The sequence below is a fragment of the Cavia porcellus genome, unplaced genomic scaffold, assembly GCF_034190915.1.
Source record: "Cavia porcellus strain 051 isolate PalLab524CR breed Dunkin Hartley unplaced genomic scaffold, mCavPor4.1 scaffold_2, whole genome shotgun sequence".
Lineage (NCBI taxonomy): Eukaryota > Metazoa > Chordata > Mammalia > Rodentia > Caviidae > Cavia > Cavia porcellus.
In genome coordinates, this window is record NW_026947485.1 from 59,203,650 (window position 1) to 59,481,332 (window position 277,683).

General features: G+C 36.7%; 1 protein-coding gene, 1 non-coding gene and 1 pseudogene across 2 annotated transcripts; 1 reads left to right on the forward strand and 2 right to left on the reverse strand.

The window, feature by feature from the left end:
• Window positions 1-203: 203 nt before the first annotated feature.
• Col28a1 (collagen type XXVIII alpha 1 chain) lies at window positions 204-183,006 on the forward strand. Its single transcript, XM_013158142.3, has 35 exons — window positions 204-364; window positions 4,319-4,465; window positions 5,391-5,947; window positions 12,557-12,577; window positions 14,192-14,248; window positions 15,782-15,835; window positions 17,206-17,247; window positions 20,371-20,397; window positions 23,538-23,582; window positions 25,483-25,527; window positions 27,994-28,047; window positions 44,155-44,223; window positions 45,283-45,351; window positions 55,960-56,028; window positions 58,060-58,128; window positions 64,687-64,755; window positions 68,296-68,364; window positions 69,129-69,197; window positions 73,912-73,983; window positions 74,763-74,831; window positions 77,405-77,476; window positions 79,883-79,951; window positions 80,498-80,566; window positions 83,942-84,010; window positions 84,342-84,410; window positions 97,543-97,611; window positions 100,738-100,806; window positions 157,719-157,787; window positions 158,339-158,419; window positions 158,506-158,541; window positions 163,584-163,620; window positions 165,178-165,726; window positions 167,202-167,359; window positions 180,592-180,781; window positions 182,294-183,006. Exons 2-35 carry the CDS (start codon window positions 4,342-4,344, stop codon window positions 182,464-182,466), a joined length of 3,429 nt encoding a protein of 1,142 aa, XP_013013596.2. The 5' UTR covers window positions 204-364; window positions 4,319-4,341; the 3' UTR covers window positions 182,467-183,006.
• A 5,576-nt stretch (window positions 183,007-188,582) lies between these two features.
• Window positions 188,583-194,728, reverse strand: LOC100723845 (mitochondrial carnitine/acylcarnitine carrier protein-like; annotated as a pseudogene).
• Window positions 194,729-241,528: 46,800 nt separating this feature from the next.
• On the reverse strand, window positions 241,529-241,664 carry LOC111758432 (small nucleolar RNA SNORA2/SNORA34 family). The gene has a single exon (XR_002792607.1). It is a non-coding gene; the product is annotated as a small nucleolar RNA SNORA2/SNORA34 family (small nucleolar RNA).
• Window positions 241,665-277,683: the final 36,019 nt, after the last annotated feature.

Consider the following 277,683-nt stretch of genomic DNA (forward strand, 5'->3'; position numbering starts at 1 on the left):
AAAAAAATGGCAGTCAAAATTGAATGACCTGCCATGAGGAACAAAAACAATGTCAATAACTGCTTAAAATACAGACAATTTGCTCAGGCGATTACAGTGGTCAGGAAAACACAGACTTACTCTGAGAGGGTGCTGTGCCTTTAAGTTGCTTACTGATCCCACCCAGATCTTGCACCCTGGCCAGATGCCTGACTTACTCTAATAAACATGAATCAAAGATTGCAAAAGATCCAAAGGCAAAGACAATTTTTTATTTCCCATGGAACAGAACAATGTCAAATAGTTAACTCCATCGTTAACAATAGCCCTTGCTGTGGGCATTTATTCAATCAGTCTTTAATTCCTGTTTGACAAGCTTTATAAGGTAAGGTTTACCACTTTGCTTTAATCATGTAAATAAGCAAGGGCCATTTAGGGTCTGTGGAAGGTTAAATGATTTATGTACTTATGCACAGGAAGCTTGTCAATATTTTTTAATCTTTGCTATTACTTTAAATCAATTATTAGATAAATAAGACTAATTTTTAAAATTATAAATGCAAATTGTATTTATTTTTAATTTATAGTACTAGATTGCCTGGAAGTAATGTTAATAAAAATAAATAAATTTTTGTGGGGCATTTAAAAATATTAGAATAAGTTTTTATGATTCGGGGTTAATTAGAGAATATAATTTGGATAGTTTGGCAATTTGAAAAAAGATTTTATTCAGTCATTTTATATTTATGGAGAAACAAGATGTAAACACTGAATAAAATTGGTTAACTTTTAATTAATATTCAATAACATTGATAAACTGAAAGGTAATTTCATTTCTGAAATATTACAAAATATACTTGGGTTTATATATTCCAGTATTTATCAAAAATGTAATTCAGGCAACAAAAATATAGCACTTGGCTAAAAGATCAGAGTTTCTGCCATTAATAAAATTCAACCTATGGTAAACAGAGATTTACATTTCTTTTATTTAACTATTGATATTTTCACCCTTTAAGCCCATTATATTTGCATGTGAAATCTAAAAGAGAGAAAGGTGAGAATTATTAAAAACAGAGGAAATGAAACCCAGTAAAAACTGATTAAAAAGGGAAACGCTTTCATAATGCCAAACTAATCAAGGAGAAAGACTTCAGGAAGGCACAGGAACTAAAGCACTAGAAAAAAAATTGTAGAAGAATGTCCTTTGAGTGCTCCTGGGAATAAAAGGAAAAGCAAGATTTTGGTTTGAGAGAGGTAGATAAAAACTGTCTGAACAGATGGTAATAAAATACAAGATAGGGTTATTGCTATTGAATAAATTATGTTGGTGAGTATCATTATATGGGGTTCAGGTATGAATTCATGGTTATATGCCAACAAACCTGTATGACCAGGTGCTCAGTTTAAAGGAAAGATAAATCTTTGTTTAAAACTAGAAATTCCAAAGACTTAAAAGAGTCCTACATATGGAAAAAATGATTTTCTTCTCAGGATCCTACATGGAAATCACCTTCTTTAGGTTTTTGAAGAGTTGCTCCATTATGTAGCTTACAAAATTTCTCTTGTTCTCAGTGAAATTTAGTTCACTGGCTCTTATTTCTGGAACTTCAGAAGTGTTCATTATGATATGAACTCAACCAAATATAAATATCTTGTGTAATACCGTGGATGTAGTGTCACTAACTTTTTCCTTTTGAAAGTGTAATAACACCTGGGGTTTTCTTTATACCCTTATCTTTGCACTGATCATCAGGATTATTTGTTCTTTCTGTCTCTCGGTCTCTGTCTCTGTCTCTCTCTTCCTCTTTCCCTCCCTTTATTTGTTTTTGAAACAGAGTCTCATTATGCAGTTCAGGCTGGCCTTGAGCTCACTTTTGTAGCTCAGGTTGGTCTTGCATTCACAATGATTCTCCTGCCTCAGCCTTTAGAGTACTGGGATTACAGACATGCACCATCATGCCTGGTTAATCTTCCTCTCTTTGGTCAGCAAAGGGATCACCTAAGGAAGGAAGCATGTCTGCACCATCATGCCTGGTTAATCTTCCTCTCTTTGGTCAGCAAAGGGATCACCTAAGGAAGGAAGCATGTCTGCACCATCATGCCTGGTTAATCTTCCTCTCTTTGGTCAGCAAAGGGATCACCTAAGAAAGGATGTCCTTTGTGTGTTCTATTTCCTTAGTGCAATTTTTTACCCAGCTGTCTTTAGATGTTAGCATACCCAGTCTGAAGGTCAGTTAGCATTTAACCAATTGCACTAGACACATTTGCCAGCAGAGATGCTTCATTGTACAGCAGTGAAGTTTTCTCAAAATTTTCTGCTGGACAGTGTTATTTAGGAGCAGACTCTGACAAAAAACTATCCATTTCTCTGTCCCCAACCCAACAGCTTTGCTTCTCTTTGGGATTTGTCCATCTGGCAAGTATGAAAGAAGTCAGTCTCCTGTTTCCCTTCTCATTGCCTTTGCATGTATTTCCACCCTCTGTTGAGGGCCTGGAAAAATCACGCTCATGAGTTCCCACTTCACATTCCCTGAAGGCAAGGTGCCAAAGAAGAAAAATGTGATTCCTTTTCCAGAACTCCTAGTCAATATAATTTAAGCATGAAAGCATTTCAAAACCATACGGAATACTGGTTCAAATAAACTTTCCTCATTCCCATTCTCCTGGGTATATTAAGCTACCAATATGTCAGTCTTCTTTTGTCAGGGAATTTTCTAGGTCTAAAAGTAGTTTGGTGTATAACTGAGCATACTGATTAAAAGATGAATGAAGATTTTAGTGCAGAATTAGAATTTTCATCTTTAACCTACCCAGAAAAATGGTTTCATGAGGCTGTAGGGAGGGGTATTTCTAGACTGCCAGTCTTTTTCTGACAGTTCTTGTAGTGAACACTGGAAGAACAGTGTTGTTTTGCTCTCACTTTCTTTGAATACGCAGTGCTAGTTTGGTGCTCTGGTGGACACAAAGTTTCCAAAGCAAGAGTAGAAGAAAGAAATGTAGTTAATGGAAACGGGCAGGGTAATTTAATTTTTGGTTTGTCCTCTGAAGTTGTATATATATTAGAACCGAAAGGGTAGTGGCTCTCTACAATACTGCAATCAGTTATAATGCAAATGAGTGAAATCATCATGTTGCAACATGAATTCACTTTGGAGAATTCATTCTGGAAATGTCAAAACAGATGCTGGGTTTTAACCACATTTTCTATACGAGTGGAACTGAAATGTACTTCAGTGATTCTCCTCATTCCTTGCTTCTCATAATGTCATGAGAAATTAAGACTATTTGGCAATAGTTATTTGCATATACAGAAATATTTACTAATAAGTGTTTGATCATGGTGCTATGATTTTCTTGGATTAGAAACTTAAAATCTCAATGCGATCTAGTCCAAAAAAATGTTCAACTGAAGTGAATAGACACTTCTTAGAAGTACAAATGCCCCATGAATACATCAAAACATGTTAAGCATCTCTGGCCATTAGAGAATGCAAATTAAAATAACACTGAGATTCTATCTTACTCCAGAAAAAAATGAATCTCATCAAGAAATCAAATAATAACAAATGCTAGTGAGGCTGTGGAGAAAAAAGGAACACTTCTACATTGCTGGTGAGACTACAAACTAGTCCAAGTACTGTAGCATCAGTATGGAGATTCCTCAAAAGCTAGAGCTCAAAATTCTATTTGACCTAGCTCTTTCCTTTCTAGGTTTCTTCCAGAAAGAGTTAAAGATTCCACGTTACACAGGTACATGTGTATTCACATTTCTTGCAGCACAATTCATAATAGACAAAACTTGGACATGGTCTATAAGTCCATTAACAGATGAATGTGTAAAGAAAATGTGGTATTTGCATAAAATGGAATACCACTGTGCTACAAAGAAAAATCAATTTAGGTTATTTGTAGATAGATAGATGCAATTTGAGGCCACAATGTTAAGTGAAATAAATCAGACATACAAGTTAAATATTATATAGTTTCTCTAAATCCATGAGTATAAATAAATTAAAGAGCAAAATAAAAGATTAATAAACAGAAACAGAGATAGATCTCTTGAAAATGGAAAGGGTACCAAGAGATACAGGGTGAGTGGAGGAGGGAATAGGAAGAGGATATAAAGAGAATTAAGATGTGTTATGTACATGTACTGACTGCTCACAATGAGTGTAATTAAGTATTACAAGCATACTGATATAAATAAGTAAAATATCAGTGTGACTGTTTTTCTAGAAATATAAGTGAAAAATTCTGCCAGTTTTTGACTCTAGAAGATGGACATTTAAAAAGAGTAAATTTATTAAAGTATTTATAACTGATTTTTCTATTCAAGGTTCTTTTTCACCAACTATCATAATGTGGAACAGATACTTTACCTCCTGCCTCCTACTTTTGCTGCCTTTTATCAGTCAAATGGTATACGGACAAAGAAGAAAAGGATCAAAGCTAAATTCACTTGCAAGGAAAAATGATCTCCAGGGTAAAAAAGGTTTTATTGTAGTTTTTATTTATTAGTTTTTATCCTGTTAAAATAGTGGTAGGTTTTATCATTTCTAAATGGCACTTGATGTATACTTTATCTTAACCAAAAGGGTGAGATTTGATAGTATTTGATGCAAATAGCAAACCACATTCATACATACTTATGATGTTCTACAATGGTGTAATTAATACATCTTTCTTTTCAGGAACAAATCAGAGACTTTAGGGCACTTGTGAATATTATGTTGTTTGGGCCTAACTTGTAAAACAGGCAAGTCTAACACTGTACTCTCACAGATAAAGAAATTAAAGCTTAGAGAGGTTGGATGACATATTTAAGGCCATAAGCAGATATTAATAAGAACAGAGCTAGAATTCAAACTTAAATGACCTGTTTTCAAAATAAAGTTCTTTTCCTTTTTTTGGGTATAATGCTGCACAATTATTTTCTCCTTTGATTTTAAAAAAGTTAATAGCAACAACAGCAATAAGACAAAGTTGGCACCCAGTAATATGTACACAATATAAGAATTAGGGCATTGTTTATTTAGGTCTAGACAACTTTGCCTTGTGTCTGTTGAATACTTAACATGTGACAGACTCTCTTTTCCTCTTACTTTAAGTGGGTTTAACATTGAGACAATGCTGAGAAATATATTTTATTGATCTATATGAGTTTAATTTGCACAATATTACAGGGGTAAAGATGTTTTTGGCTTGGAAAGAGATTTAGTTCTTTACAAACGGAGCCTCATTTCTAAAGTGATCTCTCATCATTCAGGGTGTTGGGAATACTCAACACGCTGACATCTCAGTAACAAAGAGCACACAGCACACTGAACACCAAGTCAGGACCCACCTTATACAGTGTTGACCCATAAGCAGAGACCATCCTGTTGCCTAACCTTTTTGTTTCATTTCAGACTCCGTTTGCTTCATAGATGTTCTCTTCATCGTGGACAGTTCTGAAAGTTCTAAAATTCTCCTGTATGATAAGCAGAAAGATTTTGTGGATCACTTGAGTGACAAAATTTTCCAGTTGATCCCAGGTCGTTCCTTGAAATATGACATCAAATTGGCAGCCCTTCAGTTTAGCAGCTCTGTCTTTATTGGTTCACCTTTTTCTGCTTGGAAAGACCTGCAGACATTTAAGCAGAGGGCCAAGTCTATGAATTTAATTGGGCAAGGTACTTTCTCTTATTATGCCATCTCTAATGCCACAAGGCTACTTAAGAAGGAAGGACGTAAAGATGGTGTGAAAGTGGTTTTGCTGATGACAGATGGCGTTGATCATCCAAAGAATCCAGATGTTCAAAGCATTTCTGAAGATGCTAGACTTTCAGGAATATCATTCATCACGATTGGACTTTCCACTGTAGTCAACGAAGCTAAACTTCGTTTGATATCTGGGGATTCACCCAGCGAACCCATCCTACTGCTGAGTGATCCAACTCTTGAAGATAAAATTCAAGATCGCCTGGTAAGTACCTAATGAGATGATTTTGTGTTTCTCATCATGATTTTGATATTTTGGTAATAAATTCTAGAAAGAGATATATTATGCTAAAAGATGAACAAATTAAGGATTCTCTATGGAAACAGGAAAAAAGAAAGAAATTTTCTAAAGCTTCTCTCTACTTTCATGATAATTTATACCAAATAAATTGGGAAAATATGGGACTCATTCCTTGACAATCCATTCTGAATTGTTGTAAATGCTGAGGATTTTGGAAGGATAACTTTCTAATCATACTCTTGTTTCTGTTTAGACATCTAAAGACTATGACCACTGCTAATTTGTGGTTAACTTGCAGTCTGATAGTTTTGTAACTAAGTTTGTCTCTTCCCATTTTGCACCTACAGAAATCTCTTTTACTTTCTTGTCTCACCTATTACTACATTGCACTATTTAAGCAAAAGCTACAGACTACTATTTTAAAATTAGCTTTTTTGGGAGGTGTATCAGGAATTGAACTCAGGATCTCACACTTGCCAGGCAGATACTGCACCACTGAGCTCAAACCTGGCTCCAGACTGCTATTTTTAAAAGTTACCTCCTTGTTTCTCAGAGGTTAAGAAGCCCATCCAGTTTAAAATCATTGATAATCTTCAGTCAACCAACAATTTCTCCCATCAGATCAACAAATCCTACTCAATTGGTCAGGTTTTACCTGTGCTTTTCTATAATGATTGAACAGCTGTATGTGAGGACCTGTCTTTGCTGCTTTGAAAACACAAATGAAAGCAATAAAAAAAGAAATCCCTCCTCACTACATTTCTCAAGGAGAAAACTGGAGATAAATTGGTTGATTTGTTAAGTGTTAAAAATTGATTTTCTTAAGAATAATGATTTCTCTGATTTCCAAGAAGGCAGGATAAATGTGTCCTGTAAGTACTAAGCAGTTCATAGTGATATTTCCATATGTTGCAAAGAAAATTTAGGTTCTATTTCAAAGATTGTTTTGGTCCTCTTGTCCCCTCCCACATCTTTTTCTCACCCCTTATGTTTTTAATATTAGTTGTTCGTAGCATGAAACCTGGATTTTCCCTACCCAATACTGTCATACATTGAATGCTTTCCGTGTATTAGGTATCACGCTAAGCACTTTACATTTTTTATTTCATGAGTGTTTGCCACAATCTTATAGCAATTATTATTATCATTCTATTTGATAGGTAAAAAGGCTAGCCAAGACCCCAGACCATATAGGCTCAGCCTTGTGCAACTATATTCAGAGAGGAATAGTAACTTTCTTTAAGGTTTTCTCAATCAGAATTGCCCTGAAACAGTTAAACAACGTCTCAGTTCCAAAGATACTATTCTTTCTTTACTGTTATCCTCGGGTATCCTCCGGGAAGTTCTGCTTTTCTTTAGACAGAGATGATGAGCCCAACCCTGTGATGCCTGAGGTGAGTGCTCATCCGAGTAGGTCTTTTGTGTGAAAGGGAAGCGTGCACCCAGTGCTGTCTGTGCCCACAGTTCAGAGGTCTTCACACTCAGTTAAAACTGAAATGTTCCAGAAGGGAAACTGGAATGTGTAGAAGGGTTCATGTTTGAACATGAGCAGCCTGGTGACCCTGTGTGTGAGAAAAACTTACTGTAACAGATGCAGGCAGCCAGCTCTTTGTTTGGCCAGATGTGCAGGCTCAGGATGTTCCTACTCCCCCAGAGCTACCCTCCCTGAGAGCTGCTGCCCGACCAAGGAGACAGGCTCTGGGCAGAAGACTGAAGGCAGAACTGTTTGTTTCTGGGGAAACCAAAAACTGACCAGCAACAGTGCTTTTCCTTAGCCTCCTGTGTTTGTTCAGATGGGAGCTCAATGAACAATCCTCTTCTTAGAAGGGAGTTCTGCTTTCAAAACACTTCCCAGGTCCTCAGTGCTCATTAGGTGCTTCAAGAATGCTACACCACGTTCAGTGTTCTAAACAGCAGCCACCCATGAAGCGGAACCTGACTCTTGATCAGGTCATTGGAAAAATTCATGACCTGTTTCTATTATTATATCTTTAGTTGATTTTTTAACCTTTTATTTTGAAGTTATTATGTTTTCAACAATGTTAGTGAGGTATAATTTAAGTACAAAACTGTATCTACTCAAAGTGTACAATTCTATGAGTTTTGACAGCTATAAAGATTCATGATATCAGATACCAGCAACACAATTAGAAAACAAACATTTGCATCATCCCCAGTGTCACCTTGTGCCTCTTGGTACTACACATCTATCTTACTCTTGAGCTACTGATATGACTTTTGTCACTCTAGCTTAGTGCACACTTTATAGAATTTTATATAATCTGAGCTGCTTATGGATCAGCGATGTGTGTATTACTTTTTATTGTAGAGGAGAATCTAGTGGAACTTAATAGGCATGATTGCCCAAAATAATAGACTGTACAGGAACCAAGATAAACCACAGTATTACATCCCTTTTACAGTTCTAGGAGGAAATATCATGTAAGAACTTCATGAAAACATTTCCATTCTGAATTAACCAAGAGACATGAACATTATAAGTGAAGTGAATATGTGAAATGTTTTTAATCATTACTTTACTATGATTTATACAATAGTCTTGAATCATCAGTAGCAAATTCAGCCCAGTGTCTCAGATGTATTATTTGGTCCTTTAGAGAAGTAAGAGCTAAACCTGTCCCCAGGCTACTATTTTTAAAAGTTACCTCTGAGTTATTTCTGACAAGTTAAGAAGCCCATCCAATTGAAATGTGTGAAAATTAAAACAAATTTTTTTCTGTATTACCTTTAATGCAATTATTTAAATAACCTTTATGAGAATAAGTGTTATGACAAGTTAGTCTGTCTGAAGATTTTTAAGAAAAATAAAAATTTTTGGTATTACTTCCATTATGTCAGGAATTAATTTGGTAATGTCTTTATCATCTTTAGAGCCATATGCTTTACTTATTTATTAATTATACTACCATTCTCATTTCTCAAGGCTTTCTTTGGAGTCTTGTTTCTGTTTTTTTTTTTTTTCAATTATACACTAGCAGTTTTGCTTTTATATCTAGCTGAAAAGGATTTGTTTTCTGGTCATGGAATTTGTTATCATTGCCCACTAAGTCCTTTACTTCCATCCTGTTTGCTAACCGGGGCTTGTCACTTCATCCCTTTCTCACATTTTCTTTAATCTGTATCTAACATTGACTTTATGCTCTCAAATTACATCAGTCTCACAGTTTTCACTCTTTCTCCTTTGACAAACCACCATAAAACTGTGAATCTTTTGGCAAAATGCACCTTTTGCTCTAATGATGACATTTCTGTTTGTGCTCCGCACTGAAACTCCACAATCCAACTAGAACATAAGAGAATAAGCTTTTCCCTCTGACTTGGACCATGGGTGCCCAGCTGCTGTCCTTGTAGCCTGACTCTCTCACTGCCCTACACGGAGGCCCTCACTACTGCTAAGACATCCAGCGCAGTCCCTGTGGGGCCGTCTGTCTCCTTCATTGCTTCTTTTGTCTTATTACCCACACTAGTCTTTATGACTTTTCTTCATAAACTCTGACATATAGAGTAGCCTACCAGCAATGAGTTGATCTTTTGCAAATTGTCCAGAAATCCCACCAGTTCCAAGAAACCAGCTTGTTACTGAATGAATGCTCCATGTCTAGCCCAGGACCTCCTTCCTATGCTGCTGCTTTGTGTCGTCCTCTGTCCCTGGGGCTTATAGACTATAAGTGACCTTAGGCATGGGACTTTGTTCTTTGTGCAAAACAGTCTTGTCATTGTGTAGTTTTGGGTCCAGTTTTGTTTGCATAGAAATATAAATTCCAGCACACACAAAATCAAATGACTTCTAAAAATAGTTATTTGTGTTGTGGTTTTAAACTTTATGGCACATATTTTTAAAGAGCAAATGAAGCAAAGCAAAAATTTAACTTTTAGGGGAAGAGCTGAAAAATTATATAAAAGAAAAAACAAAAAATAAATTAATGAATTTAAAAACAGATAAGGATATTGGTTATTTTAGAAGTGTAAAATGACAAAACTTGGACTTTTAAAAACTTCAGTAGTTGTTTTCAAATATTACAATTTTACTTGAATTATCAAAGCTTTTAAAATCACTTCTTATGAGCTCCTTTTGAGTTTCTTTTTAAATTTTCCTTCCTCATGGTGAACAAGCTTCTGATGTATATGTTTTAAGTATTTTCAGAATTCTGATTATATTGCATATGTCCACGTGCAACTTACTTTTGCACTCAATGTTTTTAAAAATTTGACTATGTTGAATTACATAGATCCATGCATTTACTTTAGCTGCTGAGTAGTATTTCATTTATTGATCCATTCCTCTGTCGATGGATGTTTTAATTGTTTTGAATTTTTTACTATTAATAGGTCTTGTACTCTAACTACTTTGAAGATAATGATATACAGTGTACTAATGACTGTTATTCTCTTAGTATTTGCTTATGAAATTTTGTTTTATGTTTTCATAAAAAAACCATATCATAAACATGGAAATTTGTTGGCAGGGGGAAAACACAATGAATATTGAAATGTACAAGTAGAAGAATATTTCTAGGGTTTATCTGGAGGGGATAGATGAATATAAGGTAAAGATGGGAATTGTCCTGGCAGCCTAGAGGTGAGGCAAGCACATTGCAAGCATTGCAGGCAGCACCCAACATTATGTAGAAGGGAGGTACAGTTTTATACTGGGACCTCCGTGTATCTGAGTTCCTATTTCTCCATAGGACCTACTAGCTCTTAAAAGATTCAATTATCTCATCCATTTCCAGCCTGGACTTGTTTGTCAAGGAATTTAAAATCATACTGGAGAGGTGATAGACAAGACTTGAGTTTTTATAAATAGCACCTATGGCCAGAGTTTTATAGTTCCTGAGAATATGTGTTCAAAATTTCCTCCTTTTTTATGGGAAAAACTACCTGGACTTGCCCAAATATACATGACTTATTTATGGCTGAAACAGGATGGAAACCCAGGAATACACTTAATTCCTAGTCTAATTTTCCCCCATGAAATCATTAGAATCACTTAAAACTTCTTGCTTTTTCCTCCTCTACTTCATTTTTAATTTGCATGTAAATAAAGGCAAGACAAAAAACTAAACTGAAAGGATATAGCCTCTTCCATGTAGATGCACACTGATTTATCTTTGATTTCCTTGTAATTTTTAATATCTTATAACAAGTATTAAAGGGATTTTCTCCTTCAGATTTCTATTTTACCATATGTAAGCTACCTCTGAGTTCAATCATTAATTAGCACATAACTTCTGTTTTAGGAAAGGATTAACCCCATCCATTAGCACCGGTTAATTTCCTTCTCATGTTGTCTTCCCACATGGCGTTCAGTGCGTTTGTCAGACAATAAAGTCATTGAGCTGCAGGACCTGAGAGAGGCCTATGTGCTGGACAAAACACAACAGTTCTGTAAAATTGTGCACTTCAAAGAATTTTGAGAAATATTCTGGTTAATTCATTCCTGTGTAGGTGTGTATGATGTGACCCTATAGATTGTCAAGAGATTCTCCCCAAATGTGTGGCCCCAATCAGGTCATCACTATGGCTCCAAATTTGCTGCCTTACTATAAGTGAGAGATTGGACCTGCTCAACTTCTCAGGCTATGAATATAATAAAATATATTTGTTGTATGTTATATATGTATATATTTCATAATGACCATCTTTTTTACTATGAAAGATATTTTATTTTTCCATAATTTAAAATTTCCCCTGAAGTGGAAAGTTATAAATGTATGTCTTCTTTATATAATGCAAATTGCTACACACAGTTCAAATTTTCTATAAATTTTTTAATATTCTTAAAATTTATTTTTTAATTAAAGAATTTTTTTTGTACTGGGAATCGAACTCAGCTTTGTGCTTGCCAGGAAGGCACTGTGCTGCTGAGCTACATCTCCAGAAATATCGTTAAAATTTAAAAACTGAGTTTGTTTCCTATGTCAAACTTTTAAAAATAGAATACTATATTTGAGGCTCTTAAAATTTTAAGTAGAACATGCTTCCTCCTGAGATTCTAGTAATGGCAATCTTTGTCTTTCCGTGATCTAGGTCATTTAAAAAAATGCCATTAAGCTTTCTAATTTTCACATTTTGAGATGTAATAAAATTATTAAGACCCACTAATATTTTGTGAAGTTATGACTCTAAAATTAACATTCTAAAGCTAATTTAAATGGAAAAAATAGAAGATATGAAAATACACAATTATGTACTGTGTCTCAGTCTTTGCAAGAGTGAGAACTTCTCACAACTGACTAAACTTGTGGCTGAATTATGGACATTTTACAGCTGCTAAAAACCCCCAACAAAAGATAAAACATAGAATGTAATAGAATAAGATTCTTAGAAAACACGGTGATTTTTAATATGACTCTTTGAGTCTCCTGTAAATACATGGCTGAGAGCGCTCCTTGAGTGGTTTGTAGGTTTTATTGCTTTTACAAGGTTGAAAGACTGAATTACTTTTCTTCTTGGAAATTGCATATCCCATAGGGAATAATTAAGACTAATAAGAAACTAGAAGCAGAACCCATTAATTGAGTTAATGTTTCATTCTTTTTTCTCTTGTAGGATATTCTGTTTGAAAAGAAGGTAAGCACCACCTGTCTTGCCTGCAAAGAATTACTCTAAAAGCTTGTATTAACAAATCAGCATTATAATCCACATTAGAGGATAAAGTATAACCAAATAAAAATGCTTAATTCCTTTTAATATGAGCTGCTCTTTTTAAGGCATATATCTGATTTAAAAAAAAGTCATCATATCCACTGCAGGTTGCAAAATTTAGAAAATGTAGGGACTATTTAATGATTCAGGTGGTGATTTTAAAATTCTGTAATAATCAAATAGCATAGTTTTTGCTTTATTCTACGCGTATCTCTGAAACTAGCTTCTTATTGAAGGCTTCTATTTTATGTAGAAACCTTCATGGTGTTGGCCTTGATAAGGCTAGCGCTAAAAGACAAAGTTGAGTCACCCCTTCCTGCACTCTATTGAGCTTCACTTTAAGCTCACTCTTTTGAAGAAAAGGAAGCCTAACAGTGGCAGCCAGAGCACATGGCAAAGGAAGCTGGCCAAAAGTGATCAGTTGGATAGGATTCAGCAGATCATGCATGTGCCAAGAATTTCTGAGCTAGACAGGCACTTCTTAAAGTAAAGAGTTTTGAATATATGAACTTTGTTCAACAAGCTGCTTTGTAAACATCAGGATATTTACAAGCATTATTCTATAAAATAATAGAAACCCCAACCTTGTCAATCATCAGGTTTAATTGAGTTGTACATGGTCAGTTACACCATTATTTTATATACTATCAAGAAAGGAAAAATCCTTGCCAATTAAGCTATGATACAAATACTTTCTCATTCATTACAATTTTTATTTTGTACTTACAGAAAAAGTCTCTGTAGATTTATTTAAGTATAAAGTTTTTATTTCTGAATTCCTTTAGTGCATATATGTAAGTGCAAATATAAGCAGAATACAGTGATTATTTCTAAAACTTTACATCAGGGCACACATCTTCGTTATCACTTTTTGTGTGAGTTGATGATAGCCTTGTTTTTTCATATAGTGCACTAGCCCCTGTGCCATTGAAAATATGTGATGCAGCATTTGTTAAGAGTACTCTGAGATTTTCTACTGTTTTATTCTGTTTTGAAATGTGTGAGTAGAAAACAATGATTTCTACACTCAGAGCTGTTAGACAGCTATTCGAAGACTCATTCTGACTTCAATGATGTTAGGATGAAAAATATTCATCTTACTCTAGATAAAATATGGTATACATAGAATGTCTTATTTTGCCAAGTAAAGGGGAATTTAGTATTACTGTGTTATTGAGCTTTGATATGTTTGATATGTAAAAATTTTTAAAGTTCACTAAAAATTTTTATTTTTATATGTTAACTGTTCCCTCTCTCTACATATGTGTGTGTGTGTGTGTGTGTGTGTGTGTGTGTGTGTGTGTGTTGGTGTAAATCTATTTTATTTAACTATGGCCAGATCTAATAATATTTTAGTAGCTGGCTGTTACTAAGCCAAGATTGCCTGGGATAATTTAATAGAGGCAGCAAAATCTCCATATACTTATAAGGTGAACTTTCTCCAAGCGTTCCAGTTAGTTATGTGCCAGATTAAATTTGAAATGCTACCCTATACTGTATATCACTCTTTATTAACACTGTGTTTCCTTATCGATCCAGTGTGAACGCAGGATTTGTGAATGTGAGAAGGGAGATCCAGGTGACCCAGGGCCTCCTGTGAGTACGTCGTTTCTTGGAACTTACAACTGAGGAAGGCAATGATAAAAAATAATGGAGTTGTTTTCAGGAAGGACTTTTCAGTGTTATTTCTTATTTGATCATTGGGCCAGAATTTCTCAAAACCAAAACAGAATGCAAAGTGATTGATGCCTTAGGCAAAGCTTTATCCCGTTAGAAACAAGAGACACCGTTCTCTCTTGCAATAGCAACACCATGTGGCCGTGTGAAGAGGATGCTGATGAAGGCACTGAGGGGTAAGGTGAAATCTGTGACAGTGACAGGATTTACTACGATGATTCTGTATTTGGTAAGATCACTTCTAAAGGAGTTCTTCCTTTACATTCTGGCCTAGTGCCTGGTAGGTGCTATGTTTGTAGTTTGAAGGCATCTGAAATGACGTCAGGACTACTGGAGATTCTGAACACTTCTGACAGAATCAGAAAGCACCCGGCTATTCATTCAACATTTCATTTACTTGTGTGATTTGAAAACTTTTCTATAGAGTTCAGAAGTCTGGGAATGATATTTCACAAGATGTGTAGATAAAATTTGTGAACTAGTGCTTATATTTGGAGACAGGTAGGTGAGTGTTTGCAAGTACGACACATTTTATTTTGGGACTTTAGACCAAAGCCTATACTTTTCAAACCACTCTACTAAGCAAGGCATTAAGGGGTAGAGAAGATTATCTTTTTTCCCCTCAAAATAAAATTTAGGAATATCATATGATATTGTGGCAGCCATAGAGCTGATTTTGACTAAAGCAAAGATTTAACCTTCCTTTCATGTTACGTCTTAGTTTATACTTAGTACACCAAGAGATTGCCAGGTGAAGAGACAGCTAACTATTATTTTTTAAATAAATAAGACAATAAGAAAGATAAAAAATGTTGAGCTAAACTGACGTTTTTAGTGATTCAATATTGTCATGGCTCTATAAACCATAGAGCTGGTACTTGATATGTATAGAGCTCCCCTAAAAACAGTTCTCAGAAAAGCAAGCTTTTTGGGGACTTGAGAATAGGAGGGCAAAATGCTTTTTCTGGAACAGAATAGGAGGGCCCCCTTCTTCCATCTTCAGAAAGTGTCCCCTGGATATCGGAACCTCTTTGACTGAAGTTGGGCAAGCAGCCTTGGTCCTTTTAAAAGTGGTGAAGTGTGTAGGAGGAGTTACAATAAGAGATTCAAAATGAACTAAGGATAGGAGCAGTTCCCATCTTCCTACCTGTTCGGTCATTCTTTTGGATCTCGGTGTAAGTGTGATGTTTGCAAAGCATGTGAGCAGTAACTGTTTGGGGTGGGGGAGAGAGAGGCATCCTCTTTTAGCAAATCTAGTGAATTTATCTATTCAAGGTAGTGCAGTCTTCCTACTGCTGGAAAAGGGAGAAAAGAGTTTAGCATCTGTTTGGTGACTCAAGGTTTTATAATATTCCTTCAATTTGTGGGATGTATTTAATCAGAAATTATTATAAAATATAGAAAACTAATAGAACATTTGCTCAAAATAATTTCTTTGCCCTTTACCTTCAGGGTACACATGGAAACCCAGGTATCAAAGGAGAACGAGGACCAAAAGGAAACCCGGTAAATGAATAAACAACTTTCATTTAAACCAGTAAAACTAGATTTCTTTAGATAATAAGAATTAAGAAAATAAAATATAGTGGTATATAGCAAGAATCCAATAATTTTTCTGAAGAACATAGCATGTTTACTTCCTAAATTATCTATCTTATTTGCACTAATTTGCATTCACAAATTCTACTCAGGATATATAGGAAACTTAGGAACATTGAATAAGTGGAAACTCAGTTAAATAAAAGGGATCCAAATTAATTTAGTACAGTTTTTTTTTTTTTTTTAAATCGGTACCAGGGATCAAACTCACAACTGCACGCTTGGTGCTTATGCACCAACTACAAGGCAGGTGCTTATGCCGCTGAGCTAAATCCCCAGCCCCTAAGATATCCTTTAATACTAAATAATTACATTCTAGAAACTTTGGAATCCAGTGGATTTTTATTTAAAAAAAGCAGTTTTATAATTTAAATAGTTTATTTTTGTGGATTTCAAACTTTTAAAAAGTTTCTTACAGCAATTAACAAAGGAATTTAAAATGGTAATAATGAGTGATAATGATGTGGTAGTGAAACTGATTTGCTCCTTATTGCAAAAATAACTGGACAAAAACATTTTGGAAAGCAGTTAGACTAAGAGGCATACAAATAGTTGAGACTTTAATTCAACCCTATTTCTGAGAATATTTTTGGGGAGGTAATGAAAAATATGTTATATTCATGAAAGCTTTTTTCTTTCTTTCTTTCTTTTTTTTTTTTTTTTTTTTTTTTTTGCTATTGTCTGCCTGCTAAGGAATTGTTTAGTCTTCTTGGGTCACTCTACCGCACACACACAAAAACACACAGTCAGCCCTACACCGACTCATTCATCTTTCGTAGCTCTAAATTGATGCCATTATCCTTTCTGTTGTGTTAAACACTTTTTTATTAATCAATGTGCACATGCCATTTATTTGGTTTGTAATTTTGTGCCCCATAATTTATTTTCCTAAGTCTTGCTGAACTCTAGCAATCCTCCTTGTGGACATATTGGAAAACATTCCCAAGCCTTTTGGAGACAAGCCAGAGTGTCTGGCTCCAAGCAAATACAATGCTTTGTTTGAGACAAACAACCAATATGGTTAAACTAAGATGTGGGCTAAACTGCAAAAATATACCTAGAGTCTGTACCCTGCACATCTGGCTTCTCTCCAAAAGTAAATCTGCCGCTATTTATTTTCTAGATTACATGGAGAAAGTATTAATGCTAAAGGCTTCAGAGGATTCCCTAATTGGGTTAACCTATCAATCTGGGACTTCTGAATAACACATTTTTTTTGACTGATCAGTCACTCTTCAGGACTGTGGAATTATGACAGAGTTTGTTATTTGTTGCAGGGTGATGCTCATAAAGGAGAACCCGGAGAAAGAGGTCCTGGGGTATGTAGACAACTAGAACACCTTCCTGGGAAAGCGACCCTAGAGTGCTATGAGTCAATGACTGACCATTGTGACCCCTGCAGTACAAGTGAAAAATGATTTCTATCTACCTGGCTCTTAATGACTCAGGGAGGCCATCAGAGAGATACAGACATGATCTTAGAAGTGCAAATATGGGTAGAAAATATTCTGCTCCTTAGGAGTGATGATAGGACCAAAGGTGTTCAAATCAATGGCATTCTCTGATGCTTAATTGGGCATTTACAAAGGCTCAAATGAGAAAAGCATTTATTTCTGATTCTTTTCATAATAAAGAATATGTTAGAATTCAGGCACATAAGAACTACATTGTCTACACCTTGTTTGTGTGATGCTAGGCAAAATAGCATTTATCATTCTAGTTGATTTTTTTGCCCCCCAAATTAGAAATTAGTACAGATTGCTTGAGAAATAGATACAGCACATTTCTCATTCTGCATTTTCATTGGCATTGAAGAGTAGCAGATAGAAGTGGACAGGAGTAAAAAGGAGGCCACATTCTGTGGTGCCTTTCTGCTTGTTCCTTTGGATACAAACCCGGAGATTTTTCAGTACTGTTTCCTTGGTGTTTTCAATTCATTTTGTGGAAGAACATGTTGGAAATTTTGATAAGATCAGAAGGAATTTGTTCAGGATTATTTTTTAAGAAAATATTTCTTAGGTATTTTCTAGACACAACTCATCCTTGTACTTAAAACTAAAACTAACACACATTTTTAAAAAAAGTTTATGTTTCATAGGAGAGACAAGGAAGTCCAAATAGCTACAATTTGAAGCAGGATATTAGAATAATGTAAAAAGGACAGGCACAATGTAGAACATTGCAGACACCGGGGGAGACTAGAGTTACCCAAGCAGGTTTTACCGGATATTCCCAGAAGAGATAGGGTCCCTATAGGCAAGGAAGGAGCAGAAAGGGTGAAAGCTGGGTTCTGCGGATGGAGACAGTGTCATGAGCCTCAGCCTGAGGGAAATACAGACTGATAAATAGTAAAACAGGGTGCTACTGTCAAAACTACATGAAGGGTGGGTTGGGGCAGAGTGGATGCCCATTGCTAGCTGCAGAGTCTGGGTTTTGCTAGGTGATGCAAAACCCTTGGAAGTTTAGATGAAGGTTTGGAAGGGTGCTCTGAGAGACTACTGTGGAAAAGAAATTAGTGTGGGGATGAAGGCAAGGAAGGAGTTTTTAGAAAAAGGTCTATCATTGTGGCTAATGTGGGAGACAATGAGGACACTAGCTAGACCTGCTCCAGCCAAGATGAAAGCCACAGGCCACATGTGGCCACTGGGTATTTGCTATAGGAATAAAGTACACATCAAGTTTGGAGATTAGTACACACAAAATAAATCATTGCACCAATGATTTATGTATTGGATAACTTGAAATTATAGTTCTTTGATCCTATTGGAATAAATAAATTTAAAAATTAATTCACCTGCATATTTTGACTTTTTAAAATGTGACTGTTAGAGCATCTAATATTAAATACTGGGCTTGCATTTGTGTTTCACATTACATTGAATAGCACCGAGCTATAGCAGTGACAAAATAAAAAGAAAACGTGAAAATGCATGAAGGGGTAGAAATGATGACCTATGGTGACAAACTGGAACTGATATTTGCTACATGTTAGGTGTGCTTGTAGATATTAAGCCCACAACACTGAGCAAGACAGTCTTTGTCTCAGGAAATAGTCAGGGAGCAGAGACAAAAATAGGCAAACATAGAAAGACAATTTCATTCACTGAGAAGTGTTATGGAAATAGCAAACAAAGCAGTGAAGTGTTCTAGAAAGAAGGAAGAAATACAAATGGCCTGAAGGTGGTCACATGGTTCAGGCTAAAGAAATGGAAAGAAGCCAGGTGTGGTGGCAGGCACCTGTGGTCCCCAAGGACTCAAGAGGCTGAGCAGGAGGAGAACTTCTCATGCCCAAGAACGACACAGGCAACATAGCAAGATCTTGTCTATGAAAAAAAAACGCGAGGTTGCTAGAATTTGTTAGTGAAGAGCGGTGGGCACAAGGCCTTAAAGATAGGCAAGAACCAGAATAGACAAGGCCCAGTGGGACAGAGTCAAAAGAGTGAATTTCAAACCAGGTATAATGGGAAGCTGTTGAGAATTTTTAATAGGTGAGGTGAAAGGGTTACAGTGGTAAGAAAAGGAGAGAGAAAACTCAGATGATTGTAAAATTTAATGCTGAAATTTGAAAAGTGACATTATCATTACTAGAAATAGGAAAGTCAGAAACAAATTTAACCAGAAATTAATGGTGCAATTTTGAATATTTTAAAATTTGTTTTAGGAAAATGACATGAAAATTCATTTGGAGAAATGTGGTGTGGGTTAGAGCTGGTGATTTCCAGTGCATTTGAGTTCAGTGTGTTTTAGTGAAGGGTGCACAACGGAGAAGGGTGTGCAGGGTTCCTAGGACTGACTCAGAAGACACCAGACTTGCTGGCTCCTTATTTAGCATGAGACAGAAGACAGTAACTTAAAGGTCACTGTCATTAGAGTTCATAGAGGAACCATTTATTTCCTTGATGTTGTGTATTCTAGATCGAATTTGAAAGGAGGAGGATAATGGGTGAGAGATATTTATATATATTCTCAAGGCCATTTATCTCAGTTCATTTTCAGAGCCAATTTATATAACAAGTTCTGTGAAACATTCACAACATGATAGTTTATAGTTTAAAACTCAATACATTCTAACAGTTTTGAAACCACCGTTATTAATGTTTACCTCTACAATGACATTCAGGGTATATTTCCTTTAGTTTGTAACTTTTAAAAGATAAGGAGCTGTTCAGAAAAATATTTGGAGCTGAGAACAGAATACAATAGAGAGATGGGTTCTCTACTTTTTAGTAAATACACATTCTCTAAGTATAAAGAGCAATAAAATAATTACCTTTATCTGGTCTTTGTATGGATACTTTATGGATACTGTTCGGTTATACTTTATGTGTGAAAAATTGTCTGGATATTTTTTATTATGCCCTATCTGTTAAAAAGTGTAATACTTTCTTTAATTCTGTTGTATAACATATTTTAATTTTTCATTTGTTTTCTTTCTTAATTAGGGAATTCCTGGATACAAGGGTGACAAGGTAAGTTGGTCACAACAAATATACCAAATTTTCAGAAAGAAAAACAGAAACATAATGTACTCATGTACTTAATTGCTTTTGAACAGAGGCATAGCTAGCTTGAAGAATTGAAACACTTTTCTACTTCTGATGTGAACAGTAAATAAATGTTATTTCTTCTTATTTTTGCAAGTCCAGATTCCTTTATTCCTAAGTACACTGCTTGTCTATAAATGTAAGTGTCTATCATTAAGAGATAACAAACAAATACTAATACAAGAGAGTTAGAAATTTTATGATTATAAAATTACCCTTTGGACAGTTGAGAACATTATAGATACTTTTCTCCCATCTTGACCTAAAAGAGCTAATTATGAACAGTATAAATATACATATATATACAGTTTTTTTACAAAGCTCATTTAATCTTCTGAAAATTTGTAGATTTACTGGAAGAATTCTCACTTGGAAAATGTAAGGTTTCAGAGTAAAGTGACCTCAAATGTTCACCATTCAAACTGGAACGTTACCAAGGGGAGGAGCACCGGAGGTCTAAGGCTGGGAACAGAGCTAATTTGTTCATAGTTTTGTGAAGGGTATGCTTTCTAGAACTATGTAACTGTGCCATTCCACAGGGATTAATGAGCCACCAAAAAGGGAAAACGCCTTTGCTGAGACAAACAACATGAATACAATATTTTCATTGACAGAAATCTGCCCCCAAAACAAATGCTGTTCCTCAAGACCCTATAGCTAACAAATCTGTCTGGACAAATGGAATGGGAATTCTGGCCAAAAGAATTTTGAGTGTATTTATGGTATTTTTCTGTTTTATATTTTGGTGGTTGACTCATTTTGTTCCCATCCAACATTAATAAATTAGTTGCTTTGTAATTGAGGTTTCAAGAGTGGTTTTCATTTTGCATTCGGAAATAAATGCTTAACTTGTTCTAAGTGAAAATTCAGTTTTTCCTGGGTCAGTTTGACTTACAAAATGATGTGGAGGTTGGCGGGGGGAGAGAGAGAACAGATTGCTTTAGAACAGAGACATAGCTAACTCGAAGAATTGAAGCACTCTTTTCTGCTTCTGATGTGAACAAGCTTTGGTCTACTCTAGAGAGAAGTATCAGATCAATGGAAAGTAACTTACAGGCTGGGATGGAGTGGCTAGCTCAGTTATGGGTGACTGACGTATGAACTTGGAAGTCTAAGGAGCTCAAGTTCACGGTCATGGGCAGATAATGTAATCTTTCTGAGTTTCAGTATATAGATCTCTCTGTCTCTCACTCTCAAAGTTGCCGAGATTTACATCATAGTCCTGTTAAGGCTCTGGTACACACTTTATACCCATCATTGTGATTACAATTGTTGTTTTATTCCTTAGAACAGTGCTCTTCAAAGTGTAGTCTGAATATTTGCTGTCAGTCTATTAATGGTTTTATAAAGCTTGCATCAGTGTATACATCCACTTTGTTACTAAATATACTGTTGAACTCAGCTAACATTTATTTTTCACAACACAACTTCCTTGATAAAGGAAGCAATGTGTTGAATTACATTCTGGTAAAATTTCCTTGTGTTGTTAGATAGCATCACAGTAAATAATATGTCCTAGAGCAGCACATAGATAATCAAATAGCAGCAGAAGCAGAAATTACCAATGAAGGCCCTGGACTAGGAGCTGTTGGCTAGGATGTACATGTGAGTACAGTGCAGTTTCCTTTATTAACAGTAAGAATGATTTGAGGTTCAGAGTAAAAATCACATATATGGATGTATTTTGAAAATGCTAAAATGTTTTATAAATTGGAGATAATATGACTATAAAACTTTAGAAAATTCTCTAACTGGCCACTACTTTTTAGTTCTGCTTACCAGAGGTCTTAAAAGTCTGATATACTGAATTCTTCTTGAGTGAACTACTTAACTTTTAAAAAATATTTGTCTATGTAAAAAACTCAATGGTAAATTTGTATAATTTGTCATGTACAACATGGTATTTTAAAATTTGGATACATTGTGAGACAGTTAAATTAACTCATTGAGTAAACATCTGCCTGTGGTGCTAACCACTAAAATCTTTTTTAATGATGTTAGAGAATGGAAGACATTGTATTAAGTATAGTCACTATTGTGGATGAGTCTCTTGAATTTACTGTTCCTAATTTAAATTTCACGTCCTTTAACTACTTCTCCTCAAACCTCTGTTATTTTATCACCATTCTACTCTGCTTCTACGAGCGCAAACTTTTTAGATTTCACTCAAGAATGAAATTACATAGTATTTTTCTTTCTGCATTTGGCCTGTTTCACTTAACCTATTTGCAAAATTCATCTGGATTGTCACAATGATAAAATTTTCTTTTTAGAGACTGATATTCCACAATGTATACATCAACTTTTTTGAGTCACAAATTTTCACTGTGTAAAGCTGAGTTGATAATATCTATTTCAGATGCTTAATATCAAACATTGTTTGAAAGGTATCATTCATAAGCTTTGAAGCGTAATTCTAATGTTAGTTTTCAGTGATAATTTCAGGGAAGACAGCATTGTAGAGTGTGACTGATAATGCAATGTGTGTAACAAGTTCACCTCTCACTCATACAGGCCTTGCCTGTCCTGCATGGCACTCTGCCCAGGCTGTGATGGCTTGATCTCAGAAACATTCTCCCATGGTTCTCTAGGAAACTCCGCTAATTCATTATGATTGGTACTTAGGCTGGAGCATGGTGCTGTGTTACCATAGAGATGAGTTTAGATCCTGCTAATTATTAGCCATATTATTGCAGGGCGTTCTTGCAGTGAGCTTCAGGACTGTAAAACTGACTGCATTGGGTCATAATGTGAATTCAATTAGGTATGCAAAATGACCATTTAATATGTGGCAAATGTTCAGTTTTTCTTCTAATTTCACCCATTTCTTGAAAATGACACACCTCATTAGGTGGCATCACGGACTTGATCCTGTCAAGTGAAGGATGAACTGTAAACAAAACTTTTCAGCATTCAGCGCCATCCAACTACAGGACTGAGCATAAAACTGTGTAATGTGCTTGTGTCATAAGATTCTGCTGGGAATCTTTACAGGAAATCCTAATGTGGAATGACTGGAAATGCCCTCTTATTTATTTTATTTTATTCTGTTTTTTTTTTTTTAGGGTGAACAAGGAGAATGTGGTAAACCAGGAATAAAAGGTGACAAAGTAAGGATGAACGTGATTTTTAAGTGCTAGCAGCTGTGCTTCTTTTGGGCCGTGTTTCCTTTGTAGGAAATTCCCCAGATGAATGAGGCAGCTCTTATCACTAGAGTTGCAGTATCAGTGGCTCAATTTTCACATCTGTAAAATATGAAACAAAGAAAAGGCTACTTAATCTAGTTTAGGGGGCCCCCAAGTGCCTTTCTGATAGACCAACCTAACCTTTAAGGCAGTCCTTATGGTGAAAGAAATAATTTAACCAACATAATCTACTTAAATTCCAACTGGTCCTAACAGAATTTCTTGCTAGAGCTAAACACTGAAATCAAGCATTTTCCAAAAAAAAGCAAAAAGAGTTTGCAAATTAGTGCAATAGAAACGTTGTGGCAGAGAACTAGAGATAAGGAGGGGCTTAAAATTTAGAAAACACTATTAAAATTCAACTAGATACAGACAATAGATAGGTATTTATCTTTAGTAAAAGTATAAATAAGGAAGACCGATGTACTGGTTTATGTCTATAATTTCAGCACTGAGAGAGGCTGAAGCAGGAGGATCTCAAATTCCTGTCCAGCTGGGTTAGCTTAGTGAGACCTTGTTACAAAATAAAAGATAAAAAGGGGGTGGGAATGTTTTGATTCCCAGTAGTGAATATATGTATATATGAATATATACATATATATATATGTATAGATATGTATAGATCTATACATGTATAGATATATGTATGTATATATACATATATATATATATGTATAGTATATATGAATAGAGAAAGAGAACTTAAACAGGAGACAATATCAGTATGTTTAAGTTCTGTAACAGACTAAAAAAGTATATAATAAGTACATTAAAAAACATAATGATAAGAGATACAAGGTATTACAGCCTAAACATCAATACTTTTCATTATAGTTAAGAACTGTTAATGGCAGGCCACCAAGATACTAAACTTTTAAAATATCTATATTATAATTATGAGAGGAAGCCAAGCAGAGAAAATGAGGCATAAGATTAAAAGATGATGGCAAGATGATGATGCTGCAGTTATTTGAACCTCAGTCCTGATGCTGAAGTTGCAGTCTTCCCTGTTCAATAGGACATATTCAGAAGACAGATGACAAATTCGGGGGAGGAAGATACTCTCTTTCCACGTATGCCACGAAAAGCAAAGTAGATGGGTAGGGAACTGTGAAAGTGCTTGTGGTCTCTGCCTCTTCAAGAAGCTGTCCTTGGAAATGAATCAGAAGTTGGACAGACTTATACTCAAAGGTTATTTGTTACAATGTTAATTAAAGTAGACATCACTGGAAATACTGTGATATTAAAAACTAAGAGAGTTGAATAAATTATATATTCTTGAATATCGTCTTGAAAAAAGTAGAAATCTGAAGAAAAGAGAAATTGGGCTAAATAGTAGTTCCATAAAATGAAGGGTTTCTGAATTGTGGGATACAATGACCTATTTTTTATTAGAAGCCTGTTGAGTTTAAACAGTGTTATATCAAGTTTCATGTTGTGAGGATGGGCAAAAGAAGCACATATAGACACAGAAACTCACTGAATTGTTAATTTAGAGACATTGCCTTATGGAAAAAAGTAGTAATTTGCCAAATTTACAGTCTTCTAAGGAATTCTATGGAATAACTGCTTTACGCTGATCACAATGTTATAATGACCCCAAATCACATGTAAAATTGGATGTTCATTGAATTTATCAAAGTAAAGTTTGAGTCTGAGGTTAGGTCTCTTGTTAATTAGGATAATTTCAGTTTGTTGGCTTTGATATTTGGGTAACAGGAAATACTGGCCATTATCTGGGACACATTCCCTTTCCTCGCACCTAAGCTCCTGATAAGTGGGAGATGGCTGCTGAGGAAGACTCACCACTCATTTTATTCCACAGGGAGCTCCAGGGCCATATGGGCCAAAGGGACCCAGAGGACTTCAGGTAAGTAGGCTAAAACCAAACCTAAGGTTGGATTAGAATCACTTGGAAAACTTTAAAAATCCCTTTCCTCACTTACATCCTTTACCAATTAAATCAGGATGTCTGAGAATTGGAGCTGGGCACTGATATTGTGTGAGGTGCTCAGAGATTTCCAATGTGCAGTATGGTTTGGAAACCTCTTACATAATGTTTTGATTAAACAGGCTTCCTGAAGATGGATACCAGCAGGCAAACCAAATTACAAAGTAGCTAAGGGAATAAAACATTAGTTTATGTAGAGGGAGAAAGTTAAAATAGTTTTGTTGGGTGTAATTAGTTTTGCATTGCCACCTATAATATAATTGGAAGAGTTCTGTATTTATCTCAATGAGAATATTTAGGTTCTACCACTAAATGTACTTAACACCCTGTACTTTGGAGTAATTCTTTAAGGCACTTATTTAACTTAAATCTATGGCACAGATTTCAGAAAATAATTTGTATATGTGCTGTCAAAGTGAGCACAAGATTCAGAATATGGTTTTGGTCACTTTTTTTCCAGGCCAGGCCTTATTTATTCTAAAGTTAGAGTGGATATGTATGTATGGAAAGAGCAACTTTTTGCATTTCAATGACCTGCTGAAAACTTTACCCATACGTTTTCTAGGCAACACTTGGTTAATATCAACCTTTAGGCTTTGGTCTGGAACTGTCAGAGTGAGGCAGTCTTGTTGATTGTGACAGGATCACTGGAAGCCTTGACAGGATCATTGGAAGCCGTAACTTTCAGTATATGCCTGAGATACTAAAAGGAAAAAAAATTGTTTAGCAGGAGAAATGTTTATAAAAAGAGCGGGTCCCAGGGATAGGTGTTGGAAATACAAGCTTAGATAACAAATATCTCATTATAAAATGTTTGCTATTAGTATAATTGTTATTTTATTTTATTTATTTTTTAAATTAAGTTTGTTGATACATTTTACATACACATAATGATCATATTCATTAGAGGGACTTTGTACCTGTACATGCTGTATCTTGATTCTTCATTTTTTCCCATTTCCCATTGTCCCGTCAACCCCTCTTCCTCTCCTTATTTACAGAAGTATTATTTCCATTTTTCCTTCTATTTTCTTTTTCCCTTCTCCCCTCCCCAGTTCCGCTTCCTACTGGAACATTTCTTCTTCTATTTCACAGTGTCTATTACAAATTTTGTCCTTATTTACACTTTTGATTTCTCACACCAGAGAAACCATGCAATATTTGAACACATTTGTCTGATTTATTTCACTTAAAAGTATGGTTTCAAGTGCATCCATTTACCTAGAAATGTCTCAAGTTTATCCTTACTCCACTGTATTAAAAAAAACACATCTTCTTTATTCATTCATCCATTGATGGTCATTTGAATTGTTTCTAAGATTTAGCTATTACAAACTGTGATGCTACAAACATGGGTGTGCATATATTGCTGTGGTATGATGGTTTTAATTTTTTGAGGAAGACATGGAGAAGGGAAATAGCTCAGTCAAATGGAACCTCTAGAGTTAGGTTTTTGAAGAATCTCCACACTGACCCCCACAGTGGTTGCACCAATCTGCACTCCCACCAACAGTGGAGTAGATTCCTTTTTTGCCCAAAGCCCCACCAGTACTTAGAAATCGATGTAATAATGGAAGTGAAAGACCTTTCCACTGAAAATTGCACAGTACTCTGCAAGAAGATATCAAAGAGGATATCAGAAAATGGAAAGATATCCCTTGGTCTTGGGTAGGAAGAATCAACATAGTGAAAGTGGTCATACTTTCAAAATGGTATACAGATTTAAAACAATCTTGATCAAAATACCATAAGCATACCTCACAGAATTACAGAAAACAATCCTAAAATTTATTTGGAGCTAGAAGAGACTTGGAACAGCAAAAGCAACTCTGGGTGACAAAGGTTAGGCAGGGTACATCACAATCCCTGACTCAAAATTATACTAAAAGCTACTGGGATAAAAATAGCATGGTACTGGTGAAAAAACAGACCCAAGGATCAATGAAACAGACTGCAAAAAGTGGAAACAACTCCAAACATACTCAATTGCCTTATCTTTGACAAGGGGCCAAACACCTTCAATAGAAAAATGATAGCATCTTTAATAAATGGTGCTGGAAAAATCAGCTTTTCACATATCAAAGGCTAAAACTGAACACATGTCTCTGATCATGCACTAATCTAAAATATTAAAACAGAAACACTAAATCTGCTGGGAGATAGAATGGGTAGAATCCTTGAAGACATAGATGTAGATAATTGTTATTATAGCTGCTGTTTATTTAACTCAAGAAATCTTGTCATCAAGTTTTTCACTGATCACAATAGAGCTCTGAGCCATGGAGCCTGATTTCGAACTCCAGCATCTTTGGAGCTCTAAAAAACATTTCATTAATGGTTGGCCTTTTGTGCATAGAACTAATTTTTGTTTTCATTTTGAAATAGGGAATTGGTGGACCTCCAGGAGATCCAGGCCCAAAGGGATTTCAAGGCAATAAGGTAAACTTACCTATTAGTTAAACATAAGGAAGAGTGGTTTCCCCTAGTGCATTATCTAAATGCATGTTTTTATTAGGCAGAAATCAATGAACTCTTTGAGAAAATAACTTTGGAATTACTGGATAACCTTCAGACAAATATACAGAACCCAGATAAAATATATGCAAGAAGTCATTGACATAATTTTTATCATTTATTAGCTTATTATTCAAAGGGCATCATTAAATGATTATCTAGAATTATAACTTTCTTCTTTACTTAGGACCTTTAGTCATTTGATGGCTTACTAGAAACTGAAAAACTATATCAAGTAACAATTTGAATCACCCTGTGTCTCACATGTAATGACATTTCAATATACAGTTTTGGGGAATGAAATTTATAATTGTTATACCAACAAAAATCAAGCAATTTTGACCATGAGTAGTGTGCTTGCAATATCATTCCACAGATAATCAGGAAAAAAAGACAGGGAGGGTGGAATAAAAAGTTAAATAGAATGAATTGCAAATATGTCCTAATAAAAACAGAAATTTGATTAAAAAATAGACCTGCTTATAAAAATTCCTTTCCCAAGAGAAGAGCCATTGATTTTCTAGGAGCAATCTTTTTAACTCTTCTCATTGCTTAATAAATTTCATGGGCGAAGTAAATATCCAACAAACAGTGTTGATTCAGACTGCTTTTGTGAGCAATGTGTGGCAATTACTAATTGCAGAAACTGCTGTCTTCAACTGATCCTACATAAAGCCAATCTTTTAAGAGTGGTATTAAATTTAAATGGTAGGGAGCAATTGGGTTACTTGAGTGTTAATTTTCCAGAGAGAGGAAAGGGAGTGACACATATGTATTTTTAATGAGATAATGACAGTTTGAGATTTCCCAGGCCACTTTTAATTGGCAAATTAAAATAGAATGGGCTTCTCAGTGGGAACATGCTTAAAAGCCTCATCTGTGGAAACTGTCTTTGCCAGCCTTTGCCTGTGATTAATTCTCTCTGAGAGAGAGAAATGGTCCTGTTGAATATTGAGTAGGTTTTCATAAAATCACACTAGCTATAGGTAAAACCCTGAAGCAAGAAAAAAGTTATCTGCAGAGTACAGATACATTTCCAGAATTCATTTCTTACTAAAATGATAATTTTAGGATTACAATTAGGGTCAGGGCAGGAGATAGTATTAGTGATAAAGTGATGAAATGTTTGATAAAATACAGTATTTTAAAAGCCATAGTGGCCCAACATTTTCATTTTGGAAGTGAGAACCAAAGCCTGGAGATATAGCTTGCCTGAGTCAGAGACTTGGGCAGGCTCCTACGCAGGTTCCGGAGGACAATGTGGGGATGGGTGGGGTACAGAGGGAAGGCTGGAGCAGTGTGCAGGGCCTTAAGATCCCACAGGAACCGCAGGGCTCCTTGGAGACAGATCTATGAAAAGCTGCCCTCACGTGATCACTTCTTTTTATGTCTGATAGACTTATGACTTAGATTAAAAAACAAATCTATTTCAATGAAATTTAGTTTTTAATTCCAACAATGTATTAATTCTTGGTAAATAATGAGTCCAATGACTTTGTGGGAGGTAGTAATAATTTTTCTGACATAATAGTGCTTTGTGTTTTGACTGTCACAGTATAATCATAAGAGGAATTATTTTCCAAATGAATTTGAGGTTTTCATGAATTACCCAAGGGTATCTCTTTACAATTTTTAATGAAAAAATTTTAAATTAAAAATTTAATAGTGGTAAAGTATACATGACATAAGGTAATCGTTTAATAAAAAAGTTTGCCATTTAATAAAAAATGAACTAAGTGAATATATAAAGTTCATTGCCAATTAAAGGAAGTCAAACAAGTGATATCTTGAGTCTTTTAAAAAAGACAATTAGGGGCTGGGGATTTAGCTCAGTGGCATAAGCACCTGCCTTGAAAGCAGGCAGTCATGAGTTCGATCCCTGGTACCGATAAAAATGAAAAAAAGCCAAAAAAAAAAAAAAGACAATTAATGCTTTTTATATGATTTTTATCATTCTTTTGATTGTTAGCCAGAAATGCATGACACATTGATTAGTTGTTAATTATTTTTCATTTTGCATATTTATGAGTATATTGTCTTAAAAATCAGATTTCAGCCAATGATTTCATTTTACTTCCTAGAAAATATTCCTACAATCTGAAGCTATCAATTATTTTGTCCCTCAGTCTGGAAGTAATGTTATATTGGATAGTGACTTTCTTTTTTTTTTAACTTTAAACAGAAAAAGTATAAAATAACAATAAAGCAGAGTTTCAAGCAGACTAGTAGAAGAGTACCAATAATCAACATGTATTCACAGTAGTTGTTCACAGTATAAGATATAGGCATGAAACATTGTCCAGAAAATTAACACAAAACTTTCTACTCAACGAACCAAGAGCAACCAGCTGTAAAACAATCTTAACTGCCTTGTGTGTGTGTGTATTTATGTATAAATTTTTCCTTTTCCTTCCTTTTCCCTTTTTTCCATCACAGTTTTTCTTTCTTTTTGAACAGTTTCTTCTCTGTTCACCATATCTATTGTGTATTTTGGATTTTGTTTACCCTTTCAGATTCTCACACTAATGAGACAATATGTTTACGCATGTGAGTCTGGTTTATTTCACTTATAAATATGGTTTTGAGTTGCAAAAATTTACCTACAAAAGTCTCAAGTTTATCCTTATTTATGACTGAGTGGTACTCCATTATAGAAAACACCCACATATTTTTTATACATTACTCAGTTGATAGGCATCTGAGTTGTTTCCAAGATTTAGCTGTTACAGACTGTGCTGCTATCAATATAGATGCACATACATTGCTATGGTATGATGCTTTTGATTCTTTTGGCAAGAAACACAGAAGAAGAATAACTGGGTCAAATGAGACCTCCAATACTAGTTTTTAAAATCTAATTTTTAAAGAAATTTCCCGACTGATTTCCAGAGTGGTTGCACCAACAGTGGAGGAGGGTTCCTTTTTCTCCACAGTCCCCCAGCATTTGTTATCGGTTATATTCTTTTTTTTTTTTTTTTTTTTTGTCTTTTTCGTTTTTTTTTTATCGGTACCAGGGATCGAACTCATGACTGCCTGCTTGCAAGGCAGGCGCTTATGCCCCTGAGCTAAATCCCCAGCCCCTATCGGTTGTATTCTTGAAGACAGCCATGCTTTCTGAAATGAGATGATATCTCAGTGTTGTTTTAACTTGCATCTATTGAATGACCAATGATGTTGAACATTTTTTCACATATTTATCTGCTGTGTATTTATTCATCTGAGAAGTTTGTATTCATCTCAGATGCCCATTTTTTGGACTGTATCTTTGAATTTTGGGGACCTGATTTTTTAAAATTGTCTATATGTTCTAGATATAACTTCTTTGTCTGAGGGACAACTGGTTATATTTTTCTTCCACTCCATGGGTTGGTGATTTCTTTTGTTATGAAAAAACTTTTTAATAAGATGAGATCCCATTTGTTGAGTCTTTATTTCACATGTGCTCTAGGTTTTGTTCATGAACTCTGCTTATACCTATGTTTTCAAGATTTCTATCTGCTTTGTCTTCCAGTAGATTTAGTGTTTCCGTTTTAATATTTAGATCTTTGATCCATTTTGTCTTTAGTTTAGTACAAGTGATAGATATGGGTGTAGTTTTAGTCTTTGACATATGGAAAACCAGTTTTTCCAGCACCATTTATTAAAGAGACTATCTTTCTTCTGGTGAACATTTTGGCTCTTTTGTCGAAGATAAGGTGGTTTAGTGTGTTGTAGTTGCATCTGCATCTTCTATTCTGTTCCACTGACCCTAGTTCTGTTTTGTTTTTGCCAGTACAATGCTGATTTTATCATAGTGCTTTGTAGTATAATTTCAGGTTGGGGATTGTGATGTCTCTTGACTTGCATTTATTGCCAAGAGTTACTTTTGCTACTCTAGGTTTCTTCTGGTTCCAAAATGAATTTTTGGAAATGTTTTCTTTAGTTCTGTGAGGTATACTAATGGTCTTCTGATTGGAATTTCATTAAATCTGTATAATAGTTTTGGGAATATGGCCATTTTCACTATGTTGGTTCTTTCTATCTATGAACAAGGGGTATTGTTCCCTTTTCTGATATCTTCTTTGATTTTCTTTTTCAGAGTATTGTAGTTTTCAAAGTATAGATCTTTGATTTCTTTTGTTGTAATAATTTTTACATATTTCTAAAATGGTATTGTAAAGGATGTAGTTTCCCTAGTTTTTTTTCTGTAAGCTTGTTGCTTGTGCACAGTAATGCTATTGATTTTTGAGTGTTGACCTTGTATCCAACTACATTACTGAAATTGATTATTACGTCTGTAAGCCTTTTGGTGGCGCTTTTGGGGTCTTTTATGAAGCACATCATGCCATTTTCAAATCATGACAGTTTAACTTCTTCCTTTTTATCTTTATTTCTTTTATTTTTTCTCCTGGCTAATTGCTCTGGCTAGTGTTTCCAGAACAATATTGAATAGGAGAGGTAGTAGTGGACATCCTTGTCTTGTTCCTAATTTTAGAATGAAAGCTTTTGGTTTTTGACCATTTAGTTTGGTGTTAGCTATTGGTTTGTCATAGATAGCTTTTATCAGATTAGTGGCCTATTTCTTTTCATCTGCTATCATTTTATTAAAATACTTTTAAGGAACTAATATTATACATTATGCAAAAACATCTTAAAAATCTAGTTATTCTGTATTTCCTGTGGGCATACAGAATCATTTGTTTTGAAACTTCTAAAATAATAGTTAACATTTATTAAACATTTTCGGTGTTCAATACATTTCAGACACTTACATTTACATGTAATGTCAATACCACATTCTGAGGCATGATCTACTCTTACTGTCCATTGTACAAATTAAGCTACTAAGGCACAAAGATTTGAAATAATGGGTCTGAATCTACAGAATAAGGATTGAAATACAGAAGTCTGCTCTTAACAATCATATGCTATTGATTCCTTTGAGAAAAATCATCGAATTTGCTGAATATTTGACCTGAGATAAATACATTTCTTTTGCGCAGTATGGAAATGACATCTGTCTCCCCTTCTAGTGTCTTCTGGTTGAAACAACAATCTGTTGAAGAGTGCATTTTTACTTGATTAGAGTGTTGATCTGAGAGTTCAGGAAGAGAACCACTTGGGAATAAGAAAACAGTAACACTAATTGTGCAGTTCAAGTACTGTGTTTCTTAGCAGACTTAAAAATAGAAATCTTAGACCCATAACATTTGCAAAGATTCCATGAGCGTTTCTTGATGGGGCTTGCTTATGTTTTTGAATTTATGAATGATCTGCCTCACGAACTACAATCACTTTCTTTGGCTCTAGGGGCTGGATTTTCTTCATCCAGGGGTTTTTCAGAAAAGGTGGCAGAACAAAAGGAAAAAAATAGCATGTTTTAAATCAAGGAAAAATGTGCTTATGGGCCCAGTTTCACAATCATCTTAGTCATTAATTCTTTCCACATGTAAAGTAGTTCCTATTCTGTCTGGAATGAGTTTGTTACCTTAGCAACAAAAAATAAATGTTTCTCAGAATCAACTCTTGGCTGACAAGTCACCTTAGCCTGTTCCTCACGTGTGACATGTCATAAAAGACTTCTCACCTTCTCTGAAATCAGTTAGAACTGTAATCACACATGCTCCTGAGAAGCCTGGTGACTAGAACCAAACTGAAAATGTAACTCAGGAGGGAAGGCTCCCTCGGCTCAGAGTGTAGATTTGAACCCCTAAGAACCCATCTTCTGTGGAGCTGTGGTGATACAGCAAACCACAGTTACATGTGGCTGTGAAAGGGGCTTCTGATAACTAGAAAGAGTGACTCAACATCGGTAGTCTTTCAAATCGTAGAGAACAAGTTACCAAAATTAATTCTGAACAAATAAGCAGTGGAACACAGGGTGGGTTGAAACCATATTAGGTCATCTTTGCCATTTGATGATTGATGTCTTTCTGAAGTTATTTCCAAGGATATTTTCTTCTCCAGTGTTATGCACATCTTGCTTTCTTGAGGCTTGCCTTCCTGTTTCTGAGAGGAGGGTTTGCACTGTCTCATGTTTAGGAGCAACTTGTGACACTTTAAATGTCCTTGGGTTACAGCTTCATAGGTAGGGCCAAAAGAACACTAGGAGACATCCCTGAAGTCTTTTCCCAAGGTGAAGTCCCATATGCCAATCCTTCAACAATTACAAAAGAACTGTGATGTTACGTTACATGATAATTTATCTTCATAGATGAATTGTAACCCCACCCTGCCTCTACCTTGCATTGTTCCATTCCAGGATATGCACAATATTCCTTGAAGTTTTTTTTCCCTTTAGTGTTTTCTTTTTGCTCTAAGTTCAAGCACTAGAAACTCGAAGTCCCCTTACACACTCGGTCTTACTTTTTGTCCAGTTTAGCTCTTGAAATGTTAAGAAAATCCATAAAAATGTTGAGAGGAATCAGAGGGAAGCATGTAGGAGTCAGGAATACTGACCATTCTTATAAAGAGTGCTGATATTAGAAGTTTCCTGTGCACTAAATAATCCTGTGTGTTATGTATACTTGTTCTTTCTTCTAAAAATGGCTTTTGGAACTTTTTTATATATACAATCTAGAATGTTATATTTTAATAATGTTAATATTTTCACTAGAACAGAAGAATCATGACTAAAGTTTTAATAGTTTTTAAATACATTTTTGTTTTCCTTATTATTAAATACTTGGTTTGGCTTAAAGTTAGCTTAGTAGCTTTAATGGACTAACCTATTAAACAAATTTAACATTTCCAACTGTGGCTTGAAAATGGTTCAAAACCACTTCCAAATATGAAAATCTATAAAGAATTTAAAGCTTTCACTTCAAATAAGCATCTTATGTGGATTTATTTGGGCCCTCATACAACTCAAAAATTTAACAGTCTGCTAATATCATGATGGTTCCTTCAACCACTTAAAAAGATCACAATTTATAACAGGATATATAATTTCTTACAACTTTATATGGAGTAAATTAGAAGAAACATACATAGTATCTGCAATTCTTCAAAGAATAATTGATCAAACAAAAAGTTTTTAAATTTAGAGCTCTAAGAATGATTATATTTTTGACTATGTATAAAAAACTAAAAGAAAAACAGGGAACTCGAACAGAATTTCCAGTTGTCAAGAAACAGTAATATGCTGTTTCTTCTAGCAGAATGACAGCATTGAACAAGGCTGTAAGTACTCAGTGTAGAGGGAAAGTCCCTATGTAACTTTGCTTATGCTTATCTGTTAAGTAAATACTCATGGCCAAACTATGTGAAGATGTTTTCTTCAGACATGTCAGTCTAAATGCTATTCTTTATGGCTCTAATTAAAGAAAAAAAATCATTAGCAATCCAGTAATTCTCACTGTGGAAAGTGCTTTGACCTACATGCACATCTGTCCAGCAGGACTCCAGATGAGTTTATTAATTCATTTGACGTGAGACAAAATGACAACTTGAAGTGGCTGCCAGAACATGTGGGATGTCAGCCAGCAGCTTCAAGGTAGATGATTTCGATCCCAAATCTCTGATACATATGGTGCTTAGAGGCTGGGGAATACCATATGTGCACATGTATAGACAATGCTGAGGTAAAAATTCTGATGCATCAAGGAAACCAAAATGATTCCAACATTTCCCACAGAGTTGCTCAGTGTAATCCACACACTAGTCAAATAGGGCACTAATATGGAATAGAATGAGCTACTTCATTGTCTTTAGAGGGATGCCATTTAAAAAATTAAGTATATCCATGTTGTTAACTATTTCAAGAAAGTTACGATAACACCTGTGCAATGGGAAACATTTATTACAAGTGTAAGGCCTTATTTTGGCTTGTGTTTAGATGTCTTCCCAAAGCCTCAAGCAGTCCTAGATGGGGCTTTTGCAGAGGTGGCTGAATCTAGGTTGTGTGATTCTGGAACTGATTCATGGTTCATGATAAGATCAGGGGTACTAGGATTAAGGGTGTGAATGCAACCTGCACTAATCAGCCTGAATAAGATATAAGGTATAGAAAGAGCTGTGGTCATCCTTTGCTTTTCTTTGTACCTTCTACCCACCATAAACTGTTTCTCCTCTGCAATATCTGCCATGCCACTTTACCTTGGAGCCAGCTGACTATGGACTGAAATCTCTATAAACTGTGAGCTAAATAAACATTTTCTCCTTTAAGTACTGGGTATTTTGTTTTGCAAGAAGAAAAGTAACTAAGGCACGCATTTTGAAAAATTGTAAATTTCTAAAATCATTTGAACCACTTGATGTCAAGGTACAACTAATTGGTATTAAAACATTTAGAACATTGCATAACCATCATCATTGTCTACACTCGAAACTTTGACATTATCCCAACATAAGTTATTTATGCAGTAAACAATGTCTCATTTCCTCTTCCTCCAAGCCTCCAAGACTAAGGATTTAAGAAACATACCACACTGTCTATAGGTCCGCCTTCTCTCGTAAATCAGTGTTTCTGTTGTCAAGATTAGTGAACTGTGTCCAATTGGAGTATTTTCTGTGTTCTCCAGAGTCAGGGTTCTCAAAAGCTCTCTTTTAAGGGTGCTCACTGCCCCCTCCACCCTTTTTAGGGAAAATGACACACAATTACCTGGATTTTGTTATATAAGATGCAGTATAACTTTCTTATTAGATTGGGTCATATAAATTGTTATTCTACAGGTCAAATGTGATCAAATGTTGTCATTTTATTGTGGCTAACCTAACAGCTACCTTGAATGTGAGTTTAATACTAAAATCTAGTATAACACTACAATTGTATTTGTAATCTTCATAACTTTTTGTTTGTACAAAGTGTGTTTTTCAGCAAGCAAAAAGTACAGTGCATGGGTGGTGGCAATTAGATAGGATTTCAAAAAAGATTTCAAATGGAGATTTGAGACAATGGTGGTTCCAAACTGAGTGTAATTTATTCATTAATAATTTATATATAAAGTTACCTTGTATGATCACAGTATTGCAAATTATAATTTACATTAACTTTACTGCTGATTCAGGTAAGCTTTATGATTCTGAAATAGCCTGTGTATCAGTTTGTATAAATTATATTTTCTGTCGGCTTATATTTCATTTCAGAGAATCATTTTCTTTTCATGATGGATCTTCATTTATGGATGGATTGAAACTATCTGACTTTTATATTTTTCATCCTGTAACAAAGATATAATTTTAGCCTTCAGTCAAATGATTTTTGAAATTCATTAAGAAAAGAATAGAAAATTTTCAAGATGCAGTTTGGCGTGGTAGTTGAGAACACTGGTTATAAAGCTAGACTTCTGGGGTTGAAACCAGCCATAGATTTCATTAACTATGTGATTCTGGCAAGTTACTTTACCTCCTTATGAGTCAATTCTTCTCTTCCATGTAGTGAATTAGTAATACCCAACTCTCAGAGTTGTGAGGATTACATGAGTTTATATATTAAAAAAAGGGTAGTACTCACCCACAGTGAGTGTCTCATGTGTTATTTTTATTAAGCACTTAAGTGTTTTGACAACTTTCTTCATAATAATTCAGACGAAGTCTATCTTGATATGTTTTCTAAAAACAAGCCTTTTGTTGCACAACACTTCCTCTAAAATAAGAGAAACTGCATGCAAAAAATGGAGTGTGCTTTAATAAGTATTTACCAAATATCAACTTCCTATTTATTTCTCCCTTCCTATCATCTAAAAAGGGATCTTTCTTGACATTGTATATTTATGATTTAACTGTGTTTAGCTAAAAGTGTAACCTGGGCACGAGTGAATCATTCTGTAACTATGAGGCCTTTGTTTCTACCATTTGTGAAGCATGAGAATATTTGCCACAAGATTTACCATATTAATGCTGGTGTCATCCTTATCTGAGAAATGAGTAGAAGTTTCTGAGATATCTTCTATTTTTAAGAAAAGCCTAAAGAATTGTTATAATCACATTATACAAGAAAAAGTTCTGTTCTTAAGCAATTCAGTTTCAGTGAATTGGGGAAATAGTTATTGTTTTAGTGAAAGGTAAGATCCACTTTTGATTTGGGCTACAGCCAGTGCCAGGAATAGAGAGCACTGAGTTTTCTTCAGCTGAACTTTTCTTACATGTAACCTTGGACTATACTGTGATTTTGTTATTCTTTTCCTGAAACAATGATTAACTGCGTCTTAGAAGAGTTTGTAGAAGAAACTGTGCAACGAGCATTTAGTATCCTTATGTAATTTATACATGAATGCTCTTTTCTGAAAAGTCAAAAGGAGTATTTCCAAATCCACAACTTCCCTTAGTTTAGACTATGTTTTCTTTTTTGTTCATCTCCCACAGATAGCACAGTTTCTGCTATCTAACTGGTGCTCAGAAAATATTTTAAAAATGAGGATCTGAGTGAATGATAGTAATTAGCTAAGCACTGAGAATGCAAAGATAAACAAAACCTCATGTATCCTTCCCATATACAGTTAGAAATGCAAAGTTGCAAATGTAGTGAATGCTCAGAAAAAAAGGGAAATGGTGCTATCAGTATTGTAGTGCCTACAGTAGATTTTACACCTGATCAGGGAAGTCTTCCTTGAAGTCATGTTGTTTAAAAGAAGATTTGAAAGATGCGACAGAAAGAAAGATGGAGGTAAGAATATCCCAGATGGAGAAAATACCATGTACAAAGCTCCTGTAACTGGATGGAGCATAAAACACTGCACAATGTCCAATGCTGTTAGAATGGAGAATGAGGAGGTGTCTGATGACACACAAGACTGGAGAGCCACATTCAGAACCACATTGTAAGAGGCTTTGTAAAGAGCACTGTATTGACCTTGTGAGCAAAAGAAAAGACCTAAGAAGTTTTTACTCAGATTAAAATTAAAATTAAGAGATTGTTCTTGTAGCAACAGAACAAATTGGAGTATGAATAAGCAGGTAGAGTAGGAAGGACTTTGTTTTAATTTGAACAAAAGATTGTTAGTTTGACTCTACACTCTAGATGTATAGACAGAAAGGCAGATGGATTTGAGAAATGTTTAGGAGTCACATGGGTAGGTGCTGGGATATATTTGATATACTGGAAGGAGTGGGGAGCGATGACCAGGTCTGGGAGGGAAAGATAATGAGCTGTCTTTAGAAATGACTGGTTCCTTTTGAGATTCTCTTCACTCAGTTTCTTGCACTATGGTATCACAGCTTCCACTTTCATTCTGTTAATATTGGTACTGTCCATGGTTCTGACCTAAGGCTCCAAAGTCTAATCTGAAGCCGAGCTGTGAAATACAGTTTCCACATGTTACTGTTGAACACAGGATATGTAGCTCATCCAAACTGAAATTGCTATAAGTTCAAGACATATATTGGTTTCCAAAGAGTTGGTATGAAAAAGAGTGAAAAAATATGATCATTAGTACTTAAAAATATTGATTATGTGTTGAAATGATAGTATTTTGGATATATCAATAAATACATGTTAGCTTTTTCTTTTTTACCTGCTTAATGTGGTTAGAAAATATAAAAATGTATGTATGGCTCATGTCTTAGTTACTTTTTACTCGTTGCTGAGACAAAATACCTGAAGCCCAAGTTGGGAAAGGAAAGGTTTATTTCTTACAGTTTTTGGAGGTTTCAGTCCACACTCAATTGGCTCCAAGGCAGGCAGGCATGGCTGGGCCGCAGTTCATGGCGGCTGCCAACAGCAAGCAGAAACCAGCAAAGAGCAAGACACACCTTCTTCCTGCCATTACATCACATCCTGGCTCCACCCCTTTGTGGGTGGAGCACTGACACCATCAATCCAAGCACTAGATGATGAACGAATAACAAATGCACAATTCAAACTCCTGAGGCCTGGGGGTCACAGACATAAACCATGGCAGTTCATTGTGTATTTCCACTGAGCACTGCTGCTCCAGAGATTGGGCCTACTGTCTCTTCACTGCTAGTTCCTTGGGCCCAGCAATTTGCTTAGTTGCCAGAATATTTCATATCATTTTATGTCTCATGTTCTTTTCTCTCATTGAAAGTTTATTCCTTTTCTCTTTCTCAGATTAAGTATGATTCTTACTTTTTTGTTCAGCTCAAATTACCCCTATACTATATGAAACTTTTCCAATTCCTTGAGGTAGAATTAAGCATACCTGCCTCAGAATCTTACTTGTTCTGTTAATGCTTTTATTACTAGCTAATTCCCAGGCTTGTGTATTGTTTCATATTCATTTGTCTTTCCAGAGAGAGTGTAGGCTTATGCAAGTACAGTGAAATCTGATTTATAACTCTAATTGTGGAAAACTGATAATCAATTATATGCATGGATTATTCTTTGCTAGACCTGAGGTTGGTCAGTAAAGACCTGGTGAATAACAACCAAGTCTATGCATATTAAATAGCTACTGTGTGACTGGTTATGACTCAGATATTTCACAGATAGTATCTTGAACCTCTCAACCCTGCAAGATAGATTGATTACCCTGCATTTTGGAATCTTGTAAAAGCTCAAATTATTCAAAGTAATAGAACCGAGACTCCATTAGACTGTAAAGCTCTGTGGCCAGATTTATTGCCTTTGTAATTCTATGAATGCTGAAAAGTGGATTTAAAAATGAAGATTGTATATCCACAATATAAAGTATAACCAAATCCTTTCTGGAATTGTTATAAGGTTAAATGAGATAATATATGAACATGGTCTATGTGTCTGGTATATAACATGTATGTATAGTATATAATATATTACATACATTATGTATAAATGTATAGTAGCTCATATATATATCTGCATGGATAGTATCCAGGTAATGCTTGTAAATAGCACGTTTCATTAAACACTGACTTATTTTGCTCTTGAGGCTCATGAAAGCTGGGGTGTTCTTACTTTGGGGAGGAGCAAGGTAGTCTCTGTAACCTCCTCATTGTCCTCTCACATGCTCATACTCATATATATCCAGGCTCACATGGAAGTCACAAGGAAAATTCTCTCTGGGATAATGCATTTTACCAATATTTTTCTGCTATTCTCACTTATTGGTTAAAGGCTCTCATAGTCAAAGAAAGTAATGCAGGAAGGCAGCCTCTCTGTCTCTCTCTGTCTCTGTCTCTGTCTCTCTGTCTCTGTCTGTCTCTCTCTCTCTCTATGTGTTGGTAATGGAGCTGGGGCAAGGATAATAACAGGAAAGCTAGCAAGCATTACCTTGGTTGTGTTGTCTTGATGCATTCCTCTCCCTGCTGTCTATTACTGAAATACAATATTTTATAATGAAGACCTCTTTCTTCACCACTTCGGGAATACTTGTGAGAAACTACAGTGGAATAAATATGAATTATAGTCTGATATTTGTGTGCAGGTCACATGTCAAGATGCTAGGCTTTTGAGAAATGAATTTAAGCAAGTGAAATGTGAAGATATATTGTACAGGAACTGTGGTCAGATAAGGAAAATCAATCACTCTACAATCTTCAGATCCCTGTAATCTTGAAATTTTAATACTAAAAAATTTCTCAGTTTCTACTGGCACTTGACTAAGGTTAGAGGCAGCTTATGAATGCCAGATAGTTGCTTCTCCTCTTGATTCTCCCAATTCAAATATTTCAAGGTAACAACTAAACCAATTCTCTGTCAGCAGTATGAAGAAACTATTACCAGTATGTGTTGTTGATTCCTGACCAAAAACAGACTCAAGTGTTGATTCCTGACCAAAAACATAGTCAAGTGTCAAGCAGGGAAGAACTTCCACTACTTAAAAAAATCTTTGAATTGCCTGTCAAATATATTTAAACATCTTCTTACCTATTACAGGACAAAATTGTCCATCTGCTGAAATTGCTATTTAGGGCATTATTACTATGATGATTATTTTGACAGTACTGGGGATTTAACTCAGGGCCTTTCTGCTGGCCTACATCTCCAGCCCTTTTGAAGTCTTTTATTTTGACATAGCATCACTAAGTTACTCCCCCTGATGGGCTCCAATTTATAATCCTCCTGATTCAGCCTCCAGGAGTACTGGGATTACAGACATATACCACCATGCGCCAATAAGAATTTATCTTAGTTACTTTCCTGGTAACCTGCAAAACAAAAGAGGCTTTTCCTGTATGTACAATAAGGTCTCTGTCATCTCATTTGTTAAACTGTCACATGACCAACCTAGACTAATTAGTGGCAGTGGGAAAGGAGATCTCAATCTTACGTTAGTAGTATAATTGCTATGTATCTTATACTTCTGGGAGTCAAGATAGCTGTCATTGATCTGAACAAGATGCTATCAGCAAGGAAGATTAGAGGGAAAAATAGCCATTGTGGAAGAAATAAAATTCATCTGGCAGGGGATATACCTCAGCGGTGCAGCACGTGCCTGGCAAGTGCAGGGTCGTGAGTTTAATTTCCAGTACAAACAAACAAACAAACAAAAAATAAAATAAAACAGTCTGTCAGGATATCAACAAAGAAGATTTGTTGGATGAATGAATGTGGGTTGCATTATAACTTTCAGAGTTCCTAAAGTGTTTGCATTTGTGGGTGTCTTCTTCCATATACATTGTCGGAAAACATTATATGACTGAGTTGATATAAAGACAATACAATCAAAGCTAGATTTGTTATTATATATTCACTGTTATTATTTTTTCTGGTTTTAAAAATTAAAATGAAAGTATTTTGATGGACTCCTAAAAGTTTGCAGATTCCAGACTCCGTACTTGTTGTGTCTAGTAGATAGTCTGACCCTGAGTCTATGCTGTCTTTCCAGTTGGATTGTAGAAAGATGAGATCAGGGACCATGAATTAAGCTTTCTGTCACACTTCAAGCCCTTACTGCAGCCACTATGCATAGAAGAGCAGCTCACAAGTACTATTTTTTGTTTATTTATTTTAAAAATCTTTTATTTTATGGAAAAAAGTAAAGCAAAATTTCATAACAAAATTACAGGAGAATAATAATAGTTAATCCATCAAGCACTTTCTTTCCCTCTCATTACTAGAATATCTATTATACATTTTGGTTCTTATTACCCTTTCAGTTTTTATTATTTTTTATACTAGAGAGACAATATGATATTTACAAATGTGAGTCATTTATTTCACATATGAGGGTAATCTCAAATTGCCTCCATTTACTTATAAAAACCACAAGATCGTCCTTTTTATAGTTGAGTAGTATTCCATTGCATAAAAATATCACATCTTTTTCGTCCATCCTGTGTTTGATGGGCACTTTGGTTGTTGCCAAGATTTAGCTATTACAAATTGTGCTGCTATAAACATGGGTGTACATAATAAAACTGAAAGAGTAATAAGATCCAAAATGTATAACAGATATTGTGATAATGAAGGGAAAATGCTCAAAAGTATATAACCATATGTTTAAGTGTGCACGATAGATAACCATTCTAGTAAGTTTTTGTTAGTTCATCAAGCAGAATAGTTTGTGCTGTCATTGTTTGACTGTCTACTTTGATTCTGTGGCTTGGGCAACTAATTCTAAGATAACAATATGTAAGTTATCAACTAGTGATTTCTTACTATTTTTTGACATTCTATATTATTTCTACCTTTTTTTCTTTTGCTTTTTTTTCTCTAAATAAAAAAATTCTTTGCAAAAATACAGTGAGTATTTTTTTAAAGTAGTTAATCAGTGTACAAGATATGGGCATATAAAATTCTCCAAATAATATTAGCACAAACCTTTCTTTTCAATGAACTAATAATAAGTTAGTACATCTATTTTGTATTTTTTTTCTTTTTCCCTTCCTTGCTTTCCCCATTCCCCCATCCTAGTTCCTTTTTCCTTTTGAATAGTCTTTTTTCCCCATTTCACAATATCTATTGTATGTTTTGGACCTTATGTACTTTAACTGTTCCTCATACTAGAGAGACAATGTGATACTTATACATAAGTCTGATTTATTGCGATACTTATACATTTATTGTGATACTTATACATAAGTCTGATTTATTGCGATACTTATACATTTATTGTGATACTTATACATAAGTCTGATTTATTTATCTTGAGTGTGGTCTCTAGTTGCATTCATTTACCTACCAACAAGTGCTATTGACCTGACCAAACTTATCTCTATTTCTTCCTCTAGGGTGATCCAGGTCCTCCTGGTCCTTATGGTCCTCCAGGAACCCCTGGTATTGGACAGCAAGGTATTAAGGTAAAAATGTTTGTGTCTCTGTCCACTGGTGACTGTTGAATTTACCTTAGGGGCTGGGAACTGTGACTTGAACTCTGTTCAACATAACTGTAATAAAAACAGGGAACTTTCAGCAGAAATTACTTTCATTCAATATGCTCAGATGCTGTAATATGTTAGTCAGGGGCAGTTACCATAAGAATAATCAAACTGTTGTTTTTTATTTGGTTGGGATGGAAAAATTTGCTTGTCTCTGAGTATCTACTCTTTCAAAATGTACATGTAGTCCTGTTGAGATTCATGGGCTCTAAATATTAACAGGCAAACATGTTCCTGGGAAGTGAAACACCTTAACACATCAGCTCCCGCTGGCTTGCCTTAAATAAGCATGGAGGGGTAGAAACCAGAGGGACAGTGGCACAGAATAAGTAGATGTTGACAGAATGGGTTGTGTGGCGCTACAAAGTTAGGCAAAATCCCTAGTGGGGTACCCTGCATCATGCAATATATGAAAGAGTAGGAGTGCTTGTTTTAAATGGCTCTTCTCTGTGGTTGGGATAGTAAGACTTTGAAGCAGGACAAAAATACAGAACTGTACAGAACAGTGCCTTGAACAAGTAGCATTTCTATGATGAGTGCACTGAGAGAATCTGAGGAAGGTGTAGTTCATATAGGCAGATTCACTGTAAAAGGGTTTGAAGAAGATTGAGTATAGGAGAATAAAACAGAGGTGAGATATGACAGGAAGCGGGGAGGAAAGAGTGGCACTCTACAGTGTGGCAGGGAATAGCACAAATGCTGTTAGCCTGCCTGCTCAGGATGTAAACGAACTGCCGCACAGTGCATGCTGCCAGGACTACAGGAGAGCTTAGGAAGGCCGAAAGGGCTGTGTTGCACTCAGACAAGTAGAGATGATGAATATTTTATGGTTATTTCTTCAAGTAATGCTTCCTCCTCTAGAATTATTTTAACATATATAGATATGAAAAGTTTTGTGACCTACCCTTGTTGAGATCTCCAGAGTATTTTGTGGTGTTTATGCTTCATTTAAAAACTCATACTCTACTGTTTCTTTTTCAGGGAGAACGAGGCCAAGAAGGACGAACAGGGGCTCCAGGACCCACCGGAGTTGGGGAGCCAGGACAGCCAGTGAGTGGTGAAACTCGCAGATAGAATAAAAAGGAGAAACGTAATATCTTCATGTTCTTTCTGGTCAGAATAAATGGTAAAGTGAATCTATATTGTATCTTTCTGGGTAGAAGAGACAGTGGACTACAAGGATCAGATCCGAGTGTCATTTTTCACAACACTGGCAATAGGGATATAAAATGTGTACATATGATGGTTTTGACTGGCTCTCTATTGCTGTAATCTCCTAATGTTATTTAGTTAGTTTGAGGAGTTTGCCTGTGTTGAAATTTCCTAGGAGACAAGTAGAACTAGACTAAAGCCTGGTGTCTCCAAGTTATGATTGACTGTTTTATAAACATGAGAAGAATAACTGGAAATAAGGATCTTACTCATTATCTAATCCAAAAGCATGCCCTAAAATTGGGATTGTTGTGTATGATGGTACTGAGTTAAAACTTGTTTTATTCACAACTCTACCTTATGTAATTTGAAGTTTGCTATTGTTGGGGAAGAAAAAAATTTCTATTGGGAGAGATCTGAAGAGGAAATGAATAAAATATGACTACTCTTGTATAAGAAGCTTCTCTCAAGTAATCATTAATCTCCTAGGAAAAGAACTATAGTGAACTTATTGAGGTACAAGTTAAAACAACTGACCACATATAGCTGGTCTTTCCATTTAGCTTTATATTACATCATTCCTCATATGTAAATATAAATAGGAATAGATATATGTGTTTGCTATTCTCTCTGACTGCAGCAACAGTATATATATAATTTTTTAGACAAGGCCTTGCTGTGTAGTTATGTACTTCAGGCTTTTAACCCACTGTGTACTCCAAGCTTTCCTTGAACTTCCAGCAACCCTCCTATCTCAGCCTCCCAAGCGCTGGGATTTCAGGCATGCATCACCACTCCCAGCTGTGGAAGTATAGTTTTTTGAGGTCTGGGATTTTAGTATTAGTGTACACTAATTTAAAAAGAAATACAGCATCTTATGGAGAAAAAAAATCCATTGGACTAGTAATCTAGAGCTTAGTGATTTATTCTTAATTTCCATTAAATAGATAATGATCTTAAAATTGGACCACAAACTTTTCTGAGCCTGCATTTTAGTCATGGGTTGCTGTATAATAACCTGCCTCGAGGTTTAGTACTTTAAAATAGTAAGTTATCATGATTCTGTAGGTTGACTGGTGAGTTCCACATAAAGTGAAGTTAGTTGGAGCACTAAAATAGCAGAAAGTTAAAAAAGGCCTCACTAACATGGCTGGAAGTTTGCTTCTGGCTGAGCTGGGACTCAGCCACCGTTGCGCAGAGACCTCTGTTCTCTTCCATATGGGCCTTACGTGTGGTTGCCTTCACTTCCTCATAAGACGGCAGCTAGAATCCAAGTAGGGGTGTTCCAACAGGAAAAAACCACTTGTTAAGCTCAGTGTCAGAAATTGCATGGCATCATTTGTGTGATACAGTTGGCTAAAACAAGCAGAAGGCCAGCTCAGATTTGAGCAGAAAAGCAAAAGGTTCCATCTCCCGTTGGAGACTGTCAAAGAACTTGGAGATATGCTTAATTCACCATGGTCACAAATTATAACTTCTGTAAAATTAAAATATTGCTAACTTTCCTATCTTTGTTATTTTCAGAGTTGGAAACACTGAACTAAATTTCTAAAAATATCAGGGAAAGAAATGCAATTTTTTATTCTTTAATATAAATTGATGGATATTTTGTTCAGATAACTTTGTGCTTTGTGCTATTATTTGCACCTTCTAGTTTTTAAAATATTTTTATTTTTAAGTAATGGAATACTTTAAGTATATTGATAAATATAGGGAATGATTTAGCAAAATTCCAATAAGAAAGCAAGCTTATGTAGGAAATTGGCTCTCTTTGATTTATATTTTATTTAGAAAACATAAAGCATGGATAGTTGGGTGTGATGGCTCACACCTTTAATCCAGCACTTGGTGAGGCTGAGGCAGGAGGATCGCCATGAGTTGGAGGCCAGCCTGGGCTACATAGTGAGACCCTGCCTCAAAAAAGCAAAAAACAGAACACTACTATGGATAAAAATAAAATCTCCATAAACTCTTTCAGACAGTGTAAGAAACAAGAACACTTATCAACTTATGAGATTGGCTTCTCTTAATGAAACAAATAATAATCATAGTAAGAGGAAAATTGAAAAAATTGTGAATAAACATACAAAAAACCTTAACAAAGGGTTAATAAATAAAATTAAGCAATATTAGATAATTAGATCGCATGACCATGTAGATTATGTTCAATGGATATAAAGCTGGTTTTATAATTAAAAATCAGTGTAATGTATCATAGTAAATGATACGATCATATTCAAAGATATGGAAAAACATTTCACAAAGTTCAAAATCCTCAAAAATCCTAATAGAACATAATAAACCCTCTTAGAACTGAGAACAGAGTGCAACTTCCTTGGCTTCCACACAAATTCCAAGCTAACATTTTATTTAATGGTTAGAGACGGGATGCTTTCCAGGAAGATCAGAACTAAGACAAGGATGTCTGTTTACACCAATTGTATTCAGCGTAATAATAGTTTTAGCCAACTCAAAGAAGAAAAAAAGAGATAAAAGGCATTGAGTTAAGAAAGACAAAAATAAAATGGTTGCTATTTGCAGACAACATAATTCTTTCATAGAAAATCTCAAGAAATCTATGAAAAACTTCCTGGCATCAACAAGTGAGTTCAGCTCAGTCACAGATTAGAAGATGATTTTATTTTTTTATAGTAGTAATGACCACATAGAAAGTAAACTTTTTAAGTTTACAGTATGAGTCACAATTGCTAAAAATAAATACTTAGATATAACTCTAATAAAACATATATAGAATTTGTACAAAACTGCAAAACACTGACGAAAGAAACTAAAGAATATTTAGTAAGTTGAAAGTACCATTTGCCTGGTTGAAGGATTCAACATCAGAAACTTGTCAAACCTCAATAAATTATTATAAAGGTTTAGTATAAGTCTTTAGTGTGCCAAGAAGATATTTTTGTATCTCTGGACAGGATAATTTTTTAAGATAAGACAAAGAAGCGAGAATAATTAAAACAGTCTAGAAAAAGAACACATTTTGGATAAATCACACTACCTGGACATGATTAATTAGCTATAGTAATTAAGACTGTGTGGTACTGGCAGATCATAGCTATATGATCAAAGGAACAGAATAGAAAGCAGATACAGACTGGCATAAGTATAATAGCCAACAGATCTTTGATAAAGCTACAAAAGCAATCCAAAAGAGAGGAAGTGAAATCTTCAAGAACTGGTGCTGGAGTATTTGGATATCCATGAACAACAACAAAATGAACTTTAACCTAAGTTTCCCATAGTATACAAAAACTAACTCAAAATGGACCAGTTATTTAAATGTAAAAGTTAAAAACAATGAAACTTTAAAAGTAAAACATAGGAAAAAAATCTTTGTGATGAAGAGATTGATGAATGATTCTTAGATGTGTTATCAAAACCTGATTTAGAAAAAGGATTATCTGAATTTCATCAAATGGAAAAGGTTGGCTCTATTAAAGCTTGTTTTTTGTTTTGTTTTGTTTGGTTTTGTTTTGGCGGGGCAGGGGCCCACAGGTGTGCTCCACAACACTCTACATTCTTAAAGACTGTTAAAAGGTCAAAAAGACAAGCAACTGACTGGGAGAAAACATTAGCGAACCATAAGCCCGGCAAAAGATTTGCATCTGAAACATAAAATGCTCTCAAAACTCATTATGTACAATATACAAGTATGTGTGTGCACGTACACATCTAGTCATGCTTTTTTTTTTTTTTTTTTCAAGGCTAGGATTGAACCCATTGTCTTTGCACTGAACTTCACACCTTTCAAAATTTCTTGTTCTGAGACAGGATCTTGTTAAATTGTCACATTGCTGAGACTGGACTTGAATTTATATTCCTCCAATCTCAGCCCCTCAGAGTGTTGGATTACACGAGTGAACCGCTAGTGATTACTGAACATTTTTTAAAAATTAAAGTTTTTTTTATTAGTGCATGTTGGTTACACCTATTGATACACATACATATCACATCTTAATTCTTTTCGTCTCTTTTCTCCTCCTTTTCCTCCCTCTCCCTTTATCTCCAGTATTCTGCCAATCTGCAAAAGATTTATCTCTTTGTTTTGTATTGTCTATATTTTATTGTACTCTTTGAGATCTGTTTGAATTTCTTCTGTCTCTGATCAATTTCACTAAGTATTATGGTTTCAAGGTACATCTAATCGTTATTTCTTCCTGTTGAAGTGTTCTCTATACCAGTATGTGGTGACCATCTTTGTCTCCTCTGATCAATTTTGGGTTGAAGTCTACTTTGTTTGAAAATATTTATAGCTACTATTGTTTGCTTTTGGGCTCCTGTTACATGAAAATGACTTCTGTCTTTTGAATTTTTTGTATGGTTTTCTTTAAATATAAACGTGTTTTTGAATGTAACACATTTTTGGGTTTGGTGATTTTTTTTTTTTGTACTGGAACTGAAACTCATGACCTTGTACTTGCTAGTGGGTGCTTATGCTGCTGAGCTCAATCCCCAGTTCTGGGTTTTTGTTTTTAATGAATTCTGCTGATCTATGTCTCTTGATTAGCTAGTTGAAACTACTTACCTAGAGAAAAATTAGTGAAAGGTGTGGGCTTATTCCTCTCACTGGATTATTTCTCTGTTGCTAATTCCTTTATTTCTTCTTTTATTTAACTGCTCACTCTGCTTGTTATTGGCTGACATTGATGTCTTTTTTGTTTGTGTCTGTGATATACATACATATATGTTTTTTAATAGTGCTGATTTGGTGGTCATGAATTTCTTTAAGTTTCTGCTTGTTGTGGAAAGTATTAATTTTTCTCTTAGTTTGGAAGATACTTTTGCAAGATACATTAATCTGGGTTGAAAGTTACTTTTTTAAAGGGCTTGAGGATGTTTCTTCCATGTTCTCCTGACCTTCGTGTTGAGAAACCTGCAGCAATTCTGATTGCTTTACCTTCAGAAACGATTGTTGTTTTTTTTCAGATTTTAACATTCTGTTCTTGTGTTCGACTTCTAGGATTTTGACTATGATCTCCGTGGGAAGTTCTTTTATTTATGAGTGCATGTTTGCAGTATCTAATGATTATAAGCATCGTGGGGAACCAGTGTGCATATATAACACACCACACTCTTTTTCTGATTTTCACCCCCTAGCCCTCCTTTCTCTCCTTGCCCCTTCCAACTTGTGGTCCCTTTCCCACTTGCAAAAGCTCTGTTTTCATCATTTTTTTCCTTAAGTTCTTTTTTCCACTTCTCATCTCTTCCCTCCTTTCTATTTCTCGTTCACCCATCTATTTGAAAAAAGGTCTCCCTACTTCCTGTTTGTCTATCTTCTGTTTTTGTTCTGTATTTATACATTTTTTTAAAGTTTTTATTGTAAGAAAAATAGTGTAATATTTAAGCTTGTGTGTCTGACTTATTTCAGTTAATATTTTGGCCTCAATTTGTATCCATTTACTTATGAACACCTCAAGTTTATCTCTATGGCAAAATAAAGCTCTATCATGCATAAGTACCACATTTTCTTTATCTGTCATCTTTTGATGGGCGTATAGGTCATTTCCAAAATTTAGCTACTACAAATCCTGCTGCTTTGGATGTGGGTATGCATGTATCCCAATGATACGATGTCTTCAATTTCTTTAGGAAGAAACCAAGAAGAAGAATAGCTAGGTCAAGTGGAATTCCTATTTTTAGTTTTTTGAGGAATCTCCATTATGGTTTCCATTGTGGTTGTATTAGCTCCTATTCTCACCAACAATGTAGAAGTATATTTTTCTTCCTTGCATTCTTACCAGCATTTGTTATTATTTGATTTCTTGATAGCCATTCTTTCTGGAACAAGATGGTATCACAATGTTGTATTTATTTTCACTGCTGTAATGGCCAGCAATGGTGAACATTTTTTCATGTGTTTATTGGGCATTTGTACTTCAGAGAAATGTCCATTTCAGTTGCCCATTTTTGCTTTGCTCTTTTATTTTTGGGGAGTGTTACATTTTTTAGTTCCATATATACATTTCAGATATTAGTCCACCATCTGAGAAATAGCTGGCTATTTTCCACCCTCCCTCCCATTTTGTAGATTGTCTATTCTTTCTGCTGGTTGTTTGCTTTGCTGGGCAGATCCGTGGCTATTTTTTCCCCCAATGCCATGGTGTGTAAATCTGATAGATTAAATGAATATTCTAGCTCCAGTACCTAACTCTGAACTGTCAGCAATCATCTTTATGTGATTACTACTAGTTTTGTGCTGATACGGCAAGGATAACTAATTCATGAAAAGTAAATGAGCTGAAACTGCCAAGGTAATCTGCTTTTTGTGCAAGGTTATTCAAAATACTCTCACTAAAAAAATCCCCTGAAATAGAACTCTAATTACTTTGAGGTTAGGAATAAAGTAGATGACACTGTTTTAAAATAATGGCCATTTATTATTATTATTACTATTTAGCAAATTTATTTTTAATGCTTGCAGAGTATATTAAAGTCACATATTATTAGCACCACTGATTTCATTAAGGCAAGTATTTAAAATGTAATGAGAAATCTTATTTTATTTTACTGTTAATGTCTTAGGAAAGCTTTTCAGTGATTAGACTATGTTAATTGATAATTAGTTTCCTCCACTAGATTTTTTTTATTAGAGGTGTTTGTTAGCAGCCCCATAAGTATATCACATGTACTTATGACCTTGAGAAGGAAATTGAGATTTTTATAGAGGCATTTCTGTCTTTTCAAAATGATGCACAATTATTATCTGTCAATTAAAATGTTTAAAAAATGATCCTTTGGTACTTCTTAACAAATTAAATGTGTGATTCATCTAACCCAAGTGCCTGCCATTTGTCTCCTCTAGTTAATAATTATCTTCCATCCTGACGGTGAGGCTGACAGCCTGAATACACAGGATGTGTGGAGTATTGCTCTGGTGGTTTAGAGGAATTAAGGCTTGGATTTATAAAATCTCCTAAGTGTTTGGCCATGAGTGTTAACTGTTCTCAGCAGCTCTGAACATGGAACTTCTTACACCTCCCATCTCTGTGCTTTACCCTACCCCAGGAGCCCTAGGAATGCTGAGCAGGGAGATTTCCAGTTTGTGAGAGTTTGTGGTGCTGGCGCTCTCCATAGTTTAATGGAAACTCCTTTAGAGGCCCCCTTGTTTGTAAAGACCACCACAAAAGGACTCCAGTAACAATTGATGGACTCAGTAAAAATAGTTTTGATAATCACAGCAGCTTTTAATAGGTGCTTAATATGTAAGAGCATCAAATTTCTCTGAATCCTCACATTGACACTTGTGGTTGAGGTAGATGTTAGCATTATTATCATTTTGAGGTCTGGGCTGAACTTTAGAGAGAAGGAATTACTTGTGTAAAGTCATGTTGTTAATACATGGCACACCTGGGATTTGAACTTCAGTCCAAAAGACACTAAAGTTTCCCTATAACTATGATGTTGGATTAGCAACAGATTTATTTGCTAGCAGAGTTCCTTCTACCTATTGGGTGTTTGATAAATGTTTGTTGAATGAATGAAAAAAAAAACTTCCTTATGCTTTTTGTTTGTTTGTTGTTTCCATTCTTGAAGGTGCTAGGAAGCAAACTCAGGACCGTGCACATGCTAGGCAAGTGCTTTACCACTGAGCTACACTGCAGCCCTGTTCCTTATGTTTAATGTACATTGTGTTCTTTTATTTGTCATGCCATTCAGGAAGAAGCATAACTTGCTAATATTCTCTTTGTCAAAGGGTGTGATATTAATTTGGCACTTTTCAAGTCAGTTTGCAATCTAATTTTCACACTCATTTTTATTTTTCCTTAGCTAATTGTTCTGCCATTCAAGTAAGCTGTCAGGTATATTAGTGCTTTGATTAAGGTTTTAGAGTGTTAAAAGCTAGGTTTCGGAGGAATGTTGCAATTTAAATCCGATTATATGTCAGATTTTTCTTTTAATTAAATTCTTTACAAAGTTGTGTATGCATAGATTTTAAAAATGACTGTCTTTTAAATATACGATATTAGGGAAAGACAGAAATGAACAGTAGGATATAGTTAAATTTCTGTTTTATGTACAAATCTACTGATGACCAATTACTGATGAGCATAGTGCTATATCCCACTTCTGCTACTGGGCTCTTGAGAGGACCTCTCTTAAGTAACCCTGGATTACTCACTTCAAACTTCACCCCGCTTCAAAGATCACCCCGGTCTGAAAGGTGCTGACCTCAGTGATTGTAAGGGACCCAGCTTTGTTCTGTCATGAGTTGGTTTCCCCTGCCTCTGAACCTTAATTATTCTCCAGGTTTAACAGAGCAAAAGCTCAAGTTTGTGCTTTTAAGACCCTTGTTGTCTTTCTGATCTTATTTTGGCTTCTGAGCAAGAAGAAAAAGAGAAAATTTGTAGCTGTCAAACTTCCCAGTTTAAATAAAGACCTCACTGTTGTATTTATTTTTCAGTTAATGTGTTTCCTGTCAGGCTGCTGCGAAGCCTGGGACAGTGTTGTTTTGCTTCGCAGTGTCAGGAACCCTCTCCTCTTCCGGTGTATTTCCATGCAATAGTTACATGGGTTTCTTAATTTTAGTCACTGATGCAACTACAGACACACTCAGCCACCTTATCTTTATCAAAGGGGCCAAACACATTCATGTAAGAAAGGTAACCCCTTTAACAAATGGTGCTGGAAAAACTGGCTTTCCATATGCTGAGGGAAAAACTAGATCAATGCCTATCGCTATGTACTAAACTGAAATTAAAATGTATCAAAGATCTAAATATTAAAGCAGAAACACTAAATCAGCGGGAAGACAAAGTAGGTAGACATCTTGAAGACAAAGGTATAGGCAGAGAGTTCATACACAAAATACACACTGTACAAGAAGTACTTCAAAGAATCAACAACTGGGAACTCATCTTGTTAAAAAGTTTTTACGCATCAGAAGAAATCACCAACAGAGTGAAAAGAATGAGAAAAAATTTTAGTCAACTGTCATCAGACAAAGGACTTCTATCTACACTACATAATGAATTGAAAAATATCAGGCCCGCCAAATTCAAAGACCCAATCTAAAAATAGGCATCTCAGATGAATATGCACTTCTCAGATGAAGAAATACAAATGGCAAATAAATATATGAAAAATGCTCAACATCACTGATCATTTCAGAGATACAAATTAAAACAACACTGAGATTCCATATCACTCCAGAAAGAATGGTATCATGAGGAAATTAACCAATAACAAATGCTAATGAGCTATAGGGTAAAAGAAACCCTATTCCACTGTTGGTGGGAGTGCAGACTGGTGCAACCACACTGGAAATCAATGTGGAGTTTCCTCAAAAACTAGGATTGGAGGTTCTCCTAGAATAAATAAAAACATCATACCACAGTGATATATGCTAACCCATGTTTATAGCAGCACAATTTGTAATAGCTAAATCTTGGAAATAACTCAAATGCCCATCAGTTGAAGAATGGATAAAAAAAGGTGTGGTATTTTTATATAGTGGAGTACTACTGAGCAATAAAGACAAACTCGAGGCTTTTATAAGTAAATGGATGCAACTTGAGACCATACTGATAAGTGAAATAAATTAGACAAGCATGTGTTAACATTGTGTTGTCTCCCTAGTATAAAAAGCTGAAAGAGTAAATAAGATCCAAAATGTACACTACATATTGTGGAAGTGAAAGGGGAATAAACTACTCAAAAGAAAAGAACAACTGTGATGGAAGAAAGGAGAGAAAGAAAAAAGGGAAAAGAATATATATGTGCATTCTATTAGTTCATTGAAAAGAAAGATTTATGCTTTCATTGATCAGTTTTTCATATCTGGACAACTAATTTGAAGGTAATACACAATATATTAGCCATTGTTAATCTCCTATTTTGTTTTGAAATTCCATATCATCATTTTTATTCTTTTTTCTTTTTAAAATAAAAAGACATTTAGTTACTGAGATTGAAAGCTCCATTTCCTTTTAATAATCCTATCATGATAGCAATTTACATTAGTGGATTTAATCACTTCTTGAAGAAATTCAAATTTTAATTTACATTTATCAGGACAGAAATTAAAGCACATGTAACCAGTGTTCAATGCTTAGCAACAGTTGTGAGTGATTTCTTCACCAGGCTTCCCTGATACTCAGTCAAATTATTAAATCACTCTGTATCTTTCTGCAGATCTCACAGTCATAGATTTTTAGCCTTTTCTCATAGGATTTATTTCCTAATCCTTATTTTGAAGCATCATTCAATTTACATTTTCTTTTAATTTGAAGACACTGGAATAGAAACTCTTATGCCAATCAAATGGAACAAATCTTTAATTAATGGGAATATTTTTTACCGCTCTCTCATTCTACTGATTGGAGTGAACCTCAGTAGAAGAGTCCCCTAAAAACCTAATGGGACTATTCATTATTATGTCCACGTGAATTAAAACATAACCATTTTTATTCTCTCTCTTGTCTTCCATTTCTCCCCTTTCTATTGTTTTTTCTTTGCCCTCTGCTCCTTACTCCCTCCTTATATAACCAGGGTCCCCGTGGTCCTGAGGGAGCACCAGGAGAGAGGGGCGTACCTGGAGAAGGAGTTCCAGGCCCAAAGGTAAGAATAGATGCTTAATTAGGAAAATGTGCTTTGTCTTGCACAGCCATGAATTGCAAAAGTTTTAAAATGCCAATTTTCATATGTCAAGTATTTGTACCCTATGAAGTGAAGTAATATGTAAATTTCCCCTTATGGTGAAATTATAATTATAAAGTAAGAAATCAGCAGACTTCCATTTTATATATCTATCACATATAAAATTATATGGAAAAAGCTCTTAAGGTAGTTTAATTTCTTAAATCCACAATTGTAAGTAGCATCTTTATAACCAGAAATTGTTATTGGGCATACTGATGGCAACACGTTGCTCACAGTTTTATTTTGAATAATACACAGATAAGAAAAAGTTTAATATAGCAATTTGTAATAATGTTGCCATCAATACAATAAGAAAAGTAATTTTACTGTATGAACAAAATGTTAAGAAAGACCTTTGACCCTGAAGATTCAAAAGGTCTTTCTGCTTCTCACGTATAACTCTGGAAACTCTGATAACTCCACACCAGGGGTTGGCCCACTTTTGCTGGCAAAAGTCAGAAAGCAAATATTTTAGGTATTATAAACCATATGATATCTGTTATCGTATGATATCAACTGGTACAGCTTGAAAGCAGCCATAAACAAGGTATGAATGGATGAATGTGGCTCCGCAAATGAAACTGTTTCCTGCAGGCAGGTTGCAGTTTCTTGTCCCTGGTCTATGTAGTTTAACTAAAACCTGTAATATATTTGGCAAGAAATACACGGGAAATGGTTTTCCAGAATACTTTGGGTAAGATCACCAAAATTTCAGAGTAAGTAAAGATACACCAGAGAATCACAGGTCTTCTCTATCAGTCATTCTGTCAGGTCATTCTGTCACCTCAATGTGGTCTCATGCTCTAAAATTGCATCTCAGTCTGAGATTCTTCCATTACGATCAATATTCACCTCCCTATGAGACATTTTAACATTATTAGAGGGACAACAATTAACCAGAACAAAGTATTTGCACCAACTTGGTTTGAATTTTAAAGGAGGTCTTTGTTAACACATTAAAATCTGTAACAATAATGGAAAAATATTTGGATAAATGTGATTAATTCCTTTGACTGTTTTTAGAAAATAGAGGCCAGCTGTTTTGTGCTACAATTCAGAGAGCTTTATATTATATAATTCTTGGGCTTTTGTGGCACCTAGAAAATTTTGTTTCTATGTATAGTTCAAACAAACTGTATCAGCATTGCTGAAAAGTTAAAAGTTCAAAGTCTCCTCTGAGACTCAAGGCAGGCTTAACTGTGAGACCCTGTAAAAATCAAATAGCCAGGATTATTTCTCTTATATTCTGTGCATATGGTATGTTTTGAAGATAAGTAAAGATAAAGATGTGAGACACTACAAAATATATTCCAAGATAGGACTTAGTGGCATGTTTAATATATCTTTATACAATATACAATCTGATATAATGAAATGCTCCAGTATATAATAATTCAATGGTATTGGTCTTACCAAAGAGACAGCATATTATGTTCAGTGTGATTTTAGGGACAAGTATACTGTACGTGATTAAATTCTGTGGTGATGTTCAGAAAACCCTGTTGTTCAGCATACTTCATTCCCCAGCCAGTCAGGCCAGTGGGCGTTCTCTATATGTGGCTAATTTATAATGATATGGGAAGTAAGGGTCTAAAACTTTAGATATAGCAAGATACATTATTATATTTTCTGAGGTTTGGTTTATTTGATTTTAGTCTCTGTTTTTATTTAATTTAATTTAATTTTTTTTACTTTTATCAGTACCGGGGATCAAACTCATGACCTCGCGCTTGCAAGGCAGGCGCTTATGCCACTGAGCTAAATCCCCAACCCTTAGTCTCTGTTTTAATAAATTCATTAGAATTGAAATTATTCATTTGTAGTGAGCAATGAATTTGGATGATTTATTTAAAAATAATTTTGAATCACAATTCATAGGAATCATAATGTAAACTCTTTTAAAATCATTATATTTATTAGTACATTGATATTTTGTCCATGCACTTTCAGGGTGAAAAGGGTTCTGAAGGACCAGTTGGCCCCCAAGGATTACAAGGCCTATCAATAAAAGGGGACAAGGTATTGTACATAAAGTATATAATAAAAACTGTATTAGTCACTTTCTTATTTTTGGCAGAAATTATCTGAGGAGAAGAAGTTTATTGTGGTGCATGGTTTTGGAAGTGTTGGTCTGTGGTCAGCAGGTTCCAACACAGAAATAGCATGTTAGAAGGGTCTGGGCAGAGAAAAGTTGTTTATATGACAGTCAGAAAAAGGAAGAGCCAGGAATTAGAATACATCCTTCCAGATCACACCCGCAGTGACCCATCTTTTCTAACCAGGTCCTACTCCTAAGGGCACATTCAGCCAGGAATTTATCAGTGGATGAATCCTTTGATTAGTACAGCACTCACATAATTTAATCCACTTCCAAATACATGAGGCTTTTGAAAGACTTTTTAAATTTAAACTATAATGTTCCACTCTTGGTCCTCAAAAGGTCATGTCTATCTCATTATACAAAAGAAGTTTAGTTCATGTTTAAGAACTGTCAAAGTCTTAACAGTTTTAACATTGCTAAAAAGTCCAAATCCAAAGTCCTCTCTGAGACTCAAGGCAGACTCTTAGCTGTAAACAGTTATAAAACTCAAAAAGAAAAAAGAACCTTTATAAAAATAAAAAAGAAATCAAAAATCAAAAATATCTATATCTCCAACATACAATGATACAGGGTAAATATTCCCCTTGCAAAAAGGGAAATATGAGGATAGAAAAGAATGGGACCACAACATAAGTTAATCTCACCAGCCAAACATTAAATCTTGTAGCCCCATTTCCAGCACCCAGAGCAGATTATGGCAAGATGTAAATTTCAAACCAGCATAGCTGGTTGTAACCCACATGGCCTCTTGAACTGGCTCTGCTGACTGCCTTTGGCTTTCTTCAGCAGATGATTCTTGTTCCTGGCACCTCCAATTTTCTCAATCTCTACTGCACATATGGCATCACTCTCACAACTTTATGCATCAGTCTTTCAGGGGTGCACTGCCTGGCTTCCAGGCCTTCCTTTGAAATCTGGGTGGAAGCCCCCATGACCCTATGACTCTTGCATTTTACGTGCCTATAGACCAACACTATGTGGATGCGTAGGTCTGTTGCCACCTCAAGTAGCAGCCAGACCCCATGAACCATGGCTGTAGCATCCTCTGACTGCTTGCCTGGCTAAATTTGAGAATTTATTTTGCTCTATGGCCCTGAATGAGCAACATACCCTGGAGTTCTCTTTTCAAACAAAATGTTTACACTTTGTACCTTTAAACCTGCCATGGATAGGGCCTTGCTGACTTCTGAGATATTCTCAAGGCATATTTCTTCTTGTTCCTATGCAAAGTACTGAGCCCCTTTTTAATGTTAACATTTTCAGCAACAAATTCTCCTTTGTCCCACCTTTGCTGGTGTTTCCTTTCTGGTAAAATTTTTGATATTTTAAAGCATTCAGCTCTGACATTTGCTCCTGATTCTTCCTTAGATCTGGCTAAAAACAGCCAGCTGTGGCCATGTTACAGACTGAGTGTTTGGCTGTCTTTGAATTTCCTCTGTTAGATTAATTAGTCTGCCACCCTAAAGTCTCAGGGAAAAATGAAGAAAAATTTCTGGCAAACTGTAATACACATGGCCTGTAATCTACCTATGGAGTTTTTGTTCCCAGCTGAAACCTCTTGAGTATGAGTATCACTGTCCACATTCCTAACAGCATTCTTATCTTCTGAGTTCTGAGCAGTATCACTCATGACACATTGCTCACAACATTCTATGGCTTCTCTAACTTACACTCTAATCTTCTTCAAAAACCTGTAAACAAGTTCTAAAAGCTTCTGAACTACATGGTCAGGTACATATACTATCTGTGCCAATTTTCTCAAAATACCTTATACCTGGAATTTAAAATACTGCATACCTGCAACTTTAAGGGGAGAGGTTTATTTTGGTTTACAATTTCAGAGGTTTTAGTCCATAGTTAGCAGGCTCCAAAGCAGAAATAGCATGGGTGGAAGTGCTTTGTGCAGTGAAACTGCTCACATTTTGATAGCCAGGAAGCAGAGAAAGAAGGGAGGAGCCAGGGTCAAGAATTTTCCCAGGTCACATCCCCCACTGACCCACACCTTCCAGCCAGGTCCTTCCTCCCAACAGCACATTCAGCCACAATCTTTTCTGTGGATGAATCCACTACAGAGTATAGTAGAGTGCTAACAATTTAATCATGTAAAGACTTTTGGAGACTATTATAGATCTAAACTATAAAATAAATAATGCCAGTGAAATTATTTTGTCATTGGTCTTTATGTAGGTACATTTTTGAGCTGTATAAAATATAACAACCATTTAACCAGGTATCCAGGTAATTATGAATCTAATATAGGGAAGTTATACTTCTATGTGGGATGAATCATAGTTTGGAATTCCTATTATTTATATTTAGAACAATGCCTTTATTATTTGTATTCTAACTAGCAGTGACTTTTATGATCAGCAAACAACTTTGAAGGCAGATATTTGTGAAAGATACCTCTTTTTTAGAAAGAAAATAGTCATTAGAGTTATTGACGATCTCATTATGAGACAGCATATCTATCTTCAAATCCTCATTTAAAAACATTACTTTCAAATAGGGGTAAAGTAAAAGAACTCATGTCAGGAAACTATTGTTGATGCCCTCAGCAAGGACCCACAGGAGTTCAGCTATGGTTGGGCAAAGTTCATGATGGAAGCTGTGAACTTTGGGAAACTGACAGTGACTCCAGATGAAGATAAAGGACTAGGAATTTCCCTAGGATTTGGGCTTATGTTAGGAAGTTGGGACGGGGGGTAGTCAAGAAATGCAGGGCGGGGGGAGTCTGGATTAAATGCCACTATGAAGTTTAATTTTAAGATCCAGACTCATGTAGGAGCTACAAGAATGGACTGAATTGTAACTGGTTAAAGAAGAATTAGCAATTCATTTCAGCCAATGTAAGGAGGTATTGGGTGCTTTTTGGGAATTTAGACAGTGTTTGGTCTGTTCTCAGATGTGATTACAGTGTGGCCTTGCTTTTGTCTTGGCCAGTCACTTTGTTTGATGCTGACAATGTGTGAATTTGTTTATATTCAGCATCACATCAAGGGTAAGGCCAGCTCCTGGGTGTCAGACAGTTGCTTTATTCTTTCATGCTGTCTTTATGTTTTCTTTAAAACAGCGTCTCACTATGTAAGTCAGGTTGGTCTTGAACTCACTATGTAGCCCAAGCTGGCATTGAACTCTCAGTGGTCCTCCTGCCTCAGCCACTTGAGTGCTGGGATTACAGGCATGTGCCATATGCCCATCTTTATTCTTTCTTATTGGTGATTCATTTTATTTAAAATATCTATACATTATAGGTTCCCCCAAATATAAGACATAGCTGGAAAATAATTAGCCTTGAAAACTGGAGAACAAAAATGCCAGCCCCAATCAGTTTATCCTTGCCTTACCCACCTTACACAGTAGCCACTGAGCAAGAGACTAGTGATACAGGTAAGACTGTGTATATTTAAATAGAAGAGATAATGATGAATAGTGAATGATATAAGCTTTAGACATAATATAATTTTAAGTTCAAATGGATCGGTTTGTTTGCAATTTCAGCTACAAAATAGGTTAAGATGATCTTTCTTCTTTTAAAGCAATGAGAACCAAATACAACAGAATTGCTGTTTTATGACTTCAGTAAATTAACTTTTCCAAGGGTCATTGTGATGTAGTATCTGCGTTTTTACATCTGGAGCAGATGCAAAGGAAGCACATTACAGTATCAGGACATTATCATACATACCAAAGCTTTCATTGACTCTTTCCTTAGCAAATCAGTAAAATCACCTCTCTTGTTTCTCTATATGTTTCCTATGCATTTACATATACCTTTAGATTTAGATAAGATCAACACCTTTAAGAGCACACCCATAAATATGTATATATATGTATTGTGCATGCAATAAAATATAACCGATAATTACAAATAACTGCACAAAAAGATATCTTCCTTATGTTTGTTGACTATTTGTAAAATATTTACGCAGTGGACTTGAATCTCACCTCTGTCATCTAACAGTTATAAGAACTAGATGGAGTGGATTACTTAATGTCATCTGAAAAATGGGGACAGCCTCTGCAGAGGGTACTGGGAAGGCTGAGTGACGTAAACTGTGAAAAGTGTTTTAGTCTAGTGAAATCTGCATAGTGTGTAGTGAATTTCTGAGTCAAATAATTCAGTTCTGAATAAAAATTTGACTTCATACTGTTTTCTTACTTCATCTATCTATCTATCTATCTATCTATCTATCTATCTATCTATCATCTATCTATCTATCATCTATCTATCTATCTATCTATCTATCACCTATTTCTCTATGTATGGGTACTGGAGATTGAACCCAAGGCCATTGCACTGAGCTATATGCCCTGCACTTTAAATTATTTAAAAAAGATTATATTAAGAAACATCTTGCTAAGTCACTAAACTGCTCAGGCTCGGGTCAAAGTCACAGTCATGTTGCCTTGGCCTCTCAGATTGCTGGGATTAAAGGTGTGTATCACTGTGCCTGGCCCTTGATATGTATTGAGACCAAGTGTTGATGCAAAGCAAAACACTAGGAAGTGTAATCCAGGGTATCTCTCAGTGCAAGTTTAACATACTTTAATATTATATGAAATTAGTGCTTTTGTTCATAGAAGTATTTATTTAACCCCAACTGCTTGCCTGTCTTTTAAAATAATATGTCATTGGAACATAGGCACACTTGTTCATTTAGGCATTAACTGTCCATCCTTTTACCATTGATCAATAACAAATGAGACTTTATTTTGACCCTTAAGCCAAAAATCAACAGTTCAAGAAAAAATTTGTGAACCTTGATGTAGTCTAAAGATAACTGCCATTGAAATAAACATGCTTACTCCTGTTTCTCAATAGAATAGTCAGTTCTTAGTAGTCAACTTGCTTGACCTATGTATTGACCCCTAATCTTCTTAAAACCTTCTCTTTGCTTCTTCAAACCTTCTCTCTGGTTGCTGCCTGCCAGTCTCCTCTGTTGCTCTTTCCTCATTTCTTTGGCCTCCAATGATTGTCGCTTATAAAGAACTTAGTCCTTAGATTTTCTTTTTTCTGTCTCTTGGTATAGTTACCCAGTCACGGCATTAAATCTTGCTTTTATGCCACAGGATCCCAATTTGTATCTGCAGTCCAGACCTCTTGCACTCATGTAATATCTTCTCTTAGATGTCTGTCTTAAGCATCTCAGACTTAACACATCTAAAACAGAGCTCCTGATTTCACCTCTGGCCCTGCCTCATCCCTCAGGCTTTTCCTTTTCTGTGAATGACAACAGTCTCAGAGACATCCTGGAGTCTTCTGTATCTGCAGCATATTCTGCTAGTGCCACCTTCCAAATGTACCCAGTACACGAATACTCTTCCCCTGCTGGGCTGCTGACTCCTGGGTCTGTGCTCCCCACATATCTCAGGCAAACTCTACTTAAGGCTCTCCTCAATATGCTTCCATGCTGAGCCTTCAAAACTAACTCAGGGGACTCTGGCTTCTGCGGAAATCCTGCACCTCACTTATAGGACAGTCAAGTCCTTACCACTGTCTCACAGGTCCCGCTGATCCTCCTGCCTGGCACACTGCCGTACTTCTCTGCCTTCATCATCTACTGCCCTCCCTCGTGGTCACCAGCTTCACCCACACGGTCTTCCTGCTGTTCCTGAAATGTGCCAGGTGTTATCCTTGCACTGGCATTTTGCTCTGCCTGAAGTGCTTTTCTCCAGATTTCTTCTGGTTCATTCTGTCCATTCTGACCACTGTATCCGAAATTGTCACTACCTTCCCACTTCCCTAATTAATTTTTCTGCTTAGTACCTACCATTATTCAGTATGCTGTTTATTTTATCTATGTGTCTTTCATTTTACCTTCCGTTTCTCAGACTAACTGTGAGCTCTATGGAGGACATTTTGGACCGCGCTAGTCATTGTTGTTTCCCAGTGTTTGGAACAGCTCCTGGCACAAAATGGCCGCTTAACAAATAGGTATAGAGTGAATGAGGGACATTGTCCTCACTGAGAGTTCTCACTTGATTTCCTCAATCTATTTCATGGAAAAGACGGTGAGGCTCTTTAATTTTGTTACCTTCTCTTAGATCATTTCTTAATTTCCAAAATATAAGATTTGGAAAGAAGAATTATTTAGAAAATATTAAAATAGCTTTCTTCATTTTCTCTCAAATTCTAATTCTCTTTTACTCTGTGACTTCTAGATTTTAAATATTTCTGTTATTAGTCAACAGGAAGTATTTACAATAACTAGTCAAAAATTTTGAGTTGTGGGAAAAATGGTTGCTAAATATAAACTGGTGCAAATACTAATCATTTTGTGCTATTTAGTGAAAATGTCACTACTGTTTGGGCAAATTTGAACTATAAGCTGCTCAAAAGGAATGATTTATGATTTTTCCATGTTGGTCAATTTTGTAGTGTAAAGATAGATTTAAATCTAGTCTAGTTCCAGAGTAGTGAAGCATGAAAGAAAGTTCTGTTTATTGATAAATTTCTGATATTTTCTCTGCAGGGGGATTTGGGACCTGTGGGACCCCAAGGACCAACAGGCATCCCAGGTGTTGGTAGTCAAGGAGAACAGGTAATTTATGGTTTCTTCCTTTCCTTTGATATAGAGCATTCTATTCCCCATTTGGTGTTCATTGAAGGTTAGCAATGCAGATATTTATGAGTATATTTGATAGTCAAATTGCAATGGAGTATCAGACCAAAAGTGAAAAGGGGAAGTATAAGGAAGTTTTATGAGATTTTACTTTTAGAATTTTTAAAGATATTAAAAATAAATTGTGTGTTTTTTGGTGCTGTGACTGTTAACATTAAAACCTAATTGACAAGGTAAGAGTTCTGGGGTAATATTTATACTATAGATTCTTCCTGAAAGAAGATGGTAGCTTATTTACCTGTTGATTTGTGTTTTTCTCTTGAAGCTTTGTGAATGATAAAGTCATTTTTTTTCAATGCCAGTGAAGTAGTGTTTCTTATCTCCTAGCCACATATCAGTGTAAAAATAGTCTTAAACTTAAAAACAAGAATCAGAATCGGGTGTAAACAGTTACTATAGGGATATCTTTCCTAAATAGAAACAAATTATAGATAGTGTTTATAAATGATACCTGGCCTCTCTTGGTCAAAAGAAAAGAAAGATCTTTTGGAATGTTTCTCAATTCATGGCTGAAACTGCTTCTAATAACTTTTGGAAAGGTTGGAAAAATCTAAATCTAATATGTTAAATCTAAATAATGCAAAGGTAGTATAATAGCACTATATACTATATTGTTTCTATATACTTTCATTTACACAGTCTCATTTAGTAAAAAACATGAAGAAATGCAGATTTATTCTCTTGGTTCAAAAATGGCAAGCCAATTTGATTAAAATTTATGATTAAGTTTGGAATTATGTTGTCCAGAAAATGAATAGTTCTTCCTTTATGTAGGATAATGAGAAAAAGAATTCAGAAAATGGCATAATTCCAAATCTCATTGTTGGCATTCAGCTTTGAGTTTATTTCTAACTATGTGCTAATTCATTGTTATTATTATTTGCTACATATTTTAGTTAGCCCAAGTCACAGGAAAGTTGGATATTACTTCTTTTCCCATTTCCTAGCTCTTGGCAAAATTCTTAGAAAAATATGTTTGGAGGATTAAAGTGCAGAAGAAGCCAATAAAAACCTGAAAGTAAATGTTTAGCTAATATTTAAGAACTGAATATTTTAACTTTGCAAGGACACTGGTTTCACTACTACCAGAATTCTAAAGTTCTTTAGTGTATTACTGGGTTTAGCAGGGGTTGTATTCTGGTCCTGGAAGCGCTGGACAGTATTGCTGCATGCTGAGTCTTGCAGTTCCTTGTGCTGATGTGGGGCTGAGAACAAGGCTGAGAGGAAATGGCCTCTGGATTCTGGACCTCACTCTTGTAACTTCCTGCCTATAATGCTGGTCCTTGATGGAGGTTGTTGTTCTGTGGTTCAAAACAAAACAAAACAAAAACAAAAACAGAGAAAACAAACAAAACCCAAACCAAAACAAAGCAAAAATCCCTCAAACCCAACCCAACCCAACCCAACCCAACCCAACTCAACCCAAACCAAACTAAAAAAATCCTGTTTTTTAAAAAACGCTGTTTGACCTTTGCCTTTTTTTCATTTTCTTATTCCCCTTTTTTCTTTCACAAGAGAAAAAAATTTGAGGCAAAGGTGGCCTAGAGAACTTCCCCTTATTGGATAGAAGGGTGAATGGAATATATTCTTTGTAAATGGCTCTGCACAAGAAAAGAAGTTATCTATTCTTTTAGTACAATTGATAGAAAATCTACTTAACTATGTTTATACATTCAGTTTTATTCACATCCTTAATTTAAAATGTTCATCTAGTTAATTTTTGTGTTTGCTATTTCTATTTCTCTCACAGAAGTTTCCCACTCATCTGCTTATCAGGGAACTGCCATTTCCAGCAGCATGTTTACAAAATCTTTCTAGCAGCCTGCAGATTTTCATTTAATACTTGGAGGTTGATCACCTCAGATGTTTTATAAAGTGGGCCATCAGTGACCACACCTGAACATATGCACACAGATGTCCCCATCCTGTGAAATTCTTCCCGTCACATTGTATGCTAGCTACAGACTATTATAAAAGTCAGAGTGTTCCTTCCTGCATCTGTTCAATAATTATAGTGCAACAATATGCATTATATAAATAATGCACAATATTTATAGTGTACTTTCCTAAATGGTTTTGTCCATTCACTTTCATTAACCAGAGAAAAAGATAATAATATGTGTATTTTAAAATTTAATAGAGCGGTACCATCCAACTGACAAAAAGGGATGGTATTTGTTATGTAGTAATACACTGAAGGTGTAAAATAACAATGTATCTCTAAATATGTTTGTATAATTATAGTTTATAGGAGGTAAAAAGACCAGAATTTTAGGTTTTTCTGTTGTCACTCTTTTAACTATCTATTTTCAGTGGAAATGTTTCCTCTTTGCCTGCCAAGAAAAAGTTGATGAGTTGCTGTAAACTGCAAATCTTAAATTCTGTAACAAAAAGTGTGTAGTCCATCTATCAATCTTTCCTTTAATCTTCATTGTCTGGTACAAGCTGCAGGGAGAGCCTCTTTCTCACCCACGCCCCAGGCTAGGGAGCAGGGAGGGAGGTCCTTTCTCTGTCAGTGCCATGGTCAGGAGCTTTGGGTGTTCAGGGCCCGCAGATGTGGGAAGTTGATCTCTTCTTTACGGAACTCCCTTGACAGCTTTCCTGGGGTGTGAATAGAGGCCTCCCTTCCTCCAGCTTCTGCTTTTTCGGGGCTGACTTTGTTTCAGTTGGGGATATTACACGTCCAGGGATCTGGAGCAAGATTCAAAAACAGTTTGAGGCCAACTTGGTCTCATACGTAGTGGGCCACTTTTCTATAGGACAATGTCCTGTGACTCTTGTCTTGATAGATTCTCGATCCAGTTAAACTTTCTCAGTCATGAATCAGACCTGTGTGTTCCCAGAATGAAAACCAAAGGGGTAAGTCCTTTGTCTAGGCTGTAGCAAGGTGAAAAGGAATTCAAACTCTCCATTTTCTACTAAGAAAACTCCTCTATAATCCAGATCACTTTATCCAGAGAAGGGCTTTACAAATCCTGTCTCTTTGCCTTTCACATCTGCAATGTGAGGGAGGGAGCCAAGTGTTTGCATATTCACTGGTTGGCATCTGCTGGCTGTGGCTTGTTAGAGTCCACATCAAACTTTCAACTTCACAGCTGAGCGCGTCTCAGTCAGCCTAGCTAGGACATAGTGAGTGCCTCTTCTTTTAGCATGAACCTGAAACTGCACACATCCTTCTGTTCATATCCCATTGTCGGAAGTGTAATCTACACGGCCACACCTGGCTGCACTAGGAGCTGGGAAACAGTCTTTCTCCTGAGCATCCACGTGGGCCAGCAAAAATTCTCCTACTGTGGAGAAGGCATATTAGGGCCGTTTCGTTTAAAAGACATTTATGTAGTATGAATGACCTATGATGGGGTGTGAACTGAACTTTCACTTTAGAAGACATGAAACTATTGTTAACCAAATGTTTCCTTAACTTAACTAATAACAGTTTTGCAAAATTTTGTTTTAAAGGGAATCCAAGGTCCTGTTGGTCCACCTGGTCCACAAGGGCCTCCAGGACAAGGTTTACCTGGTCCCAAGGTAACTATCTAAATGACAGCGGAGTTTGTCAACAGTGCCTTTGCTTTCCTTTGTCTGTGTCTGTGCATTTGGAAGACAATAGGTAGAATGAAGTTAAGAATCAGAGGTCTCTGCTTCATGCCAATGCCACTGATATTCCTAATCATTTAGAAAATGTACTATTTTATGCTTTAAGAAGATTTTGCTTACACAACTTTAATTTAATTAGTTCCTTTATTATTTTTGTTTCTGAGACCTATTCTAGCAACTCAGACAACTATTAGCAGCTGCCTGTGGTTCTCCAGGTTGGCTAATTTGCATTCCCACTGGCCCTTAGTGAGTTCTTAATAGAACCTTAGTTAAAGAGAGGCAATTAGAAATGATCCAGTATAGATTTTTTTCCCTATGAACTTTGGATTTAAATTATCCTTTAACTAGAACTGTTAGTTGTATCTTTAAGAAAGTCTAATATGTATTATTTAAGTAGCTACCTTTAATCTAGCTTGAAGGAGCCACTAATCATCAAGTAGAGTGCTTCTCCTAGATGCCTCACCTCAGAATAGACTGCTTATTTTTGCCCAAATGAGAGCAGCTCATAGATGTCCACTCAGCCTTGAGGCTTTCGTTTGGGGCCCATCACTGAAAGCTCAGGTCGCTCTTTGGGGTTATGATGTTGTCTTTGATCACTCGTCACCTTGGCTTCTCGTGTGCCCATTTCAGTTGTTCTGGAATGTAACTGCTTAACTTTTCTCGGTGTCTTCACTCAAATACTCTTTTCTTATTAGGGAGAAGTGGGGCAGATGGGACCTACGGGCCCTAGAGGGCCAGTGGGAATTGGAATACAGGGTCCAAAGGTGAGTTTGATCATGCTGCTTATCTGTGATCAGGCAATTTACAGAATGTTATGTGACATTTCTCTTATACCCAAATACAATACACATTATGCATGTGTCATCCAATTACATACAACTTGTTCATCTTGACTTTTAAATGTGGCTACTAAAATTTTTAATTGTTTTTTCATGTCTTGCTTGATATTTCTGTTGGATAGTGAGGCTGTAAAATATGTTTCTCTGGAACAGAAACTTTATCTTGTTTATTACTGAATGCTCATTTGCGAGGACAAGATGGGTACTCCACACACACTGCTTATGAAGCAAATGAATCCTGCCCTTCACTATAACTCCTGTAGGTACATGGGCTCTGACAAGCCACACTGAGTGCTGACTTTTACCATTGTTCTGTTGTCCTTGTCACTATTGGGCAATGAAAGAAAATGTAAGATGTAGGTCTAAGAATACACATCTAACATAGTTATAAAATTACAAAGGATAAAAATGTGTTAACATAGTAATAATATGTTGAGAGCCACTGAAACTGGAAATTGAACACACATGCAGAGCTGCAGCATGACCCTGCTGACCAGAAAACAAAGAGATGCCTCAAAGGACAAGATAAGGTCACAGCTGAGGACAACTGGCCCCAATTCCAGTTAACTAAATAAAGACTGTAGCTGTAGGCATTTCACTCCTGTACTGAAATGCAACATGGAGATCTCCTCATAAGATAGTTATCCTAAATTATACATAATTTGTTACTTGACAAAGTCCTTGAACCACTCCCAAGATCTGTTCAGTTTCCTGCAGTTTTCACTCTGACCCCTTCCTTAAATACTAAATAAATACGGGCCACCCAGAGCCATTCCTTGTCTTAGCCACTAGAGTCAAAACTGCAGAGGGTTTTGATCCTCCTAGAGCCTTAAAATCAGATCACTTATCTCATTTATTTTAAGCCTTCACCATACACTTTTTTGGGAGATTGAGGATCTCGGCCAGGACCCCGAGAATAATAGATACTATTTTTGCATGTTTTGATGTGTGATTTGGTACATGACATACCAAATGCTTAGTATGAGATAGGTGTGTGTGGTACATACATATGTGCATATGTAGCACACATATGTCACATATTAGCTTCAGGAAGGTAGCATACAATACAGTGAGGCTCAGACTCACTTATAGAATTCAAATCCCTGTTTTGCCACTTATTAGATGTGCAAACTTAAGATTCTTTTACTTTAAAAATAAAATATTTCAAATATACTCACCAGTATAGATAAAAACACAAAGAATACCATGTATTCCACATCCCACTTTTGGCACATTGAGTCAGACTTTTGAAATAAGAATTTTAGATTTAGCTCTGAGGAGGAAGAGCAGGAAGTAGAGAAGGAGGAGAAGGAAGAAGAGAAAGAGGAAGAGGAGGAGGAGAAGGAGGCCCCTGCTCACATTGCTGTCCCTTCCCTCCCCAGACACAGTCATTTTCATGACTTTATCATTCATTCAAAATGTTTGTAATTTCCCACATGTTTTTGCATAGAAACTGTGTATTGCTTTTTCGTGTTCATAAATTATACCCAGTGTATCATTCTGCAATATATTTATACTTAGCCTTATGTTTTGTTTATAGGCCTCTCATTCATTCATTTTAATTGCTCTGTAGTATTGCATTGTATGATAATAGAACATTTTACATTTATCCATTTTCCCATTGATGGATACAGAAATCGCTTCTCAGTTTTTACTTTTTCCAACAGTGATGACAGAAGTATCCTGCTTTTCCTTTGAGTCAGTGAGTCAGGCACTCCTGTCTGATTAGTAGAAACAGAACTAGGAGATCATAGAATACAAAAGTCTTCACTTTCCATGCTGCAAAAATCCTCTCCAACACAGCTATGCCACTTTGTCCTTTTTGCCAGCAATAGGCGATGGTGTCCTTTCTCTACATCCCCCCAAATAAGAAAGGTGTGAAAGCGCTTCTTGTTGTTTCAATTTTAATTCCCTGATAATTAAATGAACAGCTTTTCACATGACTAATGTGCCTCAGCTTTTTCTTTGTATAAATTCCTATGGATATTGATTTATTTATTTTTTGAGGTCATGTTATTTTCTTGTTCATTAGAATTTTCTAGATTTCTAATTGTTAATTCTTTGTTGTATAGGTCAAAAATATTTTTTCTTAGGCCACAACTTATACTTATTTGATTTAAAAATATTACTTATATGATTTAAAAATATTACTTAAATATATTTTTTGACCTGAAAGTCATAAAAATATTCTCATACAACTTCCTGAAAATTTCCATCTTTGCTTTTTAAATTTAGCTTTTTAAACAAAATGCACGTGGAGTTAATTTCATGCATGGGTCAATGTAAGAATTGTTCCTGTCTTTATAATCAGGAGTCTGACCATCATGTCATCCCTTTCTGCTGCACTGATTTGCAGCATTAGACCTAAGATCTACATCAGTTTTCTGTAATTGTAAGAATCAGAGCTTGAGCTCTGCTTTGCTCCTTTTGTCTATTTATATCTCTAAGTGCTGTTGCCTCTCTACCTTGATTATGATAGGCTTAAAGTAAGTTTTGTCATTGGAGGGGAAATACCCTCATCGTCTTCTTTCCTGGTTATTATTGATCCTAACATGTACGTTTTAGGATTGGATTGTCAAATTTGACAAGTTATCCTTTGGGATTACCTTGATCTACTCAGAACAAATATTTAGTCTTTCCAACTCCAGAGTAAAAATCTCTAATTTTTTAGGAAAATGAATGATTTTTACTCCATAAAGATTTTGTACTCTATCTCTTTTGCTAAAATTATTCTCAAGTATTCTGGAGAAAATGTCTCAATGTGAATTTTTCTATTTTTTTTATATCTTTAAATTAGCTATTATAGGGCTATAAAAAGTATTTTTATTTGTCTTTAGTTTGTTATGTTGACTTTTATATCTAGTCTTGCTATTTCTAGAATTGCATGTAAGTGCAGTCGTATGGTTTGTATGTTTTTCTGGCTTGTTTTGACTCAGCAAAATAACTGAAGTAGGCTTGGTAGTGTGTATGAATAGTTTGCATCTTTATGTTCCTGAACAGTAAGTATTCCATTGCGTGCAATCTGTAATTTACTTATCCATTTGCCTGTTGGTAGACTGTTGGTTGTTTCCAAGATTTGCAGATGACAAACAGAGTTATTTTGAATATTTATTTATTTTTTTATGGACGTGTGTTTTCACTTTTCTTGGGTAAGCACATAAGAATGAAATGGTTGGGTCATAGCAAGTTGCATAGATTTATGCTCTTTGATTTTTCAAAAATCTTTGCATAAAATAGTGAATATTATTTTCTTTCTTTTTTTTTTTTTTTCGTACTAGAGATTGAACTCATGATCTTGTGCTTGCCAGGCAGGCACTTATGCTGCTGAGCTAAATCCCCAACCCTCTGGATTTGTTTTTTTTGTGAATATTCTTCAGAGGTTTAAAAGCTGATAACACTTGACTGTAAAACCAACGTAAGCCATTTTCTTGGAAGGAGAGGAACATACTTGAAATCACAGTTTGAATTTATTAATTATATTGGCTTATTCAGCTTGCTCATTTCTTATGTTATTTGAATAGTTTATGTTTTTGAAGATTATAGATTTATTAATGTTTTTCAATTTACTTGAAATAGTTACAGAAATTTTCTATGGTCTTTAAAAATTTTACTATGTATAAATAGTTATGACAACTTTCCTAGAGTATCTTTGCTTTTAAAATATTATTCAGGGCCTGGGATTTAGCTCAGTGGCATAAGCAACTGCTTGGCAAGTGTAAGGTTGTGAGTTTGATATCTGATATCAAAAAATATTAATCATTGCTACAAGGTTTATTAACATTAGGTTTTAAAAAACATTACTTTTTGTTTTATGAAATTTTTTTAGTTTTATTTTTTCTTCTTTCATTTTTATCCTTAGATTCTATTTTTTAGGTTTGCTGTGCTTTTTTCCTCCATTAACTTTTTTAGTTTAGTTGAAATGACTTTTAATTCATTCAATATTCTGTGCTCTTAATATATACAGAGATAACACTTACATACTCCCCGAAAGTAGTATTCTTTCTGAGTATATTAAGGGACTTATTTTTAATCTCCAATTAATTTTCAAGCAAGAAGAATTACTGAATATTAGGACTGGAAATGGCATCAAGGCCGCTAGTTTTCGTTTCACTCATGTTATTTCCCAGAGCTGATTTAACGAAGAACAAGCTGAGTAGCTTAAAGAAAGAGAAACGGACGTCTCATTCTCCTGGAGGTTAAATTCACACGGGGCCTGCCACCTCCAGACCCTCCAGTCTCCTTTCACCTTCTCACATGGTCCTCAGCCCTCGGCTGCTCGCCTTCCTCTTTGCTCCTGTGTGTTTCTCCTGTGCTTGTCTTAGCGTGGAGTCTTTCTCTGGTGTCATCATATCGGGCTCACTGAATTAGGGCTCCTTCTGATGACCTCATTTTAACTTGCTCATATCTTCAATGACCCTTTCTTAGTTCATTTTTGGGGATCACGTCAATCTATGGCAGAATAATGCAAATCCGAAGCTCATAGAAGTTACGTAATTTGCTCAAGGTCCATTCATTTCATTAATATTAATTGCCAATCAGATTTCTCATGCCAGAGGCGTTGATCAAACAAGATACATTCCTTACAGCGGAGTTGCATGGTATGAACTTCAGGAAAATAAAATCTTTGTTTGTCCACCAGGGGGAGCCAGGCTCCATAGGGCTCCCAGGACAACCAGGCGTACCCGGAGAAGATGGAGCGGCAGGGAAGAAGGTACCTGGGCACTAACTTTCATGTTATTCCAATCCAAACTATTGGATCAGACTGACAGCTTGGTCCTAAATGAACTCCAGTTAAGTCCAGGACAAAGAGCCCCTTTAAGAAAAACAGTTTCCACAATTTTAAATTTCCCTTTTCACTCATCCCATATAGAAAGATCCTAAATAGATCACCCATTCAAGAACTCTAGCGTCTCATTCCCTCTGGTAATCTGGCCATGGTAGCTTCAGGAATTCTAGAAAGCACATTAGTTTGCTTTTGATTTTTCTGTTTTTCCCTCTTTTAAATAAATAAATAAATTTAAAGAAAAGAAAAAAAGGAAAAAAGCCACCTTCTTCAAACCCGTTTCCCAAATGAGAGTCTGCAAATGCATTCAGGAAGTAAGGCCACTGTAAAGATTTCCTGAATTATTCTGAGGCAACGTTTGACATACTCATTTTTCAATACGCTGAAAAACAGCAGATGGAAAGGCTGAAGGTCATTCTTGTTTAAAAAAAAAAAAACTGCCAAATGTGAATAAAGAGCCAAAGAAAGTGAGCTTATTGCTTTGGAAATTGGCTGAGAAATTGGACTTTCTCATGATATTTCAGCTGTTCTAGTTAAACTGGAGTTTAATGTTAATTTATTCGTTGATGAGTTTCCAGATTAATTCTGAGACTAGAGTGAAGATCTGGTCTATTTGGAGGGTTTCAACTGAATCCGCTGGCAGGACGAAGGGACCAGGCATCCTGCCTGGGGAAGGTCAGCTAGGACATCAGTGTCATTTCCTCTAGGGAGAAGCCGGGCTTCCAGGAACCAGAGGCCCAGAGGGACCACCTGGAAGAGGACAGCCTGGCTCCAAGGTACGCAATGACAGAAAGTGGGGGCTGCAGCCTGTCTGTGTTGGTTACTGATCCTAAAGACCTACTTAGGAGAAAACTGATTGATATCCTTGCTATGTCAACTGTGTTTACATCTGGCTTAAAACTGTGGATGCTGTCATGTGAGCCTTTGGAAGACATCAAGTATGGATTATTCATTTTTATTTTCCCAACATCTATCATAAGACCCAGGACAAAGAAGAGTTCAACACATGTTTTCTCAATAAATGGAAAGACTAAAATTTAAAAAATCCATAGGAAGAAAAAGCCCCAAGACACATCGCTGAAACTTGAATGTCCATAAATTTTCTTCAAATATTCATAAAGTCTCAGACAATACGAAATACTACCGGCAATTTTGGGGGCTGGACATGTAGTTTAATGATAGAACATGTACTTAGCATGCGCAAGTTCCTGAGTTCAGTCCTTAGTACCAAAAATATAATAAAATAAAGTAAAATGCAATTTCAGTTAATGACTGGCATAAATTTATTTTATGCCTTATAGAAATACTAGTTAAATAACATCTTTAGGGGCTGGAGATTTAGCTCAGCAGCATAAGGACCTGCCTTGCAAGCAGGCGGTCGTGAGTTCTATCCCTGGTACTGATAAAACAAAAAAATCTTTATTGTCTAAATAAGAATAGGATGAATAATGACATAACCAAACCTTCCAAAGTTTCTATAATTTTTAAATACCATTGCCAATGCCATAGAATGGTTTGAATGAATTAAATGAGTAAAGAAAAAAATAAAATCTGATGCTTACTGGTGTTCTATTTATAATTCTATTAAATAATAATTAACTTAATCCTATGTTGTATAAAAATGTTAACTGAAATCAAGCCCTAGATTTTAAATCTGAGATACTGAAATTTAATTATATACATAGAATTTTAAACATTTTATTAATTTAATTCATTGTAGGATCCTTTTTGTTACAGGAAATGGGGGAGAAAAGAAACATTTTTTTAAAAAAAAAACCTCGTGATGTATTTTTAGGAATACTGAACTCTTAACACTCAGGAGAACTAATGATTTCTAGAATATATTTTGGGAAATAAAATCTTAGAGTTCACAGTCTGAAGCTGTGAGAGTGAACTGTATCTTTGAGAAGGAGCCAAAGTTTGGGTCCCAGGTTGGGAGGTGGATGGAGAAAGAACACCCAGAATAGCACAGTAATATGGTAGTGTGTGAGGAAAAACCAGGGAGAAACAGTTCAAGATGGAATCACAGGGCAACAGTAGATGCTACCAATAAATAAAGAGAGTTTGCACCAATTAAAAAGAGGCTAATAGATTTGCACCTTTGCAGTAGTTTATGGCTTAGGGGAGGCTACTTGAGAAGAGTGATAGGAACATGTCACCCATTTGAGGCAGGCCTCGATGCTGAGTCAGTGCTGTGTTAGCTGTTTTCCTATTGTCTTCCAGGGTGATTTTGGTCAATAAGTTGAATGGCGAAAAATAAATACTTGTGGCTGTGCTTTGTTTCTGCAGACAATAATGATATAAGTGATACTCAGATACTCAGCTATTCCATTACCAATGTTCTTGGTCTCTCTTAGAGCAGACTCCCATGTAATGTAATGTCAATGTTAATTACATCTCTGTGGATTCTACAGGAGTCCACCTCTTGATCCTGAAGCATCTGTTTTGCTGATGACATCAGTGTGGTACCCTGGTCATCCAGGTGTGGTCCCTGGACTGGCCTGGGCACCAGCATGACCTGGAAATGTTACACCTGCACTTTATTGGGCTGGGGAAGGGGCTTCTGAGTCAGAAAGTCTGGGAGGAAAGGCTACAAATTTATCTTCTAACAAGTCTTCAGGTGATTCTGAAGCTTGAACTTGAAAACTACGGTTTAATCATTTGTATTGTGAATGCTTAATGGACCTCCGCTGTAAACCTCGACACATGATTCCTTTGTTGAGCTGAGTCCGCTCTTAGATATGGTACCTTGCAGTGGAGCCCTAGTTGGAAGGCAGTGTAGTGATGCTGTGGGGCTTCTGGTTGGAGGTCACAGAACCTTTTTGGGGAGCACTGCAGGTGATGCCCTCCCCAGGGAACAGGAGGCAGTTCTTGGCCTGCTCTCAGTTCCTCTTGGTTCCTTCCTACCAACATTATTGGTATCCTTTGAGAGAATGAACTAAACTTCCCACTGAGAAAGAAATGGCTGATTTAGAAAACATCTTTTTTTTATGTTTTAAAACTGAAATAGCGTGAAAAATGAAAACAGAATGAAAACCCTAGACAGATCTCTTTTCTGAAATTGTGGATGTCTTAGAATCATCTGTTAATAGACTAAGGATATAAAAGAACTGTAAATTCAAGTACAATCTCAATGAGAGATCCAAAATTTAGATTAAAAATTAAATCATGTTGAATAAATGATTAACCCCAAACAATTTTAAAGTCATCCAGGATTTTGAAGAATATTGATAAACCTACATAACTGTACTCAGGCATGTAATTTTAAAATCTGGCTTTGGTGCAGTGATTATTATGTTAGGGAAAGGTTGGGAACCCAAAATTTATATTTTTATAATTATTTTGTCAGGGTGATGAAGGAAAGAAAGGAAGCAAAGGAAATCAAGGACAGAGAGGATTTCCAGGGCCTGAAGGGCCCAAGGTATGTTTCTTATATTCTCATTTATGCCTTGGGGAAATTATAAATTAGGTCTGGTTTTAATGAAATATTATATTTCCACAGCAAATTTAATTACTTGTTTCCTTCCCAACAAATACAAAACAAAACCCCCTCAAATAAAAACAATACTTTAGGAACTCTTTTATCCCCAGACCATAGTAGAATGGAATGAGGTGACTGTACAAAGTCCACAATCTTTATAGGACTGTTTATGCTTCTGAAATGGAGCCTGTATGTCAGTCAGCCTTAATGGCTAAATATCCAGAATTTGGGAGAAAGTTGGAACCATAGCACGCATCATTTCTTCATCACATCATTTTGCTGCACAGTGACAGATGTCCAAGCCTAAGAGGCTGTACAATGAGGGTGCAGTAGGCTTGGTGTACCCTCCTCACCTAGTTCTGCTCCCAGCCTTTCAGAGCCCACTGATGCAAATATAGAAAGACGATAAAAAATAAATGATCTATTTCACAAGGTCGTGGAGATAAGGAGTTAATAAAGAACTTTGCAAGGTCCCCGGCGTCTCATAAGTATTCAACAGATGAAGTTATTCAGAGGGAAAATCAGCTGTGAAATGGAAAATATGGTTTTGATAAACTATCCAAGCCAGAGAGCCAAAGAAGAAGCGAAAGAGATTAAAATAGGCGAGCAAGGTTGTGTGTCCTTAGGTGAGAACATCAAGGTCACTGGGTTTTTCAGGAAACCGAAACTGCCGATCTAAGAGGGTTTATGCCTCTAGAAAGAAGTCAACTGTAAGAAAAAACATGAGTGTGCATAAGGATGATTACAAAGCAAAATTTAAAAGAAAAATGGTACTGAGCAAGAAACAAAATTGACACTATTGTATAAATACTTATATTAAAATCATTTGAGAATGGGACCCATTCATATCTAAGAGTATTCAAAACCCAGGAGCAACCTCATTTGGTCTGTCTATACCTACTGGAAAGTTCTATTTCCCAGCTTTCTTTTCTCCTTTTAAGTCTTACTTTTTAGTGAACAATTATTATGAACAATTATTATCTTTCATTTCCAACTATATATATACTTACTTTGTTTTGTACTGGGAATCAAACAGGATCTTATGCTGGCCAGGCAGGCACCGTGCCGCTGAGCTATATCTCTGGTGTTTTTTAGTTTAAAGAGAAAAAAATAATACAAACCATGATACAGAATTTCAAAACAATGTAATAGGAGATTAACAATGGTTAATATATTGCATATTGTTGTCTTCAAAGTGCTTGCTTGCTTTGATGGAGACATGCCTATAAATTTGATCACATTCCAATGTAAATTTATTTTTAAATTATAATTTTTATTCACAAAATGTCATATTACTATGTCATGAAATTCATATTAATTATGGGAAATTTAAAAGATAAGATAAATATTACATAGAGAGATCCTACTATTTTTTTCTTATGTCCCAATGGGTCATTTTGAGCAGCTCGCAGTGTAAGATGACAATTGCTTTGGAATGATATCTTCCAAAGCATGGTAATGGGACTTGTATCAAAATCACCACATGCTTCATGAAATGCACATTCCTGGGCTCAGCCTTTAGATGACTGAATGAAATCTATATGGCTTGTAGCCTTTGTGTATCTATCAAATGCTTTGATAGTTCCTGTAATTGCTAAAATCTCAGGGTCACTGTCCAGATTCAGATGGGACAGGGAAGTTGTCCTTGCTCCAGAGTGGGCCGTGGAGACTGAATCTTAGGTACAAAGTGGAAGGGAGGGAGGAAAAGGTAGGTACAGTAGAGAAGGAGAGGGTGAAATAGTTTAATTTTTCCATTTGAAACTTCTTTTTTAAATTATAAACTCTACTTCTAAAAAGAAAGTGAGATAAACTGTAATACAAATAGATATGGCATGATGCATGGGTCCTTCAAGCAACAAAGGGAAAGACTTAGAAAATAGAAATGTACCCTAAAACTTATGCTGAAGCATAATTGAGCAGCATATTTTTCTCTGAGCTTCCTGGCATGTACTATAAAAAGAAGCATCATGTGATACACCTTTTCTGTGTCTGTGCGTGTGTGGGGTATTGAACCCAGAGCCTCTTGATTCCTAGGCAAGTACTCTGCCATATCCACAGCCCCAGAGCACATTATTTTGTTAGTTAATAAAAGGATGCACAAGAGATAAAAATTCCCCCACATTCAGGAATAAGTCAAATATAGTTATTTAAAGGCACTGAAATCTTATGGGTTAATAACTTTGGCAGTGGTTTACAGAAGATGCTCACATTATTTTCAAATTGGTCTTTAAAAGAGACTGAGTTTCTAATATTATAAAATCAGCAGACATTTCTATTCTTTTCCTAATACAGTGTCACCTGTGGTTTTTCTGCTTGAAATGTAATGAGTGTTTTGCTCTTTCCAAGGGAGAGCCGGGCATTATGGGCCCCTTTGGGATGCCCGGAGCAGCAATTCCCGGACCACCTGGGCCGAAGGTATATGTTTTGGGGAATTCTCTTGTACTTTTGGAAAAACCTAGGAAATGATCTCATTTAGCCCTGATATTTCACAGCTCAGGGGATAAGCGCTGCAGTAAAGTTGTACTAGAAGCCAGGTTTCCCGCTCCTGACCCTCGTCTTGTCACTTCACACTGGGATACCTCTCCCAAATCGTAAACCCTACCGCAGGCAAGAACTTTATTACATTTATTCAGAAGAATGAAGTAGGATGTACCATGGGAAAGTGTGGTAGGAAGAAAGCACTCAGTTTTAAGAGCACCGCCAGGCATTCTTACAGTCTATGCATTTGACTTGGAATTGCTACATATTATTTCACTAGGTTTTCTCCACTTGGCTGTAGTAGTCTTCACTGACAGATTTTATTTACTCAGGATTTGGAATTCCTCTCAAATTTGTTGAAAAGATATACTCTCTCAAGGCCTGAGAATTTACATCGAGCTCTTTACCTATCCCCTTTTTGCCATGCACTTCTATTATTTCTCATGAAACCTAGAGCCTGTGAATGTTATTTGAAATGTACAGGGAGACAGAGGAGGACCTGGGATCCCTGGATTTAAAGGAGAACCTGGACTTTCTATTCGAGGACCAAAGGTATGTTTATGCACGCTCTTTTTTCTTTTGTCCTGCATACATGAAGGTAGACTTTAATGTGTTAAGTCAGCTTGCTGTTACTATGACAAAATCCCTGACCAGTCCACTCATAAAATGAGAAGCTCACTTTTGTTTGTGGTGTCAGAGATTTCAGTCTATGATTACTCATCCCTGTTCCTGGGGAGCTGTGGCATCACGGAATAGCATGGTGGGAGGTTATAATGGGGAGGGAAGCCAAAAGAGAGACAGGAAAGGGGCAGGGTCCCAGTATCTCCTTCAAGATTTGGCTCCCGTGACTTTCCAGAAGGCACCCTCTCCTGAAGGTGCCTCTGCCTCTGAGTAGTGTGGCAGGATGGGGACCAAGCCTTCAACACATGGTCCTTTGGGTGCATTCAAGGTTCACACCATTGCACTTAATAAATTGGTTGCTCTACTAGTAGAGTCTCTGTATTGATAAATTGTTTGAAGAGAACTATTCTGTATCTTAAAAAAGAAAAGAAAAAACTGGTTTATTTTTTATATATGTGGAGAGCAGTAGCTCAGATGGTTAAATTTTTGCTTACTAGACAATTGTTTGAAAATACTCTTTGCAAAGTCTGTGATATGATTTTAAATGGTGATTGATTCTTTCACTTTTCAGTAAAAAAACACAACTGTTCTGCAAACCTGTCCAAAAAAGTTTGAGTTTGGAAACTGTACTGGGTAACAGTTTTTACTGCTTTGATTTTTCATCCTTTCACTTATTTCAAATGAAAATAAAAGTACTAAGTGAGGACTCCACCAGTTGTTAAGTCATCATATCTGCTTTTGCAAGGCCATAAAGCACCATTTCCCTCCTTACATTATACCCATCATCATGGCAGAATGCAGCATTCACAATATTCCTAGGTGCTGGCTAACATATTTCTGTCTATGACTACAGGTTTGAGGGAACGTCATTTGTTTATTAAATGAATAGTGCATTTCTATGTAGATTTGAAGCTGACTTACATGATTCCTTATCAAATTGTTCCAGTGAGTTAAAGGAGTCAAGTATTCAAACCAGTGATTTCAAGACTTAAAAAGAAAATAACTTGAGTTCATATCTCAAGTGAAAAGCAATGCACAATCTATCACAAAACAGATACAAATTGGAGTGATTCTCGTGGAAGGTCCTCTGGTGTTCTGATAGAGTGACACTGCCCTAGTGTGGCTGTGGTAGAAGGATTCCTGGGATACAAGGTTTTCAGAGCTAAATGTGGGAAAGTCTTGGACAAATTGGATGAGTTGCTAATCTCACTCCCCAGATTGTGATGTACATAGACCTCAACTGTGTAAACAGCTAAAGGAGAAAAGGCCACATTGCATAGTATGTAAACTAGATATGACCTTGATCAGTTATGTTTGTGACTGCTTTCCTAGTGTTGAAAAGTGTGCTCACAATCAATGACTTATACGTATCTGTTTGAATTTATTCTTCTCTTTGCAATTGGGATACAGTAGGATTAAACGGGCTTCTAACCTGCACCTGTTCCCTGCTGAGGATTATTGGATGTTGTAGGTGGAGGTGCTTAAAGATGGTTGTCTCTTCAGCCAAAGATTTTTCTAATCCAGGAGTTCCAATGACACTCTTCATACCGTTCTGTGGTATTCATACATTTTAGGTGTCTCAGAGGTCTTGTACTCCATTTGTCTGATAAAAGTTTCAGCACATTAATTCAATTTGTGTACTACTTCAGGAAATCTAAGACATGTCCTAAAGCCCATTTCAAAACATCAGATTTTAGTTTTGGTTCTAATCTTTGTTGAATTAAGAGAAATCTTTCAAAGTGAGCCATTTTATAGGAAATTTCCTTGAATCCAGGGCAGAAAACCAAAATTTCATCTATAGAAATACTCTGTGGAGTCCAAAATAAAATCTGTCCCTACTCTTACTATTTCCTATTAATATTAGATGTTACAAACTAACTGGAATTTTTGGGAGAAAGGACAAAAATCTCTAGGAAAGCTGGGTGTGGTGGTGCATGCCTGTTGTCCCGGTACCCAGAAAGCTGAGGCAGGAGGATTGCCACAGGTTTGAGACCTGCCTGGACTACATATTTCAAAACCAACCTGAACTACATGATGAGACTCTATCTCAAAAAAAAAATCTCTAGCAAAAGATTTGCAAACTCTGAGTGTTTTCATGTTTTTTCTATCTTTGTGGGTGTCAGAGATTAATTAACAACAGTTGCCAATAATTATTAAATTATTGACTTAGAACACAGAAATAAAAGCTGAAAAGTGAGTTTTGATTCCAAATTTCTTTTCTTTCCAACATGACATGGGGGGGGGATGGGACAGATTCTGCTTTATTTTATTGTTGGCCCTCTTCCTGTATAAGCCCAAGGCGAACAGGAGTCTTATTTAGGGATAAATCTTGTGAGTGTTCAGAATTTCTCACTCTAAAGATAGTTGGAATAATACAGAATTTTTCCCTGCAGAATGACTAGGTTCCTGTAGTTTGGGATGCTCCAAAATTCATGTTCCCTACAGACTTTGTTCTTCCTTTCTACTAGGCAACTTTAGGAAATCATCTTATATTTGTGTTGATGATAGCTAGTACATTAGGTTTGGCTGGCCTGAAAGCTTTCGATGTTTAAGGATATCACTTAGCAATATTTAAAACATTTTCATAGTCCTAAGATGTAAAGCCAAACTATCAGTATCCCATTGCTTCATAAATTTCTAAGAAATTAATGTATTTAGGTTTTCATTTGAGTTTATTAATTCCCCATATGATTTGAGTGCCATGGATGAGGACAGTAGATTTAATGTGATAGTAGATCATATAGTTACCTGATTCTACACTTAATTTTTTCTTTTTATTAGTACATATTTGTGGTATAGGTTTGCATTCATCATAGGAAATTGATACGTGTATATAACACATCTTTATTCTTATCTTTCCCCTCCCTCTTCCACACTCAAAATTTTCTATGTATTCTTTCTTTTATACTATGCTTATTAAATTTTTCTCATTTTCTCTTCCTGACTCATAACATGCAAATTTGGTAATTTTTAAAATCAAAAGATTATCAGCATATTGTATTATATCTTAATATAATATAAAATGTCTTATAATTCCTGTGAAGTGTGTTTCCTGTGAGGACTTCATAACAATTCCTATGTGTTACCTACTTGCATGCTATATTTTCCCCTGAGCTAAGGTGCATTAGACTCATGGAGATAACGTGGAGTTGCCCTACATGGTAGGATTTTCTCCTAAACATTTTCCTATCATTCCATTGCACTTATCAAATCCATCTTTGGTATGCTGACATGGTATTATGCTTACATTTTCCTTGATGAGTCATGCTTTACTCTCATGATATCATCTGATTTTGGAATACTCAGGGTGTCCAAGGCCCTCAGGGACCAGTGGGTGCTCCTGGACTCAAAGGCGATGGCTACCCTGGTGTGGCTGTAAGTGTTGATGTTGCTTTTACTTTTTAGTTTAAAAATTGTATTCATTTTTAATTTATGTTTAACCACATATTTGTGGAGTATAGTGTGACGATTTGATACATGCATGTAATGTGTAAAGGTAAAATCATTGTAATTAGCATTTCTATCTCCTTAAACATTTATCATTTCTTTGTTTGGGAAAACTTTGAGCCCCTCTCTTCTGATTCTTTATAAAATATGTAATTAATCTTCAAACGTAGCAATGTTGAAACATTACTTTTCCTCCCTTCCATCTTTCTGAACACTGTATAATAAGTGTCCTCACTGTTCCCTTGTGGTGTTATCACAGGGACCTCGAGGATTACCAGGACCCCCTGGACCCATGGGTTTACGTGGAATTGGAGACACTGGAGCAAAGGTAATATTTTTGAAGTCCGAAGCATCCTAGCTTCTAATACATCCTTACAGGTATGATGTCGATAAAGATAGTTGTTTTTATTTGACAGAAGAATAGCAGTGTCAGAAATAATTGATAGTTACTTGCCTTCACCTCTGGACTTCCTGGGGTACTTAGACGAGGTAGCACATAGATTGACTCATGGTTTTTCTGCTAGTAACTCTCACATTCCTTTGTTGCTTCTTCTACTTGTACGAAGATCAGAGCCCTTTTCTCTACTGTTTTCCTAGGCACTGTCATTCAGTTCCACGGGTTCAGTTGCTATCCATATGCTGACGGCTTCCTAGTTTTTAACTTCCTTTTCCTAAACTTTCACTTCATGTACCTCATTTTTGCCATCTCTTTCCCTTAGACTTCTTGTAGATATCTCTGACGTAACACCTAGAACAGAGCCCTTGACTGTCACTTCATAATCCTGTACAATCATGCCATCATTTCATGCTCAAGCCAGAGGACCTGAAAGTCACCCTGTTACCTTCCTCTCCCTCTCCTTCCCCCATGTTTAGTCTTTTGATAAATTCTTTTTTTATTTTAAAGAGAATTTAAAAAGACAAAACAAAAACAATAAAAATGATATAGAACTTCATAACAAGATGATAGGAAATTAACAGTGGTCATCATATTGCATACTATTATTTTCAAAATAGTTGTTCAGATTACCAGATATAGGCATGCAAAACTGATCAAAGAATATAAGCACCAATTGTTCCTTTCCATAAACTATTAGAATTAATAGTGCAGCTTTTTTTGTGTGTGTGTGTGTATGTATGTATATGTGTATATATATATATATATATATATATATATATATATATATACTTTTTTCTCCTGTTCTTTTCTCCTTTCTACTGTCTCAGTTCTTTCCTTTTGGGCAACTTCTTTCTCTTTCCTCCTGTGACAAATTCTCTGAATTCTGTTCTCAAACTACATCTTGACTCAGTCTCCTTTGTTTCTTCCACTTCATCTCTGTGAAACACCATCATGTCTTAGCTAGGCTATTTAAATGGGTTCTTCACTGGATTCCCTCTTCCAACTATACCTTCATATAACTTAGCAAATGGAGTGATCTATGAACATTACAAGTCGGATGATATCTCATTCTTTTTTAGAAATAATATGGTGGCGTCTCTTTATATTTGAAACAACCTTCTACTACTTTCCCTAGCCTTTCAGATTCTTCATGACCGGACACAGCTTCTATCCATTTACCCTTGTTCACATGTCCAGTCATGTTGGCCTGCCCCACTGCAGCTCTTTCAGTGTTATGGTTTGCATCTGGATGTCCCCCTAAAGCCTCATGCTATCGTCAGGGGCAGGCCTTTCAGAGGTGGCTAAATCTATGGTTTGTGAGTGTTTCATTGTCTGTGCTAGAACTGGTGGTGAGAGTGCTGCACCCGCCCTGGGCTGGGTGGCCTGTATACAGTGTAAGGGAAGGAAAGAGCCTTCTCCTTTTGCCCTTTTCACTCTTGTTGCTTTTGCTGACTTCCACCTCTGTCATGCTACCCTGCCTTGGAGCCAACTGAAAATGGACTAAAATCTTCACAAAACGTGAGCTAAATAAACCTTTCCTTCCTTAATTTTGGGTATTGAGTGTTTTGTCTCAGCAATGAGAGGAACGTAACTAAGGCATTCATATTTATGAACTTTGGCTCTGCTTGGATGTTCAATTCCTCAGGCCTCAAATCATATCTTACCTCCCTATCCTCCCATTCAAAAAACATCAGAAATACCAAAGTGTATTTCCTGTATAGGATGGATCACTTTCTTAGATGATTCTTCTTGTTTATTGCTTAGCACATTCTGCAAGAATGTAGGTTTTCTCAAAGACGGGCTCTGTGTAGTTCCCTCCTAACTTCCTGACTTCAGATCTTGGAGTACTACCCATTAAGGGCTCTATGATCTGTTGAGTGAACAGAAAATGAGTGAATAATCATTGTTATCCTAAGAGAAAAATTTTCCTTAATAATTAACTACTAGCTTCTCTTCATGATTCTGGGTCACTAGTGAAAGAAGATACTATACGTGCTTAATGCCAATTTTTTTGTCTTGTTTTTGTTTCTGCCATAGTACTTACAGATGACCACACCCATCATAGTTCTCCTCTGCAATGGGGCAGGTGCACTTTTGTTTTTCCAAGTAGAACAAAGGATTGGAGAATGTATCTAAATATCAGCTTTAGGGAGATCTTAATACCTGCACTGTTTCTTTTTCTTTTTTTTTTTTATCGGTACTGGGGATCGAACTCATGACTGTGTGCTTGCAAAGCAGGCACTTATGCCGCTGAGCTAAATCTCTAGCCCTGTTTCTCTTTCTTAAGGAAATTATGAGAATCCAGTGAAAGAACACATCTGAAAGTACTGTGTAAACCATACAAACATGAGAGTTTTGTACAAAGTTCTAGCTTGGCCTGACTCTGGACCAACCCAGGTTCTTAAGTCAGTCTTGATATTGTCAATAAACTGTACTGAATTTAGTTATAAAGGTAATATTTTTCCTTTAAGTTATAGTACCTATCAAACTGAAAGTTTAAAAAAATAGAGATATCTTTTTATGTATGTATAATGTATAAACTATTGTTTTCTGCTCTGATTGAAACATTGCTTAAAACAAAAACAATAATAAAACAAAAACATTGCAATTGTTCCAATTTGTTTTAGGGAAGTAGAAGTTTATTTCTACTGAAAATAAGACAAAATAAAATGTTAAATACATACTGGACTACATCTGTGTTCCAAGGGAAATAGATGATTACATTTTCAGAAAGTAGATTGTTATGAATGTTTTATATGTTTGTATATTGTTATATTAAATTATACTATCATGCTTCCACTTTACATTTAGCATTAATAAAGATAGGCCCTTAAGCACAGACAAAGATCATTTAAAAATTTCATCCTTGTGAATCTTGTTCTATCAGATTATTTAAGACATAAGAATGAAACATTTGCTCAGTGTTTTCATATCACTTCCCCCCAAATTTGTTTTCATATACCATTGGGTGTATGACAACAATATTCCTTACAAAATTTCATCCTACTTTAAATTTAAATTTTTTATTGTGTTGGAAGTAGCCAGTTGTTTCCAGGTGTGTCATCGGTGAGACTTACACTGTCCTTGTTAGCCTGCAGAGGAGATGAGTGGAGAACACAGCCTTCAGCTTGCTTTGAGCTGCAGGTGGAGGTCAGGGAAAAACCCCAGCCAGCTCCCTCCCCGGAGCTGCCTTTGACCTCTCTCTAATGCCTCAGTCTCCTCCTGTGGAAAGTGTGTGAGCCAGGATATCCTTAGACCTGGAAGCAGATTTAGGAGAATGAGCAGGCTAGAGAATAAGAACTTACGCCGTAAACTTGAAAATGAAGGAAGTTCGAGAAATGAATACTAGATTTTAAATGATTTTCGAAATAGTCTCCCCTTTTTTATTTTTATAGAGGTCTCAAGTCTCAGTGTGCCCTTTTCTTCTGAAGAAAACTTTTGGAAACATATAAACAGAAGCTGGTAAGGAAAGGGAGATAGTGTGAGAAATTTAATTCCTGTTAACTTTGTCTTGATAAGGTGAAGGTAAGATTTCCAAAGTAACAAAAATTATTACTGGTAGCAAAGCCTAAGACTCACAAACATGCATTTCTCTCCTTCCACTTTGAGGTTAAGCAAGAGAGAAACTATAAGTATGTGGGAGTCTTTGTGTGTGTGGTTGCATGGACATATGTTTCCTGATATGTTTTTCATTTAAACTCTGTGTAGTCACCTTAAAATCTTGGCCTGAAGGCGTTAACTTACAAAACAAATGTGTTTTGAAATGAGGAAACCATTAAAGTTGATGATTAATTTATAGTGGGTTTTTGAGATATTTACTTAGGGTCACATGTGTTTAGCATATGACAGACATTAGAATCAAAGTACTACATTTCAAAACATATAAAAACTTTCCCTTACATCTAGCACACTTGTGGTACTCTGTGGCTTTTTTGAAAGTGTAACAATTTTATAAGATCAGTGATTGTAATTTTTAAATGTAGTTGCCTTGAATTTAATTCAGATTTTGACAGGACCTTCTGAGTTTTTCAAAAGTCCTTGTAAACACTTTCAAGGATACAGTAAAGGCAGTGTTAAAATCTCTTTGTGAAATACAATAGTAAAAGGAACTGAGGAACATGGTCCCTCGCTAAGTGGAAAGTGCTCATTCTCTGTCTGACGTCTGGACCGGAAGTCCTGGCTCACTGACAGGGAAGGCAGGCTCTGAGACCCTACCTGTCCCTGCCTGCATTTATTCCCTGAGGCCTTGGAGATTTAGGAGGACCCCTTGGGATTTGAGCACAGTCATAACATAAATCTTATCTCCCTTTTAGAAGCTGAAAATAAGTTTTCCTCTTGAATTTTCTCTCCCAAAGGCCTTTGAGGTACATGGAGCCAAAAGCCTGGTTTACTGATGTTTGTGGCCCTACAAGTTTGTTTCTGGCATCACAGAAGCAGAACACAGGGTGGCTCTTCTGAGATCCATAAGGACAGGTGCATCCCGCCTATCTCTCTACTAGTGCTTTCAGCCCCTCTTGGTGTGTTAGCTCATCACAGGGAAAGTGATGATCTTTCCCAAAGATTTAGAATGGTTCAATTCAGGCCAACCCTTAAATCTAACTTTGAGGACCTCAAAGGATCTCTTCACCAGCAAGTGGTTGGTATAACACCTGTGGGCAGTGAAGACATGTTTGATTATTGTTTTCAGGGTGATAATTATTATACATTGTGTATATGTTTCTAAAATAGGACATGCTTAGCAATTTCCCTGTTTGCTAGATGAGGAAATCAAGAACTAGAGAAGCTGAACAGCTTGTGTCTTTACAATATAGACATTTTTTGTAAGATGCTTGTTTTGTATATGAAAGGGAGACTATAAATATGATGGCAATGAAAAACTGAATGACTAAGTCAGACCAGAGGGAATGATTCACCCTAATCCATGGATGCTGTCTCCAAATTTACCCATCTTCTAACAATCTCACCCCATTCTTGGTTTTCCATCATCACAACCTAGAGGATGTAAGCCTTAAAGAGAAACATAGATCCAAACCCAAAAGAATTAAACATTTTTCAAAAACTTTAAATGTTTGAATATTGTAACATTGCTTGATTTGAAAAAAAGTGGCCCATAGTCATAAATTAAAATGTAAGTCTGTGTGAAATTCCACTGAGTATCATTATTCTAAAAATGTTTCCAGCATCTGAATTGCCCCTCTGTTCTCTGCAATGGTTCACATATGTGCACACCATCAACAGGCAGTGGGGGAACAGAGGACCGATTCACACAGAGATGCATTAGGAATTTGTGCATTTCATTGGCAGACATGAACCAGACAAGCAATTCCTGTTTGAATAGGCCTGAGAAGGAGGGCTGACCTTGGATAGAGGTTTAATGATAATAAAATTAAGGGTCTACAATTCCAGAGTGGATTTGAAACCACTTCTTCATAATATGCCTACAAAATTGCTCCAGACTGGACCATAAGCCCATGATAGGACTAATTAAAGCCAGAGCCATGTAAAAACTGGATGTCAGGCAGTTTGACCCATAGGTTTCAGAACAGGTCAAATTCAGGACCAGGAAAACTTGACTGGCTGACTTTTGAAGGTTATTCTTTTCCATTTTATACATGATCTTTACCATCTGAGCTGCATTCCAGACTATCCTGACTTTCAGTATTGTTTTCATTTCTCCTTGTGTATTTCCTAAGAGCATTTTTCTTCCCAGGAGTACATACATACCTTCCCTGCAGTCCTGGAGATGCACACTAAATCTTCTGAGCAGTCATTGCCCACATTAGCATCAACACATGCTTATTTTTAATAAGGCAGACTAGGAAATTCTCCTCCAGTGGGAGAGTTATATTGACTATGAGTACTTCAGAGCCTGATGTTCTCCTTGTCATTAGGTGCAGTTCCAGTGTTTCTGACTCAAGTAAATAAGAAAAAATTTCCCATTCCATGAAATTCTTGGCACAAGGCAATCATATGCTTATTTTCCATGAATGACTTTGAAAAAGTGCAAGAACAACAAACCCTTCCATTGCCATAGCAATTATTAAAATTATTAGGGATTAATATTAAAGTTCTGGGAGAGGAATTTATTTGAAGAATTGAAATTATTTTAAATTGAAATTTAAAGCTGGAAAAATACCTGAAAGGATGTGAAATAGCAATTCAAGTAATATTCTTCACAGCATTTTCTAAATGATTTACCTCCTTAATAATCATGCTGATAATTGTCACCACTTCGCTTTTCATTTTAAAGGGCGAGCACTGTGACAATGGTCAGTCAATAGCTCGCACACATGCTAGTATTTAGGTTGCTGTATATGAACTCAGAATGAAGCCTATAAAATTTCCATTGACATTCTGGAAACCATCAGTGAAGTATTTGAGATACGCTGAATTGCATTATTCGTGCCAGAGTGGTGCTTATGTTTATGGAAGTTGAAGACTTAGTTAAGGTTTAACTTATTTTAAACCTCAACAATTTCTAGGCTTCATCTTAGTGGACTCTTCAGAGTACTATTTCTTAAAAATTCTTAAAAGTGGGTTTTTCACAAGGAATTCAGTTTGGTTATTTCCCCCAAAGTAGAAAAGAACGAACTCATCTTTTGAACAACTTTAAATTGTCCCCACACTTTAAAAGTGAAAGGGATTTAATTGGTACAAACAAAGGGACAGAAATTGACTAGAGCCTTATTAAAGTACGTGTGTTGCAGGGGAGAAAGAAGTCTGGTAGACTGAAAATTTCTCAAATATTGTATATAAATTTTATAAAATAGATAAGGTGTAATGGTCATTTCCTTGACCTTGCTTCATGTCCGAATTTCTGCCACTTATTAGCTATGTGAGCCCAGAAAGACATTTAATCTCCTTAAGATTTAGAACCCTCATCTGTGATTAGGGACAACAATGCCTACTTCAAAGTATTGCTCTGAGAAAATAATAGAATTAATGTACCTAAGATACTTTTATGAGTTCTAACAAATTATAAAAGCATTATAATTAGTATTAGTCACAGCATGCTTTTCTCTGCCAAATCAAGTACACTGGAGGATGGATGAAATGAGAAACGAAGAATTTCTGTAGGTAACAGTTCTGGAATTAGACCTGTGCAAATGTTGAGGTAAACCACAGAATTGAGAAAGGTCAACAGAGGGAGAATGGAAAGGGAAGGTTTTGGGAGCGAGGCACTTGTGCAGGTGTATGGGTCTCTTGTAATAAAGGAAGAATTTTGTAAGCCAGGATGTTTTCTTTTTTCTCCTTGAAAGTATGATTGACTTTATGTAGGAAAAATACTTTTATAGCCACACAGGTGTGGTCTTTGCATTAAATGGCAGCTGAGAGAAAGTCTGTGGAAAAGGTAGCATCTCGTATATGATTACAGCCAGCATCAAAACAGGATGCTGGCTCTGGAGTCACACCTAGGTTGAATTACCATAGGCTGTGTAGGTTTAGGCAAGTCATGTAACCTCTATGATCCTCAATTCCTTTTCTATAAAATGGAATGAGTAGATGTTGATAAGATCAACTAATGAATGAAAAGTTTTTGCTATATAATAAAATTAATGCATGCTCCTTAATATTTATGTTTTAATATTAACAATAAAGATTTACTGATGAGAAAGTATTAATAGTGTACTTGCACTTTTTTCTTTTAAAAAGTAAAAATTCTAATCTATACTTATTGTAATTATCATAAAATCATGTATGTTTTTAGAGGCATTAGATAAACTGTTATGCAAGGTTATGGTTTAGGTCAGTGATGGCGAACCTATAGCTCATGTGTCATGGTGAGCTGTTTGTTATCATTGAAAGATCTAAAAGGTTCACCAACACTGATGTGGGTAAAAAATTTACTGAATCATTCAGCCACATGAATGCATACTGGAAACAGTCCTAAACTTGGTTCTTCCTTGTGAAATTAAAAGGCGTGTCTCTCACCCTAGTGTCTCTTGAGGGCCAAGAGGAAGTGGGAAGATGTGTAAGCAATTATTATTTTCTTGAGGGAGTGAAGGCAGATAGGAATAACACTCGGACCGTAGGCTCATGAAAATGATGCAGCTGCAAATGGAAACTAGGATTTGTGCTCCAGTCTGTTCATTATCTCCTAATACAAGGGCTCCCTCTGCAGGCTCCCACAACCTTCAGTTTTTACATAGAAAGTTAAAACCAGCCATGCAAGAAGTTGTCTTGATGGCAGAAGGATAGCATGGCAGATGAGCCAATGTATGCTGGTTATAATCATTAAGGTAAATGGCCTCAGATCAGCAGTAAAAAGAAACAGGGAAAGTGGATCAAGAAACAAGATCCATCAGGGTACTGTATACAAGAAACACATTTAACTTGAGAGGAAATTGATAGACTAAAAGTCAAAGAGAGGAAACAGTGTTCTATGTGACAAAAACCCAGAAAAAAGCAGGGATAGTTTGCCCATCAACCATAGAATAGATAAGAAAGATGGTATTTTTATACAATGGAAAGTCACCCAGCTGTAAAAAATGATAAATCCCAAGGTTCTTGAACTAAATGGATGCAACTGGAGATCATGCACATGAGTGAAATGGTTTAAACTCACATGGGTGAACCTCATGTTAGCTCTCTAGCATAAAAAACTGGAGTTAGTGGGATCTAAAATGTACAGCAGATACTGTTGTAGGGGAGGAAACCTCTAAACAGGGAAGGTGGTAGCCACTGTTAAGTTTCTATTATCTTTTGAGTCCTGTATTGTTTTCATTGTTTTGTTTTATTTTATTCTGTTTTGTTTTGTTTGATTTTATTATGTCTGATAGTACAGATAGCTATTTTGAAGAAAACAAGAGTTGTTGACTACCATTGTTTTGAAGTCCTGTATCACTTTAATTTTTGCATCCTAATTGCCTTTATTCTGTGTTATCTTTGCTTGGTTTTATTCCCTTTCAAAATAAAAAAGAACTTATTTTGATTCCCTGTATTTGAAAATGATACCCCATATACTTAAATAAAATCACAAATCCCAAATCCCACAGGTAAACACCCCTCTTCATAGGTACCAGAGGTGCTGCATTGTGGTAGAACTGGTACCATCAAGTGGCAAAGTGAGACTTGTTCATGGTGTTCTTGCTTATGTCCCCAGATGTGGCCTAACAAGGGCTCATGGTTCATGGAGAAACAAAAGATGTGGTACAATGTCAATTACCCCCTCCATAGCTGGAAGATGCCTCTCTCTGGATTTGCAGCTTATAAGTACCAGATGTTTCCATCGGTATTGAAAGTACAGCATTCATTCTTCATTATAGACCAACTCTAACAATTGCAGAATGTTAGACATTGGTTTAAAGCCTGTTTCAGAAAAGCATGGGTATATGTTAGTTTATACTCTCACTGATTGTAAAATACAAAAAGGTGATTTTGATAGACTAAACATAGCTACATGTCAAAAATTCTTTGGATAAGGATGAACAAATTGTTTGAGGTGAATTCTGAAGTACCACAGATGCATGGAGTCACATCGTTAAGGCTCATTGGTCAAGGTTCCAGGACAGAGAGGATAATGAGGGACCTTCAGGGTCAGCCATCTTACCACGAGAAACCTTCAGACATGCCTAGAAGGCGAACAGATTAGAGAATATGGAGACAAGATGATTAACAAACCTGAGCATTGATAGAGTTAGTGTAATATGAATTTATTTCAATTGCTTTTCCTGCCACTTTCACATCTGTTGTGTGTGTGTATGTTTGTGTAATCTGATTTAATTAAGAAAGAGATTTTAACTAAAATCACCAGAAGAAAAATATCACAAATTAAACAGTAGTTTGTGAAATCCTGTCTTAAAGATACTATTGTACAAAAACAACTCTTTCTATATCCTTACTTGACAAAAATATGTAACATTTGCTGTGGACTGATAATGCATGAAACACATGGAAATCTTACTAGATGTTAATGCACCCATGTGTTCTTCCCTTTTGCCCACTAAATAATCTTTTAAGTCACATGTTCTCCCCACTAAGAGTAACCATTTCAGCAATACTTCCCTATGTCACTGGTAAGATTTTTGAAGGGTATGAGTCAGGGATTTTTAAAAAAGTGTTATTAAAACATTTGATTGTAAAATTATTAAGTGCATATGAAAATAAAAAGACAAGTGTAATGAACTACTACCTACTCATCACCAACATGTGGTAGATCTCATCCTATCTTACTCCTCACTGAGTTCTGCAGCAATCCCCAGACATCAACTGAAGAAAACATTAGTATTTGTCTCTCAACTATTATGACTTTTATTTAAAACATAATTGTAGTGCTGTTATCACACTTAGAAATACTAATAATTCTGTACTGTGGCAAATATCCAGTGCTCAAAATTTGCACTTTTTCTCATAAATTTTTAAATTTTTTTATAAGAACATGTGTACAGTACATAAGGATTACATTCACTGTGGGGAATTGCTCCCAAGTTTTTTATAGTTGGTTTGTTTGAACTAGGATCCAAGTGATGTCCACATAATTGATTTGGTTGAGATACCTCTTAGCCTCTTCTAATCATAGTTTATGCCTAATGGATGTGTTATTTGCATTTGAGGATTTTGTAGATGATATTACGATGGTGTTATAGCATCTCACATCTTCCATTTTTGCAAACTGGTGGATCTAGAGACCTGTTCAGATCCAGGTTTTGTTGCTAGCAGTTGGGGTTGTGGCTCAGCTACAGCCTTTCAATGTCTTATTTGAATCCTGAAAAGGCAGCGACTATGAACATAGGGGAGGCAGCTGCCAGGTTAGGTGGGGCTGGGGTGAAGAGATGATTATTTCTGATAAAACATTCCATAGTTCTGGGCAATGTCTATTTATTCATATTTACCTCTATTCTGTTTCGTTAGAGTGTTTGGATGTCAGAATACTAGGATGAGAAATGACTTGTAGTTTTCAAAAACTAACAAAGTGTGTGAATCTATCAGGTGGGATTGGAAGCCCCAGGTAGCTTCAGAGATAAGAAAGAAAAGGTCACTTGGGTGTACGTAACCAGGATGTCCACAATTCTTATGTAGATCTCTTGATGTGGGAGCCATTGTTTAAGCCAGAGAAATCTGTGATCACTCAGGACTGGGAGTTGGTAGGAGAAGGGTGTTAAAGATAATTAGAAACCTGAACCTCACAAGCAGCCAGATTCTACTGGTAAGTGGGAGAGACTGAGATAGGAGACCAGAATTGCAGAAATGACCTATTAGCAGAAGAGTAGTATATGACTATGAAAGAGATTAATAATAAAGTATGGTACAAAACTTTTACCTATTCTTTTAGTTTTATCTAGAAGTGTCTTACACCCATTTACAGGTAGTCTATATTCCTCACATCCATGTACAGTTAACCGTGTTCTTAACCGTGGCCCGTGGCAATCACTAATCCACTTTTTGTCTCTATAAATTTACCTTTGCTGGACATTTCATATTGATGGAGTTAAACAATGTAGCTGACATCTTTCATTGAAAATATATTTTGGGGGTTCATCCACCTCATAATATGAGTCCACAGTTCATTCTTTACCACATTTTGTCTATGCATGCATTCACTGGTTCACAGGTATTAGATTATGTCCACTATGAGTTATGAGCTGTTACAAATAATGCAGCTAAGGACATTCAGATGCAGGATTTTTATGACATGTGTTTTTATTTTCCTTCAATGTACTCCTTAGAGTGAAATTGCTGGATCATGTGGTAAATGTACGTGCAAGTTTTAAAACTCTGCCAAACTGTTTTCCAAAGGGGCTGTAATAGCTCAAGAGGGCAGTAAGTGCTGCTGTTTCTCAGTACCCACCTGGCCCAGCTTCTTAGTATTTGTGCTGATGTGGCCAAACTTCAGTTTCCCTTTAATAAAGCAGGTGGGTGGCTCGCTGACATTTATCAACTGCCTGCCCTGTTCTAGGCCTTGTGATAGGGAGCCTCGCATGCTTTCACATTTCACTCTTATCACTGAGAACTGCAGATATTATTTTCTACGTATGTGGTGTATTTACTGAGGTTCAGAGCACTTAGCTACCTAATCATTATTGTAATGAAGAATTCTCTTTTTTTTTAAATTTAGAGACTAAAAGCAAAACAGAAAAAAGAGTAGAAATAAGACAGAATTTCAAAAAAAATAACAGTAAGGAATCACTAGTTGATAAATTACATATTGTTATCTTAGAAGTAGTTGTTCAAGTTACAAAATCAAAGCATAACAAATGGACAAACAATGACAGTACAAACCATTCTGTTTGATAAACTAACAAAAACTTAGTAGTATGGTTATCGATCTTGCACAGTTAAACATACATACAGGTATATCCTTTAGAGCATTTTCATTGTAATGTAGAATTCTTATAAATATTAAATTATATCAATTAATGCACCTGCAAACATACCTAGAATATCCTTGGACATATAAAAGGTAACTAATGAAGGCTTTTATTTTCCTGTTTCTTTCCATCATTGGCTTCTTAGGTCCAACCAGCGGCTCTAACCCACCTTCCTTGGGTCTCACTGCTTTCTCAGTAATAGTTGCCTGTTACTTAACTGTCATGCCTTGGAGAAACCAAAAAGACCTTATAGAATTTACCTTGCAGTCACAATCAGACTAGCAGCACAGATACCTTAAAGCCAATCCCTAAGTCAAATAGTATACTCTATTGACTAAAACAATACAAGCAAGTAGTGCAGGATATAATTATATCTCTTAATAACTTCCATTTATTCTTTTCTCTTGTCCTTTGTTCATAATAGCAATGATAACTTCCAAATTCTAGAGGAGAGATCTGAAAAATGTATATGTTGATGTTGCCAAGAAGTTAACCATCTTGACTGATTTGAAAGGGTTCTTTTTTAGTTGCTTTAAAGATTGTATGATTGGCAATAAGAAATGAAACAAAGGGTGATAACAAATGTGCCAAATAGGAAAGTGATTTAGGAGAAAAGGGTTCAGTTAATATCTTAATCAAATTCAAAGGTTTCTAGAATATTAAAATATAAAATGTAATGTGCATACTTAATGAAGTATTATGCAGTATAAATTTTTTATTTAATAAGTAACTTGTCATTCATTATATCTTTTCAGGGAGAGCCTGGGGTCAGAGGTCCTCCAGGTCCCACTGGGCCTCGGGGTATAGGAACCCAAGGGCCAAAGGTGAGTCTTCATGTCTGTGCCATACTTGGGGGATAGAAGCAGGGTGAGCATCCCTACACTGAAAATCTAAAATTTGAAATGTTTCAAGTTCCAAAATTTTGAAACACTGTGACAAAGTCCGAGCTGAAAGGGTGAAGGATGTGTGCTGTAAACCTGGAGATGAACACTGGAAGTCTAAAGGTGAAGGCAAAGATTAGGGCTTCTCCAAAGAATCAGAAGTGAGACTTCTTTCCCTTTTTAGTCCATTCAGGCTTCAAGCCTATTGGTTAGTGCCGCCCATACGCAGGGTGAGTCTTCCCTCTTTGGGAAGTCCATCATTCAGTCATACCCAGGACTGTATTAAGCTAAGCAGCCAGGCACTTTTTGACTCAAATTGGCACAACAGTTAACTATCACAAGTACCAGCTTGACACTGAAAATAGAAATTTTCACATCTGTCTTCATGTGATAAGTGTTAGTCAAAACCCAAGTGCACTAAATGTATTGCCTAAAAGTATCTTCTAGGCTCCATTTATAAGGAACCTAAATGAAGTTTGTGTCTAAAGTTCAGTCTTATTCCCCCAAATACTTATGTTTATTAAATATTCCAAAATTAAAAAGAAACTAAAATCTGAAATACTTTTCATCTAAGCACTTCTAATAGGGATATTCAACATGTACCATTAATGCCAGCCAAGTAAACAACATACTAAGTGTTCATTTGGTGTTAACTTTTCTTTCTTTATTACTGATACAGAATCTTGTTTTTCCACATCATCTGAAATTTTAGTAAAAGAATACTTAAATTTATAGTCTATGCACTTCCTACAAAAAAACTAGAAAGTCAGCTGCTCAAGTATGATCAGTGTGCTCAAAGTACTTTTAGGTTTTCTTTGGCCAGAGGTGCCCCGGTTAGTCTTTCACCAGGTGACTGACTGGTATAATACCCATGTGCTGTGTCCACACTGGCAGATCCAGAGCACAGGCTCTACAATACTGTGCCCCTAGAAAGCAAGAACTTCCTTTGAATATTTTTGCCCTTATTTTTGTTTCTCTTCCTTCCTGTGGTAATTTGGGGTTATTCATCTTTTTATTCTTTCAATCCAGTGTTTCTCAGTGAGGGGAGTTCCTCTCCTGTGGGGGACACTTGGAATATCTGCAAACATTTTGGGTGCCCCAACTGGGAATGCTGCTGGAATTTAGTAGGTAGAGGCCTGGGATGCTGCCAAACACACTATGATGAACAAGTACTTTTCATAATAAAGAATCATCCAGCTCCAAAATGTCGATAGTGCTGAGTTTGAAAAACTATTTTTATTGATTATGCTTTTGTTCAGAAAATAGTTTTTGTTTTAAAAGAAAGGTAAAGAAGTGTCAAGCATTTTTACAGGAAAACATGTCAACAAACTACCCATCATCAATTCAGTTTTCAAACATGTGTATTCGGGTCCAAAAATGCACAGACGTGAATTTCAACCCCATCATCACTGAGGAGAGGGAGTAAGCTTTATGAATCAAAGATTTCACTGAGAATTCCAGAATTATCAGGGTTCTCAGCTTATCTCTTTTTTTATCTGTTAACTCTTGTTTGACAAGAGGCTATTCTGAACCTTGTAAGTCACTTTACATGATGAAGAACCTCTTGAGATATCATTGGCCATTGTGATTGGGTGAAGTGAAAATGGGTCTATTTTAATTTTTCACTGTCATATTTATTTTTGGTTTTAAAATATTTTTGCAAGTCTTCCTCTTACAATCAGAAAAACATTTTTTTTTTCATACCAGAAAGAACAATACTGACTTGTACAACAACAAGCGAATCTACCCCATTTCTCCATTCCCTATTAATTTAGGGACTTCTGAGTTAAGTAAATTCATTTTCTTAGAGCCTTTACAGTTATTCATATGCCACACACCAATGTTTTAGAAATGTCATTCTGATATAATGTGGTCTTATGAGAATTGTATCACTCAGCGAGGTTGTGGCCATTTTTGTGATATTTATGCAGCAAAGCAGTAGTCCTAGCATACATTTGTAAGAACCACGTGCTAAGTACAGCATTGTCTGTAGGCACGTGCACCAGAGAACTCCACAGGGTGGTGAGTATTGCTTTCTGATCTGATCCCACCCAAGAAATCCTTCCTTAATAATCAAGCTTATGAGCACACATTAGGAGACTCTATATTCATTTGCCACTGCCTATTTTCTTTCTTAAAAATATAAGTTTATTGGTACATTTTAGGTGTATGTAATGCTCACATTTATTACAGGGAATCTGTACCTGTATCTTGATTCTCCCCCCCATTTCTCTCCCATCCCTTCAACCCTTCTTCGCCTCCTTATTCACAAAAGATTTGTTTCCAGTTTTCCTTCTTTTCTCTTCTTTCTTGTCCTCTCTTCCCTCCCTAGTTCTCTTCCCCATTTGAACATTTTATTCCTATTTCATAATATCAATTATACATTTTGGCTCTGATTTATACTTTTGGTTTCTCACAGGAGAGAAACAATGCAGTATTTACATGTGTATTTGATTTGTTCCACTTAAGAGTATGATCTCAAGGTGTATCCATTTACCTCGAATTATGTCAAGTTTGTCCTTCTTTATTACTTACTAGTACTCCATTGCATAAAAAGGCCACATCTTTTTTATCCATCAGTTGATGGGCATTTGGGCTGCTGCTACATATTTTCCTGAAAACCTAACACCAGTTTACAGCAATAGTCACTGAATCTTTACCTGCAGTCCCAGGAACTCCACAATGCAATGCAGCAGCGTGTTACCAGACACATGGAGTCCTTCCTCCATGTTTTTAGATCCAGTGTGGGACGGCCTGCTGTTTTAGGGTTAGGATCTTTGGAGGCACCAAGGAGGAACTGCTGGCCTCCACTTCTGCTTATTCCAAGCAGCACTGTCTTATCATTTAAAAAATATTTGCCTTAGTGTAGGATGTTTTAAAAAAGCAATTTGACTAAACTAAAATTTTAAAAAAAATTCTGCTTTAAATAAAATACAAAATTGCTCACATGCAGAGAGAAGGTCCTGGTCAGAGTGAAGTAAGCATGGAGCCAAGAGCAGCAACGTTTATGGTTTTTCCTTCCTTAGTCTTCTTACGCTTTGTCTTTAATTCCTTCCCATTTTCCCACAGGGTGATATTGGACAGAAAGGCTTGCCTGGCCCTCCTGGGCCACCGGGCTATGGATCTCAAGGAATTAAAGTAAGTGAAAGGGACTGTGTCATAATCAGCTCTCAGTTCAGTAATGTGCTTGGGAGAAGAGGCTGTGGGTAAAACAAAATTCGGCGATTATGAAATGGATTTAATGTAAAGCTAGCAGTGAAAATTACATCCAATATTTAGAGACATCATCTATAAGTACCATAGTTCCACAAATGCTAAATATTAAACATTGCTTAATGAAAAACTTAACTGTTGTTCTCCTTGGTTTCTCAGAAGAATGAGGACTTCATGTCCAGCTTTGCAGTCTCTATCTCTCTTTCAAAACCTTCCTCACCTATCTTCCTCACCTGCCCTCCTCACCTGTAAGCTCCCTTTATAGCCAGGATTAGGGGGACAGAGGGGAGGATGTGGGGTGCTTCCCAGTTTTAGCTCACAAAGGATTCCCCAGGGACCATTGAATGCTGTTGACAGTCATCCCTAGAAGACAGGAATATGAATTTCTGAGAGCAGAGTTTGAGCATCGTGGTTTTAAAAGTTCCTCAGTAGAATTCATAGATATCTGCCTTCTGGTTTATTTCTGCTTTATTTTATTTTATTTTTTGTCTTTTTTGTTTTTACCGGTACCAGGGATCGAACTCACGACTGCCTGCTTGCAAGGCAGGCGTTTATGCCGCTGAGCTAAATCCCCAGCCCCTCTGCTTTATTTTTGTAAGATAACGACAAACCTATCTAGCCAGGTGGAAGTCTCAGGATCTCCCATGTCTCAGTAGACAAAATTTGGTGTCTAATGGTTACCAGGTACTTTAACTAATTAATTCCCCTTTCTCCTTTTTTTCTTACATTTTTTGAGACAGGGTCTCACTTTGTAGTGCAGGCTGGCCTTCAATTCATGGAGGTCCTTGTGTGTCAGCTTCTCAAATGCTAGGATTATAGGCATGTACCGCCACCTCTAGCCCCTTTTTTTGTCTTCTAATAGTTGGATTTTGTCTTTAAGTCAGCTCACTTCTCTTTCCCCTTCCCTGCAATGAATTAATATTTATAACCATAGGTAAGCTTTGAGACTGAGCAATTGATAATTGATAATTTTAGATAATTAAGATTGATTCTAAAAAAAAGTAAGAAATATTCAAACTTTCACAAAGAACAGAACTTCTTAGTAAGCAGAAGACAGAAGGAACCTAACTTAATAACTGTGAAAATCCTGTTGGTATTAAATACATACTTCTTTTTTTTTTTTTTTTTTTGTCTTTTTCATTTTTATCAGTACCAGGGATCGAACTCACAACCACACAATTGCAAGGCAGGCGCTTATGCCGCTGAGCTAAATCCCCAGCCCCTAAATACATACTTCTATGCAGGGAAAATGAGCTGTCAAAAGCAAAGCTCAGTGAATCTGTGTTACACCTTCTAAGCCAGTGACACACAAACCTTTCGGAGCTTTCAGTGATAACAAACAGACCACTGCAGCACCTGTGCCATAGGTTTACCACCACTTTAAATCTAACCCATCACACAGTGCCTGGCGTTTTCATGGCAGATTTTTAAATAACAGTTGTTCATCTGTCAGATAATGCATCCAAGCAAAGACCAGACAGCATGTTGCTGATAGTACATAAGCACTGGAAAGTACAGCAAAACTCTGCTTCTATACAAACAAGCTCATTCTCATACCAAGTCCTTCAATTTTGTGCTTAAATGATGGTAATGCTCTCTCTACAAGATGTGTGAGTTTGCTTATGTATGGGCTTGAGTCACATGTGCTATTAATTTATGATGTCTACCTCTTAGATCTTGTGCCAATTTTCTCTTTTCTCATTTGCAAATATTTCCTTTATTCTTACTGGAGCACCTTAGGTTACATTTAATTAATCTTCATCAACTGTGACTCCCCCTTTATTATGACCTTCAATTTATACTGTGTTCAAATGTATCCTGCGTGAAGCTAGGTTATGGAGCCAACCACTGTAGAGAAAGAAACCAAATGACCATATCACATACCAGAAATGAGAGAAGCTTTTTCTCCGCTAGATTGTGACGTTGGGGAAGGCTGCACTTAACCAAGTCTGGCTCATATGACCTTTGTAGACCTATTGAATTGACTGACATCCTACTGGCACCAGGGAAGAAATGTTTGGTTTATTTTCCTGACTCTTGGTCAAAGTATCATTGCAAAAGGGAGCTAGATGAATAAATAGTACTAGTGGTATTTTTTTGAGTCATCGTAAGACCACATACTCGGTTAAATTTCATTTCTTGCAATCGCTTGTTGCTATATTTCTCACATTTTTATAAATACCATTGAAATCAGTAGAGCTTCTGTAATATCTTCTTAGGAGGCTTTGATGAAGGACTTTGTTGCTTTTGAGCTTTAATATTGGAGTTTGAGCTTTGCTCTGCTTCTCCATGCCATCCAAGCCATGGACAAAATAAGAGTCAGGGCTACATTTATAGAAGTGATCTGTTTCAGCACCCAGCTTATGGCTGAATATTGGCACAATATTGGCAGTGAGTTCTAGTATTTAAATCAACCAGCCCACCAACTAACCAACCAACCAACCATTCAGACTAAACACCATCTGTGTTAGGCAAATAAGCTGAGTACTGATATAAAAGGTGAGTGAGGAGACATGAACTCAGTCCTCATCGAATTTATGAGCTATAAAACAATCTGACTTTGGGCTCTCGAGGGAGTGGAGGGTAGCACAGTGAGTCGAGATCAAATGGGTTGACAGTGTCCTGCAGGGTCCTAAGGGCCACAGTAATGAGTTTAGCTTTAATCCTAAGAACATTTAAAAGCCAGAGAAGTGTGACATGCTTAGTTAGGAAGCACTCACTCTAACCGCCATCTGTGGAAAAGGTGAACATGGAAAAAGGGATACAGGAATGCAAGGACTCCTCCTCTCATTCTCCTGATGCCCCGTGCATCAGACTGTGTTCTGGGAACTTCATTTTCCTGCCTTTTCTGGGCCTGTGATACTACTGCTTCTGTGACAGTCCTGGTCCTGGTCAATCCTGGATACCTTGGCAACCTGGTTTCCTCTGATTGCCCTGCTGTTGTCCAGTTGACTGCACATCAGAGAAGCTTTGTCTCCTTTAAGGCCTCAGTGCTTTTTCCCAACCACAAATATGTTGATTGATTGATCAAATGAATGAATATGGGACTGAGGTTCTTTGATCTCCAAATGGTCTTGGTTTTTCTGGTTTACTGCATGAGGCTGGAGGTTATATGATCCCACTGTCTTGTCTCATTATGAGCCTCTGGTAATAGCCATTCCCCTTGAGATGGGCTCTAAATGTGCTCTAAATCTATGGGCTCTAAATCCCATAGATTGTCAGGAAGAAGCAGGGGTGAGGTTGGGTCTTGAGAGATTCTTTTATGCCAGCTAGCTCCTTAGAAGCTATAGCCCTTACAGATGCTGGGGGAGTAGACGAGAAAGCTCAGAAAGGACTGAAAGAGACAGCTTCTCCCCAGCTCTGTTTGTCCCCAGAAGTTAGTCCAGCTTCCCTCCCTTCATCCTGCTTAAGTCATTTTCAGCATCCTGAGCAGCATAGCAGTTCCCGATTTCCAGTGTAACTCTTATTATATATAAACTTTTACTCACTGAAAGAACTAACCCCTATGCCACTGGTTGCAGTTCTGTCTCCAAGCCTGAGCATGATTGATCCAATCTTGGCTGATTGTTCTTTCTCTGTAGTTAGGGTGCTGCAAAGGATGGGCTATTTCAGGCTTGTCCAGTTTGTTATCAGTGTTAAAAGAATCACCTCCCTGACATGCTGGGGAACCTGGTGAATGCCATCCAGCAAAAATCTGTGTCTCCAAAGCTGACCAATTGTGATGATTACAGTTATCACACTGTCACAGAGCTAACAGACCAGCCTCCAGGACATCAGGGCTCATAACTGGAGGGAAACTCAGTTCACATGACCACTTCCCTGTCTCCATGTGCTGGCTTTTGAGCCTGGTTTATTCTTGTGGGGTAAACGTGGATGCTTTGTTGAACCTCAGTTAACTTATCTGTAAAATGATGAAGAAGTATAAGGTGTTGTGCAGATAAAATTGTACCAAATATCTACTATGGAGTAGTGGGTACTCAACCAGCTTAGACTATGTTTTTTGCCTCAGGAAAAGCCTCAGGAAGGCTTTTCTCCTTCCTGAATCACAGGTCTTCCTATTTGATAATAATGGTTTCCCAAAGTTGTAATGAAGTATAACTGAAATTAAAAGAAGGTACAAATATTTTAAATTTTTATTTTTAAATATTAAAATGTTAAATTTTAAATATATAAATATTTAAAATAATGGATATATATCCATTAAATATTTGCAGTTTCATATAATTATTCCTTATATTAATGGAATAATTATATTATTATATGATTTATTCATTAAAAAATTGATTTAAGGGGAAAAACTCTCACTTTATAAAAAGTCAAGGGTAGGTTTAATACACAAAAAGTTGTAGATGCTCGTAGAGAGGTTAAGAAGAATTGATATTACACTGTTTTGGCCTCTAAAATCATAGCTGTGCCCTATGACAGGGTTATATTATTCAGGGGCAACACACACACACACACACACACACACACACACACACACACTTTAAGACGTCACAGAGTTGTAAAGTTTTCTTTCTTTCTTCACACTGCAGACAAATAAATAGTCACTTAAAAAACAAAACTAATCTTGGTGATTATACCACCTTTGCATTCACTCAGTCTGCAAACATCTTAGGAATTAAGTAGAAATGATTAGGTTCTATATGCTTACTACAAAAAATATTTTTGAATTAAGTTGTGGTATTTTCCCCTGATTGTAATTTTTCAGTGAGTACAGTGATTCTGCCTAAAAAGTGATACAAAAGTCACAAGTGAGGTTGCCACTTTTAAATAACTTGGTGTTTTGGTATAAACCCCACTGAGACTGACAAGGGAGGCAGTGGCTAAAAACTGAACCCAGTAATCAAAGTCCACAAACAAACTTTCCACCCTGAAGGCACCACACCTTTACACCTTGGTATACTTTTAAACCAAGGGGAAAACAATTGTGCAACGTCTGAACCAAACCCCAGAGTGCTGAATCTGCATCACTTGATTCATACAGATTGCACAGGTCTGGGAAGGTTGGCATTGTTCAGTAGGGCTGCATCTATGGCCATTTGTAGTTTTTGCCTGCTGGGTCCCATTTCACTTGCCTTCAGGAGCAAGTCATTTTATGCCTTCAAGCCAGTGAAAAATAGAAATCCTTCCTTCTTTTCTTCATTTCCTGAGTCTGGGGATATGATAGTGTACGTTCCTCTCTCAACTTCATATTAAATTTTTTTTAAAAAAATAACTGATTTCATCAATCAGAATTGAAATGAAAACTTCCAGCTCTCAATGTAGAGGGTTGTGAATCAGGATTACTGCCAGTCCGTCTTTTGTGCCTATTTACTGTGAGCGGGGCCCTAAGCCCTGACTAGGACCAAGATAGATTATCCTATCTTCTACCACGCTCCTTCCGTGCCTATAAACCTAGGAGGAAAAAAAATTTTTAAATCATTTTTTTTCAAAGTGAATATATTACCATACCCCAAGGCTTATTGTGGCTTCTTAACTCCAAAAGACAAATCATAAAGATACTATTGATTTAGTCATGAAGATAAGGCACCATGTGCTGATGCTAAATGTTTTTTTTTTTTTAAAGTTGAAAGTATCACTGCAAACTAGAAAGTTATATGAAAAATTTCACTTGAGTAGCTATATATTAAAGCTACTCATCATGTTATAATAGCATGTGATTTATACTTGCAATAAGCCAGGCTTAACTAATCTTTCCTTCTCCTTTTCCTTCTTTTCTTCATTTCTCCCATCCTGCCCACCCACTCCAAATATATAAAGATATAGAATTTATGTATATTTATTCCATTCTGTTATTGTAACAGACAGCACCTATATATAACCAAGTTGAGTAAAAGATACAGATAAATTACTTTACCATTACTGGCTTTATTGTCCATGAATTTCCCCATTGAAAATTTATTTATTTGTATTTTTTATTTTGTGCAAAAGAAAGTAAAATAAAATTTCATAACACAATAATAGGAGAATGACAATAGTTAATACATGTTATAATAGGCATTTTATTTTTGCTCCACTATCATAGGTAGTTCAGAAGTAACTTACTAGAATATATTTTCTCCCCTTATTTCACTGAGTAAGAGGTGTCTTTACTACTCAGAGCTTAGAGCTCCTGGACTGCAAAACTGTAAACATTTTTTAAAATGAGAGAAAAGTCATACTATATGCTCTTTAATTTGTATATATGCTCTTTAAATTGTGGGACCATATTATATTCTCTTTAAATTGTGGGCACTACTTTATTCAAGTTTTGCCAATCTGTGAGGTAGTAAACTAAAAGCTCACGCAGAACTCCTCTTCCCCAGGCTTCCCTAAAGTGATCACATGGTGAGTAGTAATTAAGTCAGGGAGATTCTGGAGGTAAAAATCTGATCAATTTGAGCCTTTAAAAAGAGAATCCTATTCAGAATTTTAATTTGCATCTTGAAATTAAAAGTTGACATTTTCTTGTAATCCCAGCACTCAAGAAGCTGAGGTAGGAGGATTGTTGGAAGTTTGGGCTACACAGTGAGCTCAAGGCCAATGTGAGTTGCATAGTGAGATCCTGTCTCAGAAAGACAATAAATAAATAAACAAAAATAAATAAATAAATAGGTTGATATTTAAACATTTGAGATACATGTAGTGAAGTCTTTTATCCTTCTTTTGTTTTTGTTTTAGTACTGGGGATTGAATTCAGGACCTTGCACTTGCCAGGCAAGTGCTTATGCCATTGAGCTAAATCCCCAGCCCCCCTAATTTATTTATTCTTAAAAATAGAAATACAAAAAGCAATTCTTTTCCCACAAGTACAGTTCTGACAGTATCCTGGGTTGGGATTTAGTGACTTTTTGAAACCAATACGAGGTTTACTGGAAATCCCAGCAGGATCTGGGCTGGTAGGCTGAGCATAGCTTCCTGGGGTGAGGCTGAATGACCTCTACACACATCACACATTTCACACTTAACAGGTCTGTTCTGGGTTAGCTTGTTGAAGGAGGTGCAATTTCTTACTGCAAACCTCTGCGACGAATTAATAAGCACTCGACAATCTAAGCTGATTTTTATTGCTTTCACAAACATCATAAAGACCTTATGATTGTTGGCTTTTCATTAACAGTACTTTTCCTTGGTTAGTTGCAGATATGACTTCTCTCTCATTTTAAAAAACATTTACAGGTTTGCAGTACATAATGATTACATTCATCATAAAGGGCTGGTACGTGTATGTAACTCAATTTAAAGATAAAAGCAAGAAAATTAATTAAATTTCCTGGCTAGGGTAGCTTGGAGGAGAATCTCTAGCAAAGGAAAGATTATAAAGTTTTGTAAGTATTTGCATAGCTAACTGGCCAACCATAAGTATTCCTATTTCTCCAAAACAATTTTTCCTTTATCTTGTAAACGATCCTTTGATTGTAGCTCTTCAGAGCTGCTTTTCATACGGTTGGGGTGGGAATTATGGGGCCAGGTGCAGGACAAGAACTGATGTCTACACTGCTGAAGCTGACGTAGAGCTTTATGTCATTAAGATCATTAAGATGAGGAATAGGAAGGAAAAGGAGAAAAAGAAATGAAAGAAATTAATTTTTGACTATTGCATTTCCTCTTTAATAGTTTAGAAAAGACAGTTTTTGCTTTTTAAAAATATTTACTCTTAATTAAAGTAGTTATCTTTGTTTTATGAAAATTTTTTCTCAGTATTTACTCAATTAAAATAGTTATATCTGACTTACTAACTTTCTGGTTACAACATTAATTTAGGATGCTTTAATTTCATTTACTCCTTCCAGATATTATTATCATTATTTTAGGTTCTACTTAATTTTTAATTATTAACATTTGGTAAAGGTCTAACAGAGCAACTTCTCTCTATTTTTGTTTGCTTGAATTAGTTTTTTGAATGTCTTCTTAAAAGATATTTTTCTGAGCATAGAATTTTAGATAGATATTTTTTTCCTCTCAACACAAACAAGGCTTTTCTATGCAGCTTTCGAGGTCTTTTTTTTTTTTTAATTTGGTGTTTTGTTACCTCATCATTAGGTGTTTATATACGTATTTCTTTCTCTTTATTCTGCTTAAGATTTGTTAGAATTCCTCATTTTGTAGACTTAATATCTTTCATGTTTTCTGAAAAATGCTTTTTGTTGTATTTTCATAAATTGCTTCTGGCTCAGTCTTCTTTCTCTTTTCTCCCCTTATGCATCTTTCTGGACCTTCAATTGTTAATCCTTTCCCTCCTACCTGTCTGGCCTTTCATATTTTTGGCCTTATCTTTCTGAGCTACATGAGCACTAGTATTTTTTAGTTTATTTTTCAGTTCCCCAAATCTTTTTCCAGCTGTATCAGATCTGTCGTTTAACTGCTTCTTTGTATTTTTAACTTTAATTATGTTTTTCATTTCCAGAAGCCCTACATTGATACAGTGTCCTTTCAGAGAAAGAATTTAGTCTATTTTATTTCCTTGATTAAAAAGCTTCCCAAATCTTCCTGTAATATTTAATGAAAACAAAAATGAAGACAATTATTACAATGCTGTAATTATGCTTATGTAATCATGTAATTATGATCTAGATGCTGCCCATCTCTCTGACTTTACTTTTTTATCTGTTTGTCTCACTCAGCATAATCAAGGCACATTGGCTTTTGTTTTAGTTCTGAAAGTTTATTCTTTCTGTAAGCATTTTGCACTGTTATGTCTTTTACTTTGGCATTTGACAGATATGGTTGGTTCTTCCTCTGCATGTAAGTCTGAGTTCAGATGTTACCTCCACAGAGAGATCAACCCTCATCACACTAAACTGTCTCCACTCCATTCTTGGGCATTCTGTTACATTATCTTGTCTTATTGCTGTCGTAACACTATCATCTGAAAATATTTGATTCTTTATTTGGTTTGTCACCTGTCATCTCCTAGTAGAAAGAAATTAGGAGAGCAAAGACTGTTTCTTTCAACTGTCTTTAATTCTCTAGCATCTTGAGGAAGATCAGGCATAGGGTAGGCACTCAGTAAGTACTTTTTCAATGAATGAATAAAGTAACGAATAATTGAATGGACGTATGGAGGTCACATAGTGGACATTGGTAGTGCTTCACCAGAAACCATGCTCTTGGCCCATATTCATTATTATATATTTTAGTTTGTTTTTTAATTTTCAATTTTATTAGGACATATTTTTAATGCATAATGGTTACATTCTTTGTGGAAAGTTGATTATGTACATAACACATCTTAATTTTTTTTTTTTCATCTCCTTTCACTCTGTGGTTCAGCTCCTCTTCCCTGCATCCCTTGGTCCTCTTCCCTTTTGCAGCAGCTCTATCTCCCTATTTCCTATCATCTAGTTTTTGTTTTATGCTTTATTTTTATTTTGGATTTCTCATATAAAAGAAACCATGCAATACTTAAGCTTGTGTGTCTCATTTGTTTCACTTATCATTGTGGTCTCAAGGTGCATTCATTTTCCTACAGATGACTCAAGTTTATCCTTCTTTATCCATTTTTCTGTTGATGGGTATATAGGCCATTTCTAAGACTTAGCTATTATAAGTTGTGCTGCTATAAGCATGGGTATGCATGTATCACTACAAAATGATGTCTTTAATCCTTTGACACAGATATCCAGAGGGGGAATAGCTGCGTCACATGGAATTTCTATTTTTATTTTTGCTGGCTCTCCATACTGATTTCCATAGCAGTTTTGCTAGTTTACATTCTCACAATGTAGAAAAGCTCCTTTTCCCCAACTTCTACTCTAGCATTTTTTTAATTTGATTTCTTGATGATAGTTATTTTTCTGGAATAAGATTGGATCTCAGGGTTGTTTTAATTTGTAGTTCGCAAATGACCAGAAATGCTAACCATTTTTTCATGTATTTGTTGGCCATTTGTAATTCTTCTGTGAAATAGCTCTTCATTTCAGTTGTTCAGTTTTGGGTTGAGTCTTTTATTTTTGAGAGGTCTAATTTCTTTGAGTTCTTTATTTATTGTAGATATTATACCTATGAGGAATAGCTGACAATTTTTGTCTATTTTTTAGGTTGTCTCTTCATTCCATTCTTTGTTTCCTTTACTGTGCAGAAGCTTTTCAATTCAATATGATCCCATTTGTTGATTATTGATACTATTTCTCACATAACCAGGGTTCTGTTCCTGCCTCGGTCTAGGTCTTCAAGAATTGTGCCAATTTTACCTTCCAGCAGGTGAAGTGCTTCTGTTTAAGTATTTATATCTTTGACACAATTTGATTTTATTTTAGTACACAGAGAGATATGGGTCTTGAATAACAATCTTCTCTATTTGGATATCCAGTTTTCCTGGCACCATTTATTAAAGAAGCTATCTTTTCTCCAGTGTATGTTTTTGACTTTCTGTCAAACATAAAATGGCTCAATACACCTGAGGTTATTTCTGAAACTTCTGTTCTGCTCCATTGACCCACATGTCTTGTTTTTGTGTCAGCACTTCGCTGTTTTTCATCCCTGTAGCTTTGTAATATAACTTGAAGTTCAGAATTTTGATGCCTCCTGCTTTGCTGTTATTTGCCAGGATTGCTTCTGGTTCCACATGAATTTTAGGAATTTTTCTCTAGTTCTTTAAGGAATGTTATTGTTTATTTTGATTGATATTATATTACATCTGTATATCAATTCTGAAAGTCTGGCCATTTTTATGATATTAGTTCTGCTTATCCAAGAAAAAAGAATACCTTTTTATTTTCTGATGTCCTCTTCAATTTCCTTTTTCAAAGTACTGAAGTTCTTTGTAGAGGTCTTTTACTTTCTTGGTTGAGTTAAATCTAAGTTTAATTTTTCTTGATGCTATTGTCAGTGGTACTGTTTTCTCAATTTCTTTTTTGGTGAGTTCATTATTGGTATACAAAAATGCTATTGATTTTTGTGTTCTGACTTTTTATTCTGCTACATTACTGAATTTTATTATGCATTTTAAGAGTCTTTTGGTAGAATTTTTAGAGTCTTCAATGTAGAGGATCATTTTAATTCAAAAAATGATAATTCAGTTTCATTCTTTCCTATATATATTTATTTTATTTCTTGATCTTGCTGCTTGCTCTGATTAATGTTTCGAGAACTTTATTGAACAGGAGTGGTGATAGTGCATATCTTTGTCTTGTTCCTTATTTTAGAGGGAAAACTTTCATCTTTTCCACATTTAATATGATGTTGGCAATAAGTTTATTATAAATGACTTGGACAAAGTTGAGAAAAGGTGCTTCAGGTATTTTTTTAAATCATGTATGGATGTTGTCAAAAGCTTTTACTGCATGTATTAGGTTATTACATAATTTTTGTCTTTGCTTCTCTTTAGGCAATGGATTGCATTTATTTATTTGTGTATGTTGAACCATCCTTACAATCCTGTGATGCAGCTTCTTGATGATCTTTTTGATGTTTTGTTGCATTCTGTTTGCCAATATCTTGTTGAAGATTTTTGCATTTCTTTAATGAACAGATTGTCCTGTAGTTGGGTTCTTTTCTAGTTTTAGAACTTGGGTAATACTAGCTTCCAGAAATGACTCTGAGGGTTTACCTTCTCTTTTAATTTCATTAAACAGTGTGAGGAGTATTTGTGTTGGGCCTTCCCAATTGTTCTTGTAGAATCCAATGGTGAATCACTGCGTCCTAGAATTTTCCTAGTACATTTTATATTACTGATTCAATTTCAATGCCTATTGTTGGATTAGTCCAGAATTTTATATCTTCTTGGTTCAGTTTTGATAATTTATATTTATCTCAGAATCTATCCATTTCTTTTGAGTTCTCCAGTTTACTGGAGTATACATGTTTGGAGTATACTAATAACCTTTTGGATTATTAGTGTCTGTTTTTATTTAATCTTTTTTATTTCTAACTGCATTGATTTATTTCTTTTCTCTTTTTTGTAAGATTGTCTAGTAATTTGTCTATTTTGCTTATTCTTTTAAAGAACCAACTCTGATTCATTGATGCTTTGCATTGGTTTTTTAATGTCAATTTTATTAATCTCTATTATTATTATTACTGTATGCTTTTTTGTACTGGTTTTGGATTGGATTGCTTTTGTTTTTCTAGCCTTGAGGTGTATCATTAGGTTATTTATTTGAACTCACTCTGTTATTCTCATGTGGGCGATGACAGCTATAAACTTTCCTCTTAGGATGTCTTCCATTGTGTGTCACAGGTTCTGGTGTGTTTTACTGACATTACAGTTTGAGGTTAGAAAGTATCTAATTTCTTTCTTGTTTTTTCTGTGGCACACTGATCATTCAAGAGTGTATTGTGTAATTTCCCTGTGTTTGCATTGTTTCTGTTGTTTCTTTGGTCATTGATTTCTAGTTTCATTGCCCTATGATCTAACAATATGAATAGGAAAGTTTTGATTCTTTTTTATTTAAGCATGCTTTATGGGCTAATATGTGGTCTTTTTGGAGAAATGTCCATGTCTTGTGAAAAAATAATGTGTATTCTGTTTTTGGGTAGAACATTTTGTCGTCTCTTCAATTTATTTTGAAGGTTGGAAGGTTTAATTCTGATATTTCTTTGTTGATTTTCTTTTTGTGTGTGTTGTTGATCTATTTGTGACAATGGGGTATTGGTTTCCTCTATTATAATTGTGTTGATGTTTAACTGATTTTTTATGTAGTGTTTGTTTATGATCTTTGACACTCTGGTGTTTGGACCATGTATGTTTATAATTATCTCTTCTCATGGAATTGTTCCCTTAACCGGTATGTATTGACTTTCCTTGCCTCATTTGATCAGTTTTGTCTTGAAGTCCTTTTTGTCTGAAAATAGACCTGAAAACAAGACTTCTGCTTGTTTTCAGTTGCTGGTTGTATGAAGTATTATTTTTCACCTTTTGATTTTTAGTCTATCAGTTTCTTTTTGAATTAAATGTTTGTTGTATAAAACATACTGTTGAGTTTTATTTCTTTTCCATTTTTCTAATATGTGTCTTTTTATTGGGAAGTTGAAACCATTCCCATAGAGAGCTACTAAAGAAAAATACTGACTTATTTATGTTATTGTATTATTTTCCTGTTGCTGTTTCCTTCTTTTTCCTCCTGTTCAGCTGCTCACTTTGCCTGGTGTATTCCTTCTATTAGAATTTATTTTGTCATTATTTTCTTAATTTTCTCTTTCTGGACATTCTTGAGGATATTTTGCAGTACTGCTTTTGTGGTCATGAACTTAAGGTCGTCTTTGTCATGAGAATACGTTATTTCCTCATCAATTTTGAAAGATAGTTTTATTCTGCTTAAATGGTTATGTTTTGATCTGCCCTGTTTCGCTGTTATGCCCTCTTTTTTCTCAATCTCCACTCCATTATTTACTTTTTTATTTTTATCCATTTAATTAAAGGGAAAAATATAGCAGGATATAATATAATAACCCACTTTGACTTTCTATTATCTCGATTTGAAGCCCTGTATTACTCTCACCATCTTGGTTTTTTTTTTTTTTTTTTTTTTTTAAGAGGAAAAAGAGAAAAACACAAAACAAACCAAAGCGGCGTAAGGGTACACGCAATACAGAACTACAAAACAAAACAAAACAAAACAAAAAACATAACAGTAAGAAATCACCTGCTAGTAGATTACACACTATCTTCTTGAAAATAGTTCCTCAAATCACAGTATCAAAGAACACAAGGTGGACATTCAAACAGGGAGACTGCAAACAGCTGTGTTCAATGTTCCAAAAACATTGATAAAGTCAGCTATTTAACACCCCCAAACACACTTGCTGTTATATCCGTTAGAGCTCTTTTTCTTTTTTTTTTTCCCTCTCTTTTTTACAACAAAATTTACACATCTTGGATTTTATTACTCCTTAGTGCTTATTACTTTCTTTGGGGGCGGGGAAGAATACAGTCAAATATGGCAAAACAAAGCTGTCAAGTCAATACCAAGGATAGACATAGCACATGGTGTAGAACAGAGTACAAGTTTATCAACCATGGTTATCAACGTTGTCCCTTGTTTCCTTAAAAAGAATTGTCTATCTTATTAGATATTATAAAGTTGAACAAAACAGTAGAGAACAAGACCAATAAAACTTAGGCATTGTAAACATTACAGGACCTCCAAAGAAGACAATACTCAAACCAGAATGAGCATCTTAGTGAATCTTATTGCCTTCAAAGTAGTTGCCTATGTCTTCAAACTTGATACTATCATATAGAATGGAACAGAGTCTAATCAGTCAAAACAAGATCGTGGGAGTGTTATAGGACTTCAAAACAAGTTAATAGGAAATCAAAAAGAGTTACTATTTATATATCCTAATTTTTTAAATTTTTTCTTTAATTAAGACAAACATAAGAAATGACTAAATAATTTTTTTAAAAGAATAAGGGGGAGATTGAGATAAAACAGGACATAACAATATAACAATAGAGGTCACAGCATGACTGTTTCAACAACCTAGTACTTCACCACCTTATAACCTGACTTAATAGTAGTTACCATAGTGTCTTTTTCCTTGAAATATTTGGATAAAACTTCATATACTCTAGCTTCAAATATTTTCATATCAAGAAGCTCAGAATAAAGCCTTTCTAATTAATGAGTGAAAACTTTATAAGGCTTCAAGGCCACCTAATGGGGAATCATGATTACCACATATTTTTATATATTTGAATCATTATTTACATTAGGGAAACTATTCGGTATTCACACATGCGAGATTGATTTATTTCACTAATGAGTATGGTCTCAAGCTGCGCCCATTTATTGATAAATATCTCAATGTGATCCTTCTTTATAGCTGAATAATACTCCATTGTATAGAAATACCACAACTTTTTTATCCATTCCTCAGTTGATGGGCACTTGGGTTGTTTCCAAGATCTGGCGATTACAAATTGTGCTGCTATAAACATAGGTGCACATATATCACTGTGGTATGATGCTTTCAGTTCTTCTGGGAATATGCCTAGAAGTGGAATAGCTGGAATAAATGGGATTTCCAGTCCCAACTTTTTGAGAAATCTCCAGACAGATCTCCACAAAGGCTGTACCAGTCTACACTCCCACCAGCAGTGCAGGAGAGTTCCTTTTTCCCCACAGCCTCTCCAGCATTTGTTGTCGGTTTTCTTGATCCTGGCCATTCTTTCAGGAGTGAGATGGTATCTCAGTGTGGTTTTAATTTGCATTTCTCTAATGACCAATGATGATGAGCATTTTTTCATGTATTTATTTGCCATTTGCATTTCTTCATCTGAGAATTGCATATTCATCTCAGATGCCCATTTTTGGATTGGATCTTTGAATTTTGGAGGTCTGAGTTTCTTTAATTCTTTATATGTTTTAGACAAGAGGCCCTTGTCTGAGAGAGAATTCACTAAAATCTTTTCCCAGTTTGTGGGTTTTCTTTTCACTATGCTGGAGATTTCTTTTGACATGCAGAAACTTTTTAATAAGAAGTGGTCCCAGTTATTGATTCTGGGAAGTATTTCCTGTGCGGTTTGAGTCCTGTTCATGAATTCTTTACCTACTCCTATGTCTCCAAGGTTTCTACCTATTTTGTCTTCCAATAGATTTAGTGTTTCTGTTTTAATATTCAGATCTTTGACCCATTTAGATTTTAATTTAGTACATGGTGATAGACATGGGTCTAGCTTTAGTTTTCGGCAAATGGAGAGCCAATTTTTCCAGCACCATTTATTAAAGAGACTGTCGTTCTTCCAGTGAACCTGCTTGGCTCCTTTATCAAAAATAAGGTGGTTGAGTGTGTTCGTAGTTGTGGTTGTATCTTCTAATCTATTCCACTGATCTTCAGCTCTGTTTTGATTCCAATACCATGTTGATTTTACTACTGTTGCTTTGTAGTATAACTTCAAGTCAGGGATTGTGATGCCTCCTGCTTTGTCTTTGCTGCTTAGAATTGCCTTTGTGATTCTAGGTCTCTTCTGGTTCCAGATGAAATTTAGGAGTGATTTCTCTAGATCTATAAGGTATGTTGATGGTATTTCTATTGGGATTGCATTGAATCTGTATAACAGTTTTGGGAGAATGGCCATTTTCACAATGTTTGTTCTTCCTATCCATGAGCAAGGGATGTCTTTCCATTTTCTGAGATCATCTTCAATTTCCTTTTTCAGTGTATTATAATTTTCACTGTATAAGTCTTTCACTTCTTTTGTAAGAGTAATTCCTAAATATTTCATTTTTTTGCTTGCTAATGTGAATAGTCCAGTTTCTCTTATTTCCCTCTCTGTAATTTTGTTGTTCATGTATAGGAATGCTATTGATTTCTGAGTATTGATTTTGTATCCAGCCACATTACTGAATTTATTTATTGTATCTAAGAGTATTTCAATGGTGTTTAGGGGGTCTTCTATGTAGAGTATCATGTCATCTGCAAACAATGATAATTTAACTTCTTCTTTTCCTATCTTTACCCCTTTTATTTCTCTTTCTTGCTTAATTGCTCTGGCTAGTACTTCCAGTACTATATTAAATAGGAGTGGTGATAAAGGACATCCTTGTCTTGTACCCGATTTTAAAGTAAAGGCTTTCAATTTTTGGCCATTTAGTATGATGCTGGCTGTTGGTTTGTCATAAATGGCCTTTATTATATTGAGGTAAAGACCATTTATTCCAATTTTCTGTAAAGTTCTTATCATGAATAAGTGTTGGACCTTATCGAAAGCTTTTTCTGCATCTATAGAGATGATCATGTGATTCTTATTTTTGGCTTTATTGATATGGTGGATTACATTTATTGATTTGCGTATGTTGAACCATCTTTGCATTCCTGGGATGAATCCCACTTGGTCATGGTGTATAATCTTCTTGATGATTTGCTGGATTCTATTTGCCAATATTTTATTGAGGATTTTTGCATCTGTGTTCATTAGGGAGATCGGTCTATAGTTCTCTTTTTTAGTTGGGTCTTTCTCAGGTTTTGGTACTAGAGTAATATTTGCTTCCAGGAATGACTTAGGAAGGATTGCTTCCCTTTCAATTTCATTGAATAGTTTGAGGAGTGTCGGCATTAGGTCTTCTTTATATTTCTTGTAGAATTCTGCAGTGAATCCATCTGGGCCTGGGCTCTTCTTGGTGGGCAAGGACCCAATTACATTCTCAATTTCATTAGCAGAGATTGGGTTATTCAACAGTTTTATATCCTCTTGATCTAGCTTTGGTACTTCATATGCTTCTAAGAATCTGTCTATTTCTTCTGTGTTATCAAACTTTTGAGAGTAGAGGTTTTCGAAATAGGTGTTGATGATCCTCTGTATTTCTATTGGGTCTGTAGTGATTTCTCCTTTTTCATTTCTTATTGCATGAATTTGAGCTTTTTCTTTCCTTTTTTTAATAAGGTTGGCTAGGGGCTTATCGATTTTATTTATTCTTTCAAAGAACCAACTCTTTGATTCGTTGATTCTTTGGATTGTTTTCTTAGTCTCTATTGCATTGATTTCTGCTCTGATTTTTATAATTTCCTCTCTTCTTTTGGCTTTGGGCTTGACTTGCTCTTCTTTTTCTAGCTGTTTGAGGTGTAGCATCAAGTTATTTATTTGTATTCGTTCTGTTTTCCTGATGTGGGAACTCAGTGCAATAAATTTTCCTCTCAGAACGGCTTTCATTGCATCCCACAGATTCCGGTAAGTTGTATCTGCATTTTCATTTTCTTTTAGGTATTGTTTAATTTCTTCTTTAATTTCTTCTGTGACCCACTGATTACTCAAGAGTGTGTTATTTAGTTTCCATGTGTTTGCGGAATTTTTGCAGTATCCTTTGTCATTAATTTCTAATTTCAGAGCGCTATGATCCGATAATATGCAAGGGATGATTTCAACTCTTTTGCATTTGCTTAAATATGTTCTGTGAGCTAATATATGGTCTATTTTAGAAAATGATCCATGTACTGCTGAGAAGAATGTGTATTCTGATGTTGTTGGGTGGAACATTCTGTATATGTCTATCAAACCCATTTGTTCACAGGTGTGATTCAGTTCTGTTATTTCTTTGCTCATTTTCTCTCTGGTTGATCTGTCCCTTGGTGTCAGTGGTGTATTAAGGTCTCCTGTTATAATTGTGTTACTGATAATTTGAGTTTTCATTTCTGTTAATAATTGTTTTATATAACTGGGTGCTCTGGAGTTTGGTGCGTATATATTTAAGATAGTTATCTCTTCCTCTTGGAGTTTTCCCCTTACGAGTATGTAGTGACCTTCTTTGTCCTTTATGGTCATTGTTGGTTTAAAGTTCACGTTGTCTTTAAACAGAATGGCTACTCCTGCCTTTTTTTGGATTCCTGCTGCATGAAGAATTGTTTTCCATCCTTTGACTTTCAGTCTGTGAGTATCTTTCTGGGTTAGATGGGTTTCCTGTAAACAGCATATGGTTGGATTTTGTTTCTTGATCCATTCTGCTAGTCTGTTTCTTTTGATTGGTGCATTGAGACCATTTACATTAATGGTTATTACTGTTAAATGCTGGTTAATTGTAGGAATGTTATCTCTCTGCTGTTGCATCTTTATCTTTCGGTTCTGTTTAATTATTTGCTTTGCTTAGTGCTTTTTTCCTTTGTGTATCTAAACTGTCTTTCAATATTTTTTGCAAGTTTGGTTTGGTGTTCATGAAGTTCTTCAGCTGTTCTTTGTCATGGAAGTATCGTATTGCACCATCTATTTTGAATGATAGTTTTGCAGGATATATCAGTCTTGGTTGGAAATCATTTTGCTTTAGGATCTGGAATACTTCACTCCATGCTCTTCTTGACTTTATCGTTTGTGCTGAGAAGTCTGCTGTGATTCTGATAGGTTTTCCTTTATAAGTGATTTGTCTTTTCTCTCTGACAGCTTTTAATAATCTATTCTTGTGTTGGATTTCTGGGATGGTGATTATTATATGTCTGGGTGTAGTTTTATTTTGGTTATGACTGTTTGGAGTTCTATATGCTTCACTGATCCTGATGTCAGTTTCTGATCTCATGCTTGGGAAATTTTCAGCTATTACTTCTCTAAATATCCTCCTGACATCCTTCATGTTGTCTCCCTCTCTTTCATTAATCCCTATCATTCTTATGTTATTCTTCTTTGCATCGTCTTGCAGTTGTTGAATTGTTGTTTCCTGGTTCCTCGTTATTTTCAAAAGATCTTTCCTTTCCTGTTCACTAGCTGCAATCCTGTCTTCAAGGTCTGAAATTCTATCTTCACTTTCATTAAGGCAGTTTTTACAACTTTCAGTGGAGTTTTTTATTTCCTGTATATCTCTGTGCATCTGCATTATGTATTCTGTTTGTTTCTTATATTGCTCGTCTAGGGATTCTATCTTTTTGTTTAGTTCCTCCAATTTTTTATCTGTGTTTTCTTTAGATATATTTAGAATCTCTTTCATTTCTTTTATCATTTCTTCTATCTGGGAGATTATTTCGAGTTTGAATTTCTTTAAAGCTTCCTGGAGTTGCTTGTCAATTTCAGTGGCTATTGTGTCCGATATATGAGGTGGATGGGATATATTTTCTTCTATATACATCGCTCCTAGGGTTTCTTGAGATGGGCTGGAGGTTTGAGGTTGTAATTTGGTCTTTCGTTTTGTCATTTTCCTATATTTCTGTGTTTCAAGTGTTATTTGAAAGCTTCCTCAGGATCTGTTGAAAATCCCCTTCTATGTTTGGAGCTACTGAGACTCTGGCGCCGCGCTACCCCAAGCCATTAGGCCCACAGAACCAGTGGCCCTCCTCTGCCTGCTCAGAACTCCACAGTTCCAGACAAGCTGGGCCTCAGGGACACTGTGCGCCCACCTGCCCCTTGGAAGCTCCACAGTTCTTCAATCGCAGCCGGGTTAGGGTACTCACCACAGGCCGCAGTGCTTCAGGAACCTGTGGACCCTCCCTGGTTGCAAAGATATCCACAGTCCTCCAGACACATGGAGAGGCCGATGCAGGCACCCCAAATCTGCCCAGCTCCTCCTCTGCAGACCTATGGCCAGGCGCGGCAGCTAGGCTGGTAGTGTGGGCCAGCCCACCTATCAGGAGCTCAGCAGGTCTCCAAATGAAGCCGGGAATGAGGAGGCTGATGTGGAAGCCTCAAACCCACCTCTCCCCTTCACTGCACCTGGAAGCCTGAGGGAACTCCAGCAGTCTGGGTGCAGATATCCAGAGTCCTCCAGACACGCAAAGAGGCCAGTGAGGGCACCCCAGATCTGCCCAGCTCCTCCTCTGCAGGCCTATGGCCAGGCGCGGCAGCTAAACAGGCTGGGCTAGGCTGGTAGTGTGGGCCAGCCCACCTATGGGGAGCTCAGCAGGTCTCCAAGTGAAGCCGGGAATGGGGAGGCTGATGTGGAAGCCTCAAACCCACCTCTCTCCTTCACTGCACCTGGAAGCCTGAGGGAACTCCAGCAGTCTGGGCGCAGATATCCAGAGTCCTCCAGACACGCAAAGAGGCCAGTGAGGGCACCCCAGATCTGCCCAGCTCCTCCTCTGCAGACCTATGGCCAGGCGCGGCAGCTAAACAGCCACCATCTTGTTTTTGACTGAGGTTCCTCTATTCTGTTTTGCTGGATAGTATCAGGTTCGAAAGTTTAGGCATCAGCTGAGAAGATAATGAGATTCATTATAACGCCCATTCTCGTTGACTTTTATCTACTTTTGAAGACCTACAATATCTCCAATGTTTTGGTTTTGTCGGTTTTATTCTTTACGGTTTTGTTCAATTGTATAACAACTAATGATATAGGCAATTCTATTAGAAATAGCGGGAGGCATTATGGTAACCATTGTTTATCACCTTGTATTATGTTTTTATATTATCTATTATGTCCACCCTTTTGACTTGACCGATTCTGTTCTGTTATGTCACATTTGGTTTTACTCTCTTCCAAAAAAGCAATAAGAACCGTGGGAGCAATGAAACCCAAAATGTGTAATAGTCATTGTACAAAAGAGAGGAAAAGAAAGTGCTCTAAACTATATAACTTCATGTATATTTAAATGTATAAGATAGAAAATGATATCACAGTGTTTTATTGGATCATTGAACAGAACTGTTTGCAGTATCATTGTTGGAATGTCCACTCTACAAGCTTTAATTTTGTGACTTGAACAATTATTTCTAAGATGGCAATATGTAATCCATTAACTAGTGATTGCCTACTGCGCATTTTTTTCTCCTGTAAATCTGTATAACTTGTACCCCTTCACTGTTTTTTTTTTTCTTTCTTTTCTTTTCTCCTTAAATAAAATAAAAAAAAAAAGAAAGATAGTTTTGCAGTTATTAGTCTGTGTGGAGGTTTTATGTTTTAGGGCTTAAAAACATTTCATTATAAGCTCTCCATTTAGGTTTATGTTTTGAAGTCTGTTGTAATTTTAAGGGATTTACCTATGTAAGTTATTTGTTGTTTTTTTCTAAAAGATTTTAAGATTCCGTCTGTGTTGGACTTCTGGTATTTTGACTATGATATGTCATAGTGTGGTTCTTTTCTGATCATGGCTATTTGGAATTTTATTGCATTGCTTATGTGTGTGTTAAATTCTTTCCCTGTCTTTGGGAAGTTTTCTGTTACCGTCTCTGTATGCAGCTTTTTGCCATTTGTGCTGTCTTCTGACTTTTATTAATTCCACTTAATCTTAGCTTCATCTTTTTTGTGTCGTGTAGCATCTGTTGGATCCATTTTTCATGTTTTTAAAGATATCTCTGAGTAATTGGTCACTGACAACAGCCATATTTTCTAGTCTGTCACACTGCCCTCACATTATTCACTTATGTTTCTCAAACTTTCAGTAGAATTTTTAATCTCTGAGGTTCTGTTTAGTGCTTTTTCATGAACTCTAATTCTTGTTAAGCTGGTCATTCAGGTTTTAATAATTTTGTTTAATTCAGGTAGCTTTTTATCAATATCTTCTATAAACTTGCATATTGTTTTGCTTATTAAACCCATTTTCTGTTCAGTTATATCTTCTTCAAGCTCACTGAGTAGTTATTAATCTGTTTTTTAACCTCCTCTGTTATTTTTTTTTGAATAATTTAGCAGGATGTCTTTTGATTTTCTCCTCTTTGATGCCCCATGGGGGAGTAGGGAGATTGTGGAGTTATTTTGTTGCCTCATCTTCTCATGTTATTTTCCTTTTTCCCCCTGAGGTTTGTGGGTCAATTATATTGGAAATATTTTGTTGGTAGTAGGGAAATCTTTTTAGTGTGCTTTTCAATGATGCATTATGGGTGTGGCTAATTAATTATAGGCCTTTGCCTATCTCACAAGATCCAACCACTTCCATTAATTTGATCGGGTAGAATGCAGTGTAATTGGCCCAGTACCCAGGTTGCTGTGAGTGGACCACAGTATTGCTACTGGCATTAAGATAATTTAGATGTTGCCATACAGAAAAAAAAATCAATTAATAACAACAGTATGCCACCCTAATTGCAATAAAATCAATAATAATTGCATCAAAGACAAACTGGATATTAACACATGATAAGAACCAATAATGTACCACACTTAACCATAGAAAAGAGCTAAATGTTGATATATAGTAAATATATACTAAATGCTGCACTATCTCTACTCAATATCAAAGAAGTCACAGCAATAGCATAGAGTCTATCTAAAAACCTGTAAAGATGAATGGTTAGTTTAAATAGAGGGGGTATGAAATAAGACAATGATAAAAGTAAATTTTAAAAAAGCAGTGAAAGATCTGATGGAGAGAAAAGTGAGATAAAGTAACCTATTAAGAAATAAAGGAGGCTAATAGAATTAGATAAAAATAACAAAAGTGAACAAGGAAAAAAAGAAAATAAAGACAAAAAAGAAAATACATCAAAAAATTCCTCCATATTTTTGAATGAGTAGTTTCTTTCTAGCATCTGCAGTATTGGAATCCGGCAAGTCAGTTTCTTCACCAGGCTTTATAGCGGTTGGGTTTGTGGGGTTCCTGTGCCCATATACCTTTAGCCAAGATGTGTCCTTGTTTGTGTTAATAATCAGAGAAAGCAATCAGGCTACTAAACCATATGCCAAATGTAGACAGTGGGGCAGGGCTTCAAGCAAACTTCTGAACTTAATGCCAGCACTGTTATACTCAAACACTTCTGAAAGCCACACATTCTGGTGCTGGCTTCTCACTACAGAAAGTAGGTCCCCTGTGTCTTTCCCAGCATGAACTTAAATTTCTCAGTGGGAATTTGTTTGTCCCATCCCTTCTCTACAACCGTCTCTTGTGAGTATTTCCCATTCAGTCACTGTTGTAGGCAACAGTGGAAACCATGTAGTGAATTGTTCTGTAGTGGTTCTGAAGCTCAGTCTTAGACAATCTAACCCATTATCAAAACAGCTGCTGATTAAACTCTCTGACCTATGTTGGGTGCTGCACTGGATGTCTTCTCCAGCTCTGGCCTGCTGTTCAGAAGGAGTCACTTTTGGAGTAAAAGCCCGATTTTTGCTGTGTGCAATAGCTGTGGGTTTTTCTTGTGGCCAGTGCTGGCAGCTGGTCCATTGTTTCTCCCTGGAGCTGCTGACCCTCTCTGGGCTTACCTCTTTTCTCTGGATATTGGCTTTGTCTACAGTATCCAGATTCCTGTATGCTTTAATACAGTAATTATTGAATTCTGTCATTAAAGAGACAGACTTGTGAGGTGATTAATTCATTTCTAGCTCCTAGTGTTTAGTAGTGGAATTACTTGACACTTATAGATTGGTATACTTAGTTGACCTAACAGGTAGATATTTGGGAAGTGATACACTGAATACATGCCTTATTATTGTGTTTGATCAATATCAATGATAAGGTATGATAAGGTATTCTGTATGTTCTTGATTTTTCTGCTTTTACTTATTTTACATTGCTGAAGGGTGAACCCAAAGACTAAGCACGCTAGAGAAGATTTCTACCCCTGAGCTACACCCATCATTTGATCTTATTTTTAAGCACTCTCATTACTTGTATATAATCTATTACTGATGGGTTAAGGAGCAAAGGTTGAGCAAATGTAATGCATCATTGCCCATTACTAAGGCAGCTAGTCATTATGCAACAATGTTGGACTTTCCAGAGTCCTCTCAGGTTAATAAATTAGAAATACATGAAACAGTCAGGGCTATGCATGTTAGATTTCCACAGCACTGTGGCCTTTAGCAGGAACTTTAAGCTTTGGAAATGGGCAGACTTTCCTGTGAATTTGTATTTGCGAAGATGACATTTAAAGAGTAGTACTAATACATTCATTATAATTCCTTCTTGTGGGCATAGACAGTGAGAACATTTTTGGCATGTGCAATTATGCCTTTAAGTAATGTCTTTTAAATTTCAAAGTATAAAATAGATTTTTAACTCATATTTCTTGTAAATTCTCTAGCTGGCTTCTCTTAGTTTTGAAATTTGAAATTTGATAGATTAATAGTTCCTGCTGTACTATTGTACCAGTTTTAGAAAGAAATTAATCTTTCATAGACTTAAATTCATCCTTTCTTCTTAAATTACCTTACTGTGGTGATTTTGTAAAGTAAAACATCATATTTGCCATTTTTCTGCTAGATATATAATTAATAATATATACACTCCCTTTGTCAGACTTGTGAGATGAATAATGTTCAGATGCTCTTCAAAATAGAACCTGCTTTTTATTTTAAAGGGAACAAAACAAAACAGAATATAGCAAATCAGAACTGAATAATGCAAGCAATACAGGGCTTCAAAACAAGACAACAGTAAATCAACAATGGCTACCACAATGGTCTCATTTTCTTCAAAATAGCTGCCCATACCATCACACAACAATAAAATCAAACAAAACAGAACGTTATATTCCATGTCGGAAGTAAGTTTACATGCAAATTTAAAATTCAGTGCTTCTTTTTGCTTAAAATGAGGGATACTGAGCTGTCTAGTTGTACAAAATTTTATTTCAGCAATTATTCTATAAATATTTAATGAGCATGTATGGTGTCCCAAATATTGCTCTAAGTGCTTGGGATATTAACAAGAAAGGTAAAGATTCTTCATGTATAGAGATTACATTCTAAAGGTAATAAAATAATAAATAAGAAAGTTACAGTATCTATCATGTCTCAAGATAAAAGCTGCTGTGGAAAGAGAGCATGGTAAGTGGGAAAGGAAGATGTGATGATGTTTTGAGTGGATGGTCTTATAAGAAGGTTATCTTTGAACAGATGACTGAAGTAAGGAAGCAAGGGAGCCATATGGAGTGCTGGGAAAAAGTATCTCAGGAAGAGGAGAAAATTTGTGCAAAACTGTATTTATAGAGGCATGGGGTACCTGAGTATATGGCATGCTGGAGAAGAGCTGAGATCAGCATGGCTGAAGATGTCAGAGACATGGCAGCAGTAACTGTGACTGGAGAATGGCTTGTGGCCAATAGACTGGTAAGATCCTTGGTTTTTCCAGAGTCAAGGAGTCAACTTGTTAGGATTTTACTAACAGTATGACATGTTCTGATTTTCCTTTTGAAAGGATGACTGATTCCTGGGTTGAGAATAGATGACACAGTGCTAGAGCATAAAAATTGAGTAATAGAGCCATGTGTGAAAGATTTTGTTTATATGGTGGGATATATCACAGTATGTTGTATACTAATGGGAACAATCCAGGAACTGAAGAAAACTTTGTGGTGTCAAACAGAAAGGAATTTCTAGGCAGGTCCCTGATCTTGCAAATTGTAAACCACTTCTAATCCCCCTCTCATCTAACCTAAGACTTATTCTGCAACATTCTTAAGGGCACCTGACCATCCAGACTCTGTTTGGACATTCCTAGAAGTGGGAATAACTTCTTAGATTGCATATTGACCAATGACATTGTAACACATTCAAGAAGCTTTATAAAATTTGACTTAGTAAAATCTTGCTTACTTAAGGCATATGCATATTCTTCATATCATGTAGCGTCTCCTCTTCTCCTGCCCTTATACTCTGTAGTGGTCATCACTTCACAGTTGCTGTGCAGGTTCCAGGCACTGCACTGTATACACTCACATGGACTCCCACCATCCTTCAACAGCTTTTAATATGTAGTTTTCTCCAGTTGTCTTTTTCTAGTCAGCATAGCACAAATTAATTCCAAGTCATAATTTACTATATTTTAACAACTGTGTAGTAGTCCAGCAAGTGGGTATAACATAATTAATATATTTCCTTACCTTAAATAGTAGTGGAAAAATCTTTCCTTATTTTCTCATAAGTGTACTAATACTTCCATTTCACTGTTTCATTTTTATTTAGATTTTATTAGTATGTGTTTGTAGCACATAATGATTACATTCACTGTAGGGAATTGGTACATGTTCATAACACATTTCAATTCTTTGTTCCCCCTTCTCTCCCTCTTTTATTTTTCCAGTATTAGATTCATTTATTTATAAGACCATATGAAGTTAATCGTCATATATGTGGATTAAAAATCAGATTAATAAGCCAAAAGACATATAAAAGATGTAAGACAGTTGTACAAAGTTAAGGTACATTTTTAAACACAATGTCTGATACGGACTGCAATACTTTATTCTCTCTCTTTGCCTATTATGTGTCATATATATATATATATATATATGCCATATATATTGTGTATATGTGTGAAGTTTTTCATGTAAGAGAAAACGTGTACTAATTAAGCTCAGGTGCCTGAGTTACACTTAACATTACGTTCTCAAGGGGCATTCATTTTCCGACAAATGACTCAAGTTTACTCTCCTTTATAGCGGAGTATTGTTCCATTGTGTATAAATACCACATTTTCTTTATCCATTCTTCTGTTGCTGGACATACAGGCCATTTCCAAGATTTAGCTATTATATATTGCATTGCTATAAACACAGGTGTGCAGACATCACTGTGGCATGAAGTGTAACTCTTTTGGAAGATACCTACAAGTAGAATAGCTGGGTGAAATGAAGTTTCTGTTTTTAGTTTTTTGAGGAATCTCCACAGTGATTTCCATACTGATTCAGTCCCACCGACAATGAAGAAATGTTCCTTTCTCCCCACTATCTTGGCAGCGTTTTGTTTTTTTAAAATATAAATTAATTTTATTGGTACATTTTACAAGTACATAATGATCATATTCATCAGAGGGAATTGATGCTTCTTTTTTTGCCATTTCCCTACCCTATCTTCAACCTCTCTTCCCCTCCTTATTTACAAAAGCTGTTTCCATTTTCCTTCTTTTCTCATTTTTTTCTTTTCCTTCCCTTCCTTTGCCCTCCCCCTGTCCAGTTCCCTTCCCATTTGAGCATTATCTTCCTATTTGATAATATCTAGTATACATTTTGGTCTTATTTACACTTTCAGTTTCTCATACCAGAGAAGCCATGTGAGATTTGAACATGTCTATTTGATTTATTTTACTTATAATGTGGTCTCAAGGTGCATCCATGAATCTAAAAATGTCTCATTTATCCTTCTTTGTGGCTGAGTAGTAGCCACTGCATTTGGGCTGTTTCCAAGAAACAGCTATTACAAACTGTGCTGCTATTTGACTTTTCAGGATTATTCTCTCCAGTTCTGTGAAGGATGTTATGGATATTTTGATTGGAATTGCATTAAATCTATATAGATATTCTTCATTTAGTGATCTACCTGTTTATTTGGGCTTAGGAATAAGGCACACTTTTCAACTTATGACCCACCACTTGAGCTTACTACCCATTTTTTTTTTTGTGTGTGTGTGTGTAGTCCATCTTGTTTATAGAGACCAAATATCTTTTTTTGGTACACTACCCCTTATTTATATAGCACTATAACTTTTGCTGATTATACACTACAGTACTGTAGTTTTATGTTCTATTAAACATTACAGCACTACATGGAAATAAAAGCAGTCATCAATTGGGATTTCCTTTGACCATTTCATTGTTCTGAATATTGTAATGTACATATGAAATGCAAGTCCTTACCTAGTGACCAATTCGTTTAATGAAATAGTTGCAGAAACAGAGTGTGGTCTTTAAATGAGGAATGCATACATAATAGTTTTGAAAATATGGTCATTTAGATGATATTGGATCTGCCCATTTTCTGATATTCTCTTTGATCTCAGGTTTCATTGTAGAGATCTTCCACTTTCACGATTAGGCTAATTCCTAAGCATCTTATTTTTCTGGTGCTGTTGGAAAAAGGTATTATTTCCCTAATTTCCCTCTCAGTGAGTTTGTTATTGGTGTACAGGAATATTATTGATTTGTGAGTGTTGCCTTTGTATCTTGCTGAATTTGGATATTAGTTCTAGGAATCTTTTGGTATCTGCGGGTCTTCTATATAGCGGATCATATCATCAGCCAATAGTGATAATTTAACTTCTTCCTTCCAAATCCATATTTCTTTTATTTCTTTCTCTTGTCTGATTGCCCTGGCTAATGTTTTGTGTATTGTACCGAATAGGAATGGTGCTAATGGGCATCCTTGTCTTGTTCCTAATTTTAGAGGGAAAGCTTTCAGGTTCTCTATTATTAGTATGATAGTGGCTTATGGCTTGTGATAGATGGTTTTATCAGATTGAGGTGAAGACTTTCTATTCCTATTTTCCTCAGCGTTTTATCATGAATGAATGTTGGAGTTTGTCAAATGCTCTTTCTTTGTCTATTGAGATGGTCATGTGATTTTTATCCTTGCTTGTGTTTGTGTAGTATATTACATTTATTGATTTGTTTATGCTGCAACCCTGAAATGTATCCTCCGTGATTTATGATCTCTTTGATGATTTATTGCATTCTATTTGCTAGTATCCTATTGAAAAATTTTGCATCTATGTTCATTAAAGAGATTGTCCTGTATTTCTCATTTTTGGTTTGGTCCTCTTCTAGTTTTGGAATTAGGGTAATACTTGCTTTCAAGAAAGACTTTGGGAATCCTGCTTACCTTTCAGTTTAATTAAAGAGTGTGAGGAGCAGTGGCATTAGATCTTTGTTACTGAATTCATCAAGACCTGAGCTTTTCTTAACCACTTATCAGTCCAATTATTTAAGTACAGGATGACCAAGCATTGCATATTTTCCATCAATTTTTATAAGATAAATAAAACATGACAGTGTTATCAAATTTATTCAAAGATTAACTGGTTAAAATGACACCTGCTCAAGTGACACTTTTGATAGTACATAAACAAATGTGCTACCAAAGTAATGCTCAGGGTAAACTTTTAAGTGGTTAGCTGATAGATTTTGTTTTTATTACTTCTTTAATTCCATTGACTGATTTTGGGTTATTCAGGGTTTTTATATATTTTTGATTCAGCTTTAGTAGTTTATGTATATTCAAAAATTTATACATTTCTTCTGAGTTTACCATTTTATTCTAGTGTAGATTCTCAAAGTTGTTACTGATTACCTTTCTGGATTTCAGCAGAATTCATCATGGTGTTACTTTTTATTTCTAATTGGATATTTGAGTCTATTCTTTCCTCATTTTGATAAGACTGGCTAAGGGTTTATCTATTTTGTTCAGTCTTTCAAAGAACCAACTCTTTGATTCATTGATTAATGTATTTTTTGGTCTCCGTTTCATTAATTTCTTCCCTGATCTTTGTAATTTCCTTCTTCATATTGGCTTTGGGCTTGGATTGTTCTTGTTTTTCTAGGACCTTGAGGTTCATCATTAGGTTAAGTATTTTTTTCTGAATTTGTTCTATTTTTCAGATGTGGGAATGAACTTACTTCTTAGGACTGTTTTTATTCCGTTTCATAGGTTCTGACATGCCACACTGGCATTACTGTTTGATTCAGATTTCATCTTTAATTTCATCTATGACCTACTGATTATTTAACATGATATTATTTTCATTTGCTTACATAGTTTCTGTGGTGTCTTTTGCCACTGATTTTTAATTTCAGTGAACAATGGTCTAATAATATGCATAGGATAATTTCAGTTCTTTTGCATTTATTTAAGCATGCTTTATTGACTAGTATTTGGTGTATTTTGGAGAAAGATCCTTGTGTTGATAAGAAGCATATATATTCTGTTGTTGGATACAACATTCTGTAGATATTTATTAAGTCTATTTGTTTGAGGGTTTGGTTCAAGGCTGGTATTTCTTTGTTGATTTTTTGTTTAGTAAATCTGCCCATATGTGACCATGGAATATTGAAAAAGTCTCCTTTTACAATTGTATTGGTGTTTATCTGATATTTTCATGTTCATTGTGTTTACGAAGTTGGCTTACCTGTGTTATAGTTTGTGTCTAGATGTCCCCTCAAAGACTCATGCAGTCATGGACATGGGCTTTTAGTTTGGGCTTAATTCATTGTTTAGTGGTGGGATGGTACAAGTGCTATACCCACTCTAAAGGGGATAGCCTTCATACAATATAAGGAACAGAAAGAAAATCCTCCCATGCTCCTCCCCTTTTGCTCTTGTTGCTTTTGATGTCTTCCACTGCCATGAACAGTTGCCTCTCTGCCATGCCACTCTGGCCTTGGAACCAGCCAAGTATGGATTGAAACTTCCACAAACTGTGAGCTAAATAAACCTTTCCTCCTTTAACTTTGGGTATCAGGTATTTTGTCCAAGCAATGAGATGAAAAGTAACCAAAACAACCAGTATATGTTCATAACCCTGTTTTGTTCTTCTAATGAATTTTATAACACTTGAAATCAACTAGAAAAACTTGAAATTGACTTTATCTGAAATTAGGATCTACCCCTGCTCTTTTTCTCAGTTCCAATTGCATAGAATATTGTTTTCTATCCTTCAGTTTTTAATCTGTGAGTATAATTTTTAATTAAATGTTAAAATATTTTTGGGTCTTCTTTCTTGATCCATTTTGTCAATGTATGTTTTTTGATTGGGGAACTGAAACCATTCATGTTAGTTATTCTATGAGGTTCTGACTTATCTCTGTTCTGTTATTGTCCTGTTGCTTGCTGATTTCCTCATCTTTGTCCCCTTTTGCTTAGCTGCTCACTCTACCAGATATGCTCAATCTTTTTGACTTATGACATTGTCAAGTTCATTGTCTGTTAGTAGGATATCTTTGAGAATTTTTTGTAATGATGATTTGGGGGTCGTGAATTTCTTAAGTTGTTCCTACCCATGGAAGTACATCATGTATTAGTGCTTACAAGAGGTTGTAGGACTAGATCAAGGATCCTCAAACAACTGTACATTCTGTAAGTCAGATTTAATGCTGGACCTAGAAATTTACAATACTGGTCCACAGTCAAATGTAGAAGAGTGAAAAAGATCTGTATATGTGCTAGTGATCCAAAGATCCATATAAAGGCCTAGAGCCCACATTAATGTCCTGTGTGAGTCTGCATCAGGAGGCTGGAGGATCTATAACTGAGGAGTCTATGCTGGGAGGTCAGAGGGTTGGTATTAGAAACTAAGGATTCTGCACTGGAAGGGTGAAAGGCCAGTGCTGGAAGCTGAAAAATATGTGTCAAAAGTCAGGAGATGATGCCTAAGGTGAAGGGAAAGATCAGAGTTCCTCAGAAGAGAACAGCTACAGCTCCTCCAAGAAAATCAGCCAAAGCAAAAACTCTTCTGAAGGAAAATCAGCCCAAATGCTCCCCTTTTGTTCTCCCTTTTATACCACTTTATTACCATTTTCCCTAAAGTGGGTCTTCCATGCCCAGAACTATTGCACTCAATTCAGCTGGGCATTTCCACTCAAACTGATAACTATTCAATTAGTCACCATGCCTCATTTCTCAATCAGCTTTAAAGGAAAGGTGTGCAGGATATACAAATTGAGATTGGAAGTTGTTATCTTGGGGCTTGAAACACTTTATTCTCAGCCCCTCCTGGCTTTAGAATTTTGTGCGGAGAATTCTGCTGTGATTCTAATGGGTGTAACTTTCTATTCATTGCCTTTCTCTAGCTTTCAAGGATTTTGTCTTTCTGGTACATTTCCAGAGCTTTGAGTAGAATGTGACATAGAGAGGTTCTCTTTTTTTAATTTAAAGAGAAAAGAAAAACAGAGCAAAACAAAATAGTAAAAGGGTACAAGTAATACAGAATTTCAAAAAAATAAACAGTAAGAAATCACTAGTTAATAAATTATTTATTGTCATCTTAGAAATAGTTGATCAAGTTACAAAATTAAGCATACCGAGTGGACATTCAAACAGTGAAACTGCAAACAGTTGTGTTCAATGACCCAACAAAAACTTAGTAATATGGTCATCTATCTTACACACCAAAACACACTTGCAGTTGTATCTTTTAGAGTCCTTTCTTTTCCTCTCTTTTTTTTTTACAATAACATTTAAACATTTTGGGTTTTATTACTCCCATGTTCTTATTACTTTTTTTTGGAAGAGAATAAAACCAAATGTGACAAAACAAAGCAGAGTCAGTCAAAACAAAGGATGGACATAGTTCATGATATAAAAACAGAATACCAGGTAATCAACAATGGTTAACCATATTGACCCTTGCTACCTTAAAAAGAATTGCCTATATCATCAGGTATAATAAAATTGAACATAACAGTACAGAACAAAACCAAAAAAACCTAAATATTGGAGACATTACTGAACTTCAAAAGATGATAATAGTCAAACCAGGATGGGCATCATAGTGAATCTTATTGCCTTCAAGGTAGTTGCCTATGCCCTCAAAATTGATAATATCAAACAGAACAGAATAGAATAAAATCACTCAAAACAAGATGGTGAGAGCATTATGGGGCTTCAAATCAAGTTAATAGGAAATCAAAAAAGTTACTATAGTATATCCTGCTAATTTTTTAAAAAAATTTTCCCTTAATTAAAAAGAAATAATAATAAAATAAAAAAAAATTTTAAAAGGGGGGAGATTGAGATAAAAGAGGACATATCAGCACAATACAGGTCATAACAGAACAATTTAAGCAAAATAATGTTTCACCACAAGATAACTCGACTTAATAGTAGTTACCATAGTGTCTCTTTCCTTGAAATATTTGAGTATAACTTTGTATACTATAGCATCAAACATCTAAAGACAGTGTGAAACCACTCAAGAGGATGAAAGTATTACAAGGTATTTAGAAACAGCTAACAGAAAACAAACAATGGTTTCTATTTTATCTCTTTGCCTATATAAAAAATTTTGTTTATACTATCATATATAATAAAATCCAGTAAGATACATCATGATAAAAGCAATGGAGACAGAAGAACAACAATTTGATGGGACTTCAAAACAAGATGATACTAAATCAGTACTAGCTATTATGGTGTCTTATTTTCTTCAAAATAACTGTTTATATCATCACAGACAGTAATATCTAACAGCCCAGAATAAAACCATTCCAATTAGTGAGTGAAAACTTTATAAGGATTCAAAAGCATATAATGGGGAATCATGATTACCACATACTTTTATGCATTTGTATCCTTTCTTACACTTGGGAGACTATTTGATATTAATACATGTGAGTTTGATTTATTTCATTTATGACTATGGTCTCAAGCTGTGCCCATTTATTTATAGATATCTCAATGTGATCCTTCTTTACAGCTGAGTAGTACTCCATTGTTTAAAAATACCACAACTTTTTTATCCATTCCTCAGTTTTTGGATACTTAGGTTGTTTCCAGGGTCTGGTTATTACAAATTGTGCTGCTATAAACATGGGTTCACATATATCAATGTGGTATGATGTTTTCAGTTCTCCTGGAAATATGCCTAGAAGTAGAATAGCTGGAACAAATGGGACTTCCAATCCCAGCTTTTTGAGAAATCTCTAGACTGACGTCCACAATGGTTGCACCAGTCTACACTCCCACCAACAGTGCAGGAGAGTTCCTTTTTCCCCACAGCCTCTCCAGCATTTGTTGTTGGTGGTTTTCTTGATGTTGGCCATTGTTTCAGGAGTGAGATGGAATCTCAGTGTGGTTTTTTTGATTTGCATTTCTCTAATGAGTAATGATGTTGAACATTTTTTCATGTATTTATTTGCCATTTGTATTTCTTCATCTGAGAAGTGTGTATTCATCTCAGATGCCCATTTTTGGATTGGATCTTTGAATTTTGGATTGGATCTTTGAATTTTGGGGGTCTGAGTTTTTTTAATTCTTTATATGTTTTAAACAAAAGTCCTTTGTCTGAGGGACAGTTCACTAAGGTTTTTTCCCAGCTTGTGGGTTTTCTTTTCACTATGCTGGAGATCTCTTGACATGCAGAAACTTTTTAATAAGAGGTAATCCCAGTTTTTGATTCTGGGAAGTATTTCCCGTGTGGTTTGAGTCCTGTTCATGAATTCTCTACCTACCCCTATGTCTTCAAGGTTTTTCCAATAGATTTAGTGTTTCTGTTTTAATATTCAGATCTTTGATCCATGTAGATTTAAATTTAGTACAAGATGATAGGCATGGGTCTAGTTTTAGTTTTCGGCATATGGAAAGCCAGTTTTTCCAACACCATTTATTAAAGGGACTGTTGAAAGGTTCTCTTTTCACCATGGCTATTGGGTGTTTTCTATGCCTCATCTATCAGTTTGTTTATTTCTTTTTCATTAATTTAGAGGTTTTCTGCCATTATTTCTGTAAACAGGTTTTTAAAAAATGCCATTTATCTTGTCTTCTGATTTTTTACTTGTTCTATTATTCTTAGGTTAGTCTTCTTTACATGATCTAGTAGTTGTTGAATTAATTTTTCATTGTCTCTTGTTTTAAAATTGTCTTTGAGTATTTGGTATTTGAAGGCATCATTGACTTCTAGCTTTGAAATTTTATCCTCACAGTGGTTCATCCTACTGCCCATACTAATCTCCTGGACTTTCGATCGAAATTTTCATCGAGTCTCATTCTCTGGAAAACTGATCATTCATGTTTTATATCATTTGCTTAGCTCATGTAGTTTTTCTTACTTTTTAATTTTTATGTGGGTACCAGGAATTGAACTCAGGACCTCGTGCTTGCCAGGCAGGTTCTGTGCCCCTGAGCTGTATCCCCAGCTCCTCAAACATCTTTTCATTAGTATCTTCTGGGAGTCTTGCATCTTTTTGTTTATCACTTCCATTATGTGTTCATTGTATCTTCTGTAATCCCACTGAGTATTTCTGAATTGTTTTCTAATATCCTCTGCTATGGTTTCCAGTAATTCAGGTGCATGGCTTATACCATTCTGACTCTTGATGACCCCTGGATTGGCTTTAGGGGAGTGGGGGGGCTTTAAGAAGCATTTTGTTGTCTTTTCTTTCCCCTTTTTTGTTCTTTTTGTGTGTTTGTTTGTTTTACTTTGTGCTGAGGTTTGTGCATTCTTATAGCATAAAGACTTTGTTAGTCTAGAGATTTCTTTAGTTGTTTTCAGTGATGTATTTTGGGCATGGATAACTATAATCCTTTACTAAAGCCCCAAGATTGGACCATCTTGGGTATTTTGGGAGAGGAGGATGTGTTGTAATTAGCCTAGCAACCAAGTTCTCAAGACAATCTGAGTGTTGGCTTATCTCCAAGTGAGTTATATAATGCTGTTACTATCAAGTGAAACAGCTACAATAATACTTCCCAAGAGAAATTAGATATTAACATAAGAACTAGTTGTATACCACCCTTAATCCTAGAAAAGAAACAAGGAATTATGTAAATGAATATTAGCTTAGGGATAGACTTATAGCTAATGTGTACTAAATGCAACAGCTATATCTCTGTTAATTGTAGAAAAGAATTCACAATGATTTTAAAGAGTTAACTATTAAAAGATTAATAAAGTCATTGGTTAAGTATTAAAGATTTCGTCCTTGGGAATGGGGTGCAAAAGGATAACTTTGAGACTCCGTGATAGGAGAAGGAGGAGGAGACAGAAGTAGTACAAAGAATCCTATTGGGAAGTAGCAATGTCCATAGAATTACCAATGTCCATAGAATTAGGTAAAAGATAAAAACTACAAGCAATAGAAGGTAAAAAAGGGAGAAATTATAGACAGTAAAAAACAAGAAATAATTGAGGAGATAAAATTTAAATGGGAAAAGAGGAAAAAATAGAGAAAAGAAGAAAAAGAGATTAGAAGCAAGACTGAAGGACAAGGAAAAATTACCCGAACCCCGGGGAACTGATAAAGCAGATAGGAGTGAAGGAAAGAAGGGGGAAGGGGGAAGAAAAGAAAACATCAAAACTAAAATCTAAAAACAATGCTCATACTCAAAACAAACACACAAAAAACAAAACCCACAGTCATTTGAACAAAAACAAAACAAAACAAAACAAAAAAAAAAGGCTTTCAGTTTTGAAGCCCCTTATACCACCTCACACTAGCTGTCTACCCTCTTTCTTTTTCATCTTTTCTCCAGAAATAAAATATCTTTTATTATACTTAAAAAAGAAAGAAAGAAAGAAAGAAAGAAAGCAAAGCAAAGCAAAGAAAGGAAGAAAGAAAGAAAGAAAGAAAGAAAGAAAGAAACAAACAAACAAACAAACAAACAAAGTTGATTTCAGGTCCTGTGGTGAGCTTCTGAGGACCACAGTTTTGTGGTGGTGTCCAATTCAAGGTGTGATCCTGCTCTCACTGGTAGACAAAGGAGGTGGCCACCAACAAGTCCACAGTAGGATTAGGATGGGATGCTGGTGATATAGGGGAGATTCTAGACATCAAAAACACCAAGTTTGTGTTCCCTGAAGTTGAAGAACAAATTCTAAGAACAATGGAGGGTAAGAGTAGAAAATTTATTGGAGAATAGGATTGGGGAGTGGGGACTAGGAATAGCTCCTGAGAGACAGGAGAGATCCTGAATGGGTTACCAAAGAGCCTACCTCTGAAAGGAAGTTTTATGAAGTAAAACCATGAGGGGAATACAACATGAGTCAACCAATGATACAGGAGAATGGAATTCCCCATCTACTATATGTCTGGTATGAGTTCATGTTCTCAAAAGCCAAAGAATGAAGTTTAGGAACAAGGGAGGTTAAGAGCAGAAATATTTATTGAGAGAAAGGAAGCTTCTGTCTGAGAGACAGAAGGGGTCCTGAGTGGGTTGCCAAAGATTTTCTCTTTTAGGGATTTTTATAGAGTAAAACCAGGAGGTGAGGCGGGTCTAAGGTGTGGAAAACTGAAAATTTACAAGGCAAATGAGCAAGAGGTGGGACAGAACTATGATCAAGCAATCAGATTAATTGTTTAGGTAAAATTGACCAAATTAGGGATAAATGGGGAAGTGAGGCACTTAGCAAGTGAGCATTCTTACAGACCAGTGGCTCTTCCTATAGTGGGTTGGGATGATGACTCCAGGCTTCTCAAGGTGATCCATACTTAATGCCTAATATTTATATTTAGGGTGTGGTTGCATTTGTTTTGTCTTCTGTTTTGAGATCTGGCCCACAGCAAAGATGTATGTCTCCTTCAAGGTCACAAAACATCTGGTTCTCTGTGCTGGCTTCCTTAAGGGCTTAGCCCTATCTGCCTATTGTATTTCTAACCAGCTCAGCTACCTGTAACAGTAAGACTGCAAGTTTAGTCACTAAAGTAATACTGATCCAGTGGTAGCAAGGGTGTATGAGTGATATCATCTATAGTCTCAGCCTTGTCTTTAGTCTTAGCAATCTCAGTCTTATAGTCTTAGTAGGTAGGAGAAGATGACCTACCCCAGTGAGATAATGGGAAATCTCAAAAGAGTGATACTCATAATCTCAGGCCTCTCATTCCTTAGGTAAGTCTGGCCATTGTTGACATTAATCTTCTGTTGCAACCCCCGTAACAGTCCTGCTGGATTCTTACCTTTTACACTGACTCCTTCGAGGGCCCAGCCTTGTCTGACTGCCTAGTCTATTTCTACCTAATTTAGCTGTCTATAATATTAGTTCTGAGAATTTTAAATCCATAGAAATTCAGCCTGAACCTGGCCTCTGGTTGTGGGGGTGGGGCCTGAGTCATTTAGCTTATACCACTGGGTGTCTCTTACTGGCCTGACCATAGCTTCCTGACCATGGACCATGGATGTCTACCATGGTTGTCCCTTGCCCATCACTACGGGAGTTTGACACTATGAGCTCACCCAAGGCTGCTCTGAGTGTCAGAATTAATTGGGCCTTCCCTAGAATGTCATCTGACCAATGACCAACTATTCTTTCTGGAGGATATGGCAGATCCTTGGACTAGAGTCATTCACCAGTAGTTGTAGTGCACAGGATCCACTGGTCCATTCCTCTGCTGTGTTTCTCTCTGAAGGTCTCTGGAGTTGCTTGCTTTCACTGTTCTCTGAGGTCAAGTCTTCCTTTATCCTGAGCCATGAGCCATGAGCCACAAGCCACAAGCCACAAGCCAGGAAGAAACTGCAGATTGTCCCTTCCTTTTTATGTGTTGTATTCTGTCTCTTTAATTTCTCTGCAGGCTCCAATTTTTGGGATCCCAGGGATCCATCTCCCTCCATCTTTTCTTCTCCACATTATTGTATTCAAGTGTCTTGATTCTGCATCTCTGAGAAGCTGATTTGATGCTGTTTACTGCTCTGTTGCTTGTTGGCCTTTAGCTAAGATCAAGTGTTTGTGGCTTCACTATCCCATCAGAAGTCCAGCTTCACTACGTTTTAAAAGATTTATTCCTATAGCTGTAATTGGCAGGCTTTCCTCCCTTATATGAAACTGCAATCTGCCTATATGTAGATTTTTCTGCAGTTGTTAATTCTTTGGTGTTGTTTCCTACTTTACTGTGCTCATAAATCTAGGCTTATAAAAATTTAGCATTATGATTTTATTACCCATGTATTTATCTATTTTACTGTTAAACTTTCACTCAAATGTCTCTTTCTTTTCAAAGTCCTGGGGATTGAATCTTTGAATTGAGCTACATCCTCAGCCCTTTTTTTTAAAAAAAAATATTTTATTTTGAAACAGGATCTCACTAAATTACTGAGACTAGGTTTAAATTTGTAATCCTTCTGCTTCAGCCTCCTCTGTGATTATAGACATGAACCATCATGCCTAGTTTGAAATCCTTAAAGTAAGCATGATGCAGTAAAAATCTGGGTTAATGTTTTGGAATTAATGAATAAATAATTGTTAATAAAGGAATTTTTTAAAAAAGGGATTTTTTTATAGTAGACTGACTCTATGGGTCTATTCATAGTTCTATCTATCTATCTATCTATCTATCTATCTATCTATCTATCTATCTATCTATCTATGTCTTGTGGAACAGGTACAGAAAGTCCAACAATTCATTTGTCATTGAATAACTTATAAAGAAAAATCTAGAAGAATTTTGCAGAGAAAATCTCCCATGTATGAGTTAACCTTTGCTCCTCTGAATCTGGTCTTCATTGTTAGAAATAGTTCTGTTAAATTGGAAACAATAAGAAAGACACACAAATAAATGAGGCTGAGGGTTACCTACAGAAAGTATTAATCACGATGCTCCTTTATATTTTCATTTAAATAAAATATCACTTTCTTAATCCCCAGTGAGTATCCCAACTTGATGCATACAAGAGCTAATGTGTATTCTTTCTTGAAAGATGCTTTCAGAGAGGGCAATTAGTCTTTAGTCCTTTCTGTGCTGTTAATTCCTTGTAAAAAAAAATAACTGGTTTATAGAATGCTACAGTCTTTCAGCAGCTACAATCCGTTCTGAAGGTGATAAAACTATGAGAACAATACAGACACACTGCACCCTGTAAGTCACATCTCAGACACAAGAATTAAGAAGCAAAAAATTCCTATTATGGCCATTTGATGTCAGCATCAAAGATGCCTGGGAATTCCTACATGGGGCAGCAGTTTGTGTCAAGACGGCTGCCCTGTGTGGTGCACAGGCCCTGTGCTCTCTATAGCTGGAGGTCCCTGTGCTGATAAGGAGGTCATAGGATGCAAACAGGACTGTCCACCTCTTGGTCAGCTATTTGGTGCTCTACAAAGTGGTTGGCTTCAGCCCGCCTGCTGGTAGGAAGTAACAGGCTTAAGCAAGAGCAGGCTGCCTGTCACTTTGGAACCTGCTTTTTGACATAAACATGTAACAGTTTGAACATGTTTCTCTTTCTCAAAATTGAATAGTGATACCATAAAGTAAACATTTTTTTTTAAAAACCAAGCTTCACATCTGAAAGTATGACAGGAAAGACAGAAAGACACTTCCATCCCGGCCAACTGATCCTGCTACCTTCGACTGCTATGTAAAGCTGCTTGCTATTCTTCCTGCTCCTCCTCTGGTTATACCTACCATGCTCTCACTGGGCATTTTCTCTTGGAATATTTGACATCTAAAACACTGAGGCTAGGAAACTCTAATTAGAATTCATTTGGCATTTTCCCTGTAGATACATGCAACTTGGGGCTAACATATATTTGGGAATATTTGAAATTTCTATGTTTTTAGCCCACTAATATAATATGGCTTCTCTATTTCTTTGTTTTAGGGGTCTTGGACAAAGGGGTAGCACCAGCGTTAAGTAGTAGTGGTTATCTCTTTATGTGAGATAGCGTCCTGGGGTGACTGGTTCAAACACATTATCTGAATAACTGCTCTGTGCTATGTTAGAGCCTGGGTATAAACAGATGTCTAATATAAGGTCAGACATTGTGGGAGAATTAGAAGAGGAGGGTTAAGAAGAAATGAAGCCTTTAGAGGAAGAGGTGCATTATAAGGCACATGAAGGCCTCACTGGAACTTCAGCAGGATCCTATTGGACCGGTCTTGTTGGTGCAAAATTGTATTTCTGCCTTATCAGTATCATGTAGGAGCCTGTTAGAGATGCAAGTTTTCAGGCTCTACCTGCACCTAAGGAACGAGTAACTCTGAGGGTGGGGCCTATTGATATTTATTTTCAATAATTTAGCAGGCATTTCTGATGTATACCAAAGTCTGGGAATCATTCTTTTGACGACAGGGATCTCTAGAGGGCCTACTTATGTTAAAAAATAAAGTTTTTATCAAGACACAATTCACTTCTTTAAGATACATACTTCACTCATATTTTAGCATTTTCATAGAATTCTGCTATTGTAGCACCATAACCTGATTTTAGGTATTTTAATCAGCCCCAAAAGAAAGTTTGTACCCACTGGAAGTTGGATTACATTTGCCTCTCACTTAACCCTCAAGTTTGGCAACAACTAGTATTTCTATCATCATCAATTTCCTGTTCTGGATATTTTATATAAATGCGATACTATAATACAACATGTTGCCTATGTGACTAACTTCTTTTACATAGTATAAAGTTTTTGAGGCTCGTCCATGATATACCAGAACTTCCTTTCTGTAGCCACGCAATTTTCCATTGTGTGGACACACTATATCTTGTTTATCCATTTGTCTATTGATGTACATTAGGATTATTTCATGTTTTTGGCTATTATAAACAATGCAGCTGTGAAAACCCACATGCCAGTTTTTGTGTGGACAGATTTTCCATTTCTTGAGTAAACAGCGTAGAAGACTTATAAAGACAGAGTAAGCCAGTCAGCTGAGTGTTTGAGAATATCACAGTCTATGAATTTGCTTTTTTGTCATTTTTCTGCTTCCATCCTAGTCACATGCTCTGTGCATTCCTCTGGCAACTGCTCCTTTGTCCCATGGTGTGTGTTGGTGGGGAGGGGTGGGCTGTATATTTGGTAATATCCTCCTCCCCTTGGGCTCTGAGAGTCTCTGTAGCCTTTCCTCTCCCTACCTACCTTTGAGGGACCCTTTAACAGACAGAAGTAAAGATGTGAATTAAGAAACCAATGCCGCACTTTAGTCCAAGGGGATGTGAATTTGAATTATAGTAAGTTTAAAGGGTCAGATGCAATGATTTCGAACCACTGTTCTTTGTGAATCATAGCCTCTTCCAGTGCTCTCCTTCAGTACTGGAGAGGAAGCTAATACCGTGAATATCCTTTTCTGGCCCTTGATGGGAACTAGTATTTCCCAGCATTATTTTTTCTCCTGTAGAGAAAAAAGTCATGAAATTCCACCCCCTGAAAAACTATCTTCATCTGGGGCCAAGTGCCTGCAACACACAGAGTCACGCGGGGTACTGTTCACACCTCTTCATTTTAATGTCACTGTACTTCTTGACACTGGAAATACTTCTGAGCCATTTTTTTTGTAATTTAATGCAGAATTCTCTTGTTATGTCTTGATATGCTAAAAGTGGGAGAAATTATAACTTCAGTATCTGTATTAGTTTCCTGTGGCTGCTGTAATAGATTGCTACCAATTTGGTGGCTTCCTACAACTCAGATTTATTCTCTCACAGTTCTGGAATCCATTAAGTCCAGACATGAATCTCAATGGAATATTAAGGTGTTGGCAGGAAGGTTAGAAGCTTTAGGGAAGAATCCATTTGGTTTTTATTTTAAAGCTTATATCACCACAGTCCTTGTATTCCTTGACTCATGGCCTCCTTTCTCCATTTTTAAAGTCTGTGGATCATATCTTTTCTCTATGACTCTGCCTTACTGTTCTTAATGGCTGCTTTCTCCTTTGTCCTCCAGTTCTTTCTCTGGCTTCTTGTGGTAAGGACACTTGTGGTTATATTAGGACTCACTCGGATAATCCAGGATAATCTCCTGTGTTAAGATTTTTAATTTAATCACAGATGCAAATACCCACTCTTCTATGTAAGAGGTTATTTGGAGGTTCCAAGGATTAGGATCAAAATAGCTTTATAAGCTACCATTTAGCAAACCCATTTTTAAATCAGCATGGAGGCATCTTGGCCCTTTGCACTACCGCTGGGTTCATTTTTCTGTATTAATGAACTGACATATGAGAAAAACTTACTGTGTTTCATGTAATTCTTTCCTTCAGCACACTTATCTAGTAAGATTGTATGTGGTGCTAAGAAGGTGTTTTCTCTGACTGAGGCAGTGGCTATGGCTGTCAAAATCAGCCTTTCTAAGGGGCTGGGCATTTAGCTCAGAGGCATAAGCGCCTGCCTTGCAAGCAGGCAGTCGTGAGTTTGATCCCTGGTACCCATAAAAACGAAAAAAAAAAAAAAAAATCAGCCTTTCTTGCTGGTCTCTGGCCACTCTGCTTGAAGTGGCCCACATGGTTAGCAGAATGCTTCTTCACAGCGTCACAGTCCTTTCTACCTTAGGAAAGTCCCCTTACATTGTTAGAGACAAGCATCACAGGAGCTGTCAATAAGTAGTACTTGGACTCAGCTTTACCTTTCAGACCCACAGAAACTGGTTCTAAACACTCATATAATGCATTATCAACTCCTACAATAAATTATCTGTGGCACTATTTCATACATCCTTATTTTATTTTATATTTTCCACACTGAACTCCAAAAGTATAACATGAGCTTTGGTTTGAATTAAATTGAAAGGCACCTCAACACCTATGGAGTTGGTAAGTCAAAGTGTGAGTTTAACATGCATGATCTCTAGGCAACTTCTACCGAAAAGAAAATCAGATTCTACAGCTACTTTCTCTAGCTCAGCACGCGAGGCAGCACCCTAAAATAAGCAGTTTAGAAGGTGGATAGACAGGCTAAATGAATGGCCTCTACTTTGGGAGTTTATAATTAGTGAGCATCCAAACCTCTTATGAGATGTATGCTACAAAAGAGGTGCAGGATGCTATGGAGGTGATTGTCTGGGCAGGGCTGAGAGCAGATCAGACAAGTCTTCTTAGATGTGTCTGAAGGGCTAGAACTTGTATGTAAACTGGGTGAGGCTATTTGGGGGAACACATAGATCATGACACAGAGAATCCTAAGCCTGGGCAAGTCAGGGAAAGCAGATGTGGCTGCGAAGTCTGCACTTGATAGATTTGGTTCTAAAGTGGCAACCTTGAGGAAAGATCTAGAGAGTAGATATGAAGTTCAGTCTGGAGTTTAGAGACAGGGAAAGATTGAGAATTAAAGAATTAGAGCTTAGCCTTATAGGTCACAACTAAAATGATAGATGTTGGCAAATCTATTAAAGATAAAGGTAAAAGTGAAGGGTATATGTCTAGTTTGAGGACAAAAGGACCATCGAGAAGGCATCAGAGTAATCAAAACCAGACTGACAACTGAGCAGCTATAAACACTCCAGGGGCAGAGGAGAACCAGGAGACAGCAGTGCAGATGGCCAGCAAGGGCAGCATTCCAGATGTCCTTGGCCCTAGCACAGCCCATTGCCAATGAGCCAATTTGTCTCTTTGCATTTATCATTTCTGGTACAAGTATATTCAAACATCATGTGAGATATTCATGAAATTTGGCAGGTTTTACAGACAGCTATTTAGACAGGAGGGCAGGACAAATTAATGTATGCAGCTGGGACCAGCTGTTAAAACCCATTAGAGCCATTGTGCTCTTTGTACTGTGACCTATCAATGTATTTATTGCTTGAATTTAAAACAAGGACAAATTTATTATAGAAAGCAAAACTAGAGTCTATCAGTTCAGTTGAAAATTGCAATAGTGAGCCAGGTTCATGAAGTAATCCAGTTAAGAGGCTTGACTGTTGCTGAGATTATTTACAAATATTCATTTGTTACTTATTCAATTGTTTTATCATCTGATAGTGGTTATAAATAGAAAAATAGAAATACAGACTAAAAGTTTAAGAAAAATGAGTGAGAGAAGACAGTAACTACACAGTGAGAAAATCAGGCTGTAATTACTGGGAGCTGAACAAGCCCAATTTGGATATTTTCTATTTGTTTCATTCCCTTTGTTGAGTATCACTGGCCTTTGAAGATTAGAAGTCAAAAGGAATTATCGGTTTCTCCCCAGACAGACCTGCTACTTCAGATGGCATATTACAATTAAAGCAAGTTTCAGGCAAAATTCTATCGTAAATGTAGCTATTTATGAAGAAGTCGGCACAAAAAATGTGGATTGAAAAATCAGTCAAATTTCCAATTCTGTGTCTTCTGAAGCATTTTTATGAGGACTGCATAAAATGATCATTTTGCAGCAAATGCAACCATGTCAGGATCAATTAAGCTTTTAGTCAGGTAAAAGTTTTCTTCATTGTGGGTAAGAATAGGAGGCACTTGTTTTGAATGGAGTTATAAAATCATAGCTCCTAAAGTATTTGGTTGGTAGGGTCACCTGACTCTTAGGCTCAATTCATGCAAGGGGAAAGGTACCCAAATACATCTCTAGCTACCACATGTCTTGAATGCACTTTACTTCATTAAAAATAAATTGCTGTTTATTATCCCTCTAGAACAAATTCAGATAGCAATAGTTGAAGCATATGTTTTGGAAGTGTGAACTACTGATTATGGTATAGTTCATACCATAATGCTTTGTTCAATGATGGGAATATGTCCTGAGAAACGTCATTAGGCAGCTTTATCACTGTACAAACATCATAGAGTGCACTTACGCAAGCCTTGATCGTAAGTCAGTCACCCAGCATGACCTCTTGATGTAATCAAGACACGCATCAAACACAAGATGTGCGAGGGTCCTGCTGTCGTAATATAGCATGCTCTTTCTTAGTCATTGTTTTTTTAAAATAGGAGTATATGTAATGATACAAAGGATAAGATAGTAAATATATATTCCAGTAGCATATCATTGTTTGAGATTAATCAATTTTAAATAATGTATAGAATTGTATGTGCTGTACTTTTAGGTGACTGGAAGCATGTAAAGCACTCACAAGCGTGGGAATAGTGTGTTGTGCTGTGACAGTATGTCAGCTATGACAGGTGCAGTTTTTACTTTCCATTACAATCTCATGGGAACACTGTCCCCTGTATATTCTGTCTATTGAATGAAATGTCATTGTGCAGAGCATGCTGTATTTCAAGGATTAACTCAAAATCTCCAGAGTGTAAATTAAAATTAACTTTCACCTACACATGTCAATTATGGTATCTAAATGGAAATATATTAGGATAAATTACAGGCACTGTAACAATTGTCTTACCCTTTTATATGATAGGACAAAAACCCCTAGTGTAGGTTGAGAAATAGGCCCCAAAGATGTCCACGTTCTTATCTGTGAATACATGTATATCACCTTTCATGGCAGGAATCCTGAGATGGAAAGAGAAACCTGGATTATCAATCACAAGAGGGATGCAGAGAATAGACCACAGAAGATGTGAGGTGGTTAGGAAAACAGCCTGGAGTATTAGAGGAACATGGAGAAAAGTAAAGAATAGCCACTAGAAGTATAAAAAAATCAAGGAAATAGATGATCTCTTCAGAGTCTCTAGAGGAAAACTAGCTTGCTAACACTTTGGCTTCAGTCCCAGATAAACTGATTTCAAACTCCCAACTTTCAGAACTGTAATAGAATAAACTGGTGGTGCTTTAAACCACTAAATTTGTGATAATTCATTACAGCAGTCATAAGAAATGAGTGTAGCTATCAATATTAATGTCAGCGCATCTTGGTCCAACTCATGGAAGTTTCCATGGGAACTGTTCTGAAAACCCTTGTAGTACATGATTGACAGATCTTTGGTTATTACCAAAGGTCCTCCACTGAGGCATGGAGAAAAGTACTAAGGGTGAAGGTTTAAACTCTTCTTAGGAAAAGACTCACAGTCAGCCTCGGATCTGTAAAAAGTGATTTCATTGTCTCTCACCAGACACAATGGAACTAGATCACCATTTGAATAAAAATTGAATATAATGAAGCCACATTTTTGTTCCATGAAGCCCATTGGAGCTGTGTTCTGGCCAGGTAGCAGACATGCCAGGGCTGCGCTCCAGCAGTTGCTGGCCTGATACCACTTTACTTACTCATTAATTCTACTCTGACCAAATGGGCTCTCTTAGTTCTCATTAGAAAATGTTAGCAAATCAAAATGTGACATTAAGTTAGAGAAATCCCACAAAGGAAAAGGATTTTAAGTAACTAGAAGCTATTGATTATCAGGTTAGAGAGGAGGAAACTGCCTGGCTTATTCTCCAGGATAGCACTAGGAATGAAATTCAGTAGAGCCTTTGTTTGGAGGAACTGTCAGCCTGGATTTTATATAGAATTACTGTTGAGAATATTGTTATAAAATCACTTATAATTCGAGATTACATGGAAGAAATTTAAAAGCTCCAATTTTCTTATTTATATACGTTCTTCTAGGGTTATTTCAGAAATTAAATAGGAATATTATTCAGTCTTTGCACATAGGGACACAATAAAAGACAGTAACTAGTTAAAAAGGAAATTGATCAGAACTGTAGAAAGAGCAGTGCCCAAGTGGCAGACCTGTTGGGTTTTTCTCAGAATCCCTAGATAAATGCTTTCTATTGACATGTACAATTTTCAGTACTTAAATAAGGCCATTGAGAAAGTCTGCTTTCTATCTCAAGTGCATTAGTTGTGTTCACAAAGTTGAGAACAAACCCTTTTAATATAAAATGATTCCTGGATTCCAGGCCAAACCCCAAATGACTGTTCTGGCAGGTCACTATTTTCTTAACACTAAGTCAACACCTTAATACAATACTGACTTCCGTGTCCAGTGGGCAGAAGGCTTTCACGCCCCACTTTTAACATTTACAACTTCTCAGGTTCGTGAGTAGGAGCACTATAGTCACCGTCAGAAAAGAGGAAAGGTAAACTAGGAGAGACACAGAGGAACAAATAAATTTTGAAACATTATGTCTAGAGGACCTTAGTAAAGTGGTGGGGATAGATTTAGACATTTGGTGTGGCTGTACATTTGCATCCCAGCAAAGAACATTTCTCACAAAGGTAAAATACTCCCTTTCCAGGACTTCTACAGCCTGTGCTCTTGGTCTGAAATGTACGGGTTGATCAGTTGCTGAATATTTGCCATCAGTTCCTTTTGTTTTGTTTTCGTAACCAGGTCTCTGATTTCTCAGAAAGGACAGCAAATGTAGACCCAAGATTCTGTTTGAACCAGAAATCCTGGCCTTTGGACACCTTCAGTAATTATTGACTTTAATCTTTTTTTTAACAAGTAATGAGAAATTTTTAGAAGAAAATAGCTCAACAGGAAATGAAAAAGATGTAAAGATAAACATAAAATGCTAAAGTGTCTTTACTAAATTGAGGGTGGGTTTATGCTGAAATTTCATTAAGATTTGTTTATTTACCTTCTAATTTCAGTCTAAGGCAATGAATGAGTGCTGAAATCCCAGAGCAACTTGCTCTTTTTTCCCCTTAATGATGAACCTCTTAGTACCTTGTGTAAATAAGAAGTGCATATCTCTTCCTGAAAATAAATATCCGTGTGCTATAATATCCCCATTATTATCTATGGGATGACAGGAAATGTAGGAGGCAAGAACTCAGAAAGAAACAGTAGCAGCTAAACACTCCCCTTCCTGGTATGGTGCATCAGAGCTACTTCTCTGATAACGTTTACATTATTTCCAGAAAGACACAGGTCACTGTCTGTAGATAACCAGCATTTGGCTTATGAAATGACTATGTCCAAGTGGAACAGTGCCACTTCTAGTTTAAAAGGTCATTGGTATGAATATCAATCCCAAGGAACTGTGAAGATTTTTGATAATGGTGAATCCTCTTGAATCCAAAGAGCAGAAGTTGTCTCAAGAAATTCATAGGGGTGGCTTTGTTTCTGGTCTCTTGATTTTTTTTTTTTTTTGTATTAGGGATCGAAACTCTTGATGTTCTTTTAGCACTTGTATTCACAAATGTTACACAGACAAAGTACCTGTATATTTATGTTTTAGCTGCTACAGTGACGGCAGATGGCATCTTTACAGAACCCCTAGTGCATTCGCTTATTTCCCACTCATTCATTTATTCATGAATGCATTTTTATATTATTTTGATTTTTAACTTTCATTTTAATTTCACACTTAGGCATAAAAAATGATCAATGAAAGCACAAAGTTGTAAATATATTACAAAATATTCCCATATACTTCAAATTTCCTAAATGTTAACATCACCACATTTGTTTTATCTGTGTGTATATATACAAACATTTACATTATCTTTGTGAAATACTTTAGAATAAGCTCCAGTGTAGTACTTTAGCACCCATAAATACCTCAGCATTTTTACTACGAACAAGTATATTCTTTTACATAACACAATACTAAACTCCATAAAAGTATATTATTGTATCATATTTCTTTGTAGATATTATTCAAATTTTTCTAAGTGTTCCATTAATTCTTTTTATTTATATGGTACTGGGGGATGGGCCTTTTGCATAAAAACTAAACACTCTACTACTGAGCTGTTTTCAGCCTTTGTAATTTTTCAAAGAAATGTTTTATATATAGTAAAATTCACTTTTTTATTTTAAAATGAAAAAAGGGTAAAAACTATGATACAGAAATTCAAAACAATAATAGGAGATTAACAATGGTTAATATATGGCATATTGTTATTTTCAAAGTAGTTGCTCAGATTACAAGATATAGGCATAAGAATGATCAATGAAAGCACAAAACATTCTTTTTGATAAACTAATAGAGATTATTAGTATAATTTTCTATCATATATATATTTATTCATTTATATAGTCTTTTCCCTTCTTTATTTTCTCTTTTCCCCATTCCAGTTGTTCTTTCCTTTTGAGCAATTTCTTCCCCTTTCACTTTCCCCTTTTCACTATTGCAACTTACTGTTTCAGTTTCTTACACCAGGGAGGTGATACAATGTTTACACATAATTTGTAAAATTCACTTTTTAATTTCCACAAATCTGCAAGAAGCCTCTAGTGATCTGGGCCGAGTGTGGTTTCCTGCTCCTCCTCAGGCATTGGGCTGCTCTAAGGATCTGCACCTGGTATTCATCACTGCAGGTTTTAGTCTGTTTCCTCCCCTAGCTGTGTCCTAGAGGGGACAGTGTTCACCACCCTTCCCCTCATGAGTGAAGACTTGTTCCATGGAGCATGTTATGCCTTTCTCCGGTTGGTCTGATCTGAACATTTGTGTCCACCAAAAATTCATATGTTGAAATCCTAATTTTCAAGTAATATTATTAGGAGGTAGGGCCTTGAGAACTGATCAAGATAGCAGAAGTGAATTCACCCTAGTGAATCGGATTAGGCTCCAGGGACTGCCTAACCTCTTCTCTCATTTGAGGGTAACATCACCCAGGAAATGGCCCTGAATCCTCCATACCTTGCTCTTGGGCTTCCCAGCTCCCAAACTGTAAGGAATACTGTAGACTGCCGCTGTTTATCAGGTACCTACACTATGGTATTTTGAGATAGTTGCCAAACGGACTAAGGCACTAGAGACTACTGTTTTCAGACTGCAGCACAAGGAGATTTCTTCAGATTCCCACCTGCCCCTAGTCTTTCTCTGCAGCACTGGCAAGGTCGCTAGGAAAGAGGTGCGACTTCCTTTTGTGTGTCTAGGATCCTATATTTTCATACCACCCATCCTTGGCCTTTAGCAGTCTGTAAAAAATTTTAGCTGAATCCCATAAGATTATATAACATCTGTCATGCCCACCAGATAAACGAGTGCCCCAGTGTAGTCTCTCTCTGCAAGGTCCTGTTTCTTTAGATGCTGGGTTGGCCAGTGGCTCTGCAATTGTTCATATCTCTATGAAGTGAACACAACAAAAACTGTGACTTCACAGATAAGTTAGCATTTTTTGTCGTTGTCTTAAGAATGAGAGGATTTATTTTTTAGTTTTCTATGCTTTGAGCAGCAACCAGGTGTCTGGTTTACACTTTTTAAAATCATCTTTATGTGTATGATTATTTTATTAGTGTACCTTACTAAGAAAATATTTGGAAAGAAAAATTATTATTTTTGATACATTAGTAATGCAAAAGTAAATAACTTGCTAAAACATTCAAGTAGTTTTTTCTTAAATAAGCCAGCAATCATCAGAAAATGATCACAGTTTTAACTGGACTGATTTCAGAGTAGGATATAGTAATATAGTAATTAAAAGGTGAGGTTTGAAATTTGGATGTAATTATATCTTCCAATAGACAGATCCTTTCCTGTAGTTGCTATGACTCATGCTGAAATTACTGTTTATGACTTTCCTGTATTTTACAAAGAAAGAATCTGACTGAATGATGTTTACTTCTGCAAAGCTAAGGCATGGGCTTGCATGCTAAAGGCTTTTAGCTAAAGAGTCTTCTCTGAAAGTTAGTGGGCGCTTTCAAGTGTTTTGAACAGAAACTGGTAATTTAAAAGAAAAAGTACTTTAACCATAGGACACTTAGCTGCCTGAAATATCTACAGTGTTAATAATTATACAGAAAAAGGTCGTACTGCAAAGTAACACAAAATAAATTCCTGAACATAGAGCTGATCCCAACATGATAATTAGCTTCTCTCAAACTTTTCCCTTAGGACATGGTAAGGCAGCTACCATTGCTTTTAACATGGTTAGGAAATTGTGTAACTTCTTAAAAGGCTGCTAGTTAGTCGTAAACATTTATTGAACAAATTTTGTAGAGATCTGTATTGTTGTAAAAAATTATTATTCTGAATAATTGTTATAAAGATGTAGAATTCCTTCTGGATCTGTTTTGTCTAAATATGTACTTTCTAGTGATAATTCACCATTATAACACAATCTTTTGGTGTTTTTGTTTGCCCTTTGGGCTTGAGATGAAGCCAACTATTGTCTGGGTTCTATTTTCCATGAACTTTAAGTTTCCCTCATCCCTGGCCAGGAACCATCCTGGATCATGTACCCATGTACCCATGGTCTGAATGTTCCCATGACAACCCAAAACTACCTTTCTCTCACATTCCTGATTGAATGAAGAAATACTCATTCACAAGAAATCTGAAGGAACAAACTCACAAAAATATCTTTTACTGAGACATTTTTCTTAAGGGTATACCTTTCTTCTAATGCATGTCTTTATAAGAAATTAGAATGAAGGACAATAGTACCTCACGAAGATATTATCCGAGGGCCCTGACGACACATGGAAGCCTGATGGCTTCCTGGTCTGTACCCAAGCAGACCCTTCTGGCTTTCCTACTCCAGGTATAAGGGCATGTCCTCCTTCTGGGGCATGTTTCCCAGGGAGTACAATGAGGTTTCTCTGTTATCTGTACATCCCCACCTGTATTAGTCAGTATTCACTAGAGGAACAGCTTTAAGATAAATATATATGTGTATATGTGTATGTATATTGTCTTAGTTATTTTTTATTTGTTGCTGAGACAAAATATCTGATGTTTAAGTTGGGAAAGGAAAGGTTTATTTTTTATAGTTTTTTTAAGTTTTAGTCAATATTGAGTTGGCTCCAAGGCAGGGTGGAATGGCGGGGCTGCAGTTTATGGTGGCAGCAAACAGCAAGGCGGAAACCAGCAAGAGAGAGAGAGAGATACACACACCTTTTTTGATCATTATATTGTATGTTGGCTCTACTACTAGGCGGGTGTAACACTGACACCATAAATCTAAGCGCTAGACAATGAACCAATCACAAATGAACAATGCAAGTGCATGAGTCCTGGGGGCCAATGACATTAAACCATGACAATTTACCCCTGGCCCCCAAAGACTTATGTACACCTTTTATATAAAAGACATTTAGTTTATCTCTGAGTTGTCAAAGTCTGAAAATTTTTAGCATTATTGAGAAGTCTAAGTCTCAAGTCTCTTTTGATATCTATGGCAAACTCTTAACTGTAACTCCCTGTATAAGTGAAAGTAGGTTCAACATATTTGAAATGTAAAGACACAAGATAAACATTACCATTTTAAAAGTTATAAACGGGAATATAAAGCATTTGAAACAAACCAAGTCTAACATCCAGGAGGGCAAACATTAAGTCTTAGAGTTTTATGGTCAGGATTTGAAGCAATTTGGTTGTAAACTCTAAAAGGTTTGGGTAATTTTAAGCTCATGGCACTTTTAGGGATTTTAGCTCTTGCAGCATTTCCTCTTAAACTCTCTCTGCTCACCTTTTGCAGCTTTTTTTGGGTGAGCCATGTTTTTGTTTTTTTTAAACTTTTGGGGTCTCCACTGCACCTTTGACTTTATATTATATTTATATCTTTATAAATTGCCCTCTCAGGGGCACATTGTTTGGCCTCTCAGGCCCTTTATAAGCAAGGTGGAAGCTGTTTTACCCTCAGACTTTGTGGGTTTTTTTTTTTTTTTTTTTTTTTTTTGGTATCTAAAATCAGCACCATGTGGATGCCACCAAGATTTGTTGTCAGCTGTACTAAACAGGCTGGTTTTTTTTGGGAGAGGGCTGGGCTCTGTTTATCGGATTGTAAGGAAAAGGTTTTTTATGTTGCCACCAATTTGGAACCTCATGTGGCTGTCACCAGTTTGGAACCTTATGTGGCTTCTGTTGTCATTTTGGAGCATGGTGCTCTAAAGCTTTTTTTTTTTTTTTTTTTTTTTTTTTGAGCAAATTATTTACTTTTGCAGTTTTGAAGTTGCAAAGGATGGAGATCACTGTTGCTTTGGGATGCCCCCTGGCCATCTTTTAAATTTTTTAGCAATAGAAGTCTCAGCTCTATCTTTATAATCTACAGCTTTACTAAAGTTTTTTTTGGCCAAACTTACAGCATTTTAAGTTATGCTATTGGGCTCTTTGCTCTTGATTTGCAACATATATCTGTCTAAAAGCCCCCAGCAATAGCCATGTCACAGCCTCAACATTTGACTGTCTTGGAATCTTTTTTTTTTTTTTTGGCTAGGTTAATCAGTCTATTGCCCTTAATCTCAATCTCAGGCAAAGTCTCTGGGCATGAGAAAAATGCAGACAAATTTTTTGCCAAGCCATAACGCACATTGTAAGGAGTCCAACAACCAATGCAGTCCTTTTTTATTAGCAGAAACCTCTCAAGCCTGCTTTTCACCATTAGGCTTTTTATCAGTCTTTTGGTCTCTTAAGCTCTGACCAGAATCTCTTTTCAGAACAGCCTACATTGCTTTAGCTCTATGCATCTAAACAACATGTCTGAACCTTTTTAAACTGCCCACAAGCCATTTTTAAAGCCTCTCAAAAAACATGGTCAGATATAGTCACAGAAATGACCCCACTCTTGGTACCAAATTTTGTCTTAGTTATTCTTTACTTATTGCTGAGACAAAATACCTGATGTCCAAAGTTGTAAAGGAAAGATTTATTTTTTATAGTTTTGGGAAATTTTAGGCTATGTTTAGTTGGCTCCAAGGCAAGGTGGCATGGTGGGGCCACAGTTTATGGCAGCTGCAAACCGCAAGGTGAAAACCAGCAAGAGAGAGAGACACACCTTTTCCCTGTCTTTACATTGTATGCTAGCTCCACCCCTAGGTGGGTGTAGCACTGGCACCATCAATGTAAGCACTAGACAATGAACCAATCACAATGCACAATGCAAACGCATGAGGCTTGGGGGCCACCAACATCAAACATGATGTATATTTATAGATTTACAAGATAGGCTTACAATGGCCACCTGCATAGGTGTGAAAAGAATGAAAGAGGGAAAAAGGGTCATCTGTGCACTGGAAATCTGAAGGATCCAGTCAAAAGTCAAAAGCCTGACACTCACTGTAGATTCCTGTAATAGTGCATATCAGCAAGCTAAACAGTCTGCTGAAAGACTGAAGAGTCTGAACTGGGAGCATGGAGATGGATGTCTGAAGGTGATGGTGAAGGGAGGAACTCCTCTGAAAAACCAGAAACAGGACCTTCTTTTCTTCCCTTTTCATTCGATCCAGGCTACAAGCCTATGGATTGGTGCCACCCACATCCTGGATGGGTCTTCCCTCTTCATCGACACCAGAACTATGCTAAGCCAATTAGTCTTATTCAAGTTGACACTACAGTTTAACTATCACATTGCCTATCAATTGTATGACACCTGTGTCATCTTTGGAAAGAGAACAGATTTCTTGCCTATATTTTCTTCTTCTCAGATCTTTGGCTTGGAGTGTAAGTGTTTTAATGTTTAAGGCATATTTAATGCACACTAATCCCTTTCCAAAGTTCTCAACCTTCTAATATCTCCAGATTTCCTTGTGGAAGAAGCTTATTTTCTCTTGACCATTAGCTGAATCAAGAAGATCACCAACCTGTCCCTATTAAGCAGCTAAGCAAGTGAGAGAGAGAGAGAGAGTATTCCTCTTCAGAGATGAGTTCCTAGGTGGGTCCAGCAATTGTCTAGTGCTATATGAACATCCTATGTTAGAGCATTGTCCTTGGCTCAGGGCATACCAGTGTGGAAATACACTCAGGGAATAAATTCTCTATAATCTGGCCATTGTAAGGAATTTGTTTGACTCCTTTGTGTGTTAAGCTGGGGAGGCAACAGTATAACCCTATACTAATACAGCATGTCAGTGGATAAAAATAACCTCAGAGAAAACCAAACCAAACCAAACCTCAGAGTTCAGTTACACTATTCTATAGAGGTTAGGACTCCTGAACAAGGCATTTTAGTTCAACTTCAGAGAATACTTACTTATATATATTTTATTTATACTCCTCCATATATTTGTTTTGATGTAAGGATTTTCACCTATGTGCAAAGGCATGTAAAAGAATGTTCATTAAAGCATTATTTTTGATATAGAAATATTGTAAATAATTAAAATGCCCATCGATAGGGTCATGGATAAACTGTAATCCAGTTCTCCAATGGAATGTCACCAAGAGATAAAATAACAAAATAAAGCCATACACATACATATAGATAAATTTCAAATAATGTTGAGATTTAAAAAGCAAATTGGATGCATAGGTATATCATTTAATTATGTTTTTAAATTTTAATTTTTGGTGATACATGTTAGCAATTCGTAATTACATTCATCCCAGGGAGCAGGTACATGTATGTAACACATCTTAATTCTTTTTATGTTCCTTTTCCTGACCTTCCTTTACCCCTCCCTCCATCTCTTGGTTCCTTCCCATTTGTAAAAATCTATTTTCCTGTTATATACATGCTTAATTAAAGGAAAAGCATGGATATAAATGATAAATATAAATTTCAGACAGATTTCTTTTCTTGGGGAAATAAAATTGGAGATGGATTCACAGGGAATTTCAACTGTATTTTCACTTTTCTGTTTTTCAGTATAGTGTTAGTTTTTTTAATCTATTGCTTTGGGGGTATGAAATTCTCCTTTTAACAATTTTATAAACAATGGACTCTGATTAAATAAAAAAACTTGCTATCCAGTGAGCTAGGTAAAGGATACTCAGAAATGCAGAGATGACAAAGTTACAGTCTTTTTCAAGCAAGTTCTGTGGCCTATCCCACCTTCAAAAGTAGTGTCTCTCAGACTTTACTATGCTTATTGTACAATGAGTATTTTACCTTCCTTTCGGCCATGATTCTTATTAATCTGGTCTGAGATTGGGAATGGGAGTTGGAATTTTTATCATACATACTAGTGATTCGGGTGGGGTTGGTCAGGATACCTTGAGAACCATCACAGAAGACAAACAGATCAGTCCTCAGGTGCCCTTGGATTTTCAGAATTTGCTACAGCCTCACCACAAATGGTGACCCACAGTTGAGAAGGGATCTAGTGATATCAGCACTAGGACTTCGTATATTTGCTAGTGATTATTGCTATTTCTTATGCAACATCCTTAAGCCTTTATGCTCTGTATGATATAGGCAGGGTGAGAGAGAATGTTAAGATGTAGTGGAGAAAGTTGTAAACAAGTCCTACACTTTTAAATAAATTATTGACATGGAATTAACAGTGAATTATATAAATAATTCCTTAGTATTAATGAGGATGGGGTGGAACTGTGTTGTATTTTCTTTTCCTCCACTAAGAAGTGCTTTAACCATATAAATAAATATAAAAAATGCAAAGATAACTCCCCCTTAATGCCACAACTGAAATACCAGCTATTTTTTTTACTTGTAAATTACCTGATATATTTGTGGCCTGAAATTGGCTGAGTAGGAGTGTTTACACCATCAAAAGTCGAAGAGTCTAACTCAGGGCCTATTTTTATTAATCCAGATTTATTTGCCCCATATTACTAGATAATTAGTGAGTCCATATGTCTATCTGTATCTGCATCTATTTCTATATTTAGATTTATTTGTCTATGTTCATATCATCTAAGATTTAGATGATGCTGTAATGCAGTTTTGATGTGCTTTATTTCTAACTTCCAGAATATTCTGAGTCCTTCTGAGAAACTAATGGGAATCCTCATTTTGTATATCCTATGTAGGGGGATCAAGGACCTCAAGGATTTCCAGGGCCAAAAGGTAACATAGGTCTTGGACTCCCAGGCCAAAAGGTGAGTGTTTCAGAATTTCAGAGAAATGTCTGGGCTACAGATCTTCAGTTTCATGTTGGCTTTGAAAGAGCTTCTACATATATATATATATATATATATATATATATATATATATACACACACATATATATATATATACATACACACATATACATATATGTGTCATGATTCTTACAGCTCTCAGAAGTCTATTTGGCAACGAATCCTCACACACTGCCTATTATACCTGTAAACACACTCATTTTTATAAAATCTCCTTTAAAAATTTTTAAAATCAGCTAATAGAGGAATAAATCTTTACAGTGTGTGTGCATGTGTTTGTGTGTGTGTACTGGTAAATTACTCAGTAGCTGAATTTTCCAAAGGCAGTGGGCTAATCACATGGCATCTCAAGATCTCTGCTTTGAGGTCTCTGGATCATCATAAATTATTTGTGTCAATAAGAACCCCAGGTCTTCAAGAAATATGACATACAAGTAAACCAAATTATAAAATGTTCTTACTTGACTTTGATGTTCACATTTTAAACTTCTTTTTACCATTTTCTAAAGGGAGAGCATGGAGAACAGGGTGATGTGGGAAAGAAAGGTGAAAAAGGGGAAATCGGAGAGCCTGGATCCACAGGAAAACAGGCAAGAAATAAAGCCTCTCTACTATGATTTTTGTATTCTACATAGTTATAAGCTCTATTAACTTTTACTCTTTGTCCACTACGTAGGGTTTACAAGGACCAAAAGGAGACCTGGGTCTTACAGTGAGTATCTATTGTAGGGGATAATTGAGAAGTTTGTGCTTACAAAATGACTGCTTTCATGTTTGAGCTGCAGAATAGTAACTCTTCATATGCCGTGTTCTGGTTCCTATTTAAGTGACAGTGACTGCCACCAACTCAGCATTGACTTAGATGCATGAGGTAACTGAATTTGAATGTGAGAGAAGGTATGAGATCAAGCAGTCTTGCCCAACCTCCTGGTGGATGTGTATGACTATTCCCCCCTTATCCCTGGAAGTGATCACTTATTGTTAAAAGGAGCCAAATGACCGAATGACATTTTATTTTATGTAATCCTGAACTCTTTCCTTTAGGAAATTTCCTTTAGGAAAAGAACAGCAAACATAAAATTGGGATTATATTTATATATTGATTCACCTGTTCAAAAAATATTTGTTAAGCACCCACAACTTTTGCTTGTTCTTTCCCATGCACAATTAAAAATAAAAAGCTGACCCTTCAAATTTTCATGGGAGGGAATGTTCTAGAATTTATATAGTATATTGTATTTCTCCCCTTGTGATGTGAAGGCATTACATTTCCTAGAGTTGAGAAGCACCTCTTTCTCTCTCTCTTTCTTTTTCCTTTTTTGGTATTTCCTTGAGTCATGGTCTGGAGATGCTGATCTTTTCTAGGTACTATGTCAGGAAAATCGCAGGTTGGGGTGGGAATTCATGTGGTGCTCTTGAGAGCAGAAGGCCAGGCATCTGACACAGATAACTATGCATGTGTTCTTCCTTTTTCTCTATTATTCCTGTCACAAATCAGACTCCCAAAGATGCTTACAGAGAGTAAAGCAGGAATATATATAAGGAATGCACTCTACTCTTCCAAAGAGTAAAAAGGGAAAGAGAATGTAAATGGCTGAGGAATAGTCTTCATAGGTTTATGTGAGTAGGACTGGTTTCTGTCTTTGTTCATTTATTCATTCATTCAGTCTCACCAACATGTGTCGGGAGTTACTGAAAGTCAGGCTCGGAGACAGACACTGGGGAAAGAGGGGAGAATAAGAGATGCTGTTCTTGGACTCAAGGAGCTGTCACTCTAGTGGAGAGAAGAATTCAAAGACTGTTCACCTAACATCATGATAGAAGAGGTGATCAGAGGGAATCCAGAAGTAAAGTGATTTGTGACAATGTTTGGGAGAAGAGAACCCTTATCTAGAGCAGGTTTTAAACTAAGGCAGAGAGCTTAGAAAGGGAAATTCACTTTGTTGACGTTGGTTTTTTCTAGATTCTAGAAAAAAGGATTAGCAGGATGGGAAGAGTGAAAGAAAAGAGAACTTGAATTAATTTAACAATCTAGTTAGTGACAGGCACACTTTCTGAGTACTACAGGTACCTAGGGGCCCATGCTTCAGAGACCCTGCTCTGACCTTTGCTCCTTCTCTAGCTAACCACTTTGGTCTAATGAAGAGTTCTTGGGGTCCAAGAATGTTATCATCCTACTCATAGTTCCCCTCTATGAGAGGAGTCTGGCCACATTAAATCTCCAAATTCTCAGCCTGAAGGACTCCAATCCACAGCACTGTATCCATAGATCATTCAAATGGTGGCCAAGTGGCAAGTGTTTTCAGGAGATTTGGACAGGCTTGGAAGGGAGGCCTGGGTGTTGCACAAATGCTGGGAGGCTAAAGTGCAAAAAGAATGGAGCAGGATGGTGGGCATGGTTGTTCAAAAGGGGCGCACACAAATGACGTTGCTTGGACAGTTCTCTTGTGTACTGTGCACATTTCATCTGAGCAATAGCTCCACAAGGTAGGCAGTATTGTCTCTGCTTCTAGTGAATACCCACTACATCAGATAGTAAAGTTGAGCAAGAAATCAACTGGCTGATAAAGTTCAGCCAGGCCAAAGCATTCCTCTGTCTCAGAGAAAGCTTTTCTATCATTTGCCTCCTCTTAGATTCTTTCTTGATGTCCTTTCTTTCAGTTACTGACCAGCCCCTTTCATTTCATGTTTGGAGTGCTCCTTCAGGCCAGACCTCCCCATTCATCACTAATGCCACTGTGTTTTGGTCTTCTTTTCTTCATCTGAACTATTCAGGACCTAAAGCCCCTCTATTAGTTACCGTGATCACTTCTCTTAAACAAAAGTAAGATCAGAGCTTCTCTTTGGTTAGGGATCATGTGTATCTCACTGCCCAGGGTAAAGTTCACACCTTCAACATAGAGCACAAAGCCTCTAGAGTCTATCTTTCTTTTACATTTCTTGTTATTTTTTCTGCAATGTACCGAGTCGTAAGTTCACTCAAGTACTATAAGGCATTGTGCATTGTGTGAATGTGTGGATTGCTCACCTGCTTCCCTGAAACTTGTCAGACTCATCATTGGATTTCCTGAATTTGTGAACAAGTAGCCCACTCCATCCTCCTGACCTGTGAAATTTACATTTGACCCACATAGCTCTTTGGCCCTATGTAGTATTTACAAAAGCCTTTTGCTTGTTTGACTGGTTTCTACTGGGTTCTAAATTCTTCGATGAATATAAAGTTGATGGCTTCATTATTGGCACCAAGTGGCCAATGTAGTTACTCACCAATTTCATGAGAATAAACCATTTCTGTCACTTACAAGCAAAGATACGAAGAAAAGATCAGTGTGTGCAACTAATTAAACCATTTTAAACCTGATTATCCCAAAAACTATATTGAAAGGATTAAAACCAAACCTTAATATATACATTGATTTTATAAGTAAGTAAAGGTCAAAGATACCCATGAAAAATGGTATAAAGGACATGCAGATACTGTGCATAAGAGAATACAGCTTGGAAGCATGCATATGAAATAAAACTTGACCTCACTAACAAATAAATACAATTTAAAATGGATATTTTACAATTGTAAGTGGCTGAAATTGTTCATTCTCACTAAATTGCTGAGTAACTACCTTGGCCACTTGGTGCTAACAACAAAGCCCTCAACTTTATACCCATCAAAGAGGTGTGCACTATATTATTATAAAGTACAATGAGTTTATAACAACAACAACCACCAGAATTGTGTGTGACCTACATGTGCATCAAAGCCAGCCAAGCCCAATTATCTTCGTAAGTATAGAGACCCATTTCCTGTCCTTGTTGCAGTTCAGGTAGTTTATATTTGTAATTCCATGGGCACGTTATTGGAACTCTATCAAGTTAATCCCAATCTACCACTTTCAGTGCAACCCACAGGGAGAATAAAGACACTAAGATATATGTATAATTATGGGGGATCAAGGGATCCTAAGTCTGACCAGGATGAAGTTTCGTCAGAATAAAGACCTTGACTCAGAACCTAACCCGGATTTTATTAATGAAAAAGGGAGTGGCTTGAGGATGAGTGACTGAGAATGCGGGTGACACGAGTACTGTGAGCGGGGCTATGTAGCAGGCCTGAAAGCACCTCTGCAATAGGGAGAGAGAAGGACACACAGAAAGACAAACCTGCTTAATACATTTGAGGTAACATTTAATGTTTAATGGGCAGTACTTCAGCTCTGATGTGCAAACTTTTCTGCCCTGGGAAGTCATAGCCTCTTACCTTGAGATTCAAACCCTGTTGTTACCCTGGAGTGGTGGCTCTACATCCGCCCAGCTCATCCATGTTTTGATGGGAGACACAGGTTGGGGAAACAATGACTGTCACCTAGCTTCAAAGATTACGCATCAGCACCCCAGTTAGCCCTGTTTTACACTGCTCAGAGCCAACAGAAGGGAAAAGGAAATGGTGTAGCCAGCTATGCACATAGCAGTACATGGAGACAGGGTCAGCTTTAGCCAAAATGGAGATAACTGCTCTTTGTTCAAGGAGAGTTGTCCAGGTGGTCCTTCACACATAAGCTCCCTTCATAAAGTTTTTGGTGTATTACCACTGGAGTTACAGCAACTTCTCTGGAGGATAGCATAGCAGCACTTGTCAAAGAGCCTTACAAATGTCAATGCATTTGATCTGAATGAACAAGCTTTTCAGAATACTTAGTAATATAGAAAATTGTGCTACAATGTTACATGATAAACTACAATAATAAAACTTGGTGAAGTATTTTCTCCACACGTAGAAAATTAAATATAAATATATATACATATATTTCCATTTTCTAGATATACTGACTATAGACATATATTTCCCTTTCTGTATACATTCTAGTTTTACATTTATTAGATGGCTCTCCAAATGTTGAAAAGCATAACAGAAAATTCTCAAAAAGAAGGTGATTGATGATTCCCTTGTTTTGTGTGATTTTACTACTATAATTCAGCATTGTATTGGATTGTAGCATTACATTACATTTTTGGATTGTTGATATCCAAGTTTTTGTTAATCATCCTCCTTGGCTTCATGTCTTTGACAAATGTAGAATCCTGTCTCCTCAAGTCTCATTCCAGTCTCTTGTAAACACAGTGCAGGGCACTGGCAGCTTCATTTCTAGTACCCAACCCATCTCATGCCCTTCAGATGGATCTGATGGGCAGCGAGACAAACAAAGAAGGAAAATTCAATATCACCAGAACTTGCTGTGAAATAGAGTCAGAATTGTTGGTAACTAATAACTGAACTTTCAAAATTGGAAATTGGTACAGAAAAAGAATAGGGAATGCCTCATAGAATGGGTCCTCTTTAGACCCTGGTGCTTGTGTTTGTTGCTCAGCTTATGTGATATAAATAATATTCCTGAAAACACATGTTGCACCATCACCACAGACAGTGCTTAGTGGATTCATTATCTGTGCTTAGAGTCTTGTACATTTACTTCAGTTAATCTTCAGCACAATACAGAGGTATTGTTAGGTCACCCAATTGCCTAGGTCACACAACTATCAATGCTAGAGTTGCATTTTGAACTCTAAAAGTTTGGGCTGTTAAATAGTACAACTCAACCTCATTTTAGTTATAGTATATTATGTCCAACTTTTAACTTCTGTGATATTGTTTATTTTCTGCAGTGGAATGATTAAGTGCTAACTATAATAAGATACATCTTTAGGAAAAATATATTACAATCATACATCTAATTTTAATATATTTTCCTTTTTCCCTAGAAAGAAGAAATTATCAAACTTATATTTGAAATATGTGGTAAGATTTCAGGTGTACTATATGCCATGTTAGTAAGGTAATGAGTTTACTCAGAAGATGCACATTGCATAGCTGCTGAGTAGGTATGAAGTTCCTCTGAAGTCAGAGAGAAACAGCAGAAGCAGTGATGGAGCTTGGAAACCCTAATTTGAGCAAAGGGATTCATATTCCTAGGGTTGTTAGGGAATGAAGGTACCAGGCCACAGTGTGTGAAAACCAGTCTTTTGGAAGCCCTGTACTCATTTGTAGTCAGTGCTATTTACCTAGATTTGGGAAAAAAATGCAACAAAGAAAATACAACTACAAGAGCCCAATTGGTATCTGAGTCCAGTCTAGTTGTACTGATTATGCTGATTACGAGGTCTGTGTTTTTTTCTGAAGCCAAGGAATCTTTCTGATTTGAGTTTTGAGCACAATTTCTAGACCTGTCCTTGATCACCAAGGTAGGAGGACATTCAAGTGTTCATCTTGTCTCACAACTATACATAAATGATTCCCTGGATGAACATTTAAGACTAAAAAATAGTTACCAGTGAGAGGAAGTAAAAAGAGAGAGACAGAGATGAGACAAAAGGAACAGATTAATAGGATAATGATGAGAGAAACACCTGCGCTTAGAGAGAGACAGGAATATTATTATCTTTCCATGAAGTCAACTGGCTTGTTCCCTAAAATACTTTTAGACCTCAGAACCAGTCTGTGACTCTATAGTGTTAGCTTGAATGTGGTTTCTGAGTTCTGGGTGTCCTGTGAAAATAGCTCTCATATTCCTGATGCTTCTCTGTGATAGGATTGTCGGGCAACATGAGAATATAAAAAAAGAAATTGAGCCTTGGTAATTTTTATGTTCTGTGGATTCTGGAAACTGCATTGAATGATTGCTTAATTATCTGAATGTAGATTGTTTATTGACAGTATTCTCTCAGATCATGCCCCTCTAAAGATTCTGTAGTACAGATGGACTACTGGCCTCTTTCATAACATGAAAGCCAATGTGTCAGTATGAGTATCAGACTAAACTAGAATACTTAGGAGAGTTATTCTTGTGTACTGTTTAAGGCCCCAAAGCTTCCCCACAATTAAAAATTTTCATCCCATTACTTCATCCATTGGGCATGCTAGCAATCAAATCTCTGTTTTCAAATAAGCATGTGGTTGAAGGCTGAAATATCAGCTTTCAGATTAAACACAAACGGAAGAATGAAGACCAAATTTAGGGCAGTGTGTAGTTGGGGGAGGGAGAGGAATATAATTGGGAAGGCATACATAAGGCATGCTGACTTTTAAAAAGTATTTTGTTTAACTTAAGGAATGGACACATAAATGTTTATTTTCATCTGCAATTCTTTTTCTTTCCTTTAAAAATACATGCTTTTTGAAAAACAGCCAAATATAGAAACCAGAACGTAGGCAGTTTTCAGTGGTTTCCAGAGTCTCAGAAAAGGAATTCAGGGCTACCCTCACCCTTCCTGCCCCTCCCCTCCAGTGTGGCACAGTCTGGGATTCTTTTTTTCTTTTCATTCCTGCAATGTTTCCATCTCCATATTCATCTTTTAGGTTGTGGGCCTAGATGCCAAGAGACTCCGCTGGAGTTGGTGTTTGTGATTGACAGTTCCGAGAGTGTGGGACTAGAGAACTTCCAGATCATCCAGAATTTTGTGAAGACTCTGGCTGACCGGGTTGCCCTGGATCTTGCCACAGCTCGCATAGGCATCATCAATTACAGCCATAAAGTGGAGATGGTGGCCAATTTGAAGCAGTTCTCCAGCAAGGATGACTTCAAGCTGGCTGTAGACAACATGCAGTATCTGGGGGAAGGCACTTATACAGCCACTGCTCTTCAAGCAGCCAACGACATGTTCAAGGACGCAAGGCCGGGTGTAAAGAAGGTAGCTTTGGTCATCACTGATGGACAGACAGATTCCCGAGATAAAAAGAAACTAACAGAAGTGGTGAAAGATGCTAATGATACCAATGTGGAGAGATTTGTGATTGGAGTAGTGAAGAAAAATGACCCCAATTTTGAAATATTCTACAAGGAAATGAGGGTCATTGCTACTGATCGAGACCATGTGTATCTGTTCGATGATTTCCTTACCCTGCAAGGTAAGACTGCCCCTGGACAAAGGGCTTTGTTTTTCTAAGCTTTGCATCACTAGATTGTCCTGAACAAAAATAGAAATCAGGAGATTAATGAGGCTTATCATGACAATATTAAATTGTAACTCACAAACTACGGAAGGCAGTGAAGTTTTGTACCATCTAGTTTGGCAAGATAATTCTTTGTTTTATTCATGTGTCATAAAGGTGAGTTGACATTGGACCTTTTAAACTGAATTATATCAACAGACAGGAACAAAGAGTTTTCAAGATTTGGCGATAATGGTTGATTGGTTAATGTTCAGAAAATTACCTAGCTAGAAGAAGGGATAGAGCAAACCAACAGCAAGGAAGAAAACAAGTATAAAATCAAAATGAAGTTAAAAAAAACCTGATGAGTGATAAAGTTATAATAAACTAAAGTGAGGAGAGGCCCAAGTAGCTGGGTTTAGTTAAAGGACATGTTCTGGCCTTTGGTTTAATGAAAACTGACTGATGTCAGGGTTTCATCTTAACAGCCTCTTGGATACACATAGTAATGCAAATCTGATGGCTTCCCTCTGCTATGTTCACTCTTTCACGTTAACTACTATTTACTAATGAGGCAACTTAAGGCATTGACTCATCTGTGGTAGGGTCTGTATTATTTTACAATGGAATATATTCCAATATTTTGGAAACCGATGACTCACTCTGGTAGGACCATCTGTGTAAGTTTGTTAAGTAAGTGAAAGTTATGCTAACATGGCTGCAGGCTTCAGTTTGCCATCAACATCCTTCCTCTAACATTCCCCTGGGAGCAGGGTTTTTACAGTTGGGCAAAGACCTTCAGTGCTCCCATGCCTTGTCTATTCTGGGTGCCAACACCACCAGCCCAAGGATCAGCTTTCCAGGCTTAGAGAGCTTTCCACTTTCTCTTTCCTTCCTTCTCTAGAACTTTCTACCATCTCGTGTCTCATTTCCTAAGTACTTCGCTGGGTGGCTGGTGTATTTATCTGATACATTCAATCTTACTGGGTTAATCATTTGTTAGAATAGCCCAAGTCTTACATGTTGCAGAAAATGTTATATGTTAACCATTAACAAACTTTATCATCTTATCTGAACGAATTTGTAATTTTTTACATGAGGAATATATTTTTGAACTGGATGGCCTTTTGCTATCCTAAAACCAGAAGTAATTGCTCATTTTACTTACAGTGAGTGACACTAGACCATTACATAGAGTAATCCTCAGTTAACCAACACTTGGTATAAATAAGCATTTAAGTAACTCTTTTGTCTCTTTATGCCCTTGTGTATTATTAGTTATTTTAGATAACCTCTGATAAATCTATAAAAAATACTTTCTACATTTGTTCACTTTAGCAATTGATCCCATATAATGTGATGTTTCATTTTAAGAATGTTCATCTCTTTAAACATGTTTTAAGTAAAATTTTGTTGTTCCTGCTCTCTCCCTTTCTACTTCTCTTTTAAAGACACCCTGAAGCAAAAGTTGTCTAAAAAAATTTGTGAGGATTTTGAGTCCTATTTTCTTCAAGTTTTTGGTACAGTGTCACTTCGACCTGGGCTTGGGATGTTGGGGGAAGAACTCAATGAATCCTCTCTAGAGCCTACAAAAGAAGTTTCTGAGCCAGTAAGTAACTGTCTTGCTTACCTTTTGGGCATAAAGTGGTATATTCTGTCTGTTTTACCTCAAAGTTCCACTCCCTGCACTGTCACAATCAACTGGGAGATATGCATTTTGACGTCCCTGGCACATTGATCCTAGATTTCCAGGTCTGAAATGACTCTACAGCTCACAAACATGAGTATGTGGTCAAAAAAAAATCCATGTTTGATAATTATTTATTGTTATGGTTTGTGTTGAAATGTCCCCCCCACCCCACAAAGCCTCATGCTGTGATGGGGGGGCAGAACTTTCAAAGGCAGCTGAATCTAGCGTTTGTGACTGGTTCATTGTCTAGTGCTGGGATTGGCAGTGTGAGTGCTGCCCCCACCCTGGGGCATGGAGCCGGTATACACTGTAAGGAAGGGAAGGTAGGGAGCTTTACCCTTTTTGCTCTTTTGCTCTTGTCTCTTGCAGCTGCCACGAGCGGCTGCCCCTTAGCCATGCCATCCTGCCTGAGTATGGACTGAAATCTCCCCAAACTGTAAACTAAATAAGCCTTTCCTTCCTTCATTTTGGGAGTCATGCATTTGTCTCAGCAATGAGAGAAAAGAATTATTGCATTTATTTATTTTAGTACTGGGTATCAAATTCATAACTTCGCACTTGCCAGGAAGGTGCTTATGATGTTGAGCTAAATCCCCAGCCTAATTAATATATTTATTAAATGTTGCAAATAATATATTTGTGTTATACATCTTTCATGACCAAAATAACCATATATATTATGACATATTAACACTACATTGTTTGAATTTGCTCACTTATTGTGCTTTGTAAATTCTTTCATACCAGGCTACAAATCTCCCTCATTCTACTATGCATCTACTTTCTACTTTGTACCTTCTCGAGTCTTTCCAGAGTTTGCACATGTCTGTTTTGCCACTTTCCCACACTCCCAGTCACACTCTTGCTCTTTGAGCTTCCACCTCTGTGCTTAGTGTGGGTAGGAAGGGAGGCTAGATGCACTGGATGCATGGTGAATGCTCAATTGTAGCCTTGGCCACATGACCCTGGAATAATGACCTCCTGAATCAATGCAGACAAATATGACTTCCTCATAGTAAGCTTCTGGGAAGACACTTACTGATTAGATTACAAACAACTAGTAGGTTCCTCACGAGAAAACTCGAGGGCTCCTCAGTTACTTGTGAGTGCTACAGTCTTCCCCATCAGTTTACAGGTAATGCAAATCTAGACTGGATTCTAGGACACATATGGATATCCTTTAGCCAGCAGGCTCACAGTCATGCCCCTATTCTTTAAGTCCAGTAACAACCCTGTACCATCTGTTTCTTTATTTATATGACCTTGTCACCAGTAGCAAGCAAACAGTATTCTAATATCAGGATTCAACTGTCTGACTCATAAGATAAATGTCTCATGGGAAACATCTAAATCAAGAGTTGGATGAGGGTCATTTAGGAATCAGACTTAGGATATCTTCCTAAGGGTACAGACTACAGAGCTCACTAGATTTTTATACCTGTTCAAAAAAGGGAAGAAGGCCTCTAACACTCTCTAATTAAACACTAAGTGACCACAAAATGAATATTTTCAGTTAGTGCAAGTCCACTTATGAATTGCTTGGAAATCAGCACACCTGCTGATTTATTTATTCAATCTGTGCTGTACCAGGATTCAGCACACTCTTTTGGTAAAGTGTCCCATATTGAATATTTTTGCCTTGTGGACCACTCAATTTCCAGTTACTCTGTCTTTGAAGTGCAAAAGTCACCATAGATGTTACTTAAAGGGATGAGTTATGACAGTGTTCTGATAAAGCTTAATCATAAAAAGAGTTGGTAAAGTATGTACTCAGCCTACCAGAGGCTCTGGGTTTGATCCCCAGCACCAAAACAAAACAAAAATTTATTCACAAACACAGATGGAGACTGATACTTGGCCTTCAAGTTTGCCAATCTTGATGTACACTAAGCATTTTAAAGTAAATTGTAGACAATAATATACACTATCTCCTCTTGAGCACGGACTGTCTTGCTTGCTCATGTTTTATCACTGTGCTGCTATATAGATCAATTTATATAATTGGTTGCCTCTTATATATTTAGATATTTCCTGAAGTCTGTACAAAAAAGAATGAGCTCAGGTTTCATCCAGCAAGTTCGTCATGGTTAAACCGAGCCCTTCTCATAATTGCTCAACGACATTTTTGGCTACACTAGCACCAGTGAATTCCAGTACTGAATATTATTTACTGCTCTGCTGTGTGGTACCTTTTGAGACTTGGTTCTTGCTTGAGAGAAGCCCATGATTTGTCAGGGAAATCATTAAGTACAAGAAAAACTGAGGCTTTAAGTATTTTAGCAGAGCTGTGGATGAAATGCAAGAGATGGTGCAATTAATTTCAAGGAGAATAACGTGAACTAACTTTATTTGCTGGGACTAAGGCTAAAAATACGATGCCAGATGTAATGGTTGATACATTTTTTTCAACTTGAGAAGTTTAGATGTTTAACTTAGCAACTGAATAGGAAGCCAGGGACCTCACTTTGTAAGCGTCCTCTTACAAAGGGAACTGAGGAGGAAATTGAGATGGTGTGAGTGCTATATGGGTCCTGGGGAGACTGGTAGCCTGCTTACAATGTAAAGGAGAAAAAGAGGATTGCCTCCCCTCTTTTTGTTCTTGTTGCTTTTGCTGTCTTCTGATGCCTTGATCTGTTGCCTCTGCCATGTCATCCTGCCTTGGAGCCTGCTGATTACCTACTGAAACCTCCACAAACTGTGAGCTAATGAAACCTTTCCTTCCTTAATTTTGAGCATCAGGATATTTTGTCTCAGCAACAAGAGAGAAGTAACCAAGACACGAGGGTAACTTAAACAACAAACATTTATTTCTCACAATTCTAAAGACTGGGGAGTCTGAATTTTTAGAGTTAGCTAAGGTTTACATTCTGGTTTACAGTGAGCTATCTTCTTGCTATGTCCTCATGTGGCCAAGAGACCACTCATCTCTCATATCTTTTTTTAAAGGGGACTAAACCCATTGATGAGGGCTTCCTTCCTAGAACTTAATTACCTTCAAAGTCCTCATCACCAAATGCCATCACACTGGGGATTCAGGTTTCAACATATGAATATTTTAGAGATGCAAACATGTAGTCTCCTGAAACCAAAAGCTTCCCAGGGAAGGTGACATTGACTGACGAACTGACAGTAGCTAGGAGTTTTTCAAAGAACAGGGGACATGTAGGCAAAGAGGGATTATTGATATTTCAAGAAAAGAGGATAGGGCCAGAGATATAGTTCAGTGGCACAGTGCCTGACTAGTAAGCACAAGGTCCTGAGTTTGATTCCTGGTACAAAAAACAAACAAGCAAAGGATAGATTCAATCTAATTGTATCTAAGAGTATGTGTGGCAGAATGGTGAGAGTTAGAGCTAGATTGATAAGGACTGATTATTTGGTTTTGATGTCAAGCGAAGAAACTTGACTTTCATCTGTAGGTCTGCTAGCCAGGAGACAGCAGAGATTGTAAAGCAAGGGTCATATGGTTATGACTGATTCACAGAAAGATGACCTTGATTGCACAGTGTGAAAGGTGACTTGAAAGAGAAAGGGAGGGGGAGGGGCTGGGATATAAGGTGAAAGAATATAAGCCTTATACTAAGCCAGAAGCAGTTGGGATTTTAAAAAGTGATATAGATTGGAAAGCCATTTTACTCAGAGTAGCAGAATTTACTGACTAAATGGATTTAAGACAAGGTCTTACAATGTAGTTCAGACTGCCCTCAAACTTGTGACCATTTTCCTGCCTCGTGTCTCAAATAGGATTATACATATGTTCCACCACTCTTGGCAGTGACTAAACAGACTGGAGATTAGAGAAGGAGAGAGGTTTTTGTAATTATTGTGTTCTGTCTTTGAGACACCCTGGATTGAAACAACATGTACTGAGACAGAGACTGTAAGAGGAAGAATAGGTTTTTAAAGGAAGACGATGTTTAGTTTGTATATTGCAAGGTGCTTAGGGAACAGTCAAGAAAGTTATGATACAGAATGAGGGATAGTAGGATCATAGGTCTCTGGTGTCAGGTCTCTAAAACTCTGATGACCCTGGGACATAAGTGATGCTAAAGATATGGCAGATAAAGTACCATGGTAATGAGATACGGGCGAGGGCATAAGAACAATGCATCCAAAATAGCTTACAAAACCAAGTGCTAACCAGGGAAGCTCAGTGTCAGCTAAGTTTCTCTAGGGGACATTTGAGTCAGGGAGGCTGCTGTGAACTTCAGCTTCTTAGACAGCTTCTTTTGCTGCCAGGACTTCTCATTCTGACTCAGTCTGTAGAAGTGTCAAGGCAAAACTGAATTTTAAACAACTGACTTCCTAATAGATATTTAAACCAAAAAGATATATATGCATTTAAAGTCTCTGAGATAGCCATCTTCCTACGGGGTACTCACATGAATGTAAAAATGCACTTCTATTTCTGTGAGTGCACATCTGCCTTTATTCAATAAGTTTTACTACAGTATCAAGCATTTAAAATAAATTGAATTTGTCAAAGCCTTTAGATTCTTAGGTTGTTCTGGAGGTTACTGTAGGCACTGCCACCAAACAAGAAATGATCTGAGAAATGCTTTCCCTTTTTGTCTCCTTTTCTTTTCTCTGTTGTTCCTTTTATCAGTCCCTTATGATACTTAACTTTGCCCTTCCTGCTTCCTGTTTTTTCTGCCAAAATATGTTGTTAGGAGACAAATCTGCCATCAGTTATATATACCACAATGTGAAATCTAAGTTAGTGGTTTCCACCTCAAAGAAGGACTAACATTTTAAGTATCAAATCTAACTGTGAAATGAGGTGTGATCCTGATTGGGTGAACTTTTAATTATCTGGGAACAGGTGTTTTGGGAAATACGGAAACAGAAATCTCAGGTTTTACTAACTTTGTAATGCTTAGGCAACTTCCTCCTGTGGTTCTTTTATAGGCCAGTCTTGGGAAAGGAAATACATTCTTTTTGGCCTCTCTTCAAAAATCTGGGGATGACTTACTCTTTCTTTTTGAATTTCTTGCATCATATATCATTAATAATGGATTTATATTTTTAGGGGAAATAATGTGTTCCTAATTAAACTTTGTCTTGCTCATGAAATTTTACATAGTAAATGCTTATTTACCTAATGAATGCTTTATCAATTGTGCTCAAAGAGAAATCTGAAGATTTTCTTTAGTGAAAGATATGGGATAGACGTTGCGGAGGTGGGAAATTCTGGTTTGGGGGAGATGAAAAAGAAAGAAGGGAAGGGGAAAAAGAAGATCCAAGTGTAATACGTTGATATTCCAAGTCCCAATAGTGAATGTATTTATCATGTATTGTAAACATATACCAATAAAAGTTTAAGAAAAATACCAGTTATACTGTTATACAAATGATTATATATATATATATATATATATATATATATATAAATATTATTGTGTTTATGGGATTAATAACCTTAACGCTTCCTGTTCCTTTATGCTTTTTGATTTGATCAGTTGAGTTAAGATTTCCAAGATATAAATGGGAGCAATGCAATAAACTCAAATCAGTATTAGGCCACTTGGTAATACCCAGTAATGGCCTATTAAGCCTGTAAGCTTATTCATTTCCTGAAAGAAGTCACAATTTGTCATTCTAAACACCTTGATTAAAATGTCAGCACACATTCAGAGGAGCTGATTTCTTGTAATAATATTGTAGATTCTTTCCCCCTGGCAGAAGTAGGAAGGAAAGAAACACTTTCTAAAAGCTTCTTTTTTCATGTACTATGAAAAGTTGTTCTCCAACGGTAACCTAGAGAATTGGCAGCAAATTTGTTTCCTCTTTGTAGAAGGTAGGATGGGGGTTTTGCATACAGGGTCCCACAGCAACCAGGCTGAGGACTGACGGGTCAGGCCATTGTGGGAAGAAGCCCTCTGGGTAGCTCTTATGCTGGCTAGAGGCCGCGTAGTGGAAGAGGAAGGGAATCTAGGCATCTCCTCCTTCCCTTCCTCCCCACCCCGCTCTTGTTCCTCCTCTCCCTTTCCTTCCTTCTCCTCTGCCCCTCCTCTCTCCCACCTTCTCTTCTTGATGGTGCCTGATATATATAACACCAGCTCTAAGTCTAAGGCGGTGGTTCCACATTTCCACAAAAATACATACTCTGTACCGCTGTACATTACAGAAACTAGCCTAGCAGCTCACTGGTGGCTCTTCCCTCCTGTCTTAGTCCCCCTGTTTCAGTGAAGTATCCCCATTTCCATTTCACTCTTGCCATCTCGCCATCCCATACTCTCCTTTCCCTGTGTGTACTCATTCTTACTCCATCCCAGCATCCCTGCAGCAGTGCGACTTTGGAGGCCAGCTCCACTGGCACTTTTAGAAAGAACTGGTTCAGACATGATAGCGTCAAATGGGTCCTTTCATCCCACAGCCTGGCTCTGGGCTTCGTCCTTTGCCCTACAGGGACATAGACCAGTTTCTTTCTGTCTCTTCCAGGTTCAGGCCTTTGCTTCACTATTGTGCTGTTCTCCAGCAATTTTTCATTTCCTTCCTTAGGGTCGGTAAATAGGGTTCAGAGTCAGTTACTGAAAAATACCCCAACCCTCCCATGACTGTGTTCTTCTTGCTATGATCTTACCTCTTCCTATCTTTTCATAATTATTCCTTGGTGAAGTCTCTGCTAGCACTTTGTCTCTTTCTTTTTGTCTTTTGCTTCCCCTTTCTTACTCATATTGCTACCCTTCCCTCCTTCCTGTCACTGTATCTCCCTCTCAGCTCATCGTCCCCCATTAGGAAATCCTCTGAAGTCAGGCTGTGGCCTTACTATACCACTAAAATCCTGCTAACAATAAGCCACAGTACTGGCAGCCTCCTGATCGTCAACCCTGTTGCTATGTAGTTCTGATTTCTCTTTGGCATGTAACACCACAGCTACTTCTATTTTTTAAAAATTTTTCCTGGATTTTGAGAATCTTCTCTCTCACTCTCCTTTGAATGTATTTCCTTCTTAATCACTGCCAGGGGTTTTTCATTCTCTGCCTATCCCTTGCACGTTAAACTACTAATTTTTCTAAGCCTGCTTCTCTTCTTCCACATTCTCGTTATTCTGAGTTTGTTTCCACACATGCCCCCTGCTATTGAACCTGCCTTCCTAGTCCAGACTTTCCTCCTGGGCTTCACACTCACTTTTGATGGACCATGCACACCTTATTCTGGGTATTCCACAGCATTTATCATGGAATATAGTCACAACGGTGCTTCTCTAAATTTCATTTTTACGGGGAGCATCGCTTTCCCACCAACCAGCCAGGCATCTGATAAGAATCCTGGGGTGAGGCCATCATCCTGTGCTCACTTTCCCTGGCATACTCATTGCTATTAACTTTCCTAGTCTGCTCTTAGCATCCTTCTTTCTACCCTATATACCTCTTTGCTCATCCATGCTTTTCTTCTCTTAGATCAGGACTTCATCATTTATTTTCTATATGAATAGTGTTACATAGTCATAGTTTGTCTCCCACCAGGTGTGGTAATGCATGCCTGTCATCTCAGCACTCAGGAGGCTGAGGCAGGAGGATTGCTGTGAGTTCCAGGCCAGTGAGCACTATGAGATCTTGTCTCAGAAATAACAAAACATAATTTGTATCCAGTCTCTCTTTTCTACTTCCTTTTCTGTTTATTCATTACCTATTGATGGTATCATTTATGTATTTTCACCTTTTAAAGTTAGCCATTATTTCACTTGCACATAATTCCATCATGGCTTATATTTTACCGTGGCTCATACTTTCGTCTTGGGAGTAGCCTCTGTGACAGCAGAGTAGGAGAAATAGCATAAGAGAATGCACCTGTATTATCTTTGAATGCTCTAAGAAACAGAATACAAAAGATAAAAATACAAAATAAAATTCTGTAGGATGTTCAATTATACTATACTGTTAAATAAAGTAACTTACCTAAAAGGCTATAACCAATGCTATTGAAAACTGAAAAAGACCTGGGACCCAGCCTAGTCTTTATAGTTTCTCCACTGATAGAAAAACTAGCTTAATTTCTAAAATCAGATCCAATTATTATATATCATCAGTAACTTTGGCTAAGCCACCTATACAAATATGGTTGTATGAGTTAGTGTTATAATTTACTTACTGATAAAAGAAAATTAATACTCATTATGGTGGTCAAAAACAAATTCTTCATAAAACCGTATATATCAACTAATCATTAGTGTTGCTGTGTGAAATTGATTTGTAAGCATATATAATACTAATAATAGGTTTATTACTTCTAAAATATACTGCTAGCATATGGAGGGAAAGAGAAGTACAACAAAATGTTGCAATTTGATGGAGAAGAAATATCCCAGACCCAGATAGTCAGAAAACCTGGTTTGTAGTCTCCTTACTGAATCTAAATATTTTATTCCCTGGGCTTCAACAACTATATTTTTCCTATTTTATTATTTTTGAAATTGAATTGCCTCTCTTTAATATATGTGATCTTTTAAAAATAATTTATCATGTTGTCTCATGACAAATGGCATTCTAGAAGTGAAATCCGAGACCTGTATGACATGGGGAGAATCATCTCTTTTCTTGAGGTCTCAGGTTCCCTGTCTATAAAATGAAGGGTTATTATCAGAGTATTCTTCCTGTTTTAAAGCACACAATTATAGCAGCAAAATCACTTGCTGAGCAATGCTGTCCTCACTGGCCTTAGACTAAGCAATGAGGGGTTTACCATGAACAGAGTAGAATCCTGCATCCCACCTCTGTGGAAGAGGAGTCAGTTTTGGGAGATGCAGCCCAAGCCTAAGGTGTTTTTGAAGTTTTATAACCTTGAAATGCAAATTAAAGCTTTTAGTTTAAACACTTATGTGGTAAGAGACCTTCAGAGCATTCTTGACCCCTAGGAGGAGTCTATCAAGGAGGCGCCTCCAGCTTGGAAGGTGCTGGCTGTGGATCACTCTGATAGTGGCAGAATCTGTCACAACCAGATGGGAGAAATTCTGACCCTCACTGCTTGGAAAATGCTTGATCATAGGAGCTAATGTACAGGATCATTAGCATTCACTGAGAGGAGACATGAGCTCAGACTTGAAGAGCTTGTCTATAATATATGCCAGACTCCAGATAATAAATTATGAGAAAAATGTTTGGAAATCAAAACCAAAGTTGTAGAAGGGTGTGTTGCCTGGCTGGCAATTCCTAGCTCACGCATTCATGGTTTAGGGATGCTACACTGGGTATGTTTTGCTCCCCTCAAAGAGCAGCTATAAGAGCATAGTGATTAACACTTCTGCTCCTAGAAGCCCAAAGACTTGTCTTGTCTTGTCTTGTCTTGTCACTGTCTGTAAATGTATTGTTTTTTTGTGAGCACTATCAGTATCAGCTCCCCACATCCCCTAGACTCCTGTTCTGCACCTTTTACTAAGGTTAACCCCTGCATGGAGCTGGAGCCACCCTCTCCACCAAGACAGGAGCAGAGATACACAGATCTGTAGGTGGGCTTGTGTTTGAACATCAGTTTTTAAAAACACAATATAACAAACACCTGAGTGTCCCCCATGAGTAACCAGGGTTTCCACTGGTTCACTCACAGTTTAATTCTGAGTTTGTTTTCTCCTGGAGCGTATTGTCCTTTGTCCAGAGACAAACATTACCATGAATTTGGTGTTTATTCTGCCACTTAAATTTGTTCCTTAAATAAAATCTTATAGCTGGAAGCTAGGCTAGGGACTATTATTATTTTAAAAGTATGGCATTAGTGCCTAGAGAATTTGGACCCTCTGAAGTTGTCTTTCCTTGGTGTGCCCTGTGCTTTATTAAGTTCAACCTAGATTGAGTATAATAGACTCTAACCCCCCGAATTTATCTAGTAGCTACTATTTGCTTATTTATAGAGATTAAAAGAAAACAGTAGGAAAGTAAGAAAGCAAGCAAGAAGTAGCATACCTTAACTTATCAGAAATGTGACATCCATATAAAATGGAAAACAGTATAAGATGGTAGAAGAAAGAAACATTTTTCCCCCTCTACTCTGGTAAATCCATTGTCTGGAACTCTTTAAATTTGGCAGACAAAAGATAGATTAACAAGAGGAAAACAAGCAGAACTGTGTTAACATGTGCAGCATATGTACACATAGGAGCACTCCATGATAAGTAACAGAGGGGCAGAGAGCACTGTGAGCTTGTGTGGCACCCTCACAAAAGAACAATACATTTGCAGACAATGACAAGGCAAAGGAAAAAGCCTTTGGGTTTTGAGGGTACCAAATCATGGGAGAGCGAATATATGGGAGAACTAGTGCAAGACAAGAGCTACATAAATCTGCTGTGCGAAGTGTTCAGGTACTGTCTCTGGACTAGGATGTAGAGTTACCTCCAGTGATTAACTCTGTGCTTCTTGGTAGAGAGAAGAGGGTTCAACTTTAAAATTTGTGTTTTGCTTTTAGGAGAATACAGAGAGGGTAGAGAGCTTTTCTTATATCAGCTTCTTTCATTTGTCAGTTGCTTTGAGCTCAAATAATATGCAAAAGCAGCATATTTGGGCTTCTATCTTCTCCTACAGTAGAATAGGCTTGCAGGTGAAATTCCATATGCTGAGAGCCAAGTATAGGACGGTGAGAAAGTACTGTGCACTATCTAGAAAGGGAGAAACAGTGCTGACTGGTTATTGCAAATTTTACAGGTAGAGTTCAGCTTTTCCTGGCCTATTGTGAAAAGGTTGATTTGAGAGCCTGAGGCAGAATGAAGAGGAAGTAGAAATGGAGAATTAGGGCAGAGATTGGGGGAAGGCCAGGGTATAATTGGTGGAGGAGACAGCTTGTGGTAGGGCTCTGCAGATTAGCTGGAGAAATTTTTACCCATCAAACCGACAATTATCTAATTTTTCAACCAGGACAGCTAATAAATGGTGATTATTTAGGAAAGGGAGTGAGTGTAAAAATTTGTAAAAAAAAAAATTTGGAGAGGACTTTTTCTCAAAAGACTAAATTATATATGTTCATTAACCTAGAAAATGACCATGACATTTATAACAGAAACAAAGGAAATAAATTTCCTTAAAGGTCATTGGATTATGTATGTTCTATATTTAAAATAATGTTATAGTAACAGTTAAATATATGATATGACCATGTTAAATGAAAAAATAAACAGCCTATCATGCAGAAGATGAAACATACAACTTTTTTTGGTTAAAAATCTGTGCATATAGAAAAAAAGACTGGGAAAAATATATAAATAACTAGTATAGTATCTCATAGATAGAATTACATCCTATATTTATTTTCTTTTTGCTTGTTCATATTTTCTAAAGTTCTATTCAATGAACATACTTGCAAGAGGTAGAAAATAACTTATGAAGCTTCCAGACTCAAGATTCAAAGGCTGAGTAAACTCCTTTAAGAAGACTATACTGCCCAAAGTACTTCTACAAAGAAACATTCTCAGTGTGCAGTGTATCTGAAATGTGGACTAATGTCACTTCGCATGTACCTTTGATAAACTGCTTCTCAAACTCACTTATTGCTCAAAATGATGTATGTGCAAGGAAAACCTTTCTTTTTTTCTTTCTGGAGACCAGGCCTCTCACAGTCTTCTGAAGTGGGGAATGAGGGACTGAAAGTTTATCCTTAAAATTCTCTAGTTTTGTTCTTTGTAACAAAAGTTGATATTCAAATTGTCATGTTCCACCCAGGGTCAGCCTAAGAGAATGTAGTTTTACCTTCTTTTTTTTAAAACCAAAGATTGTGTTTTATAGCCAGTGAAAATGTACTATAGGGCTGATGATCAATCTTCATAGAAATAGATGCTCTGACTTGGTGGTGCTTACTGTGACAACATATATACATATAATAGAATTAATGGCTGGGAATATAGCTCAGTGGCATAAGCACCCACCTGGCAAGGGCAAGGTTGTGAGTTTGATCCCTGGTACAAAAAAAAATCATAATAGAATTAATTAGCTCTTCCCCCTTGCAGTGTGTGTGTGTGTGTGTGTGTGTGTGTGTGTGTGTGTGTGTGTCTATGTGTGCAGAATCAAATGCAGTTGAATAGCTTACATGGCAGAGACCAGTGAACAGTGCCTGCTGGCTCTGATCAGAGAACCAGGTCATGGTATGTCAGGAACCCTAGGTAAAAAAGCATAAAAAACTACCTAGTGCACTGATTTACCTTTTTAGATACATAAGAAACAAACATATGAAGAGAGGGCCTCGTGAGGACAAATGTCCATACCTGGTCACGATTCAGGAGAACGATTGGCTTAACCCTGTGTAGCTGGAATCCAAACGTAAAAAAGGAAGGTGCAATTATTCCCACTGACTGTCTGCCAAACTCCTGAAAATATGGTCAAGAAAACTGGCGTGACTTTCCTTTTAAAACTGCAAAGTGCTTTTCTTCTTTACTTCATTACATCTCATGTATTTAAATGAAACCTGGAAATTTAAGTCCTGAACATTTGCTTTTGAAATTATAATCCTTTATGACTTAGATGCCAGACAGTTTCAGACAATTTTCTTAGAAGTTAAGCTCTTTATAGCATTTGGACATAGTTGGGGTCTGGATATTAGGAAGGGCAGGCAAAAGGTGTTTTCAGCTGAGATTGGGTAAGCAGTCAAATGAGACGGCAAGAGATAGCTATTTGTATTTTTATGTCAACTGTGTTATTGTCCTCTGTCACCCCGATTCCCAGTCTCAGAATGGTTTGGTTTTGTTGCAGCTGATTCAGAATACATTTTTAAAAATTTATAATATTAGAAAATGGAGTGAAAAGGGCTATACTTTTTTTGGCCTGGTTATTTTCCTCATATCAGAGACTGAGGAAAAAATGAAGATAATAAGTCTCTCCCAGGCTCACGTCTTTCATGCCTTGCATGCAGATCTCTTCAAAAGACTCAACCCAAAAGCATTTGTCTCTGGCAGTGGGAAGTATATGTGCCTGTACAGAGACCCACACAAAATGTGGGAAAATACACAACCTAGATGCAGTCTAATGATGCATGATGTAGAGAAAGGGCATTATTTCCTGAGCCTGCATTTGGAATAGTATCAGAATGTTAAGGAGTCACAGTAATGCTGAACTTTTCTTGAAGTGTTTCCCAAGAAAACTAGCTCTTTTGTCATTTTTGGTACTATAAAAACTAAAATGTGATGTGGTGTGTGTGTGTGTGTGTGTGTGTGTGTGTGTGTGTGTGTGCAGTTCACTGTCTTTGCAGGTCAGGAAAAAGAAAATGAACCACCTGAGCCTACCTGGGCTGAAAGCTTGGCCACCACTGTCTCCTCCAAGGTTGCCACCACTCCTGGGCCATCTCTTAGCACCTCTGGGGACATGAGCACCAGAACTCCAAGTTCTGTTTGGACATCAGAGGTGGAAAATTTGGTGCACAAAGGTAAGAAATATCTTCCAACCAGCTGCTGTATGGCTCATATGAGGAAGGCACAGTGAGAATGGACTCTTAAATCTCATCTACCACGGCTGTAAATAGGAAAGACAAAGAGATTTGTCACCGACTTATGTGAAGAATTGGAAACTGGCTGGGTGTAGAATAAATTTGATAATAAGTATTTAAAATTCTTATTTTAATTTGAATACCTTTAGAGAAGGTATTCTTATTTTAATTTGAATACCTTTAGAGAAGATTGTGTTGTCCTGTTTGCTGTAATCCCAGCTGTTCCCTGTTGTCTTGTACCTGCCCTTCATTGATGACAGAAAAAAGAAAAAGCTGAAATTTACATTCTGATTCCATTAGAATGTGTTCCATGGAGCTAATACATATAGAAAAGACATCATAATATGCATATATTTTGCAAATATGTGAAAGAAATAATATTCATGTCCTGAAGAACCTTAGTTTGCCTTGTAAAAAAGTCATATGATAGATGTTAGTTTTTAAGGACAGAAGTAATAAAAGTCTGTTACTTTCCATTTGTCTAAAGAAGCTTTAGAGGAGGTTAGATTTTGAAAACGATTAATCATTATCAATCATAATTGATATTGATATCAGTAAATATTGATATTTAGCATAATCACTGATACATGATTCAAGATATACTCTAAATCAATAGAGAAGGGATTGGTTTTACTATAGAGAAATGAAACTAACAACATATAAACTAGCTCAAAAATAAAAGCCCTAGATAACAATTGTCTATTTGGTCTTTTATTCTGGAACTTTTCATTTTGAAATCACACCTTCAGGCAGGAAATAGGAATTGAGGCAATATGGAGTATTATCTTATCAACGTGGATTTAATAAATTAGAAACTCCACGATTAAAGGAACCTTTTTAATTTGACTTTCTTTTTTTTTCTTATAGTAGGCGTGTTTCTGAAATTTATTCGTAAACTGATGTAAGAAGTTATATATTATTTTTAGTGTCCTGTTAGAGCTCTCTTTTAATAGAGAATTGTGATATAGAAAGCTCATTTTACTTTTTAGTGGCTTTAAGGGTGTTCCTCTTTCAGTAGCCACACTGTGATCCTAGTAGTGTTCTCTAGGAATAAACTGTAAGGAAAGGTCCCGGAAGGCTGAGGTCATTGACCCTTCACCTATTAAGTTGATTTTAAATAACACTCAAAGTAAATGAAGGCAATCCCATCTTTCTCCTGTCGGTGTTAGTCAATGAAGTTTTATAATGCTTTCAGGGAAATGTGCATTTTTAATAGTGTTTCATAAAGATCAAAAGCTTTTGTTTCCTAAGGAATGAATATCTATTAGTAGAGTTTCAAGTGGTGGGCAGAATATTTTGAATATTATTGAATTGTTTCACTAATTTTCTTAATTGATCTGTTAATGTGCATAAGGGATAATTTTCTTACATAATTTCATAAGGCTGTTATATTTCACTACTTCAGTGAAAAGAAAACCTCTGATATTACTGCACATCTTTTTCTTACCCTAGATCCGAGATGTTTGGAACCCTTGAGGCCTGGGAACTGTGGTGATTATGTGGTTCGATGGTATTATGACAAACAGGTCAACTCCTGTGCCCGCTTTTGGTTCAGTGGCTGTAATGGCTCAGGAAATCGCTTCTACAGTGAAAAGGACTGTCAAGATGTCTGCATTAAAGAATGATCAAGTAAACTTGCCTATCTATATTGAAAGTCTGGAAAGAGCACAATACAAATGAAGCAATATGTTGAAATATATAAGAATTTATAATTTACAAGTTAATTGAAATTTCAGTCCACTGTAAGATGTAGATATATTAACTGCTTAAAAAAGATTACAAAGCTAAGAATCTGACACTTTTAGTAGCTTGTCAACTGTCACCCAACTGAAAGTGTGTGAATTTGGATTAAGGGGTATTTAACTTCAGTATGCAGTTCTGTTTAACAATGTGTAGTATGATTCTTATACCTGTTTCTTCCTATTATTTGTATTATGTTGGATCAAACCCCACCCTGCACATGCTCCCACTCCCCCAACACTCACACATCACCCTGTCAGTAATGAATGGTAAGTGGTGGGGAAACTTAGGTTTGAACTTCGAGGGGCCATGTATGTGCATGAATGCTGAGTGAGGAGGGGGAAGAGCGAAGGCATGTTTACAGCAGATGCTGTAAAAGTGATCATAAAGAGAAATCAAGCTAAATAAAAATTACTTAACTCGAATGCATTCTAAACTGTTGTTTCCTTATATTTCAGTATGTGTGGTAACAAAACCATCATTGTGTGATTAAACTTTTTATTTAAATAAGACAACTTTTTAATGTCCTTCCTTCAAAATATGAGTGGGACTTTTCAGTTTGTTGGACGCAGAAGGCAGACAGCATTTGTATGTATCATCTCACAGCACACCTTTTCCTTTCAGACTTGTGATCCTCATTCAAGTTCAACTCTTTAAAAAAGTGTTTATTGAACAGCAATCTTGGCAAAAATAATACTGTAATTTTATAGTTAAAATTAAACTTTTATTATGTAATATTTAGCACTATAAAAGAATATATGCAACATGATGGCATTTTAAAAATATGAGAATGAGATAAACACTGGTGAACACACTACCTAGAGAATGAACCAGGCATTACTGATTCGATTACAGCTCCTGTGTGGCCCCTTCACTCTGCTTCAGGTCTGCAATATTGTAATTTGCACTTGTTGTTACTTTTGGTTCTTATATGTAACTTACATGGGAAACTGAATTTAACTCTTGTGGGTTTCTAAAAAAATAGAGATTTAGTTTTGTTTATTTTAGACCTTTGTAAAAATGGTGTTTAGTAGTCTGGAATTTGCTATTTCATTCAATGATATAAATAATCGATGTGTTTTCCCACATATTAATGTATTCCTAAATTGTTAGTAGGTTTTTGAGCTTTAGAAACTTTCTTTCATAATTTGCTAGATTATTAAATTATTGTTCATGCGTATTTACTTTCATAGCTGTATAATAATTGTGTGAACATATACAACATACTTAACCATTACTAGGATCAAGGTCATTTTTATTTACTATTTAACCAGTGTTGTAAGAATGCTTTTATTCATATGTCTGGTTGTACATTCTTGTGTCTTTCTAGAATATATACCCAAAAGTAACTTCTTCTTATGTGGGTTGCAAGGTATATAAATATTTTTTAAATATTATTTAAGGAGAAAAAAGAAAAAAAACAGAAAAAGGGTACAAGTTACACAGAATTTCAGAAAAAATAAACAGTAGGAAATCACTAGTTACTTACATATTGTCATCTTAGAAATAGTTGTTGAAGTTACAAAATTAAAGCATATAGAGGGGACTTTCAAACAGTGAGACTGCAAACAGTTTTGTTCAATGATCCAACAAAACTCAGTAATATGGTTATCTATCTTATACACTTAAATATATATGCAGTTATATCTTTTAGAGAACTTTCTTTTGTACAATGACAATTATACATTTTGGGTTTTATTACTCCCACAGTTCTTATTACTTTTTTTTTTGAAGAAAGTAAAACCAAATGTGACATACCAGGACAGAGTCAGTCAAATCAAAAGGATGGACATAATATATAATGTAAAAACAAACTACAAGATGATCAACAATGGTTACCATAATGCCTCTTGTTATCTTAAAAAGAATTGCCTATATCATCAGTTATAATAAAATTGAACAAAATAGTAAAGAATAAGACCAATAAAACCAAAACATTGGAGACATTAGAGGACTTCAAAAGAAGATAATAGTCAACCAGAATGGGCGTCACAATGAATCTTATTGTCTTCATAGTTGTTGCCTATACTTTCAAACTTGGTACTATCTAGCATAACAGAATAGAGGAAAATCAGTCAAAACAAGATGGTAAGGGCAATACAGAGTTTCAAATCAAGTTAATAGGAAATCAAAGTGGGTTACTATAATATATCCTGCTATTTTTTTATTTTTCCCTTAATTAAAAGGATAAAAATGAAAAAGTAGATAATAAAAAGGAGATTAAGATTAAAAAAAAGAGGGCATAACAACAAAACAGTGCAGGTCAAAACATAGCCACTTAAGCAAAATAGTGTTTCACCACAAGATAATCTCGACATAGTAGTAGTTACCATAGTGTCTCTTCCCTTAAAATCTTTGGGTATAACTTCGTATACTGTAGCATCAAACATATCAAGACAATGTAAAACCATTCAAGACAATGACAGTATTACAGGGTATTTAGAGTCAACTAACAGAAAATGAACAATGGTTTCTGTATAATCTCCTTGTCTATAAAAGTTTTTGTTTACATTATTACATATAATAAAATCCAATAAGGTACAACACATTAAAACCGATGGAGACAGAAGAACAAAAGCTTGATGGGACTTCAAAACAAGAGGATATTAAATCAGAACTACCTATTATGATGTCTTGTTTTCTCCAAAATGGCTGTTCCTACCATCCAACCTTCTCTGCCTCATTTCTGTTGAGCTCTTTTTCTGTCATTAATTGTCAGTTTGTCTTCTTCATTTCGCTTTCTGCTCCATTCATTGTGGCCTCTCTGCCACTGTTTCTAGAATCTTGGTATTTTTCATTTTTAGAATATCCTGCAGTAATCTCTGTAGAGTTGAATTGGTGGTTGCAAATTCCCCTAGTTCCTCTTTATCCTGGAAGCAACTTGTTTTTCCATCAATTTCTAGGGACAGTTGTGCAGGATATGTCAATCTTGGCTGGAGGTTATTATTAGCTTGAATTTCTCCCCACGCTCTTCGTGATTTGATGGTTTGTGCCGAGAAAGGTATATAAATATTTAAAACATTTACTGATTTTTTCCTTGAAGTGTTTGCATCAATTTATTATAAATTTTCCCCAGTTGTGCATAAGAGTTACCATTGCTTGATAGTCTAGGCAGTGCTTTGTGTTATCAGACATCTTAATTTTGCTGAAATGAGCGTAAATGGTGTCTTGTTTTCACATAGCATTCTCTGATGACAACTTACCATGCTTATTTCCATCTGTGCTACTGATTCTGTGGAATACCTGTTTATAACTGCAGAAGTTTTTTTTTTTTTTATATTTTCCCTATTGAATCCTTGGAGTTCTTATGCATTACAGATTCTGAGTCTTTGCTTAGTATTTATGTTGCTGTCTTCATGTGTCTTTTTGCCCTCCCACCTCTCTCCTTCCCTCCTGTAGTTTCTGTTGAACTGTCTTAATTTTAATGACTATTGCATTTTGTTCCTCATTTATGTTGTCAGTGTCTCAGCTACCTTTCTTGGAAGGAAAACTTCTCCAGGACAGCAGTAACTATGAGTACTGGCATCACCTCTCTAGACTCTCATCCTTGTGCCTGGTAATTCCTTACCACCCTGTTAGCTCATTGGTGATTTCTAGATGATTTTTAAATGTTTGCTTAACTTACATTTTATTAAATGTACAAGTACGAGTAATAAAAAAAGGTTTCTGGCATATTTTTGTTGTCACTGCTATAGAACAAAGGGCTTTGAGTGTCATTTTATTTTCTGGAAGCCCTGTAACACACATTAAACTATGTATTAGTTGCCATACAATGTTGGAAAGTAGAAAGACCCTTCTGAATATCTAGGCTGCTAGGCTAATAGGAACAGAAATATTGATATTACTTTTTAAAGATCTCCATAACTTTACTTTCCCACCCCTCAAAACATTGGCACAAAAAATGTTGTAATGTTGATCTGAGTATTTGTCCCCTTGAAACATCCTTTTCTACTTCTGGTCACTAACCAAGTCCTAACACCTCAAGGATACTCAGAAGCCCTCATCTCTGTCACTCATGTCCAACACTGAGTACCCAAAACTCTTGGCTTTGTCTCCATTCCACACACTGACCATAGGCTGACCTGCTTTTCACTTCATGGGGGTGATATCTCAATTTACTTATTTTGGTTCTATAACAAATCACCACAGTCTTGGTGGCCTACATCATAAAATTTATTATCTTGGAGTACCACAGGTCAGAAGTCTGATGTTGGTACCTCTGGGCTAAAATCAAGATATCTGTGGACTTGGTTTTTTTTTAAATTTTTTTAGAGGACATGGGAGAAAATCTGTTTCCTTGTCATTTCCAACACCTGAAAGCCACTCACATTCCTTGGCTAGTAGCCCCTTTCTCTGTTTTTTTTTTCCCTTGGTACCAGGGATTAAACTCATGACCTCCAGCTTGTCAGGTAGGCACTTATGCCACTGGGCTAAATCCCTGGCTCCTTCCTCTGCTTTTAAAGCCAGCAACAGGAGGACAGGTGCCTTTCATGCTTCTGTTCTCTGACTGTAGTCAGGAAAGGTCCTCTGCTTTTAAGGACTCACATGATAAGGTAGGATCCATTCATGTAATCCAGAATGCCCTACCTACCTCTAGGTCATTCTCTTACCTCAAGATGTGACCCCATTTTTGCCACATAAAGTAGCATATTTACAGATTTTGGGGATTAGGAAATGAATATTTTTGGTGCTATTATATTGCCTATCATACTATCACTATTTCTACCTACCATCTAAGCTATTTAGGAACAAAGACATCCATGCTTCATTTCTCTCAGTGACACCAATTCCTTACACATATGAATAACTCAGTAAACTTAAAAACAAACTGAACTAGTTTTATTGGGCACCATCATGAGAAAAGAGTGTACAGAAAAAGCCTTGTCAAAGCCTAGGCCTTTGTGTTTACACTAGCAGACCGGGCCTCTCCTCATACTATAGGAGGTAAAATTCACCACCTATTCCTGAGAAATTAGACCAGTCTAGGTTTACTTTTTGTTATCTGCTTGGGTAAAAAAAAAAAAAAAACCTTAACATTTAATGATATATTAATTCCTTTTTCTGTTTGCTGAGACCAAATATCTGACATTCAAAGTTTACTTGATTGACACTTTATAGAGGTTTCAGTTCACACTTGGCTGGCTCCAAGGAAGGGAGGCATGGCAGAGGAGAAACAGTTCATGGCAGGCAGAAGATAGAAGGCAGCAATGCAGTAAGCAGTGAAGGAGCTGTCCTTTATCTCCTATCTGGGCTACACACCCTTAGGGTGGGTAGCGCTCTCACCCAGGGTGGGCCTTATTTTTATCCACACCCAGAACTATCCTGAACCAACCAGTGAGCTAATTTAGTAATCATGCACTCTTAAGCCCAGGATCACACAATTTAAACCTAGGAATCACACCATTTAATCCCAGAATCACATACTGTAGATCCTATCATTTCTGGAAAGCCCTACCTATGATCATGTGAGGATTTTGGGGGACATCTAGATAAAAGCCATAACAAATGGTTAACAGGCCATCTGTTCTTGGTCGTATCAACCAGTGTAGATAGACAGATGTGGGCTTTAAATCCACCCTTCTATATTATATGGACCCCTGGAAATCAGTTGATTTTCTGGGCTAGGTTTGAAAAAGATCCAAGCTTCTGGTTAGCTGGGTGATTAGTACATGGCTCTGCAAGTGAAAGTATGAAATGATCTCTTTAGCAAGAAGTATTAGGTTCTAATAAGGACAGCAGTCAACCAACAAGCAGCACTCTGGTCACAGGTGACATCTGGTCAAGAAGTACTTTCTTCTCTAAAGCCATTGAGTGAATTCAAGTGTCAAAGTGGCACACCAAGTCACAGACATAGAGAACATTATGATGGCAATAGTTTCTGCATGTCCACACACAGAACTCTGATCTTACTGTCCCCCTCACATTTTAGGATGGCCTAGTTCTGTCCACTGCTTCTCCTCAAAGAGTGTCCAGCATCCAGAAGCCGTGGCAACCTTCATCCTCACAAGTTGGGAGTGACCCCATTAAGGAATCTTGTGGCAATTTCAAAGCCAAGGAAACTTGCTATACTGGCTAAAAGACTGAGATCATCCCTGCTTTGAACCCTTTGTACAAGGATGTGACTCCTTCATTCTAGATCAGCTCTCTCAGCACATCTCTAAAACCATATTTTTCAGGAGATGCAGTATACATTGAGCACACTTGGAGAGATTACCACAGCCTGCTTGAAAATATCTGCCATTCCCCCAGCTACTGGGATTTGAGGAGTACTGAAGTCTCTGACACTATTTCTCTCTGCAGTGAAAATATTTTTCAGCCACTCATATGTCATGAAATACATCTGACTGGCACATCTCTCATCAGATGAGCCATTTGTAGATGCCTGGGATTCCAGATTCCAAAACCAGCATTTTGCATAGTCCAAGGTTCTAGTGTACTTGGTTTCCTTTGAAGAAGCCTGAATCTCTAATAAGCACTTGCTGCTTTCTCCAGTGGTCATGATTCCTGGGGTAAATGTACCAGATAATATCCCAGCAGCAAATATTTGGGGTGGCTGAGCACATCCTCTGGGAATTACTGTCATAGTTTCTTCCCTAAACCAAACCCAAAGAAGCATACAGCAAACATGGGGTGACTCCAATGATAGGGGCAGCCACACCCCTGTAGAGCCCAGTGTTGCCATGTCTAATAAGTACCTTTCAGAAATAGTCAATGATCTCTGAGTACATGGGAGGCTGTCCAGGCAAACCTGGTGGCTGTATATGCAGCTGGACCTTAAGCAGCCAGATGGGAGATACTTCTGACTCTTGGAAGGATCAACCTTTTGTTCTATTTAAGCTTTTAATTGATTGGATGAAGCCAACCCTGAGAGACACTCCCAGAATGACATCCTATTAACTATCCCTGTGCCAACAGGCTCAATGCAGTTGACACATAAATTAATTACTACAAATATTTATCTATGGGCAGAATTTTTGAGGTCATATGTTAATTCTGTTTAACCCTCATTTTTTCCCCTGGCATCAGGGAACCCTGAGATTTGTGTATGCTGACCATGTACCCTATCCCCAAACTACATCCTCAGTCCCTCTGTTTAGCCACTTCAGGAACTGTCAGTATTTTCTGACTGGCTTCACCATTTTGCATTCCCAGCAGCAATGTACAAAGAATCCAACTTCATCAACACTTGTTCTTTGTATTATTGTAAACATCATAGTGAGGGGGAGGTATCTCTTGTGACTTTGATTTACATTTCCATGACAAACATCATGGTGAACATTTGTTCACAGGGTAGCTGGCCATTTATATATCTTCTTTGAAGAAATATCTGTTTAGATCCTGAGCTAGGATTTTGATTGGATCATGTAGCTTTTAATTATTGGGTTACAAATGTTCTTAAATATCCTAGAAGCCAGCCAGCTTTTTATTACATTCTCATGAAAGACTCCAAAACAAAGCTGAGGGTGGTGGTACCTGATGGTAATCTTGGCATTCAGCAGGCTGAGGCAGAATGGCCATGAGTTCAAGGCTAGCATGGGCGTATGTAGTGAGATGCTTTATAAAACAAAACAAAACAAAAAACCATTCCTTAGCTGGTCCTTGGACACTCATAGTTTACATTCTGATCCCCTCCTTGCAAGCTTACATTTGCTTTCACTTGAAATCATTTTATAAAATTCATTACAGAAATAATTACTTACAAGAGAGGAATAGAAAAACATTAGAGAAAGAAAAAACCTACGCTATTTTAAAAGAAGACTGAGAAAAGTGTCAATGCGTGAAAATCATTGCCCTCTGACCCACTTTTGACACTGGGAGCCTCTGTCCACCTCTCTACTCCATCATAAGCGACCTCAAGGGAAAAGTCAGCGGTTGTTGTCTAATTAGAGTAGGCACTGAAATGAATGAATTGAACAATCTAAGAATTAATTCTAGAAAACAGGGCTGTGGTTTACGTTTTCATTTTGACTTACTCTTCAATACCTGGTAAGAGCATTTCTCTTTAGTTGAGATGAGAGAGATATATGATACTTTGTTTTTCTATCTCTAAGAAAAAGAATATGTATATGATATAAAAAATAAGTATCTAAAGAAGTCTCTACTTTAAAGAGATTGAGAAAATTTTAGCATTTCATCAAATACTAATAAAGTGCAATAGTTTTAATAATGAAAAAAATTGATTGGTATGTTAAAATATCTTAGATGATCATTTCAGTCATTTTTATTTAGTTGAAACCTTAACTTTGCTAACTACCAGCAATATTCCAATCAGATATTTCAAAAACATGCTTAATGTATGAAATGACAATTAGGCTTCACAACCTTAATCTTTTTTTTCCTTTTCACTTTAAGGAGAGTAAAAACAGAATAGTGAAATGAAAAACAAAACAAAACAAAACAAAACAAAACACGTACAGGACAGTAGGCAATCCTCAGTTGTTAGTATATTGCATATTGCTATCCTCTAACTAGTTGCCCAGACCACTGGCTGTGTGTCTGCAAAGCTGATCAAATAACATCAGATTGCTTTCTTATTTCAGTGACTGTCATCTCAGCCCGTGCTGTGCCTGGTTGCTCATGGACTGGACAGGGGAGGCGGAGACAGCTCATGGACTGGGCACACAGGGAGGCTTCTCCCTGGCCGCCAGGGCCTCCTCTGGCACACGGGGTGGGGGCTGCACTGCTTCCTCACTCTCCTTCCCCTTCTGACAGATCCAATGCTCATGGCCTTCTTAATTTTGCTGAATTCCTGACTTCTCTCTCCATGGGTTCCAAGCCTCAGTTCAGATCCTTCCTGTGTCCAAGGGACCCACCACTGTTCTTCTCTTTCTCATGTTCCTGTATTCCAGGGTCTGGACACCAAAATTTGAAGAGGTTTTTTTCCTCTGCTGCTTACCACTCCGCCATTTTCCTGGAAGCTTAATCTCTATCTTACACACAATAATATGTGAATGAGAGAAAAGCACATGAAACAATACATGTAACAATTTTTTATATATAACAAATTAAGAGTCTACAAAGGGGGAAAAAAGGAAAATGAACAGAATTAGCAGAAATCAGATGACCAGTAAAACACAGGAAAAGATGCTTGACTCTGTCAGAAAGATGCACATGAACATGGGCCTGGGACGGAGTCAGGTTCTCTGTACTCTTATAATGAAGCTTAAGTAATTCTACCCTGCAACTCTTGCTGAGAGCCACCAATGAGAATTCTGAATCATGCTAAGCTGAAGAGAGAGCCCACGAACTGCCATGGAATGTTAGGTATTTAACTATTTATGCTTGTCCTTTTCCTCTACCAATCTGTAATTCACGGTCTTTGGTGAGTAGCAGAGATAAATACTGTTGAAGTGCGTAAGATTCCCCCTCCTTATGTTGTCTTTGAGTGAAATGTTACTAAAATAAGATCTTTAGAGCAATCTAGAAATGTGATTATTAAAAGTGAAATACTCCAAAATCATATTTTATATATATGTATTTATAAAGTTTTATATTTTAGTTTTTAAACATATCAGACTGATTTGCATTCCAAAAGTATTCATCTTTATTATTTTACATAAATTAGTAGTCATTGAAACATCCTTAAATTGAACAAATTAATGCATTTAAAGTCACACTCAACTATGAACATTAGAATTAAGCCCTTCATTATTATTATTATTATTATTATCATTATCATTATTCTTATTGGTACTGGAGTTTCTACTCATGACCTTGTGCCTGCCAGGCAGGTGCTATGCCACTGAGCTAAATTCTTGGCCCCAAAGTCCTGTTTTAAGCAGGTTAAGAAAACAAGGACTGTTGGACAAACTAAAAAATTCCTTAGAATTTGGTGTTTTCTTCGTCTTTTAGTCTTAAACAACATCCTACACAACCTAGTGTTCTTGGGTTTCGAGAGGGAGACTGTCTACTCTTGAGATGCCCAAGCTTTACATAACACTGACTCCTATTGCTGTAACTGGCATTGGCTGTCTCCTAGATTTCAACTCTTACTATCCTACTTTAGCTTGTAGAACCATCATAACAATTATATTATTATTTTAGAACAACAAATATATCTTGTTTCATTCTGACTCTATCAGCAACTTCTCTTTCCAAGGCTGTTTCCTCCAGTTCTGATGCCCTCCAGCTTCTGAAGATATTCTTGGTGACTAGAAAAGGGAAAGCAGCAAACTAACATGTCCTTTGCTCTAAATATTATATTCCTCTGTTATGCCAATAGACTCTATCCAAGGTGAATGCCATGTCAATAGAAGACTTAGAATAGTTTACCTCTATCTTGAAAGAAAAAGAAGAAAAGAAAAGAAAAAACATGAGTCTTCTTAGAAACATAAATCCCCTCCTGCCTCCCATCAGGACCTTGCACATACTATGTAAATGCTCTGCCACTAAGCTACATCCTCAGCAGCTTGGAGTTTCACATAGCAAATTAGGAGTTATGGATTGCCAAGACTTTCCTCTCTATTTCTCTCTGAAATGGGCTGGAGGCTTCAACATTATTTCCTCTATCCTTTCGAGTTACCCTTACACTTACTTCACACTCAGTGTGAAGTGTAAATATTAATGGAATTCTCCAATTATTTTTAAATATTAATGGAATTCTCCAATTATTTCTCCTTGACATATTAGTGTCATGTTAAATTTATCATTTGGTCTTTTTCTCCTCTTACATCTTATTGAAGAGTTCTTAGTTTGCCAGTTTCTACAACTTGGAAATTTTCTCAAAATGATTCTATCATGAATTAATCACTGATGAAACTTGCTCAGAACATGTCCTTGTTGGAAAAACCAAACTGAATCAAGTCTTACCTTTATGTAACTTCTCACTTTTGATTTGAAAAATAAATATTGGAATTAGTATGGAAAAACACTGAAAATAAGGTAAAATTGGCTAAAATTGTGCTTCTTCAAATTTTGGGTTTATTACCTGAGCTTTTCCCATAATGTGCTTTGTACTCCCTCCACTTTCATTTCAAACTAGCAGCCCTGTATCCCTTTCCACGTGAATGGCACAGTCTGCCCCGGCCAGCGACCTCATCTGTTCCCTGAGGAACAACTCAGACCCTTTTCTCCCTCTCAGCCTCATAGCTGATTGCTCGCTGGATATTACCCATCTCACTTCCACTTCTGGCTTCCATACTGGCCTCCTCACCTCCAGTCTCCATCTACCTATTGCTGTGGAGTTACAGGGATTTTGATCCAATCATTTTCTTCTTCACAGCATTTTAGGGACTGTTTCCTTCATGATAAAGCAAACTCTTGATCATAGTAGTCAGTGTTCCCGAGGACCTGACTTATGTTTGTATTTCCAAAAGCTTTGACAGTCAAAGCTTCATGAAATATCCCTGATGATTAGCATTTGGGTAAGTATATTTATTGTAATTATAATGCTAAATTATAAAGAGAAAGATGACTTGACAGATATATCATTTTTTCTCCATAAATGTACCAATTTATGTTCTCTAATTTATGAGCATGCTTACTTTTTCCTTCTTTATTATCATTGAATATTACCATTAATTTAATTTTTGTCAATCTAGTAGAAGAAATGAAATTTTATTTTAGTTGTTATCTATATTACTCTCATTTTAAATGTTTGCATTATGAAATATTTAATTATATAAAATAATGTATGTTATTTGTAAGTCAAATTTATAGCAAACTAATTATATAAAAACCTGAGCATCTACCACCTTTTATTTAAGAAATAATGTCATTTGTTGCCAATAATATTAGAAGTACTACCAAATTTATAAAACCAAAACCTAGTTGGAAATTGCCGTGACCCATGCACCCAGGTGGGGTCCTGAAAGGGGTGATGAGAGATTAAGAGAAAACTACACAAAGGAAAACTGGGACCTGATCTCCCTGATGGAGAGGCAGTGGCAACCCAGTACAGTCTGCATCTTTATTTGTACAAAGTAAGAGGGGGAAGCACGTGAAGGGGCTGAAATTGTAAGGTCTCAATGTTTTGCTGAGAACACTAAAAGCAAACCATTCTCAGAGCTATCTGTGCCATAGTCAACAGGGAGGAACACCAAGGCCAGACACCTGCTGGACCAGCTTACCTCTATTCCCAATAACTTCCTTACATGGCTCACCTCTGGTGCTTTGTGTTCTCAGGACTGGCCTTGCTCTAGCCCCCATGGGGTTTGTGGACCTCCAGCTCAGCCGTGGCTGAACCGATTGCCACAGAAATGAGTGGTCATGGTGATTTGGTTTTGAACAGCTTGTTAGCTAGCAGTGTGCTGCATGGAGGTTAATATTACTTTGCCTAGGGTTACCCAAGGGTCACTACTAATGGCACAAATCAGACATTAACTGAAACCTGGAGCCGTGAAGTTGGGCTCCTGCAGTGATTTCAGCTAGGAGAAGACAGTAAAGTGCTGGTGCAAAGAAGTCATAGGAAAAGAGGACTACTTGCAATTGAGATGGCAGTATTCATATTATATTTTCAGAAATATAGTAATAAAATATGAAGTACAGCCATTTATATAATAGACAGCACAAGAAGAAAGAGGTGTGTCTTAGTTACTTTTTACTCACTGCTGAGACAAAATACCTGAAGCCCAAGTTGGGAAAGGAAAGGTTTATTTCTTACAGTGTTTTGGAGGTTTCAGTCCACACTCAGTTGGCTCCAAGACAGGCAGGCATGGCTGGGCCACAGTTCATGGCGGCTGCATCTAGCAAACAGGAACTAGCAAAGAGCAAGGCACACCTTCTTCCTGCCATTACATCACATCCTGGCTCCACCCCTATGTGGGTGGAGCACTGACACCTTCAATCTAAGCTCTATACAATGAACCATCACAAATGAACAATGCAAACTTATGAGGCCTGGGGGCCATAGACATAAACCATGACAAGAGATGTATTTGGGGCATTTAGAAGTTTACAATTATTAACTCATCTGAGAAACAAATTTGCCTGATAAGAAAAGGAGTTGTGTCATTCCAAAGAAGATATCCAGGTATTTTGAACCACGGCTCATGTACCAGGGACAAAGACTCAGTAATTCCTTATGCTGTGCCATGAGACTAAAGGCTAACTGAAAGCTCTTGTACATTCTTTTTGCTAGTGTGGCTAGTATGATTTGTTTTAGTCAAGATCTGTCACTATGTGCGCAAAGCAACCTGGAATAAAAAAAATGGAAGTTAGAAGATATTTTTCTTAGTTCTTTGCTAAAATATTTGTAACTGGTTTATTTTATTAAAAACTGGTTTGTTTGATTAAAAATGAGATTTAAGCATATTAAAATAATAAAACTTTTAAAACTTTATCCTGTAAGTAGTATATTTCTAGTATAAAAAGCTGTAGCAAATAATTTTTTCTTTTTTATTAGTGATATTTTTAGTACATAATGATTACCTTCATCATGAAGATTTGATATATGTACATAACACATCTCAAAGTTAGTTTTTAATCTCCTCATCCATCTCTTGTCCCCTTGTGTTTTGAAAAAAAGCTATCTCCCTGTCTTTTATTTTGCTCTTTAATATATATGTATATATATACTTTGGGTCTGTCATGGAAGAGCTACCATGTAATATTGAACCTTATCTGTCTGATTTATTTTGCTTAAATCATTATAATCTCATCATGAATCCATTTTTCTACAAATGACTCAGATTTATCCTTCTTTATGACATGGTTGTTTTGGCAAAGAAGTGGAAAGTTTTTTTTTTTTTTGATGATATATTAGTTGGCTGCTTTTTCCCATGAATATTTTAAATAAGTGAAATCTCTCTTAAATATTCTCCCAATGTAAATATTGCTCCTCTGACAGATCATCTTTGTTTTACTAAAAATCTAAATGAACATCAATAAAACATGGAATTTCATTACTTTATTTTGAAAAAAAGCCTTTCAAATCAATTTGTACAAGAAATTGTATGATATCATTTGATTTCCTGAACTATCACCCTCAAAATAAACATATTAAAAGGCTAGAGTAGCTTTTCAGTACTTTCTCTGTGTGTGTGTTTTAGTTTTCACTTTCATAGTGAAATATCTTTATATTCTTTCCAATTAAAACACTATTGATATCCTTTAATAAAGTTTTAAAATCTCTAGATTCTCACTTTTTAAAAAAATGCATCAGTTTAGAAGAGCTATTTAATAAATGTAGGTTCTTATTTGTTAATTGAAAATATTTTGAACCTATTTAAAAGTAGACATTTCTATGCCTGGTAATATACAGGTTTATTTTATTTGGCCAAATCTTTAAGATGAAAACAACTAATTTCTTGAAGAAAGTAGATTATATTTCCCCAACTATCTTCTGAATGTTAAAGTTTTTTTTTTGAACTACTGCATTAAGAGCTTACAAGGTTAAAGTCTGAGGAAAATGAACAACCAGAGGAACTGGCAGAACACTGGAGTCACTCCTGCCACTGAGCGTTTGTTACTGTAGAATGTCTCAATTTTTGGTTTTAGTAGCTTCTGAGATGAAAAAGACAGAATTCAAAGCTCAGGGTATCATGAAACGTGGAGGTTTAATCTGAAGTCTTTCTACCAAGGGAATAAAGACTGCAAAGGGACGTGAAAAGATTTGAGTGTAAGAAAAATATAGGGATAATCGCAACTTCAGCAAGAAATTCTTTTATAGTCCTAAGAGGCCTAGGAAGAGGAATAGGGAAAAACATATCTAGTCACATTACAGTTGAATAACTGAAAATCAAAAATGAGAAAATCGCTAACCTAAAAAAATGATAGATTGTATATAGCAGAACAATAATCTGATTAACAACTGACTTCTCATAAAACTAGTAAAGTCCAGAAAACAATGTCTCATTTTCAAAATGCTGAAAGGGAAATACTTATCAATGTGGAATTTTATGTTCAATAAAGCCATTTTTAAATGGAAAATAGAAACAGAAAAATAAAAACTAGAGATAATTAATTTCCATTAGATATGCACGTCAAGGAATGGTAAAGGAAGTTTTTGACCTGAAGAAAGATGTACAAGAAGGTAATGTGAATAGAAGAAATTAAGAACATCAGATATGGTAAGTGTCTTGGTAAAAGTAATATATAAATTCATAGTATAGAATATTTAACTGTATCATTTGACTTCCTGAGTCATTAACTGCAAAATAATAATGAGTATATTAAAGTCTTGAGTAGTCTTCCAGTATTACTGTATACTTTTTTGTTTCTATTTTTAGTTTTCACTTTTACCATGGGAAACTTTTATTTTCCCCTTAATATAAATAACAATATACTGTCTTTAAAATTTTTGACTTTTTGTCTAAATCTTCAAATTTTATAAAGAATATATATATTATATATTCTATTCTTTAAATGCTTTGAAGTATATAAAAGCTTAAAGAGAAAATTATTTCTAATTCTATTTTGGAATTTTAACCTATGTAGATATGATAAGTATGACAAAGAACACAGAGAATGATGGTTGGATATAAATGCATTTATATAGCAAGGCTTATATGTTTTTCTGAAATATAAAATTAACTATAGGTTGAGATAAATATGTATCATTGCTAGATCAACTACTAAGAATAGAATGAAACAGCTAGTAGAAGTTTACTATGGAATTCTAAGAATTATTTGAATGACACAAGATAAGGTAAGAAAAGAAGGGACAAAAGAACAAAAAACAGATGAGAAAAAAATAATGAGGGAATAAGTAGTAAAATGACAAACATTAAAATGTGAATAATTAAGTAGAGCATAAAATCACAAAGCAAAGAATGTCAGACTAGATTGAAAAAAGGTGTGTCTCAATTATATGCTGTATATACAAAATAATAAATATGCTTTAAATACAGAAAAAGTAATGGATTAGGAATGAAAATTGATATCATGCAACTAGTAAGCATAGCAAGGCTAGGACAGCTTTATCACACGTGTTTATATAATAGTTTACTATATGTTCATTTATGAAAACTCAGGAAATTATACACTTGAAATGGGTATATAATTGTACATAAATGATGCATCAATGAACTTGATTTTAAAATAATGCTTACCTACATTATCAGATTATATGCAGGAGAAGAGAGAGCAGTTATCTCATTCAGAAGACGTTAGCATGAAGCAAAAAGAAAAAGATTAAATATATGAAGGAAAGTTTAGAGTGAAAAGTTTGACATGATATTAATTGAAATTTTGGATATAGGTAAAAAGAGGCAAAAATAAATTTTTTAAACGGGCAAAAAATTGGACATGCTTTAAATCACCTATGATGGCAACTAGTTGGGAGGTAGAGGGAGGAGCTCAATGGGCAGGCAGGAGGATCATTTGAGTTCATGAGTTTGAGACCAGCCATGGCAGATGAGATCCCCTCTCAGTAAACAAAAGCCAACTAACCAAACAGCCAACCAAATGAACTAAAATAAAAATCCCTTGATAACAGTTAAGAATTTTCTAGAACTGATAAACATTTTAATTTTGAAGTTTAAGAATCTCAAATTTCCAATAAAATAAAGAGAAATCTACACTTAAATATATGATATAAAGCTACAGAAACTAAGGAACAAACTTTAAAATCAGGCAGAGATTACCTTCAGGTAGCAACAGAAGATGGACAGCTGGCTTCTCAACAATGTCAGTGAAAACAAAGAACTTCTTTCACGCTTTGAAAGAGGTAATTGCCAACCCCGAAGATTGTATTTCTGAGAGTGAGAGTGAAACAAACTTTTCCTGATGAGAAACAATGGGATCACCTCTAGCATACTCTAAATAAATTACAAAGTAAAAGAACTTCAGGAAGAAGGAAAATGATTCCCAGTGGAAAGTCTAAGATACAAGAAAAATGGAAAAATAAAGCAAGTAATAAATATGCAGGTGAACACTGCCCAAATAAAATGGTAATAGTCCTTTATTATGATATTTTCAGGGCAATTAAAGTGCAAGACAATGGTAGTATATATGAAGTGAATAAAAGGGGATAAAATATCCTAAGTCCTTTATTTTCTAGCCAGAAAATAAAGGTGCTGGTTAATTTTAGCCTTGGATGTTCAGTGTGCATGTGGAACTTACAGGAAGATTAAATGAGAATAGAAACAAAGAATACCTCATCCACCACCGCATAGGCATAAAAGGAAAAATAAACATGTTGGTCAGGTCAGACAGTCCAATACAAAGCATTGGATTTAAACATAAACATACTCGAAATTACACTAAATGCAGTCAACTCAACTATTGCAATTAAGAGGAAAAGAATAGTAGATTAGATTTTAACAGTACCTAAATATATCCTGCTTACTAAAGAAAATATAAAACACTGGCAAAAGTAAAAATAAAAATATAGTTAAAGAATAGCCTGAGCATACTAAGCCATGAGTACTGGTGTGATTATATTAAAATAGATCTAAGAGCAAAAGAAATTATTAGAGATAAATATTTCACAACATAATGACAAAAGGCTTGACTCATTACAAAGCTATAATAATTTAATGTGGCATGTACCTTCCAATATAATATAAAAAGATACAAAGCAAAAATGAATTACACTCAAAGGAGATATAGACTAATCCAAAATTTCAGGAGAGATTTCTTTCTTTGCAATTTATAGGATAATCAGGGAAAAATATTTTTAAGGCAATACAAGATTTGGATAATATGATTAGTTTGACAAAATGAAAATATAAAAATACTGCCCCTAACAACTCCAAAGTTTATGCTTTCTTTTCACATATAAGTGAAACATTTACAAAACCTGATGACATCCTGGGCCATAATGCAAGTTTTAACAAGTTTTAAAGGCAAAATACATTATTTGAAAACAATGTGCTTAGCTTGGTGAGCTGACTGACACATGCCTGTAATCCAAATATTCTGGGAGGCTGAGGCAGGAGCATGATAAGTTCGAGCCCAGGATGGGCAGCTTAGTAATTTAGTGAGAACTTGTCTCAAAAAATAACAAAGGGCTGAGGACTTAGTCCTAAAAAAGGCATGAGTCATTGAAAAATCAGAAATTAGAAAGCAAAAGAATATTTTAAGTAATAAGTATAAATAATACAGGAGGAAAAGGCTGAAATTTAATATAATTAGGAAAACAGCAAAAATGACTCTAAAAAGTAAAATATAATGAAAAACAAATTTGAATGAATAACATACATACAATGAGATCGATTTTTTTCAAACTACTAATAAAATTGAAACACCTCTGTGATGCTAGTCAGAGGAAAAGAGGGAGAAGACACACATAATTATTCTCATGTCCTCCTCCTGCAGGTAAATGGAACTCTAGAATTTCCTGTCCAAATGGCTTCCAGTTTGCCCTGCTCAAAGGAGGGATTGAGGGACCAAGTAGCACTGGCAAGGGCCACGGAGAAAGCACAGACAGGATGGCTCCCTGTGTCTGAATATGCATGGTCCTTTACGGGTAAGTACAAAGTATGGCTGAAAAAGACAGGATTGGGCCTTGGTCCGGAGCTGTCTGCTCTCCCCACATGGCCACGTTTAGATAGAACTCGGAGAAGTCGAAGAATTCCAAATGCAAAATTGGCTTTCCCGTTTATTATAAAGGGATATTTACCAAGCTCAGGCTCATGTGGCATGATGGCCTACATCTTCACTTTGCCTCTGGTCTGCAAATGAGTAGGATGGGCTGGCAGAAAGGGTATGTAGTCTGGGTGTGAAAGGAGCCAGGCAGTAATGTAGGTATAAGTGTACAAGACAGAGATTAGAGATCAAGCAGGATCTTGATTAGAAGGGAAGAATGGAAAGGAAGAATAGATATTCCAAGGCCTAGATCAAAGTGCCAGCCAGCAAAGCAGTAAATGAAAAACCATTAGCTATTCCTGGCCAGGGAGGACCCACATTTTCAGGTGAGGCAAGTGGTTCATCTGGAGAAGCAGCCGAGTATGGGGAAGGGGTCAAATAGGTCTTTCTGCAGCGAACTAAAAATCAAGACATCAGTAACAACAGGAGTAAGAGTATCTCTAAGAGACTTTTTTCAGGAGAGAGCATGCTCCTAAACTAATTTAGTAGGATTTTCAATACGTTCCAACGTTATTTACCTCACTAGGAATAATGGAAAGTTCAAATTTTGAAATAATAAATGGGAAAGCCAATTTTGCATCTGGACCATTCTTGTTATGATTTTCACAAATATTGGGGTGCCAATTGTTAAAATTTTAATTTACTCCCAAAAAATAATAACAGAAGGACTGCCAAGTAAACAACTGTACAGATATTTCAAATGATTTCTCTTAGCTATTTTCAGAATTTCATGAAAGTTACAAAGGTTATTGTCAAGCATAAGAATCATTGTAGAAACAATCTATGTAATTTAAAAATGTATCTAGTTTCAAAAAGTCTAGAAAAATTTATACAATTTTAAATCTTTTCTTACTTAATATGTACCACTTTCATACCATCTATAACATATTTAAATTTGATGGAAAAATAAATGTGATGATCCTTATGTAGTTACTGAATAATTTACTCTCTTTTAAATACAAATCAGACTTTTAGAGACAAAACTTTTTGAGAGAAAATGAATGAGATCTCCTAAGAAGAATATATAAAGTGGAAGAGCAGAATCCAAGTAATAGCAATGGAGGAACGCTGGAAATCAAAGGGAAGTCTGTCAGGGATCCCCAAAGACTGACCAGAAGATTGCGATGTCTCAGCACAAAAGCTGCAGAATCAGTGGTGAGTGCAGGCCTGCGTGGCACCGCTGCAGGGCTGAGCTGGTGGTGACTTCCGTAGCAGACACTGAGAAGTAGGTGTGAAGCCATCCTACTTTGCTCTTTGAGCTGAATTCAGATTGAGCCATTACTTCTCATTTTATACCTTTCCTAACAGCAGGTAGCAGTAGAAAGCAATAACGACTCACTGCAAAAATAAATATTACTCTACTATTGTTAAATCGCATGTTTTGAATTCTGTTCTACAGATTTGCTTTCCTGATACCTCATTGCTATAGTTACCATAAACCAAACACCTGAGACAAGTCAGCTGGAAAAAGACAGAAATTGAAAGCAGGCCTTAGAACTTTTTGCTCTGAAGTGTTTGGTGCATAATAGTATGTATCCAGTGAATGTGTGCCAAATGCTACTGTAAACCTGTGTTAATTTAATCTTCACAAAAATCTCCCTTTAGGTCTGCTGTATTGGGCCATGAATCTTGTATAATCCTGTAGGTTGCTTGTTCAGTCTCTTAATAATGGTTTTATCATCTTAACACTTTCCTTAGAGTCTTATTTCTTATTGTTCTATTTTTCCTGTGCTGTGGCACTATTGCTCTTTAGTTTGGGTGATCTTTGCTTATTCTAAAGAAATAAATGTGTTCTGTTATTCTAAAGGTTTTACTCCTTTATATTTCATATTCAAATCTTTGATCCATTTGAAATTGAATTGGAAATATGACATGAAGTAGAAATTTTGTTCCCCATATGCTTCTCTAGTTAACTGAGTTCCATTCATTGCAATGGCCCTTTCACCGCCACATTGCAGTATCCCTGTGTTATAAAATCAAGTGAGCAGATAGAATACATTTTTAGGTTCTCTATTCTGTTTCAATGCTTTCTTTGTTTTTTTAAAGTCATCTTTATTAACTGAATTTTACAAATAAGGAGACATAGGCAGAGGAAGGGCAAGAACATATGCCAACCTGCATAACTAGTCCATCTACCCTAATATTCATAAAATATGTTTACTCAGTATCAAACTTGTTGGAAGTTACTGCATCTTTCTCAAGAGGAGCCTGAGTTAATCTTTAAAGAATGCTCTGCCTACATTGAAAAATACATTTAAAATTAACAGGAAAATTCAAGTCAGATAGGTGTGAGTATGAAATATAATTTCAACATTTATTAACGGTTGGAATGTAAAAAATGAAACCAGTACAGTTCTTTTTTTGTGAAATGAGATAAACAATACTTAACTGGCAAGGATGGACAAAAATCAAATCAGAACATGCATATAGACTCTGGAACATAGCATAATATGGTTTGCTTTCTAACTCCTTAACAAGAATGCTTAAATCTAAAAAAAATTACAGAAACATTTTTGACATACTAAATTCTGAGCAATTTAAATATGTTTAGTTGGTTCTTGGTTAGTTTGTCTTTATGATTCACTCTAAATTGAAATCAAGTTTTGGTCTCACTGAGAAAAATAAATGGATGGTTGTCAATACCTAATGCCAAAACAAAAATGAAAATAAAAAGAAGAAAGACTATTGCTGAGGAAAAAAACAGTAATAATTCTGGTTAGATACTGTCATTGCTGGCCACAAAGTCTTGGTCTTTATTTTCTTTCTCTTCTTTAAAAACAAAACAAAAAAGAAATTTTACAGAATTTCAAGAATAGTAGGAAATTAACACTTGTTCATATATTGCATATTGTCATTTTAGAAGTAGTTGTTCAGATTACAAGATTTAGGCATGAAAAAGATCAAAAAATGAAATGATCAAATAATGAAAGCAACAAACTGTTCTTTCTGATGAATTTGCAGATTTGCAAATTATCATTTTGGCCCCTCCCTGGTAAGCAGTGGCTGTCTGGCAGACTGTGGCCCTTCCAGGGGGAGAACCAGCAGCAGCTCCTGAGATCCACGCCTTGTTGGAACTTAGGACACTGGGAAGTCACGCAAGCACCTCCCCTCCTTGGTAAGCAGTGGCTGTCTGGCAGACTGTGGCCCTTCCAGGGGGAGAACCAGCAGCAGCTCCTGAGATCCATGCCTTGTTGGAACTTAGGGCACTGGGAAGTCACACAAGCACCTCCCTTCCCTGGTAAGCAGTGGCGGGTCTGGCAGACTGCGGCCCTTCCAGGGAGAGAAACAGCAGCAGCTCCTGAGATCCGCATCATGTTGGAACTTAGGATGCCATGAAACCAAACAACCAGCCTGCCTCCCTGCTAAGCAATAGTGAACCTACTGATGCATGGCCTAGGGTCAAATATCCCACTTCCCTTACCCCACTTTTTCTGTCCCCCACCTTAGCAAATGGGAACCAGAAATCTGAGTGTCTCCTGGGAGGTTGACCATAGCAAATCAGGGGGACTTCCTTCTACCATCTCTTTGAAGGCAAATATTTTTATTACTGTTTTGCTCTATTCTGATTAATGGTACTGCTCTATTCAATATTCTGTTTTGATAAGTTCTATAATGTTCTGTATTTCATCTCATTTTGATATACATGATTGAAAGAACCACTATTATAAAGATAATGAAATATACTGTGATACCTATTACTGTTATCCCGGTAACCTGCTGTGAAGTTCTGTACCAATTTCACTGTACGATCTTAGTTGGCTTTATTCTGACTTGTTCTGTTGTATTTTACCACTTTCAAAATAAAATTTAAAAAATCATTTTGGGATTATGGATGAAAAACACACAGAAAGTTAACCAGTACCCTAAGGCATGATTCCTAGATCTACCTAGGATTAGGACACATCACTCTTTTCTTCTGTTTACGTGCTTACATTGCTTAACTTGCTGTAAGGGACCTAGGACTATGAAAATAGTTTGGGAGGCAATTTATTCCTCACACCAAACCAAATCTTTGAAACATACATTGTTTTCTTCCCTTTGCTGCCTCTCAATTTCTTACATCTTCCTTTTTCCCATGTCAGTCTCTTTCGCTTCACCTCTCTGTTTTTTTTTTTTTCCCTGCTGGGTTAAATCTACCTGCATATGATACTACCTGTAGTATTTCCTTCTAATCTCATGAAATAAAGCCAATGTTTGGAAATACACTGATCCTGGGTCAGTGAGAAGCAATTGCCTAACATTATAATCCTGCTCAGTGGTTTTGCAAAATTGTCTTGATTGAAGAGATAGTCCACAATTTTCAAATCTTTGCAATGCAAAATAATTTTGAAAAACTGTACACAGTGAAACCCATCCTGTCCTGGCAGTGGCGGGGCATCCAAGTTCCCAGCTTTGCCTGGTGCCCAGATTCAACTTGCTGGGGACAGATGCATTAGCCATCACAAACACACTGGCAGATACTCACATTATTCCACGAAGTTCTCTTGCTCCCACTCAAGGCTCTTCAAACATCCTTCAGATTGTGATTCCTATCAGATGAACCTATTTCTTAGTTGCCTACTAAAGAATAAGAGGGACTGAAACTTCATGTCAGTTGTTTTAAAAAGACGAGCTAATGAAATTCCTCTGAGGAGCTAGAAGAATAAAATGTAGGAAAAGAGCACAAAACTTGCCCTGGAGTCACTCTCCAAACTGGTTAATATGCAGAAGTCATCTAATGGAATAAAACTTTTAATTTCAGAATATATAAAGTATGTATGAGAGCCATTTCTTAAACTTAATAAGTTTTAGACTAACCATTTTTTTCTACTTGCAGAATCTCAGGCTGTTTTGTAGCCTTTTAATATGGCATATGCCTCAGGCTTTGCTTTTTAAGAATTCCATTTTCTCTGAGACTCTCACTCTGAGATACTCTAGGATCTAATAGTACACTGGAATTTTTAAGTATGTGAGGAGAATAATTGAGAAACACGTCTATTTGTGCCCCCTGATAATTGAGAAAGCAATTACAGATGTGCCAGGCACCATCTAAACCAAGGAACCCTTCACATTTTGGGCAAAATGCTAGAATTTTAAATCTTTGTCTCCTTGTTAGAGTAAACAATGAGTGGACTTAAGCCTGGGAGCAGGGAAAAATATGGAAAGAGTACTGAAAAGGGCTAATGAGTTGAAATAGAACAGTATCCTCTCGTACCTAGAAGGGGCAAAATCAATAACAGCTTTCTGTATTCCCTTGGTAGGGCCTAGAATTCAGGTCTAGGACACAAAAGGTATTATCTGAAGTCTAGAACTAGAGATCTCTGAGTTTCAGATCTTTGTCCAAGAATCGCACTCCATTTTTTCCTTTCTTATCACTCCCAGCAACTCTTCCTCCTCCATATTACTAATGTCAAGTAGGGGAAGGAGGCCTGCCAGACCTCTGTCAAATGTTAGTTGAAATTCCAGGAGACATGCTTGCAGGCATACCGGTTCCTAGACTTCAATTTCTGTTGGTAGTTGTTGCTTGGGTGCAACTGGACGAGGAAGGCCTACTTAAGTCTGGGCATGTTTAAAATCTTTTTGACAGTGGGAGGACAGAACTATCTAGTCCAATCTTAAGGCTGCATGAGAAAGGACATTTTGTCCTGGTCTCAGTGACACAGGTCAGCACACTTGTCTGCTCCATCCTCAGACACAGATTCATTAATATAAATATAAAGTCTAATTTAAAATATGAAGCTTAATGATTTTAAAATTAAAAGAGAAGTGTAAAGTTGCAATCAGAAGTGAAGAGAAAATACCACTGAGTAATTTCATTTACTTGGGCAACAAATTTTACTGAGATACTGAATTTGTTTAGCAGTGCATACTATGGCGAAGATCATGAGTTTACAAACCTGCCTTGGTCACATGCCCTCAGGCTCATGTACAAAAATAATCAAATTTCTAACCATTGTGCATTGAGCATATTTTTGTTGCAGAGAGAAAATAAGCAGGATTCTTGTATGCGGGCACTATCAAGCTGTAATTTAGCTGTTAAACTTTACTTCCTTTCTTATCCTGTGCTACTCAAGGCAATAGTCCTGTAACATGGTGACAGACTGCATATTCTTCTCCTCTCATGCTATGCAATACTTTAGGCTGGAGAAACAGCCTTTTATTTAATGTATCCTTAAAGCCAACATGTAATAGTTATGGAGAATTATGAATTACATTCTTCCAGTAGGAGGAGTGGTGAAAGATTGGGAATTTTTCTAAGATTAGAAAAATCACTGATGTGATCACTATTTGTTATCTGAAGAATATTTAACATAATGAATGAACTTTCAGATGATGACTAAAATGGTCAAAACCCTATATTCTGCTTTGATATCTGTGGTGGCTAATTTTCTCTGTCAATTTACCTAGGTTTCGGTGCCTAGATATTTTGGTCAAATGCTAGTTTAGATGTTGTTGTGAAGGAATTAGATGTGATTAGTATTTGAATTAGTAGACTTTGAATCAGATGATTCTCTATTATGATGTGGGTGGCCATTGCAGGCCTTGAGAGAAAGGATTGAAGTCCTCTGATGAAGAAGAAATTCTGCCTCCTGACTGCCTTCAAACCCAAGGTAGAATATCTTCCTATCCTGGGCCTCCAGCCTTTTGGTTGGCCTTGCAGTTTATGGATTTTTCAAAATCTCTCTCTCTGGGTTTCTTTCTCTGTCTCTCTGTCTTTCTCACTCCACTTCTTCCTCCCTTTCTCCCTATGACCTTTCTGCTCCATATCCCTTCTACTCCTGTCTTTCTTTCTTTCTTTCTTTCTTTCTTTCTTTCTTTCTTTCTTTCTTTCTTTCTTTCTTTCTTTCTTTTTTCCTCTCTTAACCTCTCCCTAAGAACCACAATATGATAAAATGACAGCTGCTTTTTAAAACATAACAGAGGTAGCAGTGAGTGTGCTGGGTGTGGGGGCTGCTCCAGAAACACTAAGATTTTAAGAATAGTCCTCAGGGAAATGTGGGAGACACTTGGACAATTAAGCTCCGTGATGCAGACACGTGCAAATCTATCTAATGTGATCACTCTGGATCTTATTTTCAGCCACCGACCTTCTGTCAGGGTAACATTAAATCTGCCTCATGCTTAGTTGATTGATTGATTAGCTAGTAAGGCAAAAGTGGCATTTAATCACAGGGGCATATCCAAATAAGTACCAAGGTCTTTTCTTCCTTAACTGCATGAATTCAGTCAATAATTACATTTTTGAATGTTGGCTATAGTACTAAATTAGGTGTGGCTGGGATTTAAAAAGAAATAAGACATCATATTGCCATTGAACCTTATACTATAGAAATCAATTTAAGATTAAATACACATATAGAAAGAAATCCATTATACTGGTTCATAAAACTATCATCATTCAGAGATATCAGCTGCTATTGAAATAAATTTTCTTATAATCTAAAATTTTTATCTAATACTAAAGTTTTATTAAGTAATATTTGGGGTTTAATTAAACACAACACATGCATTCCTATTATTAAGGAAATCCAGGATGCTATTCAGTAAACATTTTTTAACTCCAAAACTTAATGAAATCATTTGGAAAATACCTTAGAGAATTATAGATGAATCAGGTCTAGATTTTCAATACTTACATCCTAAATTATATATAGTTCCTATTTCTATTCATAAATATTAATAGAAGCTTACAGTTTACTAGTTGCTACTGAGTCCAAGGCCTTTATTTTATAAATACTAGAAATGAGTTTGTAGAAGTGGAATGATTTGCTTGCAGTCACTTGGCTAGTCACTTTTGGTAATCTGGATATTCACCTAGTAAAGTCATGAAGTTAGTACTTGAAGTCGGTTATAACTCCAGTAAATACAGTGCTGCTTTCCTCACCCAGGTTGTTACTTGGTATCTGGAAATGGGTGGCAGCCTGCTGGGGATCCTTCACATAGGACCCACTCACAAAGACTGGTGTATCCTGGTAGAGCCTCAGGTTCTCTCCATTTCTCTTCAATTCGTGGTTTGTTAAGGTCTCAGAGTCTGATAGTGAAAAAATCATTTTTTCCAGGCTTTCCAGTTCTGGGTCATCCCTGGGTCACAATATCCAGGATGGTTGGTCAGCTATGAATCAACCTGGGGTTTGGTCACTCCAAGCAGCCTAATTACTGGAACAGAAGCTCAGCTTTTTGCATAAGGAAAATACATTAGACATATGATTCAGACAGCAATAGCTACTTGCAATATTGCTTTTGAACTATTAGCAGTCTGTCTCTTAAAGTTGAGTAGGAAATTAAGAGTTGTTTAAGGAGTCTCTTGAGGATGTAACTTAGACCTTAACCCCTGTCTCCTTTTCCCCCAAAATCAAGATCCAAACAGGCTCTTTTCAATTTTCTCTTCTCTTGAAGAGGATGGCAAACTGAACCAGGGCAGGTTCATTAATGAGAGTTATTCCCATTTATGAACCTCTAAAAGATGTTTTAAAATTACTGTAAAACATCAGTGCTTCTTTGTATTAATGTTGAGTCTCATCTGTAATTTTGACAATGTGATTTCTTCTAATTCAGGAGTCACTCCATTGTCCTTACAAGTTAGACATCAACACTCTGGCATTAGGAGGAAACATATATTTCAGAATGGAACCCTAGTGCCTTAGTAAGTTTTGACATAAGTAGTGAGAGTTGGCAAGGTTGGTTCACTACACATTTTGTCGTTTTTCTCTGAGTTCAGGATGAAATGACCATGTCTACTTTGCATAGGAGTAGATTGAATGTTTCCTGAGAAGCCATGTTGTGTAAGAAGCAAGAATCACTGTGGAACAAGAGTAGATTTAATCCTTTGTGTGTCACCAGTGTGTCAACATTTTCTCATTTTGGACTAGGGTTAATCTTCAAGTGAGTCCTAGTACTAATTGTGCTGATTATCCACACTTGACATATTGTCCATCTCCCAGGTCTGTCTTTTCCCCCAATAGAGCCCTGATACAGATGTCTACAGTGGCTTTTTGTCCTCACGTGGCCACAATCCAGGTCTTTTTATCTCAGCCCAGAGTCCTTTCCACACTCCTTTTCTTCACCATGCAGTCATTTATAGGTCATTCTGTGGTGGCACAGAGGACAAGACCATTCTCAACACATGAAAACATTTGTGCAATATCACCATAGGCTATACACTGAAACATGACACCCATTCTCTCAGGAAAAGAACATTCATGCTTCTTGGATGGTTTTTGAATTTACTTTTATTTTTTAATGTCCTTCATCTACTTTTCCATTTTCGATTATCTTATATCCCCTCCAACTACAATAAAACCATAGACAGTCTTCAACTCTTATTAAATAAGTAGAAAGAGAGAGAGAGAGAGAGAGAGAGAGACAGACAGACAGACAGACAGACAGACAGAGAGAATGAGAATTATGAGCATGGAAATCCTTTTTTCTTGTATACTATAAAAGAGGCCCAGCCTTAGGCAATTGAATGATGGGGAAAGTGGGGGACCAATGGCACGAGGATAGCATGGTAGAGATGAACCAGAGCATGTTGATCATAACAATTAATGTAAATGGCCTCAATTCACCAATATAAAGAAACATGGGCAGAGTAGGTCAAGAGATAAGATCCATCAATATGCTGTGTTTCAGAAACACATTTGACTCAAATGAAAATTCATGGACTGAAGGTCAGAAGAGAGAATACAGGCACCCAAAATAAAGCAGGGATAGCTTGCCCATCAACCATGGAATGGATAGTAAAGATAATTTTATATCATGGAAAACTACTATGTTATAAAGAAGGAGAACTTGAGGCTCTTGTTGGTAAGCAAATGCAACTTAAGATCATACTCATGGATGAAATGGTTCATATTCACATGGGTAAATATTGTGTTATTTACCTTGTATAAAAAACTGAAGGAGTTAGCGGGGTCAAAAATGTACAACAGATACTGCGTAGGTGAAAAGGAAGAAAATGTCTAAAAAAGGAAGATGGTAGCCATTGTTAATTTCCTATTACCTTGTTTTGAAGTTCTATATTGTTTTGTTTGGTTTGGTTTTATTCTGTTTTGTTTAGTTAGAGTCTACTATGTCTGATGGTAATGGCTGCTATTTTGAAGATAACATGAGGCATTATGGTTGCCATTGTTGATTTCTTGTTATTTTGTTTTGAAGTCTTGTATTGCTCTCATTTTTTAGTTTTGATTGGCTTTATTCTGTTGCATTTTGTTTGATTTTATTCTCTTTAAAATAAAGATAAGCAAAAAGAAGCCCAGCTTATTTGGAAAATAAATTCCTTTCTTTTCCTATATACTGGGAAGCCTATCAACAAATTGATCTTGCGAGATAGTCATGTTGGGTTTGCTGGACCTGGTTCTTTCAAATTGGTTCTCTCAGGTAGAATGTGTATAATGTAGATGACAGTCTCCTCAGGGAGAGCAGATATGAGGAAATCAACTCTCAACTAGAACCCATTTCAGTATCAACACTTCCAAGTTTAGAATGAGAGCCAGAAGGAAAGCAGAGCAGAATCCTTGTCTTTCAAGATCTAGATGTCATGTTGTTGACCTAGATGTGGTTCATTTTTGTGACTCATTAAGTAGTGCTTTGTGCTTAAATTGAAAGTGTAAAGCAATTAGCGATATATGAAACATAAGAAGTAGTAAGAATGATTTTGCAAGTCACAGGTCTTCTCATAAATGTAAAATGAAGGCCACAACCTAGGTCTCAACTAGATGCCTGCCTTGAGAATTCTAGAATATCAGGGTTAGCTGTGATTCCAACTTGTATTTTAGGAGGATATTCTTAAGAATCTTGGGAGAAAGGCAAAAGCAGTTCAGATCCAATGATCAGATTTTTGAGAGTGAGTTGAATTAACTGGGTTAAGGACACTTCCAAGACTGTTCTCAAGTGTTTTTCACAGGGAATCAGACAGTTGATCAGCTAGCGATGGTCATACATTTTATATTGACAGAAATGGGGAGGAATAAGCCAATTCAGGGATTAGCAGGAATATTGATATTAAGGTCATAAAAACACCATCCCCAAATTGTCATTAATGAAGATGAAAGTCAGGTTCACAAAGACAAGTGTCAGAAACTCACTGATCAGATTGAGAGCACCAGGAGAATATGTAAGGGGAACATGAGCGTTGCTGAGGTAACACCAACGTGTTGGTTCTTAGAAGGAAGGAAAAAGTGGCTTGACTGGAGTCACTCTAAGAACCACAACAGTTGAATAGCAAAACACTGAAAAATCTGCCCAAATGTCTATCGCAGCTGGGCAGCAAGCAGTGGCAATGTGAGGAGGGAAAGTATGAATGTCCAGGTGGCAGCAGGTCTTGCTAGGTGGTTGTTAGTGAGAAGAGTGTCATCACGTATCTCAAGCAAAAAAAGACCAACAACTAAAATCAAATACCGCTGAGATACTGGAAAGTAAGGGGAAAGTTCTGGGTGGGAATGAAAACAGTATGCTTCCCCATGCTGGTGAAACTCTGGAATGAGGCTTGGGTAGGAATTCTTCAGTCTTTCATAATCATTCCAAATTCTCCTCCCTGGTAGCCCTAACACAGTATGTTCTCCCCGTTTTTGTTCAGATGAACAAATTATATGGAGCCACTCTCCTACAACAAATCACTCAATGTCCTTTCACTAAACTTGAACGACAGGACTAGTCTTTCACACCACTTTCTTCTCATTTCCTATGCACACCAGTCATAATGGGATCTTTTTTAATCTTCTACCTGAGAACTCTTTAAACTTGCAGGACTTGGACCTGCTCATCCATTAATTTGGAAGGCTGTTCTGGAGCTCTTCATGTGGTTAGTTTGGCCTTAATCGCTCAAGTATCAGCAGCTCATGTGTTAGTATTTTCCCTGACCTCCCCTATCTAGATCCACTTTCCTATGGTGACTCATTACCATGATGGTTATTTACTATGTCTTGGTTATTGTATCCCTGTATGTAACAGATGCTCCACTGAATTTGTATTGCCAGGATGGATAAATGAGTGAAAGAATTATCACTTGGGAAATAGACGGTAGGCAGATTGAAGAAAGAAGACTGGTAGGCCTGTGTTTTGTTGAGGTACTTAGGAAATACCGTATCTCATTATTCTTCCTCCTGAGTCATCCCTCTCTTCTTTCTATTGTCTCTGATACTTTTGGTACCAGAGACAACAGTGTCCAAGCACAGTGGAGACAGCAGCAGCCAGTGCTGATTCTACATACAGATGAAGCAGCTCCCAAGGTGCTATGGTGGAAAGAAAATGCCATTTTCTCTATCCATTCTAGGTTCGTAGCTGAGGCTTCTATAACAAAAGACAAAGTAATAAGAGAAAAAAAAGAACTTGATCTTGAGCTGTATTCCTGTACTAACTAAAGCCACAAGATTTTCCTTCCTTCTAACTGTGTAGTTCTACACTGCACAAAAGTGTCATGACTTTCCAACCTATCTTGAGTTGTGGGACAAGCTGTCCCTACTTCTCTCTGGTTCCCTGTCACAAAGAGCATTGTTTTCTCATCTTTGACTTTCAGTTTATTAACCCTCTTTCAGGTTGAGTATATTTCCTATGCAGAGCATCTAGATGGCTCCTGGCTCTTAATCTAGTCTGTCTGTATTTCTTTTTGTTAGTGTATCAAGGCTATCGAGTTAAAAATTATAGCCCACCTTCTCTGCCTCATCTCAGCTATTCTATTTTTCTGCTATTATTTGTCCACTTTACTCCTTCATTCCACTGTCTGCCCCATTCATTGAGGCCTCTCTGCCACTGTTGCTGGAATCCTAGTATTTTTTTCTCTATCTCTAAAATGTCCTTCAGTATTTTTTGTAGGGTTGTTTTGGTGGCCATGAACTCCCACAGCTCCTCCTTGTCTTGGAAACTCTTGTTTCTCCATTAATTTTGAGAGAAAGTTTTTCAGAGCACATCAATCTGGGTTGGAGGTTATTTTCTTTCAGGGTTTGGAATATATCTCCCCAGGCTCTTCTTGATTTGATAGTTTGTTTTGAGAAGTCTGTCATTATTTTGAAGAATTTTCCTTTATAGGTTCTTCTTTTCTCTGACTGCTTTTAATATTCTGTTCTTGTGGTGGATTTCTGGAATCTTGATTACTATATGTCTAGGTGTAGATCTGTTTTGTTTGGAGTTAGCTGGAGTTCTGTATGCCTCATTTATCTGGATAGCATTTCCTTTTCCTATGCTTGGGAAGTTTTCCTTAAGTATTTCTGTGAATAGCCTTTGTAATTTATTTGTGGTTACTCCTGCTTCTTTGCTCATGTTTTTTATTGTTAAGTTATAGATCCTCTTGTCATCTTCTAGCCTTTGAATTGTTACTTCCTGGTTCCTTATTATTTTTAAGAGGTCTTTTCTGTCACGATCACACATTGCAAATCTATCTTCAAGTTTTGAAAAGCTAACTTTAGTTTCTGTCAAGGCATTTTGCCAGCTTTCAATGGAGTTTTTAATTTCCTGGTAATCTCTTTGGATTTGCTTCATGTATTCTATATTTTGTTTATATTCTTCGCCAAAGGTTTCTCTTCTTTTTCTGGGTTCCTCCATTCTTCTATCTGTGTCTTCTTGAGAGGGGCTTAGCAATTCTTTTATTAATCTTTTTATATCTTGCCTCACTTGGGTTAGAATTTCAGTTTTAAGTTTGTCTATGAGGTCATGAAGGTATTTATGTATGCTGATGGCGAATAGTGCATGATTGCTGCAATGCCTCTCCTGTATTTACCTCTCCTGGGCTTATTTTCCCAGGGTCAGTGCCTGGAGGTTTTTTCCTTTTTTTTTCTCTTGTCACGTTTCTGATTTCTTTCAGACAGGTGTATGGTGGAAGTCTCAGGCCCTCTTTGTATTACTTACAGTTTTTCTTTAGCGTGCTGGCTGGGGGCTTGCTGCCCTTTCCAGTTTGCTATTATCTGAGGTACATGCAGGAACTGTGTGCTGGCCCCTCTCCTCTGAGCCAGTCAACCAGCAAGTGCCTTCAGCAACTTAGGCTGTGCTATGGTGGACATCACAGGGTGGGGAGAGTTTCGTCCCTAGCTATTGGGTCCTGACCAGGGGCGTGACTCAGCCTAAGCAGGTCCCATCAGTCCATTTTAGGCCAGGGGCAGCTAACTGATGCCACCATGGCACTGGTCTTAGGCCTATTGTGCTGAACTCCAAGATGTCTTCCAGCTGGCCACACCCACTGCGGGTGGCCAGACCCCATTTCTAGCGCTCACCAAGAATTAATGCAGCTCTCCACCTTGGCTTCATTCCATGCTGTGTCGTTCTGCCAAGGGCCTGGGACTCATCAGCTCCCATTATTGGTGGCCACCGCTTCAGCGAGACCATGAATCATCTGACTCCACTCACCCAGCACAGCAAGGGATCGGTCTTAATGAGGGCATCCAGCTCTAGCCCTCCACCCACATTTTTCCTTCCTCTTCCTAGTTTTCTTTTTCCTTCAGTTTCCTCCTGGGTTGTGAAAATCCCTCTCCCCTCATTTGGCCCTGTCCATGTTGTCGAATTCCAGCGTCTGAGCTGTTTTTCCCAGAGAGGCTCTCCACACAGCTACCTATCAAGCCTCCATCTTCTTGTCGAGGTGCCAATACAAGCAGTTTTTGTCCTCGTCTGTGGTTGTTCCTTTGTCTACCTCTCAAATGACTCTGGATGGCTTCCAACCAGAAAATCACCTGCTTGTGGGTGGAAACTACTGTTGGCATCAGCACAATCTATGCTGGCATTTTGAAGAGAACTCCTAGTGTTTACAGATGCTATTTAAGAGTCATTCTATTGAGAGGTAACACTTTATCTTCCTGCTCTTAGAGTTTTCATTTCTCCTTTGCTTTGAATGTACACACACACACACACCATGCACTCTTCCACAGTTAATTCCACAGAGCTGAAACACCCACCTTCAGCCAGGAAGCTGGTTGCCACTGAGGCTGATCCACAGCATCCTGCCTGCTCTTCAGGGGGGCTGCTGTGTTCCACCAGAAACCTTACTATTTACTGCTGAACTTTCCCACAAACCCACACTTGTACAAATTACTCAGACCTTTTACATCAATTTTTTGCTTTATAATGAAAATCCAGGCCTTTACATGTATCCAGCCTCATTATCATTCACAAATGAAATTTTTACTTTTGTGCTTCTTTATCAAGTGGCCACTAAAAGGCTCAAAGCTTTCTATTTTAGTATGTCAAGCTTTTTAAGAGTTCATTTTTATAGTAGTTCATGGATTCTCTTCCACAGCGTTGGGCCCCAGAGATGTACTACATTCATATTAACTTCAAGCAGCATAACCAAAACAGTTCCTGATGACCAAGAACAAAACCATTTTGAAGGAAAAAACTGTAGTTGAAATGGAAGGTTAAGGACTGGCTCTTCTCACATTTCCATTTTACAGACTGATTTTATTTTGAGAGGTGCTTTTATTTTATTTTGAGATTGAACCCACTTAGGCCTCAAAATGCCAGGCAAGTGCTCTACACTGAGCTATTACCTACTATGCATACTTTATGAAGCAAGCCAAGTATGAAGATTGCTTAAGCAACTTGACCGAAGGCAGCCCAGTGAGAAGATTAGCCAAGATGATCTTATGGTTCCAATGCCATCTTATTCCCACTGTACAAGATGATAGGGGCTGCCATAGCAGGAAGAGCCAAAGGTAAAAAACATATAAGTAGAATTACCACTTTGGTCAGGTTTAGCTGTCCTGTAACAGAAAACAAATGCACCAATGTTTTAAACAATTTTTCCATGAAAAAATAAAAAGAAATTAAGCAGTAAATCATCCAAGATTGGCATAGAGGCCGCTCAGCATCATTAGGTAAGCCAAGATCTCTCTGTCTTTCCTATCCACCTTCTTTAGAATGCAACTGTAGTCTTCCTGCTGTCAGGATGCATTTCCAGCCATCATATCCATGCTTTAGACAGAAAGAAAGGGATGAGCGAAGGGAAATGGGCACTTACACTACTTGAGTTAGTCCCTTTAAAGAATTTTCCAAAAGTCTGCGTTTTGTGTTCCTGCATACAACTCATTGGCTAGACATGGCCTGTAGGATTATTTCCAGCTTCAGAGGGGATGGATACAAGGCCATCCTGGGAAAGCTGTGGATCTATAAGAATTAAGAGGACGAAAACACAGAATAGGCATTAACCAGTCTCCTCACACAGGGAAAGGAGATGAAACTATGCCATCCAATGAAGAACCATGGGAGAGAGAAGCCAAGTACAGTGGAGAACCTTCAAATCCCATTTCACTTAATCTTGCAGCATTTTTTTGAGCAGTAGCTAGTGCTTTCCTTCTTAAGGAAGCTGACATATTTCCTATGTCAGCTTCCAAAATGAATTCTCCCACTTTGTTCTTTACCATAAAACATTGTTCACATGTTCACATGTTCAAGCCAAATCCTCCCTGTCATTTTCAAATTCTTTTCACTTTTCCTTTCCCACTGCAAACCCCTCAGATTCTCCAGAATCTGACCACCTTATGGTCCTACTACCATGGCCCAAACTTCACCAAGGCAACTAGTCTTCTTGCTTCCATTCCCGCTCTTAGCTCTTCACATTGCAGACAGGCATGGGACTTTTAAAGTGTGAATCAGGGATATCCTGGGTGTATAACTTGGAGTGGTTCTTAATACTTCCATAGTTTGCTGCATGAGTGGCATAAACATTGTAATAAGAACATAGAGCACAATCTCCTGGTCCTTGAGCCTATTAGTGTGCACATACTTTTCAGACTACTTGTGTGGTTTGCTAGCTTCAGTGATGGTAGATGCACCTCACCTGCCCTGCCTTCTGCCTTTGTGTCTCCCTCTTCCCAAGCCAAGGGCACTTTCTTACAGTGAGATACAGGATTAAAAAGATGTACCCACTATGGCTAAGGTTTTTTAAAAATGATTTTCAGTTTGAAGCTTAGATCATGCTTCAAAACAAGAACAAAGTGTTCCTACCTGTTAGGAGTTCTAAGGGGCCAGGGAAAGAGGTGATGGGAAAGGCCTCCTTCCACATATTCTTCCAGTCTCAGCAGCTGGGTCACTTTCAATTGCAAAGGTAGCAAAGCCTTATATGGATGTGCTCCTTTAGTTGCCTGACCAGGAGCCTCAACAGCAATGTTCTTGATTGCAACCTGTCTTTCTTGCTGGCTTGTCTACAATTTTTTCCACTGAGAAACTCACTATACAAAACTTCAAGGTTTCAGTTTGTGCTTAGAGAAGAATATACCTGCATATTGCCCTAACCTTAACTTACAATGTCAAGTGTATGAGAACCTTCATCTTCGTTTTGAAAATCTGCCAACTTAGTTTGAATTCTGAGTCATTGAAAAGCAGAAAATTCTACCTCAGCCATACTTGGGGCACTGCCAAGTACTCTTGTTTCCAGCACTGACTTAGTGCTACAGAGCTGTGCAAACTCCACTTCACCAGTTTTATGCACAGAGGATGCTAATGTGGGGCTTTGGACCTGGTCTTTTATTTCTTTCCTACTTGAGATCATAGCAGTGGTTTGCAATCCCAGAACTATAACTTCTTCCTCCTATATGTGGCATACCACAAAGTATAGTCCCTGAAACCATTTCACCTTCCCACAGTACTAATACAGAACTATGACCCCGCTCCTCCAAAAGCATAAGTCTGAGTTCTCCCACTGGCAATGGGCATCCCTCCCACTTCAGTCTTCTCAGTCTCTCTGAAAATGATCCTAACACATTGCTGTGGCCCATTCCCATGAGCCTTAATCTTCCTAGTTGGCTCATGTTTCTAGGAAAACAAATCTATCTCAATTCTTTCAGCTTCCACACACCAGGGCTTCTCAGCCTTCTACATGTTCTGTCTGAACAGAACACAGGGGATCTTTGAATAGGGATGAAGATAGATTAAAAAAAAAAGAAGGAAATATGGAGAGAGTAAGAATTGTGCAGTTGGCAGGCTGACTGAGGGAGAGCCAGACACCAGTCCTCTCCTAGAATCAGTGCCATTTGCAGACTTCAGAAGAGGAGAACAAGAAATCAACAAGAAGCTAAGACCTTCTGTGAGTTGGTGCCATGCGTGGGCTGACAGGGAGGGGAGAGAGCCAGACACCAACCCCTTCCAGCTCGTGGACAGGGAGACAAGAAGAGCCACCCCTCAACCTGCCCACTCGTAAGTGACTGACTGATCCAGAGAAACAGGCTGTGATGATAGCTGATGAGGTAAAATACAACTTAATGCTTGAGGTGTTTAGTGTTTCACCGACTTTGTGGGCCTGGAGCCAGTAGTCTGATTGTCTACTCAGAGGATAACAGTACTCAACATAACATATATGAGGGATCTCCTTCTGAAAGTGGTGGCCATTGTTGGTTCCCTATTCTCTTGTTTCAAAATCCTGTATCATTCCATTGTTTTGTTTGGTTGGGTTTTATTATATTTTGTCTTGTTTGATTTCCTATTATCTTGTGTTGAAATCCTGTGTCACTTTACTGTTTTGTTCTGATTGGCTTAATTCAGTTTTGTTTTGCTTTGTTTTCTCTCTAAAATAAAATTAAAAAAAATAGTGCAATTAACATACTGGAATATTTGCAACCAAACTGTGCTCTTGTACTATTTGCTCAGTGCTTAAACCACCCTGCCATGGAGGGTGTCACCTCACTATGTAATATCAATCCAAATTTCATAGGAAGTATGGTCTGCTGGTTTGCAATTTCACACACTATTACCTTATATGTCAATCTTTGTGTGAAGGAGGTTCCATACAGGATGGTAAGAAACAAAGAAACCCCTTTTCAAATAATCCCTCTCCATTCCTGTGTTTAGTAAATTAATTAACTAATCTGTTTACTTTGGATATTTCTCTTTGGTTGGATGCACAGGCATTTAATAGTACAGTAATTGGCACGAGTAGACTGTCTAAGTGCACAGGTAGTGGGGTGTAAATGCTCCTTTTACATTCTACTTTCTTTCAGCTAGCCTGACTGACTGCCATTCTTGGTTCAGGACAGAACTTGTTTATAAGAAGCAGGTTGTAGAATTCTCTATTGATGTGATTTAAGGCATTCAAAAGTTTAATCTCAAAGAATCAAAAAGTCTTTTTTACCTACCTGCCATAGGTACCAGAATTTTTGCTAGTTAATATTTATTTCTTTGCAATAAACAATGTCTCTGGGATAGATAACATGTCCATTTAAGTGTGAAAATGTTGTCATTGAGAAAAAGCACTTTTATGTGATGTGACTTTATCTGATTATCTGATTGCTTTCAATTTGAAAGGAGTGACCGACCCTTCAGATACTTGACTCTGTGGTTACCGGCATCTCCAGCCTTGACATGCTAGTAGATATCAAATAAAGCAATGTTTTACTTTTCTTTAAGTATTCGTAATTTAACAATATAGACTCTTTCTCAGATGAAAATCCATTTCTCTTCTGGTTTTACCTCCTTAAAGAAACCTCAGAAAGTTTTTGAGGAGTGTCACCTTGTCCAGAGATTCTACCTAGCAATCATTTGTCACCCATGTGGTACTCTGACTACTGCAGCACTGCGGCCCAGAAGTTCCTCCTTGACATCTATAATTTCTTTCTGTAGGTTGCTTCCTTTTATTTAAAAAAAAAAATTGCCTTGGCATTTAAACCTTTTGCTAACTCTCAAATGTACAGTTCAATGGAGGTAAAAATTTTAGAAAACTTTTCTGAATGTGATGGTTAATCTTGATTAAAACATGTCTAGAGAGGTTCTTGGATTTTGAGGACACTAAGTTCATCAAGAGATTAACCCATTGATAACTTCATAGCAGAATGGGCTCCTAGGAACTAGGATCTAGTTGGAGAAAGTAGGGGTGTGTCTTTGACGGGTATATCTTTTCTTGGGCTGTCCCCTTGTTGGCTTCCCAGCTGCCACAAGGTAAGCTTTTTTCTGCCTTGCCTTTCTACCATGATGTTTCTCCATTGGAGCTAGTTGACCATGAATCTAAATGTCTGAAACCATGAGCCAAGAGAAGTCTTTCCTTTAAATTATGTATTTCAGGTATTTTTCTCCCAGCAATACAAAGCCGATTAATACACTGAAGACCTGAGAACAACAGTAAAGAATTTTATTCTGAAAATAAACCTTAACTCTATACCAGGATTATTCCTGCCCTACAATGTGAGACTACATTTATTTCCCTGCAGGATGTCCCTTAGTGCCTGTGCCTCTCCTTTGCCTCTCCCATTGTGTAAGTAGCAGTTTTAACTTCCACCAAGAGAAGGGCCATTTACCGTGTTTCACTTATTGCCCAGCTCCACTCTCACCACCAAGTCATCTCCAACATTTCAACTGCCATTTTCAAGAGAATCTGCCAAATGATTGTACATAGTTATTCAGTATCTTATCTCTTACATTAATTTGACAAATGTATAGAAAGATACAAATTGGCTAATCTGACTCAAGAAAAAACAGTAAATCTGAATAAACCTACAAGCAAAAGCTTTAATTAGCAATTCAAGTTTTTTTCTATAAGCCTAGACACAAATGATTGTATTGGTGAGTTCTATCAAATATTTAAGGAAGAACAATATCAATAGTAAACAGACTACTTTAGAAAATAGAGAACACTTCTCAAGTCATTCTTTATTATCAGTATTAGCCTAATTCCAAAGCCAGATGAAGGCCTCAAAAAAAAACTAGGTTATATATAAAGGCTCAAAAATCTTTAATAAACTACTAGCAAAACAAATCTCTCAAAATATAGGAAGAGTTATATGTTTTAAACAAGCAAGATGAAACCCAGAGTGCAAGATAGGTTTAATACTAACAAAATCAATTACTTGATAAGTGATATTAATAGAATAAAGGATATAAAAATATAATCATCTCAAAGTAGGAAAATCATCTAACAAACTATGACACTTATTCATGTTTAAATTAGAAAATACTAAGAATAGAAAGAAATCTCAAACTAACAAGGAAAAGCTATTAAAAACTTGTAGCCATAATCATACTTAATATAAAAGATTGAATGCTTTTCCTATAATTCCAGGGACAAGGAAAAGATATCTGCTCTAACCATTTCTATTCAACACTGTGCTAGAGGTCACAGTCAGTACATAAAAGTAATAACAAGAATGTAAATGCCTACAGATTGGAAAGGAAAAAAGGAAATTATTTGTATTCACAGATTACATAATCTTGGGTATAGCAAAATTCTAAGAAGTCTATAAAATCCATTACAATGAATGAGTCAAACAACGTTACAAGGCACAAAATCTGTGTACAAAAATCAGTTGTATTTCTACACACTTGCAATGGAAAAGCTGAAAATTAAGGTAACAAAACAATGTGGTGAAAGTAGGTCTGTTGTAGAAGGATAAAAACCTTCAGTTTGACGCACAGTGACAAAGAGGACAAAGAGGAGGAGAAATAAAACAAGGAAGTTGGTGGAATGGAGAACAGAAAGTATTCACAAGAGTTTTTTTAAAAAGTCTTAGGAATACATTTAACAAAAGAACGGAAAGATCTATATGATAAAATAGTATAGCATTGCTGAAAAAAATTAAAGGTCTAAATGACAGAAAAATATATCATGCCTTTAGAAGATTCTAAATTGCCAAGATTGTGGTTCCCTCTCAGTTGTCTACAGATTAACACAATCCTAATCTGAATCTCAGCAGGCTTTTTTTCATTTTTAATAGAAATCGACAAATTGATCCTAAAATAATATGAACATGCAAAACACCTAGAATAGCCAAAGTAATTTTTAATAGCACTTTTTAAACATATGTGAAAGCCACTGTAATCAAAACAGTGTGGAAATGGGACATGGATAGATATGCAGATCAATGTGACAGGATATAGAATTCATAAATAAATTTATATTAAATTGATAGTTGACAATAGTGCCAAGGTAGTTCAATGTTTAAAGAATGTTCTTAAGCTTTTTTTCTGGGAAATTTTATATTATGTGTATAATTAAACAAACCTTAGATCATTGTGAAGCAATATACACAAAATTAATTCATTGTACATTAAATGTAATGTAAATATACACAAAAATTAATTCATTGTACATTAAATGTAAAAGCTCAAATTAGAAACTTCTAGGAGATAATAATAAAATTTATGATCTTAGGATAGACAAAGATCAGGATATTAGAAGTCTGATTCGCTCAAGAAAAATCAATATTTTTCAAATATTTTTTCAATATTTCATCAAACTTAAAATTTTGCTTTTTAAAAGATACTATTCAGAGAAAAAATTACAGTGACAAATTGGACAAAAGTACTTATAGATCACAGCTCTGGTAAAGGATTTGCTTCTAGTACATAATATTCTTACAACTCAACAATAAAAAACAACCTGATTTTAGAAATGAACAAAATAATTGGAAAAATATTTCATCAAAGAACATACATACATTTATAAACACATGAAAATATGTTCAATATCATTATTTATTAGAGAATACAAGTTAAATCACAAGAAATCACTTCATACCCATTGGATTTGTGATCGTGATGAAGATTTTTAATGCCAATTGTTGATGGAAATGTGAAGAAATTCAAACCAAATGTATTGGAATTAGAACTGAATTTTAGAATATAAAATTGCATATTCACTTTGAAAAGTAGTTTAAAATGTCTTAAAAAGTTAAGTACAGCTTTACCATATGATCCAGCAATTCCACTCCTATGTAGTGACAGACTAAAGGGAAATGGAAATACATCTTCATAAAGACTTGTACAGAAATGTTTATTGTACAATTACTTATAGTAGCCCAAACCTGGATGCAATCTATATGCCAGAATCTGGTGAGTAAATAAATCCCAGTATATCCATGCATGGAATATTACTGGTTTATGAAAAGAATTATCTAATGCTTGCATCAACATGGATGAACCTCAAAACCATGATGCTAAGTGAAAGAAGCCAGACTCAACAGCTGCATATTGTGATTCCATTTGCACAAAATTTCCAGAAAAAGAAAAATGACAGAGACAGAAATGACAGAGACAGATGGGAATTGGGATTGGCAGCAAATGAGCATGAGAGAAATTTTTGGCAGACAGAAATATCCTAAAGCTCAATTGTGATGTAGCACCATTGTATAAGTTTACTAGAATGCACAGATTTTATTACAGATACATTTCTGGAACATAATTTGAGGCATTGTGCCCATTGGCCCTGAGTGGAAGATTCCACTCAGCTGCACCTACTCCTTCTTCCCAGGTCCCTGAACTTAAGTTGTGTATTAGGCCTCTCAACCTGTAAATCGTTGGCTCGGAGTGTATTTTTCATTGAGTGTTGGCTACGGCCCCACAAGGCAGGGGAGCGAGGCCTCTTCCCAGTTCCAAAGAGGTTGTGCCAGAACTATCTGTGCTTGCTTGGCCATTAAATGTCCTTTAAGGTTAGCAGATTTTAGACTGAGATTGGTCTACCTGATGGTGAGATTTCTGGCTTAATGGTTGACTTAATGACACACTGAACCACTTCTTCTTAACTCTACAGTTAAACTCTAAAAAGAAATTGACATCTACTGAGTGGCTACATTGGCCTAAGTGTGTTCCACACAAACAGCATGGGACAACCAACACCACTTGGCTTGGCACTCTAACTGTCCCATGCCCAGGTCACCTCCCAGCACCAGAGACGTTTGGATCTCCTGTGTGACCATCACTCGCTCTGTTTCCTCTGCTATTGTCTATTGCTAGACGAATTTCCTGGGCTCCTTGTTTTCTCCTATTTTCATTTATTTTTTTTCCTTCTACTTTTTGAAGATTTTCTCAATTTCAATCTTCTTCGTTAATTTTGATCTATGGAGGAATATCTGTTAAGGAGTTTACTTTTTAGTTTGTTTTTAGTGAGTTTTCTTTGAGACATGTATCCGAATTCAATGGAAACCTTTTGAATTACACTTACGTCTAATATAGAAAGAAGAAATAATCATTCAGGTAGGACTAATGTTATTAACCAGCCCTATTGGTGAAGAATACAATGAAAGAAAAGATTAGTGATAAAAATGTTTATTAAGAGACAGTTGCCATCCTCCAAGCTAGAGGGAGTAGAAAAAGAGATACTAGAGACTGTTCAGAGTGGAGGACTTGGGGACTCAGTTGGTGGGGGGTGATATCCATAATGTAGGGGAGGTAAAATAGTGTTTTGGGTGAAGGTGGAGGATAAAAGTATTAGAGTACAGAGATCAATGGTAAATTAAGTGTTAAGTTTGAATAATCATAACTGAAGAGAAGGGCCATGCAGGTAGAAATTATTCCTAAGGAATCTTACATTCATACATTCAGAAGAGAGGTCAGTGCTGACCTGAGAGTAAATAGCACATAGAAAGCCTAAAGGGGAAAGGACAAAAGGTACAGTACAGGTACTGCAAGGTACAGTAGAAACACAATTTCTAAAACCTTATGCAGACAGGAGGAGAAGTAGTGAAGTAGGCTTTTGGTAAACAAGATGGGGGGAAAAAAGTGCCTTGGTGTGGAGGCTTGGTGGGATAGCAGGGTGCCATGGAGGCTTCCTCCAGGATAAGAGAACTTATATAAATACAGAGATAATAAGCCACAGAGAGGGAGAGATGGTGTGCAGAGAGGAAGGCTGACTAGAGGGATGACAGGCAATCAAGATAATAGACCAAAGAATTGTTCTTAGAAAGTAGACATTTTACCTCTTTCCCTAGATATATCAATGAAGACAGGGTATGTGCTGCCTTTGCAAAAACTTTTTTTGCAAGATCCTATCTATCTTAAAATTTTGATTTAAAATATATTTTAAAATTCACGGACCTATGTGAAGAATTATTTAATCTCTCAATGAATATTTAGAATAATGAGTAGAAGTTTATCATGTTTGTTCATTGTCTAATCACCACACATGAAGATTCTTTGCATTTCCTGTCCAGGAACCATCTCTGTGTGCTTTTTACTCCTATATGCACCACTTCTGGCTTTTTTTTCTAGATGATGACTCTTCAGAATATGGTATTGAAGCAGTTAAAAACTTATATATATATATATGTATATATATATATATATTTTTTTTTTTTTTTTTTTTTTTGCTCCTGTGGTTCTCTGATACTATTGAAGTCATTTAGGTAGTCATTATCCAGGACATGGCATCACCTGTCATACTGCCCATGAAAATTGTCTTCCAAATCTTCTTACAAAGTTGCAACTGTGTTTTACTAAAGGTGACTTAAATTCAAGTCTTCCCAGATTATATAGGAAAATGCCAGTAACTCATCGTCTGGTCACGTTAAATTTATCATTTGGGATTTTACAATAGAAATGTAGAACAACATATCTTTAATCATCTCTTCTCTAGATCATTTTAGGCTATAATTATGATGATTCTAAATATGGTTTATTTCATTGTAGACTGCACTTTTTCTTTCCACATGGCACCATCATTAGGAGGAGAGGACAGGGACCCATGGGTAAAGCTAGAAGGCAGTTCCATCTATGCGAGGAATGTCCTTCCCTCATCAGACCTATCCAGGAAGATATGCTCTGTTTACTACATCCAGGGGAAGCATGAGAAGACTTTGTAAGGCAAGGTCAGAAGAATCTATTGGGATTGCTTGGCAATGTTCTTTAAAGTGCTCGTAGGAAGTAAACTTGATTGTCACTATCAGACTGATAGAGGGTGTCTGTGACCCTGGTGGAATGCGCATAGGAAAAAGCACCTGCCTCCACCTCCCATCTCAGGAACACTGACAGCTGAGAGACATCACACACATGGTTCAAGGCCAAGGCTCAGCAATGGTTTGCATACCTCCAAAAGTCACAGCTGTCCTCCAAAAGCACTAAGACCTCTGTAGATGTGGCCAGCTGACTGTTTACAGAGGATAGGATGGTTGGTGCTGCAGCCCTCCTTATCAACATCCCCAAGGCCAGGAGCATACAAATATCTTGCCTCATATGAGGCACTATTTGGTCAGTTTCCTTATATTTTAAAAATTGAAACATTAAAAGGAAGCAAAAACAAATTCTAAACAAAGAGAGACTTTTCACAGGAAATTTGCATTTTGTAGGTATGGAATCACTGAGCAGGGGCACATACATCCTTTTATACCTTGCTTTAGAACCAGAGAGGACAACCAGAATCTGTAAATGGCAACTGCTTTCAGGGAAAGGCATCTTTGCTAGAAGTCGGTGCCAAGGAGTCTCTAGCTCCAGATAGGCATCTTACCCAAAAGAGTATGATAAGCAATAAAAATATTCCTGTAATTTGGCCAATTTTATAAAGGTTTGTTTATATAGAGGAAGAAGGTAAGAATAGATTCATGGGCGGGGGGCGGGAGTGTGATAGTTCTATGCTAGAGTTGCTGGAAGAGGAAAGAGAAAAGAGAAAGCAATGTGCTACCAGGGACAGATCTTAAGCAGAGATCTGATGGCAAGCCCAGATCTTAAGCCCTAGAATTTGACTGGCATCAAACCCTAAAAATTTTAACAAGATTTTCCCCTAAATACCTACAGTAAATATATATTTTTACACTTGTGAAAACCAGTTATTTAAAACACACAGAAAGCCAATCAGCAAGGTAAACCACAGCAAACCTTGTTACTAACCTGGAGTGTCTCCTTTAATTAGACATATTCATTACTGTTAGGGTAGGGCCCCTCCCAATGGGTCAGGGCAGGAACTTTTTTGCAGTGTAGAATTAATAGCCTCTGTGTACACATGTGTAGTTCTGATGCAATTCTGTAACATAAATCATAACCAACCAGACTATAAAATGTTAGTGTTTGCCCATACAAGCAAGACAAAGATGCAAACATTTTATATAAAAGGATACAACTATATCATATTTGCCATTCAGTCTTTGGATACAAATCTACTGAGTCAATGCTAGCACCAATAAAGCTGCTTCCTGGGAAAAAGACCTTGGTGTCCCATCTCTCTACATGAGAATCACGTGGCTCTGTTATCATAAATATAGTTACAATATGTTGAAATGGTTTACTTATCAAGAAAAAGTTAATTCAAAACACATACACACAAAGCATCTTGGGGAATGCAGTTTCGATTGTCCGCTCTGTCCTAAGATGTCACATTTTCCTGAAATCCACACACTAAAGGAGCAGGAAGGAGAGTACAGTATCTGTCCTTGTAATTTATGACTTGGTTTGACAACACTTTCTTTCTCATGTTGGCACTGAGTCCATCTGTCTTTCAACACCTTAGACCATGAATCTTTTCCTTTTTTTTTTTGTCTTTTAAACTCATGTGGCATGAATGTTGTCTGTTCACTTTCTGTGTTGGTTCATTTGTTGTCCTTAAGATGTTGATGCCTCTGACTCTGTCAGGTAAATGTGCCCAGAGCCTTCTGCCTCACATGATGACCAGTGGGCTCATGTGTGAACAAGGCAGGTTTGGAGAGTAAATGACATGTCTCTTATTTAAAGAAACTGTCCCCGGGGAATTACAAGTAAGAGAATAATTTATATTAAAAATAGTGTTTTGGCAAACATAACAGTAACAAAACTATTCCTTGGAATAGAATATAGCCAGAGATGACATAGAATCCTAGGCAGTGTGCTTCTTTAGAAAGGAAAGTTTGAAATCCACCTAGCTGGTAATGGGAAGATGCCATCTACCAAAACCTATTCTTCCTCATGTCTCCCTCAGAGGACATTGCTCCGCCTGTGGTATCACTGCCCAAGTGACTATAATAGTACCACATTGCCTGCCTTCCCAGGCCACATCTGGCTGGGTGAAGAATGACTACCTAACCAGAACTGACCAAATTCTCAGCCTGCCTTGATAATATATGCATGAGTCAATCATGTAGCGCTGTTGTACCAAAGTACCAAAAACTGAGTGGCTTAAAATGACAGAAACTGATTCTCTCACAATTATGAGGGGTGGAAATTGGAAACCAAGTGTTTGGCAGGATCATGCTCCCTCCATAGCTCTGGAAAGACTCCCTTTCTTTATCACTTCTGATGGCTGCCAACAATCCTTTTTCTTTGGCTTTACTCTGATCTCTGCCTTACTTGTCATATGACACTCTCCTTCTGTGTCACTTTTTCAGTGTCAGAACTTGACATCTTTTAAGGACATCAGTCATATTGGATTTAGAGCCCACAGTAAACCATATGATCTCATCTAAATTTGATCACATCTGCCAAGATCCTATTTCCCAATAAACTCCATTTATCAGCATCTGGGGTTAGGAACTGAACATATCTTTTTGAGGGACATGATTCAACCTCCCAGGTCATCAAATTTTTCTCTTGGAAATGTTCACAGAGACAGAGAACTACCGTTAGTAGTGGAGTTCAAAGTAATATGTTGTAATGGGGTTAAATCAGGACAGAGGCAATGAAAAGTCATGCAAAAATGGGTTATTTGAGTGCAGAAAGGATGTAGGGTGGAAGACAAGGAGGAGGGAGAGGAAGAGGAAGAACTGGCACCACGAGAAAGGGAAGTAGAGATGCCAGGAGGGGAGGATGGAGAGCTGACCTATGCTGTATCTTCATCACCGGTTCTCATATAGCTGTATATCTACCCCTCTTCTTAGGACAAATGCTTTAACAACTGTGTCTTGTAACTACTTCATAATCATTCCTAAGGCAACCAATACAAGTAAACAATAACGGAACTGCTTTTCTAAATCTGGAGATATATCCATCAAAATACTAAACAATGGTAGAGATAGGAGTAATCTTTTCTGTATTTTCAGTCACAAACATGATCTCTATAATGAAAAATGCATTATAATTCTTCTATGGAAAGAATTATCCCAGAGTTAGGGCTTCAAAGAATGATGTTTTGGGCATTTAGAGAAAATGTAAATACTTCCTATGGTTATAACTTGGGAAGAGTTTATATTGAAGGCTCAAAGAAGCTGCTAAAGAATTGGAAGGAGGATGGATTAAAATCAAGCTTGATTTTCAGGAAGACCATTGTGCAAAAATTGAGCAGAATGGCTTAAAGGCCCAGAGTCAAGGGAAGAGATGGCTTTGGGACATTTATCAAGGCACACTGAGTGTAGGTTTCAGCATAAGCCAAGGAGGCTCCTTTCTTCTCATGCTGCCATCACAACACAGGTGAAGTAGAACCCTACTCCCAATTCAGGGCCACCTCACAGGGCTGTGTGGTGCGTGCGTGTAAGCACTGGGCAGTTACCAGGGCATGGGGGAGTGTCACCTTACAAAAACTGCTTGGTTGGTGAGAGGTGCCTGCTGTAGACTTTCTGCTCTTCCTAGTCTGCATCTGCATAGCACCCTGCTGCTCCTCCTTTTAAGGACTGCATATTTTCCAGTCTCTATTCCTATTTACCTCGCCTGTGTAAGAAAGAGTATTAGACCCAATAGTGTGGATCAGGACCTTATAGAGACATTCTCGGCCTGTTTGGAAATCAGACGGTTTTGCTGAATGCAAGAGAAGGAGGCTGCATGGGGAAGACCCTTTATGATGGCAATGGTTTACTGTGACTCCTCCCCAAGATGTGTTCATGTTCTAACCTCCAGTTCTTGTGAATTTGCCCTTACTTTAAAATAGGACCTTTGCAGGTGTAATTAAATTGAGGGTGTACAAATGAGATCATTTTAAATTTACCGTTGGTTTGCATCCAATGACTGATGCTCTTAATAAGAGAAAGAAGGAGATCTGGGATATAGAGAATCATGTGGAGTAAGATGAAGATGTACACTGTAGTGGTGCACACCAGACAGAGAATGTGGAGACTGCAGAGCTACAGTAGATACGGGACAGGCACGAACTGATTCTCCCTCAGACCCTGCTCAAACAGTCAGCTCTACCGTCAACTTGATCTGGGACTTCTGACTTCCAAAATGATGGAAATGGAATTTGTTGTTTTAAACCATCAAGTTTGTAGCAATTCATTACAGCAGCTTTAGGAAAGCAATGCAGTAATATATTTGGTGAGAACAGAAAAAGGGATAATGAGACCCTCAGATTGCTAACTGCAGAGCTCTTTCCCCGCAGGCAGAGACAGTGACATTTGAAGAAAAGCAGGGACTGTGAAGATGGAAGGAAGTAGAGAAATTTGAGCAGAATCTGTTTCCTCTCTTTAAGGGCACTCTCTACCCCGTCAGGCTTGGGGACGCTGAAGTACAGGGACATCCCTTTGTCAAATGGAAACACGGCATGCCACTACTGCTTCTCCCTCCTTGTCACCTTTAAAAGATGACATCTTAGAATTGAGAGTGTATGTTGTAATGAGGTACTGAAATTGGTTTTATTTTTTAATCTTAAAACTTTGGCAGACGCCCAAAGCTCTTTTCAAGAGTAAAGCAGTAAGAGCCAAATACTCCCAAACTTTCAGCCAGATAGTGATGACCTATGCAGGCTGTAGACAGATTGTGATTCCAGCATTAGCCGTCACCTTCTTCCAAATTCTGCTGCAGAAGATGAAGGCTGAAGGGGAAGGTTGAAGAGCCTGCTACAAGGGTTTCTTTGCACAGAAATTACTGTGTTTTCAAGACAAGGGGAATGATACTTCCTTATGCTAAGCTAAAAAGAAGAGCGTAGAGAAAATGACATTTGGAAAGTTTGAGCTTGTGCTGTCGCCTGCGGTGTGAGGGTCACCGGAACTATCAGCTGTCTGGGAAAGTCTAAAGCCAGAAGACTGTGTCTGGCAGCATCAGGAGGAGAGCTGGTTGTCTAGGAATGGCTTCTTGCAGTATGCCTGCTGGGTTCTGTGTGAGATTCATGAGTGATCGGGAGTCTTCAAAGGACCCACCTGAAACCAGGCTCTGGCTCTCACTGCACCCTAGGGAAATTGATAATGACTAAAGCTGCACCTTAGAGTTAAGTGTTTATTTCCCTTTTCTGTAGTCAGTTTTTCTCTAGTCAGTCTTCCAGTAACCTTTCCCTGGAGGGGCTCTAACATATTCAAATGGAGGGAAGAACACGGAATAACACTGAGAAGCAACTCTAAAACTAAAGTGTTGTGGCTTGTGTTTAGATGTCCTTCTAAAGCCTCATGTGCTTACAGCTGGGGCTCTTCAGAGCTGACTGAATCTAGGGTGTGTGACACTGGGATTAAGGATGTGTGATACTATATTAGTCCACTGATTGGTTTAGCATAGTTCTTCATGTAGTAATGGGAAGTCCCACCCTGTGTGTGGGCAGTACCACCTAAAAGGCTTAAAGCCTGGATGGACTAAAAAGGAGAGGGAGGCTTGCTACTTCCCTGCCTCCTTTGCCATGAACGGTTTGTGCTCTGCAATGTTCTTCTGCCATGCCACCCAGCCTTGGAGCCAGCCAACTATAACTGAAACCTCTACAAACTGTGAGCTGAAGTAAGCCTTTTCTCTTTTAACTTGTGGCTGTTGGGTATTTTGTCCCAGCAAAGAGAAAAATGACTAAGGCAAAAAGTTTGTGTTGTATACTTCTGAGCTTTAATTTTATTATTATTTTTGAGATAGGCTCTAGCTAGATAGTTTAGCTGGTCTTGACCTTACTATATATAGCTCAGGCTGGCTGTGAACTCGTGGTGATCCTCCTGTCTTGGCTTCCCGAGTAATGGAATTACAGGTCTATACCATACCCAGCATTCAGCCTGAATTATTTAGTGAAGAAAAATTTTAAAACACTGTTACTAGTTCACATTTGCAGTACATAGTGTTTATACTCATTAAGGTGAGTCGGTCCCTATGCACGGCACATCTTAATTCTTTTTGTGTCCTTGTCTGTCCTCTCTTCTTTTCCCTCCTTCATCCGTCTCTGTCTATCTCTGTTTCCTATTTCAGTTTGCTCTTTAATTTATTAAATCTTGGCTTTTCTCATCACCTTAGTTCATTAAGAAGTATTTATTTTAAAGATTCTATGGTATGATCCTTATTAATGTGTGGTACCATTTTCTCTCAGCAGTTTTTTTAGCATAGATTTTTATAGTAGCATCTCTCAGGAATTTTATTGATCACATAGTAAAAGAATGTTAGAAGATGATATACTCTAACCCAGAAGGGATAACTGAAAGTTTATATAATGTAAAAATCTACACATTAAAGTATAGAAAGATGTATACAAAGAGGAGAGGGTGTCACGCTAGTTGGGGGGACCTCTGTGATCAGGTTGAAGATTCCATGTACACTGAAATTGCTTTTTTCCCCCATTACAATAAGTAACTTTCAGTTACAGATTCCACCCACATTTAAGTACAAGGCTGAATTTTTTATTTGCCATATCCACAGACTATGGTGACATAACTATGACCTGTCTGTGACACTCCTGTGAAGACTGGCATGGCCTAACCTCTGGTCAAGTAGCAGGAAGCTGTGAGTCATTCAATCTAGACTAAAGATTGAACATGTTTTATTTCCAATGCTATATTTGTAAAGAATATGTCTTAGCCACACTCCTATGAAGGAGGAGGATCAAATATTTAAGGTTAGTCCATGCACTTAGTGTCTTAGCAAGAACCTGTCTCAAATTGGTGTAAAGAAGGCATGGGATGAAGGCTGTGGGTTAGATGGATGGATGGTAGACAGACAACAATTAAAGAGCATATATCTCTTGCCTACATGTTCTTTATAATTAACATACACTTAAAGTGGGAGAAGTTTGATGGGTACTTCACTTAGCAGTGATAACTGAAGTAGTCATAAAAATGTGAGAAACTTTTAATAATCTTCTTTCGTCACCAACTTAACATATAACATGAATTGTGTTTGCCTTGAGCCCAGGGATAGAAGAGTATTTTTTAATTGCTTTAAACACTATATTTTAGTTTTTATGTTCTATAGCTTTTATTACCATCCTAAAGAATGAAACCGATATTCCTTGTCTATTTTCCAAAGCAGCCATTTTCAGTAAAGCAGAGATAATTGAAAAGAAACAATACTTTTTTTCTTTTCTGGGACTTTTTCAGAAGTTAAACTAAAGTTATAAATTATTCAAGGTTCCTATTAAGCAGATTTAAAAAGCTGTGTAATTGTCCAGGGGAAAAAAATAAATAAGAATTGGCAAGACTGCAAAAGAATTGACTTTGGATATGCTTTCTACAAGAAATCAGGAACCTTGAGCAATATTTCATGGTGAAATTTGTAACACATATTTATCTCATGTGCCCCGTGCTGCATCCACTGACATGGCAAGTGAGTTTGGGGGTGGGGGTTATGTTTGGCATTTTACACTTCGCCTCTAAGGGAGATGTCTCAGTCAGTAGAAATTCTTCCATATAAAGTTGACAGGTTCTGTGATGCTGGAAAGACTTATTGTCTCCTAGAATGACTTTAAGTTACAGCCTGAATTGCAAATTTGTATTTGGAAATGTTGTATTGGAAATTTAAAATACAAAGCATTTTATTTTCAAATTTATAAAGCTTAGGTAATACAGATTTCCAATTTGGAATATGCTCATTTGGAGCTCATGCATCTCAGCTGGTAACATCCTTTTTTCCCCCTCTTGGTTAGCATTTAAGAAACTCTAGAATAGTTGCATCTTGCTAGTCCTACACTGACAGTTTCATGCCAAATGTCTCCTGAGGCTTATATGCCATGTGTAGGAATTCTTCATTCTCCTCACTTTTATATACCTCAAATTAGGCAGAAATGCTTGCCATATTGTGTCTACTCACTAAGAAGACTTGATTAGTACACAGCTGTAAGTACCTTGTAATTATTTTGGTTACCAGTGTTTACATGATCTGTACAAAAAGCTTGGTTTTATTACAGTACAACATTTTTCACTCTTGTATCACTCTGTTATCCCCAGGATTTTGCAAAGGTGCAGCTCTAGGGTAAGTTGGTCATCTTACTCCTTGTTCCAGTGTGGTATGGGAGAAGGTCTTCTCCTACTGCATGGTGATGGAAGTTGCAGGGTCTCTGACTTTTATGCCTCCTCAGTTCTGCAGCTGGGTCAGATTGGACTTTTTATTATGTGACAGTGACCAAAACATTGTAAAACTTGAGTGATATTTCTTCTAGAGCTAGTTTAGAATGGGCCCCAGGGCAGGTTTGAAGGAGAGAGGTGAGAAAGAAAAATGTTATGCCCTGCTTCCCCTACCAAATCCTTTCTTCAGTAAAGCAGCTGCCACAGAGTTAGGAGGAGGATTTAAAGATGGACATATTTCCTACAAGATGGGTCTGTCTGTGGTGAGCATTTATTTCCAGGGAGGCTCACGCCAAATTCTACAGTGCTACAGCATGGGTTTAGGAAGAAGCTTTATTGTGGAAGGAGAGGAATTATTGAGCAGGGTCATCAAGGAAGAGATATCATGAGCTTCCATTCACCATATGCAGCTCTGTTTTAAGGAAAGGAACCGTACTCTAGAAAGCCCTGCTTCTTACAGGGCAAATATGAGGAAGCAGCCTGTTGCAGGAGAAGACAGACTGTGGGATGCTGCTGTTTATGGAATTTTGTCTGGAAATGTTCATCAGGTGGAAACTTTGTGCTGATAAAATGTTGTGTGGAGTCTGAGGGTCGGGTATGGAGAGGGGGCTGGCCCCTCCTGCAGCTGTCATGAGCAATGCTAACATCTTCCACGGTGGGGAGGAGACTCCTGTTCAGTTGACCTATCCTCTCAACGAAGAACGAGCATCTGGGATCACTTCTGGCTCTTCTGTCCACTTACCACAGTTAGAGGAAACGGGAGGAAGCAGGGTGAATCCCAGGTTTCTGTGCTGGATAATTTGGCATCTAAAGTCAAAAGAAGAATGGATAGGTAGAAAAGATAGAGCAAGCAAAGTTTGAGGAAAAGCTTTTTATATAAAAGTACCCACCATCCCCTTCATTGCACAAAAAATGGGCTGGATGCCAAAACCAATGAGCCTCTCAGGTTGAAATCATTTTATCAGTTGTTTCTTTTTTAAAATAAAGTAGATTATAAGGTGAACGCCTACTAATTTGTTTGAAAAGAAATAAATGACTGTGCTCTTTTGGCCCCATCCCACTCTCAGAATAGAAAAGAAAACCAGTAGATTCAATACTGTCATTAATTTGTTTAAAATAGTTTTTACTTTGACATTGCTTTTTAGTTATGTGAAATCCAGTCATACTCAACTTCCCCCTCCTGTCTGGTGGTCTGTGACACTGCTCACCTGTTATTCATTCCACAGACCAAGACTCCGGGGTTCCCCTGGCTGCTGATCGTGTAAGCCTGATTGTCAGTGCCGGAGTCAGCCAAGTAAAGCCCCCCTTTTCTTTAAGCCAGCCAATCCACAAGATTCTCTGGAAAGCTTAGGGAATAGTGCCCATGGAATCCTCATAAAGGATTGCTTTCTGTTGAGCTGCTCTCTGTTGAGTTCCCTGTTGCCCTCAGACTTCACGTCAACCTCCCTTTGGAACCCTGACCCCCTTTTTCCATGCCAGCTGTTACATACCTTTGCTCTTGCTGGGCTGATTATTCTACAGAATGACTGTCTTGGCTTATGTGCACCCTTGACAGGGATCTCATGACCGAGTTAGTAATAAAAATTCAAAAACCACAGCACAATACTCGGAGCTAAAACTTTGAACCAGGATATAGTGTTCTAGCATTGAAACTTCAACCTTTCAGGGTAGTGGAGTGGTCTGTGATTCTAAGGACTCGAATCTGGAGACGACTGTTTGGACAAGGGTATTCATCAGAACATTTCATTTTGAAATAACAGGATTAAAAATAGGTTAAACAGTTATTAACATGGTACTTAGTTCATAAATTGTTATACAGCAATAAAAAAGAGCAGATACTTATACTTTTTAATGTACATATTGACATCCCAAATTCATTCTTAGTTTAAAATAATAAGATACCAAATAACATACATTTTCATATTTGTGAGAAAATGTAGTGGTGGTGGAGGTTGTTTGTATAGTCTTTATGAATAGAATATTTCTGGAACTATATGCAAGAAAACAATACTTCTGCAACCATTCACCTTCTGGAAGGGATACCCAGTGGTTGGAGGCAGATCTTTCCGTGAAAGATTTCATGGAAAATACACTTTGTGTTTTTTGAATCATGTGAATGTATTATGCACTCTGAAAAAATGATTTGAAAGGAGCAAGTAAAGTCTTACACTATCATTTTTAGATAAAGCTTTCTGTATTTGCTCACAGTATTTTGCCAAAACTTCTGTTATATCATTTTTCTGGATTGATTTTTGCAAGACAACAGAGCATAATGTTAAGTGTTGTAAAGTGTGTAGTTTTGGAACTAGACTGAGAACTGGCTCCACAACTGCCAGTACTTTACTTTTACAAACTGGGGCCAGGAACACTCCTCATAGGGCTTATTGTGAAAAGTGTATCAGATAAAGTCCTTAGCATGGTTTCACACAAATACTAAATGCCAACGTGTGGTGGCTGTTACTGTTGTTAAGTGTAATTCAATGTTAAGTTTTGCACTGCTGTGCTGAATATGAACAGGCAAAAGGCTTTGGGTTTCAGTCGGACATAGAACACTTTGGTCATTTCCACTTGTCAGGTCTCTGGTAAATATCAGTGAAGTCTATAGATGAGAACTGAGGGACAGATATAGGTAATAGTATTACTTATCTATTGCTGAATAATAAAGGACTCGAAACTTAAGCAGCACCCAGGAGATACTAACAGTTTTTAAAAACCAAGAACTTGGGAGTGGCATAGCGAGGTGACCATAGCTCAGGATTGCTCATGAAGTTGTAGTCAAACTGTCAGTTGGGCCTGCAGTTTCCAAAGGCATGGTTGGAGCTGGATGATATACTTCCAAAATGCCTTGCTCTCCAGGCTGTTAGCCAGAATCCTTGCTTTTTAACCATGTAAACTTTTTCTCAGGGCTGCTTGGGTTCTTTGCAATATGGAAGTTGGTTTTCTGACAGAGCAAGTGAGCCAAAGAGCAAGGTTGACTTTTATAATATAGGCCAAGTCATACACAGTCATGCCTGCCTGTCTTATTCTGTAATAATGGAAAATGTCCCCCCACACCCCCATTCAGTATACTACAGTTTCTTAGATGCCTGGGTAATAGTTCCTGTTGCAGTTCTGGTTGTTTCTGTCTGCTAGAAACAGCTGGTCACTGTGATGCATAGCTGATCACTATGGTACATATTGTAAAAACCAATCAAAGACTGCCACGTTCTCTGTACTTCTTCTTTGCAGTCCTAGGAAAAACCTCCCTCACTGAGCCTTCGGGGCCTGATATCTGGGGAAGGGTCTCCATCAATGCCATCCATGTAAATAAATCTACCTCCAAATCCTGGGTGTTGTTTCCTTGTTTCTGCTTGCCATAGCAGTTCTATTCCTTAGATGCTAGTCTCTAAATCCAGTCTACACACAAAGGGAAATTCACTCCTCTTCAAGGGAGAAGGAGCAGAGAATTTAAGAATATTTAAAAATATCCCAAAATATCTCAAATTTTAGAATATCCCAAATTTAAAAATATCCCAAAAGAGGGCTGGGGGTGTAGCTCAGTGGTGGAGAGCTTGCTTAGCACATGTGAGTGAGAATGAATCCCTGGGTTCAAGGAGGAAAGAAAAAAGACTGTGTTTTTTAGTAATCAATACTAGATAGTTAGGGTAAACTGAGACATTACTGGGCAAACCAGGACATACAGTTGCTGAGGTATAGGTTTATCTGCAAAATCTCAAATAGGTAAGACTTAGACAAAGACAGGGACGCATAGCTATTATAAGCAGGCTAATTCAATATGACTTTTCTTATTAAAGATAAGTAAACTTTATAATTGGATCAGAGAAGAGAACTCTCCACCAAGGGGAGGAATACAAGACATGGTTCTAAATTCTAGGAGACTTTCATGGTGTTAGGCTGCTAGGCATTTGAGCTTCTCATATTTCTGTTCATGCAGAGGTAGAGATATATTGTTTACCTCATTGCTGAAAATGCTCCTAAATTTGTTCCTTAAAAACTCCCTAGGTGCAGGTCCAGATCTGTTTTTGAGGTTCTTGCAAAAGTATATCAGAGTATACTTCCAGAATATCACTTTTCACACACAACCCATCTTTCAAGTGTGAATTGATGATTAGAGTACTTTGGGTGTTAAATAGCTCCTTGAGCAAAGATTAAAACTAATTTAAACACACACTTATATATCACACTATCAATGATGAAGCACTTCAAATTTCAGACAGCGTAAAATACGCAATAACTGGATTCCTACTTTCAAATTACAACAATTCCATTAAAGAACAATCATTTCAAAGAGAAAATAAAGGGTAGAGTATAGTGAGCTTCAGACTAGTAGTAACAGGAATCTCCTCGCTGAAATTCCTATATAAGATATTTTCTTTAATACATATAAACTTTTACCTCATCTTTGAGGTGTAATTGACAAACATTGTATACATTTAAGATGTCCATGTTTTGCTGCATAAATAAACCATGAAATTATTTCCCCAACCAAGCTAATTAACCTGTTCAGCATCTCACATAGTGTTTGTTTGTCTTTTTGGTAAGAACTTCTAAGATCTCTCTTAGCAAATTTCAAGTGCACGATGCATTAATGATGGCCACCATACTGTTAATTTGATCTCCAGAATTTAGACAAATTCTAACTCAAAGTTTATTCCCATTGGTCAGCAGCCTCTCATGCCCTCACTACTGCACAACTGCTGCTCTACTATTTCTGTTCAACATTTTCAGACACCATTTCTTAGGTTTTGACTTAATTATACTTTATAATTACCAATGGCAAAATTTCCTTCTTTTCAGAGGTAAAATATTTCTTTGTATCACATTTTCTTTATCCCCCTTATCATCCATGGATCCTTAGATTATTTTCATATTGCATATAATGAGTAATGCTATAATGAACATAGGAGTACAGACATCTCCTTGGGAATTAATTTCCATTTGGATCCCTAGCCAGAAGTAGGATTTTAAGATCATATGGTAACTTGTTAGTTTTGCAGTGAAGAGAGAATGCCATACTAATTTCCATAATGACTGAATTATCAACCCTAAGAATGCTGTATAGGGTTCCCTTTTCTCTACATACTTTAAAATTTTTATCTGATTTTTTATAAATAATTGCCATCCTACCATGTTTGAGAGGATATCTTGTGATTTCAATTTGCATTTCCCTGAGGACTCATGATGTTGGACACTTTTTTACATGTCTTGGCCATTTGTATGTTTTTATTTGGAGCAATGTCTGTTTATGTCCTTTACCTATTTTTTAATCTGGCTGAAGTTTTGCTGTTGTTGTTATTGAGTTGTATGAGTTCCTTATGATTTTTCCATATTAGTCTATTATCAAGTATGTAGAGTAGTTTGCAAATATTTTCCCCCATTTTGTGTTTTGTTTTTTCATTTTGTTGATTATTTCCTTTGCTGAGCAAAACTATTTTGCTTTGATGTAGAGATACTTATTTATTTTTGCTTTTGTTTCCTTTACATTTATTGTCATATTCAAAAAAAATCACTGCCAAGTCCAATGTCAAACAGCTTTACCCTTGAATTGTCTTTTAGGAGGTATTTTTTTTAATTTTATGAAAAAAAAATTTTGTAATCAAATAAGAACGCAACAATAGTTATTACTCTTCATATTATCTTCAAAGTAGTTACTCAGCATACAAGACATAACCCAAAAAAGATTCTTATAAAAAAGGAAACAGATAACACAAATCTTTATTTTCAATGAACTAAAATAAACTAGTGATATAAATGACATCAATTAGTATGTATAGTGAAGTATTTTTGAAACAATAGAATTTTTAATTTAGAGAAAGTCTTATAGCTCAGGTCTTATATTTAAGATTTTTAACATATTTTGTGTTGGTCTTTGCAAATGGTGTAAGATAAGTATTCTAATTTCATTCTTTTGCATGTGGATATCCAGTTTTCTTACTGTTTCCTGAAGAAATTATCCTTATTCCTTTGTCTATTCTCAGTGTCTTTGTCAAAGGTTAATTGACAGCCTATGTATTGTTTATTTCTGGGCTCTCTGTTCCGTTGGTCTGTTTAAGCTTTTATGCCTATATCATATTACTTTTATTGCTGTGGTTTTACAATATAGTTTAAAATCCAGTAGTGGTACCATCTTTGTTCTTAAATTTGTTTTGGATATTTGCAGTTCATTTTTATTTACATATGCATTTTTATGGTTGCATTTTTCTATTTCTATGAAAAATGCAGTTGGAAAGTCAATGAGATGGATTGATTTTTAGTGTTTTGGGTAATATAGACAATTTAATAATTTTCTTCCTGACATCTGCAATGTCTTTCATCAATGTTTTACACTTTGTTTGCTTTTTATTTTTTATTTTTAATGCCAGGGATTGAGCTCATGACTGCACACTTGCAAGGCAGGTGCTTATGCCACTGAGCTAAATCCCCAGCCCTGTTTTACAGTTTTCAGTGTACAGATCTTTTACTTCATTAGTTAAGTGTATTATTAGATCTTTTTGCTACTAATATAAATCAAGTTGGTTTTCTTGATTCTGTTTTCAAATAATTCATTGTTAGAGTACAGAAACACAACTTTGTACTTTGATTTTATATTTTTATATTCAATTTTAATGAATTTGTTTATTAGATCAAACAGCTTTTTTGTGAATTCTTTAGGGTATCTATGTATGTATATATTTATATTTTGCAGTACTGGGAAGGGAACTGAAAAGCCTTTCAAACTGAAATATATACTCTGTCCTTTTTATTCACTTACTTCTTTTAAAAAATTTTTTTGGTATTCATAGTGAATTGACCATTATATTTTTAAAGGTCTGAAATGGCCAACAGATCATAGAAAGATATCATTTTACACTCCTACTTGAAAAAACAGCTTCAGAAAACGGCTGGCCTTGATTCAGGCCAGTTTACTTAATTATCTAAATTTTTATTCTCACTAATTTTCCCAGGCTGGACTTAAACTTAACAATGCTCTTACTTCAGATTCCCAAAATCTACCATGCCCAGCTGAAATCTGTATATAAAATCATACAATGTACAAGCATAGACAATTTTCTTTCTTTCTGATTTGTATGCTTTTAACTTTTCTTGCCTAACTGCTCTGGCTAATCCTTCTAGTACCACATTGAAAAGAAGTGGTAAGAGTGGGGTCCTCATCTTGTTCCTGATCTTAGAGTGAAACCTCTTAGCTTTCTCTCTTTCAGCAGATGATTGGTATGCGATGGTCACATACAGCATTTATCATGTTGAGAGACATTCATTCTATACCTAATTTGTTGAGACTTTTTTTATTTATTAAAGAATTTCAAAGATAGTAAAATACTTTTTCTGTATCCATTGAGATGATCATATGGTTTTGCCTTTCATTCTGTTACTGTGCTGTGTCACATTTATAAGTCTGCATATATTGAACCATCCTTGCATCCCTGGGAGAAATTCCACTTAATCATGGTGAATGGTGCTTGTAATGTACAACTGAATTAATTTGGTGATTATTTCATCATGGATATTTAGATCTATGTTCACTAGATATAGTCTATATATTTCTTATAGTGTCTTTGTCTGACTTTGGTATGTTGGTAACGTTGGCCTTCTTAGAGTGAGTCTGGACATGTTATCTCTGCTTTGATATTTTTTTTAAGTTTGAGAAGGATTGATGCTAATTTTTCCTTAAATGGTTGATAGAATCTTCCAGTGACTTCATCCGGACATTTCTTTGTTGGGAGATTTTTGGTGGTTTGGTGATATAATCTTCATGATTGTTATTGGTTTATTCATATTTTTATTTATTCATGTTTCTTCTAGAGTATTCAATTTTTGGGCATATGTTTAGCATGGTCTGTTATAGTCCTTTTTTTCTGTAGCATCAGTTGTAAATGTTTCTCAATCTGAACTTATTTATGAGTTTTTTCTCTTCCAAATCTAGTTTTTTCAATTTTGTTTTCTTTTGAAGTACAAACTTAGTTTTACTGATCTTTTTTAGATTTTTTGGTCTTGATTTTGCTTATTTTTCTCTGATCTTTTTTTCTTGTGTAAATTTTATGCTTTGTGCTTTTACTAGTTTCTTAAAATGTTCTATTAATTGAGTTTTTTCCCTAATGTGGGCATTTATTAATATAAAATTTCCTCTTAGAACTATTTTTGCTGTATTCCATAAGTTTTTGTATGTTGTTTCCATTTTTGTTTGTCTCAGATAATTTTTGATTTCTATTGTGATTCTTCTTTGACACATTGGCTATTCAGATTTGTATTAATTTCATCACATTTGTGAGTTTTCCTTCTTATGGTATTGTCACTTTTATCATTTATTTGTGTCACAAACAAAACTTCAAGCCACCATTCAAATGGAGCAATTATTTTTCCCCAGACTGTCTTCTAGCCTTTAGTTCCAGTTTCTGATTATGATAGTACCATCCCAGCAGCAGTTTGGGCTCCACCTATTTAAGGTATTAAAGCTGCCTTACACTTCAAACATGCACTATTGAGGGAGAAGTGCCTTTTAAACATTTGTTATTCAAGGGAGGTGATAATTTGTCCTAGTGCTATCCTGTAGAAAAATAAAAGCCACATACATAAAATTTTTAGTCAGATACAGTGGTGCAGGCCTGTAATCTTTGCTACTCAAGAAGGGGAGACAAGAGGACAAGTTTTAGGTCAGCCTGGGCAGCTTTTTGTGACCCTATTTCAAAATAAAAAATTTACAAATTTTATCATTTTAAAAATATTTCTGTGTAGAAGCTAGTTGATGCCATTTATACTACTAGTTTATCTTAACTCCTTGAAAAGAAAAGTTTGTGTTATGCTTCTTTTTTGATTTATGTCTTGTATGCTGAGTAACTATTTTGAAGATAATGCAGTGTGTAATAACTATCTTCATTATTTGATTATGAAAATTCGTTCTATATTTTCATAATATAAAAGCTTTTTGAAAAAGAACTGGTAGATTAAATCAGAGGTAGACTGCTCCTGGATTCAATCACCAGTAACATACACACCATAACACATGCTCTAGAAACCATATTTTAAAAGTAAAAAGAAACAGGTAGTTAACAGGTAGTTCTTATAATCTATTTTACTTAATCTATGATATATCATTTCAATGTGTAATAATATAAAATTAGAGGTTTAACGTTTTAAGAATTAAGTGTTCAGAATCTTGTATGTATTTAAGATTTTACAGCAGGTTTCTGTTTGAACTAGCCACATTTTGTGCTGAGTACCCACATGTGGGTAGTGGGTTCCACGTTAGCCACACGGAACATAGATTAGCCATTCCCTACTATGGCCCTTAAATTCATGTCAACTCCATCATTCATTCCTCTCTGCTATATAGTTTGAATGTTTATATTTCCCCACAACTTATCTAATAAAATCCTAATCCCCAGTGCAATAAAAGATATGGTCTTTAGAAAGAGTTGATTATATTATGATGGTTCCATCCTTATGATTGGAACTAGTACCCTTATAAGAGAGACTGTAGAAAATTAGCCAGTTGCTTTCACTATGCCTTCTGTGAACCAGGGAGTTGGCCTTCCTGAACACGTATCTGCCAGCACTTAAAAAGGCTTTAACAGTATCTAGGCGTTTGTTGTTTACAGGTCATTTAGTTTATTATGCTTGTTAAAGCAACCTGAAATGATTAAGACACATTCCCTGATTATCATCATATTCTGATTGATACTTTTCTTGGAAATTATCAGTGTTAGATTTTATCACTTTCCAGTGTTATCTCAAAAGCAAGACCAAACTGTTCCACCCAGAAGTGTGTTCACTCATGCAACCCTTTGTTCCATATGTTATAATACATGAATATGTATCATCCTCTTTATCTTTAAAGAAAGTTTTTAAACTTAATTTTATTTATCTCATCCCCAAAAGATTGCCTTGCATGTAATGGATATTCAATAAGCACTTGTTTTAAAATAGATTGTGTTGAATTTACTATAAAGGAAGATAAGCCTTCTATTGAAAATGAAGCAACTAATAGCCAATTACACGACTGCAAACCAGGTTGCTTTCTGCTCACAGGGAAGCCAGAGAGCTGTTGTCTTTGACACGTTGTACCCAAACCAGCAGTTAAGTATGTGGGAAATTGCTCACATTTTGTGTTAAGTCAAGAACATCTTTGCAGTAGATGATTATATTTTACTTAGCTATTATTACTTTAGGACTGTACAGGGTTCATCTTTCTCTTTTGGTGTACTGTCTATTAACTTGGCTAGAGTATTCTGCCATATCTTAGCAAACTGCTATTCAGTCTGTGTCAGACACTAAGAAGTACTGAAAAGGAGGGAAAGAAAGGGTACCTGCTTTGAATAAATACAAAGTGGGGAAATCTTGCTGGGTGCTGTTCTATTTCAAAAGAGAAATGGAGTGTCCTAGATAAGGTAGTACAGCAGCACTAGGACAGTAGACTTCCTCCTTCTGGGTTCCACTTGTTTCTGTAAGCTTGTAAAAGGCATCAGCTTTGCCTGTCCTCTAGGAGCTCCAGAGGAATATTTAAGGTTAGGTCACTTCATGTTGCTAACATCATAACGCCACACACCAATTAAAAAATTTGTTTTAACTCACAGTTGTGGAGCCTGAAAAGTGCAAGAAGGATGGTGCAGACTCTTTCAAGGGCCCCTCTTCTGTCACTTCTTGTAGATGGCAATAGTGAGAGAGCATCTGAAAGAGGTCCCATGCCAGACAGGAAGCCTGCGAGCAGTTCAGGGACCGGTCTCATTATCATGGCTCATTCTTGTAAGAGCTCATAGATTCTGCTGAGCCCCCTCAATCTCTGCAGAAGGCAAGATCTGTACAGACTCAGAGACCTCTCACCAAGGCCTCACTTCTGAGAAGTTCCACTGTCACTGGGCTGAGTCTGAGGATGTCCCAGAGGCTGACAGAAGGAGCCTAACACATCCCTGTCTAGAGGAAGTTTTCAGGTTTCCATCATAAAGAATTTTTAGGATGTGTAAGAGGCACAGGAAGTGTTTACTAGGCAGAGATTTTAGGAAACACTCAAGAGTGGTATGCATGCTTTCAGAGAAATGAGGAGCATTATTTTCTGGAACAGAAAATATTGATGCTGGAACAGAAACTTTGGCAAAAGATGGCCTATCCCCAAAGAAGGGTAGTGGCCCATTCTACATATGGTCATAGTTATATTCTATTTTGTTATATGTCTTTTGTTGTTGTTGTTGTTGTTATTGTTTTGTAATTAAAATATTCTTTCGATTATCTCAATGTCTTCTTTAGGATCAGACACTTGCTCTTTATTTTTTCAATTAAACCTATTTTGGAGGACTTTCGGAATGTCTAGGGAATTTTGGGTATGGTGGGTCTGAAAAGGAAGGAGTCTAAATTTAAACCAAAAAAAGTATTAATATGGTTCACCTTGTGTCCCTGTCTTTGGCTGGGTCCTGTAAGTTGCAATCTTTTTTAAAGTGCTGTTTTTAGTTACGATTTCCTTCTATCCTTTTAACCCATCTTTTATTTCTTCTATCCTGCTTCACCGCCATCTCCATTTGAGGGTCAAGCCTCCAACATACAAAGCTTTGGAGAAATAAACCCACATCCAAACATACTGAGTTTCTTCCCCAATGAAAAAATATAACAAATTCCTTATGCTGAAGAATTATATACTAGTATTGTCTATATTGTTACTGTTCATAGATATTTTAACTATTTATTTTAGCAATCAAAATGAAACTCTTGTAAGCTTCTGAGATAGCCTGCTTCTACTCTTCGGCTATATTGTTAGGGAGAGGGAAAAACCCAAAAAACATTGTTTCCTATCCTCCTAGATTCTGTGTCTGGGGCCTTGAAATTAAATGGACAAAAACCAGATTAACAAGAGAAAAATAGTTTATTGACCCATACCACACACATTCAAGTGGGAGAAATTGTATAACTCACAAGACCACTGAAAACTTGAGTTTATGGAGCAACTTTACAAAATAAAACAATCTGTTGAAAAGTAAGAGGAAGGAAAGGGAAAAGGTGAACAAGAGAGAAAAATTAATGAAAGATGAGGGTTATTCAGCAAAGTTTATGATGCATCTTTCATCTGTGGCTTGATGAGAATCTCCATTTGTCTCTAGTGATAGAGTCTGAGTTGTCTTTAGAAATTGAATGTTATGTCCTATTTTTAGACATTTGATGGGGAGGAAAGAGACTTTTTTGTTTTTGCAATTTCTCAACTATTTTCAACTTGAGATAATTCTTGTGCCAGTATGATACATTTTGTGGTGGAATATTCTGATCCCCAATAATGTAATGACAGGTTTCTCATTCACCAATAGTATTAAACTTTGCACAATATGGAGACCCTTCAGTAAGATGAGATTTTTCCCCCCTTTATGAGCTTGAGCTTTGGCATAAAAATTGTGGGTTAAAATTATAGTTCATTAACTACAAGAGATTAAGTTAATAAGCTTCTCTGGGCTTTGTGAATCATAATGATAGTTTATTCATTGCAAGGTTTAAATAAGTAGCAGTACATAAAATGCCAAATATTTGGTAAATGGCCATAAATATGAGCTCTTATTTTGTTTTGAAGAAAACACATCTATTTACAAACTAGTCAGCCATGTTTCTTAATTCCTTCTAGAACCAAGAGCCTGTGTCAGACTTTCTTTACATATATAAGCCAATCCTCACAACAGCACAATAAAGCAGAACCTTTTTGGGTCAGTATTCATAAAAATTATAATAGTTGCTTAGTACACTGAGGTAAACAGATAAGGTGGCTCAAAACCAGAGGCAAAGAACCCAGGTATATCAGCCAATATCTTGTCATTATTATAGCATATTTGGGATGTCCAGGTGCTTTGGCAAATCATTTGGAAGCTTTGCTGGAAAATATTATTGCCTTCCACTCTACGCAGGAGTTATAAATAACGGTACTGGATTCTGGCCTGAGCTGCCAGTTGGGTAGCAGGCCATTTATCAGAAAATTATGGAAAAGATCAGACTTAAGAGGCTGAGCACAGTTTTTAAATACTAATTTCAAGATACTTTGGGTGATGAGTGGTAGTATCCAGGACGATGGGTAGAGCCAGACAGAACTTTAGAGAGGGCCAGGTTGAAGGTAATTCAATTTTCTCTCACGTCTAAGAGATCTTGGCGTACATAGTGATGGGGGAGCTCCTCAGAGCTTATGATTCAGAAAGAAGACACTGAGCAGGGAACATCGTTTTGCTTGTATTTTCTAATATGAGCATATTGAGCACAATGGTAACAAGCTATATAGTTCCTGGGGCACAGTATACATAACAAGAGTTAAAGCTTTAGAGAATTTTGTAAATTCGAGGCATTACTCTTGCAGTAAAGATCATCTGAATACCTACTTCTATCATGAAATACCAGAAAATGTGTAGCCCATTTTCTTTTTAGTACTAAGCACTTTTCAAAACCTTTTCCAGTTATATCATGCTCCTATTTTTACAGAACACAGAGTGGCAGCTGTGTAATTACAGTGATATTCTGAGTGGTTGTTCAAGCATAAACAACAGTTTCAACAGTTAGAATCTTATCATTAGGCCTGAGTCCTCAGCTGTAATTCTCAGAGTAGGATGGGCCTAAGCAAGGACTAGATCCTGGTTGAAAAGTACAAAAGCAGCATCTACATATATTTTTTCTTCCACTGGTACATTTATCGCTTAGTTTTCATATATTGTGCTGAATATTTCTACCAATGAAGAGTTGATAGAAAAAACAGTCACATAAGAGAGCCCTGTTGCAAGGGAAAACATATTTAATTATTCAGAAGGAAATCTTCCCAACATGCTCACCAGCCACAACCAACAGTGGGGTGATGAATCTCCTCCACATTCTTTACATCCGTTGACATCACTAGGCTGGGTATTGAGTGAAAACATATGAGAAAAAGGCATCAAGCTGACTAAACATAAGATATGCAGAAGTACCTAATTGAAGAAAATTTAGGGCTAAATCTGAGAAATGAAGTGACAGGTTTACAGATCTTCAAGAGAACTCGAATTCTGTCAAACTCACACATATGTTTATTGGCCTGTTTCTTGTTAAATGGAAAAAAGACATCTTTTATCCAAATTCTTTGTGTCACATTGATTAATGTGTGCTTTTGTTCATCTGGCAAATATGCAGTGAGGGGTGTCATAAAGTCACCACATTGGCTTAGTATGAGATACTGGATTTGGGGAGAGAAGAATCTGCCAGATAATTTGTAATTTGCTGGGTACTAGAGATTTAGTACCTCCTCTGTGATTCAAAACTTACTTGCATGTATAGCTAAAAATAGAACTGCCATAAGATCCAATTATCCTATTCTTTGGTACATACTTATAAAATTAAAGTCATCACATTATGGAGATATCTGTATATTCATGTTTGTGATGGCAACATTCCCAATAGCTGAGTTACACAATCAGCTAACGTACCAAACTATGGATGAATGGATAAAGAAAATGGGAGATATGAGATATCTATCTATATATCTATCTGAAGTGTGATCAAAGATGGTACATTTTTAATTTTTAAAAATCATGACAGTAAACAATACATTGCATTACTCCTCCTCTGAGTTATTCTTCTTACTGTCTTTGAGGGCACTTATCCCACTGTTTTTGCCATTTTCTGAAGCAGTTCTAGAAGTCCTCCTACATGAATGTCTTCAGTTTTGCTGCCCTAGCAGCCTCACTGTCCTGAATTGACTTAAAACATTTACCTTTAATACCTTTAATAAAACATTTACCTTTAATAGCAAGATCCAGTGAATCAGGTGGATGTGGACACACTGTGACTCCTTATGAGTCTGCCTTTCTGTTGGATGACAGTCAGTACCAACGTTCATCAAATTTTTTATCACATTTTATAAAGACCCTCATGAAAGAGGATTTCTAAATCTGCTTCAGAAAGTGGCAAGAATAATGGGATGAGCGTGTTCAGAGTGAGGAGGAGAATTTTTAGAGGAATGGAGCTAGAGATTGTTTCATGAAATAAGTCTGAAAGGCATGTATATTATATTTTCTCTTACATATGGAATCTAGAAAAAATAGAGTCTAGAAAAATGACATTAAAGTAGAAGGGAGACAATTAGACAAGAAGGGAACCAGCAGGGCACAGCAAGGAGAGTGCAAAGGGGAGATAGAAATGATCAAAATACATTATATTCATGGGTGAAAATAACATAACTAAACATTGTATTGTCTAATTAATATGTATTAATACATTAAAAAGAAAGAGACAAGGGAACCTCTCTGGGCACACATGTACCAAGCAAGGCTATATGAGGGCGTGATGAGGAAGAATACCATGAGTTCTATATAAGATGAGAGAGGCAAAGGTTGCCCACTCAGCAAGCATCGCTCCACTTCAGGATAGGTGTTGAGGCTTTTTTTTTTTTTTTTTTTGCATGTCACTTCTTCCCACTCCCTTTCTTCTTTTCCCTGTTCAATAGTTTAAGAAACTTGTCAATCTGCAAGAGTTTTGGGTGGGAAACTTTTCTAAAGTCCTGTAACTAAATCAAGACATGGTCTCTGGGGAACTTCTCTGTGTCAAAGAGAATTAGACCCTCTAGGCACTTTGGTTTATGGGGAGATCAGACACAGATTCACAAAGTAGGAAAAAAGAGTCATAAAGTAACATAACAAACAAATACAAATTAAAACTGTATTGCTATGAAAATTCTAGGGAGAAGTAGAACAGAGATGTAATACACAAATGACAGTAAAATAAGCCTGCTGGAAACAGACTCTTCAAGATCCTGGGTATGGTGTCTCTTGGCAGTCTGCACCATAACTGCTGCCAAATAGGAAGAAAATCAACCAGAGACACCAGGGAAAATTCCAGGGTCTCTGACAAGCTCACATACTCATTAGCATTCCTTGGATCACTGCAGAGTTCAGATTGGAAGGTCTTGCCTGATCACACTTTCTCAGTAACGAAGTATTGAGCCAGCCCTTAGAATTACAACAAAGCCAAACCTGTAATTCTCCTCAGAATTACACTGTTATTTGTAGCATGCTTGTCTCCTATTAGTGGGCAGAGCCCGACTGTATTCATTTTTTTTCTCTTAAATTTTAACTATTAAAGTGGAGGGAAAGGATTTACTTTATTTAAGGTAGAAATGACATCTTGATTTATGTCCCTTCCTCCAAACTGGGTAACAAAGCCAATGAATAGGACCTAAGATGATAGTACATTTTGGAATAAGAAACTAATATAGTACTGGAATAGGTAGCCTAAATAGAATCAATTGGTAATTTTTTCTTTGTGATAAACTGCGTTTACCCACTTGTGCATTAAGTATATGCTTTAACTGTATTTGCTTTTTATTCAAAGAAGTGACATACCACGCTTTTCTATTTATTGTCTGAATCTTATAAGGCATATTCTTTTTGCTACATCTTAACAAATATTTGTCCAAATTCCTTATAGGAAGTCACTTAGAAATGTATCCTTTGCATACTTATGTGTTATCAACAATGCATGCAGAGTTGACTTCGGGCAGGTTGAATCTGTGAAACAGCATTATTCCAGATCAGAACAGAATGAGGCTGCCAACTCATCCTTAGATTCTGAGGACTGTAATTAATTCTCCACACCTCACCCAGGGTGTCCATCACTGGATTTTCCTGAACAACAAAGTGTTAATGACACCACGGGTGAATGGCATTGTTGGAGGTATTAGTTCTGTCCAGTTGCTGACTTGGTTATACCCCAAATGCAAAAGCTTCAAGGAGAGCAGAACTAGTCTCTGTAGGATTGTGATAGTTGGAATAATGGTCATGCTTGGCTCTAAATCTCAGAGGATTACAACATGATCTTTCTCCCCAAAACCCCCAAGGAAGTTTTGACATTGGATAACTTAAACCTAATATAAAATCAATGATAGAAATAGTAGATAGACAGGTTGTATGTACACTTAAGAAATACCTTTTTAAAAGATCTATAAAACATCAAACAACACAAATGGAGCCCCAAATAAAAATGATAAATTATTGTGTTTGTTTCACACAAATGATGGTGAGTAACTCAGTGAGTTTCCATGTATCATTCCTCTCTAACAGGAAATTAACCAGCATCTCCTCTCTCTCCAGTTCAGTAGGAAGCATAAACATCAAGGCCACTGGCAAGGAGAAGGAAGGGGAATAGCACCATTCTTTTTTTTCTCAGGCTTTGTCACTTTGTGGGGAGGGAGGAGGGCCCCTAGAAAAATGTGCCTGATCCTAGTGGTATCATATCACACCCATAGTGGAAAGGGAGTCTAGGAAGGCAAATGTTTTGAACTACTGATTTTTTTGCCCTAAAAAAAAAAAAAAAGAGAATTTTGTTCAGAACAAGGAGATGATAGAATCTAGAAGATAACTAACCATAGTTACTACACATACGTTTATGGATTTATAAGTCTATGGGTTGGTGACTTCTGTCTCCTCCCTCCCAGGTCCTCCCCGTCCACCACCTCTCTCTTACATGTACTCCCACGGGCTTTGCCTTTTCTGCCCTAGGCCACCTCCACCTGGCTTTCATCTTCTCAGTATAGTCAGCCCTCCATATCCAGGAACTCCACTTCTGTCAACTACACTTAGAAAATATTCAGGGACACATGTATTTGTATTGAACATATATAGGTCATTATTCCTTAAATACAGGAATATATAATACCAATAATAACTATTTACACAGTATTCACAATGCCTTAGTAAAATAAATAATCTAGAAATGATTTAAAGCACATGCAAGATCTGCAAAAGGATAATGCAAACACCCTGCTATTTACATAAAAGACTTGAACATCTAGAGATCTGGGTATCCGTAGGTGGCGGAGGAGGGATCCTGAAGGGAATCTGCAGATGCAAAGGGACAAGTGTATTTCACTGCACAAATTTTGATTTCTTTCTTGGCAGGTGTCTCTGACAGTAGGTGTTTCTGACTCAAAATTCTTTTGTTAGCCAAAAATGTACCCAGAAACAAATTGATATATATTTTAAGTCTCATTAGTCAAATATTGTTTATATTTGTAGACTGGTTTCCATAAAGTTTGGTGCCAAAGCAGTGGCACTCAGCTAGTTCTCTGGTTAAGGACCGAGAGTCATGAGCTCAGAAGACCCAAGAATGTACCACTGGACCAGACAGGCAGAGGCAGAGTCAAAATCAGGGTGTAATGTTAGGATGTCTGAGACATTAGTTGGAAAGGGGAGTGTATGAAGGACTTGTCTCTGCAGTGTTAGTAAAATGCTACAATACTTTATTGATTTATAGGTAACACTGTGAAAAGAAAGCAGACACATCTGAACTTGAATCTACTATACACACTTGCTTGGAATGAGCAGGAAAGTGTGAGTGACTGAGACACTAAAATGCTCAGCGAGGCTCATCCAGTCACATAAAGAATGGATGTATCAGAGCAGCAGAAGAACTTGGGGAGGTTGAGGCAGGTGTGTGGCCAGTTTTACTCAGCTCTGGCAATTTAATGACTTAGCAAGACACACTTTTTTTAAAAAGTGTGTAGCTCGGTATGAAGGCCCTGGGTTCACTCTGTATTGCCGTGAAAAACAAAACAAAAACAGCAGAGGAGAGCTTCATACCTGCAGTGGCTGGAACAGATTGATAGAACCCCAACCCCTCTGCTGCCCAGAACCAAGCCCACACATCCCAGCAGCTCCAGGGGACCTGGGGATGTGACTGTTCCAAGACAGACTTTTATGTTGGGAGAAGCAGACTTACCAGGCAGCAAAAACAACTCTGAATCCGGCCTGTTCGACTCTAACCAATGTGCACATTAATAAAAGTGCTGCATGTGTCAGGGTTGCCCTCACTGTGTCCTGTCATGCGAAGGCCTTGTAAATGGAGCTAGTACCCCACTGAAATGGAAGAAGACACAATGATCTTACAAGAAGGGGTGTACTAAGGAACAGAGAAGTTGAGATGTTGGTTGCACTTCCAACATGAAAAAGACAAGATTAGTTGCTGCTGTAGAAAGGAGAGAAGCTGCCAATGGCAAAGAGATGTACAGCGTGTGCTAGTAGAGATTGCTGGAGAAAAAGTGTGCTGACACTGAGTAATACATTGGACACAGCCACATGGGACCTGTGAGGTCTAACAGCTCAGAAGGATGCATGTATGAAATGATTTTATTGATTTCACAGTTAAGATCAGTTACCACATTTCTCTATACCATTAAAAGTGATTATGTAATGCCATAGCTTTTCGCATTGCTCCTTAACACATTATATCCCATCAAAACCTACTTAAAATGAAAGGCAAATGGAAGACTTCATCCATTATAACTTCATTTCCATTTAGATCAAGGAAGTGGGGCTTCATGTTAATTTTTTAGAACGAAGGACCAGATCTCTAGAATGCTGTATTGATCTAAATTTTGAATGCTGGTCCTTAATCTTATGGCAAATTTCATGTCTTTATTCTCAAATTATACCCTTATTCTGTGTCATGTGCTATTACATACCTCTGAGAGGAGAGCATACTTTTTGGATAATTATGAGTATAGAGTAAAAATATAATTAAAATTTGTAATTCTAAGCTAATAAGAATAGTTTCAAATTATAGTCATAAAAACTATATTTGTCTATAGCTTTTGTTCAAAGAAATTTTAAAAATTAAGGAAATTTTACTTGGTTGTAACTCTACTCATACCGATATTTGCTTGTAGTCTTTTTGGTGTGGGGTACTAGGGAATAAATTCAGGCCTCATGCAGTCTAGACAAGAGCTCTACCCCTGAGCTATATCCCCAGCCCTTTTTAAAAATTTTATTTTGAGACTGGCACTCACTAAATTCCTCAGACTGGTCTAATACTCATGATTATCCTGCCTTAGCCTCTGGGTTAGCTGGGATTATGCATATGCATTGTTATGCCTTGGACTAGTCCTTATTTTGATGGGTAAGAGTGAGAAAAATCCAAAATCATATCATCGCTGCTAGCTTTGCTATTTGTGAGATATGTGCTTCAAATTCACCAGAAATTCCCAAGAACTATTTGCTAAAATATACTCATTTGGTTGTTATTCAATAAAATAGTTTTTATATAGAGCACTCTCATTGGTGGAATTGAGTTTTTTTATTTTACAAAGAAAAAAATGCTAAAAATAACAAAACAGATTCAAATCAGGGTATTAGGAGTCCACAATAATTAATATACTGTGTTTCATTGTCATCTTAATAGTTATTCAAAGAACAAGATATAAGAATGATATCTTGTCCAAACAATATTAGTGCTTTTCAGTGAGAAACTAGCTGTATAACTAAACTATCTTGTGTATATATTTTTCTTTTTCTCTTTTTTTCCTTTTCCTTTTCCCCATCAGTTATCTTTTGAATAGTTTCTCCCAAATTCACAATATTTATTGCACATTTTGGATCTTATTTACTAATTCTGTTTCTCACATTCATGAAACAATACAGTGTTTACACATATGGGTCTAACAGAAAAGTATCCATGGTGAGTCCCTCAGTTGTTGCAAATATGTTGTCACATCAGCTGTGATGGTAATTTCTTCATATTCTAGAACTATTTGTGGTAGATTAACTAATGGTCAACTTGTTACACCCAGCTGAACTGAATCAGCATGGTTCTGGGTGCGGAAGTCCTACCTGAGGATTGTTACCAACAGCATAAAACTGAAGGGGAAGATGGTGTGATGTGAGAAGCTTGTCCCACTGGTTTTCCTGATATGAATTCAGCTGGTCTCATTGTCAGAGAAGCTCAGGTTTTCATTGTTGCTGAGAGTGGCTGTGATCCTCTTTTGCAGAGCGCTGGCCCTTACCTTGAGAGCTGCTTCCTGGATCCAGTGCAGATCCCTCAGCCTGCTGCCACCAATCCTTCACCCTGCTATACAATTTCTAGCTTCTACCACTGACCTTAGGGGCTTCTCAGTACAGATCTTTGATACAGACTTGCATGAGACATTGTTGTGTGTTCTAGGTCTCCAGCTGAGCTGGGTTAGGATATTGCTGTGGGATCTAGACCCTCGAATGTTTTTTTGTGTCCCTAGTGCCTGGGTACTCTTGTATTCCTCTGAATTTGACTATTTTGGTGACTATTATAAAATAATTCTATAAAATATGTGTCCTATATTAAATCTATTCCCTTAAAAACTCTGACTACAACAATTCTTCTCCAATAATAGAAAAATATTTTAGTATGCTTTATCACAAGTAAATTTTCCTTATAAAGTCAAGTAAGATCTTTCTAGTCACATGATGTCTTTATTTCTGTGAATTAGGTTCATTTTCACATTTGAACATAACTACTATAGATGCTGGGTGAAGAATAAACTTTGTATTTCTTACTAGCCACTGTATTAACTTGTTAATGAATAGACTTCTATTTATCATGACTTTCAAACACAAATGTTAACAAAATTACAAATTTTACTTAACACTACCACCAAAACACACTGTTTTAATTTTTATCTGTAAATATTGTAGGCTTTCTCCCTGACCACTAGTAGCAGGAGGGAAAAAAAAATAACCTATCTGGGTGAAATCTTAGTTTAACTGTTAAAGGAAATAATTCTTTCAGATAATATTCAGCATCTGGGAAGAAGACAAAGTAAATGAACAAATAGCCTAACATATTTCTCTCTGGTTTCCCATGATTCCATTCCAAGATGGCTATGGGGGAGAGGTCATAGTTTTCATGATTCCTGAGTTTGGGGTAAAGTCTTGGGCACAGTGATTGGCGGTGGTGCACTTGGATCTCATTGCTGCTTGCCCAGCTGGTTCTTATACCTCAGTCGTGTGGCTGCTGTTCAATGTAGATTGCCCACAACTCTCCAATGTGTGCAGATTAAGTATTCTCTCCATGTTCTCTTCCATTCTCCACAAGTTTTCGCTTCCTATTTTTTGGACCTCTTCTATTCTGATGGTTAGGAATCATTAAAATACTTGCTAAATACTATCCTTGGTTCTTCATTGGTTAAAGCACAGCTTATTTTGAGCAAGACTATTTCATCTTTTGTTGAGTGATTCAGCCCCAATCTGGGTCCTAAAGCAGTGTAGACACTTGATCCTTTGGCTTGGTGATATTCTCTATAACTTCCCCTACTGGGAACCCGGTTGCCCCTACAATCCCTGCTGGGATGTTCACCACTGCAGACTTAGTGGCTGCAGGGTACCACTTATATATCACACAGAACTGAGGTCACTTGGAGAAACTACAGCCTCCTCCTGGCGGTGTATTGCCAAGTGATATAGACTCTCTAGGTGGGTGTAGAGCAGCCTGTGAGGTGGTCCCTCCCCTATCCGCAAGTGCAGAGTTGGCATAAGAGCCTCTGCACCATTCTACTTCTGAAATGAAGCAGTGTGGGAGGCAAAGGGCCTGATGAGTGGTGCTTGGAATAACTATCAGCTCTATACAGTGTTCTGGTTTTCCTAGTTTTCCTTTCCATGCTGCTTCCTTCTTCCTGACATCGCCTGGGAGAAAAATAGATGATCTGTCTGTTATTTTGTGATGTATCTTCTACTCTGAATGGCAGCTTTGCTGTTATGGGCAGCAAAGATTTCTATAGACCACAAGGAAACTTCACACAGTGAATCCTCCAGGTTGGAGCCATGGTAGGATAAAGAGGAGATATAAGAATATTTGGGAAACCCTCTTCAAATGAAATGGACTGATGTGGAAGTATGCTATATTTTTTGCATAATCTTATTTCTTATGTTAGCACTGGAATTATATCAAATTAACAGGTTTTGAAATCTTTCCTACTGTAAATTCCAGTCTGTACACTGTATACTTCCACCTTCAGTTAAATGGTCACCCAGGCCACCTGGAAGAAGGCTATTTCTCAGGACAAAGACAAGAGCCCTCTGCCAGTATTCATCACTGTTATACTGTATTTGGCTATGAAATCAGTTCATGTCTATGTGGAAATATATGATGGGCTAGCTACCGTGTTCTTTACAAAAATCATGGAAGAGAATTATTTGGTAGAGTTTGGTTACTATATAAAGACAGAACATTCTTCATTTTTGTAGACAAGTTTCTTTTAGCAAGTACATTATATTGTGTTTTACAAATAGTTACTCCTTTTTAGTATAGGCAGCAAAACATGACATTTACCAAACAGCAGGGGTATCAGCATTACAAACTGATCCACACACACCACATGTTAGCTTATATTTCAAAAAAGAAATCTTGGATGAGATTGAATGCCATCAATTCCCTTCATAGTTAACTGAAGCAGTTCATAAAAGAACTAATCTACATTCTCTCCCTTAGCTGCTGCAAAAATAACAACAGCTGACTACAGCCATTAATGTCTCGTCAAGCTGAATACCTACTTCAGGAGGGATAAGCTTTGCATTCTCTATAACTTGCTTCTAGATATTCTGGCTTTTCATATAAGTTTTAAAACAGATAGCATTGTTAGATAAAGGAACATGTTGAAGATTCTTTGGTACATTTCAAGACAATTCTTAAAAGAATTTCCCAGTGAGCAAACCTTACCCATTCAATGCAGATTCTCTCCCGTGCAACATGAATTTGTCACTTGATGGGATATTTGTATCTAGTGTTACTCAGATCCCTCAAATGTCCTTATGGTTCTGCTACGATCAGGTCACTTTCTGGTACATGTATGATAATAGGTACAACTTCTCACGTTAAAAAAGATTAGTGTCTGAGTTTCACTGTTTGAAATAACAAAATTGGGCTGGGGATTTAGCTCAGTGGTCTAAGCACCTGCCTGGCAAGCATGAGGTTGTGAGTTTGATCCTCAGAACCACCACCACCAAAAAAAAAAATAAACAAAGGCAGTTGTTTCACTTGCTACATTCCATGTTTATGGCTATCTGATGCACAAATGAAGTTGAATGGAATTTCTTATTCATTTTTCCTCTTCTTTTTTGAGACAATGCAATCTTAGAATGTAGCGTAGGCTGCCCTTGAACTTACTTGGTAGCCTAGGCTGGCCTTGAACCTGCAGCAATCCTCCTACCTCAGCCTCCTGAGCAGTGGGACTACAGGTGTGTACCACCATCCCCAACTTCATTCTGATTCTACTTGTATCTTTATGACATAGCCCAAAATAACAAAGGTGTGGAATTTTGCTGTAGGATAAACTAATCAACATATTGACAGTTAATGACTACTTATGCAAACCTATCTAGGCTGCTGATATGTTTGTATCTGTGTGCATACATCAAGGAATACTGCATACGTTGGCAAGACAGATTGAAACCACAACAGGACAGCTCTGTGTCATGGGTAAGCTCACCACCACACACTTATTGGTATTTGTTTTACTAAAAAGTTTTAATTAATTGGAGAGTTGTACTTGACTCATTTGTGTATATTTGTGAAACCCATGAACCCTACCACGAAAACTAAGTCTATGTTTTTCAGAGTGAAATCAGGCATGTCACCTCCTTCCAGGAAGGGAAATCTGCATAACTATGCCACCATGATTAAGTGATTATCACAGTGAGGTGTGTCACCAACAATTTTGCGTTTCCCAATGCAGATAAAATTAATGCTTACACCATATGGAGTGTAATACATGTGCAGTACAGATAATAAACACTATGTTTAAAACAACTGGTGTACTTATTTTAATTAAGAAATACTTTATTGCTAAAAGATACAAATGGCCGCTTCAGCAGTTCTCAGTCATTTTGCTGATAGAGGGTCTTGTCTCCGTGTTGTTGGGTACTCACTCATAACAATGGTGTTGCTGCAGGTTGAAGTGGCTGGAGAATGTCTTAATAGTGAATGGCATCAATGGACTGGACTCTTCCTTCCATAAAGGATTCTCTGTGGCATGTAAATTGCTAGGTAGTAATTTACCTACCATAGTGGTGCCTTCAAAATTAAAGTTAATCCTGTCAAACTCTGCCACTGTTTAACCAACTAAATTTATGTAACATTCTAAATCCTTTGTTGGCCTTTCCCAGGGTCTCTCTAGGAGTGATTCTATTTCAAGAAACTGCTCTATTTACTCATTCTTAAGAGACAATTCCTCATTCATTAAAGTTTTAGCATAAAACTGCAAAATTGAGTCACACTGTCTCACTTCATTTTGAAGTCTAGTTTTCTTGCTATTACTACATTGGCAGCTACCTCCTCCACTGAAACCCTGAGTTCATCAAAACATCCATGAGGACTGAAATCAGCTTTGTCCAAAGTCCTGTTGATATTGATATTTTGATTTCCTATTATGAATGAAAAATGTTCTTAATGGCATCTTGGTTGCTGAATTCATTCTGTAAGGTTTTTTATTTCCTCTACCAAGACCTATTGAAAGAATTAGGACCTAAAGCAGATGTATTATTATAAAATGTATTTATTAAACCTAAGACTGAAAAATTGAGATTACCCCTTATTCATGGGCTGAAAAAAGAATGTTGTATTTGCAGACATAAAAACATCTTGTACATTGCCATCAGTGCTCTTAGGCCATTGGGTGCATTTTCAGTACAATTTTAAAGGAATCTTTTTTCCTGAGAAGTAGTTCTCAATAGTGCCCTTAAAATATTCAATAAACCATTTTGTAGACAGATGTACTATTTTCTAGGCTTTCTTGTCCCATGTGTAAGACATGGGAAGTATAGATTTAGCATACTTGTTTAGAGTCCTAGGATTTTTAGAATGAAAAATGACCATTGGCTTTGATTTAAGATTACTAGCAACATTAGACTTTAACAAGAAAGTTTGTCTTTTAAGGTTTCAAACCCAAGCATTAACTTCAGGATCATCATCTACTATAAGACTGTTCACCTATGCTGAAATATTGAAAATCTGTATTTAGTGTAGCCACCTTGATCAGTGATCTTAGCTAGATCTGTAAAACCTGCTGTAGTTCTTTCATTAGCATTTCCTGCTTTCACCTTGCAATTTTATATATTACACAGAAGCATCTTTCCTTAAGCCTCTTGAGCCAACTTCTGTAAGTTTGACTTTTCTTTCTGCAGTTTCCTTGCTTTTTTTATACCCTTGATAGAATTTAAAAGGGTTAGGGCCTTGATCTGGATTACTCTTTGTGTGATGTGAATGTTGTGGCTGGCTTGATCTATGTAGACTACCAAAACTTTCTCTACATCAGCAATAAGTCTACTTCACTTTATATGATTCACATGTTCTCTGGAATAGCACTGTTTTTATTGCATTCAAAATGCAAGAGCTCTTGTCTTTCAGCCTATCTCATCCTTCCATATGCCTTCCTCATTAAGCTCAATTATATCTAGATTTCAATTTAAAGTCAGAGATGTGACTCTTCAGCTGAACACTTAAGAGGCCACTGTAGTTGTTACTAGTTGGCTTAATTTCACTATTCTTGTGTTTCAAGGAATTGGAAGAGAAATGGGGTAAAGTAAGTCAGAACACACACACCATTTAAGTTTACCACATCATGTAGTTCGTGGTATGTAAAACAATTATAATAGTGCCATCAAAGATAAATGATCACATAGCCAGGTGTGATGATGCATGGCTTTAATCCCAGTACTCTGGGAGGTGAACAGATTACAAGTTTGGGCATAGCCTGGGCAGTTTAGGGTCATAGCAAGACCCTGTTTCAAAAAGTGAAAAATTACTGGGGATGTAGCCTGGTGTGAAGATTCTAGATTCATTTCCAATACCAATAAAAAAATTACTGATCACAGATTGCCACCGCAAATATGATGGAAAAGTTTAAAGCCTTGGAATTGCTAAAATCTGACACAGAAACACAAAGTACATACCATACCATTGGGAAAATGGCACTGATAGACTTGCTTGACCTATGAGTGTCATAAACCTTCAATTTGTCAAAGAAAATGCAGTATCTCTAGAGCTCAGTGAAGAGAAGCATAACAAAATAAGGTATGCCTATTTGGGCATTTTAAGGTTGGTAAACTCAGGAGTTAGACTTGTTTTTTAAAGTATATCTAGTGCTTAAGAAGATATATTTTTATCTAGAAGATATTTGTGAGTAGCAACACATAAGTTTTTCTGGAAACACCAAGAACCATATGAAAAATCCTAAACAGTGAACACAATGAACCTGAGAAGACAAATTCCTATTTGTTATAGTGGCAGGTTTTTCCTTTCTCTATTTGATTTAATGTTTAGTAACATATGTGATTTAATGACTAGTCCATCAAAGGCTAACACTATCATTTTAGAAACTCTCATTTGGAAAAGTACCAAGGTTTGAGCAATATTTATGGATTTTCCCAAGCCTTGGCTTTTAGGGTATCCAGTTATCCTGGCGAGTCCTTTCTGTGTATACCTCAAGCTCTTTTGCCTGGCTCTCCATCGTGTTTTCCCCACATGATGAGAATTAAGATTTAAAGAATGCAACAGGAAAAGGGAGAATAATTTTAATCTGATATGGAATCAGATTTCATATTACCCTTTTGTTTGTACGCCTTTTCTCCCAAGAGTTCTCCCTCAAATACCTGCCCTGTTTAACCTTAGCAGACATACATACATATTATTCATTTCACCACCACCACAATTCAAGGACTTTAATGTTTCTATTTCCTAGGTGATAAAATTAGGTTTCAAGTATTCAAGAACTATCTGCTCTAAGTCTGAGCTCAGATATTCCCTCTTCTGGAATACTTGATGATCTGTTTTCCAGATGTGCTGGTCAGTGAGCATGAACTCACTCATTCAATAAATGCCTCAGTCTTACATGTTCAGGTAACTAGGACCTCCTTCATTATAAGTGAAGTTTAAATCTCAAATAATGAATAAGTCTGAATTCAACTATTCTCCACTGTATTGCTCTTTTAGAAAGAAAGAGACAGTAATAACTAATGATAAGGCTCGGGTAGTTTGGGGGTGTTGGGCCATGAGAAAATTTCTGAAAACTAAACCCAGGTGTTGCCCAAAGACAGTTTTGCATATATAATTACAGTTTGAGATCATTTTGTTTCTCTTGAGGCCATTTAGGAGAAGCACATTCTTATAGGAAGCAGGCTGCTCTGGCCACCTTAGATAACCATTCAGAGAACCATTCACTATATTCTAGGTTCAATATCCTGCTCTGAATATTGTATGACATGCAAAGATAAGCCACGCTTAGTTCCTGCCTTCTAGGAAACCCAGCCTATGTATTAAAAATGTAAAATTTGTACTAAATAATTATAATTCAGATGCCATGAGAGTTGCAAAGAAGAGTGGTGGGAGTTTCCTGGACACAAATGAATTGAGGCCAGAGAGTAAAGCAGGAAAATTTAGATAATGAAGATGGACAATGTGGAAGGTGAGCAGGCAGTCAAAACAGATCCCAAGAGGAGACGTGTTCTGGAGACACCACTGGAGCCACGGGGGAATAAGAAAGTGTCAGTGTGATAGGAAACACAGGACTGTTCCCTGTCGTGGAGCAAAGGAATCTCCAGCTCCCAAAGACTGTTTCCACCCATAGTGTAAGGTATAGAAAACACTGAGGGCAGAGAAGTAGAGTGACAGGTTGTTGTTTCCCCACAAGTTCCTCCAAGAGTCACTTGTCAACTACAGTTTTTATAGGAAATACAGAACAGTTTCAATGCTGGGTAGAGAACTTTAGAGATTCAAGAAAATAGGTCTTTGATTCATTACAAGGGATTTCTTTTCCTCCCAGGTAAACAATTAGCCCTTTGGATCTTTGAGCAGTTATATAAAATTGAATTCAGAGTTCTTTATTTTCTTGTTGTTTGTTTTTCAGTTCATAAGAAGTTTGCCCTAAGGTAAGGAACATCTGTTTAGTGAGCCTTGGAAAAAAAGACTTTTACTTCTTTATAGATTTAATGAGCTCCCCATTCTCGCTGCAAAATAGTGAACTGGTATACGAAGCAGATGAGGTGAGAAAAGATAGGGTCAGAAATCATTTGCTTTAATGTATTCTCATGGTGCATGTGTATGAAATCTCTGTATACTAGTCACGCTGTGCTGTGCATATCATACAATAGTTACAATGCAGAGGGGCATTCAATTCCAATTTTACGAGAGGAAGCCACAATGTTTGTCTTTTCATTTTAAATGGCACAGTGTTATTTGTTGAAGGTTTATAATTGCTGATCTGTTCCATTTAATCTTCATAGACAGATGTGTTTGAAGTAGGTCTTCAAGGAGTGCATATCAGGCAATGGGGGAAATGAACCCGCGAGAAAATGCAAAGGAATAAACCCAGTGAGCTCTGCTTGACTCTGTGATGTGTAGCAGTACGTTGTACTTGTCAGTGTCTTGGGTTTGTGTGGGAGAAGGAAATAGTAATGAACAAAGTATGATAAAAGAATATGATGCACATTTTAGCTTATAAATTATTATAGTAAAAATACACGGCCATTAATCTCCCTCAAAATACTTCACTTTGTACACATATACCTTACCATTCTAACTTTCTGAAGCAGTTATGGTAATCTCTTTCTGTGACTATATATAATTATGCTTCTCTTGGCTACCTTGGTATCATGAATCAATTCAAAATATTTACCTTACTCAGTCATTTTGACTTTGGGAAACAGTGAGGAGTTACAAGGTGCCAAATCCAGTAAATAAGGTAGATTGAGGTCACACCACGTTTCTATGAGCTTGTTTCTGTTAAATGGTGCTCAGAAGCAGCAATCATTGTATTCTTAGTCGCTCCTTGAAAAGACTGTCACAAAAGAAGCCTTCCAGAAGTACTTCAGGAAGTGGCAAGAATACCGGGCTGAATGTGCTTGAAACAGGGCCTGGTGGTGGTATATTTTGGGGGGCTTAGTGATAATGTGTCTTTCACTGTAATGTGTTTTTAAACATTTAAACATCCACTGTACATTTTGACCGTGCTCTGTATTCGAAGAGCCTCAAAAACCCCAAGGGGCCATCTGTTTTGGGATCCTGCAGCTGACCTTGGCTGAACGCCCCTACCGTGTGCACAGCATTGCGCTGCAGGCTCTGACGGAACAGTGAGTGGAAGGACGTGGCTGCTTTCCTCAGGGAGCACACACATCTCTGTGCGTGAGATGCCAGATGGGATGACTCTACAGTTAGGATGAAAATGAAAGTCACTTTAATTGGGAAGACGGGATCTTTTGGACAGACAAATTGTGTCTTTAGCTATCTAGATAATTAAGCTACGTTCTGATATATGGAATTAACTTATAAAAAGTTGTGCACATCCACATAGGTCAGAATTTGTAGAGATTCTGGAAGCTCTTGTCCTATTTGTCAGCAAGTCCTTTGCAATTAATGAGAAAAACAAACACTATGTTGGCTATTTCTTCCCCTTTCCTACCCATACACATTTTTTCCCAATTCGTTTGCAAACATCATCTTTACAGGATGAGTTTCTCACTCCCAACAAAAAGCTTGCAAGCATGTTTTCTTCTGGATGTCTAACAGCAGTGTTCCTGCAGAGAGCATGGGAACAAGAACAATACAAATACCCATCTTTCCTCTCCTCTCCTCTCCCCTCCTCTCCTCTCCTCTCCTCTCCTCCCCTCTCCTCCCCTCCCCTCCCCTCCATTCAGTTTTCCCTCCTATCCCCTCCCCTCCCCTCTCCTCTCCTCTCTCCTCTCCTCCCCTCTCCTCCCCTCTCCTCTCCTCTCCTCTCCTCCCCTCTCCTCTCCTCTCTCATCTCCTCCCCTCCCCTCCCCTCTCCTCTCCTCTCCTCTCCTCCCCTCCCCTCCTCTCCCCTCCATTCCGTTTTCCCTCCTCTCCTCTCCCTTTTCCTCTCCTCTCCTTCTCCTTTCCCTTTCATTTTTTTATCTTTCTTCTTTTCTTCTTTCTTTTTTCTCCTTCACTCTTTTTTGTAGTATCATAAAGTGGAAAAAACATGGGCCAGATATGCAAAGTTTTCTTTTCTTGATAGGTGACTTTACAGCAATAGTACTTAGACTTCACTTTACAAAAACAGGATGATTATTAAGAATGCAAGTAACTGTAATTGAGTACTCTGGGAGGCTAAGGCAGGAGAATTACCAATTTGAGTCTATCCTGGGTAACTTAATTTATTGGGATCCTGTCTCAAAATAAAACTAGAAAAGGGCTGGGGTGTAGCTCAGTGAGAAGGCTCTAGATTTCCATCCTCAGTACTGGAAAAAAAAAAGAATGGAAATAACTCAGGGCTAAGCAACAGAAATTATCTACATTTTAAATTAGTGCTATGTATACTTGGAAAATCACTTAAAAAAAACACCCAATGATAACTCACTTATCTCACCAAAAAAAGCCCTAATGGTTTATGACTTTTCTTTTTTTTCACTTGAGACTTCATTCTAACTGTTGGCTGATTTCAGTTCCTTGTGGCTAGAGGAGTGGCATCCTATTTTCTCTCTGGATGTCAGATGAGGTCTTTGCTCTACTCCTAGGGGCCAGGCACATTCCTTCCTACAAGGTTCTGTCTATCATCAAAACATCAACAAAGTGTCAAATTCTTTGCGAGCTTAACTCTAACTTCTGGCCTTAGTGGGGAAAAAAATAATCTTTTTTAATGGCTCATGTGCTTACTCTGGGCCCCTATGGATAATCCAGGACAATCTATTTTAAGATTAATAACTGTATTTTATAACATAGAGTAAACATGGGAGTGATATATTGTCTTTGTTATAAGTTCTGGGACACCTCAGGGGTGAAAATCTGCCAATATAACCACCCATTTACACACACATGGCACCTCTCTTTTCTTCCTGGCTCATGCATCCTGCATCTTGTTACTTTCTGGTGTGGCAGGTAGGGTGTCAATCTGATTGGCTTTGGGATCCATCTGGAAGGTTGGCAGAGCACGCCTTTGTGCGTGTTGGAGTCATGGAGGCATGAGTTTGGGGTATGTGCCCCGTTGCCCCTTTTTCTATGGCACACTTTCTCTGCCCTACTTCCTGGCTTCCAGGAACTAAGCATCTCTGCTGTGCCAGGTCTTCCACCATGGAGTTTCTCCCTTGGAGCCAGCTGATGATAGATGGAATCCCCTTGAGCCAAATCGAACCCCTCCTCCTTTAAGTTGTGGGCTCAGGTTATTTGGTCCCAGCAATGGGAAAGGTGACTAATACACCTGATGTTTAGCAATCCTCCAGTGAAGTGACATCTATCCTGCCTTTTACTATATGGGTATAATTTATGGAAAGCCACAGGCTGCCCTAACTTGGAGGGTACAGGCATCTGTTATTCAAGCACAGGAATTTCAGTTAGGAAAAAAGGAAGAAAAAGTGAGAGGAGATATTCCAGTTCATGTGTGTGATGGTGACAGGTGGGGATCTCTGGGTTCAGAGGCTGTTAAGAACGAAAAGGATGTCAGAATGGATGACCTAGGGGAATCTCTCAGTGAGCATCACAGTCATGCTAGGAAGTAGGTAGCTGCCTTGTTCTGTCCCCTAAATTTAATTCTACTTTTCCCCAAAAACTCAACTTCATGCAGGCTGATCTTATTATTCTTCTGGAGCAGGACATACCTTACAATTATCCAGAGCATTTTTCAGAAGTCAGCCCACGATTGTTTTAGTCTGATTTTCGATTTTTGAATTGGAAAATAATTTAAATATTAAAAATCAAAGCACAAGGCATGTCAAATCAAAGCACAAAGAATTATACTGGTAATGGAAGAGTTTGGAATAATCTCAAAAAACAAAAACAAAAACAAAACTACAGCTCTGAGACAAAACCTATAAATGAGTTTTTATGGCAATTTTGTTACCATTGATTCTACAATGGACACAGGTACACGGCCTAGTTCTCTTCTCATACTGGAGGCACCCATTCTTCACCGCCAGGAGTACTGGAAGCTGATGACTCTCAGCTAAGTGCCTCTCAGGGAATTACCTTAGCAGAAGAGCATCATCTTGTCCAACATCATGCTTCCTCCCTGGGCAGCCCTCATCCAATGACTACTAAATACAGAGTATAAAGGGCAGGCAGCATAAGAATAAAGAGCTGGGTTAGCTCCATTTCCCAAGTGTTGGTTCAGGCCTTTGATAAAACTGCTTTATAATTCAACCCCGCCTCTGTCTAACCCTGCCTGCTCCACCTCCTCCCCAGAGGTGTTAGCCCTGCATGGTCCTCTCTGGATGGCAGTGGAGCCTGAAAGTCTCACCGACCGTTAGGATAGATTGTTTGCCAGAGGCTTTCAAAGTACTTGTGTCTCTGTGTGTGTCCAGTGCACATATATTTTTGAGTTGAATTTAAGAAGAAAAGTACAATCAGTCTAGCAGTATAAAATATAATTGAAAAATACATTTTGGGGGGATTTTAATATCCCACGTGAGTGTCAGTGTTTCTTTTCTAAAGTTTCCATTTCATCTCCCACGAGAATTCCAAAACACATGATGGGAATGTGAAAGTTTCAGAGAGGCTAAAAATGTAACCAATTCATCTCCTTCAGCCATGCAATAAATGGATCAAAATTTGGGCACAACAGAAATGAGAGGTAGATTGTCAGCTGTACATAACTATTCAGAACATGGCATTTATGAAATAATGGTGGCATTTATGATAAAGTTCACATTAATAATATTCAGGAAATAGCCACCATCTTTCAAAAAGTAATTCAAAGAAGTTATTTCCTGAAAATTCATCTCCTGTGAATGGTGGCGGTGGTGGGATGGAAATATGGTCTGAAGATGTGGCCTTGATTTTGCTTCTGGTGACTTGGTAGCCGCTATTCCAGAGCAGTCAGGATTGTTTAAAGTGTTAGTGTGACTGGCACTGTCATGCTGATTCCCAGCTAGTGTTTGCAAACTTTGGAAAAGAAAAATAGGTAGTACTTAAGAACAGAATGAATGGAGGAAGTCTGGATATTAAGGTATACGTGAGACTTATGTATGTACATATACATCTATTTTCATGCCTTGAAATACAGTTCTATAGATATTTTCTAGGTCTTTGATATCCTTGGTTTTCATGGAAATTGAGCTAAGTTAGAAAATAGCAATTCTTAGCCCCACCTTAATAGGACATGAAGTGCTCTTTGATGTGAAAATCAGGAAGACCAGTTTGGGTTAGAGAGAGTAGAAGATTCTGGTTTCCAGTCAGTTTGGTTTTAAGTTTCTTTACAGTGTGAAATACAGATAAAAGGGGAATTACTATGGGTTAAAAATAATTCTTCAGAGTGACAAGTGCTATATATGTTGTTTTTTATTGGTTGTCAAATTTATTTTTTTCAATTTTTATTTTTTATTAGTACAGGGTTTCAGTACATAATGATTATGTTCATCATGGGGAGTTGGCCCATAAACATAACATGAATCAATTCTTTTTCCTTTTGACCATTTTGAAAAAAATTTAAAGATAAACTGATACAGAATTTCAAAACGATGGGAGATTAATGATGGTAAATATATTGCATATTGCCTTAAAAAGTTAACTCAGATTACAAGATAAAAACATAAGAAATTGATCAACAATGTAAGCACAATCATTTTTCTCATCCCCTTCCCATCTGCTTCTCCCATCTCTTTACCCTCTTCCCTTTTTAAAAACATCTCTTTTATTTTGCCTTGTTTATATTTTAGGTTTTTCATATAAGAGAAACCATGCAATACTTAAGTTTGTGTATCTGACTTACTTCACTTAATATTATAGTCTCAAGGTATATCCATCTTCCTACAAATGACTCAGATTTGCCCTGGTTTGAACCTAGGGATTGCTAAACTGCATCACTGGCCCTTTTTATTTTAAGTCAAGGTCTTACTAAGTTACCCAGGATGACCTATGTGATCTTTTTGCGTAAGCCTGCTAAGTACCTGTTATTACAGGTGTGTCACTGCACTAAGATTAAATTGCCACATTTTAAATAAACACTGAAAGCAAGCAAGGATATAGAATTCAATGCATAGAAAGCAAGTACTTCCTCACTACATATTTTCTAAGCATAAAGTACGATGACATGTGATGGCTCAGGGATTCAGTATAAGCTTATCTTCCCTCCTAAAACCACATATAGGCCTGTTCATCCTTGACTGTCTAAAGTGAAAAGCTATTATTGGGTTGAATACTAATTAATACACTGAGTTTTCTAAACATCATAGGAGTCAGGAGGCCCTCCCTCATTTGTTTCTTGAGGACAATGCCTTGATGAACTCTCTATAACCTCACTAGAGTGGTCATTCAGCAAACAGTCAGTGTGGTTCTTGGGTTGTCAGTTATGTGTACATCATTGCCATTGGAGGAATTTGGGTAACATGGATTCTAACAGATTTTATGGCTTTCATAGATTTCATAGTCACAGATTCATTCTTTTTATTCAGACAGCTATGGAGAAGTGTCATGTTCCTGCCAAATAAGGTATCAACCCCAAGAGATAAGAAAATATAAATGAATATCAAAAGAAAAACAGCTAATAGGTCTAACATAATAGGAGAGCTGGATAATGGAGTTACCAATGTGAATTCTAGATTATGTTTAATATGTTTAAGCAAGTAAAGATTAAGGATTTAAAAATTTGAAAAAAAACCCAAACTCAATAAACAAATGCTACCAATAAGATTACTCATTACACAATCACTGAGTGAGTCCCTAAATTCTAACCTCACAAAATATCTTGGTTTCCAAAAAGCTACCTTATTGGCTCTGGACAGTTCATCTGGCAGGGTTTTATCCTGGCAACCATTTGTCATCATTGAGTTGTTCTTCACTTCTAAGTCCTATGCCCTCAATGCTCATTTTGGTTTAGTGTCTTTGAAGAGAGTCATGGATCCTATGAGGTTAGGTTGGAGGGACCATCTCCAGGACACAGCTCCTGGGGCTAGACTGCATGTTTTTCTCTTTGCAACCTCAGGACCAGCAAAATAACTGGAGGCAAAAATTAGTCCTTTACATAAACACAAGAATTGGACTTTGTTATAGTTTGTGTCTAGCTGTCCCCCTAAAGCCTCATGTGGTCATGGATGGGGCTTTTTCAGAGGTGATTGGATCTAGTGTGTGTGATGCTGGGATTAAGGGTGTGTGATTATTAAACCAGTCCACAGATTGGTTTGGCACACTAATCCTGGAAGCCTAGATAGAGTATAAAAGGTGCAGAAAAAACATTCCCCCTCTCTTGCTTTGTTACCTTCTACCTGCTATGAATGTCCCTCCTGTGAGGCCTGTCTGACACCTCACCCTGTCTTGGAGCTTTGAATAGGGACTGAAACCTCTACAAACTGTAAACCAAATAAACGTTTTCTCCTTTAACTTGGGTGTCAGATGTTTTGTCTCAGCAATGAGATATTTTGTCTCAGCAATGTCTTAGTACCGATAGAGGGAAACATCAAAATACTAAGAAAAAAGACTTTGAAAATACAAACCCTAGGTGATGGGTTGAACCAAGCAAAATCAGAAAGTTGATTTTCTTTCCAAGGCAGATTGTGCTTTCCCTAGTTCCTCTTCACCACCTTCCATCTGGCTTTCATAATGATTATACTCTTCTTGTTGCTGAAATGTTGTATTTGTTCTTTGTGAGAATACTATTGAGTAATAGAAGGCGAGTGGTTTCCTTAAAGACCTAATTGCTGGTGATGAAGCACAGCAATTGCCTTTCCCCCCTTCTTTGATGATGTTTTCTCCCATCTCATTTCCCTGACTAGAGAAGTCTCAAGTGTACACATAGCTAAATTTTATCCAGGGGGAAGGAAATTGTGCTGATGTCGTTATTGTTTCTTTGACTCAAGTCCAAAACACTGAAGCAGGAAAAAGAACGTGTCAAGTGACTGGGCTATTCCTATGTGCAAAATGGCAAAGTGGAAAACGAGGTCACTGCATCTGTGTTCCCTCAAGATTTATATTCATTCTCTATCTGAACTGTTAACATGACTAAAAAGTGAGGAGCATGAGGAATGCGTTTTCCCCTTGTTTTGTTAATGGAGGAGGCTACTCTTCATAGAAGACAGCTGTGAAACCTTGTTAGAAACCATTAAGGGTCAGCAATCATCCCTGGCTCTGGAAGCATGCTTATTACATGGCAAATTATTTTTGATGTAGATTTTCATACAAAACAAGGTGTTGGCTGACTTATTCTGAAGGTATTAAGGGATTTGATGCCTGGATTACCACAGCAGGGCACTTTGGGTGTGATTCTGACTTATATTAAAGCTGTGAAATGAAACAAGTGTTTGTGTGTATAGGATAGTCTGGGTTGCATCTAGGGCAGAATTACCTGTTGGACAACTAATTCCAAGTAATTACTGCTGGAATTACCAACAGAAAGTCGAAGTAACCATGACAACTCCAGACTGTAACATATGTTACGGGGCGAAGGTAATTTTTAATGAAATAAAACCACCATCCTGTTACATAGTCTTGAGAAAAATTGTCAGTTGATAGGAAATCCATACTTTAGCACCGTTTGAAATACAGTCTCATACACGTGTTTCAGGGTAAAGATATTGGCTCTCATTTTTATAGTATCTTTTATAAATCTTTTAAAATAATTTTTCTATTTTTCATAATTTTATTAGTATGTTTGGAGAACATAACAATTACATTTATTGTGGGGAGTTTGTATATAATACATCATTTTATTTTTCCCCTTTCCTTCCTATCCCTCCCTGCTCCAATTTCATTTCCCACTTGCAAAAGTTCTATTTTCATTTTTTTATTCAACTCTTTAAATCTTTTCTCATTCTTCACTACATCTTCTCTCTTGTTCTCTTTTCATTTGAAAAATACCTACTTCCCATTGTCTTTTATTCTCTTTATTTATACTTTGGGTTTCTCATTTAAGAGAAACTGTACTATGTTTAAAATTGTGTCTGATTTATTTTACTTAACATTATGATCTTCATTTACCTATGAATGCCTCAAGTTTATCCTTCTTTACAGCAAAGTAAGTATTCCATTGTGTAAATACTACATTTTCCATTCATCTACTGCTGGGCATATAATCTGTTTCCAAGACCTAGCTATTACAAATTGTGCTGCTATAAGCATGGGGAAGGATACATCATTGTAATTTGATGACTTCAACTTTTGGGAAGATACCTAGAAGAGGAATGGCTGAGTGGAATGGAATTTCTAGAGTCAGTTTTTGAGGACTCTTCATACTGATTTCCATAGTGGTTGTACTTATTTATATTCCCACCAACAATGTAGAAGGCTTCCTCCCTTCTGTGCCTCACCACTATGTGTTATTACTTGATTTCTGGATTACAGCCACTCTTTCTGGAGTAAGATGATAGCTCAGTGTTGTTTTAATTTGCATTTCTAAAATGGCCAGTGAGGTTGAAGGTTTTTTCATGCTTTTATTGACAATTTGCACTTCTTCTGAGACGTATCTATTCATTTTGGTTGCCCATTTTTTGACTTGGTCTTCTATTTTAGGAGGCTTTACACTGTTTGAGTTCTTTATATATTCTAGATGTTAGTCCTCTGTCCAAGGAATAGCTAACAAAATCTTTCTCCACTCTGTAGGTTGTCTCTTCATTCTGTTGTTTCTTTTGAGGTGTAGAAGATTTTAATTTGATATAATTTTACAGGTTCTATTTACGTGCTTCATTTATTTCAGTTTCAGTAGCAACAGAACTTGAGCAGTTTTGCATCGAAAGTCTTAGATGCAAAGAGGAAAGAAGAAAACTCTTTAGGAAGACAAACTGATGAATGAATTCCAAACAAATTGCATGCAGTAATCAAAGGGAAAAATGCAGAAAATATTCTCTAAATTTAGGATTTGTGAAGAGTATAAGAGGACAAATAAGCACATCTCTTTGCTCACTATGCATCAAAAGTTACATATAAAATCATTATTTTACATTATTAGGAAGTGATTAGCCCTACAATGAGGTCATCTATAATTCTAAGTTTGTGAGGATATGGCAGTTTTTCAACTCTATTCACTCTGTTTAGTCTGTACGTTATTTAAACACAAAGACGACCTAATCTTTCTGTGTTCTGAAACTTTAGACTGAGGTTACACTGTTCTGCTCTGTTCGGCATCACTTGTTCTCAGTCACTCAGAATCTGGATGCCAGTTTGTCCACTTGTTTGAGGATTCATCCAAGTAGCCTGAGCATGTCTAAATATAAGAAAACACAGAAAATAGGGCTAATCTGGTGAAGACTGACTTCCAGATAGATAAAAACAGAAACAGCTGCTCACAGGCCTAATTTATGATAAGGAAACATAGGTGATTATTTCAACATTTTCTCCTTCCATTTCCAAAATTCTGAAGTTTAAAGCAACAACTGGTTTGGAAGTAGCTAATTTAAAAAGGCTTTGACTGAAATGTTAATTTCACAGCTGATTAATTTTGTTAACAAGGGAACCACAGCAGAGGTCAGACCCTAAGGAATGCCTGAAACCCTTAATACACTGAATTGAAGCACAAAGATTGAATGTGGCATGGCTTCACCTCGTTTGGGTGTTTCTGCCATCACATGAATAACCCAGACAGATTTTATGACACATTCTTAATGACATCAGATCACTGGGAGAATTTTCTTACTGAGACCATAAATTTAAAATGCAGACCACATTCTCAGAAGAGAGCAAATGTTTTCACCATCGCTGACCCTGAAGGCCATTTCTCCAGTGGGAGGTGGCTGTTTAGAGAGCTTTAGGTAGGGGTGAGGGGAAATCTTCATTTCTCTTAGTGTAGATTTCCATTCAGCTCGGAGACTAAAGATGTGGTGGGGTCCAGAAAGCTGCTCATGGAGTGGCTGAGCTACTTGATGCCCCCAGAAATGGCAAAGGAGGCAGGAAGCCTGCCTCATGTGGGCAGAAGATCCTCCAGAAGCTTGACAACTTTCATAAATGAGCCTCTGGACATTATTCTCAACAGAAATCTCTAGAATGGCCAGAAAAGCTTGATTTTAGTTGTGCTGTGGGTAATAAGGCAGGAAGCCATGTCTTCTCCCCAAAGTCAAACATGAAGTAGGACTCAAGTTGGTAGCAGCAGTGCCCACTTGAGCATGTGTTGCGGCACTGAGTTAGTGGCGCTGCAGGGGCAGCCTGGGTGTGGGCGGAGCAGAAACCCTCTCTGTGGCCCTTTGCCCAGGACCCTCTCAAGAACACCTGGACACTTTATGCTGAAAAAGGCTCAAGGTATAATTCTGTGATAAACAATATCTATTACACAGTGCAAAACAGCACTTTAGGTAACTTATTCTGATAATCAGTATTATGTATCTAAATCATTAATGTAATGTAGTACGGCAGAAAAAATAGGTAGACGAGCAGACCAGAGTAGGGCTCACACATCAACTGACACTGAAGTTTCGTATATGATAAAGGTGATTTAAAAATGTTGGAATGGATTACTGAGTAATGCATTTTGGGATAATTGAGCAACCAACTGGCTAGTAACAAGTTACTTTTCTATGTTACTCCATACAAGAAAACAAATTCTGGGAGGGAGGAAACAGAAAATACAAAAATTATTAAGAGTGAAAACATCACATTTACTCATGGATGTGAATAAGACAAAATTCATCAGCCCGAAAGAATGACACATTTGTTTGTATGAAAATTTAAAAACATTATATTCATAAAAATCAAAACATCTGTAATGAATATAATGCAAAATGAGTCAATATTCAAAAGGTTCCGGGCTTCCAGAATTACCTGAATGGCAAAAATGATGGAATAATTTTTAAAATTTACATATTCACCACGTTTTCAATCACATTTTATATTAGTCTAAGAACTTTTTGTGGACAGGCTGCTCACCATATATTGCTTTATTCCAAACAATATGCAGTTCCTACGATGTCCCCCCAGGCAACACAGAAATCAAGACATATATGATCCCTGTTCTTATAATGTATAACAAACCTCCTTGCTAATTTTAAAAGTCCTAACTTCTGAAAAGGGAAGTACAGAATACAGCCTTGCTCAGGGAATGCTCCTGAAAAAGAGGCATGACATTTAATCTGTGCTGCAAAAAACATATACAAAACATCACAGCAAAATAAGATTCCCAGTCTGAGTGGAACGGTCCAGGAAGCCAGTTGCAACTCACTGCACTGCATGTTCCCTGTAGTTCCCAAGAGTATTGGTGTCAGGTGCATCAAGTTAATTCCCCTGTGGCCACTTCCCAGCTCGGTAGCAATAAGCATTTATACTAGTTTCTCAGGACTTCTGTAAAAATTACCCACAAATTTGACTTAAAAGAACAGAAACTTACTCTTTCATCATTCTGGAACTCAAAAAATGTTTGATCAGGGTGTTGGCAGGGCCACACCCCCTACTCAGGCCCTTGGGAGAACATGTCCCAGTCTATTCCAGCTTCTGGCCTTCCTTGGCTTTTGGTAATTTCTCTAATCTCTGTCTCCTCCTCACAGGACTTCTGTGTTGCTCATATTTAAATCCATAATTACATCAACAAAAGCATTACTCATTAAAATAAGTCCATGTTCTGAGGTTCTGGGTGGCCACCTTTCAAACCCCTTAAGGAATAAAATTCAGCTTCCTTGAACCTCCATTTCCTTTACAAAGTCAACCTTTCATTATACTACTTGCATAAGAACTGGGAAAAAATCTTAAGGATATAGTCTGACAATAGTGCCTGGAAACACATTACCTACATCTGTTTGCATATGGTAGGAAAATACAGAGAGCAAACACATTGGTGTTTTATCTAGTAGTAAGAATTACACAGCTAAGAAAGATAATGATTTTAATTTACTACAAAGGCCACTGATCTGCAAGTCAGAAGAACTGAGTTCTGTTGACAGATATAACATTAGCAGTATCATTTTGCTGAACTTAACTACAGACTTGTTTCTGGGTCTTTAAAACAGAGGACTTAAAAAGTCTTAAATTCTAGAAATTGGTAGTGCCGTATTTTTACATGAGGAAATACTCATTTGTTGTCCTCTCACTCCATAAAAGATGTTAGATTTAAGCCAGAACAAATGTGTTTTAAGAAGACATGAGATTAAATTCTGACTCTAGGCTTAATAAACGGACAAAGCATACTTTGTGGAGTAGATGGGAGAGAGGGTGCAAAGATGGGTCCAGCTGCAGCTGCTGGTCATTCATAAGTATCAACTATTTCTCACTAATTATAACCAAATTTAGTAGTCTTATATCTGTCATTAACCAAATGTCATTAACCAAATTTAGTAGTCTTATACCTTCTATTGAAGAAAGGAATTTCTCTTGGGAAGATAAAAAAGGAACCCGTATCAGTTTGGAGATCCTTCCTGCGTACAGTACACTGGCCATTCTTTACCATTAGCAGTAAAAACTCTAATCACTTAAGAGTCAGTAGCTCTTTTCTTTCCTCTAATTCTCCTAACTATGAAAACATGTTAAGTTTTGAAAAGTTCAAAATAGAATACAATGACTAGTGAGTCTCCTCCCAGTTCTAGTACACACTCTGTAAGCAATCACATCTTAATCTGTTATATTACACTTTCCATTTTAAACTGTTCCTTACTTTTTGATAAATGGCCTGTGTTATCTTTCAATTTTATTTCAAGTTACTAATTAGCAGGCTTATATTTTTATTTTGGTGATTACTTTTTTAACCATATTGGGATACATCTCTAGGTCTTGACAAACTTCACAAAATTTCTATTAGCTTCAGAAAAGTAAAAACAACTAGCGCATATGTTACCTTCTACTTTCCTATTTCTCCCTTTTCTAACTTGTTAACTTTTAACATCCTTGTTAACTTGTTAACATCCTTTTTGTATATTATCTAGATTCGTAATCTTTTAAAAAATGCCCTTACAATGCTTCTCTATCTTTGTGTTGCTCACCCTCACAGATTTAAAATAACTCAATAATCATTAACAGTCTTTCAGTGTCTGTCCATTTAGTTTGTTTTGGGTGAGTTTTGTCATCTAGATTTTTCAAGAAGTGTCCATTAACTTCATGTTTGCTAACTCTTCTCACTTGCCCTTATACCTGAAATCCAGGTATAAGGGCAAGTGAGAAAATTTGGAATTTTCCACCACTGTCGAAAACCTGACAGTCTACCCTTCATTTGCTTTAGGATTCGATACTGTCCTAGAGGCCCAAGACCTATCTCTTCCTCCTCCATCTTCCCCCTGCAGAGAAGTGACTCCATTCTGGCTTAGATGTATGCCCCTTCCTCTCACCACCACAGATCAATATGCAGATTCTATACAGTATCATGAACAA

What these genes read in the sequence shown, in the direction of transcription:
- Col28a1 (XM_013158142.3), top strand. Translation starts at nt 4,342, where the DNA reads ATGTGGAACAGATACTTTACCTCCTGCCTCCTACTTTTGCTGCCTTTT. An exon ending in AAGGAAAAATGATCTCCAGG is followed by an intron (nt 4,466 to 5,390) that starts GTAAAAAAGGTT and finishes GTTTCATTTCAG; the next exon opens with ACTCCGTTTGCTTCATAGAT. An exon ending in TTGGGGAGCCAGGACAGCCA is followed by an intron (nt 45,352 to 55,959) that starts GTGAGTGGTGAA and finishes TTATATAACCAG; the next exon opens with GGTCCCCGTGGTCCTGAGGG.